Below are 288,358 nucleotides of genomic sequence, written 5' to 3'. Positions count from 1 at the left end.
GATGCGCTGAAAGAAAACAATTTGATACATTGGCTTTCCATCACAGTTTAAGTAGTTGAGCACTTGCACTCCCAACCAATGGGCCCAAGCCTGACTGCTATCTAATGCTTACACTAGTTTGTCTCAGCTGGGAGAATCTTAGTATTTCTCACCAGTGAGCTGCTGGATGGAAAGTCACATGGAGGTGACTTGTTTCAACATTGGGTGTAAGGGAAGGGAAATGAAAGAGAAAATAACTATCACACAAAAGTGAAATAACTGTAGATGCTGGAAATCTACAATGAAAACAGAAAATGTTGGAAATACTCAGCAGGCCTGGCTGCATCTGTGGATCCCGCTCCCGCCCAGCCTGGGGATCCATCCCTTATTTTACGGATCCCCAGGCTTTAAGTGGCCCGAGGCGGGACTTCCACCCACTTGAGGGAGGAGGTCGCGCCTCAGTGAGCTGCCGGCCAATCAGCGGGCTAGCAGCTCTTAGTCTCAGCAGCGCCACCGGGAGTGGATGCAATGGAACAGGGATAGAAGGTAAGTTTGGGCAGCGTCACCAGGGGAATCGGTCGTGCCCTGGTGAGGCTAGGGTGGTCGTTTGGGGGGAGGGGGCGTCTTGGATCCCGGGGTTGGGAGGCGGCGGTGGCCCTCAATTGGGCACCCTGTGCCCGATTGCCAGGCCCCCCCCGGGGTGCGGAAAGGCCGGCAGCTATAGCTGGGTGGCCTTTCACGTCCCCGGCGCACCCACTTGCCATGGGTAAAATACCCATGGAGGCAGGCGAGGGCCCTTAAGTGGCCATTAAGTGGCCACTTATGGGTCTTGATTGGCCTTGGGCGGGTGGGCCACTTCTCACTCTCCCCGCCCCCCCCCGCCAGACCTCCGTAAACTTGGTCGGAGGCGGATTCTGGGTGGTTAGGTCTCCTGGAGGCTACCATCTGATCCACTGTGGCGGCGTAAAATTCCGACCAATGTTTCAGGTCAATGGCCTTTCTTCAGAACTGGAAGATGTGAACAATTTTTAAGACAGTACAGAGGCAGGGGAAAGTAGGTAAGGAAAGAATAAAAAGGAAGGTCTGTAATAGGGTCGAAGGCAGCAGTGATTAAATGACAGACGCGCTGATGGCGCAAGGCAGAAGGAGGTCATAATGGGACAGATATAGAGACAAAAGTTGGGTCCAGAGGAAGTGTAAATGGTTATTGCGGTATAGCAGAGGGGGAGGGAAGCATGGGAAATCTGGCAAAGTGGAGAGTGTTACCATGGCCTGGGAATGTGCCAGAAGGAAGACAGGTAGACCCCAGGGTGCTGATCACCCCTCTGGTCATGTACTGATAGAGGGTCCTTGATCAGATTGGATGATCACTTTGTTAAACACCTCTGTTCAGTCCTCAAGCATGACTCTGAGCTTCCGACCATTTATTACTTTAATTCTCCATTCTGTCCTGTCCTGTGTGTCCTTAGCCTTCTGCACAATCCCAATGAAGCTCAAAAGAGCACTTCATTTTTCCACTGGGCACTTTATAGCCTTCTGGCCATAACATTGAATTTAACAACTCTAGATATTAACTACCCCTCCAATTTTCTCTCAAACAGCAAGTGCTGGTAGTGGAGGACGGCTGCAACAGAGTCACTGAGAGTGAGTTGGTGCGTGGGGTGACTTATTAATTCTGACCCCGGTATCCTATCCCCTGCGTTCCCCCCCACTCCCACTATCCCTTAATTTCCTGATCTTGGTTTACTCCTCACTCTCTGGCTGTTCACACCTCGCTGGCCGCATTGAAATGAGGCCTGAAGGTCAATATCGAGAGGCCTCACCACTCAGGCGCAGGGAATGTACCCTGCTCCCCAGCAGGGGTATGCTCTGTTTTCTACCTCACTATCTCATTCTTTGGCACAGCTTCTATATTATTGATTAAGTCTTTGTGAAGTGCCTTGGGAAGTTTTTCTATATTTAAATGCGCTATATAAATGCAAGTTATCATCATTGTAGATCAGTCAGCATAACTTCCTATGATTACTAATGTCAGTGTAGCAGTCAGACTGTCTTCTGAGAAAAAGAACCCCATCAGTTTTGAAACCTGTAAATAAATCTCTTTACTCACTGATTTTAAACACGTGATGGTTTGTTTCAGACCCTGAACACATCATCAATTCCTTTGATGACAAAGATCACGTTCATGAAAGCCCTGTGGGAGATTGTGAAGACCAATGAAAACTTAACCAATGCCGATTTCCTGAGAAAATGGTTCCAGGAGCGATTCAGGCCTTTCATTGCCGGCATTTCCCAGTCGGCGCTGAGCAACCTTCTGATGAGAAACCTAACTTGTGATGCTTACCAAGCAGTGTGAGTGCAGGACTGTCTTTTACAATAATTCATTGTTACATATTCAATTGGGAGAGCAACCCTGCCTAAATATTTTAAATTGTTTCTAATTTGAGAGTGCAATTACTGTTAAGTGATCTACAGTATATTGGTGGAATTTTTGTTTTAATAATTAAGAATTCGGCTTATTTTTATTATGAATGCAACACCTTGGGGCCCTAACTCCAGGCCTTGTTGTTTTCATTTTCATTAACTCCCAAACAGACAAGATTGGATGACAATATTAAAGCCATTACATTAAAAAGCTCAGAAGCGATGCTTAAATGATGCAATCTAGATTTTTCACCCATAGAATCGTAGAATTGTTATTAGGATTGAAAATCTGGCTGCCTTGTGCACTTTGAACTCCATTCAATGAGAAGGCACCTAAGAAGGCACCATGTACTCCTTTTAAAGTAAACGTCTGAAATCCAGAGCCGCCTTTAATGGGTGAACAAATTGTCACGTCTTCCCGATAAATGCACACCATCTTGACTTGGAACTATATCGCCGTTCCTTCACTGTTGCTGGGTCAAAATCCTGGAACTCCCTTCCTAACACCACTGTGCGTGCACCCCAAGGACTGCAGCGGTTCAAGAAGGCAGCTCACCACCACCTTCTCAAGGGCAATTAGGGATGGGCAATAAATGCTGACCTAGCCAGTGACGCCCACATCCCATGAACGAATAAAAAAATTAGACTTTTTTTGTACTAAAAATTTAAAATTATCCAATAACTTGAATTAAGCAGCTTTGAAATGAAGGTATATTGCACTTCAAAATGTATATTACTGTTTGATTCCAAGAATGAAGGATTATTATAGATCTGACATCGAATCAATTCTAACAATATTTTTCTATGCTAGTGTAACAGGACTCAGTAATGGATTGAGGGAAATGCCAGAGGAAACAAGAATGATAGTGCTGCAGGAGTGGATCTTTAATTACCTCAACACCACAGGTAAGCTAGAAAGCCAATTGTGAGTACTCAGTCTTCTTTCTGAAGGTAGACATACCGACTGATTAAAGATCTCAGTACTCAAGCTCTTGCAGGACTCAACTTTTGGTTCAAGCGCAGTAGGATAATTCTTGACCTTGTGCAACACTGTAATGTAATGCAAATAGTGCAATAGGGTGATGGCGAGTTGGCAGCCTGTTTTACATCTCCCATTTTTTAGTTCCATTGAACTCAGACTATTTGTATCCAGCAACTGAAGATTACCAACTAGAGTTTTACTCATTAAATACATTTTCCAACAAATCTTCATCAATAAATAATGGTCAATTTTCTGTTATCAAGTGTATAATGTCCTCAGGAAAGGGAGCTGACACCCTTGCCTGGTCTGGCCTATATGGGCAGGCTTTTCACTGCAGGCTTCTGAACACTGCTGTCAGGCTCAAATGGTCAAACAATCACTCTCTGATTTTCTCCGGAGTGGTCAATTAATGACCAGAGAGCGGGCTGTCGAAGGCGAAGGGCCAGTCAGAGGCCTTCCTGTTTGAAAGGAGCAGCAGGCTGTGATGGCAGGTAAATAAGGGAGAGGGCGCTTCAAAATGGAAGTGCCCTCTCTCCAACATTTTGGAATTTAAAATAAAAAATGGTCTTTGCAGCTAGGCCACCCCAGTGGAGGGTGGGAGTGTGGGGGGAAGAACCCATCTACATGGCAGCCTGCGGCTGCTACTGCACCCAGGCAGGCAGGGAGGGCCTCTAAGCCTACCTGGAGCGCACCCCACCCCCCACCTTCCCAGCAAGCCTGCCGACTGGAGGTCACCTTCAGGTAGCTAAACTGTCCCCCACTCCCTCCAGGAACCTGGAGGCAATTGGAAAATCCCATTCGACCTTCTTTAACTTAATAGGCCGTTAATTGTTTTAACTGGTTACCTGCCATGTGTGGGCAGTAAAGCCCTGTTGCCACCCATCCCAATCCCACCTCTGCGAAAATGGTCCGGGGGTAGGATGGAGCCCGGGAACTGGTATGCCAGCTGGCGGCACTATTTTTACTGCATGCTCGCCTCCGTTCCCAGCCCTAGTGCGGCCTAAAAATCAAGCCCCATGTGTCTCCACTCCCATGCAATGTGGTTGACTTTAAATGCCCTTAAGACAATTAAAGACAGGCAATAAATACTGCTTAAGAAGAGTAACAAATTTTTAAAAATGGACAATATTAAAAGCAGCTAATTTAGCAGAAATTATCACCAAAACATGGCTACTACATGAAGGCTCAACAGAAGTCTCGAAACAGAATTTTAGAAAATCTTGGCTGATGCGTTTGGCTATTTTAACCATTGTGACGCCCTCTTTGTTAGGAATTTAATGATTAGTTAATGAATAGCTGTACCTGTTTTATCCTTCTGCTTTAACTTGGGCTTTCAGGTGTTCAAAACAAGTTAATATTTTTTGGGTAAATAGGATCATTGAAAAATAATTCAATACTTTTTGCTTTTTCACAGCATTCACTCTGAATTGTTATGAAGGCAACAGTTTTGTTCAATTCTTGAAGAGCTCCTTCCGAAGCATTACCCAGTTTCTGACACTGAAGGATGTGTTTGCACTGGTTTCTGCTGGCCGTGTAGCTGAGGTAAAAAGTAAATGATTTTTCTTATGAGATGGGGTGGATGTGGGTGTCTGTTATTCCAGATCAACATTAATTACTTGACCTACCTCAGTCCAGTACAATGAATCTGGTAATTTTCCAACATGATTATTCTTGTTCCAGCCCTGGAACACTCCGAATTCGATCACAAAACTACAAAGCAAAAAGAAAAATATAATATCTGTGTCCTTCTGTGGCCTGTGAGTGTGCCATTTCCAGAGATGACATAGCATAGTTTCAGTAGCTGAGTATGATTCAAACTAGAATTCAGAGTCGGATCTCCATTATTCACCGCTGGGACTGTCTGGAGCAGTGTTTGAAACCTGCACCTGTCAGAATCGGGTAGGAATCCTACCACTAAAGCAAAGGTTCACATTATAACAATTGGTACAGACTTTCTATGAACTATACTTAGCTATTACAATTATGCTATCCTCTCATTGGATTTTCTGACTTTGACATACGATAGAGTCTTTCCTGAATTCAATATCTGTTTCAAACAAATACGAAAATTGCAATAATAAATACATAATTTGCAGAGTACCTGCAATAATTTTTTAAACAAGGCTACACAGAGGAATAATAATGATTAATAATGCACACAGAAAACACACCTGCAACAAATATTGAAGCCGAAACCAAAATGGAGGATCTTCAAAAATTTCCAAAAGCTGAGGAATGGAAGAGTGCAAATCACTATAGCTGCCGACCGTCTTTGCTACAGAAGCATGAGATGAGGGGCAGCACAGTGGCGCAGTGGTTAGCACCGCAGCCTCACAGCTCCAGCGACCCGGGTTCAATTCTGGGGACTGCCTGTGTGGAGTTTGCAAGTTCTCCCTGTGTCTGCGTGGGTTTCCTCCAGGTGCTCCGGTTTCCTCCCACATGCCAAAGACTTGCAGATTGATAGGTAAATTGGCCATTAGCAATTGCCCCTAGTATAGGTAGGTGGTAGGGAAATATAGGGACAGGTGGGGATGTGGTAGGAATATGGAATTAGTGTCGGATTAGTATAAATGGGTGGTTGATGGTCGGCACAGACTCGGTGGGCCGAAGGGCCTGTTTCAGTGCTGTATCTCTAAACTAAACTAAATCGTTGCTAAAAATACCATTGTAGTGGCAAAGGAGTATTAAAGAAGCAGCTGAGCAATTACTTTCCTTAATCTTCCTTGCTGAGCAAAATTCTGGCCTCCATCTGGTGTGCATGAATTGTAACCACTGCAAAACAAGAAGTGTTTTCCCTCTGGGTACATCTCTCTCAGCAATCCTAGCTCCCACCTCCATTGGGCCCTGCCCCGAGTCTGCCAGCTGTTTGAATCCACTGGTTTTGTTCGCTCCATTTGTGGCTAACATCAATATTTCTGCTCCAACTACCACGCCCCCTCTCCCCCCCCACCCCCCCCAACTATCGCCCTTTGCTGCTACTGCCAATAACTGAAATTCAGTCAGCTGTATTGCAATCTCTGGGCTCCACAATGGAGAGATTGGTGCATCGAATGGACAGGAACCTTGAAAGGAATGGTCATCTTTTGCAATCTGTTCTCAGGCAGATCAGTGGAAATGATGAGGCCCACATCAGCCACGAGCAAGGGTCCCAAAAGGAGGAACAGCAGCCAGCACCTTGTAGGAGCACTAGGGGTTAATCACTTGGGTGACAAATGATTAGGAGGCAATTATTCTGCATGGCATTAAATCACCTTTATGACATTAGAACTTTGGTTTGTAGTGTGGTTTCACAGAGTTTCAAGGTCTGCATTGTTAAAATGGCAATGATGTAGACATTGCCTGAATTATTTGAATGTTCTTCAATGTTTTGTTAAGGGAGTGGGGATCGGGGGCAGGCAGGAGCTAAAAATAGCTCGGCTGACTGGCTTTCATGCTGGTTCCCTGGCTCCATCCCACCTCTGGGCCATTTTTGTGGAGGCAGAATTGGAGGCCAGCAGCGCTACCCACCAGCATGCGGCTGGTAGTCAGGTCAGGCTCATTAAGAGCCTAATTTTTGTCACTGTAGTAACTCTGAATTCATATGTTTCACCCAGTCTGCTTCTCGCTATTTACATAAAGTTATGGAATCTCCTTTTTGTGTTTTTACAGCTGTTAGATAATGTTGATCCCAGAGAATTGGCTAAGGCACTGAGCAGGCCTGGATTCATTAATGACTACAAGATTCTGACCATCGTCTTAATCCACATCCGATCCACCCAGAGTCTGGCTGCAGTTATCGATCAATTCATCATCGAAACCCAAGATGTGAGCTGCAAATGTTATCTGTAATTTTGAGATCACAGTATGTAACACAGATTAGCTGTCATGCGTCTCCCAAAATAATGTCTCTGATATCAGAGCAGTATGCCTGTGGTCTGCAGAGTACTTGCCTGAAGTCTAAGTGCCTCACTAACAAGAGGACAAGCAAATAGGTCTGTCGATTGTACTCTAATAAGTAGAGGATTTTGCCGGGCACACAAGAGGCTGGATTCTAGATCAGCGGTGAGCTCAAAAAATGGCAGGCCACACACCAAAGAGCTGCCGCAATCTTCAGCGCGGCAGCTCATTTGAATAGTTGGGGCAGCCCGCCTCCCCCCCCACCCCCCCAATCACATGGAAGGGGCGGGCTGTCTGTCTTCAGCAATGGTGTCAGCTGCCTGTGTGCAGGCGCTGATGCCATTTTTAAATGGCAGTCAGCCCTGCTGGCTTATTTAAATATTTAAAGAAATAGACACCAAAATTAAATAAATACACTTCTTTTGCCCCTTTCCCACCCCTCCATTAACAATTACAATAACTATTTGCCGTTTTACCCTCCAAAACAATTATCTTTTACATCTGACCTTTCCCCCTGCAAACTGCAAAAAGTTTGAGGTTCAACCGTTCCCACCATCCCCTACACCCATTACGTGTATTTGACCCCGTGCCCCCCTCCTGCACTGACGAACCTACCTACTCCACCCCCCCCCCCCCCCACCAATGTCGCACTTCATTTCACTGGACGGGGATCTGAAGGCGTGGGAGTGCTGGCCACTGCGCTGAAGATCACAGCGGGCCCTCAAGATCTGAGGTAAGTATATGTAAATGCATTAAATTTATTAATTTGAATATGGCGATTGTGGTCCCGTCGCCGAGTGGCGGGGGCCGCTACGGTACCTCGCCACTGCCGGAAGGATAGGGCTGTGGCTGGCCGGCATCGAGGTCTGTGGCTGGCCTCATCGGAGCCATCTTCAAGCCACCCCCGCCACAGATCTCGACGATGAGGGCTGCTTAGGATCCAGCACAGGGTTAGTAGAATTTTTTTTTTTGTTTCCTGCCCATTTCTGATCCACAAGCCCCTCAAGCTGGCTGAAAACTGGGACTTTGTGACAATAATTGGTTGTGCAGTCCAGTTTTCCAGTCAATGCATGCCTTTAAGTCTCTAGTCTGAACTGGTCATGACCATTGGACCCAATCAATGTTTTACACTGCAAATTGTATGGTGACTGGACGAGTTATCTCATCTGTAGCACTGACAGTGAGATTGCACTTGGAAAAGGGAACTCACCAACAGTGGCTGGGGGGGTGGGGGTGGGGGGAGGGGGGAGATGGTTATCATTTAAACTGCAGTATCAGAATCATAGAATCATAACTTCCTTCCCTCCAATACCTAACTCTGATTATACAAAATGCTTAGATCTAGTTTCCTGTTTAGAAAATCTGATCTTCACCAATGGATCTAGTTTGTAGAAAGACATCATTTGACAAACTGAAGGAATTTATGTAATGTAAAAGTTTTATTTTTAGTTTTAAAACAGGACTACTTCCTTTTTCAGAGTAATCTCTTAGCTGCTGTCATAGAGGGGATAGAGCTTGAGTTTTCCAAAAGCGCGTCTGGAGTCACTGATATAGATGTGGAAGAATGGCTCAATGTCACACTAATTCCATCTCTGCCATTGATCACCACCACAGTTCTCGCATCCAATAACAGCCTGAGACTCCCTTGCCTTTTATTGAAAAAAATGTAAGTATAATTTCTAATCTATCTTCAACTAAAACACATACAATTTCATGTAATTCCATGTCAGAAATCCTGACGAGCACAGGGTCCACGTAATTAGCATATGTCCCACTAGAAGACATCAAGTTCACTGTAAGGTCATTGTTACGACCAGGTGAGAAAGGTTTCTACGGGTCCCTCTCAGCCTTCACCTGGTGTTACCGTAACAGAGTTTAATTTTAAACACACTGTTTTTAGCTCCCCCTTGGTGAATCCTTGTCCACTGCTTTCCAATTATTAGGCACTAGGATGAAATCTTAATCCCTTCAGGAATCCTATCAAAAGTTTCCTGCACTTGTGGCCGTAAGCTTCCTGGGTCTCACTCTTACTGCAGTTAAAGCAACAGATTGTTCTGCTGTACTTTGGATAAGGTCCCTGTCTCCACTGAGCGGGTTTTTCCTGATTAACCCTGCAGGTTTTCCCTTTAATTTCCAGCAGTCAGCTTTTAAATGCCCTGCTTTATTACAATGGAAACACACAGATCTCCGCGTCTCGCTCCTGCTCATAGCACATTCCTTTTTGGCAAGAGGAGGGCCCCCTGTGTCCCCTGATTTTCTTTCACTCCCAGGACTGCTTGGGCTCCTATCACCTTCCCACCCTTTGTCCTTTTCGGATTTGTAGGGGTGATTTGGAAAGGTTCTCCCCTGGGAGACCGACTTATAAATTAAAGCAAACTCTTCGGCCAGAACGGTCACTTGCCGGGCTCTCTGGACCTGCTGCTTCTCTACATGGGTCTTTATGGAGAGTGGGAAAGAGTTTTTAAATTCCTTTAACAGAATTACTTCCCTGAGATTCTGATAGCTGAGCTGTACTTTAAGAGCCCTCAGCCACTGGTCAAACACCAGTTGCTTATTCCTATCAAACTCCAGATGATTTTGATTAGCTTGCTTCTTGAGAGTTCTAAACTTTTGGTGATAGGCTTTGGGTACTAATTCATATGCCCCGAGGATAGCATTTTTGGTCAGTTCATAATTTTTCATAACTCTCATCTGGCAACAGGGAATAAACCTCATGGGCTTTTCCAGTTAGCTTACTTTGTAGTAAAAGAGGCCAGGTCTCAGCTGGCCATTTTAGTTGCCTTGCCAGTTTCTCAAAGGACACAAAAATTCTTCTACATCTTCCTCATTGAATTTTAGAATTAGTTGAGCTAGTTTTAACAATTTTATACCCAGCCCTGAATTAGGCTCCTCCATATTGGCCATGCTTTCACTGGAATTACTCTGTCACCCCCTAGTTAACTCTAGCCACTTCAACTCTCTTTCTTCACATTCCTTCCAGAATATTCTTTCTCTCTCTCTTTCCTGCCTTTCATTTTCTTCATGTTCCTTCTGGAAGGCTGTCTCTTTCTCTTTCTCCTGCCTCTCTCTTTCTCTTTCATCGAATTCAAGTTTCCTTTGTTCCAACTGTATCTTTGCTAGCAATACCCTGTCGGAGTTGGCTTCTAACCCAGTTTCTGCTTCTTCAGATTCAAGGGAAAAATAGTTGGCCACTAGCCTTAGGAGTTCAGACTTCCTAGCCTTGCCACGTACAGTGATCCCACACTGCTCAGCCATTTTTCTCAACTCCTCCATAGACAGTGTTTTTAACTTATACCAAGTTACTTCACCCTGGCTTTGGGAGCTACCAGCTTCAGTCACAGACATGTTAGTATTTCAAACAGACTCAACCACAAGAAAACCTGTATTGAAAGCTAGCTGTTTTTTGATTGGGAACAATTTGGCTTCCCACTTCCAAATTCTCTCATTTGTCTGTGGGTCAATCCCGGACACTAGCACCCACATTTCTGTTATGACCAGGTGAGAAAGGTGTCTACGGGTCCCTCTCAGCCTTCACCTGGTCTTACCGTAACAGGGTTTAATTTTAAACACATCGTGTTTTGAGCTCCCCCTTGGTGAATCCTTGTTCATCGCTTTCCAATTATAAGGCAAAGAAATCAGCACAAACAAGCTTTCTTAGGTTTAAAGAAGAAAAGTTGAAATTTATTAAACTTGAACTTAAACTTTAATTCAGTTGATGCCTGCGGATACACGACACGCCCATGCTAGCGTGCATATGCAATACACACATGCAAATAGAGACAGAAAAGAGCAGAAGAGAAATAAAGTGGAAAAGTTTGAGGCAATATCTGAAGAGTTTTTGTTACAGTTATTCGAGTTCACTGTAGAGTCCTTGATTGTAGATGGATCTTGCTTTTCGTTGGGTCTCAGTATTCTTCTTAAACCTTGTTCGCTGTAGGAGACTTTTCTCTCTTGGGATTCATGTGTCTTCAGTGGATTCAGAGGCTTGTGAGAAAGAGATGGGAGCAGACAGGAGAGATCTTCTCAGTTCAGGAGCAAACAGACTTTCTGAGTTCAAACTGTTGATACAATTCAGAAAACCTCAGGTTGCCAAGCAGATTAGTCATGTGACTAACTGGTCTGACCACATCTTGGATTTTATCACCTTAGCAGTCTCTGGAATGCTCTTCTTACACACAATACCTGGTGATCAATGTCCATTGTGGATTGAATGTGTCAGGGAATGGTCCTTTGTCCTTCCAATCACTGTCTGTTAATATGCAAATGTCTTTTCCAGCCATGGCTGATCTGTTTAACAAGTCTTTTCTTCACTCCAGTAACAGTTTAAAACCAATGCTCATGACAGAATTAATGTACCTCATTCTTGGCAGGTGGGGTCTTAACACGACATCATGTATATCCCACATTAGCATTTACAGAACTTTCACCATTGCCTTACTTCAATTTTGTTTTTGTTCACCCCATTTCCACCCCATTTCCACACGTATAAGGTGGGAAATCACTTGTACCACATTCTATCCATTGTAGTCAATGTTAACTTGACGTACTGTCTCATTCCACATTTATGATCCAAGAACATCATTCATTCACACGATTTTCTGGATTGAACATCCTGACCAAGTATATGCTCAAACTTTTCCTAATTGCTCATATACATCTAAATTGAGCTTTTAATCGTGATTCAGCCTCTCAGTCCAATAGCCTGTCAGCACTGAATGTAAAAGCTCACAGGAATAATGCCAGTGTCACTTTGGAACCATAGCTCAGTAGCTTTTGGAGGGAAGGGAAGTGGATAAAATTGACGAAAAAGCAATACCTATGCCAAGATAATTTTTTTTTCTGATTAATGTCTTGTATGTTGAATTGATGAGGAGAATCTTTCTGATCTTTCTTATCAAAGATTACCCATTCCTAGAATCAACAGTCAGGAGTAAGAAGATGAATATCTGTAAGGCAGAGTCTCTGTCCTAATTATGATGCTGCAGGATTTTCATATTATATAGGAAATGCTAGGCAAAAAAAGTTCCATCTCATTCGCCATCTTGATAGTTGCATGATACAATGATCATGGAGTTGTTGATTAGCAATTAATCTTTATGAATTAGTTTACAACAGATCCAACATGGTGGACAGCTGTGTGAACCAAATGTCCGAAGTCATGTGTTCCTCCCAAGTTTGCAACACTTACCTCATATCGGGCTGGATTTTATTATGGTGCCGCAAATCGCAGTGGCGCGCTTTGATGTTCGCGGTCCGCCCAGTGGGTGCCGCTGAGCCCCTGCGATAATTCGGCGGAGGCTCATTTAAATGGAGGGGCGGAATGGCCGCCCCCGATGACATAGAGGGAGCGGCCGTTCTGTCCCCAGCAATGGCATCCGGTGTCAACATTCAGGCGCTGGCACCATTTTTAAGGGCTTCAAGCCCTTCATCCGTATTTACATTTTTACAGATACATTTGTTTGATATTAATTTTAAAGATGTCAATAAAAGCTGAATTCCCCTCTACTACTCCCTCACCCTCTTCCCCCACCCCCCCCCCCCCCCACCCCATGACTACATTTTATTTTTGGGCCTTTCCCACCAAAAAAAACTTCATTGCCAAGCTGAACTTAACTCCCCACCCCCAAACTTAGTCACCTTTGCCCTCCAACCCTTCCCACCAGCCCCTCATCCAATAGAAACATTTTTCTCCACCTCCCTACCGCCCTGAAAATTTCACTCCTCTCCCCTCCCCACCAGCGTCTCACCTTGAATCCCCAAATGGGGATCAGAAGGTGCAGGATTTCCAGCCACCGGCCAGAATATCGACATGGGACCGCCCCACAATCTCGGTAAGTTAATTATCATGTATTTGTATAAGTTTTATTAGGAAAGTAAAGGCCCCGCCGCCAGGGGTGCTGCACCGAGGTAAAATGTGGCAGGGCCTTCTCGGTGTCAGGGGTGGCGGCAGGCCTCTCCCGGAATAATTTTCCAGGCCACCCTGCCATGACCCCCGACGCCGGAGTGCTCATAAAATTCATGTCTCATATACTGTATCCCAAAGTGTTATTTTAGTAGAGGTGGAGCTGGGCCTGCTGTCTTGTCAGTGAGGCAGGAGCCTGTTGGGGTGCCCAGAGACAGAGGCATCTCATAAATCTGCTAAAGGATATGAGGGATCACAACAGTAAGCTGCAGAGAAACTCCAAGATAAGTTTGACAAGTTTGTGCTGAGGGAATCTTGCTGACTGCCAGCTGCCAAAGACCACCACAGCTGCCTTCCCATCATTCCTATCCTGTTTTCCAATGCTAGGCTTAGGCTGGAGACATGCATGTACTGGGGGTGCTCCCATCCATGTTAATAGCTTGAGGACAGGAAATTGATGCACTGTCTCTGTCACGTGCTGCGGTCATGTGTGTCAGGAAATTGTGTGTTAGCTCCATTGTCTTCATGGCTCAGTTACATTCTCTGATCTGTCTAATACCCTGATACAAGCTTAACATTTCCCGGGACACTAACTATGCATTTATTAGCGTTTAATATCAGGATTTATTTCACAGATTAGGGGCTTCTGTGGCGGTATGACGCTTACTTGTTAGTAAAGCAAGTGCCTTCAACTCCTGATTTTTCCATCAGGTTAAATGGGTGGAAAATCAGTGATCTTCAAATTTCCATCAGAACTTCTTGTGAGCGCTGGTCATGTAGGGAGCTCTCAATTGGGAAATTGGCCCCTAGTTATACTGTATACTGGGTTATTGTTCTCCTATAGGTTGCTAACTTAGCAAAGGGTCCGGATACAGTATTTTGTAAGAACACTGGGACGGATACTTTGCCAAGAATATTCAAATATTCATTAAGGGCACTAAGATGAAATCTTAATCCCTTCATATTAACTTCTTATCAAGGAATGATCTGGGGTTTACCACCCAGTAAGCCTAGGAAGTACAGATGCCTAAATATGGCTCAACTGGCTGTCTTAAATAAACCAGTTTGGTTTATATTAGTACTTATATCACCAACCTTCCGTCAGGGAGCACACAAGTTTCTGAATTAATGAATTAAATCTTTCTTGCCAATTATCAAGAGGAGGAGTGTAAAATATTAGAAATGATAAGCATAATGAGAGCGAAAGTACTAGAGGGTCTGACATCCTTGAAAGTGGATAAATCGCCAGGGCCGGATGGATTGTATCCCCAGTTGTTAAAAGAAGCCAGGGAGGAAATAACGGATGCTCTGAGAATCATCTTCAAATCCTCACTAGATATAGGTGAGGCACCAGAGAATTGGAGGTCTGTTAACGTTGTACCATTGTTTAAAAAGGGTGCGAGGGATAGGTCAAATAATTATCGGCCGGTCAGTCTGACCTCAGTGGTCGGTAAATTATTAGAATCAATTCTGAGAGATGGGATAAACTGCCACTTAGAATGGCACGGATTAATCAGGGATAGTCAGCATGGATTTGTCAAGGGAAGGTCGTGTCTTACTAACTTGATTGAATTTTTTGAGGAAGTAACAAGGAGGATTGATGAGGGTAGTGCAGTGTATGTGGTCTACATTGATTTTAGTAAGGCATTTGACACGATCCCACATGGCAGACTGGTCAGAAAAATGAAAGCCCATGGGATACAGAGGAATGTGGCAGATAGGATCCAAAATTGACTCAGTGACAGGAAACAAAGGGTAGTGGTCGATGGATATTTTTGCGAATGGAAAGCAGTTTCCAGTGGCATTCCACAGGGCTCAGTATTGGGTCCCTTGCTGTTTGTGGTATATATTCATGATTTGGACTTAAATGTGGGAGGCATGATTGGGGAAATTTGCAGATGACACAAAAATTGGCCGTGTAGTTGATAATGAAGAGGGTAGCTGTAGACTCCAAAATTATATCAATGGTTTGGTTGAGTGGGCAGAAAAGTGACAAATGGAATTCAATCTGGAGAAGTGTGAGGTAGTGCATTTGGGGAGGCCAAACAAAGCAAGGGAATACATGATAAACAGGAGGATATTGAGAGGGGTAGAGGAATTGGGAGACCTTGGAGTGCATGTCCACAGGTCTCTGAAGGTGGCAGGACAGGGAAATAGAGTGGTGAAGAAGGCATATGGAATGCTTTCCTTTATTGGCCGAGGTATAGAATACAAAATCAGGGATGTGATGCTGACACTATATAAAATGCTGGTTAGGCCACATCTGGAGTATTGCATACAGTTTTGGTCACCACATTACAGGAAGGACATTCATAGAATCACAGAATTGTTACAGTGCAGAATGAGGCCATTCAGCCCATCATGTTCACACCGGCCCTCTGAAAGATCAGCTTCCTCAGTTCCATTCCCCTGCCTTTTCCCCGTAATCCTGCACATTTATCCTTTTCATATAACTGTCTAATTCCCTTTTGAATGCTTCAATTGAACCTGCCTCCACCACACTCTTAGGCAACGCATTCCAGACCTTAACCACTCGCTGCGTGAAAAAGTGTTTTCTCATGTCACTTTTGCCTCTCTTACCAAATACTTTAAATCTGTGCCCTGTCATTCTCGATCCTTTCACGAGTGGGAACAGTTTCTCTCTTTCGACTCTGTCCAGACCCCCCATGATTTTGAATACTCTATCAAATCACCTCTCAACATTCTCTTCTCTAAGGAAAACAGTCCTAACTTTTCCAATCTATCTTCATAACTGAAATTCCTCATCCCTGGAACCATTCTCGTGAATCTTTTCTGTACTCTCTCCAATGCCCTCATGTCTTTCCTAAAGTGCAGCGCCCAGAATTGGACGCAATACTCCAGCTGATGCCGAACTAGTGTCTTATCCAAGTTCAACATAACTTCCTTGCTCTTGTACTCTATGCCCCTATTAATAAAGACCAGGATACTGTATGCTTTATTAACCGCTCTCTCAACCTGTCCTGCCACCTTCATAATCACTCTGGAGAGAGTACAGAGGTGATTTATGAGAATATTGCCAGGGCTTGAAAGTTGCAGCAATGAGGAAAGATTGGATTGGCTAGGGTTGTTTTCCTTAGAACGGAGGAGCCTGAGGGGTGTCTTAATTAAGGTGTACAAAATTATGAGGGACCTAGATAGAGTAGACAGGAAGAACGGTTTCCCCTAGCGGAGAGGTCAATTACCAGGGGCACAGATTTAAGGTGATTGGTAGAAGGATTAGAGGGGACATGAGGAAAAACGTTTTCACCCAGAGGGTGGTGGGTGTCTGGAATTCACTGCCCAGTTTGGTAGCGGAAGCAGAAACTCTCAACTTTTTTAAAAGGTACCTGGACCTGCACCTGAAGTGCTGTAAGCTACAAGGCTACAGACCAGGTGCTGGAAAGTGGGATTAGATTGGGTGGCTAGTTTGTCCAGCCAGTGCAGACACGATGGGCTGAATGGCCTCCTTCTGTGCTGTAACTTTTCTATGGTTTCTATCCAAGAAGTCAGACAATAAAGTCATAATCTAACGATTGCTCAATAATCTTAGATCATAGTTTTCTGCACTTAAACATTGAGGGGATGAAATTGATCAACACTAGCATAAGGGGCTCACAGCAAATCGACAGCTGACTTTTCACCGTGTCTAATGTTCTTTCCACTGAAGTTCACGGAATGATAGTTCAAAATCTCTTTTTGGAGACTCGTTTCCTAGCTTTTGCTTAGTTTGAAATTTTAAAAACTTTGTAATATATTCCAAGTAAATGGAAAATAAAAACTGGGTGTGGTGAAAAATCAGCTGTCAATTCACTATGAGCCAGTTGTGCGATGCGGGTGTAGACCGATTTCATCCCTTGAATGTACATATAATTAGTAGATAAGGTTAATTGATTAAACAAATAAATTACAAAGGTATTCATGCCACATTAATTCAGCACTAATTGCTTGTTGATTATAAATTTGGAGTATAGATCAGTGTCTGAGAGTGATATAAATTGGTGAGGTTATTTTAGGATTAGACTCCTTATTTAGTTGAGAAGTTAACAGCATTAAATCACCAGTTTATTGAATAGGCTAAAGTCTATATGCTTGTCGTTAGCAATATCTCTCGAACTTGTATGGTTTCTTTGTTATCCAAGGATAAATTGGCTGCCTTGCCTTCCACAGGAAGTATAGTGTTAGCTTTCTGAGAATTGTAATAACCCCTCTAACTGTAGAGATGCTCTCCATTTTTTGTGGACCTTCTGCTCCGATGGTAGATTCACCTTCTGCACCGACAGCTATATCTGGGCTCGCTGTCTTAAATCTGAACTTCCTTGATCACTTGTACATCTAAGTGACACGCTTGCATTTGCCTTTATCTGCCAGGTACAATCTTAACTTCTCCTACTTTTCTCTCTGTCTGTCAGATGTGCACTTCCTGATTTTACACAAGAACCATAAAGAAAAACAAGAACTAAACTAAGAGCTAAGAACTGAGGACTTTAGGGCAAATGTTTCTCTGCATGCTTCAGGACTGCACGAACAGGCTCAAATATGGGGTCAGCAGTCCATACTGTGTGGGGAGCAGTCACTCATCTGTGATTTTCCCTGCATTGGCCAATTAATGGCCAGAGGGCAGACTCGCCGTCCAATTAAGGATGGCAGGTGAGCTCTTGAAGCTGGAGGGCCAATAGGAGGCCCTCTAGCTTGGAATCAGCGGCAGGCTGCTTCTCCAGGTAAGTGAGGGAGAGGACACCCAAGATGTCCTCCAACTTCTTGAAATCTAAATTAAATCTAAATTTAAAAAAAGACCTTTGCAACTGGGCTGCCATTGTGGGAGGGTAGGGGGAACATCTCCACAGGATCGCCTGTGGCTGCAGCTGAACCCAGGCAGACAAGGAGGCCTTCAGGAGACCACCTCCAAGCAGCTGCCCTATTCCCCACTGCCTGTGGGACCAGGAGGCCGACCGGAATATTCCAATCGACCTTCAAGTCTTAATAGGCCTTTAATTAGTTTAATTGATTACCTGCCACTTGCAGGTGGGAAACCCTGCAGTTTCCTCCCCCTCTTCATCCCACCTCTGGGAAAATGGCCTGGGGTGGGATGGAGCCAGGGACCTGGCATGTCAGATGGGTGCATGAAATTCCCTGCCACCGGGCTCTGTACCTGCCCCATTAGGGCCTAAAAATTCAGCTCTTAGTGTTCATCGTATGTATCCCAAATTTTCAGAAACCTTTTGACTCTATTGACTAGTTGGAATGAGATGTTTTAAAAAAATCTGTTATCTTAATTTAAGGAAGGCTAAAAAGGAGCACTGGTAATTGTATCTCACACACTGACCCATCCCTGAATTCCCTATCTAACACCAATGTGGCAGTGCTGTGTGCATGCTTGCTGAGAACATAGAAGTTTAGGTGGTGAGATGTGAGCTGCTGGATGGTATTGACAAGCTAGCAAAGGGGCCAAAGATTTCACGTCCTTTAGGAATATTTGGTGAATTTTCACACCCCTATTATGGGATATATTAATTATGAAGCGATTTTATGGTATGAAAAAGAATAAGTAATATCCAATTTTCTGTTGGATGTGTGCATGTATTTATATTTGTTCTTGGATAGAGGATGACACTGGCAAGGTCGCATTCATTGCCCATCCCTTAAGTCTGTGTGTGTACTCAATGAAAGAAAATGGGGTAACAAATATGTAAAACAGCACACAGGAATTTTACACACACATGCAGATATTTCTTAGAAATACCACTGAAAATAATTTCAAGTCCCAAATCCTTGGAACATTGTTTGTTAATTCCAGTGATCTGTGTATCTGATGTATTTTTGTTTATTTTCAATAGTGTCGGGGTACTGAGCATTTTCAAACAGCAACAGAGTACCAGTGATCAAGACGCCATATATGAGAATTTATTAAATTATGCCAAAGGTAATGAAATAAACAAAACTGTCCTGTTTAATGGCTTAGTGACACCTTGTAGTTTGATCCTCAGGTGGCTTTTCAAACTGATGTGTGGTTGCTTCCAGTAACATTTTTCATTTTCCTATCCCAGGGCAATAATAACGAATCTATTTAGATTTCTCTTTTTTTTCTTCAAGGTCTCTTATAATTTAAGGCACTGCTAACATGTTCTAAAACTTCTTGTTGCAAATTACAGGTTCAGCACTACTGGCCTCTGTCATAAGTGAACTCCATGCCCCTTATAAACTAGAGTTTACCATTAGTTTTTTTCATTCGTGGGATGTGGCAATTACAGGAAGGATGTTTTCCCTGGCTGGGGGTGCGTCTGGAACTAGGAGACACAGTCTCAGAATAAGGGGAAGGCCATTTAGGATTGAGATGAGGAGAAATTTCTTCACTCAGAGGGTGGTGAATCTTTGGAAGTATTTACCCCAGAGGGCAGTGAAGGCTCAGTCATTCAGTATGTTCAAGACGCAGATAAATAGATTTCTAGATATCTAGATATTAAAGGCATCAAGGGATATGGGGATAGTGCGGGAAAATTGTTTTGAGGTAGAAGATCAGCTGTGACATAGTTGAATGACAGAGCAGGCTTGAGGGGCCAAATGACCTACCCCTGCTCCAATTTCCTATGTTTTGGAAAGGCCTTCATTTATTGCTCATTCCTAATTGCCCTTGAGAAGGTGGTGGTGAACCACCTTCTTGCATACAATTGAATGAGTTGCTAGACCATTACAGAGAGCAGTTAACAGCCAATCATATTGTAGTGGATCTGGAGTCACCTAGAGGCAACACTGGGAAATGTCAGCAGATTTCCTTCCCTGAAGGATATTAGTGAACAAGTTGAGTTTTTACAAGTCAGTAGTTACATCATGACCAGTACTGATACTAGTTTTTTATTCCAGATTTATTTAATTAACTGAATTTAAATTCCCTAGCTGTGGTGGGATTTGAACTCATGTCTCTGGAGCATTAGTCCAGGTCTCTCAATTGCTAGTTCAGTAATATAACCACTAGGCTACCATACCCAATATCTTGTCTGTATACTGCCCAAGCAGTGAAGATGAAAGTTACCTCCCGGTTCTGTATATGAAGGTGTTAGAGCTAAACAATTTGTTGGGTTGAATGAAGTTAGAACATTTACATCCAGCAACTGTAATTTGCCAACTGGAGATTTACCCATTAATACATCTCCCAACAAGTCTTTATGAGCAATTAATTGTAAATTTTCTGATGTAAAGTGCAAAATGTCATTCAGGAAAGGGTCCTGCCACCCTTTTTTAGCCTGGCCTACATGTGATACTTGTCTCACACTATGGGCTGGATTTTCCTGGTTAGATCGCGATCTTGATGTCTGCCTCAATTCCGGGTCAGGAACCCAGAGTGGCTGGATGTCAGTCATGACCTTCCTGGAGTTGGCCAATTAAGAATCCATTTCTGGGAGCCCTGTCCAATTAAGGACAGTGGGCAGAACAAGGAAGTGGGAGGATCAATAGGAGGGCCCGTAACAATGTTCGTCCGGGACCCCACCCTGTCCAGAGAGGTGGGCACTCTGGAGGCAGACAGCAGGCAGGGAGGGTGCCTCAGAAATGGAGGTACTCTCTGCATCAATGGGAAAAATTGAAAACAATGCATGGCCACAGCTGTCAGACCATCATTGTGGAGGGTGAGCCCCTCCACAGGATAGACCATGGCCACAGCTGTGCCCGTTGCATCGCTGCGGGTCTGTGCTGGGCCGAGTGAGAGGAGGCATCAATGGTGTCTCAGGCTGCCTCCAGTTAACTGCTGGGCTCCGGCCTCCTGATGGTGCCATCACCTTCCACAGTTGGCCCATTAATGGGTTTAATTGACTACCCACTACTGCATTGACCCCGCCTCCGGAAACATGTCAGGTGGCTGACCCAATGCACTATTTTTCAACTTTGCTCCTAGTCCTACCTTCTAAGCTGTCTCCACAGGACTGGGAAAATTCAGCCCTCAGTGTTTGACTCTTAATGTAATAAGAACAACTAAGGATGAGCAATACACACTATCTACTTACCCATATCCCAACAACAATTTTTAAAAATGATGTTTGAAAATTCTAAAAGTATTTATAGCAACTAATACAGCAGAAAATGCCACCAAAATATTCATCTTATTTGAAGCCTTAACTGAGTCCTCAAAATGGAAAAAAGACATTATTGTGTGATACTGTTGGCTAGTTTAAGGCTTGTGTTAGATATTTAATATCTCATTAATGAACTTCCCCACCAGTTTTGTCCTGTTGCATATTTGGGCTTTCAGATGTTTAAGGTAAATAAAGTTTTTTTTGTGTGTGAATAGGATCATTGAATAATAATTGAATATTTTCTGTTTTTTGCAGCATTCCCTCTTTATTGTTATGAAAACAGTAGTTTTGCTTTCTACTTGAAGAGCTATTTCCAAGGTTTCTTCGACTGTCTAACTCTGAAGGATGCATTTTCACTGCTTCCTCCTGACCGTGCAGCTGAGGTAAAAACAAAATTATATCTCTTGTGAAATGGGGTGAATGTCGGTGTCTGTCTTTCCAGATCAATATTAGTTACTTGTTCTGCATGTAGCCAATACAATGAAGGGAATATCCAATATGTCGATTTTAGTTCCAACCTAGAACACTCTGAATTCAATCAGGGACTAAAAGAAAAATATAATTTACCTGACTTTTGGTGTCCATTTCCTGAGAGAGCAGGGAAGGTGCCTTCCCATATTACTGTGCGAGCACGGGAATCCTGATTCCATTATTCGTCTCAGAAGAAATGCCTTATGCTACCAGCTCCTTCCTTGATGGCCGAATCCTACTCTGTGAACCCACTAGGACCAAACTTGTGCATATTATACTAATCTGTATCAGATGGTACCGCAAAGGTCGTAGTGATCAGTACGAATTAGAATGAAAATATCCATGAGGTTACAAATTAACAAGGCAATCACATTTCTGATGAAGGGTCACTGACCTGAAACGTTAACTCCGCTTCTCTCTCCACAGATGCTGCCAGACCTGCTGAGTATTTCCAGCATTTCTTGTTTTTAAATCATTTTGTGAATCTTTCCATGACCAACCTATAAAGTGGTTAGTCCTATACCGTGGGGCAGTTTTATTGGCTCCCAAAACCTATACAATGATCGGGGTGGGGAGCCCATGCTACTGGACATGAGTAACCCATTGGAAGTCAAACCATGTTGGCTTTAGATGTGGCCAACATGAATATTTATGCCTTGGCCTTTCCCTTCCCTCCTCACTACCTCTTTTCACAGTAGCTGTAGCCTATATCTTAAGCTCATTGCACTGTGCTAACTTCTTGTGTGTGGCCCCTCACTTCCTCCTCGGATATGCTTCTGGCCGGCATATATGCCACAGCTTATTGGTTCCGTGTGGTGTTTTCTTACTGCCTCCATAGGGCCATTCTGCCAGTCAGCATATCTACACCCATTCTCGAGCTTTTTAATTGCCCTGGCAGTGCTGCCTACTCCCAACTCCAAGGAAGACATTTGTGACAGGACATGTGGGCTAGAGTCGGAACCAGCCCTCTGTTTCAATGATCTACTCTGTGCCTTTGGAATACCACCAAATGTTGCAAGGCAAGGTAAATACTGCAGGCCTCAGATTAATTTAGATTAAATTAGATTAAAAGAGCAACATACATTGGGATGACAGATGGAAAAGCAAGACGAAGAGCGAGAGAGAGATGAAAAGTCACACAGACATGAAATGTTAACTCTATTTCTCTCCCCACAGATGCTGCCAGACCTGCTGAGTAATTCCAGCGTTTTCTGTTTTTATTTCCAATTTTCAGCATTTGCAGTATTTTGCTCTTGTATATAAGAGAGATATATCTGTGACAGAGAGAGAGATTGGGAAGACAGAGAAAGAAATTTGATGATCAAGGAGATCTGGAATAGCCTGAAAAGAGTGACCTCCTGCGTTGCTTCTTTAGTTAGGACAAAGAAGGTGACTCTTGGTCATCTGGTAGACCCTATGTGCTGGGAACACCCTCTTGCATTTAACGCCCCCCGCACCTTTTGTTTTCAGACAGGCCCAAGCGGTGGTGGTTGCTGAGGCTGCTGTTGGTGCTCCTTGTCTATTCTGCTCCATCCAGAACAATGTAGCAAGGATGATGCACATTATAAGTAGAGAAAGCTAACTAAGGTGACTAAAATGTTGTAAAGCAACAAATGAGTACATGTTGCAATTTGGAAACTGTATCTGGTAAAGCAGACAGCAAAAGATCTTAGATTTGAGCTCAGAGCCCCTATTTCTGCTACTACAGGAGTTCCCGGACACCAATCCCGTAGATGTTGCTAGCTAGAGCGAAACTGGGCACAACATCGCAATTTGGCCTTAAAATGCAGTGTGGTAGATTTGGTAGTGTTACGGCCAGGTGAGGAGGGGGTAGCAGGGTCCCCTTTTGCACTTTCTCTGGTTTGACCGCAACAGGGTTTATCCTTTTTATCACAGAGATTGAACTTAGCACCTCAGTGAGTGCTTGCTCCTATTCTAATGTAATTGCAAAAGAACCAGACAGATAGGTTTTCTTGAGTTTAGCAAGAAAGATGTAAGTTTATTACTCTTAACTATCTAACTCGGTTAAAATGCTAAAATACATTACACATTCACGCACACATTCACATGAGAGTCACACATACAAATAGATAACAGAGGGAAAACAGATTTGGTGGTTGGAGTAGAGTCCAGAATAAATGGAATTTAGATCCAGTTTATTAGTCCCATCGTCCTCAGTTGAAATTGTAGTCCTGAGGTCCTCGCTGGACCACATGCACAGTTGTGGGCATGCTTTTCTCAGGGCTCCTGAAGGCAGAAGAGGGGCTTGATTCTTGTCCCCTGGTTGTTGGCTATGGCGGTTTGTAGACTTGAGGAGCTTTACCAGTTGCAGCCGGGTCTTCTCTTGATCTTTACTGGGGAGAGAAAGAGAGCGAGAGAGAGAGACCTGCTTCGTCGACGGCTTTGCAGTTACTCCTGTCTGCTTTCTGTGTGATAAAGCTTAGTCTCTCCAGAGCTGCGCAGGAAGTCACATGACACTATCAAGCTCCTTTGTTGTTTTAATGAGATCTTTTTGGCATCATGTCTGAGATTCAAGATGCTACACCTCAAGCTATCCAGTCACACTTGGAGGGGGGTGGGGGGTGGGGGAGGGTGTGGGGTTGGCTCTTCAAAGTCAATGGGTGCAGATGGCCCCTGACGACCGTGCTGATAAGGACATTCCAGGTAATTTAATCACTGAGAGCACTCCATTGTTCTGGGCAGGTTGAATCAGACTTGTCGTCTCCAGACTGATCTTTTGGTGTTTCAAATGTAAATTTCAGTGGCCATCTTGGCTGCTAGTTTGCTTTTAAAAAGGTTACTTGTAAGGGTTTCCAGTAAAGGTCTAATGCAAGGTTCCAACTGATGAAATTAATATTTCCCATTTAGCATATAGGGTTTTCGAGACAGGAGTATGACTTTGACTTTTTAAATTCAGACTCTTTTTGCTTGCTGTGGGATTGTTGGGGGGTTGGGGGAGGAGTGGAGTGGATGTCGCCTGACACATGTCCAAGAATCGGTTCGCTGTAATGGTGCGGAGAGCCACCAGACATGATTTTGACTTCTATACTGTCCTGCAGGGCAGGCTGGGTGCAAAATTGGGCCTCATGAAAATTTGTGGAGTACTTTCACATTTGCAGTATTTCCTTTTTATATGTAAAACAAACAACCTACAATTTTGCCCTAGAAGTACCTGTACATTCATCTGTTTCACATTGGTGGTTTCCATGCAGTTGAATATGTCCTACTGTGTTTTCCAGATGCTGAGAAACATTGATCCCAAGGAACTGGCTGATATACTGAGCAAGCCTGGATTCATTGATGACTATAAGATTCTGACCAACATCTTAATCCATATCCAACCTTTCCAGAATCTGGGGATATTTCTTAAGGAATTCATCACCAAAACACAGGATGTAAGTTGGAAGTGTTATTTTCACTTTTGCAATCACAGGATATAGTGCAGATAAATAGTAGTGGCTGTCCCAAAATTGTGCCATAATATCAGAGCTGAGTGTGTGGGTAATGTAGTGCCAGCGTACTTATCTGAGGCCTAAGTGTCTTATTATCAGGAAGACAATGGTATGGATCTGTTGCCTGTAGAGGCAAAAGATTTTACTAGGTTCATAAGGATTGTGGAATTTTGCCCTTCTCTACCCATTTCAGATCCACAGCTGGCTGGAAACTCGGGCTGTCCAACAAGAGCTGACTCCAACCGCCAGTTTTCCAGCCAATGCATGATTTTAACTCTGTTATCAAAACTGATCATGTCCATGCTCATCCATTATGTGATTTTCTCTTGACAAATGTGCAGTGACCAGCCAAATGATCTAATTCACAGCACTGACAGTAAGATCACACTCCGACAAGGAAACTCACCAGCAGTGGGTGAGGGGAGGTGGTTACAATTTAAACTTGAGTATCAGAATCAAAGAACAGTAACTTTATTCCCTCCAAAATCTAACTCTGATTGTAACAAATGCTTATTCCTAATTTCCTGTTCAGGAAAACGGACCTTCACTAATAGATCTAGTTGGTAGAAAGACATCACGTTGCAAGTTGAGGAAATTTGTGTTGCCATGTTAGAATTCTAATATTTTAAGACCAGACTATTTCCTTTTTCTTTTTCAGAGTGATATCTTAACCGCTGCCATAGAGGGTGTGCAGTCTGAAGTTATCAAAAGCCTGTCTGGACACAGTGAAATAAATGTGAGGGAATGGCTTAATGTCACACTAATTCCGTCTTTGGCAATGATAAATGAAACCTTTTTGACTTCCAACTTCTCCCTGAAAATCCCATGCATTCTTTTCAGAAATGTGTAAGTATATTTCTAATCTGTCTTGAACTGAAATGCTTATAATTTCATGTAGGATTTAGAAGGCCCACATATTCAGCACATGTCCCACTAGTGGATATTATCACAGCCCTGTCTTGGAATGAGAACATGCATATCACATGCAAGCATCACAGAGCTTTCACCATTACCTTGCTCTTCCCATTGTTATGAGTGCTTCTATTTTTTTGTTAAATTTTGAAGATTTGTGGTTTAAAACTGAAAAGGAGTCCATGGATCTTTTTTTTTCTCTCAAGGGTCACTGAGATGTCTGGATTATAAACATTTACTGGAAGGCACCTGTCTTCAAATAATTATACAGCAGGTGTTGTTTTTGACTTGAGGAGATGTTTACAAAGAAGTGACAGGCCAAGATTTATAGGTGTCAGGAGGCTTGATTCTTGTGACATTGATTTTGGTTTCGCTTTGGGCAGTGAGTTGAGATATGGAAAATGGTTTGAAAAGACAGTTGGAGAAAACTTGCCAGGGAAACGAAACACCAGCTCAGTCTGTTCCAGCTCTTTGAAAAAGCCTGCCAGTTTTCCATCTCTTGAAAAGCTGAGAAGCAAGTAAGAAACTGCCTGAAACCCCTGTTACTGCATTTTCCCTGCATTTTCAATGTTGCCTGTCGAGAACAGTTCTAGAAAGATCCCAGTGACAGAAGTCTATACGTACTTGGGACACCAAACCAAAAAGGACTTCTGACATCTTTTCATATCTTCACTTTATTACTTCCAGAATTAGCAAGTATTTTTGCCATTTTGCACTAGAGCTATAAAGAGTAAATCTCTTCATTTTTCCGGTTAACCGATGTTTGCGTACGCGCGCACGCACGCGCGGGGTGTGTGTGTGTGTGTGTGTCTAAGGTAAAAATGGAACTTTTATATTTCGATCCATATGTTAACGCTTTGCTTCATTACTGGTTAAGACTTGATTTATAATACACTGAAAATGTTGTTGTTTATTAAAGAAGCCTGGTTGGTGTGTTTTATTCTGGGATAAAAAACAGAGTATATGATTATATATGACGGTAAGTGGGAAAATATTTAGAGATACTACTAGAACTAAAAGTGCACTCCTTCCGCCTCGATCATAGGACCGTTTCCACATATATATGGTGGGAAGTTACTCATATCATATGCTGTCCATTATAATGCATTGTTGACTTAGATGCAGCCTCTCATTTCCATTCTTGCTGTCCGAGCACACCATTCATTCAGAATATTTTCAGGATTGGACACAGCGATCAAGTATATTTCCAAATTTTTCCTAATGACACCTGTACATCAAAATTGAGGTTTTTCATCATAATTCAACCTCTCAGTCAAATAACCTGAATGTAAAAACTCACAGGAATAATGGCCAATTGATCGTGGCACCTTTGGAAGCATAACTCAGCCACTGAGTCAGTGGCTTCAGGAGTGAATGGGAGAAAATTGATAATGAAAGGAAATACCTATACCATATAATGTTTTCTGTCCAAGGTCAGTTGTATGATGAATGGATGGGAGAAATTGTTTTGATCTTTGTCACCAGGGAACGTGATTCCCCAGAAGCAAAGATCAGGAAAAAGAGGGTTGACATCTGTAGTATCCTCTTCACGTTGCTTTGAGATTTTCAGAGCTTCCTCAGTAGAGGTGGAGCTAGACCAGTCATCTTTTCAATGAAGCAGCAGGCTATTGGAGTGCTCAGATACTGGAGCATCCCGTAAATCTGATGGAGGGCTGATGAAGAACAAGAGGAGCAGCATGCACCAACACCACAGCACCAACAACATCCAGAGTAACATCAACAGCAGCAATTGCCTTTTTCACAACCACATGCTATCCTTGGACAGAGCTCCATCTCGAAGAAGGCGATACCCCTAGCACAGGGTATACAGATAAAGAATCAGCTTCATGGATTATGACTAAACAACAGTGCCTCAGGAGGCTCAGACTTTCATGGCAGGTCATTGCTAACATCTGCAACTTCTGGAACTAGACCTCCTTCCCAGTGAACCAGGTGGTAGACATTGACAGTGATCACCAAGGCTATCACCGTCCTGAATTCCTTCCCTACAGCTTCTTCCAGGGATCTGTTGGTGACGTCTCCAGGATCTCTCAATCCGCTGCCCACAGTTGTATCTCTCAGGTGACCAGTGTCATGTTAGAACCATAGAAAAATTATGGCACAGAAGGAGGCCATTCAGCCCATCATGTATGCGACGGCCGAAAAAGCTATCCGCCCAATCTAATCCCACTTTCCAGCACCTGGTCCATAGTCTTGCTGGCTGCAACACTTCAGGTACATGTCCAGGTACCTTTTAAAAGAATTGAGGGTTTCTGCCTCCACCACCGTTCTTGTCAATGAATTCCAGACTCCCACCACTCTCTGGGTGAAAAGGTTTTTCCTCGTGTCCCCTCTAATCCTTCTACAAATCACCTTAAATCTGTGTCCCCTGGTAATTGACATCTCTCCTAGGGGAAACAGGTCCTTCCTGTCTACTCTAACTAGGCCCTTCATAATTTTTATTTTATTTAGAGATACAGCACTGAAACAGGCCCTTTGGCCCACCGAGTCTGTGCCGACCAACAACCACCCATTTATACTAACCCTACAGTAATCCCACCACCACATCCCTACCACCTACCTACACTAGGGGCAATTTACTAGGGGCAATTTACAATGGCCAATTTACCTATCAACTTGCAAGTCTTTGGCTATGGGAGGAAACCGGAGCACCCGGCGAAAACCCACGCGGTCATAGGGAGAACTTGCAAACTCCGCATAGGCAGTACTCAGAATCGAACCCGGGTCCCTGGAGCTGTGAGGCTGCGGTGCTAACCACTGCGCCACTGTGACGCCCTATTACACCTGTTGTACACCTCTATTAAGTCACCCCTCAGCCTCCTCTTCTAAGGAAAACAACCCTAGCCTATCCAATCTTTCCTCATTGCTGCCACTTTTGAGCCCTGCCAACATTCTTGTAAATCTCCTTTGCACTCTCTCCAGAACAATTATGTCCTTTCTGTAATGTGATGAATAGAATTGTATGCAATATTCCAACTGTGGCCTAACCAGTGTTTTATACAGTTCCAGCATTACATCCCTGCTTTTGAATTCTATACCTTGGCCAATAAAGGCAAGCATTCCATATGCCTTCTTCACCACTGTTTCTACCTGTCCTGCCACCTTCAGGGACCTGTGGACGTGCCCTCCAAGGTCTCTCTTCTACCCCTCTCAATATCCTCCCACTTATGTGCACTTATGTCCACTTTGGTTCTGTCTGGCCTCATCAGTGTCAATGTTCAGCTGGTATTTGACCACCGGGAAGGATTTCATGCAAGACATCCCAGAAGCTGCTTTGATTCCTTTGTTCTGTGCCAAGTCACATCTTCCACAGGTGTTTGCATCTCCAATGGTGCAAAGTGAGTGAGTGACTCTTTAGACACAAGGATTACACTCTGAAGACCTGGCTGATGACACCAGAGAGGAGCCCTACCACTGATGCAGAGGAAAGATACAATGGGAGCCAAATGGCAGACTGATCATTGAGCAAGCTATTGGGTTGTTGAAGGTGTGATTTAGGCGCCTTGACAGATTTGGAGGCATCCTTCAGTCTGCACTAACAAGGGTGTTGAGAGTGGTTTTGGTCTGCTGTGTCTTGATCAATATTGCGCAGCAGAGAGGAATGGAGCTGCAAGTGGAAGAAGGTGCTGTCTACTCTTCATTCTGCTGAGGAGCAGCCAGATGTAGCCAGGATGCCTGCAGCTTCTCACCTGGCCTCCAGAGAAGTCTACAATGGGCTTATCCAAGCACGGTTCAGATAACCTGAGTCCATGAAACCATTCTAATATTAAATCATTTGAGCCACTCCGGCCCTTTCCCAAACACAAATCATTCCCACAGTCATAAATCCCTCCATCACATTGATCGTCTTCCACTCTGGTCATACCATTCTCCTGAAGGTTATGTCCATTTGGAATTTTGGGAGGCAGGACAATGGAGAATTCAAATAAAATGTTTGATTCATTGAAATATTAACACACATAACGATGTTGACATTGTTATAAAACATTCAATTGAGTCCCCTTGTGCAGCTAAGAAGTCTTGCTCTTCCTTTTGCTATTACTTCAACACATTGCTACCCCTGTGGCTTCAATAGAGCTGGAGGCAGGCTGCTCTTTCCCCTGCTCTGACAGATGTGATGCCTGTGGTGGACATCCTTTGAGTTTTGGAGCCTGTGAAAGCCCCGTGAAAGCACCTGTACAGGGGCCGACTTGGCCATCTGGGCAGGAGGCAATGTGTGGGGTTCTGACTGGGGGAGCGTGGCAAGAGGTAAGAACTGGGAATGCCTTGAGTAGAGTCCCCTTTTCAATTTACCCTTGCTCCATCTTCCCTCTCATGGCCCACCTCTAATTCCCTGCTTGCCCAGAACTGGAGAGCACTTTGATGCACTTCAGTGAAGTGTTGAGCCAACAAGGCAAGGCTTTCTTCCATTCATGGCAGACTGAGGCTGGGACCTTGTGGAGGCAGCGGAGCGCCTGGCCGAAAACGTGGGAGGAATCCTGCCTCGGCCTTTTTATGGCCCCCGGTGTGATCCTCTGTTGTTCTGGAGGTGAGGTTTCCGGTGCCAGGATCTCCATCCCTTTAAAGATGGGGATCCAGGCTCCAAGAGCTGCTGGCCCAAAACAACGCCAGCAACTCGGCAATATTGGCTGCGTCACTGGGAGCGGTGGCCATTGTTGATACTGCAGAGGCCTTGGACCCAGGCCCAGCGCTAGAACCCCGGACCTCAGGTAAGTGAGGTGGGGTCTCCAGGGCCAGTCCAGAAGACCCCAGTGAGGGGAGTTGGATGGGTGGGCGTGAAGTCCAAAGGGAGGTGGGGTCCATGGAGGTGGAGTTTTCCGGGGGGGGGGGGGGGGTGGGCGGGGTCATCCGTGGGCCATAGATTTCCCACAGAGGAGGGACCCCCGTCCCCCCACCCGCAAGCTCACAGGGAGTGTGCCTCATTTTCCAAGGCGTACTCCCCACATGGCGGAGGACCCCTACCACTGGTTAGGTCCCGATGGCGGCGGGAAGAGGCCCTTAAATTGGCCGTTAGTAGGCCACTTAAGGGTCTTAAATTGGCCTCTGGATGGAAAGGCCATTGTTGGCCTATCTAGCCCCCAGCAAAATTGCTTGGCAACAGGGTGGCAATAGGCATCCCGCCCACTGAATCTGAACCTGCCTTGGGGGGTCCATAAAATCCAGCCCTGACTGTGCATGCCAATGGTGAGGGCCAGCCTACATTTGCTTACCTGCTGCATCTGATTCTCCATGTATGTGGCCTCTTTTTCCATGGTGGTGGACATCAGCGCAAATGCCTGAGACATCATGGCACTCGTGGTAGAGATGGATTCCTCCAATCTATTTCCACGGGTGTACACTGCCTCTGAATATGCTGACACATGGACACATAATTCCTATTGCTGCTCCAGAGCAGGCCTCTTTGTGGCCTCATTTGTGTCCAGCTGAGCAGAGCTTGGTATGCCCTGCATCCTCTGACAGAGACTCTCCACTGCTGTCCGTGTCTCCAGCATCTGCCCCTGCTCATCTGATAAGCACCTCACCCTATGATAATCTAGCTCTTTCTAGTGAAAGCACCTCTGAGCTGTATGTTCCTGCACTGGTGGAGGGTCGCATGAGTTGTGTGTCAAGGCTTCCTCAGAGTACGCACCCTCCTCTGAGGACTTCTTGGCCTCTTCCTGCTCCAGCTCCTCCAGAGTCCTTGAAGGACCTGTGGGGGATGAAAGATGTATAGAAAACAGAGAAATCATGAATTTGAATTGACCTGGGGAAAGGGTTCAAAGTCTTCATTTCAGTTAGTGGTCACAGACATTCTGTGAGTAAGTTACGTGGCATTTGGCAGTGTGAAATATAATTCTGGCAGCAGGCATGTGGGAGACCCCCATCTCTCCATTGCCAGTTGCACTGCATCACTCTGCTGATCTCCATAGCCTCCTCCTCCGCCATGGTCAGGGTGGCTGTGCTTTAAGGGCTACCACAAGTTCTCTGCCTCTCTCTGGAGTCCTGTGCTCTCTTCTGCAAGGAGAGAAATCAGAAAGTCGTGTGAGAAATGGAATGTGTGGAGGGGATGGAATGACAACATTTGTGGAGGGTCAGTGTGAGGGATGGGTGCAAGATGGTAATAAGATGAGGGTGAGTGTGTGTGTTGGCTGTTCAGATGAGGATGCGAGGTTTCTTTAGAGAAAGAGGAATGCGTGGAGTTGCAAGATGCATTGATCTGAGGAGTGCTGTGCAGGAGAATGCTGGAGAAGTCAAAGTGTGGGGATTGGCACCTGAAAGTGGTATGTCACTCACCTTTCCTGCCCTTATGAGGTCATTGAATGTCTTGCAGCACTGCCTCTGGGTTCTAGGGACCATACTCCTGTTATTGACTGCTTCGACCACTTCCAGCCATGCTTGTTTGATTTGTGAGGCTGGTCTCTTCCTTCCATCAGTGAGAAACAGCACTTCTCTGCAAGTCCTCACCGACTCCAGCATCACCTCCAGGGAAGAGTCTGAGAACCAGGGCACAGCCTTCCCATGTTTCGCTTTCATTGTTTTTCTTGCAGAGCCGTTCAGATCCAATGCAGGATGCAGCCATTCTGACCACTGTCAGGGTCCATTTAAGTGCGTCCATTGAAAGGTGCAGATTCTCATTGCGCCCACACTCTGTTGGTCGGGAAGTCCAGAAGTGGGAAGCTCATGCCAAAGATGAGTTAAATGCCCGCTGCAAAAACCGCTGCTGCAATGATTGGGTTCTCGACCCGCTGCTAGCCCTCTCCCCAACTTGCTGTGAGCGCGTCAGTTCCAGTTAAATTCAGCTTTATGACTCATAGTTCTAGACAGTCCAACCAGGAGAAGCAACCTCTCAGCGTCTGCCCTGTCAAGCTGTTGAAGTATTTTACACGTTTTAATGAGATAATGCTTTCATCTAACACAATATGACAGTACGTGCAAGGGTGATACAAGTCTAGTGAATGAGGTGTGAAACACTGGGTGATATTGAAATGACATAAACAATGTCAATGATTCGCACCATTTAGGAGTGTTTGGTAAATTTTTAAATTTCTGCTATGGGAGATATTAATTATAAAAGGATATTATTGGATGAGAGAATACATAATATCCCAGTTTCTGATGGATTGATGTGTGCATGATATTTATTTGTTGGTGGGAAGTGGCTAACACTGTCAAGGCTGCATTTATTGTCCACCCCAGTTCCCCTGAGAAGTGGTCGGTCTTCTCCTTGAACCCTGCAGTCCTTGTGGTGTTGGTGCTCCCACAATGGTGCTCAGTAGAGCATTCAGATCTTTACAGTGTATTTGTGTGTGGCGGTAAAGTTCTCAACATTAAAATTTTAATGAACATTCCTTCATATGAAATTCCATTGTGTTATTTTCGCCTATTTATGAAATAAATTAAAGTAAATCGGCTAACAAAAATGTAAAATAGCACACAAATAAATTACGTACCAACATGCTAACAAATTTCTTAGAAATACTACTGAGAACAATTACAACTCCCAAGTCCTATGAAAGTATTGTTTGTTAGTTCCAGTGACCTGTGTACCTGATGCATTTTTTAAAAATTTTCCATAGTGTCTCACTACTGAGCTTCATCAAAAAAGAGTTGGATTCCAGTATTCAAGAAACCATATATAGAAGCATACTAACTTATGCTAAAGGTAATGAAATAAAACTTGATTTCATTCATAACTGTAGCTATTCATGTTCAGTGGTTTGATGAGACCTTATAGCTTGATCCTCAGCTAGTTTTTCAAAATATGACATGTAACTCTTACCAGTAACATTTTTGTATTTCCTATCTTATAGCTATAATAACTAATCCTGGGAGTTTATTTTTTCCTTCAAAATGTTTTGTGATTTAAGGCACCTTTAACATATTATAAAGATTCTTGTTGCAAGTTACAGGTCTGCACTAGATATTCTCTCATGCTGAACAAAACTGGCCATTCGCATAAGTAGGCTCTATACCCCTTATAAACTGGAGTTTACCAGTAGCACCTAAAAGCTAAATGATTTGTTTAATTAAGATAGATCATTTAAATCCAACAACTGCTGTTTACCAACCAAATTTTTACTTGTTAATAAATTGTCCAAAACATTTTCATCAGCAAGTAATTGTAAATTATCTGATATAAAGTAGAAAAAGGCCCACAGGAAAGGGACTTGCCAGACCTTTAACTGATCTGGTCGACATGTGACTTCACTCCCACACTATGTGGTTGACATCTAATGTATACAAGGCAACTGAGGATGAGCAACACATACTACTCATACACAAAAACAGAAAATGCTGCAAATACTCAGCAGCTCAGGCAGTATCTATGGAGAGAAAAACAGAGTTAACATTTCAGCTCTGTGACCTTTCATCAGAACTGGCAAAAGTTAGAAATGTAATAGGTTTTGAGCAAGTGAAAAAGGAAAGGTGGGAAGTAGAACAAAAGGGAAGGTTGGTGAAGGGTGGAGGGAAGGACAGATTAAATGACAAAAGGTTTCATGGTACAAAGCCAAAGGCAGTGAGAATGGGACAAATAAAGAATGAAAAGATGTGTCTGAATGAGGTAATTTTTCAAAATTCATTCATGGGATGTGAGCGTCACTGGCAAGGACAGCACTTGTTGCCCATCCCTAATTGTTCTTGAGAAAGTGGTGGTGATCTGCCTTCATGAATCACGACAGTCCATGTGGTGTAGGTATACTAACAGTGCTGTTAGGAAGAGCGGTCCAGGATTTTGACCCAGTGACAATGAATGAACAGTGATATAGTTCCAAGTCAGGGTGGTGTATGACCTGGAGGGGGATTTGCAGGTAGTGGTTTTCCCATGCGTCTGCTGCCCTTGTCCTTCCAGCTGGTAGAGACTGCAAATTTGGAAAGTGCTGTCAAAGTAGTCTTGGTGCGTTGCTGCAGTGCATCTTGTATATGGTACACACTGCTGCCACTGTGCACCGGTGGTGGATGGAATGAATGTTGAAGGTAGTGGGTGGGGTGCCGATCAAGCCAACAGCTTAGTCTAGGATGATGTTGAGTTTCTCGAGTGTTGTTGGAGCTGTACTTATCCAGGCAAATGGAGAGCATTCCATCACTCCTGACGTGTGCCTTGTAGTTGGTGGACAGGCTTTGAGGAGTCGGGAGATGTGTTACTCACCAGAGAATTCCCAGCCTCTGACCTGCTCTTATAGCCACAGTATTTATATGGCTGGTCCAGGTAGGTTTCTGGTAATGGTAACCCCAAGGATGTTGATGGTGGGGGATTTAGTGATGGTAATGCTGTTGAACGTCAAAGGGAGATGGTTAGGTTCTCTCTTGTTGGAAATGGTCATTGCCTGGCACTTAAGTGGCACAAATGTTACTTGCCGCTTATCAGCCCAAGCCTGGATGTTGTCTAGGTCTTGCTGTATGTGGACACAGACTGCTTCAGTATCTGAGGAGTTGCGAATGGTACCGAACATTGTGCAGTCATCAGCAAACATCCCCACTTCTGACCTTAAGATGGAGGGAAGGTCATTGATGAAGCAGCTGAAAATGGTTGGGCCTGGGACACTACACTGAGAAACTCCTGCAATGATGTCCTGGGGCCTAGATATTTGGCCTCCAACAACCACAGCCATCTTCCACTGTACAAGGTATGACTCCAACCGGTGGAGAGTTTTCCCTCTGATTCCCATTGTCTTCAATTTTGCTAGGGCTCCTTGAAGCCACATTTGGTGAAATGCTGCCTTGATATCAAGGGCAGTCACTCTCACCTCACCTCTTGAATTCTGCCCTTTTGTCCATGTTTGGACCAAGGCTGTAATGAGGTCAGGAGCCAAGTTGCCCTGGTGGAACCCAAACTGAGTATTGATGAGCAGATTATTGCTATGTTAAGTGCTACTTGGTAGCACTATCAATGATACCTTCCATCACTTTGCTGATGATCAAGAGTAGACTGCTGGGGCGGTTTTTGACAGGATTTGATTTGTCCTGCTTTTTGTGTGCAGGACATACCTTGGCAATTTTTCCACATTGTCAGGTAGATGTCAGTTAGAATTGAACTAGAGAGCCTGGCTAGGGGTGTGGCTAGTTCTGCAGCACAAATACTACTGCTGGGTTGTTGTCAGGGCCCATAGCCTTTGTTGTATGCAGTACCTTCAGCTATTTCTTGATATCACATGGAGTGAATCGAATTGGCTGATGACTGGCATCTGTGATGGTGGGGACCCCAGGAGGAGGCCAAGATGGATCATCCACATGGCACTTCTGCCTGAAGATGGTTGCAAATACTTTCGCCTTTTCTTTTGCAATGACGTGCTGGGCTCCCCCTGTTATTTGTTTAATTGTCCACCACCATTCATGACTGGATGTGGCAGGACTGCAGAGCTTTGATCTGATCTGTTGGTTGTAGGATCGCTTAGCCCTGTCTATTGCATGCTGCGTCCATTGTCCAGTGTGCATGTACTCCTGTGTTGTAGCTTCACCAGGTTGGCACCTTTTCTTTAGGTATGCCTGGTACTGTTCCTGGCACACTCTCCTGCACTCCTCATTGAACCATGGTTGATCCCCTGGCTTAATGGTAATGGTAGAGTGCGGGGTATGTCGGGCCATGAGTAGTGTTTGGGGCCTTGAATAGTAAGAAGGGAGGAGGTAAAAGGGCAATTTTTGGGTGTCATGGAGGGAACAGTCCCTTTGAAATGCTGAAAGGGGATGGGAAGATGTGTCTGGAGGTGGCAGAAATTGTACAGGATGATCCGTTGAATACGTAGGCTTGTGGGGTTGAAAGTGAGGACAAAGGGAAGCCTATCACGGTTCTGGGGTGGAGGAGAAGGGGTGAGAGCAGAAGTATGTGAAATAGATTGGACATTTGGGGGGAATCCTCAGTTGAGGAAAAAGGAAGACATATTGGAAGCGCTAGTATGGAAGGTTGCATCATCCGAACAGATGTGACAGAGACAGAGAAACTGGGAAAATGGAATAGAGTCCTTTCAGGAAGTGGGGTGTGTGGAAGTGTAGTCCATGTAGCTGTGGGAGTCCATGAGCTTATGGTGAATATTGGTTGATAGGCTATCCCCAGAAATGGAGACAGAAGAGTTGAGGGAGGGAAGTGAAGAGTCAGAGATGACCATGTGAAGGTGAGAGAAGGGTAGAAATTGGAAACAAAGTCAATTAAATTTTCCAGTTCAGGGCGTGTACAGGAAGTGGCACCGATACAGTCATCAATATACAGCCCCTCCCTGAGAATGACTGGAACAAAGAATGTTTCGCATATCCACTGAAAAGGCAGGCTTAGCTAGGACCCATGCGGGTACCCAACACCTTTAATTTGGAGGAACTGGAGTTGAAGGAGAAGTTGTTCAATGTGAGAACAAGTTCAGTCAGGCAGAGGAGGATGTTGGTGGATGGGGACTGGTTGGACCTCCGTTCCAGGAAAAAGTGGAGAGCCCTCAAGCTGTCCTGGTGGGGATGGAGGTGTAGAGGGATTGGATGTTCATGGTGAATAGGAGATGGTGAGGACTGGGAAACTGGAAACTGTTGAAGTGATGGAGGGCATCGGAAGAGTCACGGATGTAAGTAGGAAGGAACTGGACACGGGGAGCAAAAATAGAGCCAAGATAGGAAGAAATCAGTTCAGTGGGGCAGGAACAGGCTGAAACAATGGGTCTACCAGGGTAGTCCTGTTTGTGGATTTTGAGAAGGAGGTAGAAGAAGGTTGTGCAGGATTGGGGAACTATGATATTGGAGGCCCTGGAGGGAAGATCTCCAGAGGAGATGAAGTCAGTGATGGTCCTGGATACGATGGCTTGATGTTTGGCGGTGGGTTCATGGTCCAGGGAAAATAGGAGGAAGAGTCTGAGAGTTGATGGACGGCCTCGGTTCGATGTCAGTACACCAGACACCAATGGCACCATCCTCGTCAGCAGGTTTGATGACAATGTGTTGGACCTGAGAGAACAGGGTGCTGCAAGTTCAGAGGGAGATAAATTAGAGCGAGTGAGGGGAGCAGAGAACTTGAGATTGCCATTGTCACACCGGCAGTTTTCAATGAAAATATTGAGGGAGGGGTTCAGGTGGAGGGAGAATATTGGAGATGAGTAAAAGGATCCACTGAGCGGGGGGATAACTCCTGGACAAAGAAGTGGGCATGGAGGTGGAGGCGACGATAGAAGAGCTCAGCATCATGCCGAGCTCGAAATTCATTGAGGCAGGGGCGTAAGAGGATGAAGCTGAGTCCTTTGCTCTGGACAGATCGTTCTGAGTCAGAGAGGGGATGGTCAGACTATTGTGAATGCATAGCACTTCTCACCATCCAAGGTCCCAAACACTCCTTCCAAGTGAAACAGTGATTTACCCGTACTTCTTTCAATTTAGTATACTGTATTCGCTGCTCACAACGTGGAGACCACACTGCGGAGACCAAATGTAAACTGGGTGACTGCTTTACGGAACACCTCCATTCAGTCTGCAAGCATGACCCTGAGCTTCCTGTTACTTGTCATTTTAATTTTCCATCTTGCTTCCACTCTGACTTTTCTATCCTTGACCTGCTGCAGTATTCAAATGAAGCACAACGCAAGCTTGAGGAACAGCACCTCATCTTTTGATTGGGCACTTTACAGCCATTCCAGACTCAACATTGAGTTCAATAATTTTAGATCATAACTTCTGTTCCCATTTTATTCTTTCTAGTGTTTTTTTTGCCGGTTTGTCTTTTTATACCTTGCTTGATCCTTTGTTTATCATTTTACTTTGTGTTTGGACGGCTGCTGTCCTGCCATTCACATCTCATCCGGACACATCTTTTATTTCTTTACTTTTCCCATTACCACTTCCCTTTGCTTTGCACCATGAAAGCTTTTGTCATTTAATCTCTCCTTCTCTCCACCCTATCACAGACCTTCCCTTTTGTTCTTCTTGCCCCCTTCACTTGCTGAAAGCCTGTTAGATTTCTAACTTTTAACGGTTCTGATGAAAAGTCTGAAACGTTAACTCTGTTTTTCTCTCCACAGAAGCTGCCTGACCTGCTGCGTATTCTCAGTGGTTTCTGTTCTTGTTTCATATTTCCAGCATCCTCAGTATTTTGCTTTTGACATACTACTGACATCCCAGTAGCAGTTTTTAAATATGGAAAGATTTAAGAGCAATTATTTCAGCAGAAAATATCACTAAAACATTGTTACTACCTGAAGCCTTGACTGAGGCCTCGAGGTAGAATAAAAACAGTTTTTGGCTGATGCTTTTGGCTAGTTTAACCTTCGTGGAGCAATTTCTGCGGGAAAACACCTTTGACCACCGATCCATCAGGCAGTGGTCTGCACGGAATGTTCTCAAGGCCCTATGGGAAAAGGAAATGGGGGATCCTGTTGGATGGTTCCTGGGGCAGACCGTCAAAGTCATTTGGCGGAATGCCTCATCACCAGAACTTTCAAACAAGCACCAAGATGTAGCTTGGCTGGTGATGAGAAGGGCCCTCCCAGTCAGATCCTTCCTGCACGCCCGAAGTCTCGCCCCCTCCACGCAATGCCCCCGCGGTGGCTGTGGTGGGGAAGAGACGGTTGCCCACCTCCTCCTGGAATGTGTCTTTGCAAAGCGGGTGTGGAAAGAGCTGCAGTGGTTTTTGTCGAGGTTCATCCCAAGCAGCTCTGTAACACAGGAGTCTGTACTCTACAGGCTGTTCCCAGGGACGCACACCGAGACAAACATCAACTGCTGCTGGAGGACTATCAATTCGGTGAAAGACGCCCTTTGGTCTGCCCGAAACTTGCTGGTCTTCCAGCGCAAAGAGTTGTCCACGACCGAATGTTGCAGACTGGCACATTCCAAGGTCCAGGACTATGTGCTGAGGGACGCACTAAAGCTTGGGGCAGCCGCAGCAAAGGCTCAATGGGGAAAGACCACAGTGTAAGGTCCCCCCACCAAGCTGAACTGAGGGGCTGGATCCATGGGAAACCCCTCGAACTGTATCCCGAAAATTTTCATTTGCTGTAAATGTAAAAATGTAATTGGCATGACAATGAAATGGAAGGGTTGTGAAGCAACTCATGATTGTATTGAAGGCAACTGATCTCCCTTGCAATATTAGTATTTTTTGGTGCTGTTTGAAACTGTTTGGCAATGTATTTTTTTTACAGATTTTTATGAATAAAGTATATTTTGGTAATTAAAAAAAACATCGGAAATAATCCTTGTTAGAATTTTAATGAATGATTGATGAATACTTCCACCAGTTTCATCCTGTTGCAAAATTTGAGCCTTCAGATGTCTATTGCTTGTTAACACATTTTTTGAATAGGATTATTCAAATATACTCAATGCTTTTTGCTTTTTCCCAGTGTCCAGCATTCAATGTTATGAAAACACCAGTTTTGTTCTCTACCTGAAGAACTATTTCCAAAGATACATCAACTTCCTAACGCTAAAGGATGCATATTCACTGGTTCCTGCTGGCCGTGAAGCTGAGGTAAAAAGAAAATTATTTATCTTATGAAATGAGATGGGTGTGGGTGGCTCTCTTTCAAGATCAACAGTATTTACCTAATCTGCTTGCAGCCAGTACAATGGGCAGAATCTCCTGTTCTGAGGCTATGGGGATGTGCCAGGACTATTTGCGGGTCCCGACCCTGCTCTTGCTGTCAGGGCGCCTGCCTGGGAGATCTTCCAGGAGGCAGCCAATTAAGAGGCTGCCTCCAGATCTGCCAGTCAGGTAAGGCCTTGGAAGAACGGCAGCCCCACTGCCAGAGCTGGGAACTGCCACTGTTGGAGGGGCCTCTGACAAGGTATTAAATTGAATAAAATCCCACCACAGGATGACCAGCGGCAGCAGCAGCTGTGGTCCACTAATGGCTGTGGCTCTGGTGGGAGGTGATTGTAGGAGGCTTTGCGGGGCCCCCCCAAGCCAGCCGCCAACAAGCCGTCTCCAGGCCTGGTCCTCAGTGGGGGGGCCCGTCTGTTGTTGGGAAGTTCCCGGCAGCGTGCCCAATCAACCCACAAATAGGCAGTTAAATATGCAGATGGGTGGGTAGCCTCTGCAGATGCTGACCTGCCTCCGGAGGACCGCCCGGAGGCGGGAACGCATTAGGCTGCTGATTGACATGCATTTCTCTGCAATTCCTCCTGGTTACGCCTTGAAGCCCCACGGAATTGGGAACATTCCGCAAACGAATCTGGTAATTTTACAGTAATTCTATTCCACTTCCAATCCTATAGCATTCCCAGTTGAAATTATACGTGGGCAGGTGCACAAAATGGTTGGAATTGCATTTTCTGTCCATTATACAACATGCCTGATATTCAGTTATACTGAAGTTAATGGAACTGAATATCCACAGGGCATATCATGAACGACTGATGCATTGCCATGTCTTCTGTGTCCCCACTCCTGTCCAGTTTCATCCTCTCCGAATTCAATCATAAGGCCTAAAGAAGAAAGAAATATCTAATTTTAGCTACTAAAATTGTGACAGGCTGTCTCTCGTTCGTTCTTCTGACTGATATGTGATTGTGATCTTTTTTGTAAAGTTTAAATGAATGTAAATTTGGTTTACAAGCAAGTAAGTACCAGTGGTTTACATCTATATATCAAATATATACATGTGAATACGCTTTGGACAGTCCCAAATAGATTCCTGAGTAATCTTCACGTTACTCATTCTCAACTCTGAAGGATGTGTCTTCGCGGTTTCCTCCTGACTGTGTAGTTGAGGTAAAAAGGAAACTACTTCTTTTGTGAAATGGGGTGGATATGGGTGTCTTTTTCCAGATCAACTTAATTTAACCTCAGAAGAAATGTCCAACCAACGCGTTAATTAATGGCCGAGTCAACGCTGTGAACTCCTGTGACTTGGGGAGGCATCTGCCCAGATTACTGTGTAACATGCCTCTAGAAGGAACGTGGAAGTCCTGTTCTCATATTTTCTCTACAATCTGAGAAGATATGGCATCAATTCAACAAGCACTTTTATTAATAGCCATGTCAACTCTGTAAACCTCCTAGAACCAAATTTGTGCATGTCAGACAAATTTGTATTAGCAAGCATTATAACATGATAGAAACAACAATGAATTGATTTAACAAGAGAGTGTATATTTTTAGGACTTTAGAAAATATATATCCTACTTTTTTTTCATACACATGAATCTCTCTTTCACATCAAGAACAACTCACTAGCCTTAACTTTTAGCATTGTCACTGTTTTTGTATCTTTTCACTCTTCCCTTTGAGAACTGTTTAAATTGCCAAGGATTTGCAGTTTGACTGTCTGCAACATAAGCACTTCTTGCATGGACATAAGTAACTTAATTCCAGCCAATAGGGTGTTACTCCGATACAGAAGGATAGTTTTAGGGCTCCCATAACCCATAAGATGATTCAGGGCCACCCAGACTCACTGGACAGGAGAATCCCACTGAGATCAAGCAGAATTCAGAGCCAGAATTATTACCGCCACCTGTGGGGACCGGTGTTTGAAACGGAGTCAGAGCCAGGAATGCTATCACTGAGCCAAAGGGTCACTCCATAACTAGTGGTACAATATTTTTGTTAATTACAAAAGGCTACGAGAATTCTGCCATGCCCTCATTGCAACTCTTTTCTGACTGATGCACGATCAAGAACCTTTTTTTAAAATATGGAAAAGGAGTATTAAGGAAGCAGCTGAACAAACCCACAGGGTGGAATCTTCTGCACATAAAATTTTCAGGCTTTGGGATCATTTCTGAGTCTCGACACGGCTGGTGTCTGACCTCCACACCCCAGTGCGATCTTACGGGAGGCGGCCAATAAGCAGGCCACTTCTGCGTTCGCTGTCCACTTCAAAGGAGACCGACAACCCCCTTGAAACCAGTGGGCGTGCTGCTGAGGGCCAAATGGATGGAGGGGTAGGGAGGCTCTGCAGCTGCCATCAGCATCTGTGGAGTGGCTGAAAGGTTCACTGCATATGGCCATCGGATTCATCCGTCTCTGATATTTTAGAACTCAGTAACAAGGCTGCAATATGAGCAGACAGCAACCTTGCCATTTGCTGCCGATGAACTCTTCAACAGTCTTAGAAGTCATGAGGCACCAACCTCCTGCTGTTAAGCTGCCTCCTGTCACCTGTTAGGGAGTGAACACAGTAGGGGGACAATGAGCTTTGTGCAAAATCTCATTGCAATGGCTAAATATGGATGAATGACCCTTTCAGTCACCCTAATTGGCTACCCGCTGCTGCTAGGTGGGTAGCTGCTGCCAGTGGGAGACTGCCTGTGGCAAAAGCACACAGAGACGGGAATGCATTGGGGAGATGATCCAATGCACAACTATCTAAATTTCCCCCCCACCTCCCCATCTCCAAAGCTGCCTCCAAGAGGGTCAGGAAGAGTCTTGCCACTAACTTCCTTCCGCCACAGCCTGATTAGAACAAAATTCTGCATCCACCCCATCTGCTGAGCATGCTTTGTACCCTTCCAGACTTCCGAACTCCATCCACCTTATTTGGCCCCCTCCAAGTCCTACCTTCCACCCCACTGGATCTGGCCCCGCTCTGCCTGCTACTTGATTCCACTGGTCTTATTGGCTCCAGCTGTGGCTAACAGTGATATTTCTGTCCTGACCACCACCACTCCCCAGCACCTCCTTTTACAGTAGCTGATGTTAATGTCCCAAGCCTGTTTCACCTGATGGCTCCCGATGTGCCTCTTGCTCCCTCCTCAAATGTGCTTCTGACCAGCATTCACCTCCCAGCCTCATGGCTTCTTGTAGCTTTTTCTCACTCCGTTCAGAGTGCTGCTCGCACCAGTCAGCATATCCACGGCCCATTCTCAGACAGTCAATGCCCTGGCAGTGCTGCCTACTCCCTCCACCCAGAGATAGATTTTTATGATGGGACCTATGTGCTAAAGCTGTCACCCACCCTCTATTTATCAAAAACCTATTCTCTGCTTCTTTAATGCCACCAAAAGTATACTGTAACCCTATTATATGTCAAGATTAAAATACAGGATATCAGACAGAGTATTAGACATTGGGGTGATAGATAGAGGAGACTAAGAGAGAGGAATGGGTTCGGGCAACAAAGTAAGAGAATAGGAGACAGAGATGGGTGGCAGAAAAATATCTATAGAGAGAGAGGGAGAGTTTAGGAAGACAAATTAGTTTCAGGGGTGGAAGGACATACTTTTGGGGAACAGGGAAATATAAGGAAAATGGCAATTCAGATATGGGAGCAGTGAGAGAGAAAGAGAGATTGTAAGGGTGAGTTAGAAATACGAGAGGGAAAGAGAGAGACTGGAGGGCCAGGAAGACACAAATTGGGAAATACAAAGATAGAGATTAGATAGACACTCATATATTTTGGGAGCAGAGAGAGATTGTAGAGAGAAGGTGGGAGGACAAAGAGAGAGTTGGAGGCCCAGAGACATGCATTTGGGAGTTAGAAAGGGAGACACATTTGACAGACAGAGAAAGTGCACACAGAAGCACAGTGCAAATGCCAGAAACATCAGGTGAGGAGAGGATTAATTCTAACAGTAAACAACACAATGGTATAGAAATCCTTCTATCTCCTTGCCAGAAAAATAATAAAAGGTCATAGTCATAATCTAGCATTCTGTTTTTTTGCAGAACACCTTTACACATGTAGTGCTTTATTTTTATATGCTTTCTATTGAGGGAGGTGATGGCTTAAGTTTTTTTTTTTTAGAGATACAGCACTGAAACAGGCCCTTCGGCCCACCGAGTCTGTGCCGACCATCAACCACCCATTTATACTAATCCTACACTAATCCCATATTCCTACCACATCCCCACGTGTCCCTATATTTCCCTACCACCTACCTATACTAGGGGCAATTTATAATGGTCAATTTACCTACCAACCTGCAAGTCTTTTGGCTTGTGGGAGGAAACCGGAGCACCCGGAGAAAACCCACTTTTTTTTGTTTCTTCTTAAGAATTTGAAGGCACCTCCCAAATTTGTACAGCTGCAACTCCTTAAATATTCCTGAAAACAAGTACTGGGAATTATTGGACAAATAACTGTCACCATATTCAAAAATAGCCACCTATCATCAAAACTGAATATTTAGGCTGTCTGTTTAAAAATAGCCTCATGTGGTGCAGACAACCAAGCGAATTTTGAAGCAATCATATTAAGTTAAGCTTGGTACAAGATTTAGGCTATAACCTGGTTTTTAAACTCATTAGTTACCCCTGGCATCAATCATTTACTGTGGTGAATTATTTTGGTGCTTTGGAAGAAGGCCCATCGTTTGAGGTTGTAACGTGCGCAAGTGCCAGGGTAGCCGAGGAACATCCCAAAACTTGTCTTCAAAGTTTGGTTCTGGTATAGAGAGCAGGTGGAAGACTTGCCTATTCCCCTTCCAACTCTGATCTGAATTTGAGAAGGCTTTCACACAGGCAGTGTGGATTACTTCCACACTCCCATTCCACAGGAATTTCAGGCGATTTGAGAGCTGTTGTGACACCACAAATGGACATCCAGCTATTTACTCAGCGTTCATAAATTCCTTGTTGTGTTTTTACAGGTGTTGAATAGCATTGATCCGCGTGAATTGGCTGATGTAATGAGGATGCCTGGATTCATTGATGACAACCAGACTCTAATTGTCGTGCTGCTGAATATTAAACCCATCCAAAATCTGGCTATATTTATAGATGCCTTCAGCAATGCAACCCAAGATGTGAGCTTCAAATGTTATTTATATTTTTGAGATATTTGGGATATAAGGCAGATAAACTAATGGTTCTTCCAAAATGGTGTCCTTTATATCAGAGCCACGTGCCTGTAGTCTGCAGTGCCAGAGTACTCATCTGAGGTCTACGTGCCTTATTAACAGGATGACAAGCATGTGTTGACAGACGAGCAGTAGATTGTGAGCTTTACAACAGTAATTTGCTTCAAAGGCCAGTTTTTCAGCCAATGCATGCTCCTAACTTGTTTATCTGAACTGGCCATGTCCATAGTTGGCCACATCCAGTTTTTACACTCCAAATACATCCAGTGCCCAGCCAAGTTATCTCTCACACAGCACTGATAGTGGGATCACACAGACAAAGGAACTCTTCAACGGTGCGAGGGTGGTGAGATGTATAATTTAAAGTTGGAGAATGGTAAATTCATCCCCTCCAAAGTCTAAGTTTGATTGATCTTCACTGATGTATCTAATTGGTGTGACATATTATGTGATAAATTGGGGGAATTTGTGTTATCATGTTGCAATTTTAATATTTAGTTTTAAAACAAGCCTATTTTCTTTTCCTTTTCAGAGCAATCTTTTAGCTGCCATCATAGAGGGTTTGTGGCCCCAGTTTACTGAAGGCCTGCCTGAGCTCAGTGACAGAGAGGTGGATGAATGGCTTAATGTCAGACTAGCTCCATATCTTCCATTTATCACTACACGTCTTTTGGTTTCCAACAGCACCCTGAGAGTCCCATGCCTTTCCTACAGAAAAATGTAAGTACTTTTCCAATCTATGCTGAACTGAAATGTTTATAATTTTATGTATTTCCACATAGCATTCCATGTAGAAGCAGTACAGGGCATATATAACCAACGCATGTCCTACTAGAAGATACATCACATTACTATCTAGCAACTAGACTATATATGTTACATGTTAGCATCTGCAGAGCTTTAGTTCAATTTTGGTTTCGTTCACTGGACTTCCAAATATATATGATGTGACGTCACTCAAATCATGTTCTTTCCATTATTATGAATTGTTGACTGCGATGCAATCTCTCAATCCACACTTATTCAGAATCACAAAAACACAGTTCATTCAGATCATTTTCAGGACTGAGCATACTGACCAAGTATATTCTCAAATATTTCCTAATAATGCCAGTACATCATCAATGACCTTTTACTGAAACATTTTTGTTAGTTTAAAATATCAGTCAAAATTCCCCGATGACTTGGAAAAGTTATCGTGTGAGTAACTGAGCCACATAAACCAGGTTCGGTTCTTAATATATCCTAAACTGGTTGATTTCATACAGACTAGAGCAAGGGCTGCAGTGTTAGGGAGCACTAATGTGGCCATGGTTCTTACTCTCAATCACTCTGCAGCTTTACCTGCTTTGGTGTGTGCATAGATATTGGAACAGCTGGAGTAAATAATGATTCACCTTCTCAGTCAAATAACCTGTCTGTAAAAGCTCACAGGTATAATGGGCAGTTGGACAAGGACCTTGCACCTTTGAAACCATAAGTCAATCGGAGTCAGTGGCTTTAGCAGGGAAGGGATGGGAGAAAATTGGCAGGGAAGAGAAATCACAATATGAATGATGGAAGGTCACAGACCTGAAATGTTAACTCTGCTTCTCTTTCCACAGATGCTGCCTGACCTTCTGTTTTTATTTCAGAAATCACAATATACTGTTTTTTGTCCAAGATGAGTTGTATGGTGAATTAATGGCAGGGTGGGGTTGGGGGGAAAAAATCTTCCTGACTTTTGCCACCAGCAAACACGCATTCCCAGAAACAAAGATAAGGAAAAAGCAGGTTGATATCTGTAATGCTGGGTTTCTGGCCTCTTAATGTTGCGATGAGGTTGTCAAGGCTTCCCCAGCAGGAGTGGAGCTGAACCTGCTGTCTTTTCAATGAGGCAGCAGACTGGTTTAGGTGCCCAGGTACAAGAGCATCCTGTAATTATGTTGAAGGGCTTTTTCCAGCTGGCCACCCTCCCCTCTCAGACTGAAGGATATGAGGAGAGCACAGCAGAGAACTGGCAGACCCCCAAGATTAGCTCAAAAACCTGTACATCTAAGTGACACATTTACCTGTATAATCTTAACTTCTGTTACCTTTCATTCTCTCTCTGTGTGTCGGAGACGCACTTTCTGATTTTATAGAGATTCCCTTCTATATATACCAAGCAAACAACTCCTGCACATTTTACTGCGAGAACCACTAAAAGCCCTCAAAGTAAACTAAACATTAAGAATTGAAGGCTGAGGATTGAAGTGTTCAGAACACCATGTTGTGTATTCCAAATTTCCAAATATGCCTCATCAGTTCTGTTGACTAATCAGAATGACGCGTTTCAAAAAAAGTATTTTTTTATGTAAGGAACACTAAGAAACGAGTACTGTTAATATCTTTTGATGTCATATGTACATACATGTTCGGGAGTATTTGGTGAATTGTCTTCTGTCCTTATATTACTACATCTTAACTTCAACTTTCAGACATGATTATCAAGTCCGAGACAAGTGTAAAGATATCAAAATGCAAAATCTAATGGAATAATCCCTTGGAATAATAGAGGAGTAAGCGGGGAAAAGTTACCATGGCAACAGGTGTTATCTTTCATAGAACCCGTTACCTGCAAGGGTGGTGGAAATGGAGATGATCAAAGATTTCAAAAAGGAATCGGATGGGCATGTGAAGGAAATAAACTTGCAGGGCTATGGGTATAGAGAAAGGGAATGGGACTGACTGGATTGCTCTACAGAGAGTCAGTATGGACTCAATGGGCCGAATGGCCTCCTTCTGTGCCATAATGACTGTATAGCTGGAATTTTATGCCCCCCACTCCTCACAAAGAGCAGGTTGGTGGCTCTTCCTGACCTGCTCCTGCCTCTGCAGCCATTTTATGTGGGGCGGAGAGAAATGTCCCACCTCCCCCAAGCCGATCAAGGCCCTTAAGTGGCCAATTAACAGCCACTTAAGGGCCTCCGCCCATGGCCACGGGGATTTTACGGTTGACAGGCAGGCAGACGAGGCCTCAGAAAAGCGGCCTGATAAATGTAGACAGCCTTCCAATGGCCTGGGGGCGGGCCCTCCTGATCGGGCACCCTATGCCCAATGGAGGGCTGCTCCTGATGCCCCAACTGCCCTCAATGCCCAATTCCATCCCCCCCCCCCCCCCGCCGTCCTCCCCAATCGACCACCTTTTCCTCACTGGGGCCTGACCAATCACCCCTTTTCGAGGCCCCAAAAACTTACCTGTTCACCGGGGGTTCCTGACATCTTCGGTCTTCATCTGGGTTGCAGTCCCAGCAGTGGCCATAGCTTCCGCTGGGACTATGAGCTGCTGACCTGTTGATTGGCTGGCAGTTCTATTAGGTGGGGCATCCTGCCTCAATTAGATGGCAGTCCCACCTAAGACCAGTTAAGGGCCTGGGGACAGATCCTGTCTTCCAGGATGCAGCTATCAAGTCCTAGCAGTTTCCTTTAATCCCGAACGCCACAGCTACAGTCTTCACTAAAAATGGCATACTTCTCCAGAATCTTCTCAGTTCTGCTCACAACAGGCTTGATGGCATTCCTCCACCAATATTCCATTTATCTGTGTCCTTCAGTGACAAGCCTGTGCATTGTACGGCCGGGTCTGGTTAATCAGTTCCTCTGAATAACAGAAACCGCTCCTAGATCCAGACTTCACTTTCAACCTGCCTGTAATATGCACCTTCCTGCAATCTGAGCTTGGATGGCTCTGTCTCCTTTTTATCTGGTTCCAACCAGTTTTAGTTCCTCTCGAAACTGTAAGTTCTTGGTTTCAATTTCTGTTAGGAAGTCTGTTCCAGTATCTCACAGTCTATTCCAAAAAAAAAGAAACAATCTTTACAGTCAGGCAGCTAACAGAACATTCAACAAGCCATCTGTTCAGAGGACAGCTCACACATGCTCCACAGGGTCCTGCAGACCGCAGATTCCATGACAGTTGTCCATCCTCAGTTGCCTTGAGAAGAAGTGGGGGCCTTCTTGCTATGGTTCTTGTGCTTTTGGTGCCCCCAAAGTGGTGTTAGGTGGGGAATTCAGGATTTGTGTGTGTGTGTTTGTATATGTACACATAAGCAAACGAGCGAAAGAAAGGAGATAGTGATGGGCTACACACAGAGGAAGGCTGAGATTAGGTGTTTCTGCTTTAGTTTGATCATATAAGTATCCATTTCCATTGTATTGTTTTAAAATGAAGTTCACCGTAATTAAACCCGATCTGAAAATGAATTTCTAAAATGTTATTAAATGTCTCCTTTAGTGTAAATGCGCTAAATGCTCTGTACAGAAACTTAAGTGCAGAAAAACGGACTGAAATCTACAAGGGACTCAGAACTTATCTACAACAAGGTAAATAAACACCCTTTTAAAGTTACAGAAGTGAAGTTATTACAGTGGCTGTTAGCATCTTAGGGAGGAAAGGGGAAAATATAGCCAGGATTCTTGCTGCTAATCACCATTTAGTGACTATGCTAGAAACATTCCATGATTGGTGACAGATCAAGGAAAAATGAAGCATGATTGCAGTGCACTTTGCAGTTGAATATCCTACTGATGCTGAACATTTAGGCTCAGACATGAAGGCTGCTGGCACCCATGAAACTGTATTTCGGTAAAATATATCACTTTCAAGAACTGAGAAAATTGGAAAAGAAGTAGGAAGCAAGTTTCATGGTGGGCATGGATTTGTCCACAAACCTTACTTTCTGTGTCATGATTTTCAGTGATGTCTTCCATGTCAATATTTAGAATGGAAATTGCCTATGTAAACAGTTGTATGTAAAACATTTTCCTGTCACACCTTGTTAATGGTCCAATCAAATCACTTAAAATGTATTTTGAAAGAAAGTTAACTTGCTTTTTTTCCCCCAGTATCTGAGATTTCTTAGTGCCTATTTTCTTTCCCCACCCCAATACTAGACAAGAACAGGTCGCATCTGAAGTGCACCACTCTCGTCCAGCCCCAGAATCATTGAAATTTCCTGCCCTGGGCCATTTACTTGGACAGGGGCCATCCTCAGCACAGGCCTGCAGCTGTGTCCCTGGCCTTGGTGTCCTGGGAGTGTGGAAGATTAAAAAGATGTCCTCACCTGAAATTCTATTTCCTGTTCCTATACCTCCACAGGCTCTCCAGTTGGTGGTAGCCCACTGGCAGGCCGCAGCACTATATTTTGTGAGAGTCCCTGTCCTGGAGGGCCCAGGCAGTGAGTGAGATGGTAATTGAGATGGGAAGCTGGGAATAACCCCTTCACTTTATTAACAAAGCTCTGACTAGACTATTTCCACTTCCCACATGAATGTCTCAGAAATTTCAAGGCAATGTAAAAGGGACAAAGGCCCGTTTTCCTGCCGTTTTCACCCTGGGAACTGGCTGTTTCCCCAGAGAAAATCTCAAGAAAATTAATGTTCTAATGTCCTAAATACATTTTTCAAAATTCAACAAATTACATATTTCCTGACAACATATTTACATTGACGCATTCAGTTGTCCTTTAAATCTGTTAATACTGTCCTTAAAGCCTCATCCTGTCCCATAATCCTGACTTCAACTGGATATTTTTTGCAATGACAATAGTTGGAGAGTGCTTCAACCACACCTGTGCATCCTGAACATGCACGGCTTGCAGAATTTCCCAGCTTGCAAGTTATGCATTCTGAGCATTTAATGTGTACAGCTTCGCAGGCTGCAACAGTAGCATTCAGCTAGCAAAGTGATACAATACTTTTTCCCCATTTCCAATATTTCTAAACCCCATATGTGAAAGTATTCAAAGAAAATGAAAAGAAAGCATACAGAATCTTTTTATTGTCCCTATGATTTTTCTCCTGGGTTGCTCGCAATAGTGTCCAGAAAATTAATCTTTGGTTGCAAACCCTAATCTGTATGTGTGTGTCTGTGTGAGGGAGAACAACAGTCCAGCATTTCCTGCAACAACGTAATTGGTGACGTGTGCTTATAAATTTTTCTGTTTTACTCACTGATCTTGCCGTTAGGAACTTGTGCCAAAACTTCCTGGTTTCCTAATTTGAATGCACCACAGCAAGCATAATGGCGCATCAGAAGTAGCCTAGCCAGTGGCTACAGTAAAAACCTATTGTAATATATGCAATGCTAATCAATTTCTTGGTGTAGATCTCTAAAGACAAAGACCAGAAACACACATAAGTAGAAGGGAACATATTTATTGGCGCATATTTCTCTACTGACCAGCATTTTGCAAAGTGGATGTTCAAAGCTTGTATTGAAGGACAGAAAGAACAAATTCATATTAAAGGGAGTCCCAGTGTGTCTTAATGACTGTTAATATATCTGTCTGGTTATTTCATTAGATTCTACTGTGACCACATTCCCTTCTCCCTCTTCCCTTTGAGGTTTTAGGAACAATATGGAAACTGTAGGTTTTTGGTCTTAAGTTGCTCAAGCATTCTGTAATCTCTGCTATGTCTGAGTTGCTACTAATATAACTCACTCTATAGTGTATATATGAACAGCATGGTTCTTATTGATCATGCAAGAAAAGGGTAATTTAGAAATCAGAAATGGTAACCAAAAGACTTCAAAATTTTTTAATGAAAATTAAAAATCAGAGGGAACATTGTGGTTCAGTCATTTCAGATTCAAAAGGGGAGGGGTGATATAGTAATAAAAGTTTTGGTTGAGTGTTTTAGAAATCCTGAACACATGGGTGAAGTTAACCATTCAGAGAGCCAACCTTAGATTAAATCTGTGCTCAAAATAGGTTTATGAGTCTAACTCCAAAATCTAATAATATACTAAGACCCTTGAGGTTTCAGACTGGAATATCTCACTGATGATTTCAGTAGCTTTATGGAACCAGGAGGCAGGGGAAAAACACAATGTATATTATCTATGCACTGTTATAACACCTTAGAACAGCATTATAAGGGGCACATTATGATCACTGATGAGCACATTTGCAACATATAGGATTAATGATTTGAGTTATACATTTGGATAGTTAGTTAAGGCTCGGGTCTGGCAACGCACTCTCTTCCCCCCACTTAAAACACACTTATTTTTTAAAATTTAAATGGTAAACTAAGATTGCAGTGATTCCACCAAACATATCGAGCCAATAGCAATCAAAGTAGCATTTATTCGGCAAACTCACGATTGCCATTGATTTTCATGAAGGCAGGAGGCATTATGAAAATTAACTGTTCACTGTTTCAACAAGGAGAACAATAGAGCAGCATAAAAGTCCCAGGAAATTATGGAGTGGTGTAAATAATGTTGTAAGTTATTTATGACATAATTTCATGAGACTTTGTGCCATAAAATGGCTCCGAGGACATAGGTGTTCCACTAAAATGACGCACTGCTCCAGGAAATTTGGGGATAATATGATGGACTATACTGATTACACAATGGTTGCAGCTTTAGTTGGTGTTCAAATTATGAACACTTAAAAGCTCCGGAAAGCATATTAAGCCAACAGAAATAGACAAACAGACAAGACTGAATTGAAGTTTAACAGTAAACAGGAAGCATCAATCACCAATGTTTTGTTGAGTTAGAAAATGTAAGTGGAATTCAATTCCCAAAATGCCAGTTAAAAATCCAAGAATGCTATTTAATATAAATGGAATTTCACTTATTCAGTCACTGTAAATCAGTGCCCCGATGTAATCTCCTACATGGCTGAACATCTGTTTTCTTATAAAACAGCACACCATCTGGCATAGAGGAATATAGGAACAGGAGTCGACCATTTAGTCCCTCAAGTCAGTTCCGGCATTCAGTGAGACCATGGCTGATCTGCAACCTAACTCTATATAACCACCTTTACCCCATATCTCTCAATACCTTTGGTTAACAAAAATCTATCAGTCTCAGATTTAAAATTAACTATTAGTCTAGCATCAATTGCCGTTGGAGGAAGAGAGTTCCAGACATCTATCACTCTTTGCATGTAGAAGTGTCTTCTAATTTTTGTCCTGAAAGCTCTAGCTCTAATTTTTATACTATACCTCCTAGTCCCCTAGCCTAGAGCCCAGTGGAAAAAGTTTCTATATACTCTATCTGTTCCCCGGAATATTTGGAACACTTTGATCAAATCACCCCTTATTCTTCTAAATTCCAGGGAATACAAACCTGGTTTGCGTAATCTCTTCTTGTAATTTAATCCTCGGAGCCCAGGTATCATTCTGGTAAATCTATTCTGCACTCCCTTCAAGACCTTCTTAAGATTCTTCTTAAGATTTGATGCCCAGAGCTGCTTGCACTGTTCCAGGTGTGGTCTAACTTGAGCTTTGTATAGCTGGAGCATGACTACTACCCCATTGTATTCTAGTCCTCGAAACATAAAGGCCAGCATTCCATTAGACTTTTTGATTATTTTTCTGTACCTGTCCATAACATTTAAATGATCCATGTACCTGGAACCCCCAAGTGTTTCCAGCTTTTCACCATTTGGAAAAAAAGCCTGTTCTATCCTTTCTAGGTCCAAAGTGGATGACCTCACATGTTCCCACATTGAAATCCATTTACCACAGTTTTGCCCATTCAATTAATCTAGCAATTCCATCTATACTGCTTACCGTGTTGCCTATCTTTGTGTCATTGGCAAATTTGGATATGTGGCTTTCTATCCCATGATCTAAGTCATTAATAAACATGGTGAATAGTTGAAGCCCCAAGACAGATCCTTGTTGGATACCACTCATCACGTCCTGCCAATTAGAATACCTACCCATTATCCCTATTCTCTGCCTTCTACTGCTCAACAACTTTCCTAACCAAATCAACAATTTGCCTTCACTGTAAACAATGCCACAGGAAATATTCTAATATTGTATAGATAAATAGATAGGCAGATGAAACACAACTATGTTTAGACAAAAGGTGGATTAATTTTTTATATATGGATTCAAAAATGTTCTCCATTATAACAGTGTTTTTTTCACTTTGTGTAGCAGGTCCCAAACCAAAATGCTACAATGTAAATGATCCAGTCCTGAACTCCACTGCTTGGTTTGCTCAATATCTGGGATTTTATTTGAGTCAAATGTCACTGACTGATCTTCAGTCTTTCTCCGATAATGAAACACTGGTATGCATTTTCTTTTTGCTCTATTGTTAGAATCAGCAGTCACTTAAAATGTGTATCAATAGAAAGACGAACCATAACTTTTCTTCATTTGAGATGTAGAAAGAATAACGTGAAAGTGATTTTGTAAATAGCTAGCCTGTCCAGGGGTGTCTCATCAATGTGTCGCTGACCGACTTTCCTCCCAACAAGGGAGGGAAGTCAGTGTGACGTGGCAGAAAGTTGGACAGCCTGGTGGCCACCCACCAGGTTTAAGGTAAGTGCTTGAACAGGGGAGGGGTTTTCTGGGATGGTTAGCAAAGGAGTGCTACCGCTCCTCCTGATCCTGCAAAGAAAGACTTAAGGTTATTTGGAAAGGCCTCCTCAGCCTTTTAACATTTGGTTGCAGCTGCCAGAGCAACCTCTTCTGAATCACGGTGGTGGTATGGTCCGGTTGAGGTAATAGGACCCCAATTTGCATGCATGCGGCATGTACAACTGAAAGATCAGTAATTCTAAATTCAGAATGCGCCAGGAACGGAGCAGGTTTTGCACCCACTCTGTTTCAACTGTCCAGCCATCCGTCAGCTGGGTGGGTTGACTTTAAATTCCCCTCAACATTGTATCATTTAAAATAAATATTTCTAATTTCTCTCAAATTTCTCGCAGCTTCAAGAATTTGCAGAAAACCAAGAAAACCTGGCTCTTCTAGAAAATATTTCATTCATGAATGAAGTCGCAACTGTCTACATTAACTTCCTGGTTGAACACAATCCAAATTTTAATGCTTCAAGGTATGCCTCCAATGATTGAATTTTTGAATAATATGTGAAATGAAAGATTCTGTTCGTTATATTTATGGATCTGAAACAAATAAACTGCATTCTAAAATTGGGATCAGTTGCAAATCTTCATATTTTTGTTTTTTAAATGTCTGAAGTCAGCAGATTATCAGTAATTCACTGCTCAAGATAAAACTACCAATACTTTTTAAAATTCAAGGAATTAATCTATTGAAAAACTCAAAAATACTCCTATCTGATTGCATAGGATCAGTAGCTGATCTTCTGCAGCTTTGTTTAGTGAATGTAATCGTACAGTGTATTATAAATTGGGCCCAATAAGTCCTGAAAGAAACCATCACTCATGCTCCCAACAGAGCCAGAAATGGATGTCTGCAACAGCTTTACTCTTCTGTCATTTCTCAGCTCAACAGTGTGCGTGTTTATGTTTCTCCTTGCTTGCTCTTGTGCCTCAGCTCATAAGATTCAGATTATTTCTTCTGGCCTCCCCTGACCCCTTGACAGGTTATCTCTCCTTGTGCTTGTTCCCAATTGGAGTGCCTCTGCAACCCCTTCTCCTCTCTCTCCATCCAACCACATTTGCCTCTTTCTCCCTTTTGTATCTGTTTCCAATAGGTTGCAGAGCTGCTGAAATTAAGTACGTAAATTGGGCAGTTTTTCTTTTTTTTCTTTCTCACTACCTTCAAGCAACAGAACTTCAGCTCAGTGGTAGCAATCCCGCTTAAGTCAGCAGGTGCAATGGTGACTGGACTCCAGCTCTGAATCCCGGATTGACATCCAGCAGGATACTCAGGTCCTATACATGTGGGTGCCTCTCACTCATCAAATAGGTTGTGGGGGCCATAAAATCTCCCACCATACAGGAATAACCACCCTGTTGACTGGAATAATGATGGTCATGGCCATGGAAGGAGTGTTCTAATTTCAGCCTGTTACACTCTTAATCAGCTTGCAAATTCTTCCATTACTTTGGCACAGTGGCGCAGTGGTTAGCACCGCAGCCTCACAGCTCCAGCGACCCGGGTTCAATTCTGGGTACTGCCTGTGTGGAGTTTGCAAGTTCTCCCTGTGTCTGCGTGGGTTTCCTCCGGGTGCTCCGGTTTCCTCCCACATGCCAAAGACTTGCAGGTTGATAGGTAAATTGGCCATTATAAATTGCCCCTAGTATAGGTAGGTGGTAGGGAAATATAGGGACAAGTGGGGATGTGGTAGGAATATGGGATTAGTGTAGGATTAGTATAAATGGGTGGTTGATGGTCGGCACAGAGTCGGTGGGCCGAAGGGCCTGTTTCAGTGCTGTATCTCTAAACTAAACTAAACTAAACTCACCAAGGGAAGATATGAAAAAAAAGCAACCATCTTCATTTAAGGGTAGATTTCTGAAGTACCTGGTTTGGCTTGAGTTCAAATGAGAACCTTGCAGGTGTGCTGACCATTGACAGGAAGCCGCAGCCAACACAAATGTAATTTTCTAATCCATGTTTTGGTATGGGTGAAGACTTGGAAAATCTTCCCCTAAAAGAGTAAATTAAAATCTTCAAGGCTGATCTGTTTGACCCAATCTTGCCTGTTAAACTTGGAATGTGTCCATTGGGTGCTGTCCAACACTGACATCATTGGAATTTGTGTAGTTCGTGGGAGAGCACCACGGGCAGACAAGCACACACTGCTTTAGTACATCTCTGGGATCTGCACCCGTAAACCTCAGCCTTCACCCCATGTGATGGGGGAGAGTGGGCTGCCTAGGCATTTACCCACCCTGGCCACATTCTCCCTCAATCTCCTTGGTGTGGGATCCAATCAGTCCTGATATTTTGGAAAAAATAGAAATACATTTCGTCGGTCCAGACGACTTGGCCATCAGTGGCGGGGGCCTCATCCGCCCTTGTGTTGAGCAATATGCCTCACTTCACAAAGCATACTAGCTTGCACTAGTATAGTGGGGACCAGTCCATTTGTGTCTTTATAACTTTGAACACTCTTAGATGTGTATACGACAAAGTTAAAATTATACACAGGGCTTCAGAAACATGACCCATGGAAAAACTGAAATTTTATGTTGAAAATGGTATATTCTAGGTAATCATAGACCTTTTCTGTCAACAATCACGGTTGATTCTTTTAATATAACAAAAAGTTTTGTGTCACTTCGTGTAAGATTGATCACTACAGTATTGTGAAGGAGACTGCGTGAATAGGCCTAAACTGTCCAGAAACATAAGGCACAATCCATTGATCTTTTCTGCTAATGGTTGATTTGATGTGTATTTTCACTTTCTGTAATATCGGTTTAAACTTGCAACCCTCCCTTTCTTTGTACTGTTACTGAAGCTCAACAGTCCCCTTCTGGGATGAGTATTTCAATCACTCAAGAGGCTGACTGAGGCTGTGGGTAACATCCGACACTGGGCTGTGGGTTATGTCTTATTCTGGTTGCTCATATTTAAATGCTTGTTCTGGTAATCTGGATTAGTTTGTGTTTTTCTTTGTTCCTTTCACCTGTTTCTGTAGTACCTTTTGACTACTGTTACTCATATGAAACCTTTCAAGAAACATATTTGTATTTCACACACGTATGCAAGTACTAAGATGTATTGCGTATCTAATACATAATCAGTATTTTATTATGTATAATTCTTGTATGATATATATTTAATTGCAAATTTTTCCTGCTCTCTTGTCATTTAAACAATAAATGCTAATTTTCCAGCAACCCCCTGTTATGAATTAACATATCAACTGTCAAATCTTCCTGTTGTCTTGCCTGTTCCTTTGGCCATCCTTGAGTTGTAAGCTGGTTCATGAACCCTTGCATTTTGATGGCAACCCCTTGTGGCTCAAAGCCAGGTGTTGTGTTCTGAGCCATATATCTTATCTGCTCTTTGGTGCCATAGTGATAGCACGACAAATATTTACAAACAAACAAGTATCTTTTTAAAAAAAATTATTATTGAGCCTACATTTGGATATAAGAATGCGTAAGCTAACAGTGATTTTCTGTTTTGTTTGTCTAACATCAGCAAAATAAATTTGTACGTGATTGCAAAATTGTGTATACTTTCCTACATGAGTAAGCTGCGGCTATGAGTGGCTTTTGGAAAATGTAGTCTTCACATTAGAAACTAACTCCTGTGCGTATTGTTTGTTTACACTGGGGTTCTGACATTGGTCCAACAAACCTGTGGATATTATCAAGTGGTGGGTGGGGGTGGTAGGAGAGTGGGGGCGTTTGGTGTACTTAACGTCCACGATGTTCAGAACTGCATCAAAGTGCAGCGTGCTGTTTGTGGAAGAGTGGGGGAAAGCTGATTGAATTCATGTTTATGGGTAAGTTAGTGAACGTTTTATATGTTTGGAATGTGATTAGATGGAATTTTGTGATAGAATGTGATTGGATTGATTTATTTTGTAGTACTTCGATTGAATAAAAATTTTTGCTAGAATTTGAATTGGTAATATTTCTTTTGGTAGAATGTAATTGATAGAATTTGTAGGTTCAACCCAATGGTGTCAATTTTCTGGTGCAATTTGGATAGTTTTTTTTGCTAGCATGTGATTGGTAAAATTAATTTTGGTAGTACTTGTTTCGGTAGAATTTGATTGGTAGTCTTTATTTTGATGGAATGCGATTGGGTAGATTTGGTTGATTTGTTGTAATTGGGGAAAAAAATGAAATTTCAGTCAAATTTTGTGTAATCTGATTGGTGAATAATGACTGTCGAAAGTGACCAAAATGTAGAGACTTAAAAATTGAAACAGTGGAGATGAAAATAGTTCACAGACATACTGAAAGATGATAACTTAGATGACAGACTTGATCGACAAAAAAGGCTCAAGAAGCTCGACTATTTGGATTCAACACCTCTACATAGAGCAGCTTCTTGATCCGACACGACTGACTGATTCTCTATGCATTTAGAAGACCCTACATTGAAAATATTCTTTGAATTGAAGGCTTTGAACATTCTGCAGGATATAGTGCACAATTTTAAAGTGGCAGGACCCACAAAAATTTTCATGTTCCGCATTGGACCAGTAACATTTAATTCTGTGTCACCACATATACCTTTTTAAATTAGCAATGTGACACCCTGCAAAAATCTTTAAAGCCCTTCTTATTTGTAACAAAGCTTAATGTAGTTATAGGATGCAGAGCACTGTCATTCTGAAAAATATACTAATACAATTTGTGACTGACATTCTCTTGCAGTCTGCCAAACTCTCTGGTTTGCTTCATTACTGATACTAATCTACTTCAGTCCTTGACTGCACAGCAAATCTTGTCTGTGACCAGAAAGATAAACCAAGTCTGTGGGCTGAATGTGCTACCTAACACAACTGGCAATGGAACATCACCTGCTGAAGGTCCAACAGATGAACAACTGAAGGTATGTGGGAAAGATTCACTGCAAAGCATTGTGACTTCACTTGAAATGCATGCTCAGCAAGATGTGCAATATTAATGGTATTTTTGTTTCTTTTTCAGCTGTCGATAGCTATAGTGAGCAAAATTGAGAACTTTTCAGTCAGCACTTTGAATACTTTGGGACAAACTGCTGTCGGACTGTCAGTGTCACAGGTTGGAAATATTGATGGGGACACTGTGCAGAAAGCTCTGCCAAGCCTGAGTAAGGTCAGAGGCTGGAATGTCGGCCAGGCCAATGCGATTGTTGTCAAGCTACTCAGAAATGGCCTCCAGGTAAGGGCTAGATAAATCCAAAATAAATGCATTATATTGACAGAGGGCTGACTAGAACAGATGAACATTTTGTCACCTTTAAAGATAATGGCATTTGATGTGTGTTAGCTTACTGGTTTAGTGGCTGTATGTGAGAGAACTGCTTTCCCACCTTCCATTGTGGTACAGCTGTAGGGCCATTATAAATGATTCACTGGCAGGTAAAGAATACTGCCTTAGTAAAATAAACTGGGGTCCCTGGAGTGAGTAAAATCTGGTGTAAAATCCCTGAGAGATTGAGGTATAGAAGCAGATTCAGCCTGATGCAGTGAATTTTATATGTTTGTGGATGGGTGAGAGTATCAAAGAACACAGAGAGCCATATTCCCCTGGTTTTCATCAAATCCAGGTTCACCTAATTGTTTGGCCAGAATTTTATTTGTGTGCTTCAGATGAGGTCTGAGAAGTATGGTATAGAGATGAAAACTTTCAGCTCATTGGCACCTTATAAAGCCTTTTTTCTAAAGATTGCCTCTGCGTAAATGGCTGACACCAGATTAATTCTCAGTCCAAAACTCACCTTTTTGAGAGGTCCGATTTAGTTGTAATGTTTTTCAGCACTGTGCAGTTGTTCTTATGGATCCAGGTTCATGTGTAGACAGAGAGCAATTGAACCTGAGGACAAGTGTGGAGAAGTGAAGCCAACTGAAGTGACAGCAGAATATTTTGCATTATTTTTCATTATCATTTCTTTGCTCAAATGTATGGGGAGCCAGACAAGTTTGTAATCACAGTTGTTATGCCACAAAAAGTGGAAAACCGATTTAATCCTGTAAGGCCGTCTGACAGCTTTTGATTTGTCTTTTGCTTTCTAACTAGGTCAATAATGCACAGAATCTGCTGGGTTTGGGAAGCTTGGTGTCTGGTATTCCAAGCGGTGTGTTCCAAAGCATTGATCCGAGGGTGTTTATCCGTTTAATCTCAAACTCAACATTTGTTGAGAATATTGGAGCAGCATCACAACCTCTACAATTGATCTATGTTCTCCAGGTGGGTGACATGAAATATATAATCAGTGGTATCAAAATTGATTTAAAATCTGATTTGTTTCCTACTGCTGCCTATATATTTTCAATGTTAATATTCTGACCTGAAGACTGTTTATATCTCAAGGTTCTGCCCACAGGGTGTTGTATGTTCTGGTTTATATTCTATTCTGTTTCATTCTATCTCAGGTGTTACGGAATGTCAATGACCCTTTAGCAACAGTAAAGAACATTCCACCTGTTCTAGCCAAAGAGATCCCACCTATAATGTTAAATTCAAACCTGAGCCTCAATGACGTCAACAACAAACAGTGGGTTCCCAGTCAGGTAAGTGGTTCAGTTGTTTGACATTTAAATGTAATGCCTGGAAAAAAATCAGCTGCAGTTGAAAAAGTACATGAATTCAAAGATAAGTTTAAAAATCAGACCTGGTCTGGTGGTATTGAGCATGTTTTCCTAGTCAGGTTGTATTATTGTGAAAGGAGTCTGTAACTCCACTGTGTATATTAATGATTTAAATGCTATTGTTCCCCCAGGCAGCTGTGTTCTTTGAAAATGTGGTCAGAAACAGCAACAATTTTAAGAAGTAAGCAATCTTCTTTTACCATCTATCTGGTTCTCTGCCAATTATCTTTTGTCTGTCTCTCTATATCATCATCTATGTACTTTAGTTTTGCTTGAGCCTTGATATATAATCTGGAGAGCAGAAATATTTTTAGTTATAGTTCATTTAAGTCAGTTATGAAACTGTTGTGAATGGAATGCTCTCATTAACTTTCACGGAGTATTGTTTACCAGTTCAATATTTTGTCCAATACAATGACAATGATCATTTCTGGGTCCCACTATTGGGCGCTCCAATTGGTCAATATGTCCGTAGAATCCTTAGAATCCAAATGTTCCTGTTCACACCAGGTCCAATTGTAGGACTTTATGTCCACTTATTCTGGTTCAAACCCAAGAATTATGAGAATAAAGGAACACACTCAAAAATTCTGAGTTCGATTTTAAGATTTATTAGGTTGCCTAGACATCTAAAGCATAATCACACAATGCAAAGCTCTATTCTACTGTGGACTATTGAATGTGAAGCTCAGTTCAACTACACACACACGCACACACACACACGCACGCATATGCAGTTTTCTGTTTCACACATGTTTAGCAATACACTGCTCAAATATGTCCTTACAATCACTCAGACGTGACCAGCTGCTGTTGATTGTAGATTCTCTTTTCAACGCTCAGTCAGGATCCATACTTTTGACTGAAGCCATGTCCTTCTTCACAAACTGGTTCCTCTTGGACCCACCCTTCCCTTGAGGGGTAATCAACTGCAGTAACCAGGTTACTTTTGCCATCTCTTTTATGCCCTTTTTTCTAAGGAGGGACAAGATATCATACTGACAGTGTCTTGTAGTCCAATTGATATTTGTCTTATGTCAAAATTCCAAGCAGATGCTGAGCTGTTTGTTTGAGAAAGCCCACCTTGGCAGTGTCCATCTCTTTAAACTTACTTCAGTAAATTTCCATCAGTTGGGGGTGCTTGGTGGGTGTTCCTTACCCACCCATGTTCGGCTGTGTTGGCATTCTTCTAAATGAGTTTATGTCTTATCTGAAGTGGTCAAATGTTATTAATTCTCCAGGTCTGTTACCTCATTTCAAATCTCAAATAGAGATGTTTCATCTCTGAACACCATGGTCTTGCTCAAATTGCTGGCACTTCCTTGTAAAACAAGGTTCTTAACAGAATACTACAGTTCTGCAAGTTTCAGCAGAAACCAGTGGTTCCCATTGAACTGTCCTCAAACTGTCCAGGTGTAATGGTAATTTGGTTAAGCCTCAGCATGTAGTTAACTCTTTTTGTAAAGCCATTGCAGTCTTACACATCTTGTATCAAGTAGTAACTGAAATGATTAAATAGAGTTGGATGATTTGGCCCATGTGTGAGCACATTTCTGATTGAAACCTTCCCTAATGTAGGACAATGCTAGTGTGAAGGCCCTTGTTTCACAAATGAGCCTCTCGTGACTATTAAATTAGGCTCAGTATCTAGTGTTACGATAGTTAAAATGTTATAAAGGTGAGATCCAGTCACTCTGTAGATGATTGTGTTACAAATATAAATGAAGCGGTGACTAAAAGGGAAAATACTGGAAATATTCAGCAAATCTGCAGCATCTGGGAGAAAGAAACAGTTAACATTTCAGGTCAATGACCTTTCCTCTATTCTGAGGAAAGGTCATTGATCTGAAATGTTAACTCTGTTAGTATCTCCACAAATGCTGTCTGAGGTGTTGAGTATTTCGAGCATTTTCTCTTTTTATTCCAGATTTTCAGCATCTGCAGTATTTTGCTCTTGTAATTTATTTTTCTTCTTTCATGGGAAGTGAGCATCACTGGCAAAGCCAGCATTTGTTGCTCATCCCAAATTGACCTTGACAACTGAGTGGCTCGCTAGGCCATTTCAGAGGGAAGTTAAGAGTCAACCTCATTGCTGTGGGTCTGGAGTCACATGTAGGCCAGACCAAGTAAAGATGGAAGATTTCCTTCCCCAAAGAGCATTAGTGAACTGGATGGGTTTTTAGAACAATGGATGATAGTTTCATGGCACAATTACTGAGACTAGCTTTCAATTCCAGATTTGTGTTAATTAATTGAGTTTAAATTCCACCAGCTGCCATGGTGGGATTTGAACCCATGTCCCCAGGGCATTAGCCTGGACCTCTGGATTACTAGTTCAGTGGTCTTACCACGACACCATCGTCTTTCCTCTAATAATTGCAGAGGTTGTGATAACTGAAACTGAACTGGAGTAGCCATATAAATACCGTGGCTACAAGAGCAGGTCAGAGGCTAGGAATCCTGAGGCGAGTAACTCACCTCCTGACTCCCCAAAGCCTGTCCACCATCTACAAGGCACAAGTCAGGAATGTGATGGAATACTCTCCACTTGCCTGGATGGGTGCAGCTCCAACAATACTCAAAAAGCTCGACACCATCCAGGATAAAGCAGCCCGCTTGATTGGCACCCCATCTACAAACATTCACTTCCTCCTCCACCGACGCACAGTGGCAGCAGTGTGTACCATCTATGAGATGCAATGCACCAAGGCTCCTTAGACAGCACCTTCCAAACCCGCGACCTCTACCAACTAGAAGGACAAGGGCAGCAAATACATGGGAACACCACCACCTGCAAGTTCCCCTCCAAGTCACACACCATCCTGACTTGGAACTATATCGCCGTTCCTTCACTGTCGCTGGGTCAAAATCCTGGAACTCCCTTCCTAACAGCACTGTGGGTGTACCTACCCCACATGGACTGCTGCGGCTCAAGAAGGGAGCTCACCACCACCTTCTCAAGAGCAATTAGGGATGGGCAATAAATGCTGGCCTGGCCAGTGATGCCTACATTCCATGAATGAATAAAAACAAAAAGGTCTGAAAGTTATGAAGAAAGTGAGATGTTTCAAAATGAATTAATGATGCCATTATTTGTTTCAGGTTCTCTCCCTCTGTCCTTCAAGGTTTCAGTTGTGGTGCAGTGAAGACCCTGAATTCTACTACATTTCTTCAGCTTGTTCAATCAATGAAGGGTAAAGGGGTCGTGCTCGATGAAAGTCAGGTGAGGTCATTCACAAAAACACATTGGAGGAAAGTTTGAGTATATTCCCATTCATTGTCCATTGCTGCTGAAGGATTGGTTTAAATGTAAAAGTAAAAGGATATATTTTGCAAAATAATTCTAATGAATGGAAAATGCTGTGGGAATCAATGACCTGCACGTTCCAGTTCATGATATTTTCTCTGAGTTCCAAAGATCAGCGCTAGGCGCACAAATTTGTTAAATCTATCTTAGAATATCAGGAGAAGACTAATGCGTGACAAAACAGACACGGCCATCCGTGACTCATAACATGGATATTGGACAATGTATGACCCCCCATTCAACTGTCTAACTGCAAGATGGACTTGAGTAAACAAAATGAGTGTTATCTTTCCAATTTGATTTTCATGTAGACTTTCATGGATTTTTCAAGGACACAAATGTGAATGAAACTCATTTTAAGTCTGAAAAGTAGCTGATTTGGGTTGCAAGTTACAATTTGTGTTGAGGTGAAACATTGACTGTTGTAAATCTTCCTGTTTTCTGCTGCTCACCAGCCTCAGAGAAAGTCACCATTTAACTTCTTTCAACAAAAGACAACAGGGTGTACTGAGGAACATTAGTGAATGAAGGTTTTTGTGTTTCTGTTCTCAACATGAAATTATGGTCTGTCTTTTCAGCTGGAATGCATGTCTGCAAGACTGAATTCTGATGGGGCTTCATTAGCCATAGACACTTTCCCTGTGGATGTTCTGCTGTTCTTCAGGTATGTTATGTTTCACTGGAATTTTCCTCAATTGTTTTGTGAAATAAAGGTTTGATGTTGATATTCTGCCACGTGCATAAGGACCATTCAGTACTTAACTTAGGGGCTGGAAGAATCTGGGGTCCCACACTGATGTTGATCTGGGAAGTGTATGCGTGTCTGTTTGTATGCACCTGAATATGTATGTGTTTCTGTCTGTGCCTTCAGTCGAAAAAGGGAGAAAAGGAGAGAAGATTGCGACTGGGAAAGGCACCAATAAATCTGTTCATTCTCCTTAATAAAATCTGAACATGTCTCCTGTTTCACTTTGTAGTTCTGCACAGTTCAGGAGATCCGACAACTGCCAGACATACTTCAAATTAGTTGGGAAATCCAACATTGATATCTTACGAAAAGGATCAGCAAGAAGACAAAATCTGTTCAATGATGCCAGGACCTGTTTGGTAAGGATAAAGTGCTGAGCGTGTACAAGCTAGGGATTGACTTAGTCAGCATCCTAGACAGCACTGACGATAGTGAAGATGAGCTTCACTCCTCTAGCCAGTCACACATTGGAACAATGTAAGGTGATGAGGAATGTCTTACTATGTAACCTTTATGCTAGAGTGACAAATGAGGAGAATCCTTCAAGAGCCAGCACTCCAGTACAAATGTAAGGGATGTGAATGGTCACAATAAATGGCTAATAACTGTGTTCTCGGGTGCCAGTTCCACTTGATTGCTGATCTGTCTTTACTTACTGTAGCTGCTTCCTTTCAAAACTAGTCAGTGTCCAGTTTGAGTTTTGATCATTGGTAAATTGGTTAGAATAAAAGAATTTGAGAATGCATGAATGAGTGAAGGCTGTTAAGTCATGAGTAGAATATAATCACTTTAGTGACCACAGATGCAGCTGGCTGTGTTTACAAAATATTACTATCATGACATGAAACATAACATTTCTAAACTTTTTAATAAGGCTGCGTTGTCAGGAATCACTTTATTTTAATATACTGATAGACTGCTGGAAATAGTTCCATTCTTTGAGAATCCCAGATGGGAATAATAGATTTATAAACCATGCTTCCTTGCCTTTGCTTTTCAGAGTTCATAGGTTGCATCTGGTTTTACCTTAAACCTGCCAACCACAAAATTGCTTATTCGCTTAGTATCAGCTTGGCTCAGCAGTGACACTCTTGCCCTTCTGTCAGGGTTAAAGTCCCACTTCAGGGCATGAACACATAATCCATGCTGACACTTAATGCTGCAATGTGCCAGGTGCTGTCTTTCACAAGCAAAGTTAACTTGAGGCCCTGTCTGCCTGTTTGTGCAACCTGGCTGTGAGTAAATTGGCTCCCATGTTCACCTCCGAAACATCAACTACACTTCCAAAGAAATTTATGAGATAACATAAGCACTAGATCTTTCCTCATTTACACTTCACTTCAGTATACTTGATTAGCATAGGGAGTTTTGAATGCAAATTGTTTATCAAGGGCAAAATGTTTTGGGATTCATTCAGCTTAAGCTTAAAGTGAACTGCACGGTCAAATGAAAATTTCCCCTACTCTCTTGATAATGTTGATGAAATTTCGGTAGTGTGATTTATGCAATTGTTGTAGTCAAGATGAACTGTGTAGCATTTGTTTGTAAAATGCCATATTCTACTGCTTAACGAATGTTGCTCATTTTGCCAAATATTCAGGAAATTTCTGGCAGGAATCTGACGAAGGAGAGTGTGACAATCCTGGGTAGATTGGTGTGTGACCTGGATGAATCCATCATCACTGAATCTGATATTTCCATTTTGGACGCATTGAAGTATTGCACCTCATACAGAGAGGATCAAAAGAAAGCCATTGAACTTCGACTTAACAGTCTATCCAGCAAATATGGGTGAGTGTAAAATGTTCACATAATTCCATACAGGTTGCTTTTGAAATACAGGGTTACATATGGTTTGGTCTATGAAACTGTCACTTAGGGCAATGTGTTCTTTTAACTCAGAGTTTTTTCTTTGTCTGCAGTGATCCTTCATCATGGTCATCATCTACAATAAAAGATCTAGGAAATCTTGCCTTGACTTTGAATGGCACATGGCAACAAGTAAACAGGGTATGCTTCAGTCGGTTAAAAATTGATTCTGGTAGCTAAATTGGTGAGACAATAGACCCACTAAATTTGAAATCAAAATAGTGCAGATGCTGGAAATCTGAAATAAAAAGAGAAAATAAAACCAGCACTTTCTGTTTTTATTTGCCCCACTGAATTACTTGGTTAAGCTAGAATAAACTCTTCAGTTAAAGCTTTTTCTTGAGAAACACAAAGTGATTCAAATCCCATGTGATGAATATATGTTTTCACTTTTTATTTGATCACAAGATTGGCACCTGCATAAAAATGAATTCTGTTTGACATCGTGGTGACTTCATTTACATGGGCAATGATACTGCATACTTCATCAGTGACCTATAATGTGGTTATGGTGCTTTTGCTGAATCTTATATTTGGAGCCTCAGAATTGGATCTGGAAATGTATTGGTTTCTATATCATTGTGGCTTTCATTAGAATCTGGTGAGGCTCATTCAGAGCTGCTTTTACCTGTAAGTCTATTTCTTTTCCAACATTCTTAGCAGTGGAAACTCACATTGAATGTGGGATGTTGGAGGGTGAGGTTTGCGCATTACATGGCAACCTTCCCTTCATCCTGCAGCCACCATTTTTTGCAGGATAGCACTGACGTTTCCTGGCAAATGTTTCCATCAAGAATGTTTTATTGCAGATGTTGCTGCTGACATACCAGGAACTGTGAAATGAGAATTTTTTGGTGAAATCCTTCAACTTTTCATATTTTGTCCCATGCAGGATGTCCTTAATGAAGCTCTTCCAAGATTTATCAAGGAACTAAAACGTTTGAGACCCCCTAGTGACGTGCTGATATTTATAAATCAGCTCAATTTACGAAGGAGATCAAACAATACAGCAAGTATGTGATCAGAATGGGTGTTAAAAAACAGTGTTATGTATGTGGATGATAATCTGATCAATGAAAGGCCATGACTGGTCTTTTACGAATGTGATACAGCCCCAGTCTGTGAGCACGAATGGAGCAAAAGGATTTTAATGGACTTTCAATCCATCTGATTGTTCAATGTACATTTGATCAATGGGACATAATTTCTTTGATGTTCAGGATCAGAATACATGCTTTGAGTACACAAAGAGCCAAACCTGTCATCTGTTCATTGACAAGAATATCTAACAGTGATACAGTGATTTGTGTGCTGTTGACAGTAATTTACTATTGGGCACATGTAGCAAATAACAAATAGATGATGCCAAAATGTCCTTTGTCAACTGCAGATCTATAACGTCACCAGTGTCATCTTTCACCAGCAATTCAATAATCCAGAAATGGCGTTGTAAAAATATCCATTTTTGATACTTTGAGAGCAAAATAACCATCAAATTTAAATATTATATCGAAAATAATTTTGTGTTTCCAGACTGCACAGAGGCACCGATAGCAGCAGAAGACATTAATGACTTGACACCTGCAGTCTACAATGCAGCCCAGTTAGACCTCTGTTTGCGTGATCTTGTGCTGAAAGACAATGTCCTCCAACTGGGATCTCTTGCTTTTGACCCTACTCAGCTGAAAGTTCTGAAAAAGAGACTATTACAGGTAGGTGAACTTGATTTAAAATCAGAAAGAAGAACCTTACATTAATATTGTGTTTTTTGGCGAGCGCAGAAATTCCCAAGGCACTTCAAAGCAAGTGAAGTATTTTTTGAACTGCAGTGACATAATGTAAGGCAACATGACAACCATTTTTCACAAAGAAAGGTATCACAAATAGCAATGAGATAAATGGCCAGATAGATTGTTTCAGTAATGTTGATGAATGAATACATATTAGCCAGGACTTCATGAGAACTGCCCTGCTCTTCAGATAGTATCATGGATTCTATTGCATCCTCCCCAGAGAGTATATGAGGCGTCTGTTTTTCTTCTCATCTTGAAGTCAGCACCTCTGACAATACAGAACTCCCTCAGTGCTACACTGAGTTATCAGCCGAGATTATGTGCTGTAGTCTCTGTGTTGAGGCTTGAACAGGGAATCACAATGAGATACATGTGGCTGAGGCCACCTTTTCAAACTAAACTGTGAAAAAACTGGTGAGAGTAAATTCAAGGTTTGATGAATATATCTGGAAATTAACCAGTAGTGAAATAGTTTAGATCCAAAAGGGAAATTGAGGCTGGATTTGAATACAGAAAAACATTGCTTATAAACTGACCGCATTTTAATATTTTGGATTTCCTGAAACAGATTTACCCCGGTGGGCTACCAGAAAACCAGATTCAACTGCTTGGGAACATATCCACTGTGTTTAATGTGACAGAAGTCAGCAGTTGGAATATCACTCAAGTTGAGACACTTTCGGCATTAATGACGCAGCAGCTGGAAAACACCACGGTACGAAAACCAGGAAAATATTAATGTAAACATATTGGGCAGCATTTTACATTGCCGCCGCCGAAATTGGCAGCAGATGTAAACAATGGTGCCCCGCACGCTTTGGATTCAGTTAGCGGAGCCGCTGCGATATTCAACGTGGTGACTCATTTAAATTGTCGGGCCAACCACCTACCCTGATGATGTGGAGGAGGTGGGTGGTCCGACCCCAGCAATGACATCAGCAGCATTTGCGCTGGCACTGACGCAATTTTTCAAGGGCTTCGAGCCCTTCCATTGAATTTAAATTTTTAAAGGAAGATGTAATGAAAAACTTTAAAAACATTTAATTTTCCCCTTCTCCCGACCCCCAATCACCAAACCCCTTGCTGTCTTCCCTCCAAAACACTTTCCCTGCCCACCTGACCTTCTCCTCCCCACCCCACCCCCCACAAAGTTCACAAACGTTCATTTTTACCCCTTCTCACCATCCTCTAAACCAATGATATTAGTTTTACCCTGCTCCGCCGCCCTGAAAAACTTACCTGCTACCCCTTCCCCACCAGAGTACCGCCTCGGATCCCCAGATGGGACCCGAAGGTGCGTGAGTGCCAGCCACCGGTATCAAGATCGTTCCAGGAATGGACGGCGGGAGCGGGTTGGTCAATTATTAGTTAATTTAATTTAATTTAAATATTTAAATTTGGCTCCCGTCACCGAGCGTTGGGGCGGGGCCACCATGAGGTTTCGCCACCGCCAGCAGTATTGGGTTGGCCCTTCCCAACGTCGAGGCCCGTGGCGGGCCTCTGCCAGAGCATTTTCTGGCTCTCCCACCACCCTGCGCCACCCCGGCACGATCCCCGATGTCGGACTGTGTTGAAAATTCAGCCCGTTGTTATCTGCAGACTTTGGATGACTAGTTCATGAATGAAATCTCGAGGTTTTTTTCTGACATGTTGGAGAGCGATGGTCTGTCTTTGAAGAGGGGACCTTCTTGGGCCAGTGTTAATCAAAGACTGTGTATAATCAACTCCAGGCAATTGGGTGCAGTTTGTAATTCCTGGGACTGGGCAATGGTGCAGTGGAAATTTGAGAAAAATTATATGTGGGGTGGAATTAAAAAGCTTTTAGATGGATATTTTCTAAATAGAGAATAGTATAATTCCAGGAATTGTATTTGTATGTTGTGTAGTTATACATTTTGGCTATATGAACATCAAACAAGGAGCATCTTAAATTTATGGGTCCTGCTATGTAACAGTGAGTTATGAACTGTTCTGCACATCTCTTTCGACAGGTCAAATCCATTGTTCTGAGATACCTCCAGTTAGGTGGTATTCTAAATGCAGTTTCTTTGAAAGCTATTGGTGGAGTCAACCTGTGTACTCTGGATGAAAAGCAGCTGTTGACAATTTCAAACTTGACGTAAGTTTTACATCTTTACATTGCTAGTTTCCAGTTGAGTGAAATGTGATCCTTTTCAAAGGTTTCAATGTTAGTTGATCAAGCAATGTAATCGTGAAGCAAAGAATGATCGAATCATAGAATTAATGACACACAAGGAGGCCATTTGGCCCATTGTGTCTGTGCTGACTGCAAAAGAGCTATCCAGCTTAATCCAACTTTCCAGCTCTGAGTCCATAACCTTGTAGTTTATAACATTTCAAATGCATATCCAAGTATTTGTTTAAATGCGAGGACAGTTTCTGCTGCTACCACCCTTTCAGGCAGTGAGAACCAGACTTCCACCACCCTCTGGGTGAAAAAATATTCTCCTCAACTCCCCTCTAATCCTTTTACCAATTACTTTAAATCGCTGCACCTTGGTTGTTGACCTTGGAAATGGGTCAGTGCTACCACTCTATCTAGGTCCATCATAACTTTATCCACCTCAATTAAAACCCCCTCAGCCTCCTCTTATCCAGTGAAACCAGCCCCAGCTTAACAAACTATCCTCATAGCTAAACTTCTCCAATACTGGTAAATTTCCTCTCCAGTGGGATCACATCCTTTCTGTGTTGAGGTGACCTGAACTTTATGCGGTGTTGTAACTGTGGCCAAACTAGTATTTTACACAGTTCTAGCATAACCTCCCTGCTTTTATATTCTGTGACTCGGCTAAGAAAGGAAAGTATCCCATATACCTCCATAACCACCTTATCTCCCTGAACTGCTACCTTCAAAGATCTGCAGACATGCCCTCCAAGGTTTCTTTGTTCCTTTACACTTCTATCCACTCTGTCTAATATCCTACCATTAATGAATATTCCCCTGCCTTGTTTGCCCTCTGCAAATGCATTACCTCACACTTCTCCAAATTGAATTTGTGTTGTGCCCACCTGATCAGTCCATTGATATCCTCCTGCAGTTTCTGCATGTCTCCTAATGAGGAAACATCTTGTAGAGCAGCTTCACTCGTCACAGAATGTTCCCGCTGTCTCAGTTGATTCTGCTGAATGGAGCAAATCAAACTTTCCCTTTCGTTTTGTTGCTCCACACTCTCTGCTAGATAATTTAGTTCATACATAAACGGAGTACTTGGGGATCACCAACATGAAATGTTTTCTTCCCAATCCTTGGTGTAATTCATTTTCATTGCCTGAATAAATTCTAATGGAAACCTTTGAATTTCATTTGATTCAAGTGTTGTGATATCCACATGAAGTTGCAACTGTAGCCATGGGTTTGTTTGTCTGCCATTTCAATCCGTGCATGGTTGAAACTTCACATGTTGCAATAATGTTATGTGACAGTACAGCAGATTACACTGAGTTTTATTATTGAGGCAACCTCTTCCATATTATCCCAGTGGAGCTCTCAGTGTATTGTCTCCCATTACTGGAACCTTGTGCACTAATGGCATCATGGGCAACTTATTGTCAAGGGGACTCAGAAGCGATTCAATTAGTCATCCTGTGTCCCACTGATTTATAACAAAAACCAGCCCAAGAGGATGGTTATCAGAGTCAACAACTCTCATTGTCCAGTATTCATGGTTTTGTGTTTGCAAAGTGTCTAGAATGGAATCCTAATCTTCCCCAAAATGAAGCCAAACACCTCTCCTAGATGTAGTCTTATTTTCTTATTATCTTGAGGACATTGACCTTTTCTGGCATGCATTGCCATGGGTCTTTACCCAGTCTAAGCAGCTGTGGACAGTGAATGAAGAGGGCATTCCACTTTGGAAAGCATCACAGCAGAAACGCTCCCTAAAGTCTCTTGGTGATTATATGTACCCTTTCTAACACCAGTTGCTGAATTTATATTGTCAGTTGAAGAAGGAAATATGCTGGAAGGTGTGATTGTCAGTTTGGCACATCTGACACTCTATTTCATACTGCCAAAATTGGGTATATCTCTTTGGGCTGCAAAGTGCAGATATAAGTCCCTGACCTGGTTCAGCTGCAGAAGCAGGAATCAAAATTCACATTGTAACCTTTCTTGTATAGGGATGCAGGAGCACTGGATCTTTCTGTGTGCACGCAGTCGAAGAAAAACTTGCTTTACAGTCAGGCTCTCTCTGTACTGAGCTCTCAGCAAAGTAACCCGATTCCCTACTTCCAGCTGATAAAGGCATATGTTGGTGAGTAAAAGGAGACTTTTGTTTGCTCAGCCAGGTGTCTGACTCATAAGAAATCCCATCATCCTGTTTGAATCCTCAAACTAAACCTTTGAGGTGCTGACAGGTGGAGCTTGTGCCTGTCTGATCTGGAGTTCACACTCTCACACTGTAGGGACACACTCGACTTCCTGAAATACAGAGGCTCAGATTGGCCAAGCTTCAGGACCCTCAAGTGTGTGCAGAAATATTACTGCAGTTTAACCAGCTATGTTGGTAAACTCAGTTCGTTTATGTGTGATATTTTTGATGGCTTCATTATATTTTAATCAGTTGCTGATCCAATAATGTTACAGTTTGATAAAATGAGCAGAAACAACCAGTGGAAACTTCATTGTGTGACATAATAATGAACGCTGTTGGAAAAGCAAATAGCAGAAGAATGATTCTTTGAAGTTGTTAGAGCTGCAACTGAAGGAGCCTCACTCCACCAGTAGAAGTCTCTGAGGACGAAGTTGAACCAGTCCCAAATCGTGCCAGTCTGTGTTATTTTAATATTTCGGGGACGTGACCCATGCCCGTAGAGGGGCTACAGTGGTCCCAGTCCCATTTGTCAGACAGAAAGACTGAGCATCACTGCCACTTCAAGGGGGAAGCTCGATGCACTCTTGAATCAATTATTTAAGTTCTGCAATGTCTTTGGGGACTGTGAAAGGCCCAAGCACCCAAGCCTACACCCATCACGTGTGCGTTCAGTTGGCCTGATGACGGAGTGCTGTGTGGAAATCTTAGAGCAGCCCATGAACTCTCCTAAACATCTGCTTGAACATGGGATGTCCAGCAGATCTTTGCCATTGAAAATTTTTGCAAGTAGTAAGTAGGGCAGTATCCTAAGAAATGATCCAAGGTTGCGCCCCTGTATTTTTAGGCCTCCTCCCATCCGGCATTAATATCCATTTCTGCACCTATCCTACCCTCAACATTTGTCCCACTGTGTATTATTTGCTGTAATGGAGTGGGCAGCTAAGAAATGTCTGTTTTCTTCAGGTGGTGCTCCAGCTGATGATCTGAAGTCACTTGCTGATAACAGGGTCAACATGGACTTTGAAACCTTCAAGGGGTTGGATCCTGATGAAGTAAAGGTGTGTACAGTCTGAATATGGTGTTCTGATTGCATGAGTTTGGCAGCGGTCCCAGTTTCTTTATCTCACATCTTATTCTAAACCCATGGACTGTACCTCTGACCCTGAAATAGTGCTGCTGATAAGTAGCATGTCACAGTAGAATTGTCCATTAGTTGTAGAAACATAGAGAGACTAATTGTGTTTGATATTGCAGGTCTCACATGTGGTCTCTGGTGTGCTTGTCCCATCTTTCAATATGAAGACTAAAAACTGCACTGCCTTGAGTTCAGCCAGAAAACACATTACTTCACTTTTGTTCTCACAGATTACAATATTACTTGAACCACTTACTCACTGGCCTCTGCATTCTTTTGCTAAATTGTCTTGTTACTTCAAATTCTAAATCATGTATGATTCTCCTGGTAAGGGGTCCAAAGTACTGTAAACTGATCCCTAGTTCAAATCCAACTTACCCATTCCCATCTTGCGCCTTGATTTAATAACATAAGAAATAGGAGCAGGTGTAGACCAGATGGCCCTTTGAGCCTGCTCTGCCATTCAATACGATCAAGGCTGATCTTCTGTCTCAACTCCACTTTCCTGCCCGCTCCTCATATGCCTTGATTCTGAGAGACCAAAAATCTGTCTATCTCAGCCTTAAATACTTAACGACAGAGCATCCACAACCCTCTGGGTTAGAGAATTCCAAAGATTCACAACCCATTGAGTGAAGATGTTTCTCCTCATCTCAGTCTTAAATGATTGGCCCCTTATCCTGAGAATGTGCCCACATGATCTAGATTCCGCAGCCAGGGAAAACAACTTCTCAGTGTCCACCTTGTCAAGCCCCTTCAGATTCCTGTATGTTTCAATTAGATCATGTCTCATTCTTCTAAACTCCAGAGAGTAGAGACCCAATTTACTGAGCCTGTCATCATAGGACAACCCTCTCATCCCAGGAACCAATCTAGTGAAACTTTGCTGTACCATGTTGTCAGGTTAATCAAGGGCATGATCCTGATAAGGTGTGAAATCTAAGATGTGTTTATTCATCAAATGTTGTTTCTGTTTCAGAAACTGAGTTCCCAGAATCTGATTGACTTGCTTGGATTTAACCTTCAAGCTCTTCAACGTGGAGCGAATGAAACTGTTGTGATCATTTGGGTGGCCTCACACAATGAGTCTGAAGTGAGGAGACTAGGGTTGAGAGGAGGAATTCCAGACAATTCATCAGGTAATTTTATTTGAAAGCTTCTGTGGCACTTTCAATGTAATTTCTACAACACCAACAGCAACTTTTACTTCTATAGCTCCTTTAACATAATCAAACATCCCAGGAAGCTTCACAGAAGCAAAATTTGACCCTGAGCCACATAAAGCAATATTAGGGCAGATGGCCAAAAAGCTTGGCCAAAGAGGTAGCTTATAAGAAGCTTCCTATAGGAGGATAAAGAGCTAGACAGGCGGAGAGGCTTAGGAGGGGAATTCTATAGTTTAGGGTCCAGGAAGCTGAAGGCACGTCCACCAATAGCGGAGCAATTAAAATTGAGTATGCTCAAGAGACCAGAATTAGAGGAGTGCAGATGTCTGGGAGGGTTGTGGGATTGGAGGAGATTACAGAGATAGGGAGAGGCAAGGCCATGGAGGAACTTGAAAACGAGGATGAGAGTTTTTAAATCACGAGGTTGTTTGACCAGGAGCCAACGTAGGTCAGCAAGCACAGGACTGATGGGTGAAAAGGACTTTGTGCGAATATGGAAACAAGCAGCAGGGTTTTGGATGAGCTCATGTTTACAGAGGGTAGAATATGGGAGACTAGCCAGCAGTGCATTCAAATATCCAAGTCTATTGGTAAGAAAGGCATGGATGAGTGTTGCAGCAGAAGATGAGCTGAGGCAGAAGCTGGGTCTGGTTATGTTACGGAAGTGGATACAGCCGTCATAGTGATGGCGTGGGTGTGTGGTTGGAAGCTGATCTCCAGGTCAAATATGATGCAAAAGTACAAACAGTCAGGTTTAGACTGAGACAGTTGGCAGGGAGAGGGATGGAGTCGGTGAGAAGGAACATAGTTTTTAGCACAGACAGAAGACAATCCCACTATTTAATTGGAGGACTTTTCTGCTTATCCAGTACTGGACATCAGAAAAGCAGTCTGATAATTTAGCAACAGTGGAAGAGTCGAGAGAGGTGGCGGTGAGGTAGAGCTGGGTGTCATCAGCGTACATGTGAAAATGTGTTCACAGTTCACTGTTGGTTTTGTTGCCGTTTTGTACTAATAGCACACATTGATTCTGTTGTAGTGTAGTATGTGGAATAAATGAAATTACAACAGCCAAGGCAGTGATAGATGTTTTAAGGGGCTAGTATTTGCTGTCTGGCTCATTTACAGCACAGTGCATGTCAAACATAAAGTGTGGGCCCATTGTAATATTGGAAATGGATGAGCTGAGCAAAGGGAATGTGAAATTTCAGAAATATTTCCTTTTCCTTCTAAGATCAGTAACTGAGAGTGCAATTTAATATCATGTGGTTAATAATGGTAACCTATTATCAGGAGCACCTTTTAACAATCATCTTTTTGTTTTATTTTCAGAACCCCAACCTGATGATAGGGTAAGAGGGACGCAATAATTCGTATATTCAGAGGGGTCAATTTTTATTCCAATTTCTAGCCCAAGTGTTTTTCAAGCCACTATTTTGGTTGAAGCTTTGTGCTTTTTAGTTTACACCGTTGTTGCTTTTCGGCCTGTTAGGATTATGGAAAGGCCGTTACTTTATTATGTTTTTCAAAACAGGCAATAATCTTACAGATATGCATAGTTTATCATGTTACTTTTATCTCCTCAATTTAAGATGGCTCAGTACTGACAAATTATCTTGCTTTCTCTTCCTTAGCCTGGTAATAAGACAGTTAATGGTGAGTGCTTTTTCTACACTTTTTCTGATTTTATCAGTTAATTTGAGTGACATAATTCCTACATATTATTTTTTTTCTACTTTTCAAACAGAAACAACACTGTGTGCAGCTGTGAACAGGTAAGAATTTGTGGAGAATACCTTTTCTCAGGCGAGGCTGTGTCTTAGTGACCCTGTGAACTTGCTGCCGCGTGACATCACCTGACACTGAGAATATCCACAGCATCTGGCCTGAATAACTTAGAACTGGTTTGAAAACTTAAATCACAAGTTTGATTGGTTTCAAATCATGTGACATGCTGAGCATCCAATAGAAATTGTTCTGTTCTTTGTTCCTCAGTATATTTCCTTTCCTAAGTGGCAGTTTATTTGTCTCCACACAGTTCGGCTTTTAACAATTTCCTGATTAAAGTTAACCTGACCCAACTCTGCAATTTCAACGTTACAGACTACGCATGTGCTAAGGTAAGCTGTGTTTCCACTCAAATAAAACAAAGGAGTTGTAGAGCTGCTCAGTCTAAGACTGCATTTTAATCTTTGTTGTGACCACATTCAGCACTTACACTACTGAATGAATGAATTAACTGTGGAGTATTCCTCACTTGTTAATATTTTACATCATTGCACTGAGATGCCTTAATCCAACATCTTTTTTTTCCAAATGGATTCCTTTGCAGAGTGATCTGTTGCTTTCACGGTTAAGCAGTGATGCCTTGACGGGTATATTTCAGTGTTTCATTGGCCCAGATGCTCTGAAGAGGTCAGATCAAACGGCGCTGACTGTTTTTGTTCAGAAACTTGACAGAACCACTCTGAATGAGGCATTGGATAAGTTCAACAACAAGGTAATCAATTATTAACCAGAAATATTTGGTTGAGATACCTAAAGATATGCAGCCTTGGTTGGCTATCACTGGACAGGCTAATGGGCTGAATTTCCCTTCTTAAGCCAGTGCATGTTCAGGGCTGCCAGAACCCTGAAGGAAGACCATTGTAGCTGCACAAAATTATGGTAACATTCCCTCAACATTGACCACAGCCTCCTTTGAAGCCTAAGAAATCTCTTTTCAGATATAATAGGCTCATTATATATGGACCCTCTGTCAGATTTTACATGACTGACATGTTAGCTACCATTTCCTACATGATGGTCTGTGCTGTAGACAACTATGATGGTCTGTTTTGTAGACAACCATTGGTGGCACATTTATTGAATGCCAGAGATGGAGCTGTTCATTTCTTTGATAGATTTCTGTGTCTTGTACATAAATGTAATTGCATTCATTGCTATGATGTGGTTGCTGTGAAACTTGGCTGACCTCGGTATCAATAAAGGTGGATAATAGGTTAACATACGGATGGTTAGTCAAGGTCATAATTGTTCTATGTAGTCACTGGAAAAGCCTAAAAGTTGTGTCTAGCTTAGAAATTGTAGATAACAACATCTATTCAATCTCTTATGTTGGTTGGATTTTATATCAAGCAAGGTGCGATGAATATGAAGGCACTGAAACAGGCCCTTCGGCCCACCGAGTCTGTGCCGACCATCAACCACCCATTTATACTAATCCTACATTAATCCCATATTCCTACCACATTCCCACCTTCTCTCAATTCCCCTACCATCTACCTATACTAGGGGCAATTTACAATGGCCAATTTGCCTATCAACCTGCAAGTCTTTGGCTGTGGGAGGAAACCGGAGCTCCCGGCGAAAACCCACGCAGTCGCAGGGAGAACTTGCAAATTCCGCACAGGCAGTACCCAGAATTGAACCCGGGTCGCTGCAGCTGTGAGGCTGTTACCTCAGGATACAATAAGAGATTGCAAGAGGTGCGGCCATTGTTTGAAAGGTTCTAAGGTCAGGACTCATGTTTTCCTCACATAACTCAAAATACAATAAGTTGCAGCAAAAAGTAGAGTGACGTATGAAAAGTTCTAATTGACGCAAAGTGATTAATTTTAACTTAACCCGCTTGGTGTGCTCAGATCAACCACACGTCCTACACTCTACCCATTGACTTCAGTTGAGAGTGAAATGAGGCAGCGTGTAAAATGACTGACCGATCTGATTCCGTTGGTTTCTTGCCTGGCGGAATAAGTTAAACTTACCCCTCAAAAGTGAGCTTTTGTTCCCCAAGAATTAGATCTTTTAGAGCTGATCGCAGAGATGCCATATTGTTGACATTCTGCCATAAACTCTACAATCGCTAATTTTACTGTTATCAGATTGTTTAGTCAAGGATCAGATGAAGATACATTTTGTTCCTTCTGCTTGTACGATTCTGCTGTATGATATTTTGGGTTAGAAATATTCCAGTTTTCTTTGAGGTCCCCTTGGAATGGAAGTATCCATTTTGAAGGGATCTCTTTACTCACTGAGTTTAAACACATGTGATGGTTTGTTTCAGACCCTGAACACATCATCAATTCCTCTGATGACAAAGATCACGTTCATGAAGTCCCTGTGGGAGATTGTGAAGACCATCCAAAACTTAACCAATGCCGATATCCTGAGAAAATGGTTCCAGGAGCGATTCAGGCCTTTCATTGGTGGCATTTCCCAGTCGGCGCTGAGCAACCTTCTGATGAGAAACATAACTTGTGATGGTTACCAAGCAGTGTGAGTGCAGGACTGTCTTTTACAATGAATTCATTGTTACATATTCAATTGGGAGAGCAATCGCAAGCAAACATTTTTAATGATTAATAGTCAGGGAGCATGTTGAACATTAAGTGCCTTCAAAGACTGGAGGAATTTCATGAACTAAACACAATTCAGAATACAATACGATATTGCAAGAAGTGTAGTCACGATATGAGAAGCTTTGCTTGAGACAACATTTTTGCTGTATGAGCCCTGAGAATTAAATACTTTTAGAGCTGGTCACATCAAAATGCTTCAGCTCCAACTGTAGGTTTCTTCAGCAGCCTGAGGCACTAGAGCGTGGCCCATGTCTGTGGACTTGTACTATAGTAGGGGACAGACCTTCTGAAGAAGAGGGGAAAGCATCACCTAAAAACAGGAGATTTTTAACAGCTCATTCTGGAAGTGATTGTTCTCCGCTAATTGAAAATTACTATAGATCTGACTTCTCAAAAATAGTAATATAAATGTTTATTCATTTAGCCTAAAAGGACTGAGTAATGGATTCATGGATATGCCGCGTGGAACAAGAGAGAGTGTGCTGAGAGTGTGGATCTTTGGTTACCTCAACATCACAGGTAAGCTGGAAATGCAGTTGTGACTGAAGGAGAACATTAAATGAAGGAGAACATTAAACTCTGTCTGTGTTTCCCTGCAGCATAATCTGGGTTTCATATGTTTACAATTGATAAGAATTTGACATCTCTGCTTGCAAATTGACCTAATATTTTCTCTTTTGCTCTCAGCATTCCCACTTCGTTGTTATGCAAACAACAGTTTTGTTCTATATGTGAAGAGCTATTTCCAAAGGTTTTCTGAGTTGCTCACTCTGAAGGATGCATTTTCCCTACTTCCTTCCAATCGTGTTATTGAGGTAAAAGCAAAATTATTTCTCCTGTGAATTGGGGTGGGTGCTGGTATCTGTGTTTCCAGGTCAATATTACTTATAAAAGACAGATGCTGCCGGACATACTGAGTATTTCCAGCACTTTTTGTTTTTATTTTAATATTACTTACCTTTTGGGCAACTGCCCAGTGAAGTGAGTTAGAACTCACCCACTTGAGCAGTAAATAGGTCCAGACTATTTACCGAGTAGGGCTAATATTTTCCCATCCTTTAAGCTTCCGTGCAATGTGCTAGTTGCTGACTGAGAGGCCAGGGAAGTTACCTTTGTCCAAGTAATGTGTGAGATTGTTTCTAGAAAGAGCACAATAGTGCTTCACATTGACCAGTTCTATTATTTTCCCAATGGACCACCGCAGAAGCCCAGTATTTCCAATTAGCAGCACCTCTGGAGATTGAGTCAGCATTGTGAAGGGCTGAGGACCATGCTTATGAGTGTACATCCAAGTCATGCTAGTCTGTAACATGAATCAGGATTATCAGTGACTGTGATTGTCACTAATAATTTGCAAGTTTAATCTGGTGGTATCCGTGCATTGAGATGCTTTGGAAAGCCTGCTTCTGGTTAGTTGCATGAAGCTAAGAAATTTCCTGTTCTGTTTTTACAGGTGTTGAATGCCACTGATCCCAGTGATTTGGCAGATGAACTGAGCAGGCCTGGATTCATTAATGACAACAATATTCTGACCAGAGTGTTACTCCATATCCAACCCATCCAGAATCTGGCTGCATTCGTGGATGAATTCAACCAAAAGAGCCGAGAAGTGAGCCTTAAATGTTCTTTTACTTTTCAGAGTGCAGGATGTAGGGTAGATAAACTGTAACAGTTCACACAAAATGCTGCCCGTCATGTCAGAGCAGCGTGTGCATGGGCTTTGGTCCTTGAACATTTATTGAAAATCTAAATGTCTCTTTAATGGGAGGACAAAGGTGTGGATGCTTTGCCTATATATTAACATGTGCACATGGTCAGGGCTCAGTGGGATATGCAAGGATTGTGGAGTGTTTTTTTACTTTCCTGTCCATTTCTGATCCAGAAGTTCCTCCATGATCTGAAATCTGAGGCAAATCTTAATGTTTTCCATGACTTCCCATTGGTCTGTACAAGTGTGCAATGACTGGATGAGCTATCTCATTCACAGCACTGACAGTGAGATCAGACTCAGTCAATAGAACTCACCAACAGTGCAAGGCAGGTGGGTGGTCGGGGTGGCTGGATTTGCAGTGCTTATCACTTAGACTTGTGGATCAGAATCAGAAAGTAGGAACTTTATTTCCTCCAAAGCCTAACTCTGATTATAACAAATGTTGAGTCCTGGTTTCCAGATTAGGAAAGCTAATCTTCACAAATAGATCGCACGGTAGAATCAAATTGAGATTTGAGGTAATGTTTGTTATTTTGCTACGTTTGCAGTATTAAGTTTTAAAACAAGCCTTTTTCCTTTTCCTTTTGCAGAGTAATCTGTCAGCTGCTAATCGAGCTGCAATTATAGAGGGTCTTTGGCCTCAGTTTGCCAAGAGCCTGTCTGTACTCAAAGACACAGAGGTGGTTAAATGGCTTAATGTCAGACTAACTCCATATCTTCCATTCATCACCACCCGCCTTTTGTCTTCAAATAGCACCCTGAGAGTCGAGTGCCTTTCTTACAGGAAAATGTAAGTCCAGTCAAATCTGAATGTATCTTCACATGAGCAAATTCCCTCATTTTCCCATGTAAATTGTTCTTCAGGATTAATTTGCTCATTACTTCAGCAGAGTGCGTCAGCTGAATAATTGTAAGTGAGAAAGGATATCTTTGGTATGACAAAGAATATCTAATGCCCATGTTGCTGGTGGATATCATGTATAATCAGGAGAGGAAGAGGAAAGGACAATATGATGGTCTTCACACATGTACACATGTGCACACAAACACACATCTCTTGGGACTGCTTTCTTGTTCTAATTCTTTCTGTTACTTTAAACACCAGAGTACATAGACATCATTTGTAACAACTCTAGAATCAGGTCTTTAATGAGCTCACTTTGCAGAGTCCAACATGAACACTCAGGTAAACCATATGATATGATTCCAGTATGATTATACAATTCTTTATTCTTGAGTTCAAGATTCACTATAAGAACTCAGGTACATCATGCTTCCTGATTCCAGCATGACTCTAAAATTTACTCAAAACCCTTACAGCAATTCTACTTTTGATCTCTGCATTTCAAGCATACTATTACTAAATCATAATACATGAAAAGACACACAAAGTAACATCTGAGATATATCAACATGCAGCCAGGAAGATACACTTCATCCATCTCAGTCTCTTCCTATCATGCTGTTACCATGGTTATATGATCCATTTAAGCTCTTCAATCATTTTATTACTATAAACAGTGACCAGACCCTCAGGACATGGATGAATGACCTTCACATATTTCCTTCAGCTTCTCATCGTTGCCTTGGACCTGTATCACAAAGCATCCCTGTTCAGCAGAAAGCTGTTCTAACTCACTGTGCTGATCCCACAAACAGCGAGGCACATTCCCACAATATACACACACACCCACAAACACAGACACACACACATAGGTTGTGGGTAGCTGCTCTTTCTTTTGTGTTATCATTATAAGATCACCATTTCCATGGTGTTCTTTACAATTGAACATTTTCGTAATTTAACTGCATCTGAAACTGAAATTCTAAAATGTTATTAAATTTCACCTTTAGTGTGAAAACACTGAGTGCTCGTTACAGTGATTATACCTCAGACAAACAGAAGGAAGTCTACAATGGCATAAAAGCGTATCTACAACAAGGTAAAGTTACACTCTTTTATTTTGAAAGTCCTGGAAGGAGGTTATTATTACTTGTCCTAAATGAGGAAAGTGAAAAATCAGCCAGGCTTTACACTGCTCATCAACATCCAGAGACCTTTACTGGAAATTGCACCTGATGGGTGAGCAGTGAAGACAGGTTGTGACTCCCTCTGCGGTCAAGAAGCCTGTAGACACTCCGGGCTGAATATTACCAGCCCTCCGACGTCAGGGGCTGTGGCGGTGGGGGGGTCCTGGAAAATATTTCCGGGAGAGGCCCGCCACGACCTCTGACGCCGGGAAGGCGCCACTGTATTTTACCGGTGGCGGCGAGGCCTCGGGGCAGCCCCCCGGCCAATTGGCGGCGGAGCCTTAATCTCAATATGCTAATGACATTAAAATAAATGAATAATTACCTATGTGGTAGCAGTAGCCGTCCCATGCCGATATTCCGGTCGGCTGCCGGAAGTCCCGCGAGATCCAAGGCTTGACACTGGTGGGGAGGGGGGAGGAGTGAAATTTTCAGAGCGGGGGGAGGTGGGAACAGCAGCATCCTACACGATTGGTGAGGGGATACTGGGAAGGTGTTGAAGGGTAAAGTGGTGACAGTTTGGGGGGGAATCTAATTTTAAATTTCTTTGGCTGGAAAGGGCTATTCAGATATAGCGTTCTCATTGTGGGGACGGGGTGGGAGAGGGGATTGAAAACAATAAAGTTTCAAATTATAAGGAATTTGTAACAAGTTTTTTTTGAAAATACGGCACACCATTTTATTCAATGTTAATGTGAAATTGTTTTATGTCACAGGTCCTAAACCAAAATGCTATAATGTGAATGATCCAGCCCTGAACTCCACTGCTTGGTTTGCTCAATATCTGGGACTGTATATGAACCAAATGTCACTGACTGATCTTCAGTCTTTCTCTGATAATGAAACACAAGTACGTATTTTCCTTTCACTCTAAGATTGGGTTAGTAAATGATTGGGTACTTGGGAGAATTGACATGTTCTCAAAGATTTGTTTACACAAAGGACCAATTGCATGACAGATCTGCTGTGAATTTCCCACTAATTTAATAATTTTCTTCCTAGGAGGTGTAATTCCTATATGGGAAGTAGGATAAAATAGAAGATAGTGGTTGGAATTTTACACCATGGGAGGGAGCCGGATGGGTGGCATAAAATTGGGCGGGTGGCTCGGGAGGCCTTCCTAACCTGCTCCTGCCTCCGCCCCACTTTACGTGGGCCTGGGGGGGACGGGAAACATGCCACCCGCCCCAGGCCAATCAAGGCCCTTAAGTGGCCACTCCACGTGGATTTTACCCATGGCAAGAGGGCGCATGGGCGACGTGAAAGGCTGCCCAGTGAAAGCTGGCGGCCTCTCAGCGGCCGGGGTTGGGCCCTGACATTCGGGCACAAAGTGCCTGATTTGAGGGCCACACCAGCTTCCCCAACCACCCCAGGACCAGAGACGCCCTCCCACCCTTCCCTCCACACTACTTACCTGTAGTTCTGGCTCCATGTCCTTGACTGGGCTACAGTCCCAGCAGTGGCCACCACTCCCGGTGACGCTGCTGGGCTGAAGAGCCGCCGGCAGCTCAACGCGGCAGGACTTCCTCCCTCAAGCAGGTGGAAGTCCCGCCTCGGAACAGTTAAAGCCCGGGGACCCGTAAAATGCGGAACGACTCCCCGGGCTGGGCGGAAGCGGATTCGCCACCGACTTTATGCCGGATGTAAAATCCAGCCCAGTGAATCAGCAGCCCGTTTGAAGTCAGTGAATGAAAAAATTGCGCGGAGTGAAAAATGAATTACCGATTCATGATCGCCCATTTGTACAAGCACCCAAGGTGGCTTTAGGGGTAGGACTTTCAGCCCAAAATGAGGGGAGTATGGAGGCGGGCGAGTGTGAATATTCAAGCCACTGGCCGGCATGCAGGCACGATCCCGTCCCGTGCCATTTTCCTGGAGGTGGGATCGGTGGCCAAAGTGCTACCCACACAAAAGAGGCGGGTAGCTAATTGAGGATACTTCATGGCCTATTAAGGTCTCTTGTCAGAGGCTGACTGGAATTTTCCACTGGGTCTCTGGGTCTCTGGAGGCATCAGGAACTGGGCCAGCTGCCTGGAGGCACCCTCCCGGTGGCAGACTGGGGAGTCAGCGCTCCAGGCAGACTTTGAGGCCCTCTCCCTCTGCCCGACCTCAGCTTCTACTGCTGGCTGCCCTGTCCACAATGGTGGCCCAGCTGCTGCAGACATTTTTCTCATTTGAAAGTTCAAAAGGTTGGAGAGGGGGCGCCTTAAAATAGAGGCGCCGGCTCACTCGCTTTCTCGCTCTCGGTCTCTCTCTCTCTCTCTCTCTCTCTCTCTCTCTCTCTCTCTCTCTCTCTCTTTCTCGCTCTCTCTCTCTCACACACCTGAACTGCAGGCTTCATCTCCTTCTGAGCTGGAGGACCTCCCATTTTCCCTCCAGCTTCCAGAGCCCACCTGCCACCCTGAATTGGATGGCGAGCCCGCAACCCGGCCCCTAATTGTTCAATTTGGGAAAATTACTGCAGGTGATTGTTGCCACAAAGTGCGGGGTTGTGACCTCCATTTGACCTGCTGTCGGGGTCCCGACCCATAAAGCAAAATCCTGCCCAAGATTCCTGTCGGCTTTTACGTCGGGAATTTGCCACGAACGCCAATGTGGAGAGTTTTTGGAATCCATGTTCACTCTAATTGTGGATTGCTGCAGCAACATAAACCTGAACATTTCATGTTTAAAAAATAGAGGGAATATTTCATCATTGGGGCCAATATTTCTAATTTCTTCTAATCTTTGCGCAGCTTCAAGAATTTGTTGTGAACCCTGAAAACCTGGCACTTTTAGAAAATCTGACGTTATCAACTGAAATTTCAAAGTTCTACCTCAAGCTGCTGCTTAAAAGCAATCCTAATATGAATGTTTCAAGGTATGTCGTTCACCAGTCATATTTTCTCAAGATGCGTGGTGAAGTGGAGGGTTCAGTTCATGATCTTTATGGTTCTGAAACAAGTACGTAGAATGTGCATGCTAAGATTTTTGAGCAGGGATGTGGGGGAAAGTAGCAGAATGGGAAATGATCCATCAGAGGCTGAAGTGGGGTGGGTGCACAGGATGCCTGAAGGAGGTAAGACAGATCTGTCGTGCATGAGAAACGGGCAGGCAGAGCAGGTTCTCTAATTTTGGACAAAGTTAATTTTTAAAATTCTTTTGGGGGATGTGGGCATCGCTGGCTATGCCAGCATTTATTGCCCATCCCTAATTGCCCTTGAGAAGGTGGGTGGTGAGCTGCCTTCTTGAACCGCTGCAGTCCTTGGGGTGTAGGTACACGCACAGTGTTGTTAGGAAGGGAGTTCCAGGATTTTGACACAGCGACAGTGAAGGAACGGCGATATAGTTCCAAGTCAGGATGGTATGTGGCTTGAAGGGGAACTTGCAGGTGGTGGTAGAGGTCGCGGATTTGGAAGGTGCTGTTGAAGGTGCCTTGGTGAGTTGCTGCAGTACATCTTGTAGATGGTACACACTGCTGCCACTGTGCTTGGTGATGGAGGGAGTGAATGTTGAAGGTGGTGGAGGGGGTGCCAATCAAGCGGGCTGCTTTGACCTGGATGGTCTTGAAAGTTGATGGAGCTGCACTCATCCAGGCAAGTGGAGAGTATTCCATCACACTCCTGACCTGTGCCTTGTAGATGGTGTACAGGCACTGGGGAGTCAGGAGGTTACTCCTCGCAGAATTCGCAGCCTCTGACCTGCTCTTGTAGCCACAGCATTTATGTGGCTGGACCAGTTCAGTTTCTCGTCAATGGTGACCCCCAGGATGTTGGTAGTGGGGAATTCAGCGATGGTAATGCCATTGAACGTCAAGGGGAGATGGTTAGATTCTCTTTTGTTTGAGATGGTCATTGCCTGGCACTTGTGTGGCACGAATGTTACTTGCCTCTCACCATCCCAAGCCTGGATGTTGTCCAGGTCTTGCTCATACGGACACGGGCTGCTTCAGTATCTGAAGAGTCATGAATGGTGCTGAACATTGTGCAATCATCAGCGAACATCCCCACTTCTGACCTTATGATGGAGGTAAGGTCATTGATGAAGCAGCTGAAGATGGTTGGGACTAGGACACTCCCCTGAGGGACTCCTGCAGTGATGTCCTGGGACTGAGATGATTGACCTCCAACAACCACAACCATCTTTCTTTGTGCTAGGTATGACTCCAACCAGTGGAGAGTTTTCCCCCTGATTCCCTTTGGCTCCAGTTTTGCTAGGGCTTCTTCATTGCAGACTCGGTCAAATGCTGCCTCGATGTCAAGGGCAATCACTCTCACCACACCTCTGGAGTTCATTTCTTTTGTCCATGTTTGGGCCACAGTTGTAATGAGGTCAGGAGCTGAGTGACCCTGGCGGAACCTATACTGAGCGTCAGTGAGCAGGTTATTGCTGAGCAAGTGCCACGTGAAAGCACCGTCGACAACCCCTTCCATCACTTTGCTGATGATTGAGAGTAAACCGATGGGGCGGTAATTGGCCGGGTTGGATTTGTCCTGTTTTTTGTGCGCAGGACTTAACTGGGCAATTTTCCACCTTGCCCGGTAAATGCCAGTGTCGTAGCTGTACTGGAATTGCTTGGCTAGGGGTGTGCCTAGTTCTGAAACACAATTGCCGGAATGTTGTCAGGGCCCATAGCCTTGAAAGTATCCAGTGACTTCAGGCGTTTCTTGATATCAGGCGGAGTGAATCGGATTGGCTGAAGACTGGCATCTGTAATGCTGGGGACTTCAGCAGGAGGCCGAGATATATCATTTACTCGGCATTTGATGGATGCAAATGCTTCAGCCTTGTCTTTTGCACTGATGTGCTGGGCTTCCCCATCGCTACTGTCAGTTGTTGAATTGTCCACCACCATTCATGACTGGTTGTGGCAGGACTGCAGAGCTCAGATCTGATCCGTTGGTTGTGGGATCACTTAGCTCCGTCTATTGCATGCCGCTTGCACTGTTTGGCATGCAAGTAGTCCTGTGTTGTAGTTCCCCAGGCTGACACCTCATTTTTAGGTGCTACTCCTGGCATGCCCTCCTGCACTCTTCATTGAACCATAATAATAATTGTTTAATGTTTAGTTTAGAGATACAGCACTGAAACAGGCCCTTCGGCCCACCGAGTCTGTGCCGACCATCAACCAGCCATTTATACTAATCCTACACTAATCCCATATTCCTACCACATCCCCACCTGTCCCTATATTTCCTTACCACCTACCTACACTAGGGGCAATTTATAATGGCCAATTTACCTACCAACCTGCAAGTCTTTTTTGGCTTGTGGGAGGAAACCGGAGCACCCGGAGGAAACCCACGCAGACACAGGGAGAACTTGCAAACTCCACACAGGCAGTACCCAGAATTGAACCCGGATCGCTGGAGCTGTGAGGCTGCGGTGCTAACCACTGCGCCACTGTTAGTGAATAATAATTGATTGAAGCACATTGAAAAAGAAGAGTTGAAAACTTAACATTTTAATGGCTGTAACATAACTCACAATTAGTGAATGAAGAATCCCTGCAGAGCTTCAAGGCTTGAGCTTTCCTTTGTTGACAGTTTGAAGATGTAAGCATTCTAATTACTCACAGCTGTAAGACAGAGTGAGAGACATAGAGAACAAGGGATTTCTTGACCATAATTTCAGGTCTTTTTATGAAAGTAAGTTATTTCTACCTCGAAACAAAAAGAAGTATTTTTCGGGAAAACAGAGGGTAAGGTGGGCAATGGAGAACATATGCAGTTTGAGATCAAAATTAGTTATGAACCCCGGTCAAATATTCTGCAACACACTGAGAAATTTTCCAAGGATCTTATTTGTAACAAATTTTACTGTAGTTATCAGGTGTAGAACACTGTCATTCTGAAAAATATACTAATACAATTTGTGACTGACATTCTCTTGCAGTCTGCCAAACTCTCTGGTTTGCTTCATTACTGATACTAATCTACTTCAGTCCTTGACTGCACAGCAAATCTTGTCTGTGACCAGAAAGATAAACCAAGTCTGTGGGCTGAATGTGCTACCTAACACAACTGGCAATGGAACATCACCTGCTGAAGGTCCAACAGATGAACAACTGAAGGTATGTGGGAAAGATTCACTGCAAAGCATTGTGACTTCACTTGAAATGCATGCTCAGCAAGATGTGCAATATTAATGGTATTTTTGTTTCTTTTTCAGCTGTCGATAGCTATAGTGAGCAAAATTGAGATCTTTTCAGTCAGCACTTTGAATACTTTGGGACAAACTGCTGTCGGACTGTCAGTGTCACAGGTTGGAAATATTGATGGGGACACTGTGCAGAAAGCTCTGCCAAGCCTGAGTAAGGTCAGAGGCTGGAATGTCGGCCAGGCCAATGCGATTGTTGTCAAGCTACTCAGAAATGGCCTCCAGGTAAGGGCTAGATAAATCCAAAATAAATGCATTATATTGACAGAGGGCTGACTAGAACAGATGAACATTTTGTCACCTTTAAAGATAATGGCATTTGATGTGTGTTAGCTTACTGGTTTAGTGGCTGTATGTGAGAGAACTGCTTTCCCAGCTTCCATTGTGGTACAGCTGTCGGGCCATTATAAATGATTCACTGGCAGGTAAAGAATACTGCCTTAGTAAAATAAACTGGGGTCCCTGGAGTGAGTAAAATCTGGTGTAAAATCCCTGAGAGATTGAGGTATAGAAGCAGATTCAGCCTGATGCAGTGAATTTTATATGTTTGTGGATGGGTGAGAGTATCAAAGAACACAGAGAGCCATATTCCCCTGGTTTTCATCAAATCCAGGTTCACCTAATTGTTTGGCCAGAATTTTATTTGTGTGCTTCAGATGAGGTCTGAGAAGTATGGTATAGAGATGAAAACTTTCAGCTCATTGGCACCTTATAAAGCCTTTTTTCTAAAGTTTGCCTCTGCGTAAATGGCTGACACCAGATTAATTCTCAGTCCAAAACTCACCTTTTTGAGAGGTCCGATTTAGTTGTAATGTTTTTCAGCACTGTGCAGTTGTTCTTATGGATCCAGGTTCATGTGTAGACAGAGAGCAATTGAACCTGAGGACAAGTGTGGAGAAGTGAAGCCAACTGAAGTGACAGCAGAATATTTTGCATTATTTTTCATTATCATTTCTTTGCTCAAATGTATGGGGAGCCAGACAAGTTTGTAATCACAGTTGTTATGCCACAAAAAGTGGAAAACCGATTTAATCCTGTAAGGCCGTCTGACAGCTTTTGATTTGTCTTTTGCTTTCTAACTAGGTCAATAATGCACAGAATCTGCTGGGTTTGGGAAGCTTGGTGTCTGGTATTCCAAGCGGTGTGTTCCAAAGCATTGATCCGAGGGTGTTTATCCGTTTAATCTCAAACTCAACATTTGTTGAGAATATTGGAGCAGCATCACAACCTCTACAATTGATCTATGTTCTCCAGGTGGGTGACATGAAATATATAATCAGTGGTATCATAATTGATTTAAAATCTGATTTGTTTCCTACTGCTGCCTATATATTTTCAATGTTAATATTCTGACCTGAAGACTGTTTATATCTCAAGGTTCTGCCCACAGGGTGTTGTATGTTCTGGTTTATATTCTATTCTGTTTCATTCTATCTCAGGTGTTACGGAATGTCAATGACCCTCTAGCAACAGTAAAGAACATTCCACCTGTTCTAGCCAAAGAGATCCCACCTATAATGTTAAATTCAAACCTGAGCCTCAATGACGTCAACAACAAACAGTGGGTTCCCAGTCAGGTAAATGGTTCAGTTGTTTGACATTTAAATGTAATGCCTGGAAAAAAATCAGCTGCAGTTGAAAAAGTACATGAATTCAAAGATAAGTTTAAAAATCAGACCTGGTCTGGTGGTATTGAGCATGTTTTCCTAGTCAGGTTGTATTATTGTGAAAGGAGTCTGTAACTCCACTGTGTATATTAATGATTTAAATGCTATTGTTCCCCCAGGCAGCTGTGTTCTTTGAAAATGTGGTCAGAAACAGCAACAATTTTAAGAAGTAAGCAATCTTCTTTTACCATCTATCTGGTTCTCTGCCAATTATCTTTTGTCTGTCTCTCTATATCATCATCTATGTACTTTAGTTTTGCTTGAGCCTTGATATATAATCTGGAGAGCAGAAATATTTTTAGTTATAGTTCGTTTAAGTCAGTTATGAAACTGTTGTGAATGGAATGCTCTCATTAACTTTCACGGAGTATTGTTTACCAGTTCAATATTTTGTCCAATACAATGACAATGATCATTTCTGGGTCCCACTATTGGGCGCTCCAATTGGTCAATATGTCCGCAGAATCCTTAGAATCCAAATGTTCCTGTTCACACCAGGTCCAATTGTAGGACTTAATGTCCACTTATTCTGGTTCAAACCCAAGAATTATGAGAATAAAGGAACACACTCAAAAATTCTGAGTTCGATTTTAAGATTTATTAGGTTGCCTAGACATCTAAAGCATAATCACACAATGCAAAGCTCTATTCTACTGTGGACTATTGAATGTGAAGCTCAGTTCAACTACACACACACACGCACGCATATGCAGTTTTCTGTTTCACACATGTTTAGCAATACACTGCTCAAATATGTCCTTACAATCACTCAGACGTGACCAGCTGCTGTTGATTGTAGATTCTCTTTTCAACGCTCAGTCAGGATCCATACTTTTGACTGAAGCCATGTCCTTCTTCACAAACTGGTTCCTCTTGGACCCACCCTTCCCTTGAGGGGTAATCAACTGCAGTAACCAGGTTACTTTTGCCATCTCTTTTATGCCCTTTTTTCTAAGGAGGGACAAGATATCATACTGACAGTGTCTTGTAGTCCAATTGATATTTGTCTTATGTCAAAATTCCAAGCAGATGCTGAGCTGTTTGTTTGAGAAAGCCCACCTTGGCAGTGTCCATCTCTTTAAACTTACTTCAGTAAATTTCCATCAGTTGGGGGTGCTTGGTGGGTGTTCCTTACCCACCCATGTTCGGCTGTGTTGGCATTCTTCTAAATGAGTTTATGTCTTATCTGAAGTGGTCAAATGTTATTAATTCTCCAGGTCTGTTACCTCATTTCAAATCTCAAATAGAGATGTTTCATCTCTGAACACCATGGTCTTGCTCAAATTGCTGGCACTTCCTTGTAAAACAAGGTTCTGAACAGAATACTACAGTTCTGCAAGTTTCAGCAGAAACCAGTGGTTCCCATTGAACTGTCCTCAAACTGTCCAGGTGTAATGGTAATTTGGTTAAGCCTCAGCATGTAGTTAACTCTTTTTGTAAAGCCATTGCAGTCTTACACATCTTGTATCAAGTAGTAACTGAAATGATTAAATAGAGTTGGATGATTTGGCCCATGTGTGAGCACATTTCTGATTGAAACCTTCCCTAATGTAGGACAATGCTAGTGTGAAGGCCCTTGTTTCACAAATGAGCCTCTCGTGACTATTAAATTAGGCTCAGTATCTAGTGTTACGATAGTTAAAATGTTATAAAGGTGAGATCCAGTCACTCTGTAGATGATTGTGTTACAAATATAAATGAAGCGGTGACTAAAAGGGAAAATACTGGAAATATTCAGCAAATCTGCAGCATCTGGGAGAAAGAAACAGTTAACATTTCAGGTCAATGACCTTTCCTCTATTCTGATGAAAGGTCATTGATCTGAAATGTTAACACTGTTAGTATCTCCACAAATGCTGTCTGAGGTGTTGAGTATTTCGAGCATTTTCTCTTTTTATTCCAGATTTTCAGCATCTGCAGTATTTTGCTCTTGTAATTTATTTTTCTTCTTTCATGGGAAGTGAGCATCACTGGCAAAGCCAGCATTTGTTGCTCATCCCAAATTGCCCTTGACAACTGAGTGGCTCGCTAGGCCATTTCAGAGGGAAGTTAAGAGTCAACCTCATTGCTGTGGGTCTGGAGTCACATGTAGGCCAGACCAAGTAAAGATGGAAGATTTCCTTCCCCAAAGAGCATTAGTGAACTAGATGGTTTTTTAGAACAATGGATGATAGTTTCATGGCACAATTACTGAGACTAGCTTTCAATTCCAGATTTGTGTTAATTAATTGAGTTTAAATTCCACCAGCTGCCATGGTGGGATTTGAACCCATGTCCCCAGGGCATTAGCCTGGACCTCTGGATTACTAGTTCAGTGGTCTTACCACGACACCATCGTCTTTCCTCTAATAATTGCAGAGGTTGTGATAACTGAAACTGAACTGGAGTAGCCATATAAATACCGTGGCTACAAGAGCAGGTCAGAGGCTAGGAATCCTGAGGCGAGTAACTCACCTCCTGACTCCCCAAAGCCTGTCCACCATCTACAAGGCACAAGTCAGGAATGTGATGGAATACTCTCCACTCGCCTGGATGGGTGCAGCTCCAACAATACTCAAAAAGCTCGACACCATCCAGGATAAAGCAGCCCGCTTGATTGGCACCCCATCTACAAACATTCACTTCCTCCTCCACCGACGCACAGTGGCAGCAGTGTGTACCATCTATGAGATGCACTGCAGCAATGCACCAAGGCTCCTTAGACAGCACCTTCCAAACCCGCGACCTCTACCAACTAGAAGGACAAGGGCAGCAAATACATGGGAACACCACCACCTGCAAGTTCCCCTCCAAGTCACACACCATCCTGACTTGGAACTATATCGCCATTCCTTCACTGTCGCTGGGTCAAAATCCTGGAACTCCCTTCCTAACAGCACTGTGGGTGTACCTACCCCACATGGACTGCTGCGGCTCAAGAAGGCAGCTCACCACCACCTTCTCAAGGGCAATTAGGGATGGGCAATAAATGCTGGCCTGGCCAGTGATGCCTACATCCCATGAATGAATAAAAAAAAAGGTCTGAAAGTTATGAAGAAAGTGAGATGTTTCAAAATGAATTAATGATGCCATTATTTGTTTCAGGTTCTCTCCCTCTGTCCTTCAAGGTTTCAGTTGTGGTGCAGTGAAGACCCTGAATTCTACTACATTTCTTCAGCTTGTTCAATCAATGAAGGGTAAAGGGGTCGTGCTCGATGAAAGTCAGGTGAGGTCATTCACAAAATCACATTGGAGGAAAGTTTGAGTATATTCCCATTCATTGTCCATTGCTGCTGAAGGATTGGTTTAAATGTAAAAGTAAAAGGATATATTTTGCAAAATAATTCTAATGAATGGAAAATGCTGTGGGAATCAATGACCTGCACGTTCCAGTTCATGATATTTTCTCTGAGTTCCAAAGATCAGCGCTAGGCGCACAAATTTGTTAAATCTATCTTAGAATATCAGGAGAAGACTAATGCATGACAAAACAGACACGGCCATCCGTGACTCATAACATGGATATTGGACAATGTATGACCCCCCATTCAACTGTCTAACTGCAAGATGGACTTGAGTTAACAAAATGAGTGTTATCTTTCCAATTTGATTTTCATGTAGACTTTCATGGATTTTTCAAGGACACAAATGTGAATGAAACTCATTTTAAGTCTGAAAAGTAGCTGATTTGGGTTGCAAGTTACAATTTGTGTTGAGGTGAAACATTGACTGTTGCAAATCTTCCTGTTTTCTGCTGCTCACCAGCCTCAGAGAAAGTCACCATTTAACTTCTTTCAACAAAAGACAACAGGGTGTACTGAGGAACATTAGTGAATGAAGGTTTTTGTGTTTCTGTTCTCAACATGAAATTATGGTCTGTCTTTTCAGCTGGAATGCATGTCTGCAAGACTGAATTCTGATGGGGCTTCATTAGCCATAGACACTTTCCCTGTGGATGTTCTGCTGTTCTTCAGGTATGTTATGTTTCACTGGAATTTTCCTCAATTGTTTTGTGAAATAAAGGTTTGATGATGATATTCTGCCACGTGCATAAGGACCATTCAGTACTTAACTTAGGGGCTGGAAGAATCTGGGGTCCCACACTGATGTTGATCTGGGAAGTGTATGCGTGTCTGTTTGTATGCACCTGAATATGTATGTGTTTCTGTCTGTGCCTTCAGTCGAAAAAGGGAGAAAAGGAGAGAAGATTGCGACTGGGAAAGGCACCAATAAATCTGTTCATTCTCCTTAATAAAATCTGAACATGTCTCCTGTTTCACTTTGTAGTTCTGCACAGTTCAGGAGATCCGACAACTGCCAGACATACTTCAAATTAGTTGGGAAATCCAACATTGATATCTTACGAAAAGGATCAGCAAGAAGACAAAATCTGTTCAATGATGCCAGGACCTGTTTGGTAAGGATAAAGTGCTGAGCGTGTACAAGCTAGGGATTGACTTAGTCAGCATCCTAGACAGCACTGACGATAGTGAAGATGAGCTTCACTCCTCTAGCCAGTCACACATTGGAACAATGTAAGGTGATGAGGAATGTCTTACTATGTAACCTTTATGCTAGAGTGACAAATGAGGAGAATCCTTCAAGAGCCAGCACTCCAGTACAAACGTAAGGGATGTGAATGGTCACAATAAATGGCTAATAACTGTGTTCTCGGGTGCCAGTTCCACTTGATTGCTGATCTGTCTTTACTTACTGTAGCTGCTTCCTTTCAAAACTAGTCAGTGTCCAGTTTGAGTTTTGATCATTGGTAAATTGGTTAGAATAAAAGAATTTGAGAATGCATGAATGAGTGAAGGCTGTTAAGTCATTAGTAGAATATAATCACTTTAGTGACCACAGATGCAGCTGGCTGTGTTTACAAAATATTACTATCATGACATGAAACATAACATTTCTAAACTTTTTAATAAGGCTGCGTTGTCAGGAATCACTTTATTTTAATATACTGATAGACTGCTGGAAATAGTTCCATTCTTTGAGAATCCCAGATGGGAATAATAGATTTATAAACCATGCTTCCTTGCCTTTGCTTTTCAGAGTTCATAGGTTGCATCTGGTTTTACCTTAAACCTGCCAACCACAAAATTGCTTATTCGCTTAGTATCAGCTTGGCTCAGCAGTGACACTCTTACCCTTCTGTCAGGGTTAAAGTCCCACTTCAGGGCATGAACACATAATCCATACTGACACTTAATGCTGCAATGTGCCAGGTGCTGTCTTTCACAAGCAAAGTTAACTTGAGGCCCTGTCTGCCTGTTTGTGCAACCTGGCTGTGAGTAAATTGGCTCCCATGTTCACCTCCGAAACATCAACTACACTTCCAAAGAAATTTATGAGATAACATAAGCACTAGATCTTTCCTCATTTACACTTCACTTCAGTATACTTGATTAGCATAGGGAGTTTTGAATGCAAATTGTTTATCAAGGGCAAAATGTTTTGGGATTCATTCAGCTTAAGCTTAAAGTGAACTGCACGGTCAAATGAAAATTTCCCCTACTCTCTTGATAATGTTGATGAAATTTCGGTAGTGTGATTTATGCAATTGTTGTAGTCAAGATGAACTGTGTAGCATTTGTTTGTAAAATGCCATATTCTACTGCTTAACGAATGTTGCTCATTTTGCCAAATATTCAGGAAATTTCTGGCAGGAATCTGACGAAGGAGAGTGTGACAATCCTGGGTAGATTGGTGTGTGACCTGGATGAATCCATCATCACCGAATCTGATATTTCCATTTTGGACGCATTGAAGTATTGCACCTCATACAGGGAGGATCAAAAGAAAGCCATTGAACTTCGACTTAACAGTCTATCCAGCAAATATGGGTGAGTGTAAAATGTTCACATAATTCCATACAGGTTGCTTTTGAAATACAGGGTTACATATGGTTTGGTCTATGAAACTGTCACTTAGGGCAATGTGTTCTTTTAACTCAGAGTTTTTTCTTTGTCTGCAGTGATCCTTCATCATGGTCATCATCTACAATAAAAGATCTAGGAAATCTTGCCTTGACTTTGAATGGCACATGGCAACAAGTAAACAGGGTATGCTTCAGTCGGTTAAAAATTGATTCTGGTAGCTAAATTGGTGAGACAATAGACCCACTAAATTTGAAATCAAAATAGTGCAGATGCTGGAAATCTGAAATAAAAAGAGAAAATAAAACCAGCACTTTCTGTTTTTATTTGCCCCACTGAATTACTTGGTTAAGCTATAATAAACTCTTCAGTTAAAGCTTTTTCTTGAGAAACACAAAGTGATTCAAATCCCATGTGATGAATATATGTTTTCACTTTTTATTTGATCACAAGATTGGCACCTGCATAAAAATGAATTCTGTTTGACATCGTGGTGACTTCATTTACATGGGCAATGATACTGCATACTTCATCAGTGACCTATAATGTGGTTATGGTGCTTTTGCTGAATCTTATATTTGGAGCCTCAGAATTGGATCTGGAAATGTATTGGTTTCTATATCATTGTGGCTTTCATTAGAATCTGGTGAGGCTCATTCAGAGCTGCTTTTACCTGTAAGTCTGTTTCTTTTCCAACATTCTTAGCAGTGGAAACTCACATTGAATGTGGGATGTTGGAGGGTGAGGTTTGCGCATTACATGGCAACCTTCCCTTCATCCTGCAGCCACCATTTTTTGCAGGATAGCACTGACGTTTCCTGGCAAATGTTTCCATCAAGAATGTTTTATTGCAGATGTTGCTGCTGACATACCAGGAACTGTGAAATGAGAATTTTTTGGTGAAATCCTTCAACTTTTCATATTTTGTCCCATGCAGGATGTCCTTAATGAAGCTCTTCCAAGATTTATCAAGGAACTAAAACGTTTGAGACCCCCTAGTGACGTGCTGATATTTATAAATCAGCTCAATTTACGAAGGAGATCAAACAATACAGCAAGTATGTGATCAGAATGGGTGTTAAAAAACAGTGTTATGTATGTGGATGATAATCTGATCAATGAAAGGCCATGACTGGTCTTTTACGAATGTGATACAGCCCCAGTCTGTGAGCACGAATGGAGCAAGAGGATTTTAATGGACTTTCAATCCATCTGATTGTTCAATGTACATTTGATCAATGGGACATAATTTCTTTGATGTTCAGGATCAGAATACATGCTTTGAGTACACAAAGAGCCAAACCTGTCATCTGTTCATTGACAAGAATATCTCACAGTGATACAGTGATTTGTGTGCTGTTGACAGTAATTTACTATTGGGCACATGTAGCAAATAACAAATAGATGATGGCAAAATGTCCTTTGTCAACTGCAGATCTATAACGTCACCAGTGTCATCTTTCACCAGCAATTCAATAATCCAGAAATGGCGTTGTAAAAATGTCCATTTTTGATACTTTGAGAGCAAAATAACCATCAAATTTAAATATTATATCGAACATAATTTTGTGTTTCCAGACTGTACAGAGGCACCGATAGCAGCAGAAGACATTAATGACTTGACACCTGCAGTCTACGATGCAGCCCAGTTAGACCTCTGTTTGCGTGATCTTGTGCTGAAAGACAATGTCCTCCAACTGGGATCTCTTGCTTTTGACCCTACTCAGCTGAAAGTTCTGAAAAAGAGACTATTACAGGTATGTGAACTTGATTTAAAATCAGAAAGAAGAACCTTACATTAATATTGTGTTTTTTGGCGAGCGCAGAAATTCCCAAGGCACTTCAAAGCAAGTGAAGTCTTTTTTGAACTGCAGTGACATAATGTAAGGCAACATGACAACCATTTTTCACAAAGAAAGGTATGACAAATAGCAATGAGATAAATGGCCAGATAGATTGTTTCAGTAATGTTGATGAATGAATACATATTAGCCAGGACTTCATGAGAACTGCCCTGCTCTTCAGATAGTATCATGGATTCTATTGCATCCTCCCTAGAGAGTATATGAGGCGTCTGTTTTTCTTCTCATCTTGAAGTCAGCACCTCTGACAATACAGAACTCCCTCAGTGCTACACTGAGTTATCAGCCGAGATTATGTGCTGTAGTCTCTGTGTTGAGGCTTGAACAGGGAATCACAATGAGATACATGTGGCTGAGGCCACCTTTTCAAACTAAACTGTGAAAAAACTGGTGAGAGTAAATTCAAGGTTTGATGAATATATCTGGAAATTAACCAGTCGTGAAATAGTTTAGATCCAAAAGGGAAATTGAGGCTGGATTTGAATACAGAAAAACATTGCTTATAAACTGACCGCATTTTATTATTTTGGATTTCCTGAAACAGATTTACCCCGGTGGGCTACCAGAAAACCAGATTCAACTGCTTGGGAACATATCCACTGTGTTTAATGTGACAGAAGTCAGCAGTTGGAATATCACTCAAGTTGAGACACTTTCGGCATTAATGACGCAGCAGCTGGAAAACACCACGGTACGAAAACCAGGAAAATATTAATGTAAACATATTGGGCAGCATTTTACATTGCCGCCGCCGAAATTGGCAGCAGATGTAAACAATGGTGCCCCGCACGCTTTGGATTCAGTTAGCGGAGCCGCTGCGATATTCAACGTGGTGACTCATTTAAATTGTCGGGCCAACCACCTACCCTGATGATGTGGAGGAGGTGGGTGGTCCGACCCCAGCAATGACATCAGCAGCATTTGCGCTGGCACTGACGCAATTTTTCAAGGGCTTCGAGCCCTTCCATTGAATTTAAATTTTTAAATTTTTAAAGGAAGATGTAAAGAAAAACTTTAAAAACATTTAATTTTCCCCTTCTCCCGACCCCCAATCACCAAACCCCTTGCTGTCTTCCCTCCAAAACACTTTCCCTGCCCACCTGACCTTCTCCTCCCCCCCCCACCCCCCACAAAGTTCACAAACTTTCATTTTTACCCCTTCTCACCATCCTCTAAACCAATGATATTAGTTTTACCCTGCTCCGCCGCCCTGAAAAACTTACCGGCTACCCCTTCCCCACCAGAGTTCCGCCTCGGATCCCCACATGGGACCCGAAGGTGCGTGAGTGCCAGCCACCGGTATCAAGATCGTTCCAGGAATGGACGGCGGGAGCGGGTTGGTCAATTATTAGTTAATTTAATTTAATTTAAATATTTAAATTTGGCTCCCGTCACCGAGCGTTGGGGCGGGGCCACCATGAGGTTTCGCCACCGCCAGCAGTATTGGGTTGGCCCTTCCCAACATCGAGGCCCGTGGCGGGCCTCTGCCAGAGCATTTTCTGGCTCTCCCACCACCCTGCGCCACCCCGGCACGATCCCCGATGTCGGACTGTGTTGAAAATTCAGCCCGTTGTTATCTGCAGACTTTGGATGACTAGTTCATGAATGAAATCTCGAGGTTTTTTTCTGACATGTTGGAGAGCGATGGTCTGTCTTTGAAGAGGGGACCTTCTTGGGCCAGTGTTAATCAAAGACTGTGTATAATCAACTCCAGGCAATTGGGTGCAGTTTGTAATTCCTGGGACTGGGCAATGGTGCAGTGGAAATTTGAGAAAAATTATATGTGGGGTGGAATTAAAAAGCTTTTAGATGGATATTTTCTAAATAGAGAATAGTATAATTCCAGGAATTGTATTTGTATGTTGTGTAGTTATACATTTTGGCTATATGAACATCAAACAAGGAGCATCTTAAATTTATGGGTCCTGCTATGTAACAGTGAGTTATGAACTGTTCTTCACATCTCTTTCGACAGGTCAAATCCATTGTTCTGAGATACCTCCAGTTAGGTGGTATTCTAAATGCAGTTTCTTTGAAAGCTATTGGTGGAGTCAACCTGTGTACTCTGGATGAAAAGCAGCTGTTGACAATTTCAAACTTGACGTAAGTTTTACATCTTTACATTGCTAGTTTCCAGTTGAGTGAAATGTGATCCTTTTCAAAGGTTTCAATGTTAGTTGATCAAGCAATGTAATCGTGAAGCAAAGAATGATCGAATCATAGAATTAATGACACACAAGGAGGCCATTTGGCCCATTGTGTCTGTGCTGACCGAAAAAGAGCTATCCAGCTTAATCCAAGTTTCCAGCTCTGAGTCCATAACCTTGTAGTTTATAACATTTCAAATGCATATCCAAGTATTTGTTTAAATGCGAGGACAGTTTCTGCTGCTACCACCCTTTCAGGCAGTGAGAACCAGACTTCCACCACCCTCTGGGTGAAAAAATATTCTCCTCAACTTCCCTCTAATCCTTTTACCTATTACTTTAAATCGCTGCACCTTGGTTGTTGACCTTGGAAATGGGTCAGTGCTACCACTCTATCTAGGTCCATCATAACTTTATCCACCTCAATTAAAACCCCCTCAGCTTCCTCTTATCCAGTGAAACCAGCCCCAGCTTAACAAACTATCCTCATAGCTAAACTTCTCCAATACTGGTAAATTTCCTCTCCAGTGGGATCACATCCTTTCTGTGTTGAGGTGACCTGAACTTTATGCGGTGTTGTAACTGTGGCCAAACTAGTATTTTACACAGTTCTAGCATAACCTCCCTGCTTTTATATTCTGTGACTCGGCTAAGAAAGGAAAGTATCCCATATACCTCCATAACCACCTTATCTCCCTGAACTGCTACCTTCAAAGATCTGCAGACATGCCCTCCAAGGTTTCTTTGTTCCTTTACACTTCTATCCACTCTGTCTAATATCCTACCATTAATGAATATTCCCCTGCCTTGTTTGCCCTCTGCAAATGCATTACCTCACACTTCTCCAAATTGAATTTGTGTTGTGCCCACCTGATCAGTCCATTGATATCCTCCTGCAGTTTCTGCATGTCTCCTAATGAGGAAACATCTTGTAGAGCAGCTTCACTGTTCACAGAATGTTCCCGCTGTCTCAGTTGATTCTGCTGAATGGAGCAAATCAAACTTTCCCTTTCGTTTTGTTGCTCCACACTCTCTGCTAGATAATTTAGTTCATACATAAACGGAGTACTTGGGGATCACCAACATGAAATGTTTTCTTCCCAATCCTTGGTGTAATTCATTTTCATTGCCTGAATAAATTCTAATGGAAACCTTTGAATTTCATTTGATTCAAGTGTTGTGATATCCACATGAAGTTGCAACTGTAGCCATGGGTTTGTTTGTCTGCCATTTCAATCCGTGCATGGTTGAAACTTCACATGTTGCAATAATGTTATGTGACAGTACAGCAGATTACACTGAGTTTTATTATTGAGGCAACCTCTTCCATATTATCCCAGTGGAGCTCTCAGTGTATTGTCTCCCATTACTGGAACCTTGTGCACTAATGGCATCATGGGCAACTTATTGTCAAGGGGACTCAGAAGCGATTCAATTAGTCATCCTGTGTCCCACTGATTTATAACAAAAACCAGCCCAAGAGGATGGTTATCAGAGTCAACAACTCTCATTGTCCAGTATTCATGGTTTTGTGTTTGCAAAGTGTCTAGAATGGAATCCTAATCTTCCCCAAAATGAAGCCAAACACCTCTCCTAGATGTAGTCTTATTTTCTTATTATCTTGAGGACATTGACCTTTTCTGGCATGCATTGCCATGGGTCTTTACCCAGTCTAAGCAGCTGTGGACAGTGAATGAAGAGGGCATTCCACTTTGGAAAGCATCACAGCAGAAACGCTCCCTAAAGTCTCTTGGTGATTATATGTACCCTTTCTAACACCAGTTGCTGAATTTATATTGTCAGTTGAAGAAGGAAATATGCTGGAAGGTGTGATTGTCAGTTTGGCACATCTGACACTCTATTTCATACTGCCAAAATTGGGTATATCTCTTTGGGCTGCAAAGTGCAGATATAAGCCCCTGACCTGGTTCAGCTGCAGAAGCAGGAATCAAAATTCACATTGTAACCTTTCTTGTATAGGGATGCAGGAGCACTGGATCTTTCTGTGTGCACGCAGTCGAAGAAAAACTTGCTTTACAGTCAGGCTCTCTCTGTACTGAGCTCTCAGCAAAGTAACCCGATTCCCTACTTCCAGCTGATAAAGGCATATGTTGGTGAGTAAAAGGAGACTTTTGTTTGCTCAGCCAGGTGTCTGACTCATAAGAAATCCCATCATCCTGTTTGAATCCTCAAACTAAACCTTTGAGGTGCTGACAGGTGGAGCTTGTGCCTGTCTGATCTGGAGTTCACACTCTCACACTGTAGGGACACACTCGACTTCCTGAAATACAGAGGCTCAGATTGGCCAAGCTTCAGGACCCTCAAGTTTGTGCAGAAATATTACTGCAGTTTAACCAGCTATGTTGGTAAACTCAGTTCGTTTATGTGTGATATTTTTGATGGCTTCATTATATTTTAATCAGTTGCTGATCCAATAATGTTACAGTTTGATAAAATGAGCAGAAACAACCAGTGGAAACTTCATTGTGTGACATAATAATGAACGCTGTTGGAAAAGCAAATAGCAGAAGAATGATTCTTTGAAGTTGTTAGAGCTGCAACTGAAGGAGCCTCACTCCACCAGTAGAAGTCTCTGAGGACGAAGTTGAACCAGTCCCAAATCGTGCCAGTCTGTGTTATTTTAATATTTCGGGGACGTGACCCATGCCCGTAGAGGGGCTACAGTGGTCCCAGTCCCATTTGTCAGACAGAAAGACTGAGCATCACTGCCACTTCAAGGAGGAAGCTCGATGCACTCTTGAATCAATTATTTCAGTTCTGCAATGTCTTTGGGGACTGTGAAAGGCCCAAGCACCCAAGCCTACACCCATCACGTGTGCGTTCAGTTGGCCTGATGACGGAGTGCTGTGTGGAAATCTTAGAGCAGCCCATGAACTCTCCTAAACATCTGCTTGAACATGGGATGTCCAGCAGATCTTTGCCATTGAAAATTTTTGCAAGTAGTAAGTAGGGCAGTATCCTAAGAAATGATCCAAGGTTGCGCCCCTGTATTTTTAGGCCTCCTCCCATCCGGCATTAATATCCATTTCTGCACCTATCCTACCCTCAACATTTGTCCCACTGTGTATTATTTGCTGTAATGGAGTGGGCAGCTAAGAAATGTCTGTTTTCTTCAGGTGGTGCTCCAGCTGATGATCTGAAGTCACTTGCTGATAACAGGGTCAACATGGACTTTGAAACCTTCAAGGGGTTGGATCCTGATGAAGTAAAGGTGTGTACAGTCTGAATATGGTGTTCTGATTGCATGAGTTTGGCAGCGGTCCCAGTTTCTTTATCTCACATCTTATTCTAAACCCATGGACTGTACCTCTGACCCTGAAATAGTGCTGCTGATAAGTAGCATGTCACAGTAGAATTGTCCATTAGTTGTAGAAACATAGAGAGACTAATTGTGTTTGATATTGCAGGTCTCACATGTGGTCTCTGGTGTGCTTGTCCCATCTTTCAATATGAAGACTAAAAACTGCACTGCCTTGAGTTCAGCCAGAAAACACATTACTTCACTTTTGTTCTCACAGATTACAATATTACTTGAACCACTTACTCACTGGCCTCTGCATTCTTTTGCTAAATTGTCTTGTTACTTCAAATTCTAAATCATGTATGATTCTCCTGGTAAGGGGTCCAAAGTACTGTAAACTGATCCCTAGTTCAAATCCAACTTACCCATTCCCATCTTGCACCTTGATTTAATAACATAAGAAATAGGAGCAGGTGTAGACCAGATGGCCCTTTGAGCCTGCTCTGCCATTCAATACGATCAAGGCTGATCTTCTGTCTCAACTCCACTTTCCTGCCCGCTCCTCATATGCCTTGATTCTGAGAGACCAAAAATCTGTCTATCTCAGCCTTAAATACTTAACGACAGAGCATCCACAACCCTCTGGGTTAGAGAATTCCAAAGATTCACAATCCATTGAGTGAAGATGTTTCTCCTCATCTCAGTCTTAAATGATTGGCCCCTTATCCTGAGAATGTGCCCACATGATCTAGATTCCGCAGCCAGGGAAAACAACTTCTCAGTGTCCACCTTGTCGAGCCCCTTCAGATTCCTGTATGTTTCAATTAGATCATGTCTCATTCTTCTAAACTCCAGAGAGTAGAGACCCAATTTACTGAGCCTGTCATCATAGGACAACCCTCTCATCCCAGGAACCAATCTAGTGAAACTTTGCTGTACCATGTTGTCAGGTTAATCAAGGGCATGATCCTGATAAGGTGTGAAATCTAAGATGTGTTTATTCATCAAATGTTGTTTCTGTTTCAGAAACTGAGTTCCCAGAATCTGATTGACTTGCTTGGATTTAACCTTCAAGCTCTTCAACGTGGAGCGAATGAAACTGTTGTGATCATTTGGGTGGCCTCACACAATGAGTCTGAAGTGAGGAGACTAGGGTTGAGAGGAGGAATTCCAGACAATTCATCAGGTAATTTTATTTGAAAGCTTCTGTGGCACTTTCAATGTAATTTCTACAACACCAACAGCAACTTTTACTTCTATAGCTCCTTTAACATAATCAAACATCCCAGGAAGCTTCACAGAAGCAAAATTTGACCCTGAGCCACATAAAGCAATATTAGGGCAGATGGCCAAAAAGCTTGGCCAAAGAGGTAGCTTATAAGAAGCTTCCTATAGGAGGATAAAGAGCTAGACAGGCGGAGAGGCTTAGGAGGGGAATTCTATAGTTTAGGGTCCAGGAAGCTGAAGGCACGTCCACCAATAGCGGAGCAATTAAAATTGAGTATGCTCAAGATGCCAGAATTAGAGGAGTGCAGATGTCTGGGAGGGTTGTGGGATTGGAGGAGATTACAGAGATAGGGAGAGGCAAGGCCATGGAGGAACTTGAAAACGAGGATGAGAGTTTTTAAATCACGAGGTTGTTTGACCAGGAGCCAACGTAGGTCAGCAAGCACAGGACTGATGGGTGAAAAGGACTTTGTGCGAATATGGAAACAAGCAGCAGGGTTTTGGATGAGCTCATGTTTACAGAGGGTAGAATATGGGAGACTAGCCAGCAGTGCATTCAAATATCCAAGTCTATTGGTAAGAAAGGCATGGATGAGTGTTGCAGCAGAAGATGAGCTGAGGCAGAAGCTGGGTCTGGTTATGTTACGGAAGTGGATACAGCCGTCATAGTGATGGCGTGGGTGTGTGGTTGGAAGCTGATCTCCAGGTCAAATATGATGCAAAAGTACAAACAGTCAGGTTTAGACTGAGACAGTTGGCAGGGAGAGGGATGGAGTCGGTGAGAAGGAACATAGTTTTTAGCACAGACAGAAGACAATCCCACTATTTAATTGGAGGACTTTTCTGCTTATCCAGTACTGGACATCAGAAAAGCAGTCTGATAATTTAGCAACAGTGGAAGAGTCGAGAGAGGTGGCGGTGAGGTAGAGCTGGGTGTCATCAGCGTACATGTGAAAATGTGTTCACAGTTCACTGTTGGTTTTGTTGCCGTTTTGTACTAATAGCACACATTGATTCTGTTGTAGTGTAGTATGTGGAATAAATGAAATTACAACAGCCAAGGCAGTGATAGATGTTTTAAGGGGCTAGTATTTGCTGTCTGGCTCATTTACAGCACAGTGCATGTCAAACATAAAGTGTGGGCCCATTGTAATATTGGAAATGGATGAGCTGAGCAAAGGGAATGTGAAATTTCAGAAATATTTCCTTTTCCTTCTAAGATCAGTAACTGAGAGTGCAATTTAATATCATGTGGTTAATAATGGTAACCTATTATCAGGAGCACCTTTTAACAATCATCTTTTTGTTTTATTTTCAGAACCCCAACCTGATGATAGGGTAAGAGGGACGCAATAATTCGTATATTCAGAGGGGTCAATTTTTATTCCAATTTCTAGCCCAAGTGTTTTTCAAGCCACTATTTTGGTTGAAGCTTTGTGCTTTTTAGTTTACACCGTTGTTGCTTTTCGGCCTGTTAGGATTATGGAAAGGCCATTACTTTATTATGTTTTTCAAAACAGGCAATAATCTTACAGATATGCATAGTTTATCATGTTACTTTTATCTCCTCAATTTAAGATGGCTCAGTACTGACATATTATCTTGCTTTCTCTTCCTTAGCCTGGTAATAAGACAGTTAATGGTGAGTGCTTTTTCTACACTTTTTCTGATTTTATCAGTTAATCTGAGTGACATAATTCCTACATATTAATTTTTTTCTACTTTTCAAACAGAAACAACACTGTGTGCAGCTGTGAACAGGTAAGAATTTGTGGAGAATACCTTTTCTCAGGCGAGGCTGTGTCTTAGTGACCCTGTGAACTTGCTGCCGCGTGACATCACCTGACACTGAGAATATCCACAGCATCTGGCCTGAATAACTTAGATCTGGTTTGAAAACTTAAATCACAAGTTTGATTGGTTTCAAATCATGTGACATGCTGAGCATCCAATAGAAATTGTTCTGTTCTTTGTTCCTCAGTATATTTCCTTTCCTAAGTGGCAGTTTATTTGTCTCCACACAGTTCGGCTTTTAATAATTTCCTGATTAAAGTTAACCTGACCCAACTCTGCAATTTCAACGTTACAGACTACGCATGTGCTAAGGTAAGCTGTGTTTCCACTCAAATAAAACAAAGGAGTTGTAGAGCTGCTCAGTCTAAGACTGCATTTTAATCTTTGTTGTGACCACATTCAGCACTTACACTACTGAATGAATGAATTAACTGTGGAGTATTCCTCACTTGTTAATATTTTACATCATTGCACTGAGATGCCTTAATCCAACATCTTTTTTTTCCAAATGGATTCCTTTGCAGAGTGATCTGTTGCTTTCACGGTTAAGCAGTGATGCCTTGACGGGTATATTTCAGTGTTTCATTGGCCCAGATGCTCTGAAGAGGTCAGATCAAACAGCGCTGACTGTTTTTGTTCAGAAACTTGACAGAACCACTCTGAATGAGGCATTGGATAAGTTCAACAACAAGGTAATCAATTATTAACCAGAAATATTTGGTTGAGATACCTAAAGATATGCAGCCTTGGTTGGCTATCACTGGACAGGCTAATGGGCTGAATTTCCCTTCTTAAGCCAGTGCATGTTCAGGGCTGCCAGAACCCTGAAGGAAGACCATTGTAGCTGCACAAAATTATGGTAACATTCCCTCAACATTGACCACAGCCTCCTTAGAAGCCTAAGAAATCTCTTTTCAGATATAATAGGCTCATTATATATGGACCCTCTGTCAGATTTTACATGACTAACATGTTAGCTACCATTTCCTACATGATGGTCTGTGCTGTAGACAACTATGATGGTCTGTTTTGTAGCCAACCATTGGTGGCACATTTATTGAATGCCAGAGATGGAGCTGTTCATTTCTTTGATAGATTTCTGTGTCTTGTACATAAATGTAATTGCATTCATTGCTATGATGTGGTTGCTGTGAAACTTGGCTGACCTCGGTATCAATAAAGGTGGATTATAGGTTAACATACGGATGGTTAGTCAAGGTCATAATTGTTCTATGTAGTCACTGGAAAAGCCTAAAAGTTGTGTCTAGCTTAGAAATTGTAGATAACAACATCTTTTCAATCTCTTATGTTGGTTGGATTTTATATCAAGCAAGGTGCGATGAATATGAAGGTACTGAAACAGGCCCTTCGGCCCACCGAGTCTGTGCCGACCATCAACCACCCATTTATACTAATCCTACATTAATCCCATATTCCTACCACATTCCCACCTTCTCTCAATTCCCCTACCATCTACCTATACTAGGGGCAATTTACAATGGCCAATTTACCTATCAACCTGCAAGTCTTTGGCTGTGGGAGGAAACCGGAGCTCCCGGCGAAAACCCATGCAGTCGCAGGGAGAACTTGCAAGCTCCGCACAGGCAGTACCCAGAATTGAACCCGGGTCGCTGCAGCTGTGAGGCTGTTACCTCAGGATACAATAAGAGATTGCAAGAGGTGCGGCCATTGTTTGAAAGGTTCTAAGGTCAGGACTCATGTTTTCCTCACATAACTCAAAATATAATAAGTTGCAGCAAAAAGTAGAGTGAAGTATGAAAAGTTCTAATTGACGCAAAGTGATTAATTTTAACTTCACCCGCTTGGTGTGCTCAGATCAGCCACACGTCCTACACTCTACCCATTGACTTCAGTTGAGAGTGAAATGAGGCAGCGTGTAAAATGACTGACCGATCTGATTCCGTTGGTTTCTTGCCTGGCGGAATAAGTTAAACTTACCCCTCAAAAGTGAGCTTTTGTTCCCCAAGAATTAGATCTTTTAGAGCTGATCACAGAGATGCCATATTGTTGACATTCTGCCATTAACTCTACAGTCGCTAATTTTACTGTTATCAGATTGTTTAGTCAAGGATCAGATGAAGATACATTTTGTTCCTTATGCTTGTACGATTCTGCTGTATGATATTTTGGGTTAGAAATATTCCAGTTTTCTTTGAGGTCCCCTTGGAATGGAAGTATCCATTTTGAATCCTGTAAAGGGATCTCTTTCCTCACTGAGTTTAAACACATGTGATGGTTTGTTTCAGACCCTGAACACATCATCAATTCCTCTGATGACAAAGATCACATTCATGAAGTCCCTGTGGGAGATTGTGAAGACCATCCAAAACTTAACCAATGCCGATATCCTGAGAAAATGGTTCAAGGAGCGATTCAGGCCTTTCATTGCCGGCATTTCCCAGTCGGCGCTGAGCAACCTTCTGATGAGAAACATAACTTGTGATGGTTACCAAGCAGTGTGAGTGCAGGACTGTCTTTTACAATAATTCATTGTTACATAGGGGGAAACGGTGACATAGTGTTAATGAAACTGAATGAGTAATTCAGAGGCACAGGCTAATGTCCTGGGGATTTGGGTTCAAATCCCACTTTGGCAGCTGGTGGAATTTAAATTGAACTAATTAAGAAATTCAATTAATTACTAAAAATCTGGAATTAAAAGGTAGTCTCAGAAACTGTGCCATGAAACGACCACTGATTATTGTAAAAACCCATCTGTTTCACGAATGTCCTTTAGGGAAGGAGATCTGCTATCGTTACCTGGTCTGGCCTACATGTGACTCTCGACCCACAGCAATGTGGTTGATTCTTAACTGTCCTTTGAAATGGCCTAGCAAGCTAATCAGTTGTCAAGGGCAATTAGGGATGGGCAACAAATGCTGGCCTTTCCAGTGATTATCACTTCCCATGAAAGAATAAAAAAACATCTTCAGTTGGAAGAACAACTCCCATCAAAGAAATTTAAGTTCTTTATAGTCAGGGAGCACACTTAATACTAAGTGCTTTACACATGCTGGGGAATTTCAAGATCCAAATTCAATTTAGTAACAACTGAGCTTCACTCAGATTTTGGAACTGATCTCTGTAAGTTGTTCTTCTCCGTGGGAGAGGTAACTGCTATCAGCTTTCCGTTACAGGCACAAGACCTGACTATTGAGCATCTTTAGTGATGGATCCCAATTTGTTCTCTGCCAGATGAAAGATTACTATAAATCTGACATCTTATTGATAATACTATCAATGTTTATCCATTTAGCATAAAAGGACTGAATAATGGATTCAGGGAGATGCCACGTGGAACAAGAGAGTCTGTGCTGAGTGTGTGGATCCTGGGTTACCTCAACACCACAGGTAAGCTGGAAAGGTCTGTGAGTTCAGGAAAAAATTAGATTCACATCCAGTGAAATGAGAATCACAACAGTGTAGAAAATTTAACTTTTAAATAGTCCCTGTAAATCCAACTTAAACCAAGCTGGTACGAGCTGAAAGTTTAATGTGTTCAAAGGCATTCTGTCTTCATCTGTCTTTTTAATGCATTTGAAAATTTCTGAGCAGTTCAAATGTTAATGTGAGAAAGTACAAACATAAAATGTTTGTCCTAATATTTTTCTTTGACAGTTGTTTATGTTAATATGTGGGAACAATAACTTTATTTTTTTGCCAAAAAACAAATGGCATAATCCAAGCCATCTAATTTATTATGTCATGCAATGCAATTAAAGGCTAGGTTGATGGACTCAGTGCAGTTGTACCAGTGCTCAAGATTCATATTAAAACATAGCTCTTATAAAATGTTATTCTAAGTGACTCTGCAACAGAAGCACAGTGTTTTAATTATAAATATGAAACTGTTCTAGGTCATCAATTAGAAAATGTTGAATGCACACAGCGAACCTCCTTTTATCCTTTAATTGCAGGTGCTGGTTGTATCAGCAACACTAATGGGTCCAGAGACTGGCTGCTGAAGAACTGGGGAATGTTCAGTCAACTTGTTCAGATAGAGGATTTAACCAGGCTGAATCCAGACTTCAGTGCAGTAAGTTTCAGAACCAGTCCAGATGGACAGATTTTTGGTGTCTCAGGGAATCAACGATATGGGGAGGAGGCGGGAAAGTGGAGTTGAGGCAGAAGATCAGTTTGAATGGCGGAACAGGCTGAAGGGGCTGTATAGTCTGCTCCTGCTCCTATTTCTTATGTTCTTATGTTTTTATGAGCCTTTAGGATGCTGAATAAAATGATTTTGTTGTCCAAAGTTTGTTCTAATAAGAATGAAATTATTATGGCTGAGGTACTAAATAAGTAATTTGCACCTGTCTACCAAGGAAGAAGATGCTGCCCAAGTCATAGTGAAAGATGAGGTAGCTGAGACACTGGAAGGGGTAAAAATTGATAGAGGAGATATTAGATAGGCTGGCTGTACTTAAAGCTGATAAGTTACCAGGACCAGATGAGATGCCTCCAAGGATACAAAGGTAGAAATTGTGGAGGCACTGGCCATAATCTTCCAAACGTCCTTAGATACTGAGGTGGTGCCAGAGGACTGGAGAATTGCAAATGTTATACCCTTGTTCAAGAAAGGGTGTAAGGGTGAGCCCAGCAACTACAGGCCAGTCAGTTTAACCTCAGTTGTGGTAAAGCTTTTAGAAATGATAATTTGGGGCAAAATAAGAGTCACTTGGAGAAATGTGGATTAATTAAGGAAAGCTGACACAGATTTGTTCAGGACAAATCATGTTTAACTAATTTGTTTGAGTTTTTTCATGAAATAACAGAGTATTGGTGACGGCAATGCTGTTGATGTGGTGTACATGGACTTCTAAAAGGCATTTGATAAAGTGCCACATAACAGGCTGATCAGCAAGGTTCGAGCCCGTGGAATAAAAAAGACAGTTGTAGCGTGGATATGAAATTGGCTGAATGACAGGAAACAGAGAGTAGTGGTGAACAGTTCTTTTGGACTGGAGAAAGGTGTCCAGTGATGCTCCCCAGGGGTCAGTGTTAGGACCCCTGCTTTTATTGATCTACATTAATGTCCTAGACTTGAGTGTACAGGGCACAATTTTAAAATTTGCAGATAACACAAAACTTGGAAGCATTGTGAACTGAGAGGAGGCTAGTGATAAACTTCAAGAGGACATAGCCAGGCTGGTAGAATGGGCAGACAAGTGGCAGATGAAATTTAATGCAGAGAGGTGTGAAGTGATTCATTTTTGTGGGAGGAACAAGGAGAGGCAGTATAAAATAAAGGGTACAATTCTAAAAGGATGCAGGAGCAGAAAGACTTGGAAATATATGTGCACAAATCGTTGAAGGTGGCCGGTTGAGAAAGCAATTAATAAAGCACACGGGATCCTGGGCTTTATAAGTATGACATAGAGTACAAAAACAAGGAAGTTGTGATAAACCTGTATATAAAGCACTGGTTAGCCCTCAACTTGAATATTGTGTCCACTTCTGGCCACCACATTTTAGGAAGGATGTGAAGGCATTAGAGAGGGGGCAGAAAAAATTCACAAGAATTGTTCCAGGGATGAGGAACTTCAGTTGTGTGGATTGATTGGAGAAACTGGGACTCTTCCCTTGAAGAAGAGAAGATTAAGAGGAGATTTGATAGAGGTGTTCAAAATCATGAGGGATCTGGACAGAATAGATAGGGACAATTTAAGGTCACCAATTTAAGGTGACTGGCAAAAGAAGCAAAGGTGACATGAGGAAAAACTTTTTTACGCAGCAAGTGGTTAGCATCTGGAATGCACAGTCTGAGAGTGTGATGGAAACAGCTTCAGTTATGAGTTTCAAAAGAGAATTGGACAGTTATCTGAAGAGATTATCTGCAGAGCTACAGAGAAAAGTCGGGTGAGTGGGATTAGGCTCTTGCAGAGAGCCAGCACAGACACGAGGGACCGAATGGTCTCCTTCTGTGCTGTAACCACTCTATGATTCTATTCTTTGATTGGACAGGTCTTTAATGTGAAGAAGATTTAAATAATGTGGTTAAATAACTACATTTCATGGTACTTTAGTGTTGCAGTCTTATAAGTTTCACCTTAGGTTTGAATGAAGTAATACTTTTTAAAGGCATCATTAGTTTAATAAGATTAAATCATCTACTTTAGTCTCCTATTATTATGAAGTTTTCCCTGCTTCGAAGATGAAGGGCTGGATTTTATACACCCCGGCAGCGTGCCGCCATGCCGCTGCGATCTTCCTAGCAGTGGCCCATGATAATGTGCCGCTCGGCCCGCCCCCGCCAAACACGTAGAGGGGGCGGGATCTCCGAGACCAGCAACGGCATCAGCTGCCTGCGCTCGGGCACTGGCGCCATTTTTAAACAGCAGTCAATGCTGCCAGCTTATTAACATTTTTAAATTTATGCACCCCCTCCCCCACTGTACCAATCAAAAATCCGTTGCCCCTTTTCTCATCCCCAATAACAATTAAATTCAATATTTGCCCAAACCCTGCCCCCACCCCCGCAAAAACACTTATCTTCAAGACTTGAACTTGCTCCCCTCAAACTGAACAAAGTGCAGTTTCCCACCATCCCCTGTACTAGTACTGTAAATCTCACTCTGATCCCCCTCCCCGAGCCCCGCCCCCGTCATGGAGCTCGATGTCAGGAGCTCGGTAAAATCCCGGCCAAAGTTGCCATTTGTAAACAGATGCCATTCAACAGTGCAATTGCCTTTTACTCTACAGTGAAGATGTGAGTCACTGTTTGTACATAAACTCAACTCATGTCAGTATTATTACATTTACTAAAATGTTCTATTCTCCTGTGCCAGTAGGTATCATTAATAATAAAAAGGTTAATGGAACTTCATCAATGACAAGAATGTTTGGCCAAATTTAATTGCACCTATTGAACAAACACAAGAAAATGGATGGAAAATGAATTGGCACATGAGTGCAGTGGTATTTTAAACAGAAGCTTCAGTGAATTCCACTGGGGTAAAAATTTATCCTGGAAGGTAGCACAAAATGGGTGATAATGAATTGACTGCCTATTTTGCACTCTGTACAATTTTCATTTTCCATTGATTCTCCTATTTTGAACTATCCCCCAAGATGAATTTCTACACCATTGTGTCTAACTCCTCTAATTAGAAACTCATTGATTCCAAGTTGATTGAAAATAACAGCGAAAATATGCACCAAACAAATTTTATGTGTGTCTCTGTGAAGATCAGTCATTTGTTAATCTGCAGGATTCATATCATCTTCATAAGAGAATTAATCTTCAGGGTTTTCTTATTTCACAGCTAAATGCAGCGGAATTACTTACACCTTCCCAACTAGGAGACTTTGCTGGTAAAAATGGAACATTGACTAATGCTGATGATGTACAGAAGGTTTTCACCAGCATCACTAGTGCCACTGTTACTGAGTTCATCGACAGTTTCAGAAATGCTGCCAATCAGGTAGGAGACTGTTTCAACTTATTTTAATCCCACCACCCCCCCCCCCCCCCCCCCACCAGCAATTTCCCCAGATGAATCAACGTTTCAGGTCTGTGTGACCTTTCATCAGAACTGGCAAAAGTAATAGGTTTTGAACAAGTGACAGTGGGAAGGGGGGCAGAAGAAGAAGAAAAGGAAGGTCAGTGAAGGGTGGAGGGCAGGAGAAATTAAGTGGCAAAAGGTTTCATGGTACAAAGCCAAGGGGAGTCATATTGGGAAAAGTAAAGAATCAAAAGATGTGTCAGGGCGAGGTGTAAATGGCAGGATAGCAGCTGCCAAACATAAAGCCAAGGGAATAAGAAAGAAACAAATAGGTTGGTTGGGGGGAGGGTGGGAACAAACCAGCAAAAAAACACAGAAAAAGAAAAAAATGGGAGCGGGGTTATGATCTAAAATTATTGATCTCAGTATTGAGTCTAGAAGGCTGTGAAGTTCCCAATCGAAAGATGAGGTGCTGTTCCTCAAACTTGCTGTGAGCTTCATTGGAACACTGTAGCAGGCCAAACACAGAAAGGTCAGAGTGGGAGCAAGGTGGAGAATTAAAATTACAAGCGACAGGAAGCTCGGGGTCATGCTTGCAGACTGAGAGAAGGTGTTCTGCAAAGCGGTCACCTACTTTCCATTTAGTCTCCCCAGGGTAGAGAAGACCACATTGTGAGCAGCAAATACAGTAAACCAAATTGAAAGAAGTACAAGTAAATTGCTGTTTCATTTAGAAGGAGTGTTTGAGGCCTTGGACAGTAAGAAGAGAGCAGTTAAAAGGGCAGGTGTTACATCTCTTGCGCTTGTATGGAAAGGGCAGGAGGTGATGGGGGTTTCTGAGGAGTGGACTAGGGTGTTGCAGAGGGAACGGTCCCTTTCAGCATTCCGAAGGGACACATTGCAACATATATTCCTCCTTCTACTATATGAATTTTCTGCAAAGTAGACTGGACCAGCTGGAATTGAGCTGTCAGAATCCCCCCTGACATTTAAAGCAGTTTTCAGTGCTGGATTAGGAATTATTATCTATTTTTGGATTAATACTATTCCCCCACCATTCCCTTCCCCCCAAAACTATTTCAGGACAATGTGGTTTTCGCTCCTGATGTCAGATCAGTTTTACTGCGAGAAGTTCTGAACCGTACGCTACCAATTCTTTCGAGTGCCAGCAGCACCGAGCTTCAGTTCTGGTTTGGTACAAGACTGAAGATACTGCTCACAGGACTCACAGAAAACCTGGTGCCTTTAATCTTTGTCACCGAGAGCTGCAATGGATCTCAAATCATGTAAGTGCAGGTTTCTTTGTTTTGGTAGGAAAATGGGGAAATTGAATTAATTAGCATTGATGCTTTTGGTAGCAGTGAAGAATACTTTGAAATTGAATGCCAACAGAACTTTGGTCTTTGCCTTTGCATTCCTGGCATTTGTTATGTTGCTCTTTGTCATTGGTTGTCTAACCTTAAAGCAGTTGGATCCCCTAATAGCTCGGTTGGTAAATGCTGCCCATAATGTTGTTCCCAGTCACGAAAAGAAGGTAGATCTCTGTTTTGTGCTGAATTAGCCGATGTCGGTTGGAGCAGTAGCCCTTTGACTCAGTAGGAGGAAATCTCAGCCATGAAGCCTGCATCTCATTGCAATTGAGTTAACCCAGCTACAAAGTGGAAATCTGTGGACATCGGCTATGATACCCCCAAGGTCTAGACTCTCAAATAAAACTGGATATTGGAGAGCAGCCTGTACCATCAACACCTTCAAAGGAGTTGAGGAGTAAAAGGAATATGATTGCACCAGCATTGTGAATGTTTTGGGCAATTGGGAATTTCATTTTGATGGAACTGCTTCATCTACAGTGGACCTCTTTAATAGTAAGGGAAGTTTTCCAAGAAGAAACCAGTTCTTAATTGAAATTATGCTTCCACAGTTATTCCACCAAAATGAATTTTTTTCAATTTCATGGTAACATGAAAGTAGATTTTATAAATTTGTGCTGCTGGTATGGATCTTCATGTGCTGGGAATTTGGGCATTGGGGCCTGTTAGATTTTCCATCCATTAAAATTAATGACGATAAGTTTTTTGGGGACCTGATAATCTCTATATACAAATTTCCAATGTATGCTGCCACTGCAAGTAGCTCCAAACTGGGCTGCAAATCTGTGAAATACAAACATTAATATTAAGAAAACATTGCTGTTAATTATAGTGATCAGTGTACCTCATTCATTTTTTTTGTAGTGTCTCAACACTGAGCTCAATCAAACAGCAGCTGACTAGCAGTGTTCAAGAAGCTATATATAGAAACATACTAGCTTACAGTAAAGGTAATGAAATTAAGTTTGACTATATTCATAAATGTGATTGTTCCTGTTCAACAGACTCTGGTAACTTGAGCTTAAGTGACTTTTAATACTATATGACTGCCCAATAATACGTTCAATTTCCTAGTCTGTCACTGTAACATTGATCATGTTGGTTTATTCATGTTTGGGCTTGGTAAAACACTTGGGGAAAAGGGCTTAAATTGGATCGTGTAGGGACCGTTTTTCAGGCGCTATGTGGCCTCTGCAGGCTCCAAAGTGGCAGTCAGGAAACATGTACACACTTCCAACTTGGATAAGAACAAGACAGAGGTGTCCTTTACCCATCCCTGAAGCAGGCAGGACCTTGGCATATGTAAAAAAGATACTTAGCGCCTGCTTCAGATCCCTACTGCAACATTGGTTTGACCTCGAGGCAGCTAGTTCTAAAACTAACCCTGAACATCAAGTAAATTAAAAAAAAAGGCAAATATCACGAACACCATTCTGATCGCCCCGAACGTACCACCCCAGCTCCAATGTCCAGGACCTTTGATCCTGACAGAGGCCCCAATCTGTCCACCTGAAGCACAATCCTGAGTTCAGACCCCCTGAGCTCCCTTTCAAAACTCTCAAAGCCAGGTTCAAGACCCTCCCCAGCCCCCATCTCAATTTTAAGCACTTAGTTGTTGGATTGGCAAGGTCTTCATTATGCCAAAGTCCAACATCTGTGGCTCGGAGGCCCTAACTGTTTGAAAGTGGGGGAATAACGCTGTGTCTGGTGGGTGTGGAGGGGTAGGGATGCAGCACCTGAATTTAACCCCCTTTCTCCAATAATTTGCATTTGCAAGATATCTGACAAATCTTGCAAACTTTTACACTTGTTCCAAAATGTGCAGTCTGCTGAGTACCACCTATTTTTCACGTGGATTTGAACAGTATGAAATCACTTGTGCGAGGAAACACTTGCTCCATGAAACATTCCCAGTGGACTAGAGAATACGCATGCCAATACTCACTGTGCACAAGAACAATAGTAATGGCTAGTATTGTGGAGAATAAGCTGTGATAATGCAGTCACCATTTTGAGCTTCAGACAAATGCTAGTTAATGTAATAAATACACATTTTTGTTGAATAATTCATAACTTTAGAGAAAATAAAAGGGAATTTATCCAAACCAAACCTTTTTGCCTAAATAATAGGTTCTGAACAACCAGGTGGGTGCACGTCCCAGGGCTGGGGGAGATTCCCAATTTGACATTGCAATGGCAGAATTAGGGCGCACCATAGTAAAGAGACGAGAAAGTCTGGTGGAGATTCCTGGGCTAGAGGGAGTGTCACAACACCCAACACTTACGCTTAGAAGCCAAACTTAACTGCCCTTCTCCCCACTTTATAAGAGTGCTGCATTTAAATATATATATTTTTAGATTGCTGTTCTTTGCAGGTGTTTAGGTTTTGATCCTAACCTGGGTCCCCAGGTGGGGCTCACTTTGTAGGGGACAACCCTACCACAGGCCCCTCTGTGGGCCAGAAATGTGGTATTTCTGTCAGAAGGACTTTCAGGTACCACATATCCTGCACTGATAGTTGCCCTGGGCAGGCCATCCTGGTATTCCTGGTATATCTGGATCCCAATGTAATTTCTGACTCTTCCAATGCACCCCAATGCCAGAAGAGTCATGGACTTTCAACCCCTTTGATCCTAGTGACCAGTTATTAAATAAATTTATCCTTGTTCTGTTGCATTATTTGGGCATGGCACAGATCCATAGCTAAACTAGATGACAGATTGCTAGTTACAAGGTGACATCTTTATGGCAGTACTTGTTTGGAAGATAACCAGAATATTTACTGTTGTTTTTCTTTCCCTAGCAATCCCTCTTCGTTGTTACGAAAACAACAGTTTCAGCCTTTACCTGAACAGCCAGTTTGAAAATTTCTCTGAGTTTCTAACTCTGTCTGATGTATCATCATTGGTTCCTCCCAACCGTACTGTTGAGGTAAGAACAGTGGGATTAATTTTAAACACCCATCCCCCAACCACCACTAAGGGTGGGAGATTGTCGGAGGTTGGGTTAAATTGGTAAATATGTGAAATCCGACTCCAACCCTCTGTGAAGGTGCCTACTTCCAGATTAACTGCAGTGGTTTTGGGGGCTTGACCGAGTAACCCACTCCGGAAAGGCAGCTCTTTTAATTAAAATATATAAGTAAGGATTCCGGAAATCAGTCAGCTAAAGGGAGGCGAGAACTGCCAGATTCTATTTGAAGCGCTGGCTGTGTGTCGAGAGGAGCAAAAGTGCTTCCCCCGGCCACCCAAGTTAATCTTCTGCGGCTATCTGCCTCACCCTCCCCGTGATCTCCTTCCCTCCCCGCAATCTGCTGACCGTCCAACATGCAATCTTTTCCAATTGCCGAGACTGTCCCCATGGCTCCCTGGCTGCAGTCTTCTACTGCAAGGTTTTCCACCTGGCAGCCAGCCTTTCTCTTAATCAGGCTGGGTAGGAAATGGAGTAATAAATATTGATGAGGTCCTGCTGTTAAATTCAGCTGGACCTCTTACATTTCCGCACAAATGTGTCCCCACTTCCTCTCCACTTCACAGTAAATATCCCCAGTGTGATTTCTCTTGTGAAATGGGACAATTCAATCACCACACGAGGAGATTCAGGTAAAGGTTTTAATTGTTTATTCGCTCCCACGTTTGATCAGTCACCACGCGCCACCCGAAGAAGCAAGGCGGGCTGTAAGGGACGATGTAGGAGCGAGTGGCCGAGAGGAGGGAAGCAGCACGGCCTAGAGCTAGCGGCTGGGGAAGTGGGGGGAGGTGCGGGGAAGCAAGGAGCAAGTGGCTGGAGAGCGGGGTGGCGCAAAGCAAGGAACAATCGGCCAGGGGAGTGGGGGGGGGGGGAGCAGTGAGGCCTGGAGCGAGTGCCAAGGGGGAGAGCTCCAGTCTTAAAGTCTCCCATTCAGCCGTTTCCTCCAGCTGTGTGGGGGGCTGGATACCCGATGATGCTTTATCGCGTATGAACGAAGATGTGCCAGGCGTGATTGCGCAATGACATTTGTGTGGCGCGATGACGTCATCCCGTGCATGCATCAATTAGTCCTGGCAAGATGTAGCTGTGCATGTGCGCAGCTTGGCACATTCCGATGACATCAGCGGGCCACTGCGTTGTCAGGAGTCACTTTGATATGAATATTGAAAACCTCTAGGCACTGTTGAAATAGCATTTTTGAATAAAACAATGATGGGACACAGAGGGCTGAATTTTACAAGCCCTCCGACATCGGGGATCATGGCAGTGGTGGTGGGGGCCCAGAAAATTCTTCTGGGGGCGTCCCGCCACGACCCCTGATGCTGAGAAGGCCTCGCCACATTTTCCCTGCGGTGGCAGCGAGACCTCATTTCAATATTAAAATTAAATTAAGCATATGCAAATAAACATACTTTTTCCCGGCAGCCATCCCACGCCAATATTCCGGCCGTTGGCCGGAGTTCTGAGGTGTGACACTGGTGGGGGGGGAGGAGGAGCGAAGTTATTAGGGCAGGGGGTGGGGGCAGGAAGTGGGGCTAACACTTTGTATTGCTGATGGGATGGTGGGAAGGGGTTGAAGGGCAAAGGTAACAAAGTTCAGGGGGGGGCAAAGTTGGTGATGGGAAGAAAAGTATTTTATGTGTGTAAAATACATTAAATGGTCATGGGGGGGGGGTGGGAGAGTGGCTTCGATCGGTTAATAAAATTTTAACTTTTAATTTGCCATCCATGGCCCTTTAAAAATTAAAATTGCCGGTAAGGTCTTGCAGCCCTTTAACAATTGCGCCGGCGCCTGCGCGATGGCGCCGGACGCCATTGCCAGTGACAGAGCGGCCACCCCCTCTACATAATTAGGGGCGGCTGTTCTGCCCCTCCATTTAAATGAGCCCCCGCGCATGTGCCGCACCTTCTACAAAGCTCACTGCCGAGAACGAGCTTACAAAATTGAACCCAGAGTTTGGGGATAATTTTAAACCCCCACACACACAATGGGAAACTGCCCAAAATGTGTTCGAAATTGTGAGCATTATGTTCCAGTTCACGTTTCTGCTCGAGTATTTTGCATAATCACAAACACAAAATCTTTCATGAAGCAGCTCAATCAGGCAGTGAAATAAAACATAATTGTTGACTTTCTTTTAAAAAATATTTCTTGATGTATTTAAAAATGGTAATCTGGTACAGTTGTATTAACACAGCTGAAAATGGGTTCATCACAAAAAAGAAACAATTTTAATAGGAGTCTCCAATCCTTTACCTGTGGGTAACTTCATTTAAAATAATTGAAAATGACTTTTTTTGAAAAAAAAGCTATACTGAATGATTTACTACTTACATTGCTGTACACCATTTGGCTTTTTAGTGAATTCAGCATTTTTTTTGATATGAAAAAGCTTTAAAAACATGCCGACTAGTGGTAACTGTGCCTGGGCATCTAGCAAAATCAGTGCGATTTGACAAGCCTTCCCTAATCAGCGCAGTCAGTGGAATCTTGCAATGTTGCCTTGGGGGCATAGCCAATTTTATAACTGGGGTTTTACCCGAGCGAATCGCATCTTGAACCAGCATTAAAAAAATCACAGAAACTTGAGTATAAGTATTTTTGGGCATGACCCTTCTGTTTTAAATTTCCCAATCTTTTCCACTGGTTTGGTTGATTCCGCTCAGCGTATGCTGATTTTACTGGGGTAAAAGAGCAGAAATTCTATTCTCTTCAATATTTTTGAAGAAAAGCAATGTATTCCTATATAGTTTAGATTCTTATTGGAGTAATATGGGGGCTTGACATGCTCCATTGGAGAATGCAGTGACATTTCCCGTTTTGTTCAAGTTCCCGCACAGTCTTTACTTTTTATTGCTTCATACAGTCTGCCTCAAAAAAGGTTACGAATTTCCCTATTGTGTTTTTATAGGTGTTTAATGCTGCCGATCCCAGTGATTTTGCTGATTTGTTCAGCAGGCCTGGATTCATTGATGACAACAATATTCTGATCATGGTGTTAATGAATTACCAAACAATCCAGGATCTGGCAACATTTGTGGATCAGTTCAACCAAAAGACACAAGATGTGAGCTGCCAGTGTTATTTGTACATTTAAAATCACAGGAGTTAAATAATTGTAATGCCATTTCTTTGGGGGTTTCCATGGACCGTACACCAAAGTTGCAGCGGAGAATCGGAAGAAACCTCATAGAAGTTCAATCCAACAAAATTTGGCAGAGCACGTTGAGGTTTTCCGACTTCAACTTTCTTACCTGTCACATCCACAAGTCTCTGAGCTGTCTGAAAGATTGGAGGCTAGTTGCCAATGATTACACTTATGTGGTACATGATGCAAGATTCAGACATCATAGTACATTCGACACAAAATCAAATTATAAGATAGTATTGCTCGGGAATAAAATCCAAATCCGGATCCTTGAGCTGGAATGCGTTCAAGCTCCCTTGCACAGGCAAAATCATTAGAACGTTTTCCTGCACTTAAGATCATGTAAAAGAACTACCATCATCAGATATTCATGCTGTGATTTATAAGGTCAGATCTTCTAATCACATTTGAAGGATACGGATTTCATATCCTTCAAAGACAGGTCTGAATCTCAGGTCTTACTTTAATGCTAGTTCTTTTTTCAATATTGAACAATTAATAATCTGAGAACAATAATGAACTACCAAAAATATTACAGCCTAAATATTACAAAATAATCAGATGGAGGATTCCATATACATTAAAGGATTGGGAAATGTTAGTCATTGAGAAGGGTAGGGATGAGGGATCCAGCAATCACTGACAGATCCACAGGTGAATCTGGTGTATTTGGTTGGTAATGTATTACTGTTGGATATTAAGGTCGAGAACATTCATCTGAGGAGTAAATCCTCTGGCTAGCAAAACAGAACAACAGCAATAGTCCAGAAATGGGCCATATCCAGAGAAGTTGAAAGCAGTCTATGACTTTCTCTGACTGGGTTGCTCCCACAGCATGTATTCCCTTACTGCAGAGAATAGGTTTATTATGTAGGACCATGGGCTGAATTTTTGTTTGTGGATCCCGATCCTGCCATTGGGAAGAAATGCGGGTCAGGAACCCGTATATGCTGGTCTCGGGACCAAGAGGGCGATTTGTAAGTGGCCACCTCCGGGACCCCTGTCCAATTAAGGATAGAGGGTGGGCTTCTGATTCTAGAAGGCCAGTAGGGGGCTCATCAGCACTGATACATTAGCATATCCACTGTCAGAGGTGGGAGCTGCCAATGTAGGCAGATGAAAGAGAGGGCGCCGCAAGACTTTTTAAAAACTTCAAAATTACAAAGAGGCCTCAGGTGCCAAGTTGTCATTGTGAAGGGAGATCCCCTCAACCAGGCAGCTTGCGGCTGCAGCTGTAGTCATCTTGCAGTCCCGGTCACGGTGGTGTTTGGGGGTTGGTTGCTGGTTTAAAAATAGTAGTTGGAGTGCTGGCGCCCCTTCCCCCAGTCTACCACCCGGAGACTTCCTCCATTTATCTGCAATTTGGCCTCAATTGGGGGTCCAACTGCTGACTGGAAAATTCCAGTTCTGCAGACTGGCCTTAATAGACTGCCCACCATTTGTGGGTGTATAGCTGTCCCCCTCCCCAACCTCCAAAAATGGCCCCAAGGCAGGACTGCGCCAGCAAACCGGCACACTGGCTGGTGTCAGTAAATTGCAGGCCCATCCGTCTCCGTTACTGCCTCTGTGGCCATTTAAAAATTCAGCCCCACATGTTTCTGCATGTTGAGTATGCTCCTACGCATGTTGGGAGGTTTTTTAAAAAGCAACATGGATGGATCAAGTGGGACCTCACCTGGAGGCTATCAGGCTATCAAGGTGCACATTACCATATTTTACCTTGTGACTTGACCAGTTACATCTCATGAACGTAACCACCCAAGTACAATCATGGCGGACTCCTGTAGCTCATTTGTATAAATGTATTGAGTGAGAGTCGGCTCCTCTTAGGTGGTTGCGAAAGAAAATTTAATGGGTTAAAAATCAGGATCTGCTTGAAACAAACACCAAACATGGTAAGCTTAGGGCCACCTGTTTTGTAATTTTATATATCTAAAATGACAATAAACCCTTTTCCCTTTTTTTCAGGATAATCTGACAGATGCTAACCGGGCTGCCATGATGGAGGGTTTGTGGCCTCAGTTTGTCAACAGTTTACCTGAGCTCCGTGACACAGAACAGGATAAATGGCTGAATAGCAGATTAATGCCCTATCTGTCCTTCATCACCACCGATCTCCTGGCTTCCAATAACACCCTTAGAGTCCCGTGCCTTCCTTACAGGAAAATGTAAATATAGTCACATCCTTTATATTAATTCCATTCTTAACGTTAACAAATTCCACCATTATTCTATGTCAATTGTTCAGAAATGTTAGCTTATTCATGTCATCAAAGTTACAATCAAATCAGTTTTGCAGAGCTAAACCATTGCTAATAATACCTTGTCATTCTACGTTAACCTGAACAACACTGGACTCACATCATGGGTTTGCAGAACTACATGTGGCATACTTCATTCAATATTTAGTAACTACAATATCTATTCACCTGCAAGAGTTTATAGCACGATCATTATTGGCCTAATTTAGTTTATGTTGAATTTATTCATGCTCTGTTTCAAGTATATGCAGTAGCAAAATCAAATTCTCTCCCATTGCAATGAATTGATTTATGGAAATACTAATGTCCGTACTCCTGATTTAAGAAAAACATTGTTTATGTTTTCAATACTGAGCATACTGAACAAACTTATTGCCCATTTTATTTCAACAGTCAAATAGTGAATTGATCTTACATAGGAATTTCTAGATCAAAAAAGACCTAGGCCCATCCAGTTCACCTTTCACCATCCTAGTAATCGATATGATAATTGAATTGTTAACTAATCTCTATCAATTAACAGATCTAAAAGTAACATTTTTCAATTTTTACATTTAAAAAAAAAATATCTGATTTTGTTATTTTTATGAAGAAAATGCAAATTGAGTATTGTTGAAATTTGGTTACATGCATCAGTTGTCAGCTGCTGTGATAACAACCCCTTTTAAACTATTTAGTCCTTGAGATCCAGGGAATTTTTTTTTAACATGTGATGATCCTGAAATTCCTGGGCTGCATTCGTGGAGCGATGTGGGCTGAAATATGGGGCAAGACACAGTTCTGTCAGATCTCTATCCCTTTTTATTGTGATGTCAAATGACACTGAAAAAAGGAGCCATCACTTCTCCCATCCCAGCCCATCAGTTCAAAGTCATCAGAAGAGGCAAGAACGATGAGGTGATGTTATCCACTGGAAATCTTGATGGTTCTGACTCAGTTAACCTGCTGCCCCACCTCCCCACCATCTCCCCAACACTAAGCTCACCTGCATGATAGACATGCCAGCATTCCAGAACTGGACCCTGGTGGAACTGGAGTCCAGAAGTAACTCAAATACTGTTTTCCTAAAGACAAATGATCACAAATTGGGAAAGAAGCAACTTTGAATTATTGACCATTTTTCCATATCTGGGCATCCTCAGATAGCATGATTAACCTCCTTGACATTCTTCCCTTTCCCCACCATTTGGCCCCAGTAGCACTGAAAATAAGCTGGGCACCCATCCCTCATAAGCAAAAGACAAGATTTTGGGAAAGATCTGAAACTCAGTGGATTGATGACCAGCTCTCCTAGCCCTCTGCAGTTCTGGCAGCAGAGGAATTGTGAGCCCCATGGACATGTGTGAGAAAGGTAGAAATACAGTGGAATATGCAGTTGAAATAATTTGGGCAAGTTATTTTTTTCTCATTATGTGACAGGGATCAGTTCAATTATATTACTTGAACTTATAAATTAATTGTAAAAACTCAGATGATTAAATGTTAAATTTTTCATTTAGTGTGCAAACGCTGAGTGCTCGTTACAGTAACTTTATCTCAGACAAACAGAAGGAAATCTACAGTGGCATCAACGATTATCTACAACAAGGTAATGTGACCCTCTTGTTTTATAGTATTATAAATAGTGTGATAGGAACACATTGATCAGTAAATGGAGTATATCCATCAAATTAATTTATCAAATTTTAGCAATCCAGATTATATTTTCCGTGGGGTAAATTTTAAGGTTGCATGCAGAGAGAATTAGTTTTATGTTGCGAGGCTCAAACAGTAAGATTTTTGTAGAGCTGCCAGTTCAGCTACAAAGCAAGTACAGATACAATACTCACAGCAACTTTCCCTGCTATTCTGCTGGGCTCTGCACCTGTTTAGACTGAGTAGAGTTAGCTTTATTTAATCTGAGATAGGGACTATTTGATCCTAATGTACAGGGATATGAATATCATAATTTATACTCAAGTGAAATATTTCTACAGCAAAAAAATAATATTCACACAGACCAACCTCATATGATTCATGCAAAAAAACCCATCCACAAACAGTGACACTTGGGTCATACTCATCTGCAATATACACCTTACGCAACTTATTCGTCAGAGTAATTGTTAATATTTCCCCTGATCTGTTTGAAATACTGCACTGATCAGTTCTATTATTATTCTGTACTTCCCAATACAGGATATATCATCAAAGGCTAATGTAAATTCCTAAACTACTATTAGAACCTCTATATATGGGTTGACATCAAAAGTAAGAAGTGGCAGCTGTTGTTAGCCTTGTAAGAAATATGAAGGAGTTGAAAGAAACAAGAAACAAAACAAGAAACAAGAATTGAATTTTAATTTCTAAAGATGTATTTAATCGTCATTCCAACATTTTGTTCACTTTGTGTAACAGATCCCAAACCAAAATGCTACAATGTTACTGATCCAGTCCTGAACTCCACTGCTTGGTTTGCTCAATATTTGGGACTCTTTATGAATAACGTGGCAGCATCTGATCTTCAGAAATTCACCGACAACGGAACAATTGTATGTAGCTTTATGTTTACTCCAAGATACAGCACAGAAAGAAATTGAGTTTTAGGAAGAGCTGACCTCTTCATAGACTGAATTATGTGACGGTGCCACTGGGATAAATCTGGTGGGTTGGAGTGTGGTATCTGGTTTCATCGTTCAAAGGGGTTGATGTTGTGCTGTGTGTTAATGTGTTCATATGAAATTCTATGCTGCAAAAGTTGTTAACCCAGTTCCAATAAACAGGTTGAAATCTTCATTAAAATAGGGGGCAAAGATTTGTTTGTTACACAGGGCTGGATTTTACAGACCTCCCGACATTGGGTTTTGTGATGGGGGGAGTGGGGGGCTGGAAAATGCCTCCAGGAAAGGGCTGCCACACACCCCGACAATAGGAGGGCCCGGGGCCCAATATTACCAGCAGCGGCGAGGCCTCGGGACAGTCCCCCCCCCCCTCCCCTCACCGCTCGACGATGGGACTCCAATTTGAATATTTAAATAAATTAAAATGATTGATTTAATTACGCTCACATTGCAACCTGATGTCCCGCAGTGATCTTTGGCCCGGGGGCTGACACTGCCATGTCTTCAGATCCCCATCTGGGGAAACAAAGCGCAACACTGGTGGGGAGCGGGGGGGGTTAGTTTATCAGGGCGGGGAGGGGGGGCAGTGAGGGGGTGAACGGGGTCAAAGTAACATCATGGTTGTAGGGGATGGTGGGAAGGATTGTCGTTGAAAGTTTGTGCAGTTTGGTGGGGGGAGAGGGGGAAGGTCAGATGGTAAAGGTAAGTGTTTTGTGCAAAAGGACAAATAATTCTTTTAATTGTTATGGGGAGGTGGGAGAGGGGCAAAAGAGATGTATTTGTTTATTTAATTCAATTTACCGTTAAATATTTAAATTAGCTGGTAGGACTGACAGCCCTTTAAAAATGGTGTCAGCGCCTGCGCACAGGCAGCTGACGCCATTGCATGAAACGGACAGCCCGCCTGCTCCATGTGATTGGCGGGGGGCGGGGGGGTGGTGGGTGGCGGCCCGCCCCAAGGATGCAAATGAACCGCCGTACGGAAGATTGTGGCAGCTCTATAGCGTGCGACCTGTACGCGCAGGCCACCATTTTTTTATCTTGCTGCTGATTCAGCAGCGAGATTATAAAATCCAGCCCACACAGACCCATAAGCTACTTAATTTTTAAAATAAATTTGCACAGAAAGATTTAATTGATAATTGATCACTAAAATTGGAAGGCAACATGCAAGTAACAGCTCCTTGGGCCAATCGCGCATGCATGCAGTGACGTCACCACATAATGACGTCTGAGTGTTGCCTCACCCCTCAATGGCCGCGATCAGCACCTCCATCACCCCCCCCCCTGCCAACAGTACCCCGCTTTCCCACGATCACTGCCTCCATCCCCCCGCAACCGTACCCCGCTCTCCCACGATCACTGCCTCCAACCCCGCTCTCCCACGATCACTGCCTTCATTGCTCCGCCAACAGTACCCTGCTCTCTGGTGATCACTGCCTCCATCCCCCCCCAACCGTACCCTGCTCTCCCACGATCACTGCCTCCATCCCCCCACAACCGTACCCCCCTCTCCCACGATCACTGCCTCCATCCCCCCCAACCGTACCCTGCTCTCCCACGATCACTGCCTCCATCCCCCCCCAACTGTACCCTGCTCTCCCACGATGACTGCCTGCATCCCCCCAACAGTATCCCTCTTTCTCCTGCTATCGTTGCCTCAAACGCTGCATCTCTTCCCCGCTGCTTCCCACCATTTTCTCCCACTCTCAACTGCTCGTCGCTCGCTTCCCAACTCGCCACTTCTCGCCCTTGCCACTTACACCCTGCTTGCTCCACCAACCCCCCCCCCCACCGCTTCTCAGGCGACAAACGAGTGGCGGTAGGGAGCGGCGAGCATGCAGGTGCTGGAGGGAGTGGCAAAGAGAAGCAGCAATCATGGGTGTGAGTGGGAAACTGAATGCGCCGTTGAGGTGGTGATCATGGGAGTGGGAGTGGGGAAGAGAAGCAGCGATTGCGGGAGGGAATGGAGTACTGTTGGGGGGCACGGTTGGAGGTGGCGTTCGCAGCAATTGAGGGGTGAGGGGCTTTGGGTTCAATTCTTTTCTTTGGGTCAAATTGAGCAGCATCTTTACTACTGGCAGCTGCCTGAGATGTCACAGACAGTGATGTTTCAGTGGATGAGGCTGCATTTGTGCATGTGCCAGTACTGCGCCACCTGATGGTTGTGTTGTCAGCAAACACGGCCAAATACGATACTGCCCGGATGGAATTGATGATGTGATTTGACAGAGGTGTTTAAAATTGCAAAGCAATGGGATAAGTTCCCTAATAGTGTTTTGCAATTTTTTTAAAATCATATTATGCATTTTACTGCATCACCTAGATTGCAGAGCAGACGTATTATAACAGACTGTTTCCAGTGCGGCAGCAGTCCAGAATGAGGGGATGTAAATATAAGATTAAATGTAAGAGATTTAGTACAGAGAGCAGAAGAATTTATTTCTTTTGCAAGTTGTGAGACGATGTAATGTGCTATCACTTCATGTCTGAAGCAGGGACCATGTCAGAAAGTTGAAGGAAGGGAGGATAAAGGAATATTGGAACAAAGCAGGCACATTGGTTTAGGTTTACTGCTGGTGCAGAGGCTAAACACCAACATTGGCAGGCTGAGCCAAACAACCTGTTTCACTGTTCTAATTTCAATGATTGCTGTGGCAACTAAGTACAAATGCAACATTATTATCCTCCACACTAGTGGTAAAGATTATCAGTTATTCAATTTTAATTTTGATTTGTGTAGAACAGGAACCTTTTGTGGTTCCAAAAATCTATAATTTGTAAAAATTCTCATTTCTGTCAATCTGCTTTGTGCAGCTTCAAGCCTTTGCAGCAAACCCTGAAAACCTGGCACTCCTAGACAATTTGACATTACCCAGTGAAATCTCAAAGCTCTATATTGATTTCCTGCTGAATAACAATCCAAATGTTGATACCTCAAGGTATGTATTCAATGGATAATATTTTTGCACAGTCATAAATAATTGAATATAATTTGAAAATATGCACATTTTCTTCATTTCTTCAAAAAGTGTTTCTAAATGTTCAGTTTGTGCTGCTAGAAAATTATCGGACTTTATCTGTATGATATTTTGCCTGATTATTTAATAGCAGGACACCCCCAGTTCCCTGCATAACTACACAGTTGGTGAAAGTTTGTAAAGCAGTCGCTAATCACTCTTCCCATCACACATTTTGAACTAATTCTGTTACAGTACACACTCAGCTGCATCCCGTAAAGTGCATAACATAGCCTCGAATCACAGAAGGCCATTGCAACATTTTTAGTGCAATGATAGGACATAGGACATAGGAACATAGGAGCAGGAGTAGGCCATTCAGCCCATCAAGCCTGCCTCACCATTCAATATGATCATGGCTGATCATCCACTTCAATACCTTTTTTCCCACACTATCCTCATATCCCCTTATGTTATTTGTATTTAGAAATCTATCAATCTCTGCTTTAAACATGGTCAATGACTGAGCTTCCACAGCCCTCTGTGGTACAGAATTCACAACCCTCTGAGTAAAGAAATTTCTCCTCATCTCTGTCCTAAGTGGCTTCCCCTTATTTTGAAATTGTGTCCCCTGGTTCTAGACTCCCCAACGAGGGGAAACATCTTAGCTGCATCTACCCTGTCTATCCCTTTAGGTTTTTTGTAGGTTTCAATGAGATCACCTCTCATTCTTTGAAACTGTGGAGAATACAGGCCCAGTTTCCCCAATCTCTCTTCATAGGTCAGTCCCGCCATCCCGGAAACAAGTCTGGTGAACCTTTGTTGCACTCCCTGTATGGCAATAATATCTTTCCTAAGATAAGGGGACCAAAACTGCACACAGTACTCCAAGTGCGGTCTAACCAAAGTTCTATACAATTGAAGCAAGACTTCACTACTCCTGTACTCAAATCCTGTTGCAATAAAGGCTAACACACCATTAGCCTTCTTAATTGCTTGCTGAACCTGCATGTTCGCTTTCAATGACTTATTGACAAGGACACCGAGGTCCATTTGTGCATCTACACTTCCTAAACTCTTACCATTTAAGAAATACTCCACATCTGTTCCTCCTACCAAAGTGGATAACCTCACATTTTTCCACATTATATTCCATATGCCACATTCTTGCCCACTCACTGTCTATCCAAATCCCCTTGAAGCCGCTTTGCATCTTCCTCACAACACACAGTCCCTCCTAGTTTTTTGTCATCCGTGAACTTGGAAATACTACATTTGGTCCCCACATCCAAATCATTGATATATATTGTGAACAGCTGGGGCCCAAGTACATTGTAGTGACTTAGACATTGTTATTTTATCCCAGGGATCACCCTGCGGTTCCCCACTAGTCACAGCCTGCCAACGCGAGAATGACTCATTTATTCCTACCCGCTGCTCTCTGCCTGTTAACCAATCCTTAATCTATGCCAGTATATTACCTCCTATCCCATGTGCTTTAATTTTGCTATGTTACAACATCACTTGACGCACAGGAAGAAGGCATCATAAAGCTGATTTTTATTTGACAGGGTTGGATTACTGTAGGGAAATTGTGACAGTTAGCAAGGTTATTCATGGTGCAGTCTGTATTTCCAGCAAATATTTGCATTGTGCGTCTGGGCTTTATATTATATCTGTGTTGCAGCCCACTGTTTTAAAGTTCCATTATCAGTGTATTATTAAGTAAAATTTATATCAAATGTGGAGGGTTACTTTCTGTAGCCTGTTCTCACCATTATAACTGTTTACTCTATTAATCATGGTCTATATAGCTAGGATCTAGCCTGTGTAAATAATTTTTTTAAAGGGCTGTTTAGTTTGACAGCTTGTACCTGGATTGATGGCTGCTTAGACTCCTTCAGTCCTTTTAAGCTTTGGGATAAATACAAGGATAAAATAACAATGTCTAAGTCACTACAATGTATTACACCTGTGTTTCCTGTTAAATGTAGGTATGTAGAATCCTGATAAATATTGATTGTTCTGAAATACCTACCAATAAACTTCTGGCATTTTCTTGTAGTATTCCAGACTCTCTTATTTGCTTCACTGCTGGTACGGCTGTATTTCAGTCCTTGAATGGAGGGCAAGCCTTGAGTGTTATTGAAAGGGTAAACCAAGTCTGTGAATTCACATCATCCGACGCAGTTGATGACACATTGTCTGAAACAACCGCTGAACAGATCGAGGTAATAAGAAAAAAAAATCTTTGGCAAAAGTTAGAGGAAAGCGTTCACTTTGCTGGCACAACTGCGCAGATGAATAGATCGCATGTGCATCTGTTTGGCAGGGGTATGGTCTAACACCTGGAGCCTTTCCACCTTCAGATAGTGCTACACATGATTGGCTTTCTGGGAATGGGGGAGAGAGAGGGGGAGTAATTTCTCTTTGGGCAATTGTGTCAAACAGGCAATATTGAATCAGATTCCCATTAAATGTCCCTCCTAATTTTAGTTTCTATTGAGGTTAATGGTGGGTAGCCGAGCTGATATCATGTGTTTTGCACGATTATCCAAAGTCAAAATTACCCGGAGGGAGAACCATGCACATATCTCCAATTCCATACAGTCGGCCTTTCTGAACAGAGGCTACACTTCAGCCAAAAAAATCTGGGAATCAGATATTGGCTGAGTGAACTGAGCTCAGTGCCAATACAACCTGCTGATACCCTTATTTATATTCTGTCACTAGCACTAACAATAAACATTGGACAGTAACACTTATTGTGTGCTAGCTGCTGATGTATTTTACAGCAAAATTAAATCATTAATTAAGTAAAGATTGCCTAGTAATTGACCTCCATTGCTAAAAATGGTACAGGTCCCTGTAGATAACAGTGCTGCAGATTTTGTAAAAGTATAAAATCAGAGTTAGACCATTTCGGAGTAAAATTTGAAAGGACTATTTCATACAAAGGTAATGCAAATCTGGAACTCTCTTCCCCAAAAGACTGTGGGTGCTGGGTCAGTTGAAATTTTTAAGACTGAGATGAATTTATTTGGAATATCCTATTTAGTGTCTGCTGTCACCTCCGTAAGAAATTCTGTAAGTCATGGCAAAGACCGAGAACCAATGGAACAGCTCCCTGCTGGATTTTCTGCTTTGCCACTTTCCTGCCGGGGAGTTTAGATAGTGCCCAGACTGTCAGCTAATGACTGCAAGAAAGCATTTTTAATCAGTGTAAACCAGAAATAACGTCCCATTAGGTCAACAAATATATATATAAATCAGAATTCTCAAGGTAATGCTTATACCCAGCCCCAGGCAAAAAAGAAATCTGATGATTTTTAAAAATTGTTTATGATCCCCTTGTAGACCTCCTACGGTCCCGAGACCCCAGTTTGAAATCATATAGTATGAAGGTAATCATACCTTTCCATTCCCTTATGTTATAGCATGTGGGTGGGAGTGGAGGAGGAGAAGGGTGTAGGCATGTGTTAACTGGTGGTCAAAGGAGGTGCTGAAGTATCTTGAAAAATTGCAACTCAATCATTGTCATATTTTGCATTCATGGCAAAGTTAGTTTTACCAAATGATGCACTCAAATACTTCGCATATCCGATAAATTTCTGTTCAGTGTGTCTCTTGCTTTCAATGGCATTTTTTTCTTATTTTGTGCAGCTCTCAAAATCATTAGTGATTAAAATTGACAGCTTCTCAGCCAGCACTCTGAACAGTTTGCAACAGACAGCTGTTGGACTGTCAGTGTCACAGATTGAAGAAACTGATCCAAACAATTTCAAGGAAGCCCTGCCAAGCTTGGGGAATGTCACCGGTTGGACCGTTGTCCAAACCAAAAAGATTGTGGCCAAGTTATCCAGTACTGGCTTTGAGGTAAGATCTGAATAAACAAGGAACTAAAGTTTTGTAATTAAATTCAACTCTATGAAATTTATATAGAGAATTCTGAGATGTAATTAGAATGGGGTCCTGTGTGCTTATAAAAGGTTGTTTAATACTTCGAGAAATTCTGAACTGTCGTATGGTTTCTTTGGATCAGACAGATATGGGATTCTGTGATCAACTTGAAGGCAAAGGAGGAAGGGATTTTAATTGCTAGCAAGTTTCCAGTGGAAAACTACTGTATTCAGTCAGTTTCTTGTCAGAAACTTGCTGACTGTATGAGACCATGGTGAAATTAACTGCCAGCCCTTGTTAATATGCTGCCAGTCCATTATTTTTGGAAATTGGACAGGAAGCTGATGTTGGCCTCTGGAAAATGAGGCAGCTTTCGGCCAATGCCAGCCCTCTGTAATGGGAAAGTGAGTTCCAGGGAGCTTGTGGCAAGGAAGTTGGCGGGGGAGGGTAGTGTATGGCAGGGGGTCCAAGGCAGAGGAAGTCTAAAGTTTAATATGGGACTTGGAGGTGCAATCCTGCTCCTCCAGATGTCCCAAAAGAAAGTGGAAAAAAAACATACCTGAAGGACCTCTACAGCTTCCTGACCCACTTCACACTGGCTTTCACCTGGCAGGAAAGCTGCCATGGCTTCCCCACTCAGCCAAAATTTAACTTGTAGTTGGGGCCTGTTTTGTAGCCTTGAATTTATTTTTTTCCTTTTCTTTTTATTAGTTCAGTAGCACAGAAAATCTAGTAAGTCTCGGAACCTTGGTGCCTGGTATTCCAAGCAGTGCGTTTGAAAGTATTGAATCCACAGTTCTTGCCAGTGCAACCTCCAACCCCACATTTGTCAGAAATATTCTAGAGGCGCCACAACCTTCACAGCAGATCATCGTTCTGAAGGTGAGCATCATGTGTATTAATGGCATTAGAAATATCAAATTAAATCTAGTTACTGTTGCTGCCCAGATTTGTAAATTATGTTTCGTTGTGTCTGGGAAACTTTAACAATATTGTTCCTGAACTCTTGCTTACAAAGTGTGGGGCATTTCCTAAATTAAACTGGTTTTCATTCTAATCCAGGTTTTGCAGACTGAAACTAACCCTTCAAGAGCAGTGAAGATGATTCCAGGAGAGCTAGTTGGAGAGATCCCATCTGTGCTCTTGACCAATGATCTAAATCTTAATGATGTCAATAATAAATCCTGGGTACCCAGTCAAGTAAGTGATGGTTTTCTTCTGTTGTGAAGCTGACACTTAGAAGGAACATTAGGGAAATTATTTAACTGTGTTATGACCAGGTGAGAAAAGGGTCTAGGGTTCCCTCTCAGCCTTCACCTGGTCTTACCGTAAAAGGGTTTTAATTTTAAACACACCGTGTTTTTAGCTCCCCCTTGGTGCATCCTTGTTCACCGCTTTGCAATTATAAGGCAAAGAAACCAGCATAAACAGGTTTTCTTAGGTTTAAAGAAGAAAGGTTTAAATTTATTAAACTTAAACGTAAACGCTAATTCGGTTAACGCTTATGGATACATGACGTGCCCACGCTAGCATGCATACGTGATACACACATGCAGATAGAGACAGAAAACAGCAGAAGAAAATAAAGTGGAAAAACTTGAGGCAATGTCTGAAGAGGGTTTTTGTTACAGTTCTGCAAGCTCACTTTAGAGTCCTTGATTCTAGGTAGGTCTTGCTCTTGGTTGGGGCCCAGTATTCTTCTTAAACCTTGTTCGCTGTAGGAGACCTTTCTCTCTTGGGGTTCCTGTGTCTTCAGTGGATTTGGAGTTCCGTGAGAAAGAGAGGGAGAGCCAGACAGGAGAGGTCTTCAGTCCAGGAGCATACTGCAGTCTCTCAAACTCTTTGTTCAATTCAGAAAAAACGGGTTGCCAAGCAGACTAGTCATGTGACCAGCTGGTCTAACCACGTCTGTTATGGATTTGGCCATCCCAGCGATCATCCTGAAATTTGAGCTCCCTCACAGTCCATGTCTGGTACTCAAAGTCCATTGTGGGTTAAATTGAATAAGGGAAGTAACCCCTTTGTCTCCCTAAGCACTGTCTGTTAATATGCAAATGTATTTGCAGCCAAGGGCCTGGTAATTTTTTTAAACAAGTCCTTTCTTCACTTCAACAACAGTTTTCAAATCAGTGTTCATATGGCTGGCAGGAGAGGTGGGTGTCTGCATGACAACTGTAATAGTCACATATGTGGTATTGGAGTCATAGAGAGGTACAGCACTGAAACAGGCCCTTCGGCCCACCGAGTCTGTGCCAACCAACAACCACCCATTTATACTAATCCTACATTAATCCCATATTCCCCACCATTATCCTACCACCTACCTACACTAGGGGCAATTTACAATGGCCAATTTACCTATCAACCTGCAAGTCTTTGGCTGTGGGAGGAAACCGGAGCACCCGGCGGAAACCCACGCAGTCACAGGGAGAACTTGCAAACTCCGCACAGGCAGTACCCAGAACTGAACCCGGGTTGCCGGAGCTGTGAGGCTGCTGGTCTCTGTAATGGAAGCATTTACTCTGACTAATGTGTGTGAATCTGGACTGAGCTGTGAGATGGATTTGTGGAGTGAGTGAGAGTGGGCCTTACGAAAGGCATACCACTTTTCCGAAGCCTCTCATATAAGTATTAAGTAGTTGCTGAGTAAGCATAATATGTGGCACTGGAGTCTGAGGCATAGAACATCAGGCTGGCTAGTGTGAGGCTCTGCCTGGCTGAAGGTAGGCTTCTGTTTGCAGCTGATGAAGAATGTGAGACTTGGAAGAAAAGCTCCTGGAAGGCATTCCATGAAAACAGGCATGAGATTTCATGCTTATTTTTCCAGGACTAAGTGCTAACCATGATTCAGTTTTAGAGAGGCAAACATCTGCAGTTTAAGCTCAGTTCCTCCAACTTGTGGAATAATGGTTCGAAGTAGTATGATGTATTCATGGTGTGATCAGGATTGTGACTATGTGCTCATACATTTTAAGGTGAACTGTGCTGCTCATCATGTTTCAGCTGGAGCACCTGCACACATAGGGAGAGCTCAAACTCTTACTTGCCAATTGTTTAATGACTAACTATCCTCCTTTGCTTGAAGAGGTAAGCAAGATGTCTTGGAGATCGAGGTGACTGGAAGATGACATATTTGGGAATGGAAATTCAGAACCAAGTCAACCATGTGTGACAGACTCCAATTTCCAGTAGCTAAACCAGGCAGGTCCATAATCCTGGGCACAGCTGGTTATTAACCAGCCAGTCTCACTCGCCATATTGGTACTTGTCCTTGGGGATCCAGATTCTTCCCACTCAGCTCTAGATGAAATGAAAACCAATACGCTAAGGGCTAGCTGCACAAATAACAGGAGGTGTACCAGTGCACTGTGTAGTTTTAGATGGTTAAATTCTAGCAGTGCATAATTGAGCACCCCTAAAACTTGGCTTCTCCAAACTGCAGCAGAGCTCTCTAGATTTAGGTAAGTGGGCTATGTCCCTACGCAGAGAGTGAGTGATCCATATGAGATGAACAGAAATTCTGCAAGTGTAAATTTATCAGTTGCTTGGTTCAGGGATTCTTAAACATCACAATGGATTTACCAACTGCCAGACAACCAGCTAATCAACAAAAGAAATCACTGAAAAGACCAACTCTAATCACATTAATGTCTACCTCCTCACTTCCTGTGCCTTCCCTGACTCACAGTAACCTCTGGCTGGTCTTCTACCTGCCATCATATCAGCACCTCCACTGACCTGATCTGTTAAACACTTGCCCTGCTTCTCCTTCTGGCAAATGACACCAGATGCGTTCAAGGCTGCAATCTTCAGATTAGAGATCATGATGGTGGTTAATGAGGGTGCAGGAACAGCAGAAGTGGGAGACCAAGAGAGCTGTGTTCAGAGGTATTAAAAGTAGAAGTGTGGACTGGCCTTTAGCACATTTGCCATGGCCATCTCAAGCAATAGCCCCTCTTTCCATGTGTAGCCTAATCCCTGTCATAATCTGGGATTAGCCTGGAGGACAGACACAAATTTAAATTCCTCTTGTTCACTACTGAATACTTCCTTCGATCTCCCTCCACCACCCTATTCATCCACTTCTCTGATACTGTGTGAGAAGCTCCTGAGTTGCTTTGTCTCCAAACTGAGACTGTTCACTCAACTGCCTTAGCCTTCTCTTGTCACACACTTCCTCCACACCAATCCTCATACATTATCTGCAACCCCAAAATATTCTCTAGAATCTCATGTATCATCTCTAAAATACCTCTCCTCCATTAGACCTACCACCAGCTACAAGGCCCTCTCCATCCAGGGCCCCCCATCAGCACTCAAGGAACTGTCACCTGATGGTAGGGTGTAGCAGTGGAAGCAGAGGTGGACAGGAGGAAAGTGGCTGAAAACCCAGGTCTCACCTTCTCCCACCCACTGCTCCTGTTGGCTTTACATACAACATGCAGGGGAAAGAGTGGCCAGCGCCAGTTCAAGCAGGAATAGAGGGAGATAAATTCAGATTGGGACAATGATGTGCCTGTAGGCCTCACCAGCCAATTTCTCCCACTTTTTTGTTACTAATCACCTAATTGTAATCATCACAAATAGCAAAATGAGTCTAATTATACCATGGTTGTCTTTATTAACTGCTTTAATTTGCATGTCTCTCGACTTTAATAGTACAATTTTCTAAAAGCAGTTAGTATTGCATAGTAATATTTTATCATTCCCCCCATAGGCTGCTGTGTTCTTTCAAAACATTGCAACAAACAATGAAGATTATAAAATGTAAGTAACTTTTAGCTTCTGTTGATAAATCTAAAATAGCATTCTAATATATATATGTCTAGCTTCATTGTTATTTGTATAATTGTTTTTGTTCATGTAAAGGAATGTATTCCATACAGAGTAATATATATTCTAAAAAAGTCAGCAATAGAGTGTTCAAATAAATAAATATTAGAGGTTTTTGGAGCATGGAATACTTTGTCACAGTTTTGAATTGATCTAGCAAAGAGCTGGCATTAGATGCAATGATCTGATGGCCTTCTGCAGTACAATAAACCTCCATGATTCGTTGGTAAACAATGCTATGGCTGAAAAGTTCTCAATTTCTTCTGTAAGATATCTTGTAACCATATAAATATTTTATTCATTATCTTCAGGGGTAGTTTGATTTGCACTACTCTTTAGACCTGTTTGAATGTTAAGTGTAAATAGAACTCCATTTTACAATTTAACCTCATTTGAATAGCTATTTACAACTCCAGCTGCAAACTCAGGTGGATTTGGGAAAGATATCTGGAAGGAAAAGAAAGTTGTGTGTACATCAAATTTAAAGAAATGGGGAGGGTCAAATGGGTACTGCCCAAGGGCAGGTCCTCTGCTCATTTCTCCACTCCTCACGGTCCTGTGCTTTCCTCTTCAGTTGCTCGTACGAGCCTCCCATTTTTTAACTTACATGAGAAATGAGCAATATGACTAGAGAAAAAGTACATGAGGTGTTTTCCCATTTGCCTTCTTCATGTGTGCTTTAAAGGAAACACAAGCTCTCTTTCCAAAGGATCCTCCGCCTGTAAGCAGCCGTTGTCCCTCGGGGGCCTAGCTCTTCTGCCATCAGCACTGAAAATTCATTGGTTTCACCGTTGGCCAGGGCTCGTAACCCTGAGCATGGGACCCTTACCTGGGCCTGGGATAATTCACAAAGGACAGGGATAATCACCCCCTCAATTGATGATCTCAATTCACCCTGCTACCTTAGGAGGGTCAAGTCGGGAGAAAAGATGTAGAAAGCTTTTAGGAGCATTAATAGAGATTTCAGTCCCATCAGCAACCATTCCCAAGGCAGCAACCATTTCCGAGGCTGAAGGGACAGGGTATTATCACATGGCAGGCCATGAAGAAGGGGAAGGAACTCCTAGGTACAGACATGAGCCTACAGAAAAGTAATGGTGCATCCCAGTACCTGACTTCTTCTTTGATGGTTGTCAAAACTAAGATGGTGCTGCATGTGATGGTTGCAGTGTTGGTTGTCTTCTAGGCTACTTCACAGGACCATCCCATTAACTCCGAGCTGCAGGATGCCTATAGAAGATGCAGCTAATTTCTAGGCCACAGCTAGTGTAAACTCGGTTGCAGTCACAGGTTTCCCTTTAGAAGAGGAATTTGCTTCTCTTCTGGCCCAGACCCTGAGAAGGCAAATTACCATGGTCATTCACAATTGAAAAAACTAGATGTGACCATTGAGGTTGAAAAATTGCAAAATGAATTAGACAAAATATATAATTAGGCAGATTATTGGTGGATGAAATTAAAGATGGACGAATATAACGTGTTGCACTTAGGAAAAGTAAACTGGGCAATATTAGGGCCCTAAAGTTTTGTGAGATTTCCCAGTTTCCCCTTGTAACTCTTGTGGGAGACCAGCGGAACTCCCTGGGAAACAATGGAGATCCGGCATAACTTGGATTTCTGCCATTTTTCTGGGAGGTGCGCCAGTCTGCATCAGAATTCCATGGGGAGTGGGAGACTAGGAGAACGCCACAGAATTTCAGGGCGTTCTTTATTGATGGTCTTGAAGTAAACAAAAGGTGAAGTTGAAAGATATCCTAGAGGGTTTAGTAGACTCTAAGCTTAATATGTTCAATCATTCCACAGCAGTAATCAATAAAGCAAATAGAATGCACAATTTTATAGCCAAAGCAGTAGAGTACAAGTACAGCTAGAACTTTATAAATCACTGGTTAGGCCTCATTTGGAGTATTGTGGACAATTCTGGGTCGACGGGAGCTGGACTCCGACGTAAATGTCGGTGCCGATCCTGCTCCCGCCCAGCCTGGGGATCTGTCCCGTATTTCACGGATCCCCAGGCTTTAAGTGGCCCGAGGCGGGACTTCCACCCACTTGAGGGAGGAGGTCCCGCCTCAGTGAGCTGCCGGCCAATCAGCGGGCTGGCAGCTCTTAGTATCAGCAGCGCCACCGGGAGCGGTGGCCACTGCTGAGACTGCAGCCCAGCCGACGGAGGAGGACGCAATGGAACCGGGACAGAAGGTAAGTTCGGGCAGCCTCACCGGGGGAATCGGTCGTGCCCTGGTGAGGCTAGGGTGGTCGTTTGTGGGGAGGGGGGCGTCTTGGACATCCCGGGGTTGGGTTGGGAGGCGGGGGCGGCCCTCAATTGGGCACCCTGTGCCCAATTGCCAGGCCCCCCCCCCACCGGGGTGCAGAAAGGCCGGCAGCTGTAGCTGAGTTGCTTTTCAGGTCCCCGGAACACCTGCTTGCCACGGGTAAAATACCCATGGAGGTGGGCGAGGGCCCTTAAGTGGCCGTAAAGTGGCCACTTAAGGGTCTTGATTGGCCTTGGGCGGGCGGGCCGCTTCTCACCACCCCCGCTCCCCCACCGGACCTCTGTAAACTTGGTCGGAGGCGGATTCGGGGCAGTTAGGCCTCCCGGAGCCTGCTGCTCAGTTTTACGCTGCCCCCACGCCACCATGCAACCCGCTGGGTCGGTGTAAAATTCCGGCCCACATTTCAGGAAAGATGTAAAGGCTTTAGAAAGTGTACAGAGGAGGTTTACGAAGATGTTGCCAAGGGTATGAGAAGAGTTTGGAAAAGTTAGGACTGTTCTCCTTGGACAAAGAAGGTTAACAGATGATCTAATAGAGGTTTTCAAGATGATGAGAGGTTTTGATAGAGTAGATCCCTCTGGTGAGTCTGTCAATAAGCAGAGATCATAGATTTAAAATCTTTGGTAAGGATCTAGAGGGGACATGCGAAGAATTTTTTTCACTGAGTTGACGGGATCTGGAAGGCTCTACCTGAAAAGATAGTGGAAACTGATTCCACAAATAATTTTAAAAGGGAGTAGGACAGATGCCTGAGGATGAGGAACTGACAGCGTATGGACAAAAAGCCGGATTGTGGAACTAAGTATGATTGCTGTTCCACAGAGCCAGGATAGTCACAGTGAGCTGGATAGCCTCCTTCGGGCTGTAATTTTTCTATAATTCCATAGGCGAGATTTTGCTAAAGTGGTGGAGGTCCTGTCGTCGGGGTGGTTTGCAGGTGGCTGGCATGCTCAGGCGGGAGGTGGGACTTACCAAGAATTTGCCAAGAGGAGGCAATTACATGCTGACACCTGGGGGAGGCAGCCAATTAAGGACTGCGGGCGGGCCTTCCACGCTGCCAGCCCAATCAGAAGACTGGCAGCTCTGGAGCCTTGGCAACACCATTGGTAGAGGTGGCCACTGCTGAGGCAGCAAGAAGAAAACGAGTGTGCCTCCATTTTGAGGCGTCCTCAGAAGGGTGAGTATTAAATAAATTTTTATTTGGGCCAAGTAGGCAGGGCCTGGTAAACGAGGGGAAGCCCAGCTGTAGCACTAGGGCCATGGGGGTGTCATTTGCTGCTGGTGGCCCTCTCCTTCAGCCATCAGCCTTCGGCTACAGTGGCCCCCCCAGGAAGCCGCTGGGAGGCCGCTTCCATGCAGCTGGCATAGACTGCATAGTGCTCTGTTAAGATCACTCCATGAGGACTGTGTCCAGTTCTGGTCACTGAGACTCTAAATTCTGAAAGTAGTTCAGAGGCAAACCATGAGACTGTTCCCTAGCACCAGGAGACTGAGTTATGATTAAGGATTAGAGCAACCTAGACATTTCAGCCTTGAAAGAAGGTCTCTTAAGAGGTGATCATGTAAAGGTACACAAAACAGCTTAACAATTCAGCATATAACAAATGAAAATTTAGTCTAGTTGCTCTGATGAGCTTGACTCAATAACTTTTAAGGAAAATTGCTCAATGGATGATTGTAATAAATGGTATAGCTGTAGTGAAATGAGGTAACCTGGTTCCTGATAGGAGAAAGTGAGGTATTTATAAATGAATCAATGATTCTGTGATTTGTTTCAGATTCTCAGCCTCTGTCCTGCAAGGCTTCAGTTGTGGTGCTGTGAAGGACCTGGATTCGACAACATTTCTTCAGCTTGTTCAAGCAATGAAGGGTAAAGGGGCCGTTTTTGATGAAAGTCAGGTGAGGTCATTTACAACAATCCCATTGGAGGAAAGTTTGCCTTGTTTCTAGTTTATTAATGCAACACAGATTTCTTTTTTAAAAGTTCTACTTTGTTAGCTGGTCATTCACATTAAGCTGTATGGTCAAATTAGTGCCAGTATTTTAATATTACCCAATGCTGCAGAACTTTTTTCATGTATTGAGGCTGAAATTTCTGGGAATTCTGTTGATCTCTGACCAGAACTACAGCTATTTCCATGGGTATTTTGTGAGACAGAACTTCCATCCAATTCGTACAAGGCTAATTATGCCAAGGGGTATTCCTGCTCCTGGGCCTGAAGGAAAACCAGGTGTCTCTGGTGGCTAGCATGCCAAGTGAGTGGAGACATAACAGCTTTCACAAGGGTGTAATATGTGGACACATTGGGGCTGATAGCATGATGGTAAGGGACGGTCCTGATTAAGTCCTCCCCCCAACACTGAAGTTTCCACCATGAAATGGAGATGCACCCAAAGTGGCACCTACGCCCACTTGACCCGTACAAATGAAGTGTCCTTCTATTAACCCCGCAAACTCTGATGAGGTCAATATTGAAGAGTGTTGTTGGGTTCACAACCTGAGAAATTTCAGGCTATTGTTTTCATTTATATGGAACATGAGTTGCATCTTCTCTATAATGGCTATAGTTGGTGGTAAATATCTCTTAGAACTATTTGACCTATTTTCTACTGCTATCAGATAGTGTTGGGATGTGGTTCTTCATGAAAAGAAGATTGGCAGGTTTACTTTAGAATTCAAACAGATACAGGACCTTAAGAAATAAACTTGATATAAGAACATTTCATTTGATTTTCATAATGTTGCCATGTTGTGAAGCTGGGTATGGTCTATGGTTGAAATGCAGATTGGTTAATATGGTAAATATGTGACCAGTTTTTTTAAGATCCACGTTTAGTGGTACCAAGAATGTGACAAACTACTATTTTCTGCCCTTCAGACAATTCTGAAGCATTCACTTGCAACAAACAATTGAGATCTAAAGAATATCACAAGGCAAAAAAAAACATATTTCTTTTCCTAAGTGTGGCAGTGCCTTTCTCACTGCCTATAAGATAGTGATATGTTGTTGACAGTATTACTGATAGCATATTTACTGAAAGTAGCACAGTCAGAACTGGAGAAACCACATCATAAATATTAGTTGTCCTTGTGATAAAACGGACTGAATTTTCCAAGGCCCACAGAGGTGGGTTAGGAGCAGGTTCAGGAGCAAAGCTGGGAAATGGTGCGTCGAGTTGGCCACCTGACACTTTCCCACCTCTGAGAATCTTGCCAAAGGCGGGGCCAACGTGGCAGAGGCAACCTGCATGGCTCGGGAAGGCAATTAGGCCCATTAATAGGCCAATTTAGGGAACATTGATGACACCACTGGAATTTCACGCCGCCTCTACGTCACCCCAGCACAAGCCCACTGGGATGCGACGGCCAGAGCCACAGCTGCAAGCTATCCCATGGAGGAGCTGTCCTCCACACTGATGGTCTGACAGCTGTGGCCATCCGTGATTTTAATTTTTCACAGTGTTGTGGAGAGCACCTCCATTTTGAGGCCCCCTCATGGTCTCCTGCCTGCCTCAGCAGTGTCCATCTCTCCCAGTGGGGCTGCCGACTGGACATCACTGTGGGCCCTCTGATTGGGCCTCCCGCTTTGCTGGTCTGCCTACCGTCTTTAGTTGGATGGGCATCTGGAGGCAGCTTCTCAATTGGCCACTTCCAGGAAAATTGCAACTGCCACGGCCACTTCTGGGTTTCCTACCCGGAATTAGGTCGATGTCAGGATCAGGAACCAACCAGGAGAATTCAGCGCAACATTTTTGGTAAATTTTGAAAGTTGTCCTCCTTGTTTCCCATACCAAGAAAAAGGAAAAACTTGCATTTATATAGAGCCGTATCACAATACCCAGAGTCTCCCAAAGCACTTTACAATCAATGGATTGCTTTCAAAGTTGTCAACTACCATGTTTGTCTGCACTGTAACAATATAAGTGTAGCTACTCCCATAAACAGCAAATTGACCAGATAAACAGTTTTTGGCAATGTTGATGGCACCATAATCGTTCTGTTGGACTTGTTGTCCTTGGGTTGGCTGTTGTTTAATCGTAAATTTATTGTCTCTCCTTTCAGCTAAGCTGTATGTCTTATAGACTAACTTCTAATGGTACACCATCAGCCATAGACACTTTCCCTGAGGATCTTCTGTTGTTTTTCGAGTAAGTTGTTTTTCTAATGGGTTTAAAATTTCTTTAGAGATGCTCTTGTTTACCACCGTAACTTTTCCGTATGACGGAATCCCTGTTGGCACCAGAAATGAGACAAAGTTATGCCAGGAGAGCAGGAGCAGCTTTAGGAAAATTACCAAACATAAATCTGTCTTAATCATCTTGTTTATGTTTAAAACTTAACAGTAAGGTTCTCTGAGGTCTGCTTTAGGCTTTGATCCTTCAACATTATCATCAAAGATAAAATATGATTACACAAGCTGTGCAAAAGTGCAGTAGTTTTTTTATTAGTAGCTTAGAAGTATTGATTGTATAGTGATGCAAGACAAATCCCAAACATGGTTGTGTTGCCGTGACCCATCATGGCAGTTTTCAAGCAACTTGCATTTATTTAGTCCCTTAAACGTGTAAAAACAGTCCTAAGGCATAATCAATAAAAAAATCATTTAAGTTTCATAGAGGGAGGGATAGAAAGCAAGGAGAAAGAAAATAAATTAAGGGGGAAAATGGAAATAAAGATCATTGGGGAGTAATTGGTGCACTCTCACTGGACCACAGCCATGTGCAGAAAGTAAAATAAAGATTGGGAAAGGAATATGGGATTAAGAGAGAGATGAAAGAGACAGAAAAAGTATTTTTTTAAAGCGCCAACTAATTGCATTCTGAAGGAATGAGACTCCACATTTATAAAATGAAATTTTCAGGGCCAAAGGGATTGTTTGGCAGTGATTACCACTTACCATACCATTTAAAACTTCACTTACCCCTGAATGCACCAGTCTTAAATTCTTCTGAAGTGTTTAGTGCAAAATTCGTGGGGTAGTAACGGAAATACACGCCCTTACACTGATTTCAATGCCAAGTCTAACAGCGAGGTACTGTTATAGCGCAGCCTGTGGAGGAGCAGGATAACTCAGACCGCAATGTCCTGACTTCCGCAGTTAACTCTGAATGTGTGTACTCTGGAAGGTGCTGTGCAACTTAGTCCATGATAACGGTGAGTGCTGATAGCCTCACTGCTAACCTCAACACAGTGGCGCAGTGGTTAGCACCGCAGCCTCACAGCTCCAGGGACCTGGGTTCGATTCTGGGTACTGCCTGTGCGGAGTTTGCAAGTTCTCCCTGTGTCTGCGTGGGTTTCCTCCGGGTGCTCCGGTTTCCTCCCACATGCCAAAGACTTGCAGGTTGATAGGTTAATTGGCCGTTATAAATTGCCCCTAGTATAGGTAGGTGGTAGGGAAATATATAGGGACAGGTGGGAATGTGGTAGGAGTGTAGGATTAGTATAAATGGGTGGTTGATGGTCGGCACAGACTCGGTGGGCCGAAGGGCCTGTTTCAATGCTGTATCTCTAAACAACACAAAATCTAGGCGCATAACTCATGCAACTCACAGTGCCCAGCCAATCTCAACCACTGTCAATGCCCACCAACCCCTGCCATTCATGTCTTCCAGTGCCCAGTCACCCCTGTTACTCATCTCCCAGCACCCAATCAACTTTTGCCACTTCAGTGTCCATTTAACCACTGCCACTCAGACCCACCCAGCTGCCTGCAAGAGCCCCATTGGCAGAAGCCTGCAACCAGCCCAGCCTCTTTGCTATGTGATCAGTGGGTGGTCTGAATGGTATGTGTTACAGGGAGACCTACTGAAAAGAATGGCAAGTTTTGTTTTGCTCCAAATGTATTTCAAAATAACAACTTTTATATATATTCTCATCAGGCCAGATAATTGGGGTCAGAACACATATTTTATGCATAAACTTTCAGAAGTTAGCAGTTGCAGTAGCAACATCCAGATAGTGCTTGTACTGATTGAAACCTGCAGAAAATATAAACTGTGCAGCATTTACCTTATCCGTGACAGGAAATATGATCATGTAGCAGATAGTGCTGAAATGTCAATTGTATACTAAAGTTTCAACCAAGCTCTGCATTTTGTCAACAGTAAAATAATGACCCAACTCTTTGAATGAACATAAAATATATTCAGTGCCTGTGAACCATGTTCAAAGGGAGCGCGGGTCCGAGAATTGCCACTATAGTGTTGTAGCTCGACCTCTGAGCTGGACCTCAGAAAGTAGATGTCCTTTAATATGTACTGTTTACAGCATGTAACCTCTTGCTTTCCTCAGGAGGTTTGAATGTAGTATTATTTTCGCACTGCTTAGCTTTCCAGTTCCTTTTCTATTTTTAATTGTAGTTTGAAGGCTTGTGGTTGGCTCTTATGAATCCCTTGTATATTATTGAGTCACTTTCAGGACTTCTGCTTTTCTTGATCTAGATAAGGAGGGATCAGTTTCTTCAATGCTGAGTAAGGTGCCTCCAAAAGACACTTGTACTACATTTGTCCATGCTCCTAGGTTTTACTTTAACATGTTGTTTTCTTGTGCTACAGCTATTGCAGCATGAATTGTTCCTATTATTACTGATATTGGCTTCTTTGTAATATCTGAAGAATATTGGAAATGGAACAAAAATAATCATTACACTAGTATTTAGCCCTCATATTTTGATGTTGATAATCCATGAATGACTATTTAAAATAAAGATAGATTATATATAGATCAACATTAAAATATCAACTTTTGCCTGTTTTAGTTCTACTGAATTCAGGAGATCTCCAAACTGCAAGAGATACTTCAAAGCTGTTGGAAAATCAAACTTTAATATCTTGAGAAAAGGATCAGGAAGGCGACAAAAACTGTTGAATGATGCCTTGACCTGCTTGGTAAGAACAAGATGCTCAATAATTAGAAACAAAAACAGAAAATGCTGAAAAAGTCAGCAGGTCAGGCAATCTCTGGAGAAAGGAGAAAGTTTAATGTTTCAGGTGCAACTGTTTGTCAGAATGGAGAGTTATACCAGAAACAATTGATTTTTGTTTCTTCACAGTTGCTGCCTGACATGCTGAGATTTTCCAGCATTTTCTGTTTTTGTTTCAGATTTCAAATACCTGCAGTGATTTTGTTTTATTTAGGTACAAATTAGCCATTGATGAAAACAGTATCCTGGCCAGCACTGAAAATAGCGAAAAGTAACTTCACTTTTCTTGCCAATCACACTATCTCTATAAATTCACATTAATATTCAGTGATAAAAACAAGAAATGCTGGAACCACTCAGCAGGTCTGGCAGCATCTGTGGAAAGAGAAGCAGAGTTAACGTTTCGGGTCGGTGACCCTTCTTCGGAACCCCGAAGAATCAGTGCCTCACTATTACAGCTTCACTTTTTTTAGGGGCTTTGTTTTTTTTAAAATTTGTTTCATGGGGCTTTGCATTGCCCATCCCTAATTGCCCTTGAGAAGGTGGTGGTGAGCCACCTTCTTGAACCACTGCAGTCCATCTGGTGTGGGTACACCTACAGTGCTGTTAGGGAGGGAGTTCCAGGATTTTATTTCAGTGACAGTGAAGGAATGGCGATATAGTTCCAAGTCAGGATGGTGTATGGCTTGGAGGGAAACTTGCAGGTGGTGGTGTTTCCACACATTTGCTGCCCTTGTCCTTCTAGATGGAAGAGGTCGCGGGTTTGGAAGGTGCTGTCGAAAGAGGGGTGGTGAGTTGCTGCAGTGCATTTTGTAGATGGTACACACTGCTGCCACTGTGCATCGGTGGTGGAGGGTGTGAATGGATGGGGTGCTGATCAAGTGGACTACTTTGTCCTGGATGGGGATATTGTGGAGCCTCCTCCAGTTAGTTATTTAATTGTCCACCACCATTCACAACCCGATGTGGCAGGACTGCAGAGCTCTGATTTGATCCGTCGGTTGTGAGATTGCTTAACCCTGTTTATTGCATGCTGCTTCCATTGTTTGGCCTGTAAGTAGTCCTGTGTTGTAGCTTCAGCAGGTTGACACCTCATTTTTAGATATGCCTGGTACTGCTCCTGCCACAGTCTCTGGCACTCTTTACTGAACCAGAGTTGATCCCTTGGCTTGCTGGTAGTGGTCAAGTGAGGGATATGCCGGGTCATGAGGCTACAGATTGTGGTTGAATACAATTCTGCTGCTGCTGCTGGTCCACAGTGCCTCATGGATGCCCAGTTTTGAGCTTCCAGATCTGTTCTGAATCTGTCTCATTTAACACAGTGGTAGTGCCACACAACATGATGGAGGGTATCCTCAGCGTGAAGGCGGGACTTCGTTTTCACACAGATTGTGTGGTGGTCAGCTACCAATACTGTCATGGACAGATTCATCTGCAACAGGTGTATCAAGATATAGTAGGTTTTTCCCTCTTGTTCATTATGGGTATAGGTCAAGAATCAACTAGAAAACAATGCCTGATTCCAGTTGAACTGGACTCTACTGCCTACTGTCATGTACAGTGTTATAATATAACTTGCCCACAAATTATATAAAAGTTCTTGCCTGGCCTGATTGAGAATGCATTGGCTTAACATCAACTTAATAGATTCCTATTTACTATAACCTTGAGATTTGTGACTACTGGTTACAGTTCGAATATATATCTGTAAGAATGCAATATCAAGGAAAGTTTATTCAGCCCAACAATCATTAAAGGCCCAGGTAAAGCACACTATCTTTCTTAAATTAATAATTATATGTATGATAACATGCTACTGAATAAAGTTTCTAAATTACCACAGATACTGGAAACCTGAAATAAAAATAGAAAATACTCAGCAGGTCAAGCAACATCTGTGGAGAGAGAAACAGAGTTAACAGGCTGGATTTTGTGGAGGAGGCGGGGCTCCCAGTGCTGGGCCAAAAGAGTGGGAGGATCCCTGCCTCAGCCTTTTTGTGCCTGCTCCCCCACCCCCACCCCACCCCCAGAAAAATCTTCCAGTGTTTTGAAGGTTGAGTATCATGCACCGAAATCCCCATCCCTTTAAAGACAGGGATCCTGCCTCCAAGAGCTGCCAGCCAATCACAGGGCTGGCAGCTCAGCAGTATTGGCAGCGCCACCGGGAGCAAGTTTTTGCACTATTACTGGCATTAATGGGGCATCTGGCTCAGCAATGGGAGGAAATTTCAGAGACACAGCCTTTTGGGGTCTACTGTTACAATGGAAGGTACTTCAAAGTTATTTTTGAAAATTAACCAATTGATAGTCAACACTCTCCCCACCCCCACCCCAAACCTGGTCCACATTGTGCTGGGCCCATTCCAGGCTCATGTGTCTAAAATTCTTTGACCAATGAGCCTCTGCTCAATTTCAAACTCATCTAATATATATTTCAGATATTTTCTCAAAGTGTAAAGTGCATAATTTTTCTTACAAGCGTATTGTCACAGACATAGCTAAGGTTAACTGTGTGAAAATGAAATATTCTACTGTTGAAATTTGTGCCTCAATCTGTTTGAACTTCAGGGAATTGCAGGTGGAAATCTGACAAAGGAGAGTATTACAGTACTGGGTGATTTAACCTGTGACCTTGAGGGATCCATTATTGCTAACTGTGATATTTCCATTTTGGATCCATTGAGGAATTGCATCTCGTACTCAGAAGATCAAAAGACAGCAATTGAATTCCTAATTAACAACAAACCCAACAGATTCGGGTGAGTTTGAAACCATTCATCTGTAATTAACATGCAGATTGTATCAGAGTAGCTGAGTTTTCATGCTTCTCTATTTCCCAAAATGTGAACTTGATAGGTGCTATTAGAGGTAGATCAATGAAATGTTTGAAGAAACAACTTGTGATGCTTTGATCTCAACATTGTGACTTTTAAAGGCACCCTCATACTATGCAGGAAGATAGGCTAGTTTATGCAATTGGATTTTCCATGAGTACTGCCATTCTCTGATTGCCTTTTAGAAAGTTCGTTATACAAAATGGGCAATGTCACCTTTTTCTTACGCTGAGGTGGATCACTTTGCTCAAGTCTAGTAGTGGCGATTTAATTCAACTGATAAAGGTGAACCAAAAACCTGATATTTTTTGGGCAGGAGCAAATACTCCACTGCAACTCATAGCCACAAGGGATTTTATATTTGTATGTGAAAATGTTTTAGCTTTTCTTCATGTTTTATCTATGAATGCAGAGGCTGCTTCATTATTTTGTTCCGTGTGCTCTTAAAGTTTAATATATCTTTTCATTAAAAATTGATGCGTAGTTTTGGGGAAGTTCAGAAGCTTAGCTCTTGCTGGTTGTGCCAGAATATTGTAGAAAATTAGGAGTCAATATCTGCTGGATATCTTGGGCGATAGCTTTTTAAAACAAAACATTCTGCAAGGATACATGACTTTTTTATTTCCAAAATATACATTATTCATAAAAATCTGTAAAAAATACATTGCACAACAGTTCCAAACAGCACCAAGTCAACAATACAAAAAGTGCAAAGGAGATCAGTTTCCTTCAATACAGGAATGAGTTGCCTCACAACCCTTCCATTTCATTTTACTTGCCATGTACTTTTGCAGCAAACTAATATTTTCTGGATACAGTTCGAGGGGTTTTCCATGGATCCAGCCCCTCAGTTCACCTTGGTGGAGGGACCTTATACAGTGGTCTTTCCCCATTGAGCCTTTACTGCGGCTGCCCCAAGCTTTAGTGCGTCCCTCAGCAAGTCGTCCTGGAGCTTGGAATGTGCCAGTCTGCAACATTCGGTCATGGACAACGCTTCGCTCTGGAAGACCAGCAAGTTTCGGGCACACCAAAGGGCATCTTTCACCGAATTGATAGTCCTCCAGCAGCAGTTGATGTTTATCTCGTTGTGCGTCTCTCTGTGTACCTTTTGGAAGAAGTAACGCGAGCATGTCTCATCCTGCTCAATGGAGCGGACTCTGGACCAGAAGATGATCCAATCTGGAGTCAGACAGGGCTGTCCTCTCTCCCCTGCCTTGTTTGTTTGCTGATTTGAACCCTTTGCCGAGTCTATTAGGAAGGATGCGGTCATAAGAGGGGTGACAATCCCAGGCAGCGGAGGCACTCAGCTTAAAACCTCCCTGTACATGGACGACGTCGCTGTCTTCTGCTCGGATCCGCTGTCAGTGTGCAGACTGATGAGCATCTGCGACCAGTTCAAACTGGCATCGGGAGCCAAAGTTAACCACGGCAAGAGCGAGGCCATGTTCTCTGGGAACTTGGCTTATGATCCTTTGTCCCCTTCACCATCAGGTCAGACTACCTGAAGGTACTGGGGATATGGTTCGGAAGGGCTGGGGCGTGCACCAAAACCTGGAGGGAGCGAGTAGCCAGGGTACACCATAAGCTAAGCATGTGATAGCAGCAATCTCGCTCCATTGTGGGTAAGAGCCTGGTCATCAGGTGCGAGGCGCTCACGTTGTTGCTGTACGTGGTGCAGGTCTGGCCCATATCCCACTCCTGCGCTGTGGCGGTCACCCGAGCCATTTTCCACTTCATCTGGGGATCCAAAATGGACCGGGTCCGGAGGGACACGATGTTCAAATCTCTGGATAAGGGCGGGGAAAATGTACCCAACGTCACCCTCATCCTGATGACCACCTGCGTATGCAGCTGCATCAAGCTGTGTGTAGATCCCCAGTACGCAAACTCCAAGTGTCAATATGTTCTGAGGTTCTATTTGTCCCCAGTGTTGCGAAGGATGGGCCTGGTCACATTGCCGTGGAATGCTCCATCCACTTGGACCGTGCCGTACCACCTATCCTTCGTGGAAAAGTTCCTGCGGAAAAACACCTTTGACCACCAATCCATCAGGCAGTGGTCTGCACGGAATGTCCTCAAGGACCTACGGGAAATGGAGATGGTGGATACTGTCGGATGGTTCCCCGAGCAGATTGCCAAAGTCATTTGCAAAGAATGCCTCATCACCAGAACTTTCAAACAAGCAGCAAGATGTAGCTTGGCTGCGAAGAGCCCTCACCGTCAGATCCTTCCTGCACGCTGGAGTCTAACCCCCTCCGCACACTGCCCACGAGGTGGCTGTGGTGGGAAAGAGATGGTTGCCCACCTCCTTCTAGAATGTGCCTTTGCAAAGCAGGTATGGAAAGAGATGCAGTGGTTTTTGTCGAGGTTCATCCCAAGCAGCTCTGTAACACAGGAATCTGTGCTCGACGAGCTGTTCCCACGGATGCACACCGAGATAAACATCAACTGCTGCTGGAGGACTATCAATTCGGTGAAAGACGCCCTTTGGTCTGCCCGAAACTTGCTGGTCTTCCAGCGCAAAGAGTTGTCCACGACCGAATGTTACAGACTGGCACATTCCAAGGTCCAGGACTACGTGCTGAGGGACGCACTAAAGCTTTGGGCAGCTGCCACAAAGGCTCAATTGGGAAAGACCACTGTGTAAGGTCCCCCCACCAAGGTGAACTGAGGGGCTGGATCCATGGAAAACCCCTCAAACTGTATCCAGAAAATATTAGTTTGCTGCAAAATGTACATGGCAAGTAAAATGAAATGGAAGGGTTGTGAGGCAACTCACTCATGTGTTGAAGGAAACTGATCTCCTTTGCACTCTTAGTATTGTTGAAACAGTTTTGTAATGTATTTTTGACAGATTTTTACGAATAAAATATATTTTGGAAATAAAAAAAAGCAACAGGGAGGGAGTGAGCTCCAAGGCTCTTTGACACTCCACTGGACACAGTGGTGAAGAGGTAGAGAGGAGGAGAGATGTGATCTATCTACAGGAGCCCTCCAGACAAACTTTACGAAGGCTGAGGAACCAGATCGCCATGGAGATCAAGACCAGGAGCCAAGTCTCGAGGACCTGGATGCAGTGCTGCAAAAAGTTCAATGACTTCACCTGATGGTCAAGGTGCATGTATTCAAATACCATATCCCACAAACTGCAGCACAAGCTTCACATACTGCTCAATGCACTACACCCCCATCACTCACCTAACAACATCATGACTCATACCTAACATTCATAGCTTCAGCTCAGATATGGCACTGCTTCAAGTCTCCCACCCACATCTCACACTGCCAGCTATTCAACCATGACAGCCACATCACCCAAACATATTGCACCACACTGACTGTGACACACTTCTCTCATGCAGAACAAGCTGGCAAAGAACTCGAAGTAGCAGGAGCTAACTGACAGGGAATAGGCACAGATAGAGTCATAGAGTTATACAGCACAGAAACAGGCCCTTCGGCCCATCGTGCCTGTGCCGGCCATCAAGCACCTAACTATTCTAATCCCATTTTCCAGCATTTGGCCCGTAGCCTTGTATGTTATGGCATTTCAAGTGCTCATCTAAATACTTCTTAAATGTTGTGAGCGTTCCTGCCACTACCACCTCTTCAGGCAGAGCTTTCCAGATTCCAACCACCCTCTGGGTGAAAAGATTTTCCTCAAATCCCCTCTAAACCTCCTGCCCCTGACCTTAAATCCATGGTTATTGACCCCTCCGCTAAGGGAAAAAGTTTCTTCCTATCTAATCTATCAATGCCCCTCATAATTTTGTACACCTCAATCATGTCCCCCCTCAGTCTTCTCTGTTCTAAGGAAAACAACCCTAGCCTTTTCAGTCTCTCTTCATAGCTGAAACGCTCCAGCCCAGGAACATCCTGGTGAATCTCCTCTGCACCCTCTCCAGTGCAATCACATCCTTCCTATAGTGTGGTGCCCAGAACTATACACAGTACTCCAGCTGTGGCCTAACTAGTGTTTTATACAGCGCCATCATAACCTCCCTGCTCTTATATTCTATGCCTCGGCTAATAAAGGCAAGTATCCCATATGCCTTCCTAACCACCTTATCTATCTGTGCTGCTTGCCTTCAGTGATCTATGAACAAGTACACCAAGGTCCCTCTGACCCTGTACTTCCTGGGGTCCTACCATCCATTGTATATTCCCTTGCCTTGTTAGTCCTCCCAAAATGCATCACCTCACACTTATCAGGATTAAATTCCATTTGCCACAGCTCTGCCCATCTTACCAGCCCACCTATACAATCCTGTAATCTAAGGCTTTCCTCTTCACCATTTATGACACCACCAATTTTCGTGTCATCTGCAAACTTACTGATCATACATCCTGTATTTACGTCTAAATCATTAATGTACACTACAAACAGCAAGGGTCCCAGCACTGATCCTTGTGGTACACCACTGGTCACAGGCTTCCACTCGCAAAAACAGCCCTCGACCATTACCCTCTGCCTCCTGCCACTAAGCCAATTTTGGATCCAATTTGCCAAATTGCCCTGGATCCCATGGGCTCTTAGCTTCTTAACCAATCTCCCATGCGGGACCTTATCAAAAGCCTTACTAAAGTCCATGTAGACTACATCAACTGTTTTACCCTCATCTACACATCTAGTCACCGGCTCGAAAGATTCAATCAAGTTAGTTAGACATGATCTCCCCCGACAAAGCCATGCTGACTATCCCTGACTAATCCCTGCCCCTCCAAGTGGAGATTAACCCTGTCCCTCAGAATTTTTTCCAATAGTTCAACCACTGATGTTAGACTCACCGACCTGTAATTACCTGGTTTATCCCTGATACCCTTCTTGAATATTGGTACCACATTCGTTCTCCAATCCTCTGGTACCTCTCCTGTGGCCAGAGAGGATTTGAAAATTTGTGTCAGAGCCCCTGCAATCTCCTCCCTTGCCTCACATAACAGCCTGGGATACATCTCATCTGGGTCTGGGGATTTATCCACTTTTAAGCCCGCTAAAACAGCTAATACTTCCTCCCTTTCAATGCTAATATGTTCAAGTATATCACAATCCCCCTCCCTGATCTCTACATCTACACGTCCTTCTTCAGAGTGAACACAGATGAAAAGTAATCATTTGAAACCTCACCTATGTCCTCCAGCTCCACACACATTGCCACTTTGGTCCGTCATGGGCCCTACTCTTTCCCTGGTTATCCTCTTGCCCTTAATATACTTATAAAATGCCTTAGGATTTTCCTTTATCTTGCCCGCCAGTATTTTTTCATGTCCCCTCTTGGCTTTCCTAATTACTTTTTTAAGTACCTCCTGCACTTTCTATACTCCTCTAGTGCCTCTGCTGTTTTCAGCACTCTGAATCTGCCATAAGCCTCCTTTTTTTTCCTGATCCAATCCTCTATATCCCTTGACATCCAGGATTCCCTGGACTTGTTTTTCCTACCCTTCACCTTAACGGGTATATGTTGGCTCTGAACCCTCACTATTTCCTCTTTGAATGACACCCACTGGTCTGATGTAGACTTTCCTATAAGTTGCTGCTGCCAGTCCACTTTGGCCAGATCCTGTTTTACCATATTGAAATCGGCCTTCTCCCAATTCAGTACCTTTATTTCTGGTCCATCTTTGTCCTTTTCCATAACTATCTTAAATCTTACGGAGTTATGGTCACTATCCCCGAAATGCTTCCCCACTGATACTTCTACCACTTGTCTGGCTTCATTCCCTAGGATTAGGTACTGCCCCTTCTCTTGTAGGACTTTGTGTACTGGTTCAAAAAGCTCTCCTGTATGCATTTTAAGAATTCCGCCCCCTTTAAGCCTTTTGCACTAAGACTATCCCAGTTGATATGGGGGAAGTTGAAATCCCTGACTATTCTTACTATTATTATGCATATTCCTACCCTGATGCTGGAGATGATACGCGCCATCATTGGAGCAGTCATGGACAGCGACGGGTCTAAAAATAGTTGAAGATGACAGTATGTTTCTATCTAATTCTCTTCTCACATTTAACTTCCCCTCATCGCACAATCTCTTCTGATTTATATGTTGCACAGTGGGTAAGTATGCATCTCTTGCTTTCCTTTCACTCACTGAAAACCTATCCTTGTGCTTTTCTCCTTTCAGATACCCAAGAACTGCAACCTGGCCAGGAAGTGGTGGAAGAGCAATAAGACAGTGATGATGAAGAAAAAACATCGCTTGATCTCATACTTGCAGCCACCAGCTCACATACTGAAATTGCATGTAATTTAGAGGGTAGCATAGAGGCAGGATCTGCATGTGGTGAGACAGCAGGCATGAATGGCCTGCAGTCAGGGCAGGGACAAAGGTGTAGGAGGTACCAGCTTGCCAGATGGCAAGGTTGCACATGGGTTTTGCTGCAAAGGACCCAGATAAGCACTTAAATGGGGCAGACTACAGAAGAAGGCTGATGGGTATGCCCAATTAAATGCTTGGTGCATTGGCAGGCTTGCCAGAATGCCTGGGTGTTGTGTGAAGAATCATGGAAGAGTCCAGCACAAACTTGGCAGAAGGTTTGCGCAGAGCTTGGAGCCCATTGTGTCCAACATTAAAGGGGTGGCCAACTCCATGAGACCCAACCTTCATGCAGCATTTGATGGCCCATGTCTCAGCTTCCATCACAGCAAAAGCAGAAGCCACCCAACATCTGGATGCTGCAGTGGAAGTTCAGACTTCTGTAATACAAAATCATCTTGCTGCCATGCAGGCTCAGACTGCTGCTGTAATGGCTGTACTGAAAGAGGTTTGCAGACTGTCACAGCAGTCCAGCAAACTGTCTTCCAACAGATTACGAGGATTACTAAAGCACAGCCTGGTGGGAGAGTGGCGGTGGCTCTGAGGAGCACGACCCTGCTGTCCACTCTCAGGATTCGTCTTTCCATCACTGCCACTTTGCCAGTGCTGTTGCCCATCACCTAGCCCAGACTGGTGCAGCCCATGCCGAGATGGTGCAGTCCGAAGTGGGGCCTTCTTTTCCCAGAGCTGCTCCAGGTCATCCTCCAAGGCCATCTGCAGTCTTCCCCACTGAAAGCCAGCAACCTTCTACCAGCAATGCTGCAGCAATGGGTAGCACTGTGCAGGAGCACTAGGACAGGCAAAGGCACATGGAAGACAGGCACTAAGGAAATGCACATGGAAGACAGGCACTAAGGAAATGCACATGGAAGACAGGCACCAAGGAAATGCACAAGGGTGATTATTTGATGTGTGTATGCAGTATGACATGGTATGATTTATAAATTTGGTTGGGAATGTTTATTTTATGGTGGCTTTTATTTTTGCATTGTGGCCAAGTAGACACAGTTTTGGTCAGCGACATAGGGAAGGTAAAATGTGGGAGTGTTGGTGAATGAAGAATTCGGGTTACGGTTATTGGTATCGCACTCGGATGCGCCAATCATGGACAGCCCAGCCAGAAAGAGTCAGTTGGGGTTACCTCCTCTTCCTCCTCGTCCTACTGTTCCTCCTACTGCTCAGCTGATTGCCATGTAGCTGATGGCAAGGGCTATGCCCTCATGGTGGCGAGGTTTGGCAGCAGGCAGCAGACCACCACAAATCCTGACACACGCTCTGCCGAGTACTGCAGGGCTCCTCCAGAGTCATACAGGCAACAGAAGCATTGTCTCAGCATGCCAGTGGATGGCTCTGTCACATGTTTTGTGGGAGCATGGCTTTTGTTGTATGCATGCTCTCCATGTGTGTATGGGTTGCGCACTGGAGTCATGGGCATGTCATCAAAGGACAGCCCTTATTGCCCAGTAGCCACCCTCTGGTTTATCATGGTGGCTCAAATGCAGATGGCACAGTAGACTGCCGCAGAATGAAGTCATCATGACTGCTTCCAGGACAGCTGGCATTCACTTGCATAATACACTGCTTATGGTCGCACAGCAGCTGCATGTTGAGGAAGTGGAATCCTTTCAGTTGCGTTTATCTCAGAAGTTGAATTCTGGCACCACAAAGTGGCATGCATGCTGCCATTGGTGCCCTGCAACATGGGGAAGCCTTAACCCTCGCAAAGTCACGTGCTCGCTCTGGCAAAAGACATCGAAACTGCTCCCTGAACACACTGGGTAGATATGAACTCCTACTGAGAGACCTTCTTCCCCTTCCTCTTCCTCCTCCTTCCAGAAGCTTATCCTGCTCTGTGTTGCCTCTGCTGTTTCTCCCTGTTAGGCTGTAATCCAAGGGGAATGCATACTGCTGCACCCATGTCTGGGAGCAAGTAGTTTATGGAGAATCCTTGAAGTCAGGACCAAGTCCTTCAGCATGCGCTACACAACTCCCTGTAGATTTAGCAACTTTACAGAACTCTAGAAAGCACCAAGCACTTCTACAATCGCAGTACAGTCAATAGAAATCAATCAGCAACTAACCTGAAAGTAGTTGTTGATCCCTTTGATTAATGCTGTCGGTGGGGGGAGGGGGCCGTCCTGTTGCTGAACAAGTTAAGAAATGGTGTTAGCTAGAGTGTTGCGCTCTAAAATGACAACGCTGGTGTCAAATCAGCTTTACACACCTACTGTGCAAATTCCAGCAGATGCACCCTGCAGCGTGCTAATGGCCTCATCAAATGGTGCCCAGCATAGCTGGCACTGGAAGTGTGAACCCACTGTGGACTCCATTTTGGAGCCAAAATTGCACTCGTAGCAATGAAAAACTGGCTGTTAAGGAGTAGAATTTTACAGCCAAACTGTCAAGTGCAGCAATTCATTTATTAACTTGAAGAATCTTTGTTTGCCTGTAGTTTACCTAACTTATGGTCGTCTCGTACAGTGGATGATCTTGGAAACCTTCCTTTGGCTTTGGGCTCGACATGGAATCAAGTGAACTTGGTACAACTTAAATAATTTAATACCAATTCATGTGAAGTTAAATGTGTGAGACTGTTAAACCATTTTTATTGTTCATTGTTTAGACTTTGTAGGCTGTATAATTTTAGCTATCAATTTAAAAACAGTAAAAATACCCCAAATCCCACTTTGTGAACATATGTTCCACATGTATTTAATCAGAGCATTAAACACACATGGAAACGTTCTGCATTTGGTGTATATTCTAAATGTAGTTAATTTACTGTAGATATAGCTGCATTGTAAATCAAATTAAGAGTAAAATCTAATTGATATTCATAATTGTTAAATCCTAATTGTATCTTGCTCCTTAATGTGAAATCTCCTGACTTTATTACTTTGGGACTATTCTGTTGGATGTATTTCCCACTGAATTCCAGTACTGATATTCATTAAAGCTTGGTGTGTGCAACGATTGAGAGCTAGAAGTTGATGTGCATTATAAGTACAGTGTACAAAGGGTTTAGATAAATAGAAAACAAGATGACTATTAAAATTATTGTACCTTAAATTCAAATGTAATCAGGTGCTTTAGGTCTATTAAATCTAGAATTTCATTACCATGGGATAGTGTTGCTCTGATTCTGACCACGCTGAGACTGGGTTATGGAATTTGAGACATTCCCAAATGACTGTCATCCATTTATGTTTGCTAATACATTTTGTTGCAAAGCCAAATTAGTTCTGCAGCAACTGCTTTTTCAAGTAGAGCATTGATCCTCTAGTAATAATTAGTTAATAATGTTCTGAACTCCAAAGGAAGTATATATTTAAAAAGGCAAAAAAAAAGCCAAACAACCTTACTTGATATTAATAAAGATTAAAGTTATATGAAAAGCAATGTAACTACAAAATTTCAATATATTAAACCTGAATATAAAAGTGGCCAATTTCATAATTCTGATCTTCATGCAGAAGTTAATTCTCCTCACTTGTTTACCTACCTTCTATGTGCTAAATATGCAGGGGGGTTTTCCCCAGTGCTGGTATCCTGCACGCTTTTCAACTTCAAGTTCATTTATTAGGATGTGTTTCATTTTCAAGTAAATTTTGTCAGATTCTGGTTTATCCCACAAAGAATCCACAGTTTTTGACTCAAAGATTTAGTCATTCCACTCATAAAGAATTGTATGTAATTAACCATATACTAAGAGTATTTCCCTTTTGTACCCTGCAGCGTGTCTTCAATCAAGCTGTCCCAAAATATATCAGGAAACTGAAGCGCGTTACAAAGGCAAAAACTGTTGTAAAGTTTTTAAAGCAGCTCAGGGCACGAAAGAGATCAAAGCGAGCAGCAGGTAAATAATCAGTAGGAGTACAAAAGAATGAATAAAAGCACTATTATCTGTAATAGAGATGTCATCAATTAAAATAAGGCTGTGTCTGCTGACAATGCAACCACTAGGTGGCACTGTACTAGCACATGTGTAAATGCAGCCTGTTTCACTGAAATGTCACTGCGATGTTTAGGCAGTTGCCAGGATTAAAAATGGCGTTGCTCAATTTATCACAGAAAAACAACTTCAACCCATGGTAGCACACAATGGACATGTTTGATACCCGGAGAACATTGCACTGATTAAAGTCTCATTAGATGGACAGCACCTCTGACACCTGCTGCACACTCTCCACAATTCTGTGAGGTTTCAGTGGCAAGGCAAGACGTATACTTCCCACCTGCATTAGACGCACAGCATCTCAGACGCAGGAGACAGTTCGAGCATGTGCACAGCTTAGACTGCTCGTAGACTTCAGCGGGCCACTGCATTGTCAGGAGTAACTTTGTTAAAATAAAGACTGGGAATTCTTTGTGATAGAAACTCTATTCATGAGCATCAATCAATGAGGTGACTTTAATTGAGTTTCACAAGAGTGGAAGTATCCTTAGGGATTTAAACCCAGAAGTGCTCTTCCAGGTAGATTAGTGGGGGCAAAATCATGTAAGCATTTGAAAACACTGTTAATGCAATGGAGAAAAAGTAGGTTCTTTCTGGATGGATGAGCTGGGATGGGTCAAATGACCTTTGATAACCATATCTGTCTTTGATCTCATTGACGTGGATCAGATATCTTGTGTTGTCATTTTTTACTCGTTTCACACAGAATCGTTACAGTGCAGAAGGAGGCCATTCGGCCCATCGTGTCCACACTGGCTCTCCGAAAGAGTAATTCACCCAGTTCCATTCCCCTGCCTTTTCCCCGTAACCCTGCACATTCTTCCTTTTCATATAACTGTATAATTCCCTTTTGAATGTTTCAGTTGAACCTGCCTGCCTCCACACTTTCAGGCAGTGCATTCCAGATCTTAACCACTCGCTGCGTGAAACAGTTTTTCCTCATGTCACTTTTGCTTCTCTCACCAAATACTTTAAATCTGTGCCCTCTCGTTCGCAATCCTTTCACGAGTGGGAACAGTTTCTCTCTATCTACTCTGTCCAGACCCCTCATGATTTTGAAAACCTCTATTAAATCACCTCTCAGCCTTCCTTTCAAGGAAAACAGTTCTAACTTCTCCAATCTATCTTCATAACTGAAGTTCCTCATCCCTGGAACTACTCTCATGAATCTTTTCTGTACTCTCTCCAATGCCCTCACGTCTTTCCTGAACAGCACCCAGAACTGGACACAATACTCCAGCTGAGGCCAAACTAGTGTCTTATACAAGTTCAACATAACTCCCTTGCTCTTGTACTGTAAACCTGAAGCATTGTGGACTGTGAGGAGGATAGTGTAGAACTCCAAAAGGACATAGACAAGTTGGTGGAATGGGCAGACAAGTGGCAGATGAAGTTCAATGCAGAGAAATGTGAAGTGATTAATTTTGGTAGGAAGAACATGGAGAGACAATATAAAATAAAGGGTACAATTCTAAAGGGGGTGCAAGAACAGAGGGACCTAGATGTATATATGCATAAATCACTGAAGGTGGCAGGACAGGTTGAGAGAGTGGTTAATAAAGCATACAGTATCCTGGGCTATATTAATAGGGGCATAATTTGAGGGGCGTGGGCATCGCTGGCTAGTCCAGCATTTATTGCCCATCCCTAATTGCCCTTGAGAAGGTGATGGTGAGCTGCCATCTTGAACTGCTGCAGCCCTCGGGGTGCAGGTATACCTACAGTGCTGTTAGGGAGGGATTTCCAGGATTTTGACCCAGCGACAGTGAAGGAACGACGATATAGTTCCAAGTCAGGATGGTGTGTGACTGGGAGGGGAACTTGTCGGTGGTGTTCGCATGCATCCACTGCTCTTATCCTTCTAGGTGGTAAGAGGTCGCAGGTATGGAAGGTGCTGTCGAAGGAGCCTTGGTGAGTTGCTGCAGTGCATCTTGTAGATGGTACACACTGCTGCCACTATGTATCAGTGGTGAAGGGAGTGAATGTTGAAGGTGGTGGATGGGGTGCTGAACAAGCAGGCTGCTTTGTCCAGGATGAAGTCAAATTTCTTGAATGTTGTTGGAGCTGCACTCATCCAGGCAAGTGGAGAGTATTCCATCACTCTCCTGATTTGTGCCTTGTAGATGGTGGACAGGCTTTGGGGAGACAGGAGGTGAGTTACTCGTCGCAGAATTCTCGGCCTCTGATCTGCTCTGGTAGCCAGAGTATTTATGTGGCTTCCTCCAGTACAGTTTCTGGTCAGTGGTAAGCCCCAGGATGTTGTCAGCTGAGGTTCAAACTCATTTTTTAAAACTAAAACTGCATACTCAAGACTATTAAATGTTCATACCTGTCTCTGATACTAACTTACCGAAAATGATTTTCCCGGCCAGTATTTTGTTTTGAAGAAGTGTAGCCATTTCCAAAATATTAAGCAAATTTCACAAATTTATGCTGTTGACAAAAAGCTTCATGCACCGGGAAGCATGTTTCAGAAATTACAGGAATAAGGTCATCCATTAATTAATGAGAAATCCTACAGGGCCAGTTGGCCTCACTACTCAAATTACTGATATTCATTCCCAGCACAAAATCCAAAAACATTGACAAAAGTAAAATCTTAGTGGAAGCTTTTTCATTGAACTATTTGATATCAGTTGTGAAGGCAAATTACCCTCGTGTGTGGTTATTTATGAACCAAAAAAACAAATAAATGTATTTCTGACTTCCTGGAGATGTCTCTTCCTTTGTCTCCCAGTTTACTTCAATCTCCCACTCTTTCCCTTTTCCATGGCTGTTACGCATATTCTCTAACATCTCTGTACCCCTATTTTCTCTGACTCTCTCCCTTTTCCTTATTGAATAAGTCTATCCAATCCTCTGTCTCCTCTCTCTTCCATGTGTTTCCCAATCTCTCTCTGCATCTCACACACATTTCTTAATAGATAGAATTATTCTCATGTTTTATCTTTAAATGGCATATCCGTAACTGCCACAAGTATTGTATTTAATCCACAATTTAATAATCCATAAACTTTGCATAAAAGGTCATTTTTAATACTTTGAGAACAAACTGAGGCTGATATATCAAATAAAACTTTGTTTGCAGACTGTGCGGTGGGACAAATAACAGCAGAAGCCATTAATGAGCTGACCCCAGTAAACTATGATGCTGCCCAGTTAGAGGCATGTTTGAGTAATGCTACATTAAAGGATAATGTGCAGTTATTGGGAACTCTTGACTTTGATTCTGATCAGCTTCAAGTTCTGAAAAACAAACTCAACCAGGTAAATAATGTGATTGATGCTTTGCTCTGCTCTCCTCATATGAGCTTCAGAGCAGTTTTACAATATTTTATCATTTATGAGGTATATTTTCATCTTCATGACAAAACAATAATCTGGTATTGTAGCACATATCTGATTTTCATCCCACTGTTTTATTTGTCTACATTAAAGGTGCTATATAAATGAAAGTTGTTCTTGTTCTCTCACGGAAGGTAATATTTTCCTCTGTTTTCTCATTTCTACTTTTTGCTAAAATTAGCAAGCAGAGGAAAATATACTAGGATAAAGATTTGCAAACAGTCTAAGCTTTTTGGTCATGTTATCATGGCTTGTCATAATTTATTAGAAATATTATGTATTTCGCATTGATGTAGATTATATGACAGGCAAATGCAGCATCTTTTACAGTTCTCTAGGATTAATTCAAGTGGTATTATTAGGCAGAGGGCATAACCCACCAGTTGTCTGAGACAAGATTGAAGATGGTAGTCTCAAATCTAATGAACTGATATGGAAATCAGTCATAGTCATAAACTTTAACTACAGCAGGCTTTTAACACTGTGCTTGTGTGATGGGAAATAAAACCTCAATAAGTGAATGAGTTTTATTATTTTGGATTTCCTGAAACAGATTTACCCCAATGGGCTACCAGAGGACCAGATTCAACTGCTGGGGAATACATCCACTGTGTTTAATGCAACAGAAGTCAGCAGGTGGAATATCACTCAAGTTGAAACACTTTCTGCATTAATGATGCAACAGCTGGAAAACACCACGGTACTGAAACTAGGAAGATATGAATTTAAAAATATTGGTATCTGCACATATTGGGGGATTTGGTCTTGAAGGATGTTTGGAATCCAATTCCTTGAAACACTAGGAAGAATTTTAACCTCCATCACACTTTAACGCTGTTGCTTTCTTAGATGGCGATGGGAGTCTCATGAATACAAGTGAATCAGGGTCCTATGACATACATAGTGGCTCATAGTTATTTTAACAGCCGATAAGGTGGTGTTGCTCCACTCTGGAAAACCCGGCAGGCAAGAAGCAGATGCTTTAACTGCCTTAGGAGCAGAATGCTTCTCCAGGCCCTACAAAGAAAGCTTGTGCCACTGCTGCCCCAGGTTCTTCCCCTCCATGTTCCTTGCTGCCTCCCTACTGAACCTAACCCCTAACCCTCACGCCAATATCAACTTAGCTGAGTGTCGGTCAGGCGGCCTCTGGCCCACGCAAGATTCACTGGCAAGAAGCCATTGAACCGCTATTGGTGGGCATTTCATCACATCTATGTTAATGAGGCATAGCCATCCTAACGGACCAGTCTACTCGCAGCACCTTCTGGATGGCAGGCCCATGCAGTTCACTGGCTGCCCAGCCAGGAGTTAAAATTCCCCCTTCTGTGTTCCCTTTGTTACAGTACGTTTTTGGAAATATGCACGTGATTGGCTCAAGATTGACAATAGGTGATGGCACCCTAGAACTAAGAGTTCATGTACCTCTTTAGAATGTTCAGTATAATGTGATAGGTGAAGAACTGAAGCACTTTAGTGAACTAGAATAGAAACATTATACATTTCACATTGATGGCAATTGAATGACTGGAAGACATTACATTTTATACAGTTTTGTAACCCATATTAAGACATTAAGACATTTGGAGAAGTGTTACAAATGCTTACATTCATATCATATCCATTAAAGACGCAACAGAAATATTGTGTAATTCATGCATTATCATTAAGTAGAAGACATAAACCACCAATTGTGACGACTTGTCTTTGAGAACATCTTTTACAAAGCAAAGAATGGAGATAGTGGTCTGAAATCTAAGAACTGATATGAAAGTCAGTCATAGTCAAATGGGTGGGACAATGAGCTGGAACATTGTTCTTTTACCTCTCGACCTAAGTTTGAATCCAGCCTAGATTGAAAGGATAACACATCTCTCTCTCTGCTTGCTGTAAGGGTTCTAATGGAAATGAATTACAACAGTCTAACCTCAGTTTCTCATGGGTAAAACTATACAAGAACTGCCAATAGTTTGGCAATAAAATGACACTGACTTAGAGGGTCAAAAGCATGCCAAGGTATCTGCAATGAAATTGCCCTTTCAGTGAGTTTAGTGGAGGATGCAATTCTAAGGATTACCAATGAATTGGGTCCAAAAAGTAGTAAAAGATCACAGTTCAAAACTGAAAATTTATACCTTTTATGAGCACAAAATTCAGGTCCCATAAAACTGACAAATCTTACTCAGTTTTGATAACTGTAAAAAGAGTATGATAAATATTTAGGTTGCAACATTTGAAAATGTGGAAAACACAATGGCATTGTCTGTGTGATGGTGCCATTGCCATTGTGTGCTAGAATGCAAGTCATGGGCAAGACCCCATCCACAGATTGCTAGAAAGGGGAGGCACCAATTAGAGTTGAAGGGTTTTAACTCTATTTCTCCACAGGAATGAGATGGGAAGTGGGGTTAGCGGTGATCAAATTGCAAATCGTCGTAGACTGCTCTCAAAAAGCTCTTATTAATCAGCTGCAACTCAGAGTCGACAGAAAAGGATGTGGTGTCAGGAGGAAGGTTACATTAAAAAAAAGGGAAATACAGTTTTTAAAATAAAAGCAAAATACTGGGGATGCTGGAAATCTGAAATAAAAACAAGAAATGCTGGAAATACTCAGCAGGTCTGGCAGCATCTGTGGAGAGAGAAGCAGAGTTAACGTTTCAGGTCAGTGACCTTTCTTCAGAACTCGCAAATATTAGAAATGTAAAAGGTTATAAGCAAGTAAAGTGGGAGTGGGGAAAGAGATAACAAAGGAGAAGGTGTAAATAGGACAAGGTCACAGAATAGCTGACCAGAAGGTCGTGGAGCAAAGGCAAACAATATGTTAATGGTCTGTTGAAAGACAAAGCATTTGTACAGATAGGGTGTTTATACAGATAGGTACAGTTTTTAAAAACTGGACAGGTTTTACATGTGTGCAAGTTGTACCGAGGTAATAAAAAGAATGTTGTGTTGGGTTACATATTCTAAATAATATAATCCTTAACTAAAATATTTTTCAAGGATTACACAGGGAAGGTAAACATTCAAGCATAAAATGTGACTTATTTAATTTGTTTAATTTATGAACTATTCAGGTTAAAGCCATTATTACAAGATATCTAGAATTGGGTGGAACTCTTAATGCAGTTTCTTTGAAAGCTATTGGTGGGTTAAACTTGTGCACTCTGGACGAAAGCCAGCTGATGACTATTTCAAACTTGACGTAAGTATAGTATCTTTCTCCTCCTAGTTTTCTCACATTTATTAAATGGCATTGTTCCCAACAGAATGTGAATGACTCTTCTAAGCATTTCAGCATAATCCCCAGCAAATCAAATAGCAGCAATGAAAAGGTGAAAGGTACAAATGTTCCTGCACTCTGGAGATAAATAAACTTATTCTTTGAATCACAGTGCTCCTACCATTACAAATTCTTGCCCCTGGTCAGTTCATGTAAAATTCAGCACTCACTTTTAGGATCATTTGCATGAACTCTTGTTCACCCACAGAGTTGTCACTAGGAAGATGTCCAGGAGTCTTGAATTCCTGATTTTAAAATCAGTTTTATGAACTCCATCTTGATTACCTGGTTATTTTAATCCCTAAACTAGACACTATTCAACCATCAGGGTTAATTTTCAAGTGTGTGATTCCATCAGGCAAGTGATGGGTATTGTGATCATCCTTTGAATAATCTCAGTGAGTTGCAAGTGCTGAACCAGTGGTGACTGGCAGCTCACTGATAGGGGAGGGGCACAAGATCTGGCAGGTTCTCCATGGCACCGAGCTGGAAGTGGGATCTTATAGTGGGAGGAGACACAGAGGGATTGGACCAGGTGCAAATATTTTTGTGGAACCAGAGAAGGATTAATGCCCCATGAAAATCATTTTAAATCTTGTATTCATTTCTTTTTGAGTGGCCTACCGTAGTCCCTTAAAGGACCATTGGATTGGCTCTTCTATGTCAAATACCAGTTAGTGGTAATCGAGTCCAGCTGCCATTTCATTGCAACTGCCAGTCACGTGCAGCTGCTGTTCCCTGGGCTGGGGGAAGAGTTACTAGTGTCCATACTAAAAAAGTTAATTGTGTATATGTGACTGTTGATGGCAGAATGATAATGTTACCACCAATGCCAATGAACCCACCTTGTTTTTCATGTATTTCAAAATAAGATTGTAGCCATTCTCCCACAGGAATGCTGGAGCTCTGGATATTTCCACGTGCACTCAGTCAAAGAAGAACCTGCTTTATAGCCAAGCATTCTCTGAATTAATATCTCAGCAAAATAACACCATTTCCTACTTCAACCTAATAAAGTCATACCTTGGTAAGTTACTTGACTGTTGCTGTTAACCATATTTGAGAAATGGCTTTATTTAGGTTGGAATCGAATAGTTAATAATTTTGGCTGGTTGACAAATTATATCTAAAGCATAATGAGGGTGGTGGTTGATTTCCTCTTGGCTGTAAGGATAAAACTTCATTGCAGTACTGAATTAGTGCTACACTGTTGGAGGTGTCGTCTCTCAGATGAAATGGTAAACCAATGTATGGTCTGCCTGTTCAATAGGTCGTGAAAGGTATCATGGCAGATTCGAAGTGTAGGGATGTTTTTCAAGTGCCTTGGCCAATGTTTATTCCGAAACCAACATCACCAAAATAGATTATCTTGTCATTATTGCAATACTTTGTGGGATCTTTCTGCAATTTTTTTTCTGCATTTCCTACATAACCACATAACACTTCAAAAGTAAATCATTGGCTGTTAGGAGCTTTAAAACATCCTGAGAATGTTGAAGGTGCTATTCAATTACAAGTTCTTTCTTTAGCGCACTTGGTCAATGCGTACAGCTTACTCTAATGCATTCACTAACACATTTAAAATAAATGGGTTAATGATTGTGTTTCAATAGTGCAGACCAGATTTTAACATGAATAGATTAGCCACTAGGTTTAAAAATAACAACATAGGCCAGGATTTTGTCTTGGCAACAGGGGCCTCGACTGCCAGCAAGAGCGCCAGTAAGAGCCCAGCGTTGCCTCCTCGGGAGAAGGCAAGCCAAATCAAGTGCCATCTGCTGCTTAAGTAGACAGCAGCGGGTCTTCCTGGGATCAAGGTAACAGAAAGCCGCTCTCTGAGATCTGTTGGCCAATCAGAGGTCAGCAGCTCTGTAACTGAGCAGCATCACCAAAGAGGCAGTGGCTGCTGCTGGTAGAGCACTCACCTGTGTCCTTGGACCCAGGCCACAGGTAAATCCTAGCTTTCGGGGGGTGGGGGTCGTGGGGGACAGTGGGTGTACAGGGTTGGCAACAAGGGTGGGGAGTGGCTGTCAGCAGGCTCCCCGCCACCCCCACCGCTCCACTTCCCGATGTTGGGTCCCTTGTTCAGGCACTGTGCCTTTTAACAAGTGGACAGCTCTTTTCACTGGAAGACCAGAATGTTTCGGGCAGACCAAAGAGCGTCTTTCACCCAGTTGATGGTCCTCCAGCAGCAGTTGATGTTTATCTTGGTGTGCGTCCCTGGGAACAGCCTGTAGAGCACAGACTCCTGTGTTACAGAGTTGCTCGGGATCAATCTCGACAAAAACCACGGCATCTCTTTCCAGACCTGCTTTGCAAAGGCACATTCCAGAAGGAGGTGGGCAACAGTCTCTTCCCCACCACAGCCACCTCGAGGGCAGAGTGTGGAGGCGGTGAGACTCCGAGTGTACAGGAAGGATCTGAAGGCGAGGGCCCTTCTCACTATCAGTGAAGCTACATCTTGGTGTTTGTTTGAAAGTTCTGGTGATGAGGCATTCTGCCAAATGACTTTGGCAGTCTGCTCGGGGAACCATCCGACAGGATCCACCATCTCCTTTTCCCGTAGGGCATTGAGGACATTCTGTGCAGACCATTGCCTGATGGATTTGTGGTTAAAGGTGTTTTTCTGCACGTTCACTTTTTTTTCTCAAAAATATACTTTATTCATAAAAATCTGTAAAAATACAATACAGAATAGTTCAAAACAGTTCCAAGTTGAGATTCCAGAAATTGCAAAGGAAATCAGTTTTTTTTCAATACAGAACGCGTGTTGCCTCACAACCCTTCCACTCCATTTTACTTGCAATGTACATTTGCATTATGCAGCAAACCAATATTTTGCTGCATACAACCTGAGGGGTTTTACACAGGTTCCAGCCCCTCTGTTCACTATGGTGGGAGGACCTCACACAGTGGCCTTTCCCCATTGAGCTTTTACAGAGTCTGCCCCAAGCTTTAGTGCGTCCCTTAGCACGTAGTCCTGAACCTTGGAACGTGCCAGTCTGCAACACTCAGTCTTGGACAACTCTTTGCTCTGGAAGACCAGTAAGTTTCTGGCAGACCAAACAGCGTTTTTCATTGAGTTGATAGTCCTCCAGCAGCAATTGATATTTATCTCGGTATATGTCCCTGGGAACAGACCGTAGAGCACAGCCTCCTGTGTTACTGAGCTGTTCAGGATGAACCTCGACAAAAACCATTGCATCTCTTTCCAGACCTGCTTTGCAAAGGCGCATTCCAGAAGGAGGTGGGTAACAGTCTCTTCCCCACCACAGCCACCTCGAGGGCAGGGTGCAGAGGTGGTGAGACTCCGGGCATGCAGGAAGAATCTGATGGGGAGGGCCCTTCTCACCACCAGCCAAGCTACGTCTTGGTGCTTGTTTGAAAGTTCTGGCGCTGAGGCATTCTGCCTAATAAATTTGGCAGTCTGCTCAGGGAACCATCCGACAGAATCCACCATCTCCTTTTCCCATAGGGCCTTGAGGACATTCTGTGCAGACCACTGCCTGATGGATTGGTGGTCAAAGGTGCTTTTCTGCACAAACTTTTCCACGAAGGATAGGTGGTACGGCATGGTCCAACTGGATGGAGCTTTCCACGGCAAAGTGGTCAGACCCATCCTTTGTAACGCCGGGGACAAATAGAACCTCAGCACATAGTGACACTTGGTGTTTGTTGGTACTGGGGTTCTATGTACAGCTTGGTGCAGCTGCACACAAAAGTGGCCATCAGGATGAGGGCAACGTTGGGTACATTTTTTCCCCTTTTATCCAGAGGTTTGAACATCGTTTCCCTCCGGACAGGGTCCATTTTGGATCTCCAGATAAAGCAAAAAATGGCTTGGGTGACTGCCACGGTGCAGGAGAGTGGTATGGGCCAGGCCTGCGCCACGCGCAGCAACAACGTGAGAGCCTCACACATAATGACCTGGTTCTTACCCACAATGGAGAGAGAACACTTCTCCCACATGCTCAGTTTATGGTTTACCATGGCTACTTGCTCTTTCCAGGTTTTGGCGCACACCCTGGCCTCACTGAACCATATCCTCAGCACCTTCAGGTAGTCTGACCTGATGGTGAAGGGGACAAAGTATCTGTCGGCCGAGTTCCCAAAGAACATGGCCTTGCTTTTGCCACGATTTACTTTGGCTCCCGAGGCCAGTTTGAACTGGTTGCAGATGCTAATCAGCCTGCAAACAGACGGTGAATCCGAGCAGATGACAGCGACGTTGTCCATGTACAGGGTGGCTTTGACCCGAGTGCCTTTGCTGCCTGGGATTGTCACCCCTCTATGCCCACATCCTTCCTAATAGACTCAGCAAAAGGTTCTATACAGCAGACAAACAAGGCAGGAAAGAGCGAGGACAGCCCTGTCTGACTCCAGATTTGATCGGGAAACTTTCTGATTCCCACCTATTGTTGGAGACTGCACTACTGATGTTTGTGTAGAGCAGTTTGATCCAATTGTGGATTCCATCCCCAAACCCCATTTTGGAGAGTACGTCCATCATGTAGGTGTGCGATATCGTGTCAAAAGCCTTCTCCTGGTTCAAGCTGATGAGGCAGGTGTCCACCCTCCTGTCCCGTACATCGGCGATCGTATCCCTGAGTAGCACAAGGCTATCAGAGATCTTCCTGCCTGATGCTGTAATGTGAATCATCAACTCCAGAGCAGACTTGACCCGATTGGCGATGAGTTTGGACAGAATCTTGTAGTCTACAGTATCCAGTGAGACGGGTCACCAATTTCTGATTTCCGCCCTCTCCCCCTTCTGCTTGTAGATGAGGATGATGATGCCTTGCCTCATGGATTCAGACATGCTGCCGGCCAGAAGCATACTCTCGTATACTTCCAGCATGTCTGGGCCGATCCAGTCACACCGAGTCGAATACCACTTAACCAGTAAGCCGTCACTTCCGGGAGTTTTACTCGTCTCGAAGGACCTGACAGCCTTTGTCAGCTCATCCAGAGTTAGTGGTTTGTCCAGTCTCTCCTGCATACTGTCATCTAAGACCTTCGTGATAGATGACAAGAAAGACTGGGAGGCTACGCTGTTTGTGGGCTTCACGTCGTACAGCCCAGCAGAAAAGGATTTGCTAATCCTTAATATGTCAGACTGCAATGACGTTACCAAGCCATCCTCTCTGTGTACCTTTTGGAAGAAGAAACGCGAGCACGTCTCATCCTGCTCAAAGGAGCGGACTCTGGACCGGAAGATGATCTTGGAGGCCTCTGTGGCAAAGAGCGAGGCCTGCTGGCTCTTCACCTCTTGGAGTTCCTCCTTGACCTCAACCCCCATCGACTACAGCTGGAGCAGATTTTGCATTCTTTTCTGGAGTCGGGACATTTCCCTCTGTCCCTTTCTCTCCTTCTGAACACCTTTGAGCATGAAAATCTCTTGATGTTTGCCATGATTGCCTCCCACCGGAGGCGCCGGAGACTCCAAGAGGGGTTTCACGGTTCTCCAACCTTTGTAATCCCTTTTGAGTTCCTCAGTGTTCTCTAGGGTCAGCAGTATTACATTCAGCTTCCATGTCCTCCTGCCAATCCGCTGGTCATCCTGTAAGTGACATTTGGCCTGTAAGAGACAGTGGTCAGAGAAGAACACCGGCTTGACGTCGTGGATTTGACCGTGAAAGCACGAGACACAAACAGGAAGTCAATCCTGGAACGGGCAGACCCATCCGATCTTGACCAGGTGTATCTACGCTGTGCTCCGTCTGCAGGTTTGCTGAAAACGTCATGCAGTTTGGCATCTTTTACTGTTTCCATTTGGAATCTGGACGTAGCGTCCTGTTTGCTGTCGTCACTACCAGATCGTCCAGCTGCATCAATGATGCAGTTGAAGTCACCGCCTAGAATGACCGGTCTGGACGTCGCCCGCAGCAGTGGGAGCTACTGGAGGATGGTCAGCCACTCACTGCGTTGAACCGGGGCGTACACGTTGATCAACTGGAGTGGAGCATTGTTGTACATTACATCTGCTACAAGGAGACGACCACCCACCACCTCCTTAACTTTGGAGATGGTGACGTTGCCCCCCCGACCACAGCAAAATACCCAGGCCAGAGGAACGGGAATCATTTCCCCTGACCAGATCGATGGCCCGTGAGACCACCATCGCGACCATTGCCTGTAAATGCTGAGGTGTGGTATTCCACACTCCTGCAGAAACAGTAGGTCGGCTTTGACCTTGGCGAGGTAACCCAAGGTTGAAATACATCGCAGAGTGGATTTAATGCTACGCACCTTAATGGAAGCAATTTTTATACCCATTTAAAAGTGGATGTTGCTTCCCACACCAGGTGTCCTTGCTAGTCCCAGTCCTTGGGTATTTTCCTGCATACCCATAGTGTGTACAAGCTGTTGCACATATGTTGGGCTCCGAAACCCCCTCTGGTAACTCACGGGGGGTTTGCTCCGCTGGAATGACATCGGGGGGGTCTTGTAGGCAGCAAGGTTTGGACTGTCCTTTGCTGGTAGTGTCTTTCCCCTCTGTTCCTCCTCGAGGATATTTTTGCTCCCGGCTTCCTGGAGCTGGAGTACGCTGGACGCTTCACTGCTTTCGGTCTGCCAGAGCTGGGATGCGCTGGGCATCTAAAACTAGCTACCTAAGTCGCCATAGCACCCTCAGATCCAGTTTGTTAAAGTGACATACTGAGCATTTTGTTCTTTATTTTAGGGTGAATGTGACCCCACATTGACATGTGAAACGAGGAAATAGAATCATGCAGAGATATTGGAGTGGATTTTCATTTTGCTGCTTGGGCATAAAACTGGTGTCAGCTGCCCATTAGAGAAGCCACCTGATTTTCATTCCTATTAACTTTAATGGAAATTAAAATTGGCTGATTTTTTTTTAGCAGGCGTCCAATCCCCGATGCCAGTTTTAGGCTCGAGCGGCAAGATGAAAATCAACCCCATTATTTCCATTTTCAATCTCATTTTTTACCTATTCCACTAGTTTCAAGTCAGCCAACTCAATATCTGTGTGTGAATTCATTAATAACTTCAATTTTTAAAATCAAAATCTTAAAGTGTTAGTGTTGAATTACCATATAGTTTGAAAAATAAACATTAAATAATTAGGAAACAGCAGTGTTATATAACACAAGTAGTAACTTATTTAAAATAAATGGGTCACGGTCAGTTTTTAATTAATGCAGAACAGGAAATTCAGACTTTTAACAGAACGCTGTATATTTCTATCAGCTGGTGCTGCTGTAGTTCTCAGCAGCTTCAGCATCTTGGGGGTAGAACGTGTCCTGATGATGAGATTGTCTGTTGTACAATTATAGGACACAAATAATGTGTGTTGATGAATACTGGCAGAAAATTATGGAGCATTCCACCTTCGAGAAATTACTTATAACATAATTCTAAATAGGTACAAGCTAATATATGGAGATTGCTAATGGTATGTGACAAATCAGTTTGTCTGTTTTCTTAAGATGGTGGAAAAGCAGATGATCTGAAGACTTTTGCAAATAATAAGGTCAATATGGACTTCGCAACCTTTATAAAGCTGAATCCTGAAGAAGTAACGGTATGTTCAGCACCATTCGTGACGACTCAGATATTGAAGCAGTCCATGTAGAAATGCAGCAAGACCTGGACAATATCCAGGCTTGGACTGATAAGTGACAAGTAACATTCGCGCCACACAAGTGCCAGGCAATGACTATCTCGAACAAGAGAGAATCTAACCATCTCCCCTTAACATTTAATGGCATTACAATCACTGAATCCCCCACTATCAACATCGAGGGGGTTACCATTGACCAGAAACTGAACTGGAGTAGCCATATAAATACCGTGGCTACAAGAGCAGGTCAGAGGCTTGGAATCCTGTGGTGAGTAACTCACCTCCTGACTCCCCAAAGCCTGTCCACAAGGCACAAGTCAGGAGTGTGATGGAATACTGTCCACTTGTCTGGATGGGTGCAGCTCCAATAACACTCAAGAAGCTCAACACCATCCAGGACCAAGCAGCCCACTTGACTGGCACACCATCCACAAGCATTCACTTCCTCCACCAGTAGCAGCAGTGTGTACCATCTGCAAGATGCACTGCAGCAATGCACCAAGACCTATTAGACTGCACCTTCCAAACCCACAACCTCTACCACCTTGAAGGACAAGGGCAGCAGTTGCATGGGGTCACAACTACCTGCAAGTTTCCCTTCAAGCCACACACAATCCTGACTTGGAACTATATTGTCATTCCTCCATTGTCACTGAGTCAAAATCCTGGAACTCCCTTCCTAACAGCACTGTGGGTGTACCTACCCCACATGGACTGCCGCGGTTCAAAAGGCAATTAGGGATGGGGCAATAAATGCTGGCCTGACCAGTGATGCCCACATGCCATGAATGAATAAAAAAAAATGTATATAGTACAATACTATAATGATTTGATCACAATAGTAGGGGTTCTAGTTCCTTCTTTAGCAATCTATTTGGTCCTTATGTTTCCATTTGGGAACAGCAATGAATTTCCTGGAAAGACATCCAAATTCAAGTGCAGAAAGCTGTTCAGTTATAATGGGAAGTATAAGATAAAGTCCTGGAATCTCACACTCGAATAATTTTTGATAGTGTGGGGAGCAAGATTAGTCTGTTGTTTTTTATAAAATACTGGTTTAGGACTATAATATCAAATCCAGATTGATAGTTAGATAAAAGGGAATGCAAGTCATCCCAGTGTTTCCCTATGATGTGCCTGAGTGATTTGTTCATCCCCTGTAATCTGATTTTGTGACTGCTTGTAATCCTCTGACAGACATCTAGTACTGTTATATTACATCGTATGGTGAACCATTTTTATTCTTGATATCAGTATGCGTTAAATGGCATCAGACTTCACAGAATATGGGGCAGTGGTATAAGATTGGTGCAGACAGGATTCATCAATGTTCCCATAGTATATTAAAGCAATCCCAGGTTATTATTCTAAAAACAAAGTGATTTCTGACAATGCAGCAGCCCATTGGTGTCATCAAAGTGCGCCAAGTTGTGCACATGCGCAGCTACATCTTGCCAGAACTAAGTGGCACATGCACGGGATGGCGTCACTACGTCGCGCCAACGTCATCGCGTATCTGCGCCTGGTTCAACTTCACGCATGCGCAATACAGCGTCATCGGGTATCCAGCCCCCCTGCACTCAGCTGGAGGAAGCTGCTGAATGGGAGACTTTGAGGCTGGAGCTCTCCCCACCACCCCCCCACCTCACCCCACCACCAGCCGCTCACTCCGGACCTCACTGCTCTTCTCCACTCCACTCCCCAGCTGATTATTTCTCACTCCTCGCTTTGCGCCACCCCGCTTTCCGGTTGCTCGCTCCCCGCTTCCCCACCCCCCCCCCCGCCCCACCAACCTCCAGCCGCGAGCTCCATGCTGCGCTGCTTCCCTCCTCTCAGCCACTCGCTCCTACGTCACCCCGTCACCCCTTGCTCCTTCGGGCGGCGCGTTAAGACCGATCAAACGTGGGAGCGAATGGCCGAGAGGAGGGAAGCAGTGCGGCTTGGAGCTAGTGGCTGGAGTGGGGGCGGGGGGCGGGCGTGGGGAGCGAGTGACTGGAGAGTGGGTGCCAAGGAGAGGGGAACAATCTGTTAAGGGAGTCAGGGGAGCAGCGAGGTTTCAAGCGGGCGGCTGAGGGGGGGAAGCAGCCGGTGGGGAGGGGGTGAAAGCGAGTTGCCGAGGGGGGAAGAGCAGGCGTTGGGGCGGGAGAGAGAGGCTGCGTTTGGATGAAATCAGTCCTGGTGTGTCATATAATCGAATCACAATAAAGAATTGGCAGCACATTTTATACTCTGCCCGATTTCCAATGAAATTCAATCATAAAAGTCCTTTTGCATTTAATAGGATTACTGGAATATTAAATGGATCTGAGAATTACAGTTAGTATCCTATAATTACATAGTAGCATATTACTGGGCTTCCATCCAACTTAATGTAAGGTTAATTTGCTAGAACGATCTAACCATAAGTATTTCCTGTGATAAATTGAGCAGCGCCATCTTTAATCCTGGCAGCTGCCTGAACGTCGCAGACACTGATGTTCCAGTTGAAGAGCCTGCATTTGTGCATGTGCAAGTACTGCGCCACCTAGTGGTTGGCTTGTCAGCAAACTCAGCCTTCTAAAAATCTTTGATTAACAAATTATTCTCTTGTATTATTCAATATTTCTATTAATGAGCACTTTTCTCACTTCGAATGTATTTGTCATTTTGAGGACCACCCGACTAAATAATCACTAAGCCCTGTCACATCACAGATGAGTTTACTTGTCTGGGTGCAGTCAGATTCTGGAGGTCGTTAGTAAGTACTTCTCAAGCAGAAGAGGTTCCAGGTTTGGCACAGCCGAGACTGATCTGGTCACATTATAGATACAACCAGAGCAATCTTCATAGGTTGAACTTTTAGTTGTCTGGATCAAACAGACTTTGGGAGCTCGAATTTCATTCAAATTTTGAATATTTCTTCCAGTTCCAGATTGGATAGTGACAGTCAGGAGAAGGCGTGGGAAATTAGTTTTAAGATGATTAGTTTAGAATATATAGAAAAAATTTAAAGTAAGCTAAAATCACAAATGGGGAGAAGTAAAAATGGGGGGAAATGGAAAGAAAGGGTGAAGAGAGAAGTATTTAATATTGTATTGGAAGTGTGTATTTTAGTTGTATAAAATAATGAGTAATAAAGCAACTCCTATAATTTTAGTCCTGTTATTATTGCAGTCTTCAACATCATATTGCATGATCTCAAAGACTGTATTAGTGGCTGATCCAGAGAGGTGATTATTTCTCTGGACCTGCCATCTGTTAGTTATAGGTACAAAGAACAAAACTTATAATGAGATTGCCTGTTACTTTGATCTGAAATGAGGGTCAGAATTTTATGCCCCCTGCAGGAACAGGCTGGAGTCGGGGGGGGGGGGGGTCATAAAATTGAGTGGGAGTCCGGGGTGGTGCCGTTCCTGTCGCCTTCCTGCCCTCTCTGCAATTTTACGAGGGGCGGCTGCAGCAAGAAACAGTCTGCTCGTTCCAGGCCAATTGAGGCCCTTGAGTGGCCAGTTAACTGCCACTTAAGTACCTGTTCCCTCAGGTGGGCGGTGCACGGCCCCCTAAAGGTCACCTGGTAAAACCTGGCAGCCTCCTTGCAGGCTGTGGGGGGCCCTCTTGATCAGGCACCCTGTGACCCACGGAGAGCTCCCCCATGGCCTAACCGCTTCCACCGAACTACATTATTCTCCCCCCCCCCCCCCCACCTTTGCCTTGCCAGGGCCTGGCCAATTGTCCCCAGCAAGGCCCAACAAACTGACCTTTTTTCTGGGGCTGGCATCCCTCTTGCTCCTCTCCCTGGCTGCAGTCCCAGCAGTGGCCACTGCTCCCAGTGGTTCTGCTAGGACTGAGAGCTGTCGGCTCACTGATTGGCCGGCAGCTCTTAGAGGCGTGACATTCTGCCTCAGAGGGGCGCAGTCCTGCCCGAGACCAATTAAGGGCCTAGAGGCATAAACTCCTGGCGTGTTAGACTATATAGTAGGCTCGCCCCCAACTTTTTGGCCGGTATATGGGGCCTCCTGCCCAATGTAAAATTTTGGCCGAGGTGTCTAGCAGTTCACGTGCCATCAAGTCATAAGGTGATCAGAAACCTCTCAATTACTGTGTTTTCAAGTTTTAGATTCACTTTATTCTGTGAACTTGTATATTCTGTAAACTATACTTGAAGCTGTTGGATAGCATTCCAGCTCGTGCACAGATGGATAATTTGAAATAAAAGTATTCAATCCAGTAGTCATTCTCAGACAGTTCATTTATTCCCACACTTTAGCTTTATACTGTCAAATTTTTCATTCACAGCATTAAGATGTATAATGGATTTATCTCTTAATGCTTTGTGCTCATTCTTCTAATATTCTTTCTATTGTTAGAAACTTTCTGCCGAGCAATTGAAGAACTTGCTTGGCGTTTATCTCCCTGCTCTTCAAACCGGAGCCAATGAAACTGTAGTGTTAGCTTGGGTGAGCTCACACTTTCAATCTGAAGTGAGGAGTATTGGGTTGACGGGAGGAATTCCAGATCCTTCAACAGGTATGTGCCCTGATAAAAGCAGGAATACTGTAGACAAATATTACTTATCGCTGTACAATACTGCTCATAGCATAATACAATGCAATATGGAAGTACGTAAACTCTTTCAGTATAATATATCGGATGTAACGTTTCTACATGTTTTGGTTCTATTTGCATATATGCAACATCAACCACACAGGGCACTGGCTTTCAAACACTTGGCATGCACCGAACCCTTCACAAATATTAACACAATGTTGTGATCCAGCTTCATACCTTGATACACTACAAGAGACTCCCTCTCCTTATAAAGGCAGTGTCAGCTGCCCAAAGGAAAACAGTGCTATTATAACAGAAAATAATTTTTATTAGTGCAGTAACAACATTATAGTAAATCAACAAATACAAAACAAACGTAGAATAGGGACTTTTCAAGAAATTATGCTTGCTGCAGATAGTGTTCTTGGCCCCACATGAACAAGAATTTGTTGCTACATGGTGCCATCGGTTTAGCATGGCACCCTGTTCTTTCAACTTCAGACACTTAGTGGAAAAAATATGAAAAGCTGAACTTAAATATTTTCCAGCATCTTACAAATAATTCCCTCTGACCACACACATCAACAGAGTTTGACATATCATTGTTGTTTGGTTCAGATTTCGACAGATTATGAGTTAAAAAGCTAAAGCTAGAAGTTTACTTGAGGCCTATCAGCATTTAAAAATGTTTCCTTTTATAATATTTTTACTTGCTTTTTTTTCCAGATCCCCAACTTAACTTCATGGTAAGATAGATTTCGTAATGTTTACTTTAATTCTCAATACCGAGCCATGTTAATGAAAAAAATGCCCCTTTAGCCATTTCTTATATGGTACATTCAGCAACATTGCACTCTTGACACAGAACCTTGCTGGATAAGAGAATGAATTGCAGTTGTTACCTAACACCAAGAGGCAGTTTTGTGATCTGTGCTATTGCTTGGCCAGACTTTGTGCTGGAAGTACAAATTCACTGAATGTACCTCTTCCTTGAAAAGTATATATTTTTTTGATTGATTTGAAAAAACTCTTCTACTGAGAGAAAATTCAAGTGCTTTAATGCCTGGTCTGTGCAACTGCAGGACTTGTCCCTTTAACTTTCTGTCTGCCTTCTGGTAGGCTGTACCCTTGCTCTTTGAACAGCATCACTTGTTGATAGCACAGCAAGAAGGAGGACCCCTCTCCATGGCAACTGGTATGAAACAAAACCACGGCAAAGTCCACCTATGACATTGGAATGCCAACCAGAGCTGTAGTACTGTGCCGTGCAAAATTACCTGCTTTTAAAGTACATATGATGGGTTATATTTTCTTCCATCACTAATGTTAATTAAAAAGCAACTCACTAACATTAAGTAAAAGGAGGAAGATATAACCCAAACTGGTTGAATTATTGTAGTTATTTAATTTGTATGAAGCCTGTTGCGGTTGTACATCTTCGATGAAATTACAAAAAAAGCAATCATTCTTTTCACATGTTGACACATTTTTTGTTCAGCTACTTTAGGATTGGTATGTATATTTATGATATAGTTCCTTATTTATTATATATTTGCATTTATGCATGGTATAGTTCCCTGTATATATGTGTATGTACATATTTCCCTGTGTTATTTTGTATGTATTATATTTGCATTTATATGTTATTTTAGTATATTTGCATGTGTATGTATTATGTTTCCAAGTGTATATTTAATTTATATTTGACATTATAAAACTAAAATGAAGTATTAAACTTTATTTATGCTTTTTCCTTGTTAGTGCGGCAACACTACATTTAATGGTAAGTTCATTTTCTGTAAACCTCAATATCCAATTTTTTTAATACATTTCCACTATTTTAATTTTTTTTTTTACATTTCCAACAGAAACGGCTTTATGTGCAGCTGTAAACAGGTAAGCATTTGAGGCCCATCAATATCTGCATTGGTTCACTGAAGCTATTGATTTGTCCTTGTGAAACTAAGTTCCTGCTTTCCTACAGGAATCTTGGTGTCATATCCTGCCTGCAGGCACGAGTCTTGCACATTGTTTCCCCAATTTTATCCCTTCATTTCCAATGTTCTCTCTAATTTTTCTTTGTTGTGTGTGGCACATGTATTATACAGCACAGTACATTTGAGATTGCTGTGTGGTCATGCACACGTGCATCTTAGCGAGCACGTTGGTTATACAAGGCCTGATAATTGCACTTTGTGATGCTTTCCAGATTCCTGCATGGTTGTGCATCTGCACAGCTTAGAGGGGACATTGCTCATATCCTCATAGTGATGACGTATAATAGAGTACAGTTCAACAAAGTCTATCCACTCTTCAGTGTCTCATCTAAATGGCTGTTTTTCATGTATGTGTCCAGACATAGAATGACTGGAGGGCATTCGACTATATTACAACTCTGCCCAATCCTGTCTTCAACTGACTTCCACAATTCTATATCTATAGTTGTAGGGATCAACGGAGAGTAGTCAGGAGTAGGAACGCTGGAGAAGTTTTCCCCTTTCTTTGTTGACGCCAATTATAACCATCCTTATCAGCAACTTAGCTGAGATCAGCTTAGTGTAGCCAGGGATCAAACCTGGGACCTTTGTGGTCTGCGAGGCGCCTCACATTCTTCTTCTTCTTTGGCCTCCTTGTCTCGAGAGACAATGGGTAAGCACCTGGAGGTGGTCAGTGGTTTGTGCAGCAGTGCCTGGAGTGGCTATAAAGGCCAATTCTAGAGTGACAGACTCTTCCACAGGTGCTGCAGATAAAATTGGTTGTCAGGGCTGTTACACAGTTGGCTCTCTCCTTGCGCTTCTGACTTTTTTCCCGCCAACTGCTAAGTCCCTTTGACTCGCCACGCTTTAGCCCGCCTTTATGGTTGCCCGCCAGCTCTGGCGATCGCTGGCAACTGACTCCCACGACTTGTGATCAATGTCACAGGACTTCATGTCGCGTTTGCAGACGTCTTTAAAGCGGAGACATTGACAGCCGGTGGGTCTGGTACCAGTGACTAGCTCGCTGTACAATCTTTCCTTGGGGATTCTGCCATCTTCCATGTGGCTCACATGGCCAAGCCATCTCAGGCGCCGCTGGCTTAGTCGGGTGTATATGCTGGGGATGTTGGCCGCCTCGAGGACTTCTGTGTTGGAAGTACGGTCCTGCCACCTGATGCCAAGGATTTTCCGGAGGCAGCGAAGATGGAATGAATTGAGACGTCGCTGTTGGCTGACGTACGTTGTCCAGGCCTCGCTGCCATGGAGCAAGGTACTGAGGATACAGGCTTGATACACTTGGACTTTTGTGTTCTGTGTCAGTGTGCCATTTTCCCACACACTCTTGGCTTTCCTCAGACAATCACCAGGAGAGCAGAGTATCTCTCACTCAGCTGATAAAGATGTAAAGAAATATCTCTACAGTGGTATTGATGTTAAAATATTTTTAATTAAATCTCAATGTAATTGCTTTCCAAATGATAAATGATATTTCTACCTGACAGGTCAACTATGAATAGTTTCTTGATGTCTCTTAACGAGTCCCAGTTCTGCAATTTCAACATCACAGACTATGCATGTGCTCAGGTAAGCTATGTCATAGACCAGACCTTCACAAGAGAATAACTGTCTTGTGAAAACATCAATCAGTCCACTAAAATACTGTTGCTGGTAGTGTTCCTCATTCCAAGAATGGTGGTAGTAATCCAATGAACTTACCTGCAATGCAAATTAATGTTACACTGAGCATTATTTTAGGTGACATTATTTGTACATTTGGGGAACTCAAACTGGTGCGAAGTGGAATCTTGCACCCCAGGGCTTTAGCGTACCCTGTTATCTTCTGAGTTATGCTGTCAATTTTGCATCGATGTACACCCAATACCACTTTGAATAAAGCAAAAGTAGTTTAAATGGAACCTTTGCATTTCAATCAGCTTTTAGTATATCTAACACTTGGTAAAATAATGAGTTTGCCCAACTTATAGAGTCTACCGTATATAATGCTTCATAGGCAACTGATATCTAGATTTTCTGTTCTGTATTGATTTTTTTTTCTATTTTTCAATTATGAATTGTTATTCAAGGATCAGAAAATATTTAATATTTTTAAAAATCATTAATGGCTTTAATATACGAAATAGGGAAAAACTATTTCCTCTGGTTGGGGAGTGAATGATGAAAGGTCATAAATTTAAAGTTGTCATTGAGAGCAGTTTGGAGAAATTTCTTTAAGCAGAAAGTTTGTTAAAGCTTAGAATGGTAGAGTAATTGAGGCTGAAATGCTCTCATTCTTTAGAGAAGAATAGACAAATATTTAAAGCAGAGGATTATATAGAACAATGGTGAAAACGCTGTAGCAGAGGGCCGTCCTGGTTATGATAAGCCAAATAGTTTCATCCTGTGCTATGAACTTATATAGTTCTCAGATCAGCATAGGATCCCAGGAGAAATTAACTATTTTTGTAATTTGATGGTGTTTTGCTTTTAACGACGTGCCCACAAAAATTAAAATAAATTCATATTAAGTATCAGTAATAGTACCAATTATGCTATAATAATAAATAAATAATTATGCTAGTTTATCTTAAGTTACTTTACTCAGTATGCTATGTTTAAAGAACTGAAAAAGTGGTGAATATTGGCTCCAGAATTTTGGCTTCGTAGAGTTGGTAATATGTGTGGTGCTTTCTTCACTGCAGACCAATCTCACTGTGATTTCACCCAAATATAACAGATCTATGTGACCTTGGCTGTAAGAATTGTGTAATATTGAGGGGGATAATCGAGGCGAAGAGTTGAATTGATACAGCACCTTATCATGTTACTCAAACATCCCAGGGAATTTCACAGTTAATGAATTAGGGATCGAGAATGCTTGGCAGTCAAATTACCAATATGCTTTCAATGTTAGTTTATTTTCTGTTTTCCAGAACCTTATACTGCTGGATCCATTGATCATCAAGGCAGAGTTCATAATTAGTGATATTTAGATCAGTTAAATATATTGAGATGTATTACCCTAACATTTTTCTAAATGGATTCCTTTGCAGAGTAATCTGCTGACAGGTCTAACCAGTGATCACTTGACCTCTATATTTAATTGCTTTACTACGGCAAAGGCTCTGAATAAGCCAGATGAAACTGCACTGGGTGTATTCATTCAGAAGCTTGACAAAATCATCTTGAATGAGGCACTAGACAAATTCAACAACAAGGTAAATAATAATTAAACTTTAAATGAAAAACAACATACAAAAAAGAAATTATAAACTTCTTCTCATACAAAGATAGAAATATTTGCATTTATACAGTATATAACTGTTAGACATATGCAATGATTTTTATTTTTAAGTGCAGTTACTGTAGCCAGAGGCAGCAGCAATTTTGCACAGAAGGTCCCACAATCAGAGTGATGGAAAACAACTTATTCTAATTTTGGTTGTATTGGTTAAGGGAGTAACTTTGCCCAAGACACTGGATAGCACTGAAACAACTAATTGTTCTTAATTCATTAATGATAAAATCAAAACACAGAAATATCTCCAGGCCTGGTACGTGCTGATGGTGTTTTTTTTACTGTTTGCAAAACAAAAGGGCTTGGTTGGATAAATTTGCAAACATCCAAAAAGCCATATATTTATTTTAATTATATAAGCTTAAGGAAATATCACTGTATAATTTATAGATTTCAAAAATAAATCTTGGATTTATTAAAAGATAACTATTCAGTAAATGAGGTACCCTGCCAGCTTAAGCAGCTGAACACTTAGTTTTGAACTGGGATGTCATGGATTTGAATCGCCTGAGCACTGAGTTCTATTTCTTTGAAAGATAGTTGTGGGCAGGACATCACTACAACACTAAGTTTTCTCTTTTTCTTTCATGAGTCCAGTATTGGACAACTGAAAATATAGATGTAGGAGTTTGAATGAACATTATAATCTTAAGATTCTAGTTCTAGACATTCATAGACTGGTGTGTAAGCAGTAAGCACGTTTGCCAATCATTTAGCATTTTTATCATTTATGACCATTTATGATTTATTAAGTTGGACTTCCCTTAAAATCTACACATATGTCAGACTACACACAAATAATGACCCAGTCTTTAGAGAAAATCAGTAACACTGCGTCAGACTTACTGAATTTTTACTGTATTTCTGTCTTCTCCACTGTAGCCTGTCAAGTACCACTCCAGAAGTATTGTTCCCTGTCACAGGGAGAAATAATGTGACTTTTCATCTTGAACGTATTAACTGTTTCAGAGTTATGGTGCTATTTGTACATTAACAATAAAAATAATGTATATGGCTTTTCAGATTGATCAGAGAAAGGTTCAGATGAGGAAATATTGTATTTTGTTCATTACGTTAGTCTGAGTGCACTGTATGATATTATGAATTGTATTTCTTCTAGTTCTGGAATGAGGGAAATTTCTTATGCCTGCAGTAAAATATTTTTACTCATTGAGTTTAAACATATGTCTTGGTTTGCTTCCGACCCAGAGCACGTCATCAATTCCTCTGATAACGAAGATCACATTCATGAACGCTCTGTGGGAGATTGTGAAGACCAATGAAAACTTAACCAGTTCAGCTTTCTTAACAAAATGGTTCCAGGAGCGATTCAGACCTTTCATTGCTGGCATTTCCCAGTCAGTGCTGAACTGCCTTCTGACCAGAAACATAACCTGCAAAGGTTACCAAGCAGTGTAAGTGTATGACTCTGTTTCACAATCTTATACAGCAAATTCTAGTTAATAACAACTAGGGCTCGCAACATTCCTCATTGTGTTCATCCTTGTCCTCAGAAACCAAAAAGACAATGCGGGAATGTACAAGCAGTATATTGAAACAGTACTTTTGTTGACATAGTTGCAGTAGGTTTCCATGATTGACTAGAAATAGGCAGAAAATCTGGCTGTAATACTCTCAGTAATATATACTTATCATCTATAATATTAGCCAAAAAATGGGCCAAAAAGATGTGGTGCCAGTGAGTTGTTGCCCATGGAACCTTAGCCCAGCATAAGTCACTGCTTTCAGAACAAAAGAGATAAAAGTGGAAAAATTGAGTTTCATACTTTGCCCTGCAGTGTGGTTCCCTTGGATAGGAAGTTTGAATTCTGCTCAAAATGGGTATAAACTTGGCGGAGTTGGGCTTCCTTTAAGTGACACTGGTGAGTGGGTAACCAGTTTGGCCGCTCAATGCCTGGCGCAAATCAGTTGAGCACATGACACAGGTTCTGCCGATTTGTAACCTTACAACTGGCATAGGATTCTCATTTTCATGTTTAAGCAGCCTTTCGCTGGTTACAGGTGGGCGAGCTGATAGCCCATTTATAGGCCCACTTGAAAATTACATGAGATAAACTTGGGTATCAACGGGGTGCTGAGGTGCCCTCCTCCAACCTCTGATTTTTAACTGCTAACTTTTCAGGGGAGATGGGAGTGGCCAGCAGTTCAAAATATTCCCCCCATTAAATCAATTATTGAAATTCTTGGCCTTGAAATTGGGTTGCGCAGCACCCGTTTTCCAGATGCTACACAGCATGCCAAGGCCTCAAAATGGCAAAAAGTGTACTGCTCACCATATTGGGGAAGGACAAACAAGAGGCATCTTTTACCCAAGCATAAGGCCATTTTCATTTGCAAATACGGGACCTAATGCCTACTTCAGATCTCCGCTACAACATTGCTTTGCCCTGAGGTAACTGGGTTCAGTGCTGGCTGCACTCTGTGAAACCACTCTTAAAGATTGCCTGAATAATAAATAGGTAGGTACTTCTGAAGTAAATATCTCCCTGAATGCATTAAAGCCCTACGTTGGGAGCCTGTAATAAGCCAGTTCCCAGTGTGGAGATGAGCAACTCCATCCAATGAGGAGGACCAAATGTCTCTAGTAACAGTAGCATGCTTGGATCAGTAACAAATATACTTAGGTCAGCACTGATTATTGAGCATACTTAGGGAAGGATCCCAAAATTATTGTCCATCTGATGAATGGTTACTGTACATCTGACCATCTAATAAATAATACTATAAATGTCTTTCTACATTAGCATAAAAGGACTCAATAATGAATTCAGAGAGATTCCACAGGCAACAAAGGAGACTGTGCTAAAAGTGTGGATCCTTACCTACCTCAACACCACAGGTAAGTTAGAAAGTCTCAAAACAGGGAGAATTCTGGATTTGCATCCAGTTAGGATGCTCCTGTAATATTGCAGTAAAATTGTGTGTTTCCAAGCTCTGGCAAATTTTAAACATCTTGCAAAAGATTTTAATGGCAAACAAGGTTTCCTTACAATTTTTCAAAGACAGTTTCCTTGAGTCTCTTAAGTCTAACCAATGGCTCCCACCTTTTTACTTTAATGGCTCCACTTTACTCCTCCTCCATCTGTGGATATGTGTGGCCTCACTATCATGTCTGACCTTGAATGGAACTCCCTCATCTCGTCAGTTGCTAAAATTAGCTCCAAGAAGCACAGGTCCTGAAATTCCAGGATAGTAGGGTTTCCCAGCCATATTTTCAGTTGCAAATGGTGGAACCCCTGGGAAAATAGCAGATATCCAGTGTAGCCTGGGTTATGCCAGGTCTCTGCTGTTTCCTCTGGGGTTCTAAAGGTCTACAAACAGAGTTACAGCAAAAAAGCAGAGGGACCTCCCTGAACTTTCAGGAACTTGGCTTTCTCTTTATCACTAATGCTTCTTTTCTTGTCAACAACCTATGGAGCCTAAGTCTATTCCAGATTTGAATTCTTTTCCCATATCTGGGGAAACCCTTCTAAATGTTTATCACATTTTTCGACAGGATGTCATAAAAAACTTGTTATCTCAAAGGTGATTTCTCACTCATCTTTAGCTTCCAAATTCCAACCTTATTCTGCTGCGACTTTTTATTTTCAATTTCTCTTCACTTTATCGGTCCATATATGGTCGGTGCTTTCCTTGAATTTTCCTCATTCCTACTAAGCTCTGAATATACCATTCGGTACAGTTTTTTCCTTCCTGCTTCTGCATTCTGATGAAATTAATTCTCGCCCAGAACTCCATATTTATTTCAATATTTTGGGGATATTTTAAGTCCCAAGCTTAGCATTATTTAATCACCACTTAAATTACCTCACCTTACCTCTCTGCATCCTTGATTGTTATCTTCACTCTGCACCTTGGTCACTTTTCTTTGGTTTCTCAGTAATAAAAAATAATTACGTTTACACATCATGACTGTGTATTAAAAATTTCTTCGTCCCACTTTCCCATCGGTGTATTTTAGAGTTAAGGTTAGGCGCTGATGTAATTTGTTGCTGTCAAAATCGTACATGCACTTGACATAAGAACCCATGGGAACTTAACTGAAACTGCATCATAACACCTTTTTTAGGAATGATAACATACTGCAACTGCCTCAGCATTGCTCCAAATCTTCAGAGTTTATTGCCTAGAAATTCCTTCATTTATCCTGTAGATAAAATCATACCTTTTCCCATGAGATAAATGTAACGGATGGAAAAATACCTAGCCATACTTCTCACAATGATATTTCGGTCATCTATTCAATTATGCCTATGCATCTAATGCAATTGAAAACAGACATTCGGCTTGATTAAAGGACACATGGTAGTGGCCTAAAGCTGCAAGTTTAAACACACAATTCTTACTTGCTTCCAATGTATGAAACTTTGTTAATTGAAGCACTGTGAGCTTAAAAATAGTAGTTGCATGTTATTCTGTATAAACACAATGGGCTGGATTTTCCCTATAGGGGTGAAAAAAAGAAGTCAGAACAGTTTTCGGGCCCTGAGCCTGCCCCGGGGGGAAACCGACACTCATTGGGATTTTCACAGAGGCGCCCCCTTAATTGGTATGAAGACAGGTTCCCTTTCTAATTAAGGGCGGTGGGCGGGCTCTCAAAGCTGGAGGGCGCACCAGAGGCCTTCCAGCTTGACAGCAGCAGCAGGCTGCAATGGATGATAAGTAACAGAGAGAACGCTTCAACATAGAGGCATCCTCTCACCAACTTTTTTAAAACTTTAAGTGAAAGATGCCAGGCACTGGAGGCTATTCCAGTCGGCCTCCTTTAATTTTAGTTAACAAGGCACTTAATGTTGTGGGAGTGGTTAGCCCTGCCAGTTCCGATCCCACCTCCTGTAAAATGACTGGCCCTGGGAATGGCATTAGGACTGGCATTTGTGGGCCCTGTACACCTCCGTTCCTGTTCCCGGCGGAGCCTGAAAATCCTGCCCAATGTGCCTGATTATTCACTGGGCAATATTCAGTGCATACAGCTAATTTTTCTCATCGTTTAACTACAGGTGCTGGTTGTATCAGCAACACTAATGGATCCAGAGACTGGCTGCTGTTGAACTGGGGAATGTTCAGTCAACTTGTTCAGATAAAGGATTTAACCAGGCTGAATTCGAATTTCAGTGGGGTATGTTATTGAATTTTTTTTTAGAAACTGGGAAACTAAGTAAGGTATTTTGATATTTTTAAAATGCACATATATCTAATCGACTACAATGTTGTAATATTAAAGTTTAACCTGTCTTTCGATAGTTTAATGAAAGATTATAGTGAGTCTCCCAATTTTCCCTCCTCCGTTTAGTGAAATACCTAGCTTCTATTGATGGGAGACTGTGGATCTAGATCTTTGCCCCATCATTCTCTGATGTATATCACATTGATACTCTGCTGCATTGTGCCACTGTGCTGGCCCAGTATAAGCTGTATACTTGGACTGAGTTACGTCTTAATGTTCGGCAAGTGTGCATGTGCTTTGGAACACTATATCGAAAGAATCACTGTAAATAGGATGAGTGAAGTGGCATGATAAAAGTGGAATAACATAAAATACACTGTTAAATGGCTATATTTATAATGCCTCATGTGTACAACTATGCACACTTTAGACCATTGTTGGGACCTGTGCCATTTTTGACATTGACATTAAGGAATCATTGTAGGATGAGAAAGATCCACTACTGGGGAGAGGATAGGCAGAGAACTAATTCAGTGAGAATCTATAGCGTAATAGAAGCCTTTAAATTTTTTTATTGCCACTCATGAAGTATTTTGCCATTTGTACATGTCCCCACCGGTAACAACGGAAGCTATGTAACACTTTGCATATCAAGTGAAATGTTTCCCTTGTATAGTCACACTCATAAAGCTGACAAAGCAAAATAAATGTTTGATTGACTGAAGCAATACCTTTATGAGGCTGTTAGCATGTGGGTACTGTATATCAGATGTATATAGTACTGATTGGAGGTATTACTCTCTAGTGCTTATTTTATGAATGCTCCAGTTTAACAACTTCAAATTTCTTTAGTTTGATGTGCTGGAGTTACTCACTCTGAGGCAACTATCTGAGCTGACTGTGAACTTCGATGCTTTGAGCAATACTGGTAACATCAACAAGATCCTTGATACACTCGCAAACAGAAGCTTCAGTGAACTGACGATCTACATGAACCATTTTGTCAATGACACTCAAACAGTAAGTTAGCAATTTTTTTATGATTCATTCTTGGGATGTGGGTTTTGCTGACAAGGCTGGCATTTATTGCCCATCCCTAGTTGCCCTGATACAACTGTGTGGCTTTCTAGGGGGAACAGTTAAGAGTAAAACTGGAACTGGAGTCACATATTCACCAGACAGGCTTCTTTCCCCAGAGGACATTAGTGAATGAATTGGGTTTTTATGATCTTCCAATTTCACTTTTTATTGATAGTAAAATATCAATATAATATTATGTGTATTGAATTCCTATTGCAACTTTCAAAATGCAGATTTTCTATCCCACTGTAAATGCAGTATGAAATTTGCAACATTTCATTTTAGGAGTTTATGCTTTTCTCAAGTTACTTTCAATCAGCATGCTATGCATGTCATGATGTAATTTAAGGGTATCAATAGACTGAAGATTACCTTAATGTAAATATTGGACTCAAGAAAAAACACTTTTAGCAAACTGAAAAATGTAGCCATGGGGATTTTTCAGATTTATAAATACATTTGTGTCATACTTCAAATTTTCTTCCGCTTCCAATTTCCTGTACACAATAAACCATAGGAATGGATAAGAAACTAGCTAAATGGTAGGATATGAGTACTCTTTGGAGGAATTATGTTGATGTGGGGAGAAGTAATGAGTGGAGCATCCCAGGGCTTGATGTTGAGAATGCTCATGTTTACAAGTAGGCAAAAATAAAATGACAGATGAAATTTAATGCAAATAAATATGAAGTATTGCACGTAGGAAAGGAAAAAGGGTGCAGACGGCCAGTCTGCTCACAGAAGGTTTCCTCTCAACAGTAGCTTTCCCAAGTAAATTTTGGGGCCCTAGTATCATTCATGAGGAAAGTTTAGAAATGTTTGACCTTTCTACCTGGAAAGGAGGGGCTGGATTTTACCTTAGGCGGACGGGAATTTGCCACCAATGTAAAAGTCGGTGGCGAACCCGCTTCCGCCTAGCCTGTGGATCCGTCCCACATTTTACGGGTCCCCGGGCTTTAATTGTTCCTGGTGGGACTTCCACCCACTTGAGAGAGGAGGTCCCGCCTCATTGAGCTTCTGGCCAATCAGTGGGCCGGCAGCTCTTAGTCCCAGCAGTGCCATCGGAAGCAGTGGCCACTGCTAGGACTGCAGCCCAGCCTACCAGATGGAGCCAGGAGTGAAGGTAAGTTGGGCATGTCTCTCCAGGCAGATCGGTCCTTCCCTGATGAGACTAGAGTGGTCATTTGGGGGCGGGGGGGTGCGTCTTGGGTCCCGGGGGGTGAGTTGGGAGGTGGGGGCGGCCTTGGAGGCGGGCGAGGGCCCTTAAGTGGCCACTTAAGGGCCTTGATTGGCCTCGGGTGGGCGGGCCATTCCGCACCCCCCCCCCCCACAACCCCCGCCTGACCCTCGTAAAGTTGACCGGAGGCGGGAGCGGGGCGGGTAGGCCTCCCGGAGCCTCCCGCTCAATTTTACGTCGCCCCCATGCCACAATCCGACCTGCTGGAGCAGCTTAAAATTCAGCCCAAGGTGTCTGAGAGGTGATCTTGTAGAGAGATATAAGGTAGTTAGGGGAATGGGAAGTTGTTTGGGCCTCAGACTACTTTCTGTGGATGGATGGCTTTTTCCACATGATGGAAGAGGTCACATGAAAATACACCCTGCCCACTGAAAGACAATGATGCATTTGCAATAGGAGAAATTAAAAAGTCACTGGCAATCTTTGAGAAATAAAGATACATTATTGGCCATCAAGTTGATTGTCTTCCCATTTAGAAAGCTTTATGGAAGATGGTGGCACCACAATGAGATCTTATCTTTTTCAGTCGCAGTTAATAAAATAAATAAAAATGTTCTTGACGTGTAAAATTCATTTAAAACCTAATGTAAAAAGACTGTCATTTTTAAGTGTGGAATTGTATATTATAACTTATTTTATGCATATTAATCTGTGTGGATTCAACGATGCAATAAACTTATCATTAGATTTTGGTGTTGAGACGTTGAGTAGTTCTCAGAGGATTGTTATAATAATTTTTCGCATAATTTCATTTTGTCTCAGATGGATATTTCAGTTATTCGAAATACAGCGGTAAGGGACATGATGCTGGGCAAGATCCTGCAACAGCTGGGACCCCAGTTTCCAACATTTAAAACCACAGACTATGTTGACTGGTTCCAGACAAACTTACTGCTTCTGCTGCCCAGTATTACAGCTAGCGAGCTCGCCCTCATACCTACTAACATACCCTGTGAATCAAACCAAGCCATGTAAGTGCACAGTCTATGTACAGAGCTTATAGAGAGGATAGAGGCCAAAGGGCTGTAACTTTGCAAAAAAAACTATTGTGAAGAATTGAAGAATCAATCTTTTTCTGAATATGTTTATTGGTTTGGAAAACATGTCACAATTACAGTACTTAATAGCTACTAGAGGCCTGCTACTCGACCCGAACCCAACAGGACCCGATGACATGTGTCGGATTCGGGTCAGGTCGGGCCCATCTTCAGGGTACGGCGTTTGGGCTTGGGTCGTGTCGGGCTGAGTCCAGGTTGAGTCAGGTCGGGTCGGGCCGGACACATACGGTAAGTGCTCTGCTGCTAAGTATTGAAATTTAAAAAAACTTACCTGAGCTGGAAGTCCGGGATGAAACTGAGTCTGCGCAGTGAGCGAGTAACGTCACTATGACGTCATCGCGCATGCACTGCAGCTTCGTGGAGATTCTGAGTCCAAAGTTAAGTAAAGGGATGGCCGGGCTCGGGTCGGGGCGGGTTCGGGTCGGGGCAGGCTCGGGCCAAAATCGGAGGGACTCGGGCCGGGTCGGGCTCGGGTTCGAGTCGGGTTCTTTTTTCCCAACCTGAGCAGGCCTCTAGTTGCTACCAGTTCCAATGAACACATGTATTTGCCATAATAATTGCAAAAAGTGATTTGGTCTTTATTTCTACTGTGCAATGTTGTAAATAGGACTGAAGAAATGTATACAAACAATCTACATTTCAGACACATCGCTATTTATAACAAAGTTACAAACACATTCTTCAGGCCCAATTTTATCATTTCACTACAAATAGTGAAGAGAAAATCTTCCTCCTACATTTCTGACAAATTTAAAGAAAGCTGCAGTCTATTATTGTTGTATTTTTCATGCAAAAAATGCTACTAAAGTTCGTGCAATGTTGTGCAATCACTATTTTTTTAATCCATGCAGAATTAAAGGACTAGACAAAGTTTACCCAAGTTTAACAACGGTGCAAATTAATAACGTCTCCGAACTGGTATTGAATTACCTCTCCAACCAACTGAAATCATCAGGTAAATTGCAGACATCAAATATAGTAACTAATAAATTGTAATCAGGAAATGTTCAGCTATCATCTCAAACAATATCAGCCATGACCGTATATCCTTTCATAGAATCATAGAATGGTTACCGCACAAAGGAGGTCATTCAGCCCATTGTGTCCATGCAGCGCTCTGCAAGAGCAACTCAGCTAGTCCCACTCCCCTGACCCTTCCCCATAGCCCTGCAAATATTTTGCTTCGAATATTTATCTAATTCCCTTTTGAAAGACACGATTGAATCTGCCTCTACCACATTTTCAGACAGTGCATTTCAGACCCTAACCACTCATTGTGCAAAAACGTTTTCCTCATGCTGCCTTTGGTTCTTTTGCCAATCACATTAAATTGGTGCCCTCTGATTCTTGGCCTTTCTGCCAATGTGAGCAGTTTGTCACTATTTACTTTGTCTAGACCCCTCATGATTTTGATCACCTCGATCAAATCTCCTCTCAGCCTTCTCAGCTCTAAAGAGAACAACCCCAGCTTCTCCAGTCTATCCACATAACTGAAGTTTCTCATCCCTGAAACCAATCTAGTAAATCTTTACTGCATCCTTTCGAGGGCCTTCACATCCTTCCTAAACTGCAGTGCCCAGAATTGGACAAACTGGCCGGAATTTTATGTTGAGGTGGTGGCCCCGCCAAAGGGCTAAAAAGTCGGGGGAGAGCCTGCCTCTGTCAGGCCTGGAAGCCACGCAGCAATTTTGTGTGCCCCTGGCCCTTAATTGACCTCGGTTGGGACTTCCGCCCCTCTGAGGCAGGAAGGCTTGCCTCCAAGAGCTGTTGGCCAATCAGGCGGGCTGGCAGCTCTTCAGTCCCCACAGCGCCACCAGGAGTGGTAGCCACTGCTGGGACTGCACCCAGCAAGAAGAGGATAATGGCCGTCGCCCTTCAAGAAGGCAAGTCGGGTTCGGGCCTTGCCAAGGACAATCAGCTAGACCTCGACGAAGGGGGTGGGAATAAGAGCTTTAGTGGGGGCGGCCCATGCTGCTGGTAGGGCCCTCCATGGGATACAGGGTGCCCAATCCGGAGGCCCCCACTCCAGCCCGCAGGTATTACTCGGCAACCTCCTCAGGTGCTGAAGTGCCCGTGTGCTGTTGATAAGATACCAGCGGAGGTGGGAGGAGACACATAAGTGGCAATTAATTGCCCACAATATCCTCAATTGGCCTGGAGCGGGCTTGCCGTTTGCCATCTATCCCCCGCCGCTGGTAAAATTGCAGTGCGGGCAGGTAGGGGACAGGCACGGTGCCCCTCCTGCTTCCCACTGGATTTTATGTCCCCCACCCCCCGTCGCCCCCAGACCGCCCCAGCCTCCCAGCCCGGTTCCGGGGGCGGGGGGTATGTAAAATTCTGGCCAATACTCCAGTCGTGGCCGAACCAGTGTTTTATAAATGTTCAGCATCATTTTCTTGCTCTTGTACTTTATCACTCTATTTATAAAGCTCAGGACCCTGTCTGCTTTTTTAACTACTTTCTCAACCTGCCCTGCCACCTTCAATGTGTGCACATATGTCCCCAGGTCTTTCTGTTCCAGTATCCATTTTAGAATTGTACCCTTTACTTTATATTGCCTCTCCTCATTCTTCTGACCAAAATGTATCAGTACGTATTTCTCTGTATTAAATTTCATCTGCCATGTGTCTGCCCATTCCAGTCTGGCTATGTCCACTTGAAGTATATATTGTATACTTGTGGTACATATTAATGATTTGGACTTAAATGTTAAAGACATGTTTGGGAAATTTGCTGATGACACAAAAATTGTTTGTGTAGTTGACAGTGAAGAGGATGGCTGGAGACTCCAGAATGATATCAATGGTTTGGTTGAGTGGGAGGAAAAATGGCAAATGGAATTCAATCTGGGGCGGCACAGTGGCGCAGTGGTTAGCACCGCAGCCTCACAGCTCCAGCGACCCGGGTTCAATTCTGGGTACTGCCTGTGTGGAGTTTGCAAGTTCTCCCTGTGTCTGCGTGGGTTTCCTCCGGGTGCTCTGGTTTCCTCACACAGCCAAAAGACTTGCAGGTTGGTCGGTAAATTGGCCATTATAAATTGCCCCTAGTATAGGTAGGTGGTAAGGGGAATATAGGGACAGGTGAGGATGTGGTAGGAATATGGGATTATTGTAGGATTAATATAAATGGGTGGTTCATGGTCGGCACAGACTCGGTGGGTCGAAGGGCCTTTTTTAGTGCTGTATCTCTAAATCAAAAATCAAAAAAAAGTGTGAGGTAATGCAAATGGTGGGAGGGCAAATAAAGAGAGGGACTGCACAGTAAATGGGAGAATATTGAGAGGGGTAGAAGAAGTGTCCACAGGTTCCTGAAGGTGGCAGGACAGGTAGATAAAGTGGCGAAGAAGGCATATGGATTGCTTTCCTTTATTGGCCAAGGTATAGAATACAAAAGCAGGGATGTGATGCTGGAACTGTATAAAACGCTGGTTCGGCCACAGCTGGAGTATTGCGTACCGTTCTGGCCACCACATTACAGGAAGGACATAGTTGCTCTGGAGAGAGTAAAGAGGAGATTTACAAAAATGTTGCCAGGGCTTGAAAGTTGCAGCTATGAGGAAAGATTGGATAGGCCAGGGTTGTTTTCCTTAGAACAGAGGAGGCTGAAGGGTGATTTAATTGAGGTGTACAAAATTACGAGGGGCCTAGATAAAGTAGACAGGAAGGACCTGTTTCCATTAGCAGAGAGGTCAATTACCAGGGGGCACAGATTTAAGGTGATTGGTAGAAGGATTAGAGGGGACGTGAGGAAAAACGTTTCCACCCGGTGGGTGGTGGGTGTCTGGAATTCACTGCCAGGAATGGTGGTGGAGGCAGAAACCCTCAATTCTTTTAAAAGGTACCTGGACATGCACCTGAAGTGCTGTAACCGGCAAGACTATGGACCAGGTGCTGGAAGGTGGAATTAGATTGAGCGGCTAGTTTTTTTCGGCCGACACGAACACGATGGGTTGAATGGCCTCCTTCTGCGCTGTAATTTTTCTATGGTTCTAAGTCTATTACCATCCTCCTTGCTATTTACTACACTTACAAGTTTTGTGTCATCTGCAAATGTTGAAATTATGCCCAGTACACCCAAGTCCACGTTTTTAATATATATCATGAAAAGCAGTGGGTCCTAATACCAACCCTGGGGAACCTCACTGTGTACCTTCCTCCAGTCAGAAAACACAGGTTCATCACAACTCTGTTTTCCTGTGCTTTAGATAATTCATATCCATGCTGCCACTGTCCCTTTTAGTCCATGGGCTTCACCTTTGGCGGCAAGCCTATTATTGTGGCACTTTATCAAAAGCCTTTTGAAAGTCCATATACACCACATCAACTGCATTGTCCTCATGATGACAAAAAGTTCTGAAAACACTGGAGGTAATAGTGCATTGGCAGTAGACTCACTGAAGTACATTGGGACCAGCTCCCCTTATTATTGGGTGTAGAAGTCTGTTATGCCCGATACAGTAAACAATTGCCAATGAGGACAGAGCACAGTGGGAGCTCATGGACAAGCTGGTCTTGGCAGCGGACCCAAAAATGTGTACCATTCCCACGAGTCACCTTGACGGCCAGCCCACCATGATCATGTGGTGTGCGGCCGCTTTACAGAATGGAGGAGCGGAGCCCAGCTGATCAAACAGCAGGGGCAGGATGCGAGACGCTGCATATGGCATCGGATGACTCCAGAGTAGGTGCTGGCGCCATATTTAAAGCCATGCCAGCCCTGTTTACATTGCTGCCCTGGACTGATCTGCTGTTTGTTGTTCACTGCTGAGACCAGTGTTGGAGTGACTCCTGGCACCATCACCTGCACCCCCTCTCCGCCCACCCCACCCTCTGGAGAAGGACGCTGCAGGATGGCAGAGGCAGGACACAGGGTGAACCCACGGTCTAGCGCTGCCTCCCTCAAGATTCTCTTCCAGACTGCTAAGGAAAGGTGGGAGGTCCTCTTCTCCAGTGATGGCAAGATGAGGTTCTCCCCCCTGACTGAGTAAGCCTGGATGGAGATCGCTGAGGAGATGAGCAACTTTGGGATACTCCCCAGACATGGGTACAGTTCTGCAAGAGGGTCAGCGATCTCCTTCATTCTGCCAAGGTGACTGCTCTGTAACTCTCTCTCCTTTTTAGGGATTGCAAGTTGCCACGCAGGAGGAAGTGGGACATGGGGAGGGAGGTACTGCAACTACGCTGGCAGAGGGGGTTAGACCCTCTCACCCAGCAGTATGGGCACCCAACCCTCTCACCCAACAGTTTGGACACCCGATACAGCTACCCGACACTCCACCTGAGACCACAGCCCCTCTTGCACACCACCCGAAACCACGACACCGTTCCTCCCCCTCACCCCCCAACCCCACCTTGCAGAGCGCACTGCACTATAGGCCAACAGTAGCCTCCGCTCCCCCCTCTTCCCCTGTACAGCCCTGGTCATGACTGCCTATCTGTCACGGCACTGAGGCCTCGCCTTGCTGCCGCTAGCTTTCAATGGCCAGGCAAGTGCACTGATGGAAAACATTCTGGCACCACTGTGTAATATCTCAGAAGCACGAGACCATCCTACACAGCCACCTTTGAACATGATACATGATCTGGTATTTTTACTTTTGCACTACGACCAACTGTTGTTCATTTGCCAACGTTAACTTCAAGGAGAAGTGTGCTCCAGCTGGTCTTGTTCGTGGTTCAACCAATTGAAAATGAATAAGGGATAGACTTATGTACATATCTGGCATTGTCACAGGAAATGTTTAAGCAGGGAACATGTGGAAGATTCAATTATTTTTTTAAAAAGCACCCGCCAAAAGAATGACTGTACATTTTATGGCCATTTATGCAGTTTCTCCAGGGATTCTGAGATTACAGTGGAAACTCGGAAGCAATCTCACATAAATTCCAGCCATTAATTTTTTTTAAATCTAGATACTTCTGATCCTTTAATTGTGGCCTACTAGCTGAGAAATAAAATTCGGCACAGCTTTCAATTTCTATCAGAAAATATATTGGTTCAACATTATTAGATTTGTATCCAAGCACCACTAAATACTTTCAGTGCTTGCATATAACTGACCATTCTTGTTCTGCTGAAGTATTATCTTCTAACTTGATATTTCAGAAAAGACGCACAGTTGCATACAGAATAGACAGCTGTTTAAAAAGTAAAGCAGTTTCTGTATTTTGGAGTATTAAATGTTTAATTCTCATTTTAGATCAATAAATTTAGCTACTGCCTTGTAAAAATTGACATGTAACATCTCCCATGTGCTGAATAAATGTAGAGGATGTGCGTTGAAGAATTAAGTACTCGGAACTGAATAATGCAGACTGCATGCAAGAATTCCTAACTTTAAGAGTTAAGCTATGAATTTGACATTTTAATTAAAAATATAATTTGATTGAAAAATATTATGTTGAGTTTTCTGTTGAGAGTGAATTTCTAATGTTGCAGACCTTGCTTTGAAGCGATGATGCTCAGTAATTTGGGGTGCTGATATTTTGTTTCACAGATGTCTACGATTTTGCACACATCACAAGATTTATTTACGTGTAATTGTACAGTTATATTGCAATATTCAATCAGTTAAAGTGGTCTCTGGAGGTCCACGGAAAATATAACTCTTCATAACATGCTTAACATTTCTTCACTTTTGGCCCTCAGACCAGACACTTAGTCAATAAAGAAAGTAATTTTGAAAGAAACTTTTCAGAACGTTAACAACCCAAATTATTTTCTGTAAATTTTAATTGAGGAAACCATATTAGTCCACAATCTCTAGGTATACTTAATTTCTTAATTAACCTGAATGTGAAAATATTACATAGTATAGAAGCACTATGGAGGCCATTTGGCCCATCAAGTCCATGCTGGCTCTTTAGAACAATCCAATCAGTCCTATTCCCCCGCTCTATCCCTGTAGTCCTGCAAGTTTATTCCCTCAAGTGCCCATCCAATTTCCTTTTGAAATTGTTGATAGTCTCCGCACCCACCACCCTCGTAGGAGTGCTGTCATTACCACTTGCTGTGTGTAAAAAAAAATTCAGCTAATCCTAACCTGTCATAATCTTGTACACCTCTATCAAATCTCGCGTCAACCTTCTTTTGCTCCAAGGGGAACAATCCCAGGTCCTCCAACCTAACCTTGTAGCTCATATCCCTCATCCCTTCTGGGCATATTTTGGAAGACTGAATGTGGATCAAGCTTTTTTTATGCAGCAATCTCCTTGCCAGTCTCTCCAGTTACGTTTACAAAAAATCATCCATAACTGTATTGTTCTCATGCTATCCCAGACTGAAATCTGATTCACCTAGAATCTTGATGCAAAAATGCACATTTAAATCTTTTTGGCATGATTTTATCCAATAGTGTTGAAAGCTAAAGTGCAAAATTAGCCATTAACGTTGTGTTTACACCTACTTGCCAAATTACAGTCATTCCTTACTATGCTGCGGATCATTGTTGCTTCAGAACGCCTGACAAAGATTGAATACAAAATGCAAGTCCCTAGTACTCGCAACAAGTTGAAGCTTTTGGGGACGAAGCAGAGGAATAGAACTGAGGGAATTGCTCTTTTGGAGAGCCGGTGCAGTCATGACGGGCTGAATGGCCTCCTTTTGCACTGTAACGATTTTGTGATTCTGTGAGGTTCCTGGCTTAATGGTATTGGGAGTGCTTTCAAGAAAGTAAAGCTTTCTCTATTTTAACATTTCTGACCAGTTGGTCTCATTTGCGTGGCATTCTTTTTCCCTAATAAAAATGTTGTGATGCACAGATATCAGACAACATGGCTCTTCCCCTGATACCCAGCTGTTTAGCACCCCTGCTGGTGAAGGGGGGAATGGAAGGAATTTTCTTAGATGCCTTTAATGGGACAAATGAGTCCTTTTCATCCTGTGCACGTAAAAACAAAACGCCCAGGTACCAAAGAGGAATTTCAGCATTTGTTTACTAGGGTGCTGCATTATAGTGTTTTCTTCTTTACTGGAGAGCTGTGAGTTTCTTCACTACAGTTTAAACTGTAAAGAGCTACTTTTATGGTGTGGTAATGCTGGTCCATCTTCCATTTGCAGGTTCTGCATGCACTGTGAACACTACTGGCAGCCAAGATTGGATACTCAAGAACTTTGGCAGATTCCGGTCACAAGCTCCATACAGCAAGCTAGTATTTCTGAACAGTAACTTCACAGGAGTAAGTTCTTGAAATCACTTAAGGAAACACAGATGATTTTAGTTGGCTTTTACTATGCAAAACTATCTGTAATGACACAAGCAAAAGGAATTAAAAGTTGTTTGAAGGTTTTCTTTTTATTATTCATTTGTGGGATGTGGGCATCACTGGCTAGGCCAGCATTTATTGCCCATCTCTAATTGCCCTTGAACTGAGTGCGCTAGGCCATTTCAGAGGGTATTTAAGAGTCAACCACATTGCTGTGGGTCTGAAGTCACATGTAGGCCAGACCAGATAAGGATAGCAGATTTCCTTCCCTAAAAGACATTAGTGAACCAGATGGATTTTTACAACAATTGTCAATGGTTTCATGGTCACCATTAGACAAGTTTTTAATTCCACGTTTATCAATTGAATTCAAATTTCATCTGCCATGGTGGGATTCGAACCCATGTCCCCAGAGCATTAGCCTGGGCTCTGGATTACTAGTCCAGCAACAGTACCTGTTATTTCCTTCTTCATCTTTTTTTTTAATGTTCATTTAAAATCTTAGGATATCAATAGAAATCAATGAAATTATGTCACTGAATCATCAATCCTATCATTGTAGGCTTCCACTGTTTACAAAGGTGTTAAAAGTATTTCTTTTGCAGTATATTTCCCTACGTAATAAAGTACCTTTGAAAAGTACTGGAACTATTTAAGAACAGTGAATAACTTCTGATTAAATAACTCTTGGCAAGAATAGTAAGAATACTATATGAATAGATTATAATTTTTCTTATTTTTGTTCCAGGTTGATGTTGCAGAATTGCTGACTGTAAGACAGCTTGCCCAATTATCTGCTAGCAATGGAACACTGAAGGATTCAGATGATGTACAGAAGGTTATGAGCAACATCACAGCTGATAGTATTACTCAATTCATGGACATTTTCAGCTTTGAGGCAAAGCAGGTAGGAAATGGCGCAGCTAATTGGACTGTGGAAATAAAACAATGGAGCATTACTATAATAAATGGATGATGGTTTTTGTACAGTGCCCAAATAAAAGTAACCCTGAATCCTGTAGGTTTTTTTATTCATTCATGCGATGTGAGCAAAGCCAGCGTTTGTTGCTCTCCTTAAATGCCCTTTAGAAGGTGGTGGTGAACAGTTGCAGTCCGTATGGTGTAGGGACACCCACAGTGCCGTTCGGAAGGGAGTTCCAGGCTTTTGACCCAGCAGCAGTGAAGGAACGGCAATATTGTTCCAAGTCAGGGTGGTGTGTGGCTAGGAAGGGAATTTGGTGTCGATCCCATGAGTCTGCTGCCCTTGTTCGTCTAGGTGGTAGAGGTCGCAGGTTTGGAAGGTGCTGTTGAAGGAGGCTTGGCGAGTTACTGAGGTGCCTCTTGTAGATGGTACTCATTGATGCAGCTGTGCGGTGGTGGTGGAGGGAGTGAATGTTTATGGTAGTGGATGGGGTGCCAATCAAGTGGTCTGCTTTGTCCTGGATGGTATTGAGTTTCTTAAGTGTTGTTGGAGCTGCACCCATCCAGGCAAGTGGAGAGTATTCCATCACACTCCTGATTTGTGCCTTGTAGATGGTGGACAGGATTTGAGGAGTCACGAGGTGAGTTACTCGCCACAAAATTCCCAGCCTCTATCTGTGCTTGTAGCCACAGTATTTATATGAATGGTCTAGTTAAGTTTCTGGTCAATGCTAACCCCTAGGATGTTGATGATGAGAGATTCAGCAATGGTGATGCCTTTGAAAATCAAGAGGAGTTGGTTAGATTCTCTCTTGTTGGAAATGGTCATTGTCTGATACTTGTATGGTGCAGATGTTACTTGTCACTTGTCAACCTAGCCTGAATATTGTCCAGGTCTTGCTGAATGCGGCCACGAACTACTTCAGTATCTGAGGAGTTGAGAATGGTACTGAACACTGTGCAATCATCAGCCTACATCCCCACTTATGGTGGAGGGAAGATTGTTGGTGAAGCAGCTGAAGATGGTTGATGCCACATTCGGCCAAATGCTGCCTTGATGTTGAGGGCAGTCACTCTCACCCCACCTCTGGAATTCAGCTTTTTTGTCCACTTTTGGACCAAGGCTGTAATGAGGTCTGGAGGTGAGTGGCCCCGGTGGAATCCAAACTGAACATCAGTGAGTGGGTTATTGCTGAGTAATTGCCACTTGATATCACTGGGGCAACTGCCGCAAAGGCTCAATGGGAAGTGCCGCTGTGTAAGGCCCTCCTACCTTGGTATACCGAGGGGCTGGAACCCAGGTAAAAACCCTTGGGCTGGATGCACCAGAGAATTTTTTTGGTATGTAATGCAAATATACATTGTAAATAGAACCTGAAATGGCAAGGGTAGTGAAGCACCTCATGTTACTGTACTGAAAGAAACTGATCTTTATTGCACTTTATGAAATGTGCAATTTGAATTGCTTTGTAATGTATTTTTACAAATTTTATGAATAAAGTATATTTTGGGGAGGGGGGGGGGCGAAATTCCACATTGTCGGGCAGATGCCAGCATTGCAGTTGTACTGGAACAGCTTGGCTAGGGGTGCAGCTAGTTCTTGAGCACAGGTCTTCAGTACTACAGCCAGGATGGTGAGAGCCCATAGCCTTTGCAGTATCCGGTGCCTTCAGCCTTCTTGATATCACGTGGAGTGAATCGAATTGGCTGAAGGCTAGCACCTGTAATGCTGGGGACCTCAGGAGAAGGCCAAGATGGATCAGCTACTCAGCACTTCTGGCTGAAGTTGGATGTAGATTCTTCAGTCTTCTTTTGCGCTGACATGCTGGACTTTCCTATCATTAATGATGGGGATATTTGTGGAGCCTCCTCTTCCGGTTAGTCATTTAGTTGTCTGCCACCATTCACAACTGGATGTGACAGGAGTGCAGAGCTTTGATTTGATCTGTTGGCTGTGAGATCACTTAGCTCTGTCTATCACATACTGCTTCTGTTGTAAAGCATGCATGTAGTCCTGTGTTGTAGCTTCATCAGGTTGGCACCTCATTTTTAGGTATGCCTGGTGTTGCTCCTGATAGGCTTTCCGACATTCCTCATTGAACCAGGGTTGGTCCCCTGGCTTGACAGTAATGGTAGAGTGAAGGAAATGCCAGGTCATGAAGTTACAGATTGTGGTTGAATACAATTCTGCTGCTGCTGATGGTCCACAGCACTTCATGGATGCCCAGTATTGAACAGCTAGATCTGTTCTAAATCTATCCCATTTAGGATGGTGGTAGTGCCATTCAACACGATGGAGGGTTTCTCCTCAGTGTGGTGGACAAAGACAGTGTGGTGGTCACTCCTATGAATGCTGTCATGGATAGATGTATCTGCAACAGGTAGGTTGGTGAGGACAAGGTCAAGTAGGTTTTTCGCTCTTGTTGGTCCTTTCATCACCTGCTGCAGGCCCAGCCTGGCAGATATATCCTTCAGGATCCGGCCAGCTTGATCAGTGGTGGTGCTACCAAGTCACTCATGGTGATGGACATTGAAATCCCCCACCAAGAGTACATTCTGTGCCCTTGCTACTCTCAATGCTTCTTCCACATAGAGGAGGACTGATTCATTAGTTGAGGGTCGACTAGTCTGAGTGTGCCTTTGTCGTTTCCAGTGCCTAGGTTGATGCAAGCTGATCTGTCTGGTTTTATTCTTCAACTTTTCTGTAGCAGTTTGAAACAACTGAGTGGCTTGCTCGGCCATTTCAGAGGGTGATTAAGTGTCGACCACATTGCTGTGGGTCTGGAGTCACATGTAGGCCAGACTGGGTCAGGGTGGCAGATTTCCATCCCTGAAGGACATTAGTGAATCAGATGGGTGTTTTCCATGATGATCATTACTGTGACTAGCTTTTTATTCCGGATTTTATTTTTATTAATTCCACCAGCTGAGGTGGCTGGAATTTGATCTGGTGTCTCTGGAGCATCAGTCCAGGCCTCTGAATTACTAGCCCAGTAACATTGCCACTGTGCTACTGTTCCCACTAACCAACCCAATGTCTTGTGCAATGCTACATCAAATGGAGTCCTTCATAAATCATCAAACCCCTTATTAAACAATGTGATACCTCAGAAAATTATAGGCATTGTCAGTGTCAGCCAAATTAATATCCTGTGTGATGCTGCATCACATAGAACCATAGGAAGTCCCTCAATAATCACTAATTCCCTTATCCTATTAAAAAAATGCTGAAATGCTTTGAACAATATTGACTCAGTGAATTATAGACAACAATCAATTCTTAGAGATGGAGTTGAGGTTACAATCAGATCAGCCATGATCTTGTTGAATGGTGAAGCAGGCTCAAGGGGCCTAGTGGCCTACTCCTGCTCCTAATTCATATGTTCGTATGTTAGATCAGAGAAACAGACCACTTCAGTTGGTCTCAACTGGCTTCCAGTCAGACTTGTATATAACAAGTTAAACCAGCACTTGCCAAATGAAGAATAGCTTAGTAATTAGTGACAATTTGATAACATTAAAAGAATTTATTTATGTGAATTTGACCATATGTATATGTGGTATAATTTGATAGAACTTGGTGCATTTCATTCTGTTTGTTAACTTTTCCAGAACAATGTCGCATTGGTCCCGAAGGTGAGGTCTGCTTTATTGAGTGAAGTTCTGAACCGTGCTGAGCCAATTATTTCCAGTTCTAATGAAACTGAGCTGCAGACCTGGCTTGGTACTAGGCTTCAACTGCTGATACCAGGACTGAATGGAAATTTGACACAATTAATTCTGACCAATGCGAGTTGCAATGGAGCTCAGATCATGTACGTTCTCAGTATTGTATCTCAAATTGTTGTATCACTTCTTTGAAACATTTGAAATATTAAATAATTGGCAGTGTTCTTAACAATTTACTTACAATGAGAGATCGAAAAGAATGTTATTTTTGTTTTACATTGGATCTCAGTATAATTCAACAATATTATTGTTCTTAAAGATGTCCAAATATTGTTTTTTATCTGATTTTGGCCAGTTTTCCAAAGATGGTTGTACTTCTCTCATGCAACTAGCATTCTCAATATGAAATAGCATGATGGCACAGTGTATTGGAGCTCCAATGGAATATTAGGTTGGGAGTACAACTCCTTAATTCCTTTCATGATGACTTGGACATACTGTTATGGGTAGCGTTCAAGTGAAGGCCAAGAATTACTCACTGAGAAGTATAGAGAATTAGTTTAGAGACATCCTGCATCATTGAGTGTACAGTTAGAGAGCAGAGATGGCAGAAAGCTGGCAGCAGGTTTCCAGTTAACAACATGGAGACAGGGAAAAGGCAATTCATTATAGAGCTATGACAGAATTATCAGAACAACAGAAATACTGTTTTATTACCATTCAAAGGAAACTTAAGAAAGACTTGCATCTATAGCACCTTTCACAACCCCAGGACATTCCAAAGCACTTTACAGTCAACTTTTGAAATGTAGTTACTGTTGTAAGTTAGGAAATGCAGCAGCCAATTTGCACACAGCAAACTCCTACAAACAGTAATCTGTTTTAGTGTTGTTGTTAGAAAAATATTGTCCAGGATACCGAGGATAACTCCACTGCTCTTCTTCAAAATAGTGCCAATGGACCTTTTATGTCCACCTGAGAGTTCACCTGTCCATCTCATATAAAAGGTGGCAGCTCCCAATAGTGTAGCACTCCCTCAGTAATGCACTGCAGTGTCAGCCTAGATTTTTGTACTCAAATTCCTTGAGTGGTAATTGAATCTACAGCTTTCCTGACTCAGAGATGAGACTGCTATGCAACATGCTATGTTGTTGATGGAGCCAAACTCCAACCAACTAGACAATATTGGGAGAGGAGTGATGTGGCTGTCCATAGTCTGGGATGATCCTCTGGGTAAAGGAATGAGATTAAAAGATGAGGAAAAATGTAAATAAAATCTGTTTAAAATTAACAATTGTAATAATCTTCCAACTTCATGCTTTGTACAGAGTCTCCCCAACACTTAATTCAGGAGTATGGGGTGCACAATCTTCGCACCATTCATTTACATATTGGAAAAATTATGCTTCTGGCAAACAAAGCCAGCTGACAACGTAAAACTGGAAATATTACCCCTGGGTATATTAACAAAGAGGGGATAATTGTGACTTTAGGTGATAGTGTAAAATGAGCAATATCAATTCAGTCGCCCGTTATGGAAACAGTACCAAAAAGTTTAATATTCACTTTTTGAATTTTCCATTTAGAATACGGACCCTAAATGCACGGTTCTTTGAATTTACGACAAACATTCAGGAACAACTGTACAAGAGCATCAGAACCTATCTGCGCAAAGGTATTCAGCTTGTATTTTGTCCGATATTGGGAGAATTATTAGGTTTTGAACGATAGTGTTCTTGCTCACGGTCTTTGCACATACATTCCCTTTTGCATTTACGAATGCAATAACTAAATGTATTTTTGGGGATCACAATTTGGCTTTGGCAGTAGCTAAGAACGTTATCATGTTAGATTTCCTAGCCATCTAAAAATAGTAGCATTTTGCCATTAAAACTAAATATTAACATACAAACAATTTATACCTCCATTAAAATAGCAGAGAAAATAATATCATACACAATTTCTAGGCTAAATGACTTAAAATCTTCTGATTTTTAAGCTCCTTTTTGTGCTTGCTCTTTCCATTAAAATGAATGGAAACATGAAAGTGACAGTGAAGAACAGTTTCTTAGCTACTGCCAAAGCCAAATTAGTGACTGATGCATATCAGTAACTTTGAAAAATCATGTAATCTGTGGCTTAATTTATCCATCTCTAATGTGTTAAAGTTGCTGTGTACATCACTCATTTCTTATTTGGTCATAGAGTCACTTATGACAAGAGAAAGCCATCCAGCTAGAGTTCATGCTGGCTCTCCATGGAGCTTTGCAGTCAGTCCCATCGCCCTGCAACTGTATTTCTTTGGCCATTCTGTGTTACAGTTATTCCTACAGCTATGCACTTTTACCATTAGTTGTAGCTTCATAAACTCCAGAAGCTGCAGGTCCACAAACCTATGCTAGGCAACATCATTTATACACTCTGAGGAAAATTCACTACTTTGGCCGGGATTTTATCCGGGCGATAGGGGTCGCACGTCCATCAAAAGCGCCGCCGAGAACTCTGAGTCGCCCCTTCTGTGGGAGGCCTGCCGAATTCAGTGCCAATTAAGCACTTAACTGGATAGCAGCGGGCCTCCACGGGATCAAGGACCCCGGCAACAAAAGTCCTGCCCTCTGAGAGCTGCTGGTCAATCGGAGGCTGGCTGCTCTTTAACTGAGCAGCGCCTCTGCAGAGGCGGTGGCTGCTGCTGGTGGAGCACCCACCTGAGGCCAAGAAGTGGCACTGAACCCAGGCCACAGGTCGGGAGGGGTCTCGCGGGGTGAGTATTGTCGCGGAGGGAGTTGTAGGGGGGTTGGCAGCAAGGGCAAGTGGGTGACTCCCAGCGGGCTCCCCCCCTTTCCGATGCCCGGTCCCTCGCTCAGGCACTAAATATCTTTTAACGAGGGCCCACCCCCCCAGAACTGGCAACCAACCCACATGGTTTTTCTTGCTGTGTATCCCTTGTGGCAATAGGCCCACCCATCGCCCGGCTAATTGCGACGGCAGGATGAGTCCCTTAATTGGCTATTAACTGCCCAATTAAGGGCCTCAATTAGTTCACAGGCCTTCCCGCCCCGGACTTCATTGCGGCGGAGGTGGCGGGGTCCGTCACCATCCCATCTGATTAAATCTCTCCCGCCTCCAAACCCGCTGCGGGGGATAGCATAAAAATTCCCCACCTTCTGTGGGGACGTCACTGGAGATCCACTCATACTGAAGAAAAGTCTGTTTTTCTTGATGTTCTGATTATACTTCATTTATTTACTTAGGTCCCAAACCAAGATGTTATAATGCAAGTGATTCAGCTCTGAATTCTACTGCTTGGTTTGCCAATTACTTCGGGAAATTTCTGATCTATACAAGCACGAATGACCTTGCTATGCTCACTGACAGTGCAACAGTATGTATGACTACCTTATTTAGTAACCTGAGTTGTTTTCCTTCTCTCTTTGTATAGGGTAAATTACAAATGAATAAAGAGAGTTGGCTTGTCTCTTACTTATTGTTCCTTAAATATTATAATGTGAGGTTATCCACTTTGGTAGCAAAAACAGGAAGGCAGATTATTATCTGAACGACTATAACTGAGAGAGGGGAATATGCAACAAGACCTGGGTGTTCTCGTACACCATTCGCTGAAGGTAAGCATGCAGGTCCAACAGACGGTAAAAAAGGCAAATGGTATGTTGGCCTTCATAGCGAGAGGATTCGAGTACAGGATCAAGGATGTCTTGCTGCAATTATACAGGGCCTTGGTGAGGCCATACCTGGAATATTGTGTGCAGTTTTGGTCTCCTTATCTGAGGAAAGATGTTCTTGCTATAGAGGGAGTGCAGCGAAGGTTTACCAGACTGATTCCTGGGATGGCGGGGCTGATGTATGAGAAGAGAATGAGTTGGTTAGGATTATATTCGCTGGAGTTCAGAAGAGTGAGGGGGAATCTCATAGAAACCTATAAAATTCTAACAGGACATGACAGGGTAGATGCAGGAAGGATGTTCCCAATGGTGGGGGAGTCCAGAACCAGGGGTCATAGTCTGAGGATATGGAGTAAACCTTTCAGGATTGAGATGAGGAGAAATCTCTTCACCCAGAGAGTGGTGAACCTGTGGAATTCGCTACCACAGAAAGCAGTTGAGGCCTAAACATTGTATGTTTTCAAAAGGAGTTAGATATAGCTCTTGGATTTAAAGGGATCAAAGGATATGGGGCAAAAGCGGGAACAGGTTACTGAGATGGATGATCAGCCATGATCATAATGAATGGCAGAGCAGGCTCGAAGGGCCGAATGGCCTACTCCTGCTCCTATTTTCTATGTTTCTATAATATCTGCTGTGAAAATCCTAATACCTGTTGATATCTGCTTTCTACAGTTACAGATATTTGCAGCCAACCAGGAAAATCTAAATCTTCTGAAGAATCTTACTCTTTCCGAAGATATCCAGAGGTTTTATGCCAATGCACTGTTCAAAAATGAAGCCATTGATGTGTCAAGGTATAGGTCATTTGAAACTTGCAAAATATTAAAACAAGTGATAGTCACACAATTGGGAGTAAGACAGATCTGAATACTGAAATAATTTTTTTCCCTAACTCGCAATGTTTGAAAGCATTTACTGCCTTTTTCCATTTGTACATGGGATGTGAGCCTTGCTGGCAAGGCCAGCATTTATTGCCCATCCCTAATTGAGAAGGTGGCTGTGAGCCTCCTTCTTAAACCACTGTAGTCCATGTGGTGTAGCTGCACCCACAGTGCTGTTGGGGAGGGAATTTCAGGATTTTGACCCAGCAACAGCAAAGGAACAGCAATATATTTCCACATCGGGATGGTGTGTGACTTGGAGGGGAACTTGATGGTGTTCTCGCGTCTGCTGCCCTTGTCCTTCTAGGTGGTTAGAGGTTGTGACTATGGAGGGTGCTGTTGAAGGAGCCTTGATGTGTTGCTGCAGTGCATCTTGTAGATGGTACACACTGCTGCTACTGTGTGCCAGTGGTGGAGGGAGTGAATGCTCAAGGTGGTGGATGGGGTGCCGATGAAGCAAGTTGTTTTGTCCTGAATGATGTCGAGCTTCTTGAATGTTGTTGGAGCTGCACTCATCCAGGCAAGTGAAAATTATTCCACCACACTCCTGACTTGTGCCTTTTTGATGGTGGACAGGCTTTGAGAGTCAGGAGATGAATGCAGAATGCAGAATTCCCAGCCTCTGACCATTTCTTGTAGCCACAGTCTTTATACGTCTGATGCAGTTAAGTTTCTAGTCAATGGTAACTCTCCGGATGTTGATGATAGTGGATTCCACAATGGTAATGCCGTTGAACTTCGAGTTACCAAAGTGCATGCATATTTCTGATGTAATTGTTTACTGTATACTTGCGATTTTATTGGAAAATTTGCAACTTGTTAAAGTTACTATCTAAATCAACCATAAATTGCTTGACAATTGCTAACAGTTTTCATCAAAGCTATTGTTCATAAGAATCCTAGAACTTAGCAGCATAACAAGAAGCCATTTGACTCACCCTGCCACTCCCAGCCCTCTGAGAGAGCTATCCACTTAGTTTCATTCCCCCTCACCCTTTTAATTTTTATTTTCTGTTTTAGATTTCAAAAGCTATTATGAATTCTGCTTCCAGTACTGTTTCAGCCATCTCAGGCTCTAACTACACTCTGCATGAAAGAAGATTCTCCCATTTGTTCTTTTTATGGTGATCTTAAATTTATGCCCTCAATGGTCACTGACCATTGAAAATAACTTACATGGATTTACCTAAACACCCTTCATAGTTTTAACTACCCCCATAAAATCTGATTTTAACTGTCTTTGTTCTAATTAAAATAGCACCTCTTTCTGTAGCTTCTCCTCTGTAAATATATTAAATCACTAATCTTCAGTGTAATTTTTTGATCATTTTTAAGGCAAAGCAGTACAGGAATAAAAGGGTACATATTGCTTTTGATATGAGAGATTTACTATGGGCTGAATTTGGTTCCCCCACCCCCCCCCCCCCAGGCATCGGGGTCCGTGGTGGGGGGGGGGCCTGAAGATTGCTGAGGGGGATCGCCCTGACCTGGTGCCGAGGGCCCAGCCCGATCTTCATGGGGGTGGAACGGCCTTGTGGCAGCACCCCACCCTGGCGCTTGGCGACGCGCCCAGCATCTTTATATTAAAATAAATTTAAATATCTGGCATAATTGCAAGCCCGCTGCCGGCTCCGGCCCCAGTGCGATCTTGGTGCCGCTGGCCTGCACATCTGTGCCTTCCAATCCCCGTCTGGAGAATCGAGGCACCACACTGGTTGGGAGCGGGGAGCAGATCATTTTCCTGTGCGGGAGGCGAGGGAGCAGCGAAAAAGGTCCCTCTTTGGTGGAGGGGATGGTGGGGAGAGGTAAAGCTGATAGTTTTTGTACTTTGAGGGGGGAAAAGTCAGTTGGGAAACGTAAGTGTTCTGAGGTGGAGAGGGAAAGTATCTAATATTGTGGGTATTGGGGCAGCGGGAGGTCCAAAAATACTGGTTTTAATTGTTTATAAAAATGTTCAGTGATTTCTTAAAAAATCCTGGAAGGGCATCATTGCCAGTGATGGACGGGCTGCCCCTCCACGTGTTCGGAGGGGGGGGGGGGGTGTGGGGAGATGGGGGCGTGCCACATTGAAGATTGTGGTGGCTCACTGATATGCAGCTGGCGCGGGCCGGGCACCGCTACCTTTGCCCGACGCCGACCTCGGCGGCAGAACAAGATTCTGGCTGATGTGTGATAGTGTAATACTACATTGTTTAATATGTTTTATATTGTTGCATTTTCTATCTGTATCTGCATAATGAATCCTGATTGGTGTTGGTTTTCTCAATTTTTATACAGCATTCCTGATGACTTGGTTTGCTTTGTTGTTGGTACCCCATTGCTTCAATCTTTAAATGAACAGCAGATCAAAACTCTGCTTGAGAAAGCAAACAAAGCCTGCCAGACTCCTAGCACAAATGGAACTGCACCAACAGATGAACAAATACAGGTAGGAATTTGCGACTTGGGGGAAAAGGGAATTATTCCTCTTTTGCAGAATTGAGGTATGACTTTGGCGTGGCAGGACTTCCGTTATTAGCAAAGATGTGCCCTTGACCCTAGCTAACTTCCTGGCCTCTGTGGCATTTACATAATTTTGGTAGGCTCCCTGGCCTCAGCTAATGGGGTAAAGATTGGCTGAAACAAACCTTGAGGGTGCCTGTCACAGCATAGCATTATCAGGGACTGCAGTACTGCCTGTGGAAATCCACCCCCCCAAAAAAATTGTAATTTTATTTCAATTTTGGTACCTACGGCTATACAATTGATTGCTCAGCAATTGGTAGCGTATGTGTTGGGGTCATTTAAATTTTAAATGGCCAATACGCTGCCCATAACAACGCTGAACACCAAGGACAAACAGCCTTCCTTGCATCCAGTGTTGCTAAGGCGCAAATGACAGGAGGTGTATTAGATGACGTATTTGTGTATGATATGGATGGGCAGACATATTGTCCCCAATGTTTGTGGGGAAGATCCAGGGGAAGGCGGTAGTTGGGGGAGGTCGGGAGGCTTGGAGAGGCTGAGAGCACAAAGGTCCTGCCGAACTTAGCAGTATAATTTTCTTCCATCTCCTGCCCAACAGCTGGCCAAATTGACAGGCTGTGCCTCCTTTTAATGGTTTTCTGCTCAGTAGTTGGCCAGCCTATCAATCTAGGACCTGGAAGTAGCATGGGAGAGATTGGGGGAGGAGGAGTGGAGGAACTCAGCAATGGGGAGGAAGATTTCAGGCTAGAGTTGGGGGTGGTTGCTGATTGCGGCAGCGAGGAGAAGGGAGAAGTCAGTAGAAGGGAGTCCAAAGGCTTCCTTGAGGGGTTAGGAGGGCACTCATACACCTCTTAGCTCATAAGGAGTGTTATAAAAAGCAGTAGCCTGCAGGAGCTGGTAGCTGCTGCCTTCATTTCCCTGCTGGGTTTCCCCAGAACTAGGCAAAATGGCCAACATCTGTTAACTTTAAATCACACTCCCAATTGCAGTGTGGGAGCCTGATTTAAATATATTAATGAAGTGTCCCGCCTCGCCAAATAGGATACAAATACCTTGTCATCTGTTGCTGTAAAATGGCAGCATGTTTGTACATGGTGGGTTGTGGATGCATTCGCCGACTTTTAATTTTTAACCCCTTGACCCCTACCGCTTGTTGTGAGGGGTTTAATATCGAGACCTTTGTAGATTCTCTCACATGCAGCATGTAATCCCAGAAGTTCTGGGCGTGAGCAGAAACTGGCAGATATTCTGCATTGTATTCCCTGCCGACCGCTGTCGTGTAAATTGAGTGGAAATTCTAGGTGCTGTTGTTTCAGTATTAGACTGCCTGTTAAACCTAAGAAGACCCAAAGTTTTTGTTTTCAGACCCTGCCATCCTGGCTGTTGACTCCCTCCCCCTTTGACTGCACCCTCATGCTGAACTAGACTACAGACGACTTCATTGTTCTAATCAACCCAGGACTGAGTTTCAAATCCCACGTCCTACCCACTACCAGAACCTTTATCCAATCTAATTGCCTCTTGGTTTGAGTGTTCTAATGCCCTTGTTGTTGGTGTTCTGACCTCCATACACTGTGACTTCCTTGTCTATAACTTGTGCACACTAAGCTCCACCTGCCTTTTATCCCCATCTACACTGACCCACATTGATTCTACATCAAGCAACAGATTGAATTTAAAATCCACGCCCTTATCTATAAATCCTCCCACCCTACCTCTGCAAACCTCTCTAGCCTTACTTCCCTCCCCATCCTCTGTTCCTCTGACTCTGATTTCCTATGCATCCCTCCATTCTGCTCCAAGTTTGGTAATAGAGCCTTCAGCTATTTTCATAATCTTTGGAACTCCCCAAACCCTTTCACCTCTTTATTTCATTCATTGCTTTTTAAAGCCTTCTCAAAACATCCCTTTAACCAAGCCTTTGGTAACCTCTCCTAAACCTGCAAATTGTTTTGTTATTATTTGGTCAGATGTTGCCTATGAGATCAATGCTTCTGAAAACATGATGGTGCTTGTATTTTCTTGCAGCTTGCAGTTGCTCTTGTGAGTGAAATCAAAATCATCCCCGCCAGTATTCTTAATAGCCTGGGCCAATCAGCTGTTGGACTGTCAATAACACAGATCAGTAGTATCAATGGCAGCGATATCTTAAAATCCTTGGACAACCTGGGTAAAGTCAAAGGCTGGACTTCTGGCAAAGGCAATGTATTTATAAAGAAATTGATCAGTACCAACTTCCAGGTAAGATTTAAATGAATCAATGGAAAGCTTCTTTGTGCAATTAATGAACAAAATAGGGCTGATTCAATTTTTCCAGTTAGGAGCAGTGTGTATTGGAAGCACATGGTGGGAAACTGCTGGGGTGCAACCAGTAATACTCTGTTCATTAGAATTATTGGATGGAAAATAGGAGCTGTGTAATTTCCCACTATACACTCCCTGAGTCCCATTGCCCATTGGAAGCTCAGAACCACCCATCAGAAGGTATTGATAGAGTCATTGAATATCATTGTAATGAGATTTATACCGTTGACTGTAATTCACAATTACCAACATATTAAATTTTGCCTATATAAATTAAAAGTGCAAGGCTAGAAGATACCTAGTTGCAAATGCAGTATTAATATGATATATAAAATAAGATACCATATATGGCAAATCACTTGAAAAATGCTCCAGCGTAGTCAAGTGCACTGTAACGTTAACACACATTAGCATTAGGATAAGGCCATAGGGTAACAGATGAAGGAATAACAACCAAAATAATAGAATTCATCACATCTAACCATATTTTAATATTTACTTTCTAGATTAACAATGCTTCCAACCTCTTGAGAATGGGAACCTTGGTAATTGGGCTTTCAAGTGAAGAAGTGGAGAACATCAATAGCGATGTGATCATCAGTGTTACCAATGACACTACCTTTGTAGAAAATATCTTGCTTGCTCCTGAACCTGTGCAAGTACTTGTTGTCCAAAAGGTAAATGACCAATATATTTTTGTACCATTAGGAGATAATTTTTATCATTTTACTTTACTGTTCAGGGCATAGTACAGCTTTTCAATTTAGCATTATGATAGTGGGCAACAAGATTTACACTTCCTGATAAAAAGCCTCTCATGTCCTTTACAATTATATTTTAAGTTAAATTTGGTGCTTTGAAGAGATTGAGACAAAAATCCTTGACTCCTCTGGCGCGCTCTCACTGTAACATCATCAGAGCAACAGGGCCCTTTATAGGGCAGAACCTGCACCTGCCTTTACAGGGCCACTGATGCAGGAGGGGCTGGGGCCAGGACTGGGACACCCACTCTGGGAGTTGCTGCTCCCTCACATTTCAGTTGGGCAATGGATTATTAGCATCTGGCATATCATGTGAAAAAGAGGTTTACCAGCCCATGAAATGGCACAAGGAGAGCCTGGAGCAAGGTACATCCACTCTCTGGGGGCAGACAAACCCCTACCCCTCCAATAGACCTGTCACTGTTCCACCATAGTTTATGGCCATTTGGTATAGTTTAATTCCCAAGGTGGATCTCCAGTGGTGTGAGCACGTGCTAAGGATATTTACACCAAGGGAGTTCCTCCTGACCCCAGAGACTTTAGCAGAGTTGGTAAGAAGGTATCAAGCAGGCAAAACCCATCACTTATATGACGAGCCACCCTCCCTACTGTGGACGTTTAATCTCATTTTGTTTATATGCATAAATAGGATAAATTTTCCAAGTCTGCACAGGTGCTGAGGAGCCCAAGACATGCTGGATTTTGGTCCCCTCCCCCCGACCAGGCATCGGGCTCTGTGGTGGTGGGGGGCCTGAAGATGCCTCTGGGAGAGGGCCGCACGCACCCCGACGCCGGAAGGGCCCGCCCAATATTGGCGGCGTCGAGGCCTCATGGTGGTCTCCACACTGCTCGGTGATGAGACTCCCATTTGAATATGTAAATAAATTAAAATGAATAAAGAAATTATACTTACACCACAGCCTGCTGTCCTGCTGTGATCTTTGGGCTGCTGGGCGGCACTCCCGCACCTTCAGATCCCTGTCCAGGGAAATGAGGCGCCACACTGGTGGGGAGGGGGGGAGAAGATAAGTTTATCAGAGTGGGGGTGTGGGTGAGAATGGGGTCAAAGTAGCATCGTGGGTGTAGGGGATGGTGGGAAGGGTTGGAGTTTAAAGTTTATGCAATTTGTGGGGGGCGGGAAGGTCTGTTTTTCCCTCATGAATACCGTATCTTTTATGTGGTACTGGGGTGAATACTGTAGGAAAATGAGATGGGGGATACCTTGTGTCAAATTCTCATCTCTAAAATTGGCTAACATTTGTGGACAGATCTCACCACCAATGTTGCCTCTAAGCTGTGTGCATGCAGAGTCGTGCAGCATTCATGAAGGTACCGCGCAGGGTGCTCACAAGTTTTCTCCTTTAAGATACTGTGTGTATAATAAAAAAAAAAATTAAAGGTATCACACAGCAAAGCAAATTTAGAGGGATCATTGCTCACCACCATCATTGTCCACCTCACCACATGGAAATAATGCTCTCAGATCTCTAACGATGCTCTGCTTCTTTGAGAAAAGGTGTTACCAGTCTTCTTTCATTTCCGGCCCCTGCCCATCATGTTCTTTTCTCGTAGCATAGCTTTTCACTTTGGTAGATTGCCCAACTTCTCCCCTGTTGCTGGTCTAACCCTTTTTAAACACCTACAGCAAATCAAATGTTGCAACAGTGCCTGATTCCCCTTCCACAATTATTTCTGGCAATATTTTTGATGAAACTCCTAAAGTTAAGAAACATCCAGGGTTAAATCTTTTGAGTCTAAACCATACAGAATTGATTCGATTGAGTTTGCTCCTGCCTTAGATACAAATGCTGGATACCATAGCACACCCAGGAAAAGAACAAAGCTTCATTGTTTTGCTTTTGAAATGAAACTAGATTGGAATTGCTGAATTTTGCTGAGTTCTGACATTTTGATGAACTTTATGAATAATGCTGTACGATTAAAAAGTCTTTTGTTACTAACTGTTAGCTATACAACTGGAATCTTGTGGAGGTACAGAGTTGTTTGTGACAACGGCAAATGCCTATACCTCTAGGATAACAATTAGTTCTCCTTCCTTCTACTTTGATATTGAAACCATAAAATGCTATTGGGATTTTTTTATACATCTGCTTGAGACTACATCGTTTGGACAGAAGTTTCTGAGGCACCACACCAAATGCAAGACCTCACGTGGAGTCCAGACTTGCCAACTCATTGCCTGTGACTATCCATATTGTTGCATTTATTCATGTTAAAGAATGGAAAATCACAGGCACAGCACCTGCAGTTGTCCCTCAGGAGGGCTCGCTATGTGCAAGGCACTGTCTGTGGTGCAGGGCCTTGGAAAGTTCCACCCATTATATTTAGCTACTCCTTCTTTTCAGATTTTGGGGGAAGAGGGGTTTCTGTTTTGAATGGCTTTTTGTTTCTTTATTTAATGGTGTGTGTTCCAATTGGGCTCCAAAAAACAGGCTTCAGAAAGATCTGGAGGATCTCATCTTTTGAACATAGTGCTTAATTCACTGTTACTAAATGTTTTCATATGTTTGATTCTATTTTAGATAATTGAGTCTTCAAGTGATCCCATTGCAGCTGTTCCAGATAAGCTTGCAACCAAAATACCTTTGCCTAGATTGGTTTCCAAAAAGATTACTCTAAATCTTGTGAACAGAAAAAAATGGAATCCCAACCAAGTAAGTTATTTAATTGTTTGAGAGCAAAACTAGCTGAAATAAAAATTCAGATTATTTTGGAAATTTCACACTCATCTAGGTGCAAAGGACCAATGCTATGGAGTAAACAACTTTTTCAATTTTGGAAGCCAGTGCCAGCATCAACTGAGGCATAGCATAGGCCAGATCTAAACTACATCTCCAACTATTCTGCTCCAACAATGTCACTCAACCTCCAAAGAGCATCATTTATTGCACCAATACAAATTTTCTATTTCTGTCACCTGCAGTAATGCTTATAAGCTCCAAGAGTGAGATTAATAATTTAGGGCCAAAGCATGTTCAGCTTTGTGCTGAATATCTATGCCTGTTTGGAACTGGGATACTATCCAAGCACATCTTGTATAGCACCCTAATGATTGAAAAAATGAGAGGGGGAAATTATCACTTTCAACAGAGGTGGAAAACTAGCAGCAGAGAATCAACCACCCTTTGCTCACCTTACCCAATTTCCCTTTCTATTGACTTTAATGAAAAGAAAAATTGGGCAACATGTATAACAGGCAATCAATCTGCTATTACCAGTTATCCGGTCCTTTCAAAATGAAAACTACCTCCAGTGACTTTTATCCTTTTAGCAAAGATGGGATTCCAGTGCAGATCGCAGAGGTGATTGTACAGTATGCTGTCTCATTATATCATCTTGTCCCATTACATGAGTTTGTAACTTCATTTGAATTGCTTGTTTGTGTAGCTTATGTCCACTTTCGACAGGAGGAAATTACTGTTTCCTGATTACAGGATTTAGTCCTGTTGTCCAGTTGATGCAACAGCCAAAACGATGGCTGAGGCAGACCAAAATATTCCTTCTGTGCTAGTTCCTCATTTAAACAGAATTAAAACAGATAGCATGACGCTGATTTGGCAGTCCAGTGTAAGCTTGCAATACTTTTACACTAGAGTTGAAATTGAACAATTTACCAATTCTTTCTTGTGCCTTTAATGGTAGGTCTGTTGCAAAAAACAATTCTTAATGGACACCTGATAAACAGAGCTTTCTGCAATATATTTCTTGCTAGCTGACTATGTCGTAATACATGGCTTACAAATCCTCCCCTTGATATTCTATTGTTCTGCACCACTTAAAAAAACTCTCATCTGCTCCCAACCTGCCATAATACAGTAAACCAGCTTTGCCAGCTATTGGAATTTTGCTCATGATTTATTTATTTTCTACAGTTGTTTTAAAGCATGCAATTTGCAATGGTAGAAGGGAGAGCAAAGTAATCTTGGTATCCCTGTGAATCATGTACATTATAGCTACAATGCACAATCAATAAGTTGTTAAAGTTGTTGTGAATGCTGTCAATGCTGTGAAACCCAGTGTATTATTTTCTTCACATTTAGAATTCAATTTGAATAATTGTGATCTAATTTTGTTATTTAGATGAATAACAGCTGCTTCTATTGAGCTTAAATTCATGAAAACAGGTGCACAGTTTATGATTATGATTGTGTTTTTTAGGCCAGTGTATTTTTTGGGACTTTGATAGGAAATTCTTCAATAAACTTTGATGAGTAAGTATTGTCTTGTCTAATGAATTGAAGTAAATTTTCGCAGGGGGCATGGTTAATTTTATCTTAAATAGGCCTGCGCCTCAGTTGAAATAGCAAGATAGAAATTTGATGGGAATTGTACAATAATATGATACAGCCTAGTATTCTGTAGAGATTCAGTCAGTGGTACATACAGAAAAGTCATGTTTTACACCTACAGATGAAAGCATTCTGTGTTTGCTTAAGTGAAATATTACTTTCACCAAAAATGGACAATTATTTTTAGTTTCAATATCACATTGCTTTTGAGTCATGACCAGATTAAGCAATTAAAATGAATCTTACAGTGAATGGAATTGCCTTCTAGAAGTTAGATCATAAGTACATGAATTGCATATTGTAAAAGCAATTCCAAAAATACATTCTAATCTGTATGGAATATCAGAGAAAGATATACCGCTATACAGACCCTTGTTTTCTAAATACAAGTTTGTGAAAGTCTCATTGCAAACATTAATGGTATTCTTTTACATTGCAGCATTTCGGCCTCTGTTCTGCAAGGTTTCAGTTGCACAGCAGGAAACAACTTGAACAGTGAACAATTCCAGAAATTTGTTAAAGCCACAAAGGGTAAGGCTTCACTGAGCCATGATCAGGTAAGCTAATTTACAAATTAAACTCTTTGTTTATCTATAAGCATAGAAGGGAGTGACATATTGCAATAGTCTTCTGGTATATTTTAATTGAGGTCGATAAGAACACACTGCCAAACTACATTCTTGGGTTGAAATCGTGCTATGCTACATGAGTAATGAGAGTGTTAACCATATAAAAGTCTTTCGTACATGGATTTCACAAAGCCCTCAAACCATTTATTTTCTATAGATCAATGCCTTTATAAACATATTGGTCGAGGGAATTTTTATCAACAAGTCAATGGGTTCATTTCCAATATCAGACAGCACAATTCAGTCCTTTCGTTTATCTTTCTGTTTCTATCATTTCAAATTCACTCCAAAATCCAGTCTGGAGACATTTGAAAATGATGGATGATCTTAAATAATCATTTTTGTTTGATACACTTATTCTAATGGAAATCAGAATTAAATACCCAGGATAATTGCAGATAACAACAATTACTGCAGTCCTTTAATGATTTGCATTCTAGTAATAAAATAAATTTTATATTTAGAGATACGGCGCTGAAATAGACCCTTTGGCCCATCGAGTCTGTGCTGACCAACAAGCACCCATTTATACTAACCCTGCAGTAATCCCATAATGCCTACCACCTACCTATACTAGGGGCAATTTACAATGGCCAATTTACCTATCAACCTGTAAGTCTTTGGCTGTGGGAGGAAACCGGAGCACCCGGCGAAAACCCACGCGGTCACAGGGAGAACTTGCAAACTCCGCACAGGCAGTACCCAGAATCAAACCTGGGTTCCTGGAGCTGTGAGGCTGCAGTGCTAACCACGGCGCCACTGTGCCGCCCAAGGCACAGGAATTGAAGGCATTTGAACCTACCAATCACATATAACCATAGCCTTTCTCAATATGGGGCATAAATCGACAAATGGAAGAATGGAACTGTGTTAAGGCTGGTGTCTTGAAATTAACAAATTTTACTTAACAATATCTCACTAATTTGAATAAGATTTAGAGAAGTAAAATCAAAAATTTAAGATAAAATTTACAAGAAATCTGGCTTCAAAAACCACTAAAGCTAAAAATGGATGTGCCTGAATTTAACTCTGTGTAAGTGAATGGGTTTGGAATCTCATTGCAGGCAGAAGTTAAACCAATCATTTTGCTAATGATTAGCCATCAGTTAGAAAAGAAAACTATTTATTCATTGCTCTAAGTTAAAATGTATTTAATATTTTTTAGGATAAAATACAGTCACATGTGGCCTGTAAGCGGGAAAAGATACTGATAAATGTATAGTTAAAAGAAAGTAGGTCTTATTAGATGTTTCGGCAATGTTATTTAACAAATGAAAACTTGTTTCTTCAGCTGCTTTGCATGGCTAGAAGACTGAATTCCAATGGAACACAAGGAAACATTTCTGCTTTGCCTGAAGATGTCTTGCTATTCTATGAGTAAGATTTGCAGTGTTTTTTTCTGTTTTCTTTTTGTATAGACAGCTGATTAAACAGTTCTTTTCAATACGAAGCACCCATCCCACTTTCATTTCACAAGAATTGGTATATTTATTAACTCTGTCCTTGAACATTCAACCTTCATGCTTTTGTTATTTCCAGACTTGACTATTCCACTACTCTCCTTGCTGGCTTCTCATTGTCCACCCTCTATAAACTTGATCTCATCCCAAAACTCAGCTGCTCATATCCAAACTCAAACCAAATCCCATTCACCCATTGTCCCTGTGCTCACTGACCAACATTGGCTGCAGGTCCACAAACACCTCCATTTTAAAATTCATATCCTCATGTTCAAATCCCTCATGCTCTTGCTCTATCCATCTCTGTAACCTCCTCCAGCTCTACAATCCTCCAAGAAACTTAAAAGCCAGAAACAAAAAATATTATCAAAAGTGGTTCCTAACAGAAAGTCTAAAGGAAGTTGGGGCAGTATCACCATACAAATGATTATTTAAAATCAAAACTGTTAAAGCTAACCCTTCGACTCAAGATCATTTTTCTTGCTGCTTTCCTCTAGCCCTTCCCACTGTGATACACGACAGGTCAGCAGTTATAGTAGAAAGAATAAGAAACAAAAGAAGAGTGTAATCACTCAGGAAGTGGAATTTAACCTTTGATGTTCACTATTTTAGCCCTGAAACATTCTCATCTGAAAACTGCACAGACTTCTACCGTTCAATTGGACGTGCCAACATTAACATTTTACCTCAAGGATCTGAAAGAAGGAAGAATCTATTGGCAAATGCTAAAAAATGCCTGGTGAGCACACAGCAGTATTCAATAATAAGATCTGTATTTAATGAAATAAACAATGATAGTGGAGGTAATGTTCCTTGTACCTGTTGATGGCAGGCAGCATGCCCGTACTTCTCCACTATACGAAGCGGATAAGATTATCCACTGTCAATTCGTGTTCCCGGTTTGTAAATGTTTGAAATGTAATGCTGTTTCTCAGTTACTGCTACCAGCAGTTAAACTCCACATCTGATTATTCAGTAGGATGTGTGGAATTTTCTACTTAATGGCCTACATCTTGAAATTGTGACGCCAATAGTTGCACATTTAAAATGAACAGGTTATTGGTGATTTTACAATTAGAAGGTTCAAGTCATCGTGTGTTTATATGTGAAAAAGGTATGGTTTCTGGTTAATCTGCAACAGGATACAAGTCGTTTAATGTTTCCTTATCACTTGTAAAGCGGAAGCACAAATTAACTAAATTTTTTTTCTGGCACCTAGAGGATATGCATTTAATCTTTATTAAGTAATTGCAGGTCACTGCGAAAAATAAGTAATCTTTACAACAAGTGGAACATTCAAATTGTGGTAATTGCAGCATTGAAATTAAATGGCCACCTTTTAAGGTCACAGGAATTGACATTAATAAAGTGCATTCATCAAAAGCATTACAATTGCACATTGAATTTTAAACATATTATTCAAAAGGGTACTGTATCCATAAAAAAAATTCTAGAAATGTTTATCTCATTATCTGCATGTATCAAAATGGTGTGCAGCTGTTCACATTATTCTTCATCCTGAAAAACATGTTTGCAAAGCAGTTTTTCATGCAGGCTGAGAGAGCCCTTGTAACCAATAAGCAAAAAAAAAAAACCTGTAGTTGCTGCAATATAAAACAAGAATTGCTGGAAATATTCTGTCGATTAGCCAGCATCTGTGGAGAGAACAGACAAGTTAACAATTTGGCTGCAGACCCTTCCTCAGAACTTGAGGCTTTTTAACTTTACCTCATGGTAGCAGCTCCAGAAAAGCAGTCCCCTTGAACAAGTTGTATCCAAAGCAGAGCTTTCATTCACAGAATGTGCATTTTTCATGTAGGGCATGAAAGGGCAATATAACTTTTTTAAATCAGTTTGATGGGGAACAGTTTATAATGCAGTCCTGCAGTTTTTCCAGTCTTCAGTTGATAGGAGGAGCAGATTGGCAGTGGTTAGTAGGTTGTTTTATTGTAAACCTGAGCAGGTTATGCTACTATCTGATGGTGGTGAATGTTTTTTTTAATCTCAATGAATGCTCAGGTTGCTGAAGCAATGAGATGTGGGGTCATGTCCATGGGGGTAAATTTATTCAGAGCTTCTCTGCAAAGTCATCACAACTGAGGCAAAAATTTGGCCGAAACCCTGTTTACTGATATAAATGGAGGTTCTGCTGAAGTTACGGGGGCAGGGTGGGAGAAGCCCCAAGAACATTCCTGGCACATTAGTTCCCTATCTCAGCCATACCGTCAAAAGGAAAATAAATATTTCTCAGGAGCAGGGAACTTGGTGTGTGAACCACACCTACTTTATTTCTCAGCTCTCCTTATTGGCTGGTTTAGGATTAGCATTGACGGAGTTGTATTCCCAGAGATCCAGGAACAGCTATGGATAGCAAGCTGGCTACAAAACAGAGAGTAGGGTAGTTAAGGGTAGCTACTCAGACTGGCCAAAAGTGGTGTCCACAGGGATCAGTGCTGGGACCACTGTTCTTCACAATTTACATTAATTATTTGGACTTGGGAATCAGAAGAACAATCTCAAAATTTGAGGGTGATACCAAATTGGGAGGTGTAGTTAATACAAAAGAATGTGACAAAGTACAGGAAGACATTAATAAACTTGCAGAATGGGTGTGCAATTTGGAAATGAGTTTCAATACAAATAACTGTGAGGTGGTGCATCTTGGCAGGAAGAATAAGGAGGCTTGGATCATAAGAGTCTAAATGGGATAAAAAGTACAAGGGAATCTAAGGGTGCAGATACACAAATCACAAAGTCATTACACAAGTTAAGCAGACCACTAAAAAAAAAATTGCAAACCAAGCATTTATTTTAACAAGTATAGAATTGAAATGCAGCGAAGTTATGTAAAACCTGTATTGAGCCTTAGTTAGACCACACTTGGAATAATGTGCATAGTTCTGGTCTCCATATTATAAAAAGGATACAGTGGCACTGGAGAAGGTGAAAAAATGATTCACAAGGATTATACCAGGGACAGGATTTTTGTTTTGAGGTCAGGACCCCAGTGCCAGGATCAAATCTGTGTCACAACCCTGCACCATGTCGGAAGTAGTCACCCAACACGATTTTCAAAGGAACAGCCAGAGGGCGGGAGGGCTCCAGAAGCTGGAGGGTCTCTAGCACTGAAGGAGAGCTGCAGCCTGTCAAGGTAGGTAGGGGAGAGAGAGAGCACCTCGGCACTATTTTCATGCTTTTACAAAAGAAATAGCCACAGCTGTCGGGTTACCAGTGTAGGGGGAGCTCGGTATGTAGGTATGGCAGCTGTGGGTGGTAGGGGGTGGGGGAGGGTGGCCTCAAAATGATCCTGGCATGCTGCCCCCCCCCCCCCCCACACCACCCAGTCTGCTGCCATGAGGCCGCCTCAGGCATCTACTGGACTCTGGATCCTGTGGAGGGGCTGCAGGCCAACTGGAGAATTCCAGTCAGCCTCTGAACATTGGCCTTAATAAGCCTTTAAATTATGTTAATAAGCTGCCTGTCACTTGTGGGCTGGTACCCTTATGGGCTGCCACCCTCCCTCTTAAAAATCACCCGGAGGCAGGATGATAATCACAACCAGCATGCCGGCCGCGCCAGGAAATTCCGGACCCAACCGCCTACGTTCCCACCTTCGGCAGGCTTCCAAAATCCATTCCTGGAACTCACAGGATAATCTTCTCCGGAAAGGCTGAACAAAATGGAGCTCGTTTCTCTAGAAAAGAGAAGGCTGAGGGGTGACGTGAGAGAGGACTTTACAATTATGAAAGGGTTTGATAGGATAGATGTAGAGAAAATATTTCCCACTTGTGAAAGTATCCAAAACTAGAAGCCATAAATATAAGATAAATCCAACAGGGAATTCAGGAGAAATGTTTTTAACAATGAATGATAAGAATACGGAACACCAGGCGTGTTTGAAGTGAGTAGCGTAGGTGCAATTAAGGGGAAGCTAGATAAGCACATGAGGGAGAAAAGAATAGAAGGATAAACTGATAGGGTTAGAAGAATGGGGTGGGAGAATGCTCGTATGGAGCATAAATGTCTGCGTAGGCAAGTTGGGCCAAATGGCCTGTTTCTGTGGATGGGGGGTAATTATAACAAAAAGAACTGTGGGGGTGGGAGTGGTGGTGGGTGGGTCAGGTGGTGGATTAAAGTCTTAAAAATCAGAATCCTGACTGAAACCCACCTCCAATACCATCGCCCCCCCACACTCCAAGGAGTTTGGTTGGTGTTTGTATTCTAATGAGGCTGCGAACCTCATTGTTATTCAGCTTTAACTATGGATGCCTGGGTTTCCCAACCTTCGGCAAACCTGGCAGCTATACCCTGAGGGCTGCTGGTTCCAAGAGGTGAGTGCCCTTACAACCTCCTGGATCCAACGTGCCTGTTTGGGCAACCCCCACTGTAGTGCACCCCTGCTCCCCCAACCCTCCAGCCTGCCCCACGAGGCCTTGAACTTCAACCTCTTCCAGTTCTCTTCCCAGGCCTATGACTTCTTTGCCTCCCTCCCCCACCTGCCATGTCCTCCAACCTTCACTGCTCCCCCCATCACCCCACCAGGTGTGCAATTTCCAGCCCCCACCCACAGTCATCTGATCCATCCTCTTAGCTCTCCGATTTTGCCCCTACCTACCCTCCCCCCAGGCCTCTGATTCCCCCTCCCCTCCCTCGAGGCCTCGGATACCCTAGCCAGGCCTCCCCTGTCCAGCCAAGGCCTCCAACCTCCCACCGCCCGCGTCACCCAACCTCTGGATCGCCCTCACTCCCCACTGAGATCACCGCCACCTCTTCCCCCCCCCCGCACCCTGCCGGGGATCTATGACCGAAAGCCCAGCCTGTCAATCATGCTGGCTTCCGGGCGGGGAACCAAATAAGTGACATCATGCTGTGGCATTAAAAATTCACAGTATGTGGGGGAATCCCGACTTACGATCTCTCTTTTTCCATCCCCCCCCCCCCAACAATTGCCCCTGCCGGGTCAGTTATGTTAAAATCCAGGCCTATGTAGCTCAATTATCTATCTCATCTACCAAGCAATTGTGAATAACCCAGGAAGATCTAAGCAGACTGGCAGATTAAAGAAAAGGAACATAACTAAAAAATAGTCTTCACTTGTTTACCATTTTCAAACTTGTTCTTACTTTTAGAAACTTTCTAATAAAAGCCTGTCAAAAGATGATGTGGCAATATTGAATAATTTGACCTGTGACTATGATGGAGACATCACAAAGGCTGATATTTCTATATTAGAGGCTTTGAAAAATTGTGCTGAATATACATCCGCTCAACAGAATGCCATTAACACTGTGCTCAACAGTGAAAACAGCACATTTGGGTAAGTTTCAACATTCCCATTTCTTTCACATGGTAGGTCATATTAATAGAAATGCCCTAAATACTGAAACAAAAACAAGAAATTCTGGTAATACTCAGTAGGTCTGGCAGCATCTGTGGAGAGAGAAGCAGAGTTAACGTTTCTGAAACGTTAACTCTGCTTCTCTCTCCCCAGATGCTGCCAGACCTGCTGAATATTTCCAGCATTTCTTGTTTTTATTTCAGATTTACAGCATCTGCAGTATTTTGCTTTTATATTATTGTCCTAATTACTCATTCTCTTTCAGCTTCATGTTTCTATCTTCTTTGGCCTCCTTATCTCGAGAGACAATGGGTAAGCGCCTGGAGGTGGTCAGTGGTTTGTGAAGCAGCGCCTGGAGTGGCTATAAAGGCCAATTCTAGAGTGGCATGCTCTTCCACAGGTGCTGCAGAAAAATTTGTTTGTCGGGGCTGTTACACAGTTGGCTCTTCCCTTGCGCTTTTGTCTTTTTTCCTGCCAACTGCTAAGTCTCTTCGACTCGCCACACTTTAGCCCCGCCTTTATGGCTGCCCGCCAGCTCTGGCGAACGCTGGCAACTGACTCCCACGACTTGTGATCAATGTCACAGGACTTCATGTCGCGTTTGCAGACGTCTTTAAAGCGGAGACATGGACGGCCGGTGGGTCTGATGCCAGTGGCGAGCTCGCTGTACAATGTGTCTTTGGGGATCCTGCCATCTTCCATGCGGCTCACATGGCCAAGCCATCTCAAGCGCCGCTGACTCAGTAGCGTGTATAAGCTGGGGATGTTGGCCGCCTCGAGGACTTCTGTGTTGGAGATACGGTCCTGCCACCTGATGCCAAGTATTCTCCGGAGGCAGCAAAGATGGGATTAATTGAGACGTCGCTCTTGGCTGACATATATTGTCCAGGCCTCGCTGCCATAGAGCAAGGTACTGAGGACACAGGCTTGATACACTCGGACTTTTGTGTTCCGTGTCAGTGCGCCATTTTCCCACACTCTCTTGGCCAGTCTGGACATAGCAGTGGAAGCCTTTCCCGTGCGCTTGTTGATTTCTGCATCTAGAGCCAGGTTACTGGTGATAGTTGAGCCTAGGTAGGTGAACTCTTGAACCACTTCCAGAGCTTTGTTTACTGTTAAAATAAACTGGTAAGTTAAACTGGAAGGTAAGAGCCCATGGGTTCCAGGGCAATTTGGATCCAAAATTGGCTTAGTGACAGGAGGCAGAGGGTGATGGTCGGGGGTTGTTTTTGCGAGTGGAAGCCTGTGACCAGTGGTGTACCACAGGGATCGGTGCTGGGACCCTTGCTATTTGTAGTGTACATTAATGATTTAGAAGTGAATAAAGGAGGTATGATCAGTAAGTTTGCAGATGACATGAAAATTGGTGGTGTCGTAAATAATGAGGAGGAAAGCCTTAGATTACAGGACGATATAGATGGGCTGGTAAGATGGGCAGAGCAGTTGCAAATGGAATTAAATTCTGAGAAGTGTGAGGTGATGCATTTTGGGAGGACTAACAAGGCAAGGGAATATACAATGGATGGTAGCACCCTAGGAAGTACAGAGGGTTAGAGGGACCTTGGTGTACTTGTCCATAGATCACTGAAGGCAGCAGCACAGGAAGATAAGGTGGTTAGGAAGGCATATGGGATACTTGCCTTTATTAGCCGAGGCATAGAATGTAAGAACAGGAAGGTTATGATGGAGCTGTATAAAACGCTAGTTAGGCCACAGCTGGAGTACTGTGTACAGTTCTGGGAACCACACTATAGGAAGGATGTGATTACCCTGGAGAGGATGCAGAGGAGATTCACCAGGATGTTGCCTGGGCTGGAGCATTTCAGCTATGAAGAGAGACTGAAAAGGCTAGGGTGGTTTTCCTTAGAGCAGAGAAGGCTGAGGGGGGACGTGATTGAGGTATACAAAATTATGAGGGGCATTGATAGGTTAGATAGGAAGAAACATTTTCCCTTTAGCGGAGGGGTCAATAACCAGGGGGCATAGATTTAAGGTAAGGGGTAGGAGGTTTAGAGGGGATTTGAGGAAATTTTTTTTCACTCAGAGGGTGGTTGGAATCTGGAACACATTGCCTGAGGAGGTTGTAGAGGCAGGAATCCTCACAACATTTAAGAAGTATTTAGATGAGCACTTGAAATGCCATAGCATACAAGGCTACGGGACAAGTGCGGGAAAATGGGATTAGAATAGTTAGGTGCTTGATGGCTGGCACAGACACGATGGGCCGAAGGGCCTGTTTCTGTGCTGTATAACTCTATGACTCTGAATTGATATTTCAATGTAGTTGTTTGCATTAAACAATAACACATAGCTAACACAGCCAAGTGGGCATTTAATGTTGATTTATTTACAATTATAATTTCATTTGAATTAAGTAACTAAGAGGGATAGTTTGTACATAAGGCTATGTTCATGTTACAGAAATTATATAATTGTCATTGTATTATGAGGATTGTGATTTTTTTTTAATGTGCGTTAACGTGTCTGTAGCAAGAATATCTAAGTTTAGTACAATTCAGTTCTGCAGTGCCTATCATCTTTAAATGAAATGCGTCTTTGATCTACATATTGCTGTGCAATGTTTAAACAGCGAATTTTATCTAAACAAATGCTTTGCATGGTATTAATGTCACAAACTGCATTTTAATTGTACAGTAACTCAGTGTCTTTTTAATTTGTCTTCAGTCCGCCCTCCATTTGGACAGCATCCACACTGACAGACTTGGATACACTTGTGTTTGCTGTGAATACAAGTACATGGAATGAAGTCAACAAGGTATAAAACCATTCAAAGGCTTTGAAATTGTATTAAATGGATTAACACTCTTGCTAAAATATCTCAGTGGTATTTGCTGCAACAAATGTGCTAAGCCCTTGTATAATAATATCTGGCCTCTGTATTTTAATTAGCTGATTTGCAATATGTTGATGTGCTGGTATCTCTAACAGCCACACTCCAATTATTTGCCTTCCTGATTTTTTTTTATTTCCAAAATATACTTTATTCATAAAAATCTGTAAAAAAAAAAAAATACATGACAAAACAGTTCTAAAAAGCACCAAGTCAAAAAATACAAACAATGCAAAAGGAGATCAGTATCCTTCAAAACAGGTGCAATGAGTTGCCTCACCACCCTTCCATTTCATTTGTCATGCCATATACAATTTACAGCAAAGAAAAATTTTCCCGATACAGTTCGAGGGGTTTCCCATGGATCCAGCCCCTCAGTTCAGCTTGGTGGGGGGACCTTACACTGTGGTCTTTCCCCATTGAGCCTTTGCTGTGGCTGCCCCCAGCTTTAGTGTGTCCCTCAGCACGTAGTCCTGGACCTTGGAATGTGCCAGTCTGCAACATTCGGTCATGGACAACTCGTTGCGCTGGAAGACCAGCATTTGCCTTCCTGATGATTTGCCAGCCAGAGTCTAGAGTGTCTCATCTCATTGCACAGCCTGCTGTTGTTTGCTTGGTATTTATAGCGTGTTTCTCCACACGCCAATGCCGATGGTATTGTTGTACTATGACAAGACTAAAACTGGGGAGATCCTGATTATCTGCTAATTCCCTTTGTCCCCCAGGCACAGGGAAATCCCTCCATTATGATGAATAATGGAGATTCCACTGTAACGTTTTCCTTTTTTCTCTTCCCAGTTATCAGAATTTAGTAGCATTAATGAATGCAAGCCATTATGTGTTTTTTTAGAATTCTCTTCATATTTTAGCTTTCTCCCTATTTATTGTCGCCAGTCTGGCGAAATGGGAAATGTAAGTGGCCGTTGAGCTGTCTGCTTTTTAGCACAGGCTGGGAAAAACTCCTGTGTGCAGGATGTAAGCAACAATAGAAGGCCAGGCCATTTCGTTGCTGGTATGTTACACAGAACATGTCCAGAATGGTGAAGTCAGGAAATCACGGCTGGGTATTTCCTTGGAGCTGCTTCCCTCTTCACTTTTCCAAAGTATAGCGTAAACCCTATTTGTGTGGCAAAATGGGGTTTCCACCACACGTCCAGCAAAATTGCAGAGGCAAAGCAAGAGCAGCTGTGAGGAAATTCCCGGCCCTTGGGAAATTATCCCTCACAGGGTGGTAAAATTGAAACTCTTAATTTATCAAAAATTTAAAAATAATAAGGCAACTTTTTTATGGATATACGTGAAGGGCAGTCCAGGATCAGGCACTTTAGGGGTTCTGATAAGTGTAAACTTTGCTGATATTAGTTTTGATCTCGTATTTTAAAGCTTATTTTTCCAATGGCAGCATTTTCCTATTGTTTTTTCATGGTGATTTTCCCCACACAGGCTGTTATTTTAGAAGGCTTGAGACCGTACGTGAGGAAACAATCTAGATTCCAAATCCAAAAGCAACGAAATTTACTCTCACGACTGTTCTTAACTGCAAGATCAAAACGTGCAACTGGTATGTAGTCACTTATGTAGTGTTGCCAATTCTGGTTGGAGGCATTCTTGTAGGTTTAATCATGTGACATTCTAACCATGTTACTTCTGACCATGATTGATTGTTACTGTATCTCTCTCTCTCTCTCTCTATCTCCTTGAACTCCGATTCTATGTGAAAGTGACAACTCTGAACTGGGAATCTCAGTCAGAGTTGATTTGCAATTTGGCTTCACATGCCAAAACCGACCTGAACGAAACTTAGAGGTCACCCAAAGGGTAGTGGGCTCAGTGTTTGTACTACTTATAAGACACGTCATCCTAACTTCAGCTCAACATCAATATTTCTAAATAGTCCCCAGACTTGAACGCAGTAAGTGAGAATTTTCGTGGAATTATAGAAATTACAGCACAGGAGGAGGCCATTTTGCCACCGGGTGATTAGTTATGCTGGTGCTTTCTCCAGTAATCCCATTTCTGCCCCCAACCCCCATCATTTCATATTCTTCCTTTTACAAATATTTGTTCAATTCGCTTATAAATGATGTTTAGTGTTTACCTCATTAGACACTTGTCATGGAGCATCCAGTGGTTTAATAGCCCTCAGTTCAAGAAACTTCATTCTCCCTTCATTGTTGGTTCTTCCAGTGAGAAACTTCAATCTCTGTCCCCTGGTTCCCCATTTGCTCATCAGAGAAAACAGTCCTTGATTGCTGACCTAGAGTACACTCCCCAGGTTTCATATCTCCCTTTACTGCCGGTAACTCTGATGGTATTTCTCCCGCTCACCATGTTGCTGCTGCTTTGCATGATTTTGAATTTTGTTTTAAATTCCTTTCCCTCCCCATGTTCAAGATTGATGACATATTGGAGAGAAATGGCACCTTTGATTCATAGCTGCCCTTCGTCAAATACCAAGGAAGTTAGCATCTCGCACACGTAGCCCACGGTCAGTAAGAAAATCGATGCCTCAGACATATTGGGTTAGATTTTCCTGCTGTTGCACCCGGGCATATTGACTTACCATAACACAGCACTTAGAGGAAATTCAGATGAGCTCCATTATTGGCATGTGATCGTCCCTGCCCAGTTTTCCTCCATGTGCTGTGCCCAGACATGCAACATGTCCAGGTACAAAAACAGAATAATCTTCCCCATAGACTAAGCAATCAAAGAATTTGGACAGAGCTCTTCCACTGCCTCAGTGGGCCAATGCACTACCTGCTGTATTACTCAGCATTACAAGGCTATATGATCTCTGGTGTTGAAGAACCTGCTGATGTTCACAGTCTCGGCTCACACAAAGAAAATACACATGGGAACAATTCTAGAAAGTCTTAGCACAGCATAACTCACCTTCATGAGGAAAATCTTAAGTACATCAGCTTTTATAATAATGCATTAAATTAAATTTGCTTCTCAAACTTAATGACCCTTTTATTAATAATTGTATTTATAGGATGCACAATTGGTCAAATAACAGCAGCTATGACTTTTGATGCAATGCTACCTGCACAATACGGAACAGCAGAATTAGAAGCATGTCTGGATAATAATGTACTGAAGGATCAACTGTCTCAACTGGGAAATCTTGCCTTTTCTTTAGAACAACTTAAAGTTATCAAAAATAAATTGAATCAGGTAAAGATGCATGGTGTGAAAATAAGCGTTGCCAATCTAACCAAGCGACTAATGAGATATGCGCCAAGTGACATTTATATGTGTTGTTCAAATGGACAAGTGTTTTCTCTATCAGTGAACAGAAAATTACGCCAAAGAGGATTCTACACAAATCATAGGCTTTAAATTGACACAGTAATTACATTTAAAAGTTTGCTTTTCCTTATGCTTCCTTATTTTAATATGTACTGTAAATTCTTTCTTTCCTGCCCACCCTACTATTGCAGGAAGCGCCTCTGGCAATGTGTTTCAGGTATTAAAGCAGTTATTTCTGGTAGAAACAATTGTGTATTGGACAACCAAATCTCACAGAAACTAAATGGATAGAATAAGGTAGTTGGGCTTGATTCAGCAGGATGACATGGGAATAGGAGTAGGCCATTCAGCCCTTAAAGACTGTTCCATCATTCATTTAGATCATGGGCTGAATTTTACCAGCCCCTCACGCCGTGGTCATGGCAGGGAGGCCCATCGCGACCCACAAAGCTGAGCAGGCCCCGCCGGATATTAGCAGTGGCAGTGCGGCCGCCCCCGCCCCCAGTCACTTGGTGGCGGGACCTACATTAAAATATTTAGATGAGCATTAATACAATTTAAATTAACCTACCTGCCAACGGCAGCCGTCCCCCGCTGATTTTGTGGCCAAGTGGCCGTGACTCACGCACCTTCAGAACTCTGTTGGAGTTCCGAGGCGGGACATGGGTGGGGAGGGGGGGAAGAATAAAATGATCAGGGTGGGAGGGGTGGGGGAGCAGGGAAAACATTTTTTATTGGCTGTGGGGATGGTGGGAAAAGGTTGAAGGGCAAATATGAGCAGGTTGGTGGGGTAAGCTCGGGTAGGGAATACAGTAAGCTTATGGGGGTTGGGAAAGAGCCTCCATTTTCTAATTATTTATTAAAAGCAAATTAAATCTAATATTCCTTTAAAATGTAAATTTTTACTAAGGGATTGAAGCCCTTTAAAAATGGGGCCTGCGCGGTATTGCCGGATGCCGTTGCCGGGCACGCAGCGGTCGCCCCCTCTACATTATCGTGGGCAGCCACTGTGCCCCCTCCATTTAAATCAGCCCACGTGCATAATATCACGGGGGCTGATAAAATTCAGCCTCATGTATGATCTGTATCTCAACTCGATTTTCCTGCCTTGAATCCATATCCCTTGATTCCCTAACCTTAAAAAAAAAACAATCTCAGTCTTGAAAATTTCAATTAGCCCAGCATTGATAGCCTTTTGTGGGAACAGCATTCCAGATTGTCACCCTCTCTTTCCCAGCTTTTCAGTATTAGCTCAGATAACACATAGATTTAGATTTTTTTTTGGAAATTGGCCCATTAATTCATGAACTTTAACTAAATTTCTGTCCTTGTCAGCCTTTTCCCTCAGGGGTGAGGGAATACAATATAGAAATTATCCTTTTATAACCCAGCTACTACTTATAAATTTAGCTGGACATCCCAGGGGATTATGTGATTCGGCATTCCTAGTGGGGAATGCTGCTTGCAAGAAGCACAGCCCAAGAAATCATGGTCCGTAGGCTTGGAATGTTCCAACCAGCACTCCCTGATGGGAACACCAAATTGCAGAATCGCCTCTCCTATCCTCTCTTTGCTGGTAGTTTTAATCTGAATATTGCCAGATTATTGCAAAATTTTAGGCTGCTGGTTACCAGCAGTAGTGTAAAATTCACTATGCAGTAAACAGTTGGATTCTTCTTTCTGCAGTGCTGGCAATCTTCAGTGCATAGGAAAGGATTCATTGAAAGTTGAACCAAATCTTTGACTACTAACGTTCCATTGCAAAAATATTATGTTCCCTAGATCAGGCTTTTTCTGTTTTTCAGAGGAGGAGAGGCACGGAAATGCAGCTGTCCTTGTATATTTTCCAGCACACAGCTACTTAACAGCACTGAGATCCCTGACTACAAATCATTCTAATGGGCCATTAACGAATGGTGGCTGGAAGACAAGCACAAAAGGGAAATGGGGAGAAAATGTAGATACATAAATAGAGAGCCTCATTCGATTATAAAGGAGTGATTTCCCCTTAAGGCTAAGAGCTCAGCACCTAGTTAGTTCCTCTGTATAGACTTGAAGGAAGGACAGGAGAAATTATTCTTTTCCAAGTATTCCTTTCAGTCCCCCCCTTTTTTTAATAGATGAAAGTAGTACATGTGCTAGGAAATTTTATTTTTTAATTTATTTTTAATTTAGAAATACAGCACTGAAACAGGCCCTTCGGCCCAGAGTCTGTGCTGACCATCAACCACCTATTTATACTAATCCTACATTAATCCCAAATTTCTACCACATCCCCACCTTCCCTCAATTCCCCTACCACCTACCTACACTGGGGGTAATTTACAATGGCCAATTTACCTATCAACCTGCAAGTCTTTGGCTGTGGGAGGAAACCAGAGCACCCGACGGAAACCCACACAGTCACAGGGAGAACTTACAAACTCCATACAGGCAGTACCCAGAATCGAACCCGGGTCGCTGGAGCTATGAGGCTGCGGTGCTAACCACTGCGCCACTGTGCTCATATTTATTTTGTTGCCAATGTGAAATAAGGTTAGGCTCTTTGGGTATTTTAGTGTCACTTACAGCGAATGTCTGAGAGTGGCTCCAACACAGACATAAAGGGCAGTGCTCTGGTGGTTAATCTAGAGTTGCCCAGCACAAGAACCATGCAAAAAACTGGAATCCCCTGGTCAATGAGATCCCCAGAAACTCACCCTTGCTGGGGGCAAAGAAGATGCTGCAAGGCATTAGGAGATGCTCCATTTAATTTACATCACCAGTGCAGCCAAATATGGTGGAAGACCTTAATTGAGGGTGTCCTTGTGAAATATAAACATTGTTTTAAAAATTACAGCATAAGGAGGACATTTCTGGTTAAGTGTAATATTTTCTTCTGTGAAACTGCAATTATCCTTCTTATTGCCTATCAGGAAGGATCAAAAGTTTGGTCCCTTATTTATTTTCCAAATCATGTACAATGATGTGAACAAAGGTTATAACTTTGGGTCTTTTTGCAACAGATTTATCCAAATGGGCTACCAGAAGAGAAGATTCAATTGCTGGGATTCATTGCTGTGGTGTATAATTCTACTGAAATCAGCAGTTGGAATATAACCAAACTAGAGACCATCTCAGCTGTGCTGCCAAACAGCCAGAATGATAACACGGTACAGTAACCATAATGAAACTTTTAACAAAAAAAATTAAGTTTACAAATTGTCTTGGTTCAAAGCAAGTCTGCCTTGAAACTCAGGCAATTTAGGCTGGGATCTTAGTTGTTTCTGGATACGTGGAGATATAGGAGAATGAGAGAAATCTAGATTGGGGGCAGTTGAATTGATATTATACTGAAATTTCTTTGCTACCCTTTCAAAATTTAGCAGACAGAGGAATTATATGTGCAAGCATTAATTATCTTTTTGTTAACATCCTATGATGAAAACCAAGCGTGTTTTACAGTTTGCTGATGGCTTAGTGACTAAGGGAGGGAGTTTTACTACTTCAAAGATCACTGTTTTAATATTAATGTTCCCACCAACATATTTACAATCGGTGAAGTGAATAATGCGGATAGAGCTTACAATTCATTATCTCTAAGATCTAAATTCAAATCTAATCCAAGCTCTAAACCTTCTTTGTGAAACTGATTTTGGCATTCTTAATTTAATTCTCAGTGGGTGCAGATATTCAGCTCAAAGTTGCTATTTATTTGACATGTTGGTAATCTCAACCAAACAGGCTATCAGGTTTGCTCCAACAAGAAATTGAAATGCTCTTTTAATACAGAAGGGGATGCTGCTTTGAGATTCATGTTGTCACTTCAATGGATTAGATGAGAGGGAGCCTTAATTCTGCAACTGATCATAACTGATGTGGTAGTGCTAACTGTGTCAATATTGAAATACTTGTAGTATAAGGACCTGAAAGGGTTAATGCTGGAGACAGTGAGAGTGACCCCTCCCACTGTAGTGATGATGATAGGTTTTGGAAGAAGAGAGTAGCAGCATGAAGGATGCTAGCTAGAGAGGCTTGTGGAGAGTTTAAATAGAGATGTGTAAATAATAAAAGAATTATTAGTTGACCTTATCCAGACTGCGAGACTTTATCAACATCGCCCAAGCTATGCTACAACTACAACAACAGACAGCAGTACTCTCCAGCACCAACAGCCCGAAACTTAGTAACAAACTAAACACTACAAAAAAATGTAAATTAAAGGTGAAAGTTGCTGAAGTTCATGGCACCTGAATTTCACCTTGATGTAAGATGAAAGCTGGCTTACTGCCTCTGCAGCCATTCTCTTAACATTCTGTTCTTCCAACATTCAGAGCAAAGCCATCATCTTGAGATACTTGACCACATCTGGAATGTTAAATGCCACTGCATTGAATGTTATTGGCGGAAGGGTGTTGTGTCTTCTTGATGAAAGCCAACTCCAGACAATCAGTCCCACTGATATCAGGTAAGTATTCCTTCTCTGAAGAAAAAAATCCAGGACTCTGAGAGCCAATTACTTGTCCTCTGTGTTTAAAATGATTACATTGTATGTGTGCATCATACTTCAAACAGTATAAAAGAAATCATTTTACATTGGTTTCTTTTAACCTGGGAGCTGGAAATTTGCAAGCACTGCCTAATCTGCAAAGTTCCCTTGGTAACAAAATTAACCGCAAATTGAACTTGGAATCTTCAATTTACTGCAATTTGACTTTGTTGCCTGAAGAGACTAGTTTATTTCAACACAGCTGTACCATAGCCACACAATAATGCAGTGGGCATAATGGATTAGTATAAACAAAGCCTCAAATGCAGTCGTACACAAATAGCATTATCCAATACAAAATTCAGCAACTTATTGTAGATTCATCTGCATGCACTTCTGTTCTAAACTTCTAAGTCGACATTTATAATTGTTTCTGCGGAGTTGTCTTACTGTATTTACTCCCGCCATTGGTGATGCTTTACCACCTGATTTTTGCCCCTCTGTCTGCAGAGCACTGAATCTCCCTTGTTTGAACCAACAACCAGTTCCTCTGCTTCCCAAATTGTCCTTCAGTTTTTTTGTCTAACAAGTAATAGAAAACCAACGTAATATGTAAAAATAAGGGAAGAATGTCCAACTTGGAAATAGGGACTAAATTAGTTCTGAGCGCCTTGGTCCAATCTACAGACTGTTTATAGAGTTTTTTTTTCGTTGATCATTGCTTTTGATTCAGTTGAAACAAATCTGACCATTTTGAGGTGTAATGCATGTTTTTCATGAAAAAGCTTGACGAACTTTGAACATTTTATGGGGAAATTTTTGTTTTTTTATGGAAAGTTATGTTTAGTAAAGACCGAATAATTCTACAAATTTGCTAATATTGTACTTGTGGGGCATCCTAGGAGTCCATATCAGAAAACTGTGCACCTCCAGCCCATAATTTGATAGGCCATAGTTTTAACAAACAGAACATTTGTGCTTAAATACTTGACTTGGGGTAGCAGGGTCGTTTGAGACCTCAGGAGGTGGTTGTCGCTGCTCTTTTGTGAGTTATCCCAGGCCCAGGTAAGGGTCCCATGCTTAGGGTTACAAGCCATGGCCAATGGTGGAACCAGTGAATTTTTGGTGCTGATGGCAGAAGAGCTAGAACCATGAGAGACAATGGCTGCTTACAGGCAGAGGATCCTTCAGGAAGAGGATTTGTGTTTCCTTTAAAACACACATGAGGAAGGCAACAGGAAACCACCTCATGTACTTTTCCCTAGTGATATTGCTCATTTCTCACGGAAGTTTAAAAAAAATGGGAGATTCTTATGAGGAACTGAAGAGGAAAGCACAGGACCGTGAGGAGTGGAGAAATGAGCAAAGGACCTGCCCTTGGGCAGATTACCACTACTGCTTAACGATAAGAAAATAAAGATAGGAACCAATTGACAATGGACAAAGTGACAGTGGGGATGCATGACATGTGGGAACACGGGATGTGGGGGAGGGGTTGATGGTTTGAAAAGGACTAACGGCAGTTTGGGGCCTATTTTCCTGGCCCCCTCCCCCACAGGAGCGTTAGACCCTGCTGCCTCCAATTGTGCCAAATTCCAGTAACCTCCAGTGCTGCAAAGCTACTGGTCAAGAACAAAGAACAAAGATAATTACAGCACAGGAACAGGCCCTTCGGCCCTCCAAGCCTGCGCCGATCCAGAGCCTCTCTCTAAACATGTCGCCTATTTTCTAAGCTTCTGTATCTCTTTTCTTCCTGCCCATTCATGTATCTGTCTAGATACATCTTAAAAGACTCCATCGTGCCCGCATCTACCACCTCCGCTGGCAATGCGTTCCAGGTGCCCACCACCCTCTGCGTAAAGAACTTTCCACGCATATCCCCCCTAAACTTTTCCCCTTTCACTTTGAACTCGTGTCCTCTAGTAATTGAAACCCCCACTCTGGGAAAAAGCTTCTTGCTATCCACCCTGTCTATACCTCTCATGATTTTGTACACCTCAATCAGGTCCCCCCTCAACCTCCGTCTTTCTAATGAAAATAATCCTAATCTACTCAACCTCTCTTCATAGCTAGCGCCCTCCATACCAGGCAACATCCTGGTGAACCTCCTCTGCACCCTCTCCAAAGCATCCACATCCTTTTGATAATGTGGCGACCAGAACTGTACGCAGTATTCCAAATGTGGCCGAACCAAAGTCCTATACAACTGTAACATGACCTGCCAACTCTTGTACTCAATGCCCCGTCCAATGAAGGAAAGCATGCCGTATGCCTTCTTGACCACTCTATTGACCTGCGTTGCCACCTTCAGGGAACAGTGGACCTGAACACCCAAATCTCTCTGGACATCAATTTTCCCCAGGACTTTTCCATTTACTGTATAGTTCACTCTTGAATTGGATCTTCCAAAATGCATCACCTCGCATTTGCCCGGATTGAACTCCATCTGCCATTTCTCTGCCCAACTCTCCAATCTATCTATATTCTGCTGTATTCTCTGACAGTCCCCTTCACTATCTGCTACTCCACCAATCTTAGTGTCGTCTGCAAATTTGCTAATCAGTCCACCTATACTTTCCTCCAAATCATTAATGTATATCACAAACAACAGTGGTCCCAGCACGGATCCCTGTGGAACACCACTGGTCACACGTCTCCATTTTGAGAAACTCCCTTCTACTGCTACTCTCTGTCTCCTGTTGCCCAGCCAGTTCTTTATCCATCTAGCTAGTACACCTTGGACCCCAAGCGCCTTCACTTTCTCCATCAGCCTGCCATGGGGAACCTTATCAAACGCCTTACTGAAGTCCATGTATATGACATCGACAGCCCTTCCGTCATCAATCAACTTTGTCACTTCCTCAAAGAATTCTATTAAGTTGGTAAGACATGACCTTCCCTGCACAAAACCATGTTGCCTATCACTGATGAGCCCATTTTCTTCCAAATGGGAATAGATCCTATCCCTCAGTATCTTCTCCAGCAGCTTCCCTACCACTGACGTCAGGCTCACCGGTCTATAATTACCTGAATTATTCCTGCTACCCTTCTTAAACAAGGGGATAACATTAGCAATTCTCCAGTCCTCCGGGACCTCACCCGTGTTTAAGGATGCTGCAAAGATATCTGTTAAGGCCCCAGCTATTTCCTCTCTCGCTTCCCTCAGTAACCTGGGATAGATCCCATCCGGACCTGGGGACTTGTCCACCTTAATGCCCTTTAGAATACCCAACACTTCCTCCCTCCTTATGCCGACTTGACCTAGAGTAATCAAACATCTGTTCCTAACCTCAACATCCGTCATGTCCCTCTCCTCGGTGAATACCGATGCAAAGTACTCGTTTAGAATCTCACCCATTTTCTCTGAGTCCAAGCATAACATTCCTCCTTTGTCCTTTAGTGGGCCAATCCTTTCTCTAGATACCCTCTTTCTCCTTATATATGAATAAAAGGCTTTGGGATTTTCCTTAACCCTGTTTGCTAAAGATATTTCATGACCCCTTTTAGCCCTCTTAATTCCTCGTTTCAGATTGGTCCTACATTCCCGATATTCTTTCAAAGCTTCGTCTTTCATCAGCCGCCTAGACCTTATGTATGCTTCCTTTTTCCTCTTAGCTAGTCTCACAATTTCACCTGTCATCCATGGTTCCCTAATCTTGCCATTTCTATCCCTCATTTTCACAGGAACATGTCTCTCCTGCACGCTAATCAACCTCTCTTTAAAAGCCTCCCACATATCACATGTGGATTTACCTTCAAACAGCTGCTCCCAATCTACATTTCCCAGCTCCTGCCGAATTTTGGTATAGTTGGCCTTCCCCCAATTTAGCACTCTTCCTTTAGGACCACTCTCGTCTTTGTCCATGAGTATTTTAAAGCTTACGGAATTGTGATCACTATTCCCAAAGTAGTCCCCTACTGAAACTTCAACAACCTGGCCGGGCTCATTCCCCAACCTCAGGTTCTTCCTCCTCAAGCTTCTCCCAGCCTGCACCCACAAACCTCTACTCCACTTTCCCAGTGCTCCCCCCCGCCCTATAACTATTAATAGTCTCAGACCTTATGAACTCTCTCCCTAATGCCTCTTGTTCTCAGAGTCCCTCTCCTGGTGATCCAAAATCTTAAACTTGTGTTAATCTCCCTCTCCAGTGTTCCTAGAAACCCGAGAGCCCCCTCCCAGTGCTTCCAGGCTGTAGGTGCCGACCTCAAGGTATTACTAAATCCTGAGAATCCATCCCAGCACTACCATGGCCACCCCCAATGCTGATAAATTAGTGGGCCAGTAATACTACACGACTGGTACCGATGTTCTCATGAAAACTCTGACGCTGAATAATGCTTTGAGAAATTGACTAGTAGAATGTAATATTGTATTAGTAAAACTTAATATTCCATGAGTAACGTAACATTACTCATTGTCTATTGTAACCATTTTCCTACAGCAATGCAACCCCGTTGGATATTTCCTCATGCTCTCAATCAAAGAAAAACATAATATACAACAAAGCAAAAAGCATAATTGAGAAACAAAATAGTGATTCAGTCACTTACTACAACCAGATGAAGACATACCTTGGTAAGTAATACTGAGACTGCGGTAAATCACAATAGAGAAATTGTTTTGAATTCTAGATTCATTGGGCTGAATTTTATCAGCACACTGCGCTCCGTGGCGGCACGCTTTGAAGTCAGCGGCCTTCGACACGGAAGCGCTGCCGCAAAGCTCTCGCAATATTACGGGGTGGAACGGCAGCCCTCGATGACGTAGAGGGGGCGGCTGCCAAGTCCCCAGCAATGGCGTCTGGCGCCATTTTAAAAGGGCTTCAAGCCCTTAGAAGAAATTTACATGTTTAAAGGTACCTCTTTGTTTCAGGAATGTTGTGATAATTGGTGCACACCTGCAATCCCCTCTCCCACCATCACCACCCCCCCCCCAATGAATGAACATTTAATTTTATGCCCAGTCCCCCCAAAAAATTCATTCTCACTCACAACCTTTCCCCCCGAACTTCATTCCTTTTGACCTTAAACCCCTTCCCACCAGCCCCATAGCCAATAAGGATTGTTTTGCCCGCTCCCCCACTTCCTGTCCTGATAATTTGGCTTCTCCCTCTTGCCTCGGAACTCCATACGGCGTCGTGCGCTGTGGCGGGCCTCTCATGCAAGTATTGTACGGGCCTCCCCACCATCATCCACGAAGTCGAGGGGCTGGTAAGATCCAGCCCATTTTCTGCACTAAACTATACAAATTTTAGAGACTTTTTTTTAAAGAAATGGAGAATATCAATTTTTCCCACAATTAGCAGAAAACTAATAATCTGTCAAGTATTTTTGAAATGTGCAATTAATCCAAATATACAACGGAGTAAAAGAGACATTCTGCCTTTTTTTTTATTAAGAGAAGCTGACCCTCTCACCCAATACTTATCTAATTGTACAGATAGAGTTATTGCAGTGAAGTAAAGAATAATAGTTACTTGATGCTGACTTAATCTTGACACTCTATTGATAATAAACGCTAAGAGTGAAACTCAAAAATTCTAATATGAGATTGAACTACTGTTTCCAAATCACTTATAGGCAATTGTTTTTTCAATTTTGCACATGGGTTTATTTGAACTTCAGACCTATTTCCTTATTAATGCTGAACAGTAACTTTCAGCACAAGTGGCAATATGCTTTGTGTCAACGTGAGAAGAGAATCGCTCACTAAAGAATTAATGATCATCACATCATTACTAAAGCTTATTGTGTACAGGAAGGTCTGTACATTTTAATGTAATTGTACAGGGGTTACAGTGCCATAATAAAATCAAAAAGTGCTGGAAATACTCAGCAGGTCAGGCAGCGACCTGAAACGTTGGACAGAATTTTACACTGCCCCAGCGGGTCGAATGGTGGCATGGGGGCAGGGTAAAATTGACCGGGATGCTCCAGGAGACCTTCCCGCCCTGCTCCCGCCTCCAGCCAACTTTACAGGGGTTGGGCGGGAGGGGGGAAACAGCCAATCAAGGCCCTTATGTGGCTGCTTAACGGCCACTTAAGAGCCCTCACCTGCCTCCATGGGTATTTTACCCATGGCAAGCGGGGGTGTTAGGGACGTGAAAGGTTGCCCAGCGATAGCTGCTGCCCTTTCCGCATGTTGGGTGCCCGATTGAGGGCCTCACCTGCCTCCTAACCCACCCCCGGGACCCAAGACGCCACCCCCCCCCCCTTCCCACCAAACTACCACCCTTGCATCGCTGGGGCGCGCCCCATTCCCTTGACAAGGCATTGACAACCTAACTTGGATCCCAGCTCCATGGCATCCTCCTCGGTCGGCTGGGCTGCAGCCCCAGCAGTGGCCAACGCTCCCGGTGGCACTGCTGGGACTAGGAGCTGCCGGCTCACTGATTGGCTGGTGGCTCACTGAGGCAGGACTTCCTCCCTCAGGCGGGTGGAAGTCCCGCCTCGGGACAGTTAAAGCCCGGGGACCCGTAAAATGTGGGTCGGATCCCTGGGCTAGGCGGAAGTGGGTTCGCCATCGAATTTTACGTCGGTGGCGAAGTCCCGTGCGCCTATGGTAAAATCCAGCCCATTAACTCTGCTTCTCACTCCACAGATGCAGCCTGACCTACTGAGTATTTCCAGCACTTTTTGTTTTTATTTCAGATTTCCAGCACCTGCAATATTTTGCTTGTATTTTAGGTACAGTGCCATTCCTTTTTAACAAGTTGTTTTCATCTTTCTGAAGGTGGTGCAACAACTGCTCAAATACAGACTCTTGCTGCCAACAATATCAACATGGACCCCGGCGTATTCCTGGCACTGAATCCCGAAGAATTAAAAGTATGGAGAAACGCAAATTTATGAATCGATTAAGTGTGTGTGTGTGTGTGTGTGTGTGTGTGTGTGTGTGTGTGTGTGTGTGTGTGTGTGTGTGTGTGTGTGTGTGTGTGTGTGTGTGTGATGAAGACAGGATTGAGTTTGTCCTTATACGGTGAGGTCTTCCACAGTCAAATATCCTGCTAATACTCACTGTCTAAGCTCATATGTGAAGAATGGTTGCACAAGTCAGGTTATGGAAGTCTGCAACCTCTGGATTCCACACCAAGAGCTAGCATCTTTATAAAAAATGGTGAGGGACGGAATGCAGTGGGGTGGGCTTGACTGAAATTATGACCTCTAAAAGCAGTATCTTCATTAGTTTCATCATGCCATTACTAATCATTCCATATTGGAGCAAATTTTAAAATTAGGTTCAAATTTGAACTTGGGGTTTAATAAATTGACAGCGAATATGTTTGTAGGTTGTATTTCACAGGCTGTGAAGTTGTGATGGGCACTATATAAATGCAAGTCTTTTTACTTTTAGTTTTAATTCTTCCTTACATTTTCATTATTTTTCAGCACTTTAACTTTATATGCAGCATTAATAAGACAAATTGCAGGGTACAAAAATTACCTATTTCCTTGAAGTAATGCACAATTCTTTTTGTTTCAGGAACTCAGTCCAGACGAATTGAAAAACTTGCTTGGAGTCAACCTTCAAACTGTTAAAGATGCTGAAAATTCCGCATTAGTCCGAGCTTGGATTTCGCAACATACAGAAAGTGAAGTGAGGAGCCTGGGAATTGGGCTGACAGGAGGGAAAACAGACCCAGTCCCAGTTGGCATAATTACTATCCAAGGTAAGTGGAGTCCATAGCAGGTTAATTCTGCTATTGATCATTAGTGATGACAACAATGCATTTTGAGACTTTCAAAAGCAGTTGAGTAATTGAAGGGTAAAAATTACTTTTTTTTTAGAAATCGATTCATCGTCATCTTCTATCAACAAGAACTGTCTCCTACGTACAATCCAGTCTTTATCTATCAGCGCAATACTTATTGTATTACAAAGGTGGCTATAGTTGGTATAGTAGTATCTGTAATACCAGTGTCAGTGAGGCATTCAATGATGTCTGTGTACAAATACATTTTGCATTCAGCATACGTAAACACAGTCTGAGCATACCAAGAACAGACATTTATTGTATGATTTAAAATTGTGTAGGTAATATTTTAACTTAGAAAATCAATTCTATATATTTTACTTTCTATCAGCTCTTATTCTAGAAGATGGTTAAGTGGAACCCTATTAATGATAGATAAGATTGCCAGCATATGACTTTGAAGAAAGTCATACCAAAGGACATAAATTTAAAATAGTACAAACTGATTTAAGGAAGAAGCTCTTTAATCAGTGTGTTAATGTTTTGGAATGACATACCATTTAGCCTAGTAAAGACAAAAATATTGTTCAAAATATAGCTGTATCTTATAATGGGAGAGATAGACTACTAGAGAAATAAACTACATCGAGTCAAATGCCATTTTCTTGTTCTTAGTTTTTCCTGATGTTATATTTTAATATAAAAATTAATGTAGATTGTAACAAATATACAAAGATATTGATATATTTTTCAGTAAATAATAAGTAAGAAATTTATATTTGTGACTGGTGAATTAAGTATTTTTTGATCTGGATGGGTGTAATTACTATTTTTGTCAAAACAGCAATGAAAAATCTGTGTCGACTCTTACCAGTGATTAAATGGTAATTAGGTAATTCAGCACAACTGTATAAAATTTGCATGTTTTTTCCTAAAATAAAATGAAAAAAATATTGAACTCCAGACTTGAACTTGTGTCGTGTTTTCTTTAAAATATTTCTCTAAATGAGTGTCTGGTTGAAAGATTGCTGTCGTGATACAATATGTACCTTGGTTGTTGTCTTGACAACCCTTACATCGCCACTGAAAAAATATATGAAATGCTTTGGAGACATTACAGAAACAAAATACAAGTAAACAGGTTTTAGTTGGTTTGTCTGTGCCTGGTATTGGAGAGGGAGTAATGCATTCTAATACTTTCTAATGCATTAATTTCATTACAAGCACTGTGTGGGATTTGTTCACATATGTATGCATGTTTGGCAGTTTTCTTTTGAAGTGAACAGACAGTTATTTAAATCTGCTTGATCATTGTCACTTCTTAAAGGTATTTGTCAACCTGTCTTTCAATCGGAGAGTCTGCCTGAAGCCTTTGAGGAGAGATAAGCCGGACATTTTTAATGCACAGAAAAGGGGTGGATACACTGAGAGGGGAACTGACAGGCAAGTAATCAGGAAGTTCTGATGAAAGGTCACAGACCTGAGATGTTGGCCGGGATTTCATGTGGGGGTGGATGGGAGCCGGCCACCGACTGAAAAGTCGGTGGCGAACCCGCTTCCGCCTCACCTGAGGATCCGTCCCACAATTTACGGGTCCCCAGGCTTTAATTGTTTCAAGGCGGGACTTATCTGCATGAGGGAGCAAGTCCTGCCTCTCTGAGCAGCCAGCCAATCAGCGGGCTGGCAGCTCTTGGTCCCAGCAGCACCACCGGGAGCGGTGGCCTCCGCTGGGAATGCAGCCCAGCCGAAGACATGGAGCTGTGAAGGCAGGTAGGTTTTGGTTGCCTTGCCGGGGGTAATCGGTCGGGCCCTGGCGAGGCAAGGGTGGTCGGTTGGGGGGACGGGGGGGCATGTTGGGTGCTGGGGGTGGTTGGGGTAGCCGGGGGCGGCCCTCCATCAGGCACCCTGTGCACCCTGGTTTTCAGAGGTGGCTTTACCAAGACGCCCGCTTGCCATGTGTAAAATCTGCGTGGAGGCGGACGAAGGCCCTTAAGTGGCCGTTAAGTGGCCACTTAAGGGCCTTGGTTGGCCTGGGGCGGGTGGGCCATTGTTTGCCTCCCACCCCCCGCCCTGCGTAAAGAGGGGCGGGAGTGGGTCGGGAAAGCCTCTCGGAGCCTCCCGCTCCATTTTACGCTGCCCCCCACATCATCATTCGGCTCGTTGGGGTGGCGTAAAATTCCGGCAGGTAACTCTCCTTCTCTCTCCACAGATGCTGCCAGACCTGTGGACTATTTCCAGCTCTTTCTGTTTTTATTATGACCCAGGAAGATCTTTCATTTACAGTTACATTTCTCTCAGCCTACTGTAAATAGTAATGATTGCTGTAGGGTTGCGCTGTTAAGCATACGAACACACCAGTTAGGAGTAGGAGTAGACCACTCGGCCCCTCGAGCCTGCTAACCCATTCAACAGGTTCATGGCCAATCTAATTGTAACCTCAACTCCACATTACCACCTAACCCCGATAACCTTTCACCCCCTTGCTAATCAAGAATCCGTCTACCTCTGCCTTAAAAATATTCAAAGACTCTGCTTCCACTCGCTTTTGAGGAAGAGAGTTCCAAAGAATCACGACCCTTTGAAAGAAAAAATTTCTCCTCATCTCTGTCTTAAATGAGTGACCCCTTATTTTTAAACAGTGACCCCTAGTTCAAGATTCTCCCACATGAGGAAACATCCTTTCCATATCCACCTTGTCAAGACTCCTCAGGATCTTATATGTTTCAATCAAGTCACCTAATACTCTTCTAAACTCCAGTGGATACAAGGCTAGCCTGGCCAACCTTTCCTCATAAGACAACCCGCCCATTCCATGTATTAGTCAAGTAAACCTTCTCTGAACTGTTTAAATGCATTTACATCCTTCCTTAAATAAGGAGACCAATACTGTAGACAGTACACCAGATGTGGTCTCACCAATGCCCTGTATAACTGAAGCATAACCTCCCTACTTTAGTATTCAATTCCCCTCACAATAAACAATAACATTCTATTAGCTTTCCTAATTACTTGCTGAACCTGCAAACTAACCTTTTGCGATTCATGCACTGGAACACCCAGATCCCTCTGCATCTTAGATTACTGAGTCTTAAGCAAAGCAGATCAATGAGTCTTAAGGATAGATGCAGGCTTGATATTTAGGTTCAACACAACACTGTTTATTAACTTAACTGTTACCTTAACCGTTTACATTGTATGAGCTCTACACGTTACTCAGGTCTTGTCCATGCTGCTGTGTGTGCTCTGTCAGCAGGCCGTGTGTTCAGTGTCTCCTTACAAGATTGTGTCTCCTACACACCAGAGGTGTGATACAACGATCATGGACTAACTCTGAAAAGTTATGAAAAACGGACTTTGTCTTTAAAAAATGAACCTTTTGTTTAAAAAGTGAACCGTAGAACCATAGAAAAATTACAGCACAGAAGGAGGCCATTCAGCCCATCACATCTGCGCCGGCCAAAAAAGAACTAGCCAGCCAACCTAATCCCACCTACTAGCACCTGGTCCATAGCCTTGCAGGTTACAGCACTTCGGGCGCATGTCCATGTACCTTTTAAATGAGTTGAGGGTTTCTGCCTCCACCACCATTCCTGGCAGTGAATTCCACACCCACCACCCACTGGGTGAAAAATGTTCTCCTCATGTCCCCTCTAATCCTTCGACCAAACATCTTAAATCTGTGCCCCCGGTAATTGACCTCTCTACGAGGGGAAGCAGGTCCTTCCTGTCTACTCTATCTAGGCCCCTCATAATTTTGTACACGTCAATTAAGTCACCCCTCAGCCTCCTCTGTTCTAAGAACTAGCCGGTCCAATCTCCTCTGTACTCGCTCCAGAGCAATTATGTCCTTCCTGTAATGTGGTGACCAGAACTTTACGCAATACTCCAGCTGTGGCCTAACCAGCGTTTTATACAGTTCCAACATTACATCCCTGCTTTTGTATTCTATACCTTGGCCAATAAAGGAAAGCATTCCATATGCCTTCTTCACCAGTCTGTCTACCTGTCCTGTCACTGTCAGGGACCTGTGGACATGCACTCCAAGGTCCCTCACTTCTTCGACCCCTCTCAATATCTTCCCGTTCATTGTGTATTCCCTTGCTTTGTTTGCCCTCCCCAAATGCTTTACCTCACACTTCTCTGGGTTGAATTCCATTTGCCACTTTTCTGCTCACTCAATCAAACCATTGATATCATTCTGGAATCTACAGCTATCCTCTTCACCATCAACTACATGACCAATTTTTGTGTCATCAACAAATTTCCCAATCATGCCTCCTATATTTAAGTCCAAATCATTAATATACACCACTAACAGCAAGAGAGCCAACACTGAGCCCTGTGGAACACCACTGGAAACCGCCTTCCATTCGCAAAAACATCCGTTGACTACTACCCTTTGTTTCCTGTCACTGAGCCAATTTTGGATCCAACCTGCCACATTCCCCTGTATCATTTTACTGACCAGTCTGCCATACGGGACCTTGTCAAGTGCCTTACTAAAATCCTTGTAGACCACATCCACTGCACTACCCTCATCAATCCTCCTTGTTATTTCCTCAAAAAATTCAATCAAGTTAGTAAGACATGACCTTCCCTTAACAAATCCATGCTGACTATCCCTGATTAATCCATGCCTTTCTAAGTGGCAGTTTATCCTGTCCCTCAGAATTGATTTAATAATTTACCCACCACCGAAGTCAGACTGACCGACTGATAATTATTTGGCCTATCCCTTGCACCCTTTTTAAACAATGGTATAACATTCACAGACCTCCAATCCTCTGGCACCTCACCCGTGTCCAGTGAGGATTTGAAGATGATCCTCAGCACATCCGTTATTTCCTCCTTGGCTTTCTGTAACAACCTGGGATGCAATCCATCTGGCCCTGGCAATTTATCCACTTTCAAGGATGTCAAACCCTCTAGTACTTCCTCTCTCATTATGCTAATCGTATCTAATATTTCACACCCCTCTTTAACTACAATGTCTGCATCATCCCTCTCCTTTGTGAAGGCAGAGACAAAAAGATCATTAAGAACCCTGCCCACATCTTCTGCGTCCATGCATATGTTCCTTTGTACATCTCTGATAGGCCCTACCCTTTCCTTAGTTATCCCCTTGCTCTTAATGTACTGATAAAACATAGTTGGGCTTTCTTTGATTTTACCTGCCAATAATTTTTCACGTTCTCTCTTTATTTTTCTAATTTCCTTTTTTGCTTCACCCCTGCACTTTTTATACTGCTCGAGGCTTTCTAAAGTATTATGTTTTTTGTGAGTGTCATATGCTTTCTTTTTCTGCTTTATCTTACCCTGTATGCTTCTAGATAACCAGAGGGCTCTAGATTTAGCCGTATCACTCTTTATCTTTGTGGGGACATGCCTACACTGTGCCTGTAGCATCTCGCTTTTGAATGCCTTTCATTGGTTTGCCACTGATTTTCCTTCAAGTAGCTGTATCCAGTCTACTTTCACCAGATCACCTTTCAATTTCATAAAATTTGCCTTCCCCCAATTTAGAACTTTTACTCCTGTTTTATCTTTGTCCTTTTCCATGATTATGCTAAAACCAGCTGTATTATGGTCACTATCTCCAAAATGGTCATCCACTGCTACTTCATCCACTTCAGCATTCTTCATTACTGAAGATTAAATCTAGAATTGCAGCCCCCTCTCGTTGGGCTTGTTACATGCAGGCTAAAAAAGTTCTCTTGAATGCAGTTCAAGAATTTTGTTCCCTCTGTGCCCTTCATACTGTTTGTATCCCAGTTGATATTGGGGTAGTTGAAATCCCCAACAATTATTGCCCTATAGTTTTTGCACTCCAAAATCTGCCTCCATAATTGTTCTTCTATCTCCCTCTCACTATTTGAGGATCTATAGTACACTCCTAGTAATTTAGCTGCCCCCTTTTTATTTCTGAGCTCAACCCATATGGCCTCATTTGATGATTAATTTAGCTTATTATCCCTCCTCAAAGCTATTATTGATTCCTTAACCAATAATGCTACACCCCCTCCTTTTTTATCTCTCTCTCTATCCTGCCTGAAAACTTTATATCCAGGGATGTTGAGCTGACATTCTTGCCCCTCTTTAAGTCAAGTTTCCGTTTTAGCAACGATATCATGTTGCCATGTATCTATCTGTGCCCTCAGCTCATCGGCTTTATTTACTGTACTCCTTGTACTATACTCCTTGCATTTAAATAAATACCTTTTAACATTGCCAAATTCCTGTGCTGCACACTTTTTAACCTTTGCCTCTTCTGTCTTTCAGAGTCACTCGCTAATTTTCTGCCTCCCATTCCCTGTCCTGAAATCGTCCAATCTGAAACTGCCCTCAGGTTCCCACCCCCTGCCAAACTAGTTTAAACCATCCCCAACAGCACTAGCAAACTTTCCTGCAAGGATATTTGTCCGAGTCCTGTTCAGGTGTAGACCGTCTGGCTTGTACAGGTCCCACCTTCCCCAGAACCGGTCCCAATGCCCCAGAAATCTGAAGCCTTCCCTCCTGCACCATCTCTCCAGCCACGCATTCATCTGGTATATTCTCCTATTTCTATACTCACTAGCATGTGGCCTTGGGAATAATCCAGAGATTACTACCTTTTGAGGTCCTGCTTGCTAATCTCTTTCCTAGCTCCCTAAACTCAGCCTGCATTACCTCATCCCTCTTCCTGTATCGTTGGTACCAATGTGGACCACGACCTCTGGCTGTGCACCCTCACCGTCCAGCTTGCTCTGTAGCCGCTCGGTGATATCCATGACCCTTGCACCAGGGAGGCAACATACCATAAATAAAAACAAAAAGTGCTGGAAATACTCAGCGGGTCTGGCAGCATCTGTGGAGAGAGAAGCAAAGTTAACGTTTCAGGTCTGTGACCTTTCATCAACATACCATCCTGAAATCACATCTGCGACCACAGAAACGCCTATCTGTTCCCCTATACAGCATAGACAGGTTACTCTCTGTATGATGTCAAGCTTCTTCCACAATCACTTTCCACAACAATGATAGGATAAGATTATTTGCCATCTCATCTCTTAATTGTTCACATTTGTGGGGTCCAAAATTCATGAGGTTGATCGGGACATCTTCAATCTCAACATCTGCACTGTGGACATGCAAATCTAGCGAGACATCTGCATCTTTATTTGGATTAGGCAACCTGCTCAGGGTGTCTGATGTGACCATCTTGCTGCCCAGTTTATATCAGACGTCACAATCGTGGCCCTGGACCTTCAAAAGTCTCTGCAATCGTGGAGGAGCACTCATAAGCGGTTTGTGCCAAATGGTTTCAAGTGGCTTTTGTTCAGTCTCCACAGTAAAATATTTTCCAAACAAGTAGGTGTGAAACCTAGTGATACCAAATATCAGAGCTAAAGTTTCACGTTATATGTTAGAGTAATTGGATTGGGTTTGTGACAAACTTACTCGTTCCAGTTCGCTAACCAGTTGTCAACTGGGAAATGAAAAGCACCACACCAGTTTTGTGGTGTGTTACCTTCTGGTAACTAGTTGAGCGTGGGATTTTTCACCAGTTGAGCCACGGGCATGGACCAGTTGAACTGTGGGCATGTACCAGTTGAACCACCAGTTTGGGTGGTATTTACCAGTTGGACGGTCCCAACACCCAGGTCAGTTGAATATCCCAGTCAGAACCGTTGGAAGTATGATATAACCCCATATTGCTCATTTGGTTCATTCAGTGTACTACTGTATCATGGTGTCCAGTGAAGTATGGGCAAAATCTAACAAAATCTCCAGCCAGAAAAAAAGCACTCTGAGAATAAGTCTGAGCAAATTGTTGCATCTGTGGGCTGACAGGTCCCCGGGTCCTGATGGACTTCACACTAGGGTCTTAAAAGAAGTGACAAGTGAGATAGTTGCTGCGTTGGTTTTAATTTTCCAAAATTCCCTGGATTCAGGGAAGGTTCCATCAGAATGGAAAACAGTGAATGTAACTCCTTTATTCAAAAAGGGAGACAGAAAGCAGGACGCTACAGGCCAGTTGGCTTAACATCTGTCTTAGCGAAAATGTTAGAAGCTGTTATTAAAGACGTTATAGCAGGGCACTTAGAAAAATTCAAGGTAATCAGGCATGGTTTTGTAAAAGGGAAATCATGTTTAACCAATTTATTGGAGTTCTTTGAAGAAGTAACATGTGCTATGGATAAAGGGGACAGTGAATGTACTGTACTTAGATTTCCAGAAGGCATTTGATAAGGTGCCACTTCAAAGTTTTTTGCGGAAAATAAAAGCTCATGGTGTAGGGGTAACATTTTGGCATGGATAGAAGATTGGCTAGCTAACAGGAAACAGAGAGTAGGCATAAATGAGTCATTTTCTGGTTGGCAAGATGTAACGAGTGGTGTGTCACAGGGATCAATGCTGGGGCCTCAACTTTTTACTATTTATATAAATGAAGGGACCGAAGGTGTGGTTGCTAAATTTGCTGATGACACAAAGATGGGTAGGAAAGAAAGTTGTGAAGAGGCCATAAGGAGCTACAAAGGAATATTGGTAGGTTAAGTGAGTGGGTAAAGATCTGGCAAATGGAGTATAATGTGGGAAAGTGTGAAATTGTCCACTTTGAAGGAAGAATAGAAAGAAGCATATTATCTAAATGGTGAGAGGCTACAGAGCTGAGATGCAGAGGGATCTGGTTGCCCTTGTCCATGAATCGCAAAAGGTTGGTATTCAGGTTCAGCAAGTAATTAGGAAAGCCAATAGAATGTTATAGTTTATTGTGAGGAAAATTTAGTACAAAAGTAGGGAGGTTATCCTTCAGTAATACAAGGCATTGGTGAGACCACATCTGGAGTACTGTGTACAGTATTGGTCTCCTTATTTAAGGAAGGATGTAAATGCATTGGAAGCAGTACAGAGAAGGTTTACGAGACGCCTGGAATGGGCGGGTTGTCTAATGAGGAAAGGTTGGGAAGGTTAGGTTTGTATCCACTGGAGTTTAGAAGAGCATTAGGCAACCTGATTGAAACATATAAGATCCTGAGGGGTCTTGACAGGGTGGATGTAGAAAGGATGTTTCCTCTTGTGGAAGAATCTAGAACCTGGGTCACTGTTTAAAAATAAGGGGTCGCCAATTTAAGACATGAGAAATTTTTTCTCTAAAAGGGTCATGATTCTTTGGAATTCTCTTCCTCAAAAGCTGGTGGAAGCAGTCTTTAAATATTTTTAAGGCAAAGGTAGGTAGATTCTTGATAAGCAAGAGGGGTGAAAGGTTATTGGGGGTAGGCAAGAATGTGGAGTTGAGGTTACAATCAGATCAACCATGGTCTTCTTGAATGGGTGAGCAGGCTCGAGGGGCCAAGTGGCCTACTCCTGCTCCTAATTCATATTGTTCGTATGTTGAGTAAAGGTGAACAAATTTTATTGCAAAAGCTGCATGTCTACACAAGTTCAAAATCATTGCACTTTTGTTTAGTTTAGTTATACAGCACTGAAACAGGGCCTTCGGCCACCGAGTCTGTGCCGACCATCAACCACCCATTTATACTAATCCTACACTAATCCCATATTCCTACCATATCCCCACCTGTCTCTATGTTTCCCTACCACCTACCTATACTAGGGGCAATTTTTAATGGTCAATTAACCTATCAACCTGCAAGTCTTTGGCATGTGGGAGGAAACTGGAGCACCCGGAGGAAACCCACGCAGACACAGGGAGAACTTGCAAACTCCACACAGGCAGCACCCAGAATTGAACCTGGGTCGCTGGAGCTGTGAGGCTGCGGTGCTAACCACTGCGCCACTGTGCCGCCCTGTTAGATTAGCTTTTTTTCTTTCAAATTCCAGATTTTTTTTATCAATTGAATTCAGATTTCACCATCAGCCATGGTGGGAATTGAACCTATGTCCCCAGAGCATTAGCCTGGTCCCCTGAATTACTAGTCCAGTGACAATACCACCATACCACTGCCTTCCCAACCTTATTTTCTTATTTAGATCTTGGACTTCTTCCGTTATGTAGCCGTTGAATCTTGAAAGCTCTATCCAGGCAGCCTCCTCAGTCAGTCCATTCACTTCTAGTTGATGGTGGAAACATGTTGAAAAGAGGAAAGAGAGATCAAATTAAGCAATTTGACACCTGTGGCTTCTCAAAATGTCGTAGAAAAGGGACATCCATGATGTATTTTTTTTAAAAAATCATGGGACATCTTACTGCATAGATTTGCACTTTAAAAAGTACTTGTAGGTTGTTACCTTTGACCGAACTGAGTTTCCTCAGCCAGAGTGGGGACTAGGCCTGGTGAGCTGCACCACTGCAATGTCAGAACCGTGGGCACACTCTCCCACAGATAAAGCTGTCCCTTAACACAGTGGACTCCCACACGGCAACAGCCAAGGACTTGACAAACATTGAATGGGTCCTCTGGCCAGTGATAGAGGTTCACTGGCGCTCAGGGATTTCGATCCTCCTCTGCAATTGCACCTGTAAGGAAAATAGGCGATATATTAGTATCCTGCATGTAAGTTTTGAAAATACAGACTATAAGTTACTGTACAGACTTGAAATGAATACGGATGAAGCATATGGTTCAGAGTCAGGGGGCTGGATTTCATGGGCCCCCTTCAGGAGCAGTCGGAGGCGGGGGCCCCTAAAGATTCGTGACAGGTAGCAGGGGCAGAGGTCCCATTGCCAAGTAATTCTCCTGGGGGTGGGAGAGCCTGATGATGGCTTTGTTGTCTGGAGGCCTATTAAGGCCGCTCAATGGCCTATTCATGGTCCCAAGCCATCTAACCAGCACTGGGAGGGGAAGCCTCGGCCATGTGGGGTTGGGGGGAGTCTCTCCTCTGTGGGCAATCTGTGGCCCACTGAGGATTCCGGCCAGGAAGCAATGCACCTTCCAGTACACCCCTCCCCATGGACTTTACAACCGCCACCACCCCCACCCCCCCACCACCACCACCTCATTGCTGCAATCCTGCTGAGCCTCCAGCTCTGAGATTGGCCAGCAGCTCTTGGAGGCAGGATCCCAGTCTTTAAAGGGATGTAGATCCAAGCGCTGGAAAATTTGCCTCCAGAACAATGGAGGATTTTGCTGGAGTGGGTGGTGGCTAACAATATGTCTGAAATAAAAACAAGAAATGCTGGAACCACTCAGCAGGTCTGGCAGCATCTGTGGAAAGAGAAGCAGAGTTAACGTTTCGGGTCAGTGACCCTTCTTCGGAACAATATGTCCAAGGCGGTTTTCCCTCTGCCTTTTTGGTCTGGTGTCAGGAACCCTGCCTCTTCCACAAAATGCAGCCCACTCGCAAGTTTAACGTTCCAATGACCATCTATGAGCCATCACTTTTAAAGGTGCTTTTGCGTAAGCCAACAATGATTGTCACATATTTGGGAAATTGTGATAATCAATACCTTCCCATCAATCGGCAGTGTACAGTTTCTCCACTTGACTTGCCTCACCAGCCCTGACAATTGTCACTGCAGATTTACTGTGCATTGGCCAGGGCGGTGAACCAAGAGGCATGATCCTAGCCTGCAGGTTGGACATGCGCCGTGGAGAGCCTGGGCTCCGTAGCCACATTGAGGGGCCTTGTGTGGTCGAAATCCTGCAACAAGGAAGCAAAAGAAACAGTATTTAATGTTGAGGGGACACTTACTGTGCAACTGTAACAGATCTTTTCTGGACTCGAGGGATGCTGCATTAGTCAGCACTGGCAGAGAAATGGTATGTAAAATGAAATGTGCAGCAATATAAACAAATAAATGACCCTGGCCAAAGGCGGTAAGAATTTCTTCTTGGAGGCAGCAATTGAGCATTCGAAGGTCCTCCACCTTTTTCTGGAGGATTGCTTTCTCCACTTTCAACCTCTTTATCTTGCACTGGGCACGTTGGTCTGGGGAATGGGAGTAGGGCAGAACTTCCATAGGGGAACTCGAGGGCTCTGCCACAACCTCCAGCTCTGTATGGGACTGGGAAGTATGGGCTGTTGTCAGGGGCAACTTCACTGCCCCCTTCACATTTCCCATCAGTCGCTTGTCCATGATGGATTGGAGCTGTTTCACTCTAGCATCTGGTGTCCATGCGGACTTCTCCTTCTGGAAGAGAAATTAGATATTAAAATGGCTTTTCACAGTAATTGGCACTGGTGATATGACTAGATTTCCGAACACTGATTGCAATCAGGGACAGGCCTGTGAGAATTAAATTCCAGTTACCAATGAAAATCAATGGGAGCTGCTAGACAACATACCCTACCCATATTTGCATCTTCAATTGTCCTCTTTGTGCTCATTGATGATAGGGGGATATCATCAGTGCTGCTGTCCATTTTGACTGCAATGTCCACAACATTAGGGGTCCGAAATCTCGCGCCGCATTCCATGTTATGCCGAATCTCTCTCCGGGTCTCTGCAGGGAGAGAACAAGAGCAATTAACATGCCTGAAAACACATTGAATTTGCTCAGATTCACGACTCCTCTTGGCCCATGTTGTCCAAAAACCAAATCTTCCTTCGTGTCATTGAAATTCACCAGCAAGCATAAGGGTCTGTTCTTTGCAGTAACCAGCAGCCTGCTCTCCTTCCTGGAGTCATAATCCACAGAGCCACAAAGACTTGCTTGAATCCATTGCACCATATAGACCCTGGTCTCGTGGTGGGACTGTGGCTCAAAATGTTTCACATCTTCCTCAATGCAAACCATTCGGTGAATATTATCGGCAAGGAATCAGAGGTAAGCGAACTTAGCAGCCAAGATGGAGTTAAGTCTGTACTCATTCAAATATTGAAATAGATAATTTAAATAAGTGACATTAGAAAATTGATGTTAAGAGAAACAGCTCCTTTGTTTCTCTGCCAACAATCACATCCTAGACACTCTCTTTTCAAAACTTTCCCCCAAATTTAAGAGGTTCTGATTTAAAATCTCTCAACCTGATTAGCAATTTTAAAAAATCAATCAGGGTCCGATCGTGTGTCTCTCTGTGGCCTTCAATTAGCCAAAGATTATTACATGATGTCCAGCTGCCATGTAATTTTAAACTCGCTCTCTTAAAGCTTTTCAAATGTGCTTCCAAAACCTACTTGCAAGATGAACCAGTGAGCAAGGGAACCAAAATGCCTGCAGAGGCAATTTATACTGCTGATGATTGACAGGAGCAGTAGCCAATAAGCCACCGGTCTTGCAGAAGCAAATGTTCGATTGGATTGGTTTCGTCCTGCCCCTCCCTTCCTCATGGCGATGGAAAATGGAAGTTCCTTGGGTTGGGTTGTGATTAGTTCTGAAAAGCCAGCATTCCTTTCTGATGTAGATCTTTTGGTATTTAAACAGACTATTGTGTGTTTGAGTGCATATGCTTCTAGCAAGAGAGGTGTGAATGGGCCTGAGATCGCGATGTGATTAGTAGGTGGCAAACAGATTAGTCAGAACAGAGAAAGCGCCCAGTTCCTTTTGTACTGTTAAATGAGCAACACCTACACCTCCTTCTGGGATGTGCCTTTGCAAAGCAGGTCTGGAAAGAGATGCAGTGATTTATGTCAAGGTTCATCCCGAGCAGCTCTGTAACGCAGGGGACGCACACCGAGATAAACGTCAGCTACTGCTGGAGGACCATTAACACGGTGAAAGACGCTCTTTGGTCTGCCCAAAACCTGCTGGTCTTCCAGTGCAAAGAGTTGTTCACGACTGAATGTTGCAGACTGGCACATTTCAAGGTCCAGGACCATATGCTGAGGGACGCACTAAAGCTTGGGGCAAATGCCGCAAAGGCTCAATGGGGAAAGGCCACTGTGTAAGGTCCTCCCGCAATAGTATACTTAGGATCTGGAACCTGTGTAAAACCCCTCAGCTTTATGCATCAAAATATGTTTTTGCTGTATAATGCAAATGTACATCACATGTAAAGGCATCAGGTGGCAGGACTGTATCTCCAACACAGAAGTCCTCGAGGCGGCCAACATCCCCAGCTTATACACACTACTGAGTCAGCGGCGCTTGAGATGGCTTGGCCATGTGAGCCGCATGGAAGATGGCAGGATCCCCAAAGACACATTGTACAGCGAGCTGGTCACTGGTATCAGACCCACTGGCCGTCCATGTCTCCGCTTTAAAGACGTCTGCAAACGCGACATGAAGTCCTGTGACATTGATCACAAGTCGTGGGAGTCAGTTGCCAGCGTTCGCCAGAGCTGGCGGGCAGCCATAAAGGCGGGGCTAAAGTGTGGCGAGTTGAAGAGACTTAGCAGTTGGCAGGAAAAAAGACAAAAGCGTAAGAAGAAAGCCAACTGTGTGACAGCCCCGACAAACAAATTTTTCTGCAGCACCTGTGGAAGAGTCTGTCACTCTAGAATTGGCCTTTATAGCCACTCCAGGCGCTGCTCCACACACCACTGACCACCTTCAGGCGCTTACCCATTGTCTCTCGAGACAAGGAGGCCAAAGAGAGACATCACATGTAAAATGAAATGGCAAAAGTTGTGAGGCAACTCATGTTCTGTATTGAAGGAATCTGATTTCTATTGCACTTTCTGAAATGTCAAGTTTGAACTGTTTTGTAATGTATTTTTTTTTTACAGATTTTTGTGAATAAAATATATTTTTGGAAAAAAATCTAGACAGCACTTAGGCAAGTCTGAATTGGTTGCGAAGGGACCGTGTACAATGCACAATTTAATCAGTGATAACTAAAAATAAGGAATTTTTATTTCATTTGTGAAACAGAAGAAGGGGTTGTTGTCTGTAAGCTTTATCACCTTGAAACTACAAGAAACAGGTTGTATGAATGTATGGTACCCTCCCCCCACCTCCCCGCACCCCCCTCACCCCCGGCAATAATTATTAGCGTTGGTAACATTGGTGTTAGAGCAATAAATTTTCACTGGACAATGCATATGAGCCTGAATCATTGGATTCCTTTGTCCCAGAAAGCCTGCACCACTGTAACACTGACTCTCCCTTTTGACCTTGTGTGCGTATTCATCATTGACTGTGAAATCACCTTGATTTTCTACTGATACAGCAAATACTGGTAGGTAAGTTGGCAGTGAGCAATTTAGCTTTCCCCCAAAGTATCCAACGACCTGGATTTTTTTGCGGGGAATTCCGGCTAGTTTGTAGGAGAGATGCAGAGCTTTGGTTAATTTTGAGACATGGCTTCCCACAGGCTGCAGCAGACCCAAACGTTTGGGGGGTGGGGGGGGGGGGGGGGAGGTGTTGAAAGACACTTCTCGGGAGCTTCACAGTAAATACTGCATGGATGCGCTTGGTTAGCAGGCACGGGAATGCCGCTGTTTCTTGGAACATATGACATTCATCCCAAAACACCCTGAAGCTGCAGCTTTTCCTCTGTCACTCACACAGGCAGCCGCTGAAAGTTTAGGAACATTGACACAAAGTGCATGGTTTAAGGTAAGTTCATCATTGGCCATTCTTTCAATAGAAGGACAGTAGCTTGATGTTCAGTGGTGAGGTCATGGTCCAGGGGGAAGTAGGAAGAAGTGTCTGAGAGTTGGCGCTCAGCCTCTGCAAGGTAGAGGTCGGTGCACCAGACAACAACAGCACAACCCTGGTTGGCAGGTTTGTCCACAGGACTGTCACTGACCCTATCTCCTCCGAGATCTTCCCTCTACAGCTCTCAACCTCATAGTTCCGCAAACCCGGACAGCCCGCTTCTACCTCCTTCCCAAAATCCACAAACAGGACTGTCCCGGCAGACTCATTGTTTCAGCTTGTTCCTGCCCCACTGAACTTATTTCTTCCTTTCTTGACATTATCTTTCCTCCCCTGGTCCAGTCTCTTCCCACCTACATCTGTGACTCTTCTGACACCCTATGTCATTTTGGCAATTTCCAGTTTCCTGGCCCCAACCGCCTCCTCTTCACATTAGACGCCCAATCTCTGTACACCTTCAATCCCCGCCAGGACGGTTTGAGGGCTCTCTGCTTCTTCCTTGAACAGAGGCCCAACCAGTCCCCATCCACCACCACCCTCCTCCGCCTGGCTGAACTTGTTCTCACATTGAACAACTTCTCCTTCAACTCCACTCACTTCCTTCAAGTAAAAGGTGTTGCTATGGGTACCCGCATGGGTCCTAGTTATGCCTGTCTTTTTGTGGGATATGTCGAACATTCTTTGTTCCGGCCCTACTCAGGGCCCCTCCCCCATCTCTTTTTCCAGTACGTTGATAACTGTATCGATGCCATTTCCTGCTCCCGCCCTGAACTGGAAAACTTTATCAACTTTGCTTCTGATTTCCACCCTTCTCTCACCTTTACATGGTCCATCTCTGACACTTCCCTTCCCTTCCTCGACCTCTCTGTCTCCATCTCTGGGGATAGGCTGTCTATTAATATTCATTATAAGCCGACTGACACCCACAGCTACCTCGACTACACTTCTTCACACCTTACCTCCTGTAAGGACTCCATTCCATTCTCCCAGTTTCTCCATCTCTGACGCATCTGCTCTGATGATGCAACCTTCCACAACAGCACTTCGGATATGTGTTACTTTTTCCTTAAGGATTCCCCCCCACTGTGGTTGACAGGGCCTTCAGCCGTGTCGGCCCATTTCCCACACTTCTGCCCTCACCCCTTCCCATCCCTCCCAGAACCGCGACAGGGTTCCCCTTGTCCTCACTTTCCACCCCAGCAGCATCCACATCCAAAGGATCATCCTCCGCCATTTCCCCCACTTCCAGCGTGATGCCACAACCAAATGCATCTCCCCTCTCCTCCCCTGTCAGCAGATTGGGTGACCGCTTTACGGAACACCTCCGTTCAGTCTGAAACATGACTCTGAACTTTCTGTCAAGTGCTATTTCAACACCCACCACCACCACCCCCCAACCCCCACCCCCCCCCCACCCCGACTCTCATGCTCACATCTCTGTCCTGGGATTGCTGCAGTGTTCCAGTGAACATCAACGCAAGCTCGAGGATCTGCACCTCTTTTACAGATTAGGCACACCTCAGCCTGCCAGACTGAACATTGAGTTCAATAATTTCAGAGCATGATTGGCACCCCCCCCCCCACACCCCCCTTTTTTAGTTTTACATTGTATTTTTTATTTTTATTTCTTTTTATTTCATTTGATTTTAGTTTGTTTCATCATTGCACTTTTTTAGCATGTGCCTGCCCACTGTTCTTTTCATGTTTTTGGTTTTGGCTAGGGCTTTCATTATTCTGTCATCTAACACACTCTCTGCACTAACTCTTTGTCTTTGCCCCATGACCTCCTTGTCAGTTATTCTCTGTGACCCTCTGTCCTATCAACACCTTCCCATTTGTTAGAGTCATAGAGTTATACAGCACAGAAACAGGCCCTTCAGCCCATCGCGTCTGTGCTGGCCATGAAGCACCTAACTATTCTAATCCCATTTTCCAGCATTGGCCCATAGCCTTGTATGCTATGGCATTTCAAGTGCTCATCTAAATACTTCATAAATTGTGACAGTTCCTGCCTCTACCACCTCTTCAGGCAGTGCGTTCCAGATTCCAACCACCCTCTGAGTGAAAAAAAATTTCTTCAAATCCTCTCTAAACCTCCTGCCCCTTACCTTAAATCTATGCCCCCTGGTTATTGACCCCTCCTCTAAGGGAAAAAGTGTATTCCTATCTAACCAATCAATGCCCCTCATAATTTTGTATACCTCAATCACGTCCCCCCTCAGCCTTCACTGTTCTAAGGAAAATAGCCCTAGCCTTTTCAGTCTCTCTTCATAGCTGAAATGCTCCAGACCAGGCAACATCCTGGTGAATCTCCTCTGCACCCTCTCCAGTGCAATCACTTCCTTCCTATAGTGTGGTGCCCAGAACTGTACACAGTACTCCAGTTGTGGCCTAACTAGCATTTTATACAGCTCCATCATAACCTCCCTGCTCTTATATTCAATGCCTCGGCTAACAAAGGCAAGTATCCCATATGCCTTCCTAACCACCTTATCTACCTGTGCTGCTGCCTTCAGTGATCTATGGACAAGTACACCAAGGTCCCTCTGACCTTCTGCACTTCCTAGGGTGCTACCATCCATTGTATATTCCCTTGCCTTGTTAGTCCTCCCAAAATGCATCACCTCACACTTCTCAGGATTAAATTCCATTTGCCACTGCTCTGCCCATCTTACCAGCCCATCTATATCGTCCTGTAATCTAAGGCTTTCCTCCTCACTATTTACGACACCGCCAATTTTCGTGTCATCTGCGAACTAACTGATCATACCTCCTTTATTCACTTCTAAATCATTAATGTACACTACAAACAGCAAGGGTCCCAGCACCGATTCCTGTGGTACACCGCTGGTCACAGTCTTCCACTCGCAAAAACAAACCTCGACCATTACCCTCTGCCTCCTGCCACTAAGCCAATTTTGGATCCAATTTGCCAGATTGCCCCAGATGCCATGGACTCTTACCTTCTTAACCAATCTCCCATGCGGGACCTTATCAAAAGCCTTACTAAAGTCCATGTATACTACAACAACTGTTTTGCCCTCATCTACACATATAGTCACCAGCTTGAAAAATTCAATCAAGTTAGTTAGACATGATCTCCCCCTAACAAACCCATGCTGACTATCGCTGATTAATCCCTACCTCTCCAAGTGGAGATTAATCTTGTCCCTCAGAATTTTTTCCAATAGTTTCCCAACCACTGATGTTAGACTCACCGGCCTGTAATTACCTGGTCTATCCCTGCTCCCCTTCTTGAATAATGGTACCACATTCGTTGTCCTCCAATCCTCTGGTACCTCTCCTGTGGCCAGAGAGGATTTGAAAATTTGTGTCAGAGCCCCTGCTATCTCCCCCCTTGCATCACACAGCAGCCTGGGATACATCTCATCTGGGCCTGGGGATTTATCCACCTTTAAGCCCGCTAAAACAACTAATACTTCCTCCTTTTCAACGCTAATGTGTTATATGTATATGTATATGACAATCCTCCTCCCTGAACTCAACACCTACAGTGTCCTTCTCCATAGAGAACAAAGATGAAAAGTAATCATTTAAAATCTCACCTATGTCCTTCGGCTCCACACACATTGCCACATTGGTCCCTCGTGGGACCTACTCTTTCCCTGGTTATCCTCTTGCCCTTAATATACTTATGAAAAGCCTTAGAATTTTCCTTTAACTTGCCCACCAATGTTTTTTCATGTCCCCTCTTGGCTTTCCTAATTACTTTTTTAAGTAATCCCCTACCCTTTCTAGCACCTCCGCTGTTTTCAGCACTCTGAATCTGCCATAAGCCTTTTTTTTTCCTGATCCAGTCCTCTATATCCCTTGACATCCAAGGTTCCCTGGACTTGTTGGTCCTACCCTTCACCTTAATGAGTCCATGTTGGCTATGAACTCACACTATTTCCTCTTTGAATAACTCCCACTGGTCTGATGTCGACTTTCCTACAGGTAGCTGCTCCCAGTCCACTTTGGCCAGATCCTGTTTTATCATATTGAAATCGGCCTTCCCCCAATTCAGTACCTTTATTTCTAGTCCATCTTTGTCCTTTTCCATAACTACCTTAAATCTTACAGAGTTATGGTCACTATCCCCGAAATGCTCCCCCACTGACACTTCTACCACCTGTCCAGCTTCATTCCCTAGGATTAGATCCAGTACCACCTCTTCTCTTGTAGGACTTTCTACGTGCTGGCTCAAAAAGCTCTCCTGTATGCATTTTAAGAATTCCGCCCCCTTTAAACCTTTTGCACTAAGTCTATCCCAGTTGATATGGGGGAAGTTGAAATCCCCAACTATTATTTCTTCTTTTGGGCCTCCTTATCTCGAGAGACAATGGATACGCGCCTGGAGGTGGTCAGTGGTTTGTGAAACAGCGCCTGGAGTGGCTATAAAGGCCAATTCTAGAGTGACAGGCTGTTCCACAGGTGCTGCAGAGAAATTTGTTTGTTGGGGCTGTTGCACAGTTGGCTCTCCCCTTGCGTCTCTGTCTTTTTTCCTGCCAACTGCTAAGTCTCTTCGACTCGCCACATTTTAGCCCCGTCTTTATGGCTGCCCGCCAGCTCTGGCGAACGCTGGCAACTGACTCCCACGACTTGTGATCAATGTCACAGGATTTCATGTCGCGTTTACAGACGTCTTTATAGCGGAGACATGGACGGCCGGTGGGTCTGATACCAGTGGCGAGCTCGCTGTACAATGTGTCTTTGGGGATCCTGCCATCTTCCATGCGGCTCACATGGCCAAGCCATCTCAAGCGCCGCTGACTCAGTAGTGTGTACAAGCTGGGGATGTTGGCCGCCTCGAGGACTTCTGTGTTGGAGATACGGTCCTGCCACCTGATGCCAAGTATTCTCCGGAGGCAGCGAAGATGGAATGAATTGAGACGTCGCTCTTGGCTGACATACGTTGTCCAGGCCTCTCTGCCATAGAGCAAGGTACTGAGGACACAGGCCTGATACACTCGGACTTTTGTGTTCCGTGTCAGTGCGCCATTTTCCTACACTCTCTTGGCCAGTCTGGACATAGCAGTGGAAGCCTTTCCCATGCGCTTGTTGATTTCTGCATCTAAAGACAGGTTACTGGTGATAGTTGAGCCTAGGTAGGTGAACTCTTGAACCACTTCCAGAGCGTGGTCGCCAATATTGATGGATGGAGCATTTCTGACATCCTGCCCCATGATGTTTGTTTTCTTGAGGCTGATGGTTAGGCCAAATTCATTGCAGGCAGCCGCAAACCTGTCGATGAGACTATTATTACCCTATTATTTTTACACCTCTCTGAGATTTGCCTACATATCTGCTCCTCTATCTCTCCCTGACTGTTTGGAGGCCTGTAGTACACTCCCAGCCAAGTGGTTGCCCCCTTTTTGTTTTTAAGTTTAACCCATATGGCCTCATTTGAGGAATCTTCTAAGATTTCATCCCTCCTTACTGCAGTAATTGACCCTTTGATTAACAGTGCAATGCCACCTCCTCTTTTACCCCCTCCCCTGTCTCGCCTGTAGATTCTATACCCTGGAATATTGAGCTGCCAGTCCTGCCCCTCCCTCAACCATGTCTCTGTGATAGCAATAATATCATAATCCCATGTGCTAATCATCGCCCTCAATTCATCTGCCTTACTAGTAAAGTTGCATTAAAATAGATGCAATCCAGCCTTGCATTTTTCACTTGTGCCTTAACAGGTTTATATTTGCTCTGCCTTCCAGACTGACTCAGTTTCTGTTTTATATTTGACTGTGCATCACCCCCTACTGTACCTCCACTCTGTATCCCATCCCCCTGCCAAATTATTTTAAACCCCCCCTCCCCCCCAACAGCACTAGCAAAGCACCCAGCAAGGTTGTTGGTCCCGTTCCTGTTCAGGTGCAACCTGTCAAACTTGTACAGGTCCCAGCTTTGCCAGAAACAGACCCAGTGATCCAGGAAACTAAAGCCCTCCCTCCTGCACCATCTTCTCAGCCAAGCATTCATCTGCTATTCCTGTACACACTAGCATGTGGCACCGGGATTAATCCAAAGATTACAACCTTTGAGGTCCTGCTTTTTCATCTGCTACCCAGCGCCCTAAATTCTTGTTGCAGGACCTCATCCCTCTTTCTACCTATTCGTTGGTACCAATGTGTACCATGACCTCTGACTGTTCACCCTCCCCCTTCAGAATATCCTGCAGCCGCTCCGTAACATCCTTGACCCTAGCACCAGGGAGGCAACATACCATCCTGGAGTCACGTTTGCGGCCACAGAAATGCCTATCTATACCCCTTACGATAGAATCCCCTATCACTATAACTCTACCACTCCTTTTCCGCCCCTCCTGTGCAGCTGAGCCACATACTTGGCTCTTGCTGCATTCCCCTGAGAAGCTATCTCCGCCAACAGTAGCCAAAGTGGAAAATGTGTTAGATAGGGAGATGGACCCAGGGGACTCCTGAACTACCTGCCTAGTTCTTCTACTCTGCCTGGCAGTCACCCATTCGCTTTCTGCCTGAGCAGTCTTTACCTGCGGTGTGACTACGTACCTGTACGTGCTATCCACAATGATCTCAGCCTCACGGATGCTTCACAGTGTCTCCAGCCCCTGCTCCAGATCTGAAACGCGGATTTTGAGTAGCTGCAGCTGGAGACAATACCTGCACACGTGTTTGCGCTGAAAAGTGGACGTGTCCCTGACTTCCCACATTGCACAGGAGGAGCACTCCACACTGCCGAGCTGCCCTGCCATGACTTACCCTTAATTTATCCCCTTAAATTACCCAAAAATTAGATTATTTAAACTAGGGACCTTGATTCCTAAAGAAAACCTATCATATTTTTAAAAACTGTCAACCTTTCCCTTTACTTTTAGTTACTTATCCACCTATTTAGAGTTATTCCCCAACAGCAGTTACTCACCAACCAATCACCTTGCAGCTTTCCTGTGATGTCACTACTCACTTTGTTTTCAAACTCCGGTGCCTCAGGACTGCTCTCTGTTCCCGGAAGGTAAATGACTGGGCCTCGATCCTTGGACTCAATTTATCAGCTCCGCTCTTGGTGTTTCCCCATAGGTTGGCTCCTCTCAGGAAAGGTAAGTCTCTTCTCTTTTGCCTCACCACCACTTTATTTGTTTAAAACCTATGACATTTCTGACCTTTGCCAGTTCTGATGAAAGGTCACTGACCTGAAACATTAACTCTGTTTTGCTCCCCAGAGATGCTACCAATCCTGCTGAGAATATCCAGAATTTTTGGTTTTATTTCAGATTTCCAGCATCTGCAGTATTTTGCTTTTATGATAGAAATGTAATGTTAAAGGCTGTAAATTACAGCACAGCTGTGTTCTGGTGAAGATTTTGTAATTTACAGCAATGGTGTTTTTCTGGTGAAGATAATGTAAATTACAGCACTGGTGTGTTCTGGTGAAGATTTTGTAAATTACAGCACTGGTGTATTTCTGGAGAAGATATTGTAAATTACAGCACTTTGTTCCTGGTAAAGATATTGTAAATTACAGCACTTTGTTCCTGGTAAAGATTTTGTAAATTACAGCACTGGTGTGTTCTGGTGAAGATTTTGTAAATTACAGCACTGGTGCGTTTGTGGTGAAGATCATGTAAATTACAACACTGGTGCGTTTCTGGTGAAGATCTTGTAAATTCCAGCACTGGTGTGTTTCTGGTGAAGATATTGTAAATTACAGCACTGGTGTGTTTCTGGTGAAGATCATGTAAATTACAGCACTGGTGTGTTTCCGGTGAAGATATTGCAAATTACAGCACTGGTGTTTTTCTGGTGAAGATAATGTAAATTACAGCACTGGTGTGTTCTGGTGAAGATTTTGTAAATTACAGCACAGGTGTATTTCTGGAGAAGATATTGTAAATTACAGCACTTTGTTCCTGGTAAAGATATTGTAAATTACAGCACTTTGTTCCTGGTAAAGATTTTGTAAATTACAGCACTGGTGTGTTCTGGTGAAGATTTTGTAAATTACAGCACTGGTGCGTTTGTGGTGAAGATATTGTAAATTACAACACTGGTGCGTTTCTGGTGAAGATCTTGTAAATTCCAGCACTGGTGTGTTTCTGGTGAAGATATTGTAAATTACAGCACTGGTGTGTTTCTGGTGAAGATCATGTAAATTACAGCACTGGTGTGTTTCCGGTGAAGATATTGCAAATTACAGCACAGGTGTATTTCTGGAGAAGATATTGTAAATTACAGCACTTTGTTCCTGGTAAAGATATTGTAAATTACAGCACTTTGTTCCTGGTAAAGATTTTGTAAATTACAGCACTGGTGTGTTCTGGTGAAGATTTTGTAAATTACAGCACTGGTGCGTTTGTGGTGAAGATATTGTAAATTACAGCACTTTGTTCCTGGTAAAGATTTTGTAAATTACAGCACTGGTGTGTTTCTGGTGAAGATATTGTAAATTAATGCACTGGTGCGTTTCTGATGAGGATTTTGTAAATTACAGCACTGGTGTGTTTTTGGTGAAGATTTTGTAAATTACAGCACTGGTGTGTTTCTGGTGAAGATATTGTAAATTAATGCACTGGTGCGTTTCTGGTGAAGATATTGTAAATTCCAGCACTGGTGTGTTTCTGGTGAAGATATTGTAAATTACAGCAATGGTGTGTTTCTGGTGAAGATATTGTAAATTACAGCAATGGTGTGTTTCTGGTGAAGATATTGTAAATTACAGCACTGGTGTGTTTCTGGTGAAGATAATGTAAATTAATGCACTGGTGTATTTCTGGAGAAGATATTGTAAATTACAGCACTTTGTTCCTGGTAAAGATTTTGTAAATTACAGCACTGGTGTGTTTCTGGTGAAGATATTGTAAATTAATGCACTGGTGCGTTTCTGATGAGGATTTTGTAAATTACAGCACTGGTGTGTTTCTGATGAGGATTTTGTAAATTACAGCACTGGTGTGTTTTTGGTGAAGATTTTGTAAATTACAGCACTGGTGTGTTTCTGGTGAAGATATTGTAAATTAATGCACTGGTGCGTTTCTGGTGAAGACATTGTAAATTCCAGCACTGGTGTGTTTCTGGTGAAGATATTGTAAATTACAGCAATGGTGTGTTTCTGGTGAAGATATTGTAAATTACAGCAATGGTGTGTTTCTGGTGAAGATATTGTAAATTACAGCATTGGTGTGTTTCTGGTGAAGATCTTGTAAATTCCAGCACTGGTGTGTTTCTGGTGAAGATATTGTAAATTACATCAATGGTGTGTTTCTGGTGAAGATATTGTAAATTACAGCATTGGTGTGTTCTGGTGAAGATTTTGTAAATTACAGCACTGGTGTGTTTCTGGTGAAGATATTGTAAATTACAGCACTTTGTTACTGGTAAACATATTGTAAATTACAGCACTGTTGTGTTTCTGGTGAAGATATTGTAAATTCCAGCACTGGTGTGTTTCTGGTGAAGATATTGTAAATTACAGCACAGGTGTGTTTCTGGTGAAGATATTGTAAATTACAGCATTGGTGTGTTCTGGTGAAGATTTTGTAAATTACAGCACTGGTGTGTTTCTGGTGAAGATATTGTAAATTACAGCACTTTGTTCCTGGTAAACATATTGTAAATTACAGCACAGGTGTGTTTCTGGTAAACATATTGTAAATTCCAGCTCTGGTGTGTTTCTGGTGAAGATCTTGTAAATTACAGCATTGGTGTGTTTCTGGTGAAGATCTTGTAAATTACAGCAATGGTGTGTTTCTGGTGAAGATATTGTAAATTACAGCATTGGTGTGTTCTGGTGAAGATTTTGTAAATTACAGCACTGGTGTGTTTCTGGTGAAGATCTTGTAAATTACAGCATTGGTGTGTTTCTGGTGAAGATATTGGAAATTACAGGACTGGTGTGTTCTGGTGAAGATATTGTAAATTACAGCACTTTTTGTTCCTGGTAAACATATTGTAAATTACAGCACATGTGTGTTTCTGGTGAAGATATTGGAAGTTACAGCACTGGTGCGTTTCTGGTGAAGGTATTGTAAATTACAGCACTGTTTTTCTGCTGACGATATTGTAAATTACAGCATTGGTGTGTTTCTGGTGAAGATATTGTAAACGACAGCACTGTGTTTCTGGTGCAGTTACTGTAAATTACAGCATTAGTGTGTTTCTGGTGAAGATATTGTAAATTACAGCGTAGGTGCGTTTCTGGTGAAGATATTGTAAATTGCAGCATTGGTGTGTTTCTGTAAGGATATTGTAAATTATAGCAATGGTGAGTTTCTGGTGAAGATATTGTAAATTACAGCACTGTGTTTCTGGTGAAGATCTTGTAAATTCCAGCACTGGTGTGTTTCTGGTGAAGATATTGTAAATTACAGCATTGGTGTGTTTCCTGTGAAGATATTGTAACTTACAGCAATGGTGAGTTTCTGGTGAAGATACTGTAAATTAATGCACTGGTGCGTTTCTGGTAAAGATATTGTAAATTACAGCACAGGTGTGTTCTGGTGAAGATAATGTAAATTAATGCACTGGTGTATTTCTGGAGAAGATATTGTAAATTACAGCACTTTGTTCCTGGTAAAGATATTGTAAATTACAGAACATTGTTCCTGGTAAATATATTGTAAATTACAGCAATGGTGTGTTTCTGGTGAAGATATTGTAAATTACAGCATTGGTGTGTTTCTGGTGAAGATCTTGTAAATTCCAGCACTGGTGTGTTTCTGGTGAAGATATTGTAAAATACAGCACTTTGTTCCTGGTAAACATAAGTAAATTACAGCACTGTTGTGTTTCTGGTGAAGATATTGTAAATTCCAGCACTGGTGTGTTTCTGGTGAAGATATTGTAAATTACAGCAATGGTGTGTTTCTGGTGAAGATATTGTAAATTACAGCATTGGTGTGTTCTGGTGAAGATTTTGTAAATTCCAGCACTGGTGTATTTCTGGTGAAGATATTGTAAATTACAGCACTTTGTTCCTGGTAAACATATTGTAAATTACAGCACAGGTGTGTTTCTGGTAAACATATTGTAAATTCCAGCTCTGGTGTGTTTCTGGTGAAGATCTTGTAAATTACAGCATTGGTGTGTTTCTGGTGAAGATCTTGTAAATTCCAGCACTGGTGTGTTTCTGGTGAAGATATTGTAAATTACAGCAATGGTGTGTTTCTGGTGAAGATATTGTAAATTACAGCATTGGTGTGTTCTGGTGAAGATTTTGTAAATTACAGCATTGGTGTGTTTTTGGTGAAGATATTGTAAATTACAGCACTTTTTGTTCCTGGTAAACATATTGTAAATTACAGCACAGGTGTGTTTCTGGTTAAGATACTGGAAGTTACAGCACTGGTGCGTTTCTGGTGAAGGTATTGTAAATTACAGCACTGTTTTTCTGCTGACGATATTGTAAATTACAGTATTGGTGTGTTTCTGGTGAAGATATTGTAAACGACAGCACTGTGTTTCTGGTGCAGTTACTGTAAATTACAGCATTGGTGTGTTTCTGGTGAAGATATTGTAAATTACAGCGTTGGTGCGTTTCTGGTGAAGATATTGTAAATTGCAGCATTGGTGTGTTTCTGTAAGGATATTGTAAATTATAGCAATGGTGAGTTTCTGGTGAAGATATTGTAAATTACAGCACTGTGTTTCTGGTGAAGATCTTGTAAATTACAGCACAGGTGTGTTCTGGTGAAGATTTTGTTAATTACAGCACAGTTGTGCTTCTGGTGAAGATTTTGTAAATTACAGCACTGGTGTGTTCTGGTGAAGATTTTGTAAATTACAGCACTGGTGTGTTTCTGGTGAAGATAATGTAAATTACAGCACTGGTGTGTTTCTGGTGAAGATTTTGTAAATTACAGCACTGGTGTGTTTCTGGTGAAGATAATGTAAATTACAGCACTGGTGTGTTCTGGTGAGGATTTTGTAAATTACAGCATTGGTGTGTTTCTGGTGAAGATATTGTAAATTACAGCACTGTGCCTCTGGTGAAGATATTGTAAATTACAGCATTGGTGTGTTTCTGGTGAAGATATTGTAAATTACAGCATTGGTGTGTTTCTGGTGAAGCTTTTGTAAATTACAGCATTAGTGTGTTTCTGGTGAACATATTGTAAATTACAGCATTGGTGTGTTTCTGGTGAAGAATTTGTTAATTACAGCATTGTTGCGTTTCTGGTGAAGATCTTGTAAATTACAGCACTGGTGTGTTTCTGGTAATGATATTGTAAATTAGAGCACTGTTCTTCTGGTGAAGAGATTGTAAATTCCAGCATTGGTGTGTTTCTGGTGAAGATATTGTAAATTCCAGCACTAGTGTGTTTCTGGTGAAGATATTGTAAATTACAGCATTGGTGTGTTTTTGGTGAAGATATTGTAACTTACAGCAATGGTGAGTTTCTGGTGAAGATGTTGTAAATTACAGCACTGTGTTTCTGGTGAAGAGATTGTAAATTACAGCATTGGTGTGTTTCTGGTGAAGATATTGTAAATTCCAGCACTGGTGTGTTTCTGGTGAAGATGTTGTAAATTACAGCAATGGTGTGTTTCTGGTGAAGATATTGTAAATTACAGCATTGGTGTGTTCTGGTGAAGATATTGTAAATTACAGCACTGGTGTGTTCTGTTGAAGAATTTGTAAATTACAGCACTGGTGTGTTTCTGGTGAAGATAATGTAAATTACAGCACTGGTGTGTTTCCGGTGAAGATATTGCAAATTACAGCACTGGTGTTTTTCTGGTGAAGATAATGTAAATTACAGCACTGGTGTGTTCTGGTGAAGATTTTGTAAATTACAGCACAGGTGTATTTCTGGAGAAGATATTGTAAATTACAGCACTTTGTTCCTGGTAAAGACATAGTAAATTACAGCACTTTGTTCCTGGTAAAGATTTTGCAAATTACAGCACTGGTGTGTTCTGGTGAAGATCTTGTAAATTACAGCACTGGTGCGTTTGTGGTGAAGATATTGTAAATTACAACACTGGTGCGTTTCTGGTGAAGATCTTGTAAATTCCAGCACTGGTGTGTTTCTGGTGAAGATATTGTAAATTACAGCACTGGTGTGTTTCTGGTGAAGATCATGTAAATTACAGCACTGGTGTGTTTCCGGTGAAGATATTGCAAATTACAGCACAGGTGTATTTCTGGAGAAGATATTGTAAATTACAGCACTTTGTTCCTGGTAAAGATATTGTAAATTACAGCACTTTGTTCCTGGTAAAGATTTTGTAAATTACAGCACTGGTGTGTTTCTGGTGAAGATAATGTAAATTAATGCACTGGTGTATTTCTGGAGAAGATATTGTAAATTACAGCACTTTGTTCCTGGTAAAGATTTTGTAAATTACAGCACTGGTGTGTTTCTGGTAAAGATATTGTAAATTAATGCACTGGTGCGTTTCTGATGAGGATTTTGTAAATTACAGCACTGGTGTGTTTCTGATGAGGATTTTGTAAATTACAGCACTGGTGTGTTTTTGGTGAAGATTTTGTAAATTGCAGCACTGGTGTGTTTCTGGTGAAGATATTGTAAATTAATGCATTGGTGCGTTTCTGGTGAAGATATTGTAAATGCCAGCACTGGTGTGTTTCTGGTGAAGATATTGTAAATTACAGCAATGGTGTGTTTCTGGTGAAGATATTGTAAATTACAGCAATGGTGTGTTTCTGGTGAAGATATTGTAAATTACAGCATTGGTGTGTTTCTGGTGAAGATCTTGTAAATTCCAGCACTGGTGTGTTTCTGGTGAAGATATTGTAAATTACAGCAATGGTGTGTTTCTGGTGAAGATATTGTAAATTACAGCATTGGTGTGTTCTGGTGAAGATTTTGTAAATTACAGCACTGGTGTGTTTCTGGTGAAGATATTGTAAATTACAGCACTTTGTTCCTGGTAAACATATTGTAAATTACAGCACTGTTGTGTTTCTGGTGAAGATATTGTAAATTCCAGCACTGGTGTGTTTCTGGTGAAGATTTTGTAAATTACAGCACTGGTGTGTTTCCGGTGAAGATATTGTAAATTACAGCAATGGTGTGTTTCTGGTGAAGATATTGTAAATTACAGCATTGGTGTGTTCTGGTGAAGATTTTGTAAATTCCAGCACTGGTGTGTTTCTGGTGAAGATCTTGTAAATTACAGCATTGGTGTGTTTCTGGTGAAGATATTGGAAATTACAGCACTGGTGTGTTCTGGTGAAGATATTGTAAATTACAGCACTTTTTGTTCCTGGTAAACATATTGTAAATTACAGCACATGTGTGTTTCTGGTGAAGATATTGGAAGTTACAGCACTGGTGCGTTCCTGGTAAAGATTTTGTAAATTACAGCACTGGTGTGTTCTGGTGAAGATCTTGTAAATTACAGCACTGGTGCGTTTGTGGTGAAGATATTGTAAATTACAACACTGGTGCGTTTCTGGTGAAGATCTTGTAAATTCCAGCACTGGTGTGTTTCTGGTGAAGATATTGTAAATTACAGCACTGGTGTGTTTCTGGTGAAGATCATGTAAATTACAGCACTGGTGTGTTTCCGGTGAAGATATTGCAAATTACAGCACAGGTGTATTTCTGGAGAAGATATTGTAAATTACAGCACTTTGTTCCTGGTAAAGATATAGTAAATTACAGCACTTTGTTCCTGGTAAAGATTTTGTAAATTACAGCACTGGTGTGTTCTGGTGAAGATTTTGTAAATTACAGCACTGGTGCGTTTGTGGTGAAGATATTGTAAATTACAGCACTGGTGTGTTCTGGTGAAGATTTTGTAAAGTACAGCACTGGTGTATTTCTGGAGAAGATATTGTAAATTACAGCACTTTGTTCCTGGTAAAGATATTGTAAATTACAGCACTTTGTTCCTGGTAAAGATTTTGTAAATTACAGCACTGGTGTGTTTCTGGTGAAGATAATGTAAATTAATGCACTGGTGTATTTCTGGAGAAGATATTGTAAATTACAGCACTTTGTTCCTGGTAAAGATTTTGTAAATTACAGCACTGGTGTGTTTCTGGTAAAGATATTGTAAATTAATGCACTGGTGCGTTTCTGATGAGGATTTTGTAAATTACAGCACTGGTGTGTTTCTGATGAGGATTTTGTAAATTACAGCACTGGTGTGTTTTTGGTGAAGATTTTGTAAATTGCAGCACTGGTGTGTTTCTGGTGAAGATATTGTAAATTAATGCACTGGTGCGTTTCTGGTGAAGATATTGTAAATGCCAGCACTGGTGTGTTTCTGGTGAAGATATTGTAAATTACAGCAATGGTGTGTTTCTGGTGAAGATATTGTAAATTACAGCAATGGTGTGTTTCTGGTGAAGATATTGTAAATTACAGCATTGGTGTGTTTCTGGTGAAGATCTTGTAAATTCCAGCACTGGTGTGTTTCTGGTGAAGATATTGTAAATTACAGCAATGGTGTGTTTCTGGTGAAGATATTGTAAATTACAGCATTGGTGTGTTCTGGTGAAGATTTTGTAAATTACAGCACTGGTGTGTTTCTGGTGAAGATATTGTAAATTACAGCACTTTGTTCCTGGTAAACATATTGTAAATTACAGCATTGTTGTGTTTCTGGTGAAGATATTGTAAATTCCAGCACTGGTGTGTTTCTGGTGAAGATTTTGTAAATTACAGCACTGGTGTGTTTCCGGTGAAGATATTGTAAATTACAGCACAGGTGTGTTTCTGGTGAAGATACTGTAAATTAATGCACTGGTGCGTTTCTGGTGAAGATATTGTAAATTCCAGCACTGGTGTGTTTCTGGTGAAGATATTGTAAATTACAGCATTGGTGTGTTCTGGTGAAGATTTTGTAAATTACAGCACTGGTGTATTTCTGGTGAAGATATTGTAAATTACAGCACTTTGTTCCTGGTAAACATATTGTAAATTACAGCACAGGTGTGTTTCTGGTAAACATATTGTAAATTCCAGCTCTGGTGTGTTTCTGGTGAAGATCTTGTAAATTCCAGCACTGGTGTGTTTCTGGTAATGATATTGTAAATTAGAGTACTGTTCTTCTGGTGAAGAGATTGTAAATTCCAGCATTGGTGTGTTTCTGGTGAAGATATTGTAAATTCCAGCACTGGTGTGTTTCTGGTGAAGATATTGTAAATTACAGCATTGGTGTGTTTTTGGTGAAGATATTGTAACTTACAGCAATGGTGAGTTTCTGGTGAAGATGTTGTAAATTACAGCACTGTGTTTCTGGTGAAGAGATTGTAAATTACAGCATTGGTGTGTTTCTGGTGAAGATATTGTAAATTCCAGCACTGGTGTGTTTCTGGTGAAGATGTTGTAAATTACAGCAATGGTGTGTTTCTGGTGAAGATATTGTAAATTACAGCATTGGTGTGTTCTGGTGAAGATATTGTAAATTACAGCACTGGTGTGTTCTGTTGAAGAATTTGTAAATTACAGCACTGGTGTGTTTCCGGTGAAGATATTGCAAATTACAGCACTGGTGTTTTTCTGGTGAAGATAATGTAAATTACAGCACTGGTGTGTTCTGGTGAAGATTTTGTAAATTACAGCACAGGTGTATTTCTGGAGAAGATATTGTAAATTACAGCACTTTGTTCCTGGTAAAGATATTGTAAATTACAGCACTTTGTTCCTGGTAAAGATTTTGTAAATTACAGCACTGGTGTGTTCTGGTGAAGATTTTGTAAATTACAGCACTGGTGCGTTTGTGGTGAAGATATTGTAAATTACAGCACTGGTGTGTTCTGGTGAAGATTTTGTAAATTACAGCACAGGTGTATTTCTGGAGAAGATATTGTAAATTACAGCACTTTGTTCCTGGTAAAGATATTGTAAATTACAGCACTTTGTTCCTGGTAAAGATTTTGTAAATTACAGCACTGGTGTGTTTCTGGTGAAGATAATGTAAATTAATGCACTGGTGTATTTCTGGAGAAGATATTGTAAATTACAGCACTTTGTTCCTGGTAAAGATTTTGTAAATTACAGCACTGGTGTGTTTCTGGTGAAGATATTGTAAATTAATGCACTGGTGCGTTTCTGATGAGGATTTTGTAAATTACAGCACTGGTGTGTTTCTGATGAGGATTTTGTAAATTACAGCACTGGTGTGTTTTTGGTGAAGATTTTGTAAATTGCAGCACTGGTGTGTTTCTGGTGAAGATATTGTAAATTAATGCACTGGTGCGTTTCTGGTGAAGATATTGTAAATTCCAGCACTGGTGTGTTTCTGGTGAAGATATTGTAAATTACAGCAATGGTGTGTTTCTGGTGAAGATATTGTAAATTACAGCAATGGTGTGTTTCTGGTGAAGATATTGTAAATTACAGCATTGGTGTGTTTCTGGTGAAGATCTTGTAAATTCCAGCACTGGTGTGTTTCTGGTGAAGATATTGTAAATTACAGCAATGGTGTGTTTCTGGTGAAGATATTGGAAATTACAGGACTGGTGTGTTCTGGTGAAGATATTGTAAATTACAGCACTTTTTGTTCCTGGTAAACATATTGTAAATTACAGCACATGTGTGTTTCTGGTGAAGATATTGGAAGTTACAGCACTGGTGCGTTTCTGGTGAAGGTATTGTAAATTACAGCACTGTTTTTCTGCTGACGATATTGTAAATTACAGCATTGGTGTGTTTCTGGTGAAGATATTGTAAACGACAGCACTGTGTTTCTGGTGCAGTTACTGTAAATTACAGCATTAGTGTGTTTCTGGTGAAGATATTGTAAATTACAGCGTAGGTGCGTTTCTGGTGAAGATATTGTAAATTGCAGCATTGGTGTGTTTCTGTAAGGATATTGTAAATTATAGCAATGGTGAGTTTCTGGTGAAGATATTGTAAATTACAGCACTGTGTTTCTGGTGAAGATCTTGTAAATTCCAGCACTGGTGTGTTTCTGGTGAAGATATTGTAAATTACAGCATTGGTGTGTTTCCTGTGAAGATATTGTAACTTACAGCAATGGTGAGTTTCTGGTGAAGATACTGTAAATTAATGCACTGGTGCGTTTCTGGTAAAGATATTGTAAATTACAGCACAGGTGTGTTCTGGTGAAGATAATGTAAATTAATGCACTGGTGTATTTCTGGAGAAGATATTGTAAATTACAGCACTTTGTTCCTGGTAAAGATATTGTAAATTACAGAACATTGTTCCTGGTAAATATATTGTAAATTACAGCAATGGTGTGTTTCTGGTGAAGATATTGTAAATTACAGCATTGGTGTGTTTCTGGTGAAGATCTTGTAAATTCCAGCACTGGTGTGTTTCTGGTGAAGATATTGTAAAATACAGCACTTTGTTCCTGGTAAACATAAGTAAATTACAGCACTGTTGTGTTTCTGGTGAAGATATTGTAAATTCCAGCACTGGTGTGTTTCTGGTGAAGATATTGTAAATTACAGCAATGGTGTGTTTCTGGTGAAGATATTGTAAATTACAGCATTGGTGTGTTCTGGTGAAGATTTTGTAAATTCCAGCACTGGTGTATTTCTGGTGAAGATATTGTAAATTACAGCACTTTGTTCCTGGTAAACATATTGTAAATTACAGCACAGGTGTGTTTCTGGTAAACATATTGTAAATTCCAGCTCTGGTGTGTTTCTGGTGAAGATCTTGTAAATTACAGCATTGGTGTGTTTCTGGTGAAGATCTTGTAAATTCCAGCACTGGTGTGTTTCTGGTGAAGATATTGTAAATTACAGCAATGGTGTGTTTCTGGTGAAGATATTGTAAATTACAGCATTGGTGTGTTCTGGTGAAGATTTTGTAAATTACAGCATTGGTGTGTTTTTGGTGAAGATATTGTAAATTACAGCACTTTTTGTTCCTGGTAAACATATTGTAAATTACAGCACAGGTGTGTTTCTGGTTAAGATACTGGAAGTTACAGCACTGGTGCGTTTCTGGTGAAGGTATTGTAAATTACAGCACTGTTTTTCTGCTGACGATATTGTAAATTACAGTATTGGTGTGTTTCTGGTGAAGATATTGTAAACGACAGCACTGTGTTTCTGGTGCAGTTACTGTAAATTACAGCATTGGTGTGTTTCTGGTGAAGATATTGTAAATTACAGCGTTGGTGCGTTTCTGGTGAAGATATTGTAAATTGCAGCATTGGTGTGTTTCTGTAAGGATATTGTAAATTATAGCAATGGTGAGTTTCTGGTGAAGATATTGTAAATTACAGCACTGTGTTTCTGGTGAAGATCTTGTAAATTACAGCACAGGTGTGTTCTGGTGAAGATTTTGTTAATTACAGCACAGTTGTGCTTCTGGTGAAGATTTTGTAAATTACAGCACTGGTGTGTTCTGGTGAAGATTTTGTAAATTACAGCACTGGTGTGTTTCTGGTGAAGATAATGTAAATTACAGCACTGGTGTGTTTCTGGTGAAGATTTTGTAAATTACAGCACTGGTGTGTTTCTGGTGAAGATAATGTAAATTACAGCACTGGTGTGTTCTGGTGAGGATTTTGTAAATTACAGCATTGGTGTGTTTCTGGTGAAGATATTGTAAATTACAGCACTGTGCCTCTGGTGAAGATATTGTAAATTACAGCATTGGTGTGTTTCTGGTGAAGATATTGTAAATTACAGCATTGGTGTGTTTCTGGTGAAGCTTTTGTAAATTACAGCATTAGTGTGTTTCTGGTGAACATATTGTAAATTACAGCATTGGTGTGTTTCTGGTGAAGAATTTGTTAATTACAGCATTGTTGCGTTTCTGGTGAAGATCTTGTAAATTACAGCACTGGTGTGTTTCTGGTAATGATATTGTAAATTAGAGCACTGTTCTTCTGGTGAAGAGATTGTAAATTCCAGCATTGGTGTGTTTCTGGTGAAGATATTGTAAATTCCAGCACTAGTGTGTTTCTGGTGAAGATATTGTAAATTACAGCATTGGTGTGTTTTTGGTGAAGATATTGTAACTTACAGCAATGGTGAGTTTCTGGTGAAGATGTTGTAAATTACAGCACTGTGTTTCTGGTGAAGAGATTGTAAATTACAGCATTGGTGTGTTTCTGGTGAAGATATTGTAAATTCCAGCACTGGTGTGTTTCTGGTGAAGATGTTGTAAATTACAGCAATGGTGTGTTTCTGGTGAAGATATTGTAAATTACAGCATTGGTGTGTTCTGGTGAAGATATTGTAAATTACAGCACTGGTGTGTTCTGTTGAAGAATTTGTAAATTACAGCACTGGTGTGTTTCTGGTGAAGATAATGTAAATTACAGCACTGGTGTGTTTCCGGTGAAGATATTGCAAATTACAGCACTGGTGTTTTTCTGGTGAAGATAATGTAAATTACAGCACTGGTGTGTTCTGGTGAAGATTTTGTAAATTACAGCACAGGTGTATTTCTGGAGAAGATATTGTAAATTACAGCACTTTGTTCCTGGTAAAGACATAGTAAATTACAGCACTTTGTTCCTGGTAAAGATTTTGCAAATTACAGCACTGGTGTGTTCTGGTGAAGATCTTGTAAATTACAGCACTGGTGCGTTTGTGGTGAAGATATTGTAAATTACAACACTGGTGCGTTTCTGGTGAAGATCTTGTAAATTCCAGCACTGGTGTGTTTCTGGTGAAGATATTGTAAATTACAGCACTGGTGTGTTTCTGGTGAAGATCATGTAAATTACAGCACTGGTGTGTTTCCGGTGAAGATATTGCAAATTACAGCACAGGTGTATTTCTGGAGAAGATATTGTAAATTACAGCACTTTGTTCCTGGTAAAGATATTGTAAATTACAGCACTTTGTTCCTGGTAAAGATTTTGTAAATTACAGCACTGGTGTGTTTCTGGTGAAGATAATGTAAATTAATGCACTGGTGTATTTCTGGAGAAGATATTGTAAATTACAGCACTTTGTTCCTGGTAAAGATTTTGTAAATTACAGCACTGGTGTGTTTCTGGTAAAGATATTGTAAATTAATGCACTGGTGCGTTTCTGATGAGGATTTTGTAAATTACAGCACTGGTGTGTTTCTGATGAGGATTTTGTAAATTACAGCACTGGTGTGTTTTTGGTGAAGATTTTGTAAATTGCAGCACTGGTGTGTTTCTGGTGAAGATATTGTAAATTAATGCATTGGTGCGTTTCTGGTGAAGATATTGTAAATGCCAGCACTGGTGTGTTTCTGGTGAAGATATTGTAAATTACAGCAATGGTGTGTTTCTGGTGAAGATATTGTAAATTACAGCAATGGTGTGTTTCTGGTGAAGATATTGTAAATTACAGCATTGGTGTGTTTCTGGTGAAGATCTTGTAAATTCCAGCACTGGTGTGTTTCTGGTGAAGATATTGTAAATTACAGCAATGGTGTGTTTCTGGTGAAGATATTGTAAATTACAGCATTGGTGTGTTCTGGTGAAGATTTTGTAAATTACAGCACTGGTGTGTTTCTGGTGAAGATATTGTAAATTACAGCACTTTGTTCCTGGTAAACATATTGTAAATTACAGCACTGTTGTGTTTCTGGTGAAGATATTGTAAATTCCAGCACTGGTGTGTTTCTGGTGAAGATTTTGTAAATTACAGCACTGGTGTGTTTCCGGTGAAGATATTGTAAATTACAGCAATGGTGTGTTTCTGGTGAAGATATTGTAAATTACAGCATTGGTGTGTTCTGGTGAAGATTTTGTAAATTCCAGCACTGGTGTGTTTCTGGTGAAGATCTTGTAAATTACAGCATTGGTGTGTTTCTGGTGAAGATATTGGAAATTACAGCACTGGTGTGTTCTGGTGAAGATATTGTAAATTACAGCACTTTTTGTTCCTGGTAAACATATTGTAAATTACAGCACATGTGTGTTTCTGGTGAAGATATTGGAAGTTACAGCACTGGTGCGTTCCTGGTAAAGATTTTGTAAATTACAGCACTGGTGTGTTCTGGTGAAGATCTTGTAAATTACAGCACTGGTGCGTTTGTGGTGAAGATATTGTAAATTACAACACTGGTGCGTTTCTGGTGAAGATCTTGTAAATTCCAGCACTGGTGTGTTTCTGGTGAAGATATTGTAAATTACAGCACTGGTGTGTTTCTGGTGAAGATCATGTAAATTACAGCACTGGTGTGTTTCCGGTGAAGATATTGCAAATTACAGCACAGGTGTATTTCTGGAGAAGATATTGTAAATTACAGCACTTTGTTCCTGGTAAAGATATAGTAAATTACAGCACTTTGTTCCTGGTAAAGATTTTGTAAATTACAGCACTGGTGTGTTCTGGTGAAGATTTTGTAAATTACAGCACTGGTGCGTTTGTGGTGAAGATATTGTAAATTACAGCACTGGTGTGTTCTGGTGAAGATTTTGTAAAGTACAGCACTGGTGTATTTCTGGAGAAGATATTGTAAATTACAGCACTTTGTTCCTGGTAAAGATATTGTAAATTACAGCACTTTGTTCCTGGTAAAGATTTTGTAAATTACAGCACTGGTGTGTTTCTGGTGAAGATAATGTAAATTAATGCACTGGTGTATTTCTGGAGAAGATATTGTAAATTACAGCACTTTGTTCCTGGTAAAGATTTTGTAAATTACAGCACTGGTGTGTTTCTGGTAAAGATATTGTAAATTAATGCACTGGTGCGTTTCTGATGAGGATTTTGTAAATTACAGCACTGGTGTGTTTCTGATGAGGATTTTGTAAATTACAGCACTGGTGTGTTTTTGGTGAAGATTTTGTAAATTGCAGCACTGGTGTGTTTCTGGTGAAGATATTGTAAATTAATGCACTGGTGCGTTTCTGGTGAAGATATTGTAAATGCCAGCACTGGTGTGTTTCTGGTGAAGATATTGTAAATTACAGCAATGGTGTGTTTCTGGTGAAGATATTGTAAATTACAGCAATGGTGTGTTTCTGGTGAAGATATTGTAAATTACAGCATTGGTGTGTTTCTGGTGAAGATCTTGTAAATTCCAGCACTGGTGTGTTTCTGGTGAAGATATTGTAAATTACAGCAATGGTGTGTTTCTGGTGAAGATATTGTAAATTACAGCATTGGTGTGTTCTGGTGAAGATTTTGTAAATTACAGCACTGGTGTGTTTCTGGTGAAGATATTGTAAATTACAGCACTTTGTTCCTGGTAAACATATTGTAAATTACAGCATTGTTGTGTTTCTGGTGAAGATATTGTAAATTCCAGCACTGGTGTGTTTCTGGTGAAGATTTTGTAAATTACAGCACTGGTGTGTTTCCGGTGAAGATATTGTAAATTACAGCACAGGTGTGTTTCTGGTGAAGATACTGTAAATTAATGCACTGGTGCGTTTCTGGTGAAGATATTGTAAATTCCAGCACTGGTGTGTTTCTGGTGAAGATATTGTAAATTACAGCATTGGTGTGTTCTGGTGAAGATTTTGTAAATTACAGCACTGGTGTATTTCTGGTGAAGATATTGTAAATTACAGCACTTTGTTCCTGGTAAACATATTGTAAATTACAGCACAGGTGTGTTTCTGGTAAACATATTGTAAATTCCAGCTCTGGTGTGTTTCTGGTGAAGATCTTGTAAATTCCAGCACTGGTGTGTTTCTGGTAATGATATTGTAAATTAGAGTACTGTTCTTCTGGTGAAGAGATTGTAAATTCCAGCATTGGTGTGTTTCTGGTGAAGATATTGTAAATTCCAGCACTGGTGTGTTTCTGGTGAAGATATTGTAAATTACAGCATTGGTGTGTTTTTGGTGAAGATATTGTAACTTACAGCAATGGTGAGTTTCTGGTGAAGATGTTGTAAATTACAGCACTGTGTTTCTGGTGAAGAGATTGTAAATTACAGCATTGGTGTGTTTCTGGTGAAGATATTGTAAATTCCAGCACTGGTGTGTTTCTGGTGAAGATGTTGTAAATTACAGCAATGGTGTGTTTCTGGTGAAGATATTGTAAATTACAGCATTGGTGTGTTCTGGTGAAGATATTGTAAATTACAGCACTGGTGTGTTCTGTTGAAGAATTTGTAAATTACAGCACTGGTGTGTTTCCGGTGAAGATATTGCAAATTACAGCACTGGTGTTTTTCTGGTGAAGATAATGTAAATTACAGCACTGGTGTGTTCTGGTGAAGATTTTGTAAATTACAGCACAGGTGTATTTCTGGAGAAGATATTGTAAATTACAGCACTTTGTTCCTGGTAAAGATATTGTAAATTACAGCACTTTGTTCCTGGTAAAGATTTTGTAAATTACAGCACTGGTGTGTTCTGGTGAAGATTTTGTAAATTACAGCACTGGTGCGTTTGTGGTGAAGATATTGTAAATTACAGCACTGGTGTGTTCTGGTGAAGATTTTGTAAATTACAGCACAGGTGTATTTCTGGAGAAGATATTGTAAATTACAGCACTTTGTTCCTGGTAAAGATATTGTAAATTACAGCACTTTGTTCCTGGTAAAGATTTTGTAAATTACAGCACTGGTGTGTTTCTGGTGAAGATAATGTAAATTAATGCACTGGTGTATTTCTGGAGAAGATATTGTAAATTACAGCACTTTGTTCCTGGTAAAGATTTTGTAAATTACAGCACTGGTGTGTTTCTGGTGAAGATATTGTAAATTAATGCACTGGTGCGTTTCTGATGAGGATTTTGTAAATTACAGCACTGGTGTGTTTCTGATGAGGATTTTGTAAATTACAGCACTGGTGTGTTTTTGGTGAAGATTTTGTAAATTGCAGCACTGGTGTGTTTCTGGTGAAGATATTGTAAATTAATGCACTGGTGCGTTTCTGGTGAAGATATTGTAAATTCCAGCACTGGTGTGTTTCTGGTGAAGATATTGTAAATTACAGCAATGGTGTGTTTCTGGTGAAGATATTGTAAATTACAGCAATGGTGTGTTTCTGGTGAAGATATTGTAAATTACAGCATTGGTGTGTTTCTGGTGAAGATCTTGTAAATTCCAGCACTGGTGTGTTTCTGGTGAAGATATTGTAAATTACAGCAATGGTGTGTTTCTGGTGAAGATATTGTAAATTACAGCATTGGTGTGTTCTGGTGAAGATTTTGTAAATTACAGCACTGGTGTGTTTCTGGTGAAGATATTGTAAATTACAGCACTTTGTTCCTGGTAAACATATTGTAAATTACAGCACTGTTGTGTTTCTGGTGAAGATATTGTAAATTCCAGCACTGGTGTGTTTCTGGTGAAGATATTGTAAATTACAGCAATGGTGTGTTTCTGGTGAAGATATTGTAAATTACAGCATTGGTGTGTTCTGGTGAAGATTTTGTAAATTACAGCACTGGTGTGTTTCTGGTGAAGATATTGTAAATTACAGCAATGGTGTGTTTCTGGTGAAGATATTGTAAATTACAGCATTGGTGTGTTCTGGTGAAGATTTTGTAAATTACAGCACTGGTGTGTTTCTGGTGAAGATCTTGTAAATTACAGCATTGGTGTGTTTCTGGTGAAGATATTGGAAATTACAGCACTGGTGTGTTCTGGTGAAGATATTGTAAATTACAGCACTTTTTGTTCCTGGTAAACATATTGTAAATTACAGCACATGTGTGTTTCTGGTGAAGATATTG

General features: G+C 42.6%; 1 protein-coding gene across 1 annotated transcript; it reads left to right on the top strand.

Annotated features, from left to right (window-relative positions):
* The first annotated feature begins 54,659 nt into the window (after nt 1–54,659).
* On the top strand, nt 54,660–248,381 carry LOC137383598 (uncharacterized). Its single transcript, XM_068056755.1, has 118 exons — nt 54,660–54,836; nt 55,482–55,606; nt 59,826–60,003; nt 60,102–60,314; nt 61,173–61,343; nt 61,529–61,666; nt 61,876–61,925; nt 64,847–64,967; nt 65,630–65,715; nt 66,029–66,158; nt 67,400–67,590; nt 67,722–67,809; nt 68,561–68,681; nt 69,202–69,380; nt 70,030–70,176; nt 71,453–71,580; nt 73,605–73,738; nt 74,762–74,856; nt 75,913–76,072; nt 77,432–77,451; nt 77,734–77,755; nt 77,847–77,874; nt 78,138–78,219; nt 78,432–78,599; nt 80,166–80,377; nt 80,885–80,979; nt 81,148–81,275; nt 81,914–82,069; nt 82,762–82,961; nt 84,026–84,114; nt 84,919–85,052; nt 86,938–87,062; nt 90,077–90,254; nt 90,353–90,565; nt 91,424–91,594; nt 91,780–91,917; nt 92,127–92,176; nt 95,092–95,212; nt 95,875–95,960; nt 96,274–96,403; nt 97,645–97,835; nt 97,967–98,054; nt 98,806–98,926; nt 99,447–99,625; nt 100,275–100,421; nt 101,706–101,833; nt 103,858–103,991; nt 105,015–105,109; nt 106,166–106,325; nt 107,685–107,704; nt 107,987–108,008; nt 108,100–108,127; nt 108,391–108,472; nt 108,685–108,852; nt 110,428–110,639; nt 111,438–111,532; nt 112,099–112,217; nt 115,444–115,602; nt 116,707–116,909; nt 117,858–117,943; nt 119,797–119,924; nt 122,876–123,031; nt 125,081–125,280; nt 126,873–126,961; nt 127,771–127,904; nt 130,791–130,915; nt 132,999–133,164; nt 134,597–134,809; nt 135,545–135,715; nt 135,896–136,033; nt 139,551–139,600; nt 143,715–143,835; nt 146,000–146,085; nt 148,695–148,824; nt 151,428–151,618; nt 160,460–160,547; nt 161,743–161,863; nt 165,051–165,229; nt 165,861–166,007; nt 168,379–168,506; nt 169,478–169,611; nt 176,036–176,130; nt 180,516–180,675; nt 181,423–181,442; nt 182,458–182,479; nt 182,565–182,592; nt 184,175–184,256; nt 185,723–185,887; nt 187,177–187,382; nt 188,733–188,827; nt 190,989–191,107; nt 192,008–192,175; nt 194,235–194,443; nt 195,382–195,485; nt 202,589–202,707; nt 203,483–203,641; nt 207,268–207,470; nt 208,911–208,999; nt 210,576–210,706; nt 211,680–211,801; nt 214,166–214,316; nt 216,383–216,595; nt 217,165–217,335; nt 219,963–220,094; nt 221,599–221,651; nt 222,169–222,286; nt 223,650–223,735; nt 224,431–224,557; nt 228,948–229,135; nt 231,842–231,932; nt 233,451–233,568; nt 235,006–235,187; nt 238,268–238,414; nt 239,576–239,709; nt 244,173–244,306; nt 246,464–246,558; nt 247,214–247,400; nt 247,519–248,381. The coding sequence occupies exons 1-118, from the start codon at nt 54,660–54,662 to the stop codon at nt 247,620–247,622; spliced, it is 15,237 nt and encodes a 5,078-aa protein (XP_067912856.1). The 3' UTR covers nt 247,623–248,381.
* Nucleotides 248,382–288,358: the final 39,977 nt, after the last annotated feature.

The sequence above is a fragment of the Heterodontus francisci genome, chromosome 24, assembly GCF_036365525.1.
Source record: "Heterodontus francisci isolate sHetFra1 chromosome 24, sHetFra1.hap1, whole genome shotgun sequence".
Taxonomy (NCBI): Eukaryota; Metazoa; Chordata; class Chondrichthyes; order Heterodontiformes; family Heterodontidae; genus Heterodontus; species Heterodontus francisci.
The sequence above is the reverse complement of the archived record's forward strand: the minus strand, read 5'-3'. Positions and strand labels throughout refer to the sequence as shown.

Coding starts and splice junctions, on each gene's coding strand:
- LOC137383598 (XM_068056755.1), top strand. CDS start 54,660: ATGTTCTCCATTATAACAGTGTTTTTTTCACTTTGTGTAGCAGGTCCC. Junction 143,836..145,999: donor CCGTTTTTGATGAAAGTCAG/GTGAGGTCATTT, acceptor CTCTCCTTTCAG/CTAAGCTGTATGTCTTATAG. Junction 194,444..195,381: donor TGTGAATCAAACCAAGCCAT/GTAAGTGCACAG, acceptor TAATCCATGCAG/AATTAAAGGACTAGACAAAG.